At 42.6% G+C, this 279,557-nt stretch overlaps 6 protein-coding genes and 1 long non-coding RNA gene across 12 annotated transcripts; 4 read left to right on the top strand and 3 right to left on the bottom strand.

The window, feature by feature from the left end:
* Positions 1-499: 499 nt before the first annotated feature.
* On the top strand, positions 500-166,420 carry gse1b (Gse1 coiled-coil protein b). 5 transcript variants are annotated; one of them, XM_071488246.1, is made up of 17 exons: positions 500-3,414; positions 52,430-52,574; positions 141,426-141,623; positions 148,993-149,201; positions 154,195-154,361; positions 154,644-154,844; positions 156,012-156,179; positions 156,306-156,670; positions 157,023-157,353; positions 158,804-159,447; positions 159,598-159,710; positions 159,811-160,084; positions 161,194-161,307; positions 161,503-161,877; positions 162,041-162,379; positions 162,895-162,998; positions 163,706-166,420. In XM_071488246.1, exons 1-17 carry the CDS (start codon positions 916-918, stop codon positions 163,844-163,846), a joined length of 6,387 nt encoding a protein of 2,128 aa, XP_071344347.1. In that variant the 5' UTR covers positions 500-915; the 3' UTR covers positions 163,847-166,420. The 5 variants fall into 5 exon arrangements, with proteins under 5 accessions (XP_071344347.1, XP_071344348.1, XP_071344350.1 ...); XM_071488247.1 differs by lacking the exons at positions 500-3,414; positions 52,430-52,574 and adding an exon at positions 102,966-103,566; XM_071488249.1 differs by lacking the exons at positions 500-3,414; positions 52,430-52,574 and adding an exon at positions 124,159-124,408.
* Positions 166,421-167,114: 694 nt separating this feature from the next.
* gins2 (GINS complex subunit 2) lies at positions 167,115-170,016 on the bottom strand. Its single transcript, XM_071488253.1, has 5 exons — positions 169,843-170,016; positions 169,488-169,602; positions 168,609-168,708; positions 168,326-168,452; positions 167,115-167,582 (listed from the first exon to the last, which is right to left on the bottom strand). Exons 1-5 carry the CDS (start codon positions 169,930-169,932, stop codon positions 167,454-167,456), a joined length of 561 nt encoding a protein of 186 aa, XP_071344354.1. The 5' UTR covers positions 169,933-170,016; the 3' UTR covers positions 167,115-167,453.
* Positions 170,017-171,545: 1,529 nt separating this feature from the next.
* emc8 (ER membrane protein complex subunit 8) lies at positions 171,546-175,154 on the bottom strand. The gene is made up of 5 exons (XM_071488252.1): positions 174,609-175,154; positions 173,995-174,071; positions 173,824-173,893; positions 173,059-173,153; positions 171,546-172,910 (listed from the first exon to the last, which is right to left on the bottom strand). The coding sequence occupies exons 1-5, from the start codon at positions 174,819-174,821 to the stop codon at positions 172,751-172,753; spliced, it is 615 nt and encodes a 204-aa protein (XP_071344353.1). The 5' UTR covers positions 174,822-175,154; the 3' UTR covers positions 171,546-172,750.
* Positions 175,155-175,198: 44 nt separating this feature from the next.
* cox4i1 (cytochrome c oxidase subunit 4I1) lies at positions 175,199-178,086 on the top strand. 2 transcript variants are annotated; one of them, XM_071488254.1, is made up of 5 exons: positions 175,199-175,280; positions 176,088-176,164; positions 177,146-177,310; positions 177,484-177,615; positions 177,768-178,086. In XM_071488254.1, exons 2-5 carry the CDS (start codon positions 176,089-176,091, stop codon positions 177,902-177,904), a joined length of 510 nt encoding a protein of 169 aa, XP_071344355.1. In that variant the 5' UTR covers positions 175,199-175,280; position 176,088; the 3' UTR covers positions 177,905-178,086. The 2 variants fall into 2 exon arrangements, with proteins under 2 accessions (XP_071344355.1, XP_071344356.1); XM_071488255.1 differs by having other exon boundaries at positions 175,235-175,284.
* Positions 178,087-178,943: 857 nt separating this feature from the next.
* dusp22a (dual specificity phosphatase 22a) lies at positions 178,944-191,176 on the top strand. Its single transcript, XM_071488251.1, has 7 exons — positions 178,944-179,243; positions 180,323-180,356; positions 181,065-181,147; positions 181,984-182,033; positions 185,359-185,433; positions 185,710-185,881; positions 189,415-191,176. The coding sequence occupies exons 1-7, from the start codon at positions 179,223-179,225 to the stop codon at positions 189,598-189,600; spliced, it is 621 nt and encodes a 206-aa protein (XP_071344352.1). The 5' UTR covers positions 178,944-179,222; the 3' UTR covers positions 189,601-191,176.
* Positions 191,177-193,853: 2,677 nt separating this feature from the next.
* irf8 (interferon regulatory factor 8) lies at positions 193,854-197,761 on the top strand. The gene is made up of 9 exons (XM_071489910.1): positions 193,854-193,978; positions 194,102-194,302; positions 194,607-194,790; positions 195,047-195,141; positions 195,403-195,460; positions 195,853-195,891; positions 196,036-196,428; positions 196,577-196,692; positions 196,861-197,761. The coding sequence occupies exons 2-9, from the start codon at positions 194,132-194,134 to the stop codon at positions 197,056-197,058; spliced, it is 1,254 nt and encodes a 417-aa protein (XP_071346011.1). The 5' UTR covers positions 193,854-193,978; positions 194,102-194,131; the 3' UTR covers positions 197,059-197,761.
* Positions 197,762-203,834: 6,073 nt separating this feature from the next.
* On the bottom strand, positions 203,835-213,578 carry LOC139628446 (uncharacterized). Its single transcript, XR_011692781.1, has 3 exons — positions 213,518-213,578; positions 209,667-209,888; positions 203,835-204,317 (listed from the first exon to the last, which is right to left on the bottom strand). It is a non-coding gene; the product is annotated as an uncharacterized lncRNA (long non-coding RNA).
* Positions 213,579-279,557: the final 65,979 nt, after the last annotated feature.

Below are 279,557 nucleotides of genomic sequence, written 5' to 3' on the forward strand. Positions count from 1 at the left end.
TAGAAATTAGAGGCATGATGACATATTATCAATACAATCTCATGATACTCATGATTAAAGTTGTCTATCAAATTTTAATCTGACAAACACAGTCTACATAAAAAAGGGGAAAAAAAAGACTGCTCCTTGTCATTTTTGGTTCTGTCTAAGCATAATTCATATTTTCCACAAAATTCACACAAACAACATTTGCCCAACCATGGGAGAAAACTCATGAAAAAGTGTTTACCCTCTCACTCTCAGGCAATCACCCTAACAGAAACCTCATATTGATTCGTGTGAAGGCGTTCGGCACGCAGGTGATACCTACATGCTGGGAGTCTGTTGATCAGATCTACGCCCCAGTGCATGTTAAACTGTGGATATCCTGTGCGTGGTCAGTCCGTTAACGCTTGGGCAGCTACTGTGGGAGCGAGTGCGTATAATCTCTGCAAAATTATTAGTGGGGGGGCTGGCAGGGGGTGGGGGTTGCCTTTGGGGTGTCGAAGCGGGTCCCGTGAATTGGGGATGGCGCAGTGTACAGTGTGAGCGAGTTAGCAGCCAAAGTTTGCAGAGCGCAGGCAGGAAAGTTCGCCGGAGAGGCGACCCGTGATCCCACTTCTTCTGTCATATTACCCACGGAGCTCTGGTGCAAACGCACGGACTGCAGACTTCAAATAACACGGACTTGCGTGCTGTTTCCTGGATGTTTCAGTGATTTTTTTTCTCCCCGCTCTTGAAAGATAACAGTTAACGGGTTGTTGGCTTCGCTGCGCGCTGTCGTTTCAATGGACTGCCGTCTATCTTATCATTCAGTGAGTAACTTGCTCTCAAATTGATTGCGTGATTTCCTGACCTGCAGATAAGTGTGGACCGTGAGCATGAGTTCACTCTTGACGTTATGCCATGTAGCCTAGTCTTGGGTGTTTAAAAACAATGAACTCCCCCCGTGACAAGGAACTGACACCCTTATCTCGGAAACACCGTCTCATGGCTGCAGCTATGCCCGGTGAGGACAGCCCATTGCCCGGTAACACTTCCAGGACTGATCGGAATGGATTAGGGGGACTTGTTCATTGTTTTATATGTGGAAGCGGAGTTACTCCAGGGAAGGAATTAAGGTTACAAGTGACGTACCAAAAAGAGAGGGTTCCCTTCTTCCCGTTTCTACAAAATCAGGAGCCAGCCCCGGGTGCGTGTGAAGTGAGCCCGGACGGACATGCGCTGGTGTGCGCTGTGTGCCACTGCTTTCTGACGGAGCAGTGGAACTCCTTCGAGCGTAGCAGGACGCCCATTGAGAAGCGCATGTACTGGTTGAAACGGCCCTACCAGTGCGACTCTCGGCGGGTCCCACAGGAGTGGAACATCTCATATGACCTGGAGAGGAGAATCAGTGTCAGCAGCCAGAACTACGACGGGGGCGCAGAGTCGGATTTCTCATCTTTTTCTGAAAACGAGAACATATCAGACCAGGAGATGGATTTGGTCGACAGAGCCGGTGTGGGCAAAGACAAGTGCCTGAGAGCATCTGGCAAATCGCCGAGAGACAGTAGCAGGAAAAACAATGTCATCAGTGTTAAAAACAGCCCAGATTCACAGCGGGCGGTCCGCTACCCTGTGGGCGTTTATGGGGCGCAGAGATCACCAAAAGCAGAGAGTGTTCAGCCGGCGAGGCGCGGTGCTAAAATTATGAATAATGTCTGTCAATCATCAGAATCTCTGGCAAAGCCCCAAGAGAGATTCCCCCGGCGATGCTATGACAGTCCTCTCTCTGACACACCTGTGCAAGACAACGGGGTCATTATGCGCAACAGGCGATGGCTGGAGGACGGGAATGTCAGACATGCGGAGCCGCGTCAGATCCAGCGTGTTGCCGACAGCGGCTGTGCTCCGTCCAGACATCCATCGCTGCTGTACCGAGGAACAGGCGAGGATCACACCAACGCTGCTGTCACCACCAAATGTAGCATAGCTGTTTCCAGGGAGAATGACTCTGACAACTCTGATGAAGATGAGATTAACATTACAAGTGATGATGACAGGGACATGTATGGCCCAACTACTCAGTTCAGACCCGCCAGAGACCTTTCAGCAAGAAAGAGTGCCCGGCTGCACAGCACTATGGATTCCAGGGCAGAGGAGTGTGTGTGCTATATCTGTGGCACTGGACTGAGGCATGATGGCCGTTTTAAAGTCAGTGTTCAGAAACAAGAGAGGGCACAGGGTGAGCCCTTCTTTCCCTTCCTGTGGCTTCACTCCCCTCCCCGCGGTGCGGTGCCTATCAGTCTGGCAGGTACAACCCTGGTTTGTGGCAGCTGCCACACCTCCCTCATGCAGCAGTGGCAGAGCTTCCAGCTTGCAGATGTGCCTGTTCTCCAGCGGCTCTATGTTGTCCCCCTCAACCAGACCACCAGTGCTGTCCGTCCTCCCCAGCTCACTCCTCAGGAGGGAAAACCCCCAGAGCCAATGGAGTGCTTACCTGAACCCAAGGCTTCCCATGAAGCCTGTTTCCTCTGTGGTCAGGAGTGTGAAGGAGATATGAGAGTTGCGTATGCACAGGCTGGGGTTGGCAAATCCCGCGGTGTGATGTATTTTCCCTTCATCAATATGCTGCCTTGCCCACCTAATGCCCAGGGGGTGAGTAATGGCCGTATACACTGCTGCCCACAGTGCCATTTAATCCTGGAGGAGATCTGGGGTGCATATCGACTCAGCCTCAGTGAAGACCTCATCACCTCTGTCAGCTCCTTCCTGGTCAGGTACCACGCTGCCATGGCCATTGAGGGGTCTGGACCAGCCCATTCCCAGACTGGTGTGGCCTCTCGCCCCGGCAGCTCCATGTCGGTGTGTTACCTGTGCGGAGCTGAGCTGTGTGCAGGCGGAGAATACCAGCTGCATGTCAACCCACCTGGACGGTGTGGGGAGAGGGAGCCCTTCTTCCCTTTTCTCACTGTCCACCCTCCTGCTCCCCGTGCCAAACCAGTTGATGCTACAGGCCTGGTGTCAGCTTGTAGCCTCTGCTATCATGACCTACATGCCCAGTGGGCCCTGCATGAGAGCAAGAGCCTGGGTCCCTCCACCCCATCTACCTCTAGCTTACACAATGCCAACCCCCAGCCGCCCAGCTCCCCCTGGGCCCGGCAGTACAGCTGTGAGGCTTTTGTTTGTTTCTTCTGCAGGCAGGAGCAGCGCAGGCAAGGTAGGCTGTGTGCTGTTACAGTGGCCAGGTTACCCGTGTTCCTGTATGCCCCTCGGAGCACACGCACACTCCTGGTGGATGATGGGAGGAGGCTGGTGATTGGCTCATGTGTGGAATGTAAGGCCATGGTGCAGGTGGGACAGAGAATGCAGCAGGACAGGGATAGGCTGCGACATGGAGCCTCAGACGGGGAGAGTAAAGAACCAGAATCAGCCTCGCCACAGTCTAGACATAAGGTAAGACCAAAGCAAACTGCCCAATACAACACACAGCCATATTCTTCTTTTCTCCTAGTGCTTTTAATTTCTTGGGTTCTTGAGCCTTGTTAAAATGGGACTCATCTGTCATTCTAGTACTGCATTTCCACAGGGCAGTACAGACTGTGTTTGCCCTAAGAGGTTCTCTGAGTCACGTGGCAAGCGAAGATTTTTACATTTTCGGGGGGATGGAAGCATACACAGCTTGGATGAACAATGATGAGACAAACATTTTCGTCATAATTCACTTCTATAAACGTCAGAGGAAAACTATGGGGATCTGAAGGCCAAGGCCATCCTTGTGTTTGCTGTGTGCATGTGTGTGTGAGTCTGTTTATTTGAGCAAGCCTGACTGAGTGTGTCTCAGCCAGTGCTGAACAGTTTGTTTTGCTTTGTGCATGTTGAGGATCTAGAAGAGTATTTCCAAGGAAGTTAGTATTTCTACCGTATAAATCACAACACAGATGCGAAACTAAATGCCAATCTGATGTATAGAACACACTCCCTCTAAAAGTATCAGCTGCATCAACACCAGGACTTCAAAAAGCCTGCAGGAATTTGGGCTGATTGTTTAGTGTTAAGTGTTTAATTTAAGTTTCTCTATGTTGAGCACTGATCTCAGTTTTGTAGTTCTGATTGCACTCCAGACTGGCAATTAATTACGCTCCTTTAATATTCAGTATAACCTAACACTCACGGATATATTGTTTTATCTGTCGAATTTTTTGTTAAAGTTTTATTTACATTGGCCAAAATCACAAACTTGTATTAGCGTGGAGATGAACAGACCCACTCTGTTGCTTTGCTCTGCTCGTCCTATCATGCTATTCAATCCTGTGAACAATTCATCATGTTCAAAATGGTTCAGGTAGATACCATTAACTGTCAGTTGAATTAACATTCAATCATTGGTTATTATTGATATTTTTTGTTAAATGGTGGAGTTGAAACATTCATATGTTGATGCATTTGCAATAACATATGATTAATGAGACCAAAATAATTTGTCATTGATAATTGATCCTTGTTGATGTCATGAGTTTCTGATCTCCCTGAAAGTGAGTAGCAAAGTATCACTCCCCCGATGCCCACACTCAGTGATGCAAAGACGCTGTGGCTCCAATTCTTCCCATATTTGGCAAATTTGGGAGTGATGTGTATTTGGCTCTGGAGACTGTGCACAGTACAACAACCGAGTGATGTGTTTTATTATTGTAATAATTGATATTCATATTCATGACAAAACACTGCGTATTAATGTTGTAATCAGTGATTTTGTCGAGTGACGACGCTTGCTTAGGTGGTCCAAATGGGCTGGCTCAGATAACAGAACATCTACATGCTTCCTCTGACAAGAGAACATTCTCTTATTCACTTTCTTGCCTGTTTCTTATTTTTGTCCGTCCCAAAAGATTTGTTTTTCCCCCCACTGCTATGTACAACAACACACGTAAAATTTATTTCATCCAGTGAAGTTGATAGCAGAACTCTGCTTTTCCAGATGATCAATTGCGGAGGGTGCAGGCTTGGAGCGGTGAGGCTGTATGGAGGACGAGTGCAGGGCCAGCAAGGATGCTGATGTGTTAATGAAGGTCTGAGGAGCATTTAGACAGCCAGTTGGCTTTGTGAGCCGTTCTGAACGGCGCTCTCATGCAAACAGACACTAACTGTCCGGGCATGCACGACACGTGAAGAACATCTGTGGATGCCATTCACACTCAGCAATCTCAATATGTTGCACACTCACACCAGCTGTCTGGAGCTGTCCATTTTCTCTCTGTCTCTTACAGAAGTGTTTGGAGTAACGCTGTTGCTGTTACTGTTATGATTGCCAAACTTAAGTCTTTATTATTTGTCTGCGTTAGTCCCAGATGAGCTCATTGCAGTCATATGTGAGGGGCTACTCCTGATATAGAGCATAATTATGGGACCGGGGTGTCGGGGCAGGCAGGGTTTCGGGTGATCATTTTGGACTGGGAGTGTTGCAGGTGGCACAGCCAGTTTTGGCCTAAGTGAGTCAGTGACCTCATGGCTGAGAAAGTGCCAGTGTGTGTTTCTGTGGGGAAGGGGAGTTGTGAAAGAGTTGCAGGGGAACAGGTGCTTTGTCCTCCAGTGTCATGCTATACACTTGAGAGGATCTGTCATCGCTGGGGTTTGGGCTGTCAGGAGGGGGTGCCCATCTGGTTCCCCTTAGTGCTTTGTGCGCCTGGTGGAGGGGGCCGTACAAAGATATACACATGCTCACATACAGCGCTCTATTCTATTCTATTCTATTCTATTCTATTCTATTCTATTCTGGGTTTCCATGTTGCACAGCAGTTTTCCTTAATATTCCCAAACACAAAGGTATAGAGCAGGATACAGCTCCAGAATTAAATTCATGTTTACTGTTTAGAATTCAGTGACATAACCACAACCAGGACAAGACAGAGACGTATTAAATCTGCAATTAAGGCTAGAATGAGTTCTCAATTTTTAGTCATTATGTTGCTCGCTGTAGTGTTAATATGATTGAACATGTATGAATGCTCATCCTGTGAAGTGTGAAAAGGATGGATGATGCTGTGCTGTCTGTTTTCCCTGCTCGGTAAGATGTGAATTAGCACATGAAATGAGATCTGCCACAGGACACTCTAGTAGTTGTTAGATGTAACACACACACACACACACAAACACACACGGACACACAAATATGTGATGGGTGGTTATCATGTTCTCTGTTCTTCTGCTGTGTGTTTAATTAGTATGTTGGACATGACCTTTGACAGGTGTTTAAGTATAGAGCAGCAGTCAGCGTCTGGGGAGGGGCAGCCGGTCAGCAGATCCTTCACTTGCACTCTTAGTAAAACAGATGTCTACTGATATGTAGTTGATTCATTAAAAGTATTGCAGGCATGTAGATGTGTTGTTTTAAATATTGTTTTAATCATGTTGCTGCTTGATGAGATGGCAGCAGGGTGGTATACTTGAAAGGGCCCTATGTGCTTAATTTCTGCTACACTCTGCACTTAAAGATGTGGAAGTAGTTTGTCTCTCACTCAAGCTGCATCGTGTATCTAAACACTTGCTTCCAAAGTCACCGGCTTATCAGCACAAATTCTTTCTGTCAGTATCACTCTGGCTGAACCCTCATATTAGATTCAGCTGAACTTTGGAGTGCGCTAAAGACGGGTATGGATTCTCTTATACTCGTCATAGTCAGAATATGGACTGGGTAAATCATTACAGCAGCTAATAACTCTTCTCAATGTACATATGGGGATGTATATTTTAAGTTGAAAAAATGTGAACCAATACTTCAAGGGATGACCATGCAGAATACTCTGCATCTGAAGATAAAATACACATTTGTGCAGGCAGAGTAAGGCATGGCTGTCTGGAGAAATACATTCATTTCAATTAAACTGTGTCCTTTTTGGCTCTGCACTGGATTAGTTAAAGAGCAAGCAATGAAGCTTCTGGGGAAACAAGGTGGCACCTTTTCCAAACCTCTTCATAAATTATTATTAATATTAATAGCAAATGATGTCAGTGATTTTCTTTAAATTTATTTGCTGGTGCAGTTTCTTTCTTATTATTTAATCTCTCACATCGCTGCACATTGTCAAAACGGTCAACTCAAATCAACTGCAAATTGCACAGGTTGGAAGTGCAAATATCATAAAAGGTAGCACAAATCTCAATCCTTGTAAGCACCGGGGGGTAGACCTGCATTTAAGTATTTTCAAGTGAAATTTAATATAGATATCACTTATGTCACTTTTTAAAACTTCAATGTAAAAAAGTAAGAATTGTAGACACAGAAAAATGAGAAAAGCAGGAACAAAAAGACGATGAAGAGATGATGGAATACTCAAATGTTTAGGCCCAAAGTAAACACATAATATCACAGTTATGTGTTTCTCAAACTGACTGGATACCGACACTGCATAACTCTGTTGTTGTAAGGACTGAGATTAAAGTTTATAGCTAATCCCACAGTCTGCCTAAGCGCTTGTACAAGGACATACAGGACTAAAACAGCAAATAAATCAATCATTAGTCAAGCTTTATGAAGATAAATACTACATAATTGCACGTAGACACAGAACACACAAACATACTAAACCTCTCTTACTCATACACACTCATATGCATGCAGATGTGTGATTATGGTGTGTGTGTCTGTATCCACACATGGATGTTTATCTTTGTATGGTGGTCTGCTGAGTGACTGTTTTGAGTGGATGATTATTGTTGACCTGTTAGAAGAGCAGAGACAGGCGTTGTGTATGTTGGTCTGTGTGTGTGTAAGAGAGGGGTGTGTGTGTGTTTGTGTGCGTGTGTATTCGCACTGCATGTGCTGTTGCGTTGCTTGGCTTGTGCATATGTGCATATTGTGTGGTCATGTGTGTTTGGAGTAAAAGGTTGAAAGACTGTGTTCTCAGTGCATGGCCCATATCCTGTAAAGGAGGTATTTGCTGTCACAGGAAAAACAAGCCAGTATCCTGACAGTGTCGCCAAGGAAGATTAATAGCGTAGTGAAAGAAGGAGTAAGGGCAAAATTACACATCAAATCTGGATGTGAAGTTGAAAAGGGAGAGGAAAAAAATTATCCTGAGTGAATTATTGGTAGAAGAAAAAGGAGAGAAAAGATGGGTGGGAGGCTGAGAGAAGGTGAGGGGGTTAATGGGATTTAAATTGCAGCCAGAGGAAAACAGAGGAAAAAGTCTCATTCTCATCAGTTCATCATAGAGGGAAATATTACAGGAGAGAGCCTTTTTTTAGCCCAGAAAGAGGATTTTTATTAAAAGTGTGTTAATTTGAGGCATGTGAGGTGGTGTGATCATAACATATGGTGTGAGCTGTCCTTGTGCGTGCCTGTCCGTATGAGTGTATGTGTGTGTTTAGTCAAAATTGCGTGTATCCTGTAAAGTTCCTGCAGCTGTGCTTCTCTTTTCTTTTCTCTTCTCTCTTCAGCAGTGGAGCCTAACAGACAGCCTTTCGTTTCACAGGGAATCCTGTGGTATCTGAGGGGCTTAATTTCAAAGCTGCTGGAGGTGGGTTTTGATTTAGCACTTAAAGCTTTAATCACCCTCTTCCCGCCAGCATCCCTCAGTGCTGCATTTTTGCCCATATCTGAATGGAGTGATCAGATCCTGTATGGGGCAGATGAGATGGAGGTTTTCCAATGTTTCATGCTTTGTTTCCCCTTTTATGTCTCAGCCCTGCAAAAACTTACCTATATACAAGCTTCCCCCAGAACTAGTTTGAGGGACACCACAACACTCCAGCCCTGTCCCTTAGCTCTCTGCTTTACCTCCTGCCTGCTGCATGTTGTATGTCCTGGCTAGTGTTTGACACTACAGGTCCTGACCTTTGTACACTTTACAATGTCAGAATCAGAATCAGAAATACTTTATTTATCCCTCATGAGAAATTGTTATGTTGCAGTGCTAATAATAATGTAACCCCCCATCTTCAAGATGTAAAAAATAAAAAAGATATATTACCCCATCAATAATAGACACTATATACATATTTAAATTTACATGACATTTACAGTACAGATTTAACAGAGGTCAGAGGTGGTGTTTGAGCTGTCCATGATGCAGCCTTTAATACATTTGAAAAGGGGAATTCTTTGATCTGGCGACAGTAACCTCATTTCAGTGCTGGCAGACAGTACATACATACAGTACATTCAATACCCATGCACGCCTACTATGCATGTGTGTAATGGATGAATTAAGAGAACTCGATATAGGACTCCCAGATGGCTTCCATTCATTCCAATGAAAGTTGCTCACACGGCGCATATGCCAAAAAGTCCTGTCTCGCCATACCTTCTTCACATCAGTTTCAGTTTCTGTGAACCTGCCCTGCAGACTTCACGGTGAAGTAATGTCAAACGTATAAAAAACAGCTTGCTTAAACCCTGGACTAGTTTTAGAAATAGATCCTTTCTTTGTTTAGTACAGTGTTTGGACACTGTGACAGATTGGCAGCAACGATGGTGCCATATCCAGGTCATTGATGCTGTATAAGAACAGGATCTTAGTTCAAGATGGTGCCGATTCATTTGAATGAAATTCGCTCACTCAGTGCCCAAGTCAAAAAAACAAAAAGAAAAAAAAAACTGTCTTCGTTCTCTGGTTTACTTTGTTGTGTTTCTCCTGCTGCTTGGCCCATATACTTTAAATTGGGATGATGTCAGACACATTAAAATAGTGTTGCTACACTCTGGGGAAGTTTGGCAAATGTTCAAAGTAAAAAAAGTGATAGCTGCTTGTTTACAGTCAGAGGTGTCCTGTCAATAGTTTTAGTTTTATCTCTTAGCAGTCTATGTGGGGAGAATGCTTTTTGATTTTTTGTTGCAGTGTTTTTTGTTGAGTGGCTGTTCTGTTTCCATTTCTGTTAATACATGACATGTGGACGTGGGCCAAGGTGTAATTAATGTGTGTATGTGTGATCGTATAGAGGCTATTTCATGTTTCAGCCACTATACTGTACAGCTCCTAAAGAACCCTCAACCAGCCACACAGGGAGAAGAGACTGAATTGTTGTGAAGTTGGCACATAATGCAGCCTTGCTAGCTACATAACACATTGTACATTGGTATTTTTTTGTTAACAATGTAAGAACCAGTAAATATACGTAGCTAGCTTTAAACTCGGCTTTCTACCAACAGATTAACATTGTTGTTATTAAGCACATTTTCCTTTAGTTTGTGGACATCTAGACTTACATTTACAGTTGTAATTGACTGAATTTTAAATGCAAGTGTTTAATTTATGATTGTTCGGAAAGTTTGATTAGACCTCCAGCTAAATATTTAGCATTAGTTAGTTAGCTTCTTCCACATAGCTGGAATCTTCATTTTTATATAGTTTGCTCTCGATGCAGGAAATGTCGACACTGACAGCCCGGGAGTGGTGGTCTGGCAGAGACTGAAAACACTGGCAGTCAGGTCAGAATTTGTTATACAGTTACAATGCCACTGGGAACCTCCAGGAGTTTACACAAATATTAAAGGTTAGAGGTTCCTATGCAGCTAATTTGTCATCCCTGCAAATATTTGATTAAGTATTAACCCAAAAGGCATAGGTTTTCTCCCAGTGATTTACTCTATAGGTTGGCAGTCCAACTGGATCCACAAATGCCAAACAGGATCATACCTGGCACTTTAATTTAAAAATCCCCTGGCAGGCGATTGACAGGAGGAAGCAGTGGAGTGCCAAAGAGGGAAGAAGAGAGTGATTGAATCAGGCAGTGTCAGAAGTTTCCTCACATCCTGTGTTGGTACAGAAAGGAATGTCAGTGAGTGCAAAGTGTGAATGACAATGTGGTAGCTCACTCTACTGTGAGAGAATAAGGCTATTGCACTGCTGCTTTTAGGTTGTTTTTGTTTCCTTTGAGTAAAAGGTGTCGTTGTCTTTGGGAGAGGCAGAGGGATTGAGAAAGAAGCTTGGCTTTTTGGGCTCCTCTAGGTCCAGACCTCCAAGCTAGTTTGTAGATGAGAGATGAAGCCATACTGACCTTTCAACCCCGCAGAGCCAAGGAGAGAGGGGATATTGATATGGGCTCAGCACTCGGGGGCAAGGTCAGCAAAGGTGATATGTCATATTAGAGGGAAGGGTCCTATATAGGATTTTGACACACCTGTTTAGCCTTTTGACCTCAAAAATTGACTTCAGTATAATATGGTCATACAGCCCTCATGATGTATTCAGCGCTTTGCTGGATGATGTTGCATTGCAGCAAAAGTTTTCTCTGGATCCCCCTGTGTTAGTGCCCCCGGGTCTCATTCAAAAAAATGAGGGGGCTACATTTTTTTTCATGCAGGGCTAAAGTCAGTCTAAATGTGGTCTCCATTGCAATGTATCAGATTGTTACAAGTTTATCTGTGTCATTTGTAGCTCACATACTGTGTTTATATGCACTGAATTGTCTACGAGAGGTATACACAAATGTCACCTCTCTCTCACACACATAATATCAAACACATAAGGTTTGATATGTTAGATAATCAAAGTGTGTGCAGAAGACAACATAATGTCATCCATCAGCTGATGTTGTGAAAGGCCAATGGATAGCAGGAGTATTTGGCTATGGGCGCCTTCACTTTGGCTGTGAATGTGGCAGACAGCAAAATGTTTAATGCCAGTGAAACAGATAGCTTTGATGATTTACCCTTCGTTGTGCCCACTAGTCTTGTCTCCATAAAATCTTAATGTCCAAATCTAGTTGAGTGGTTAGGGTGAAAATCTAAGAGAGAGGGCAATGCCCCTCTAAACCACTGAAACCCAGGACCATGCTGTGAACTGTTTCAAAATGTTTCTGTGGGTGCCAATTTGGCACCAGAATATGTGTATGCAATCAGCCAGTAAACTGTGTGTGAACTATTAAGCTGGGCTCCTGTGAGAACTGTCATTTGAGTGGAGCACAGTGTCAGTGTGTGTTTGTGTGTGTTTGTGTGATGTGTCCTATAGTCAGGGTCCTAAATGGGGTTTGTCAACAGGAGATGAGTGATGAGTACTTAGCTACTTCACTTTCATTGTTCTGAACAATGAAACCCCCCCCCCCACACACAATGGAATTTTACACATCAAAGTCTGTTTACAGGTCTTGGGGAATACTTCTGCTCATAAGAAAAAAAATAGTGTATTAAAAGCCTATTAAAAGGATAATTTTTCAGAGTTTCTGCTGCAGTGATATTAAACTCTTTTCTAAACCTGTCCACTAGAAGTTTGACAGTGTGAACAGTGTGCAATGGGAAGAAAAATGAGGGATACATTGTTACAATGATGCAGATTATAAGAGCCAACATTGCCAGTAAGCAGTGATGCATTTTTATGTTAAGTTATTATGGAAAATGTGACTTAGTAAATAGCAGAACATTTATGGCAACTGTGCTGGATGAAACCTTAAAAAAAAACAAACAAAACAAACAAAGCTCTTAGAGACTGGCAGTGTACTTTTTGGTAGAGACTAGATATTTTTAGGCCAGTCCACATCCTGAGGTTTGTCACAGACATTTTCAATACTGTACATCAGCTTTGTTGCAAATTCTGCTGTGTTGTTGCAGTGGATGGCATGGCAATTTGCCAGTGTGGAAGAGTGGTGATGCTGTTGTGCTGTACTGAGGCTTGGTTTTACAGTAGTAAACCTGGACTGACTGTGGTAATTATAGAGGACAGAATATAATATAAGTATAGCTCAGCCCTCTCTGCCAGCATGCCTTTGGCCATAACACACATTCACCCACAGTCATATAAATGAATACATTCACAGACATGCACTTACATACACACATACAGAGTGTAGCCTGGATCGTCATTTACATACAGAACAGCTGCAAGCATGTGTAAGTGTGTATGTTTGTGCGCACGTGTGTCTGCCAGGTGGTTGGGAGCACTGGCAGGTGTTTGCTCTTGTGCTGGCAAATGCAGCTGGATTGTGCCACAGCTGTGTAAATGTGCATGTCTGTGTATGTGTGTGTGTGTGTGTGGGGTTCTGCACCTGGACACAGCTGGAGTGTGTGGCAGCACAGTAGCTAATAGCAGAACTATTTCCTTGCCAGCGATTTAACATGTAACTTATGCTCTCAGCTGACTGGATATTATTCATTGCTATTAAGTGCTGCTCATTATCCTTGCTTTTTTTTACACCTCCCAAGTGTTGCTGAAGGTCTTTATGAATGTGATTCTTCCCCTTCATCTCCCACTTTGTTTCACTTTGCTCTTGTATCCCGCTCCCGCTCTCTTGTTTGCCCTCTGTTCTGCTGATACTTCTAATGGGGTGAAGAGAGGGAAGACTCTCGCCCTGCTGTCAGGACAACTGGGGATGTCAGATGGAGCCAAAATAGCCCCCTGTAGTGGACTAAATATACTACACACCCTCCTGCCTACGCTACACTCTGCACACAGACAACCACCGGCTCCGACTGGCCAGTCACTAGATAGCTTCACGCTCTTTCTGTCAGCCAACCAGAGGAGAGATAATGATTAGCGTTACTGGTGATCTTCTTGGAGCTTATTTTGGCTGAAGAAGACATTCCATCCTTGGTATTACTGTCTCTTCCCAAGTCCTGGCCTTGACACCCTCCACTCCCACCCCCACCCCCACATAGGCCATCCAGCCACCTGGTCTCTGGCATACTCAGCTTGTCCTGCCAGCTCGAGGACAGCTGGGGAAGAAAGAGACAGAGAGGGAGTTTTGGACTGAGCCTCCCATGAAGCTAGAGACTGTGATACTTCTGGAAGAATGCAGTTCAGACTATACAGTAGTCCTGACACGTGTAGTATTATGTGGTCTCTACACTGTGCGCTAAAAGTAGATCTTTTGGTCAGAAAGACAGTGGTGGACTTTACGACTTGTGCTAGTTGCTGTCATATATTGTACAGGAATTGTTAGGTATTGCCGGTTTAAAAAGCTGGCCGTAGTTGTCTCCCTGTGGATACTCTGTGAAAGTTGAATACTAGATGTTAACATTTGCCTCATGGTTAAGCCTTCATAATGCAGAGTGTCGTGCAAATAAAGAAAGGTAACCTAAACTTTAGCCAGGTCACGTAGACTTCAGTAGAGATGCTCTCACTGGCCAATCCATGAGTGGACACACACATAAACATAAACACACATGCGTGAGCACACACACACAAATGCACAGACATAGTCAGTCATACTGGGACTTTGTGAATAGTTTCCATGGGGGAGAGTCTCCCACACTGACATGACCATCCTATGAGTCAGAAATAAATTGTTACAGTTTCTCCATCTGTGTGACAGATAGATACCACAGATACTTCCCGAAGGCCTGTCATTATTTATTTGTTACTTTTTGCCTATTATCCCTTTCAAGTATGCCATTTGCACGGTTGAAATATTATTAATATTGATTTCATGTGGCTGTTTACCATTGCTGGCCATGTCTATGACTTATTGAAAGCATGCCAAACCTAATCCAAGGCTATGAGGCTGGCAGTATGCTAACATATGATTTGCCAGCTTGGTCAGTGGCATTTCCCACATGCCCAAAAGTTGTGTGTGCAATGTGGACCAATGTGCTGTGCAGAGCACAGCCTCAAGCCCACAGTGAAATAGTGAAAGCGGTAAGCCACCAGCGTAGATTTAACCTGTTGCAAATGATCTCCAAACTACTTGGAGTACAACTGCAGTGTTACTGACTGTATGCGGGGCTGTATCAAGATTTGTTGGCAAGTTTATAGAGACAGGATATGTCTTAACCTGACCCTTAACGTATAGTATTGAAAAAGACGACAAAATATCATGTTAGAGGAGCTTTTACCTTGGACATTATGAAGTGAATAATAGGATGTTAAAATCTATTGTTTCCTCCCTGATTATAAAATGCTTAATGTTATTAAAGCCCACAGAGACTAAGGGGTTCTAGATGTTTTTATGTTCCTCTCTTCTACAGGGGGCTGTAAAAATAGCACTTGGCTCGAGTTAGGTGTCAGAGGCCTTCTCCTCTCTCCTTTCTTTCCTTTTCTTCTCCCAGCTCTGTCTTCTGTCCATCTCTCTCCTTCTCTCCCCTGTCCCCCCATCACCTCAGTCCTCTTCTTTCTTTCTTCACACCCCCCCACCCCCCTTTCCCTGTTTTTCCCTTTCTCCCCCCCCCCCTCCTCTTCATCTCTCCCTGTGGTATTAGTGGGGCCACATGTTGCTGGCCTCTCCTGGTGGTGTGAGCCCCATGGCAGGCCCTGGCTCCAGGCTGACGCGTAGCTCGGTGTGTGTGTGTGTGTGTGTGTGTGTGGATGAGAGGGAGACCGTAATGTGTGCTTACATGCCTACGAGTGAACGTGTGTGTGTGCGTGTGTGTGTGTGTGAGGCCGCTAACACAGTAACCTGATAGTGGTGCGGCTGAGCAGTACAGAGCGGAGCAGTGCTGTGATTTATCCCGCGGGCTCAGCAGATGGCTGCAACAGGAGTTTGTTTAAGTTTGCTTCAGAGCCGGGCAAGCAGCCAGGAGCATAGAAAGGGCCTGCCAGAAAAATGTTCACTGACTCTGGATGCCTAACCACACTACTCCCCCTCTCTTCTCCCTTATGCCTTCCCCTAACCCCTCACAGTCCCCTCAGTCCAACACACACACATACACACACATGCTCACATGCTCTTGCAGACTTTCTGTCGCTACTCTCCTTTTACCCCTCTCTAATTTCTCTCTTTCCTCCCATCTGCTTCACACACATGCTTACACACACACAAACACACACACACACACACACACACACACACACACACACACACACACGAGTTTGTGCACGCTTGTCTGTTCTTTTGGCAACATCCTTGATGCAGACATGATCTCACACCTCAGGAGGGGGCATTAAAGACTGTCCATTGTGGTGGGGGTCTTCTGAACACAACCATATGACCAACGCTTTGCTGCCTCTCATACTGGAAAAGAGAGGGTTTTCTGCAGCATTAACACAAACAGAGAAATAGAGTCCAGTTGGGTTTTGATGTGCGTGCATTACCTTTCCCTCTCTCGCTCCGGTTCAAGCTCTTGGCCTCTGTTTTTGAAGGTGATGACAGGTCCTGTCACATCGCTTCAGGTCACTCAGGTGATAACTCTTGACCTCACTCTCCACACATCAGCCTTGCTTTTTCTGCTTTATCTCTCTCTGCTCCGTTCCTTGTCTTTTCCTCTTCTCCATATAAGAATTCCTCTTCTAGACACAAAGTTCAGCAACAATTCAAAGTCACTATATCTAAATCAGACGCAACAGCAGACATCAAAGCAGACAGACAGACAGACACCGGGTAGTGAATGACTTTTTTTTAGACTGACTTGGTTTGCAGAGGCTGGGAAAAGTTTTTTATTGACATATATAGTCAGGTACAGAAGTTTGATTAACTGCTGGAAACTTGGAGTCAGCAATTTTATGTGCTAATTTTTCAGAGTTTACTTTTGGTTTTTATACTTCACCAACAACACAATCGAATGGATGTCAAATCTTGCTCTGCATAGTTAGTGGTGTTCACTGTAATGTTTTAATCCATTGTGCTAAGAAATGTTAAATCATATGTTTGTATCAAAAATAAAATATCTGAGTGTTCAAACTCCCATACAGTGTCTTATACTAGACCAGCGGTATTAGTTGTATGTTTGCATTGCAATTAGGTATTTGTAATGAGCATTTTGATGCAGGAGCATTTTGTTTATGTGTTCACATGCCTACATACTGTGTGTAGAATGCCTTACTTTCTTACTCCATGAGTCTATCAGGGTTAAATCTATAAAGAATAATTATTATTAAGAATGAATTATTAATTAAATCAACTGTGATGCCATATGACTGTATGAATATCTGAGTCAGTCTATTCCCAGACATCGTTATTTTTTAAATTTAGGATTCTTAAAGGTTACAATCAAGCCATGACAAAACTTCGGCCAGGTGTAAAAGGGCTTGAATGTAAAGATGCATATGAATGTGTTGTATAATGAAATGGTTCTGGGTGTTTTGTCATTTTGTGACAGTATTGTCATAACAAATTACTCTGAACCTCAAGAAAAACATACACATCCATACACACACAGGTTCCTTAATTTCTCTCTTTCTCCTCTTAGAAATGTTTTTTTATGTCATGTTCTTATATCTCCTTACTTTTCTCCGTGGACCCATTTATTGAGATATTTCTGTCCTCCAGTTCACCCATGGTTACATCCAACAGGTTTCTTTCTCTCTGTGCCATATGTATTTGATCACTGTTTCTGTTTTAGTTTCTCAGTTTCTTTCTCACCCTGTCCCCTAAGTCAGTAATATTGGTATTATTATATGAGAGAGAAGAAAGAAGGTCAATATTATGGACTTCAGCTGTGCAGTCACTTAATCTACACATAAACTATGGAAGGAGGAGACATCCTCTTGTGCGTGTATATGTATGATTAATCTGTGTATGCATGTATAACTAATTATGGAGGCTGTCAGGAACATTGTGCTTTGGCCCAGACCTTTATTTCCTCTAAAGCAACATAAGTCATCCCTACCGCCTGTTGTGCTTTCAGGTCAGAGACATTTCAATGTTATCTATGTTGTATAAGCCTTTAAGAGTTTGTTAAGGACATGAGTGATATGTTGGAGTTCCTGGGGGTATCACATGCATACAGAACTTTAATCAGCTTTCTTGCAAGCTTTAAATGTGCATGATAACACAGTAGTCCTCATAGTTTTCAGTGTTTCCAAATGCCAGGGGATCTACTGTTAAGTGTTGTTGCAGTTACCAGCTTTGGTTTTTACTTGAAAAACCGTAATCAGGAGCAGAAAAAGATGTCAGGACACGATAATAATACAATGTTGAAAAATACAGGGATGTCAGCTGATTATTCATTTGCACTATTTAGGCTGTTGATGCTACAGTTTTATACGGTTTTTAAGATGTTCATGTGATATGTTTCTTCAAGTAACAACAAAAAAAAAAAATATTTGGGAACATGAACTAGTTCATTTTAATCTATTCAACAACAAAATACCCATCTCATACCATCTACACAGTTTGACAAGTTTTGACAATTAAATTAAACAAGTTTTAGCTTATTTTTTTAGCTGGCAGTCAGCAGTAACTTTAAAGAGACACAGCATCTATAGTATGGCATCTTTGTCCTGGTTCCTATAGGAACAGGAGCTAGGTCAGTTCATTAATTGAAAATGCTACTACAATCAACACTTATTATTCCTGTGATGTTTGAGGAGACCTTTGCGTATGACACCTCCACTCTGCTATTGCACATGTTTTTTTGAAAAACTCTTCAAATGCAGACGCGTTACATATCAAACAGAAAGGAGAGAGACAAAGAAGAGAGAATTCTTTCTTAGGCTTCATATCTGCCTGCAGCTCTGCTCCTTGATACCCTCAGAGGAGTGGAAGTGAGTGGGTCACAGGTCAGTTAGCTTAGCAGCCCACTATTGAATATTTATCTGTCAAGGTTACACTCAGTTGACACAAATGTGCCAGAATCTGCCAGAATTATTACCTGATGAGTGCTTGTGTCCACTCATTACCTTCATATGCTATTCTTTATATACTGTAGTATATGTCCATACATTAAAGACAGGTAGTATATTAGAAATATTAGAGGTATTTCAGCATCCTTCACTGCTGTCACAACATTTTCACCAGAAGTCAAAGCAGGTTTCTGAAATATTTTAACTTCTTGTTTTTTTCATATTTTTTTTGATTCCATTAGCTTTTCAGTTATACTACTTGCAAATTTGATTTCACAGCATTAAGGTCTAAGCCATCTCCACACTGCAAGGAATAAAATGTCCTGAAGTCTTTCATTATTTATCTATTATTTTGTTAGCCTAAAACTAGTGAAATACTGGCACCAGCTCATAGAATTCCTACTATGTGTAAGTCTGGAGTTATAGCATATAAACTCTATGCAGACTTCTGAATTAAATACAATGCACATGATCTCTGTGTTTTCATTGGTAGCCACAATGGTCCTGACTGAAATATGTAAAACATGCCACTTTTTTGCAATGTAATTTGGAATTATATGACTGTATCTAAAGATAATTAGCCATAGATTACTAACTAAATCAGCTCTCAGTTTATGTTCTTTCTGATTTGCAAATAACCAATATTTCTTTTATAAAGTGATTTGATTCTTATTTCTGTGTAAATCAGGTGCTATTTGAATTCTCATAAAACAGATTGGAGAATTCATACTTAATCTGTGACCACAGGTACCCATCCTGGTGCTGAGGGATCAAATACAAAACAACCTTTTTCATGAAGGTGTTTTGCATGAATTTTTTTTTTGTTACAGCAATTGGAACAAACTGGAAACCAATATAGGTGTGTTTTTAAAATCAAGGTAGTAACTGTGTTAAATGCATGTAGCTATGAAAACATCGTATCTGTAATAGTAATTCCAGTCAGATATTGTATCCTTTTATAACCCCATAACTTGATCTGTGAGATTCATCAGCAATCCTAGCAGTCTTTTACCATACGTGTTTTTTTTTTTTAACTATACAGTGTGTCATTTTTGATCTCCAATCCAATGAGTCTCAAATCCAGTCCTCAGAGAACACAGTGTGATACGCAAAAACATATGGTTCTGTGTGGATTGTGGATCTGTAAGGGAATGACATTCATAAGATATTATAACCCATGTCCTCACTGTACTGTGTATATGATAATACTGTGTGTTTGGACTGGGCCAGATGTTTTTTTTTGTCCACCTGTTGGTTTGCCTGAGGAGAGCAGTAAGCACAGCAATTTCTACAAACCAGAACCCCAGACAGACTGACGCTGGCTGGGCAGCGATCAGGCGCTGTTTGACTTCCACTCAATATGGAACATGTGTTCTTAGTGTTGGATTGATAGCAGGCTTTGGATGGGTTCCCACGCTGCGCAGCTCCACAGGTGTCAGAGTTGTTCAGTATTGTGTATAAGGTCGTGATTGTGTGAGAAAGACAGGGTGAGCTTTCATGTTTGTTTGCACATACATGTGAGAGCATTTTCAGTGCTGGAGCATCTTAAGTGTGATTATCTGTCAGTGTGTGTCGGTCAAAGCTGTCTTTCTCTTGTTGTTTTCCTGAACCGGGCTGAGTCAGTGTGCATTGAGTCTGAGCTGCTTTTATGGGGTGTTGCTGAGCCGGTCAGTGGCCTGAGCCTGCATGCATGGCTGTGGTCCTGTTGGATCTCTGTGATAGGCTGTTAAAATGACTGACAGCTCTGCTTTACAAGCTGCTATACATCAACCTGTAGACCTGTTGCAACAGTGGGAACACAGACTCATTTGTGTTTGAGTATGTGTGTGCCTGGATGCGTGTGTGTGTGTGTGTGCGCGTATGAGAGTAGTGGGGGTCAGCATGGAGCAGAAACAGGGCCTGTCGCTGAATGATAAGGCCTGCTGACCTTCTAACCTGTAGCTCGCTGTGACGAGGTCATCTCAAATTACACCTAGCCAAATGTTCCCTGTCTGCTAGCGTTAAAACAGGAAGGTCTAACCTCTGGAACAGAAACCTTTTCTAGTCTGGTGATGGATGATGGTCCTCTGTCCAACCTTATGTTCAACAAACAGACAAATGGACAAACACACAGTGTTGGCCAGGGAATCAGAGGGTACTCATGATATCATATTATGACAATATTTTGCTCACGATAACAATGGTATTACAGTGCATGTCCCTGTTTAACTTAAGGAGAAGTTCCTAAAAATAGACGTAATTGGCAAAATCATACATCATATACTATATTTATGTACTGCGTTATGAGGTGCTTTCTGTTTCATAGAGGTTTATAGAAAACAGAAACGTACAGTACAGTGTATACAAGCGTTGAATAGAGGCAAAGGCTACATGCCAGATGTGTGAAGGAAAAGCAGGAAACACCTCTGCCTTAAAACACAACAGAACATTGTGGTACACAGTTCTTGTCCTGTAGCATAATATATTGCAATATTTATGGTCGGTCTCATCACTAACCTGGTACACCAGCCAGACACTGAATTCCCAAATAATTTTCCCAGCTGTAAGCTTCTTTGGGTAAAAAAAAAACCCCTTCCAAATTAAAATAAAGTAAAAAAAAAAAAAATGTTATGACATTTCCTCCATCAACCATTCTGCCACTGACTGATCATTTGTGTAAATGCGGTGTATGAAAAGGAGGTATGGGTGAGAGCAGGGTTCCTGTGTGTGTGGTATCGCGTGGCCCAGCCCTGAGGTAAATATTTGAAGACTGCAGGCACCATTAGGAGAGGGTCTGTCTTTGATGGGCTGATTTTCGTGTGAGGCCGAGGATGACGTCAGCTTTACCTCAGAGGACCACGGAGAGACAGCCAAGAAGACTGTGTGTGTGTGTGTGTGTGTGTGCGCGCGCGTGTGCATGTACGTAGTACAGTAAGTGTATCACACACAATAGCAAAATCTTTTCATTCAGAACAGAAGTAAACTACTAAACTCTGTGTTTATTGGAAGTTAAATTACCCACCCCTTTGCTTGTGATATCCCCTCAATTACGTTTCCTCCACTGTGGCACCTGGATTTCTGCTCAGTGACAGACGCATGCTTCCAATACACCAATAGCATCAGAAGTTTATATTTGTGAGGAACAGTGGTTTCGATTACTTCTGGATCTTTTTGCTCACTGATTTTCTTTTTGTATCCCATGAACAACTGGCGGGAGTAGAACCTTCACCCAAGCTGCCAAGGCTCCTCAATCCAATTCTTGATCTCTCTTTTTATCTCTTAGTTTCTCCCTCCTTTATTCTCATTCTTAATTTTAAATCTTCCTCCTCCTTCTCATTCCTCACCTCCTCTGTCTCTCTTTCAGTACAGAGCAAGCCAATCTTTTCTGGCGCCAATGACGCTTCTTTACTTTTCCCTCTGGAGGAGTCGGATTTATTGGTCCAATGTTTATTTATATAACAAATTTTAGTTTAGTATTTAATTTAAGTTCATTACTTATGTATTGACAATGGCAGAGTGGCTTTTTTATGTTCACTGGTAAAAGGTAGTCAGTGGCGTGAAATGCACAGCAGGAGAACTGGGTACAAAGCGTGTGTTTATAGTTGTGTGTGTGCATGCACTTGCGCGTGTGTCGGTGTGTGCATGTTGGTGCACAATCCAAGCACAGATGTTCTCAAAGGCCCCAGTTTTTAGGCAGCAGTTCTCCCTCTTCCCTTGCAGAAAAAGGGAAGTGTCTAATAAAAGGTGGGTGTATGAGACGGGGTGAGTCATACACACACACGCACAGAAAGAGAGAGAGAGAGTCGGCCTCCCTCAATCTCTCTGAGCTTGTGTGAGCGAGAGAGGGAGTGAGTGAGTGAGTGAGAGAGCGAGGCAGGAAGCAGGGAGGGAGGCTGTGCCAAGCTAGAGCTGAATTCCTGCCAAGAGTCTACTTGTTTGCTCGTCTGGCTGGAGCCAGAGGCTGACCTTATTAGCTAGGAGGGCAGCCGTCTTATTAAAACACATCTGGCGCTCAGGGAGCCCAAATAGTCCTCATATTGTCTTCCTGCTTGCTCCTGACCTTGCGTTACCTAGCAGGAATGCTGACAAGGGCTTCACGCATCTGTTGAGAGTTTCACCAGGGTCTTTCTCCCCCTTCTTCCCTCCCCCCTCCCCTCCTTTCCACCCTTGCTGTCTTTACTGGCGCCTGCACGGTAGCTCTGTGGGACCTATTTTTCTTCCTACCCCTTTTTCCCTTTCCACAAAACCACCCCTGAACACAACCACCACTTTTCGGCGCAGTGTCCTGGTACCCCCCATGGACAGATTTTTTTTTTCCTACCAGCTTGTTGTGTAGGTATGTCACAGTACCACAGTTTTAGTAGTTGGTTCCAATACCATTGAAATTCCATGATGCTCAATAAATTCAATACCACAGCAAAAAACAGAAAACGACAGACTGCTGCACACATAGTGTACTAACATACACACACACACAAACACACACACATACACGTACACGCGCACACACATCCGCACACCGCCATTTAGTCAGTGTGCAAGCAGTAGTTAAAATTTACTAACAAGGTGACAGAGCCATGGTGAGCGTTAGAGGATAAGGACTGAAAGATAATGAAGACAGCCTCCTCATGTTGTGTCACACAGCTCACGTTATGTTAGGTGTTGCTGTGTTGGCTCATGACATCCCTATTGCTGTGTGGATGCAAGTATTCCTGTGTGTGTTTGTTTTATGAGGGGCTGCAACCTGGTCCTGTTTAAATAGCTCTTTGCTGGTTATTTTAAAGTGTGAATGGTGCCATGTCCTGGGGCTGCTACCTACTCTTTACTCTCTGTTTGGAGAGGGGAGAGAGTTTTTTTTTTTAATAGTATTTACAGTTTCTTACAAGAGAGTAGGAAGAGTGTAGGTAGGGACACAGAGACTCAAGCTGTTACTGCACAGGAACCAGATGCCAGCAGGCTTCACAATGGATACACTCTAATCACATGGAGTCTGTGTGCTGTGTTCACTTTGTACACAATGCAAAGAAAGACTTGTGCTAGTTTTCGTGGTGGGGCCACTCCAGACTTGACTCAAGTCAAAGCATATTTTTTGGCTGTGTCAGATGTTCATTGTGAGAGCTCTGCCTTGATGATCCTTGCAGCAAAGGTCTAGGTGGACGGCTGCTCACTGGCCTGGAAACAACACTATCATTACCAGACTTAACACCTGTAAGTACCTCTAAGCTGCTGCAGATGGAAGTGAAGTGCTCCACTTTACACACCACTGTTACAGTCACTGATTTTTCTCCCCCACACCTGCAGTAGTTTCCTCCCGTCTCCAGTATGTAATCCCTTTGACTTGTTCCATTGTGTAAAGTTTGTCTGTTTGTTGGTCCTGTTCCCATGCTTTGCAGCATGCTCAATTTGTCTCTGTGCTGCACTGGTAACTGTTCCCTCAGCATCCCCTGGTTTGAGGTCAGATTCTACTTCAACTCTACCCCAGATGCCCCCCCTGACCCTGGCCCCTTAAGCACACATCAGACCTCCCAAAAGCCAGGTCACTACCTATTACACCCTCAATCCCCTACTCCCTGTCTCCTCTCCTGTCTTCTGGACATGAGCTGTGGGTTGGCCTGTTGATTTTTCTTGTTTTGAAATCGTGGGAGATTACAAAGCCTTTAAATAGATGAATATGAGTGATATCAGTTTCCATGAGCAAACAATGTGTGTTTACAGGGACATTTTCTGAGCTGAACATCTGTTTGCTGATGCAGTCTGGACTCACTCATCTTACATCTCACTCATAACATCACTCATTCTCCTTCTCTCTCTCTCTCCTCTCTCCATCCTCTGGACATCTTGTTTTCTTTTTCATCTGTCTGGTGTGTTTGTGGAAAAACAATGCTTTTGTGCATGATGAAGCACACGTGTGGTTTTGCTCAGTCTCCGCACCCAGCAGCTCTGCGTATGTCTTCATTTTTCCTCAGACTACCTCTCTTGTTCCCAGCGTAACACCACAGCAAGTGATGTCATTTGCAAACATACGTATGATGATTCACATCTTACAGTCCTTTATCTTCTCAGCCTTTCTTTTCTCTCCGCCAGGTGCCACTATGACTCACTTTTTTTTTTTTGCTGTTTGCATGTGTGTTTTTGTCTGTTCTCTGATACAGAACAGAGCAGCCACCGCTGGGGATCTGCGTTTAGTTTACACACACAAACACACACATACACACACATGCTTGCCTGCTCTCCAACCTCTGTTCACTCATGACCTGCAAAAGCTCTGTCGCCAACTGGATGCTCTGCCCTGACTGGCTGCCAGCACATTTTGTGTTACTAACATCAATGAGCCTGGAGTTGACGACACACACACACACACACACACACACACACACACACACACACACACACACACACACACAGAAGTGAGCAGTAAACATGATTCCTGACAATGAGAAGTCAGGAAATTGACATGTACAGACAGATAGAACAGCACTATATACTGTCACTATCAAGTGTAGCTGGTAAAGTAATTAGAGGTCTTGGCCAAGTCTGACCACCAACTCTTTCATCTCCCCCATTTAACACACACACACACACACACACACAGAGAGAGAGAGAAAGAGAGAGAGGGAGCCCAAGGTCTATGGTAAAAGCTTCATTTTATTTGCTCCAGGGCCGTTAGTGAATTTTATTGGCTCCAAATCTTTTTACGCTCATCTCAGCTGCTGTGTTTGCTCAGTGCACGTGTGTAGCAGCACATACATGCACCATGCTCAGCCTGAACGCGTGGACAAGAGAGAGAGAGAGAGAGAGAGAGAAAGACCAATATAGAGAGAAAGAGGGCTAGAGAGAGAGAGTTGACCGGACAGACCCTGCATCCTCTGGGGAGATTCCTGACATTCCTCTACTTCCCTGCCCACTACAAAGAGATCCATTCCCCAAGGCACATCACAGCTCTGCCCTGTTACACACACACTTACACACAGAAGAAGAAATCCTCCCTCTTAGCACTGTTTCAGAGGGCACTGTTGCAACCTAAAGATCCAGTTACTGAGGCTGAAACAGCTAACCTAAACAAGCAAAGTGAGATGGATCAATGCCCTCTTCATTGCAGAGTGCAGTGTGTGTGTGTGTGTGTCTTGTAGATTGCATAGGTGCTTGTGTTTGTGTGTCTTTAATGGGGTGGGTTGTAAAGTGAGGTCTCTTCCTAGAATAAATAACACAGCTTCCTCTCTCTGCTCGCTGACTCTTCCTGTTGTCTGCCTTGTAGAGGGAGGAAAGGACATGGCACTTCCACACCTGTCTCACTCTCTCGGCATTTCTTCAGTTTCCCTTGAAATTTGCTTCATCTGCACTGTGACTCAATTCCTGGTCTTTTTTATCAAGGTCTTTGGAGAAATTAACTCAGCAATCAAAAAACAAATAAGACAAAATGATGGAAGTCAGTTTAAAAAAAAACATCATAAGAATAGAGTCAACATTAGTTTTGAAGAAGGGACACAAGTGCATTATCTTCCAAAGTCAGCCTCCCCAACTCTTCCTTATAAAGCTTTTTTTTAAAACTCTTTTCTATCATATATTATAAGTGCATTCATGCAGGCCATAGTGGTGTTTGTGTTAACTGCAAACCGATTATACCTGTATGGCTTTACAGTGCATTTGTATGTGTGTGTGGTGGCTAGGTCCTCAGCATGGGAACAGCTGTTCAGAGCATCGCTGGCCACACACACATGGGTCTGATTAGCACTTGGTGACTCCCTCCCTCCCTCCATCCTGCTCTCCCTGCTCACCTCCCTCCCTTTTCAGCGGGGGCCGCGGCATGCTGGCGGCACCAATAATTTTAATGCCTAGTCTGAGTCTGCCAGGAGCACAGACATGTGTGTATGCGCACGCACACACACACACACACACACACACACACACACACACACACACACACACACACACACACACACACACACACACAGACATACACAGCCACAGAGTCTTGCCAAGAGAGGGAGCACAAAGCTCTCATGCCTTGATCTGCTCTTTTCCTTTTTCCTCCCCCTCCCCGCTGTCTTTCTCTCCCTCTCTCTGTTTACCCCTGACCTTCTCCTCTCCCTCCTCCTCCTCCTCTTCCTCCCTCCCTTTCCACCACAGATGTTCTACCTTAACAAGTTCAGAGTTGACGTGTGGGGGTCTTCATGCCCTGTTCTGCTGTACACTAATCCCCTTGTAAATGTTATATATTGCTCTTGCCTTTTTTTTTCTCCCGCTCCCTCCCTGTCTTTGTCTTGGCAGATCCCTCCATCCGTCAGTCTGTCTTCTTGTCTAAATGAAACAATTTAAGTACTATCTATCTATCTATCTATCTATCTATCTATCTATCTATCTATCTATCTATCTATCTATCTATCTATCTATCTATCTATCTATCTATCTATCTATCTATCTATCTAGGACTAGCAAATATTTCTTTGTCTTGTCTGATACTACAGTCCAGCAGAAAATGTCTTTCGGAGCCAGATTCCACATGGAGCAGATAAGAGAGGAGTGGGTGTAATAACTCACAGAGGGAGATAAGTGTGTGAGAATGAGAGAGGGAAGATGGCTGGGGGAGAGGGACGGAGAGTGAAGGCTGTGAGAAAGTTTGACAAGTAAAATCTAAATAAGACGTGGGACAGGAGGAGGAGGAGGAGGTGGGATAAGATGGTAGATGATCAGAAGGGATTAAAGGAACAAATACAGCATGAGGGACAAAAAAGATCACATGTAAGAGGAGAGGGAGAGAAGAAAAGTGCCCACCATGAGTCATCAATCTGGCTCCACTTACTGCACAGTCCTGCTTTTTGTGTGTGTGTGTGTGTGTGTGTGTGTGAAGATCAAAAATTTGTATGTTCTGTGTGTATTAAGTGAACAAAAGCAAGACCTTGACATTAAACTTTTAGTTGCATGAACTCAGTGTCGAGCACAGTAGTTGGTAGGTAAGTTAAAGGTAAACAATATAATGAATACAATGTCCATTCAAATCAAATTTTATTTGTGCAGTAGAATGTGTAGCTAACCACAAAAACAAACCTTTTTATGTATAAAACTATACATTAATGTAAAGTGAGTCTGCCCAGCACACAGTACATTTAAATGAATGGTTGAGTAAATGTGACATCAGTCTTTGTCCTCATTGCTTGAGGTTTTGGCAAGCTGTTATGAATTCTGATGCTATTATATCCCGTTTGGGCTTCCTTTTTTTCCCCTCAGTCTCTCCATCTGTGTCTCTTCTTCTCTCCCTGTCTCTGTACTGTATGTAGTGCTTCCTGTCAGGAAGTGCCGTGCGACAGACAGATATCCAGTCAGAGAATAGACTTGTGGTCGACTCCAGAGATCAAAACCACCGGCGTCTGCCGTCGCCGCTTGATTTGTTCCAAGTGACTGCAATCTGGACAGTTTCTCTGTTTCGGTTTCCCGCTGCTGGAGACGTCTTGTCTTTTTTCTTGACATGACATGGCATTTATAAGTCATCTTCATTTTCACATGGATTACTGGAGATTGAATTTGTTTCTTTTTTTTTCTTTTTTTTAACAACATATCAACATTAGTAGTGTTTATCACAGCATGCGAGTGGTCCCTGGCAGTGACAGTACATTGTTTGCCGTACGTGTAATGGTATAATTAGCCACCAGATGGTGTCAGTGCTCCACTCTGAAGAGGTCTGATGGTCAAGTACAGAGGTGGAGATCCCCAATTAGTTAGAAAATAGAGACTACAGTGGGCACACAGGGAGAGAGTGGACCCAGGTATTTGTTGTATATTTAAAGTTGACTTTGTCTAGGCTCCTGTGAGTGAGTGTGTGCGTGTGTGTGTGTGTGTGTGTGTGTGCATGTCCATTTGTGTGTTAGAAAATGAGCTTCCTTGTGCAGCAGTTCAAGTCATTCTGTACCACTGGGTGGCTTGGAAAGTGTGTATGAATGTATGTGTGGTTTAGAGGAACGGGGATATAGAGCAGCTGTTTAAATGCTTTGTGCAGTAATTGCTGTTGTGTGTATGTGTATGTGCGTGTGCATGTGTGTGGTGTATGGTGTCATCACTTTGGCTGTGTTGTGGTAGACTCTCGGCTCCACACACCATGCAAGTCTGTAATTACTCAAGCCAACGCTCATACACAGTGTAAGCTTGTAGAGTCTGTGGTTCTCGCTCTCTTTCTCTCTCTCTCTCTCCCACATCTCTCTATATCTCTTTCCCCTAACTCGCTCTGTCCTTCTCTCCTCTAAACTCTGTGATTCCTAGTGTGGTCCCAGCTCTGGTTTGGCCTTGAGATCTGTCTCCTGTGTTTTGGAATGTGTCGGTGATTGGAGCCAATTCACCCTCGTGCTCACACTTCACGGGCAACACACACACACACACACACACACACACACACACACACACACACACACACACACACACACACACACACTCATAGAGGTATCATCAATGTATTGGTTTCTCCAACCAACCTTAGTCAGCCAACAAACCAGTTACACATGACTCTTTTGAGGTACATGCATTCTAAACAGTGAGCTAATACACATACCAGGCAGATTTTGAAATTGTCCTGTCAGCACCGAGCTCTCTGCGTGTGTGCATGTTTAAACCAGCGGCTGGTTCACTCCAGCCACACCTGGCTTTGCAGATGGCTTCCCGCAGCCTGTTTGACCTCCAACCTCCCAATCTTGATGTTAACACAGACCGGATATAATTACCCCCAAGTCACTCTGCCCGCTACGCACACCAACCATCCAGTCTTTGTCATACATATAACAGTTCTGCAGCTTTGATCAGCCAGCAGGAGTGTTTGCTTGTGTGTCAGTCTTACCCCTGTTCGTCTGTGTTTGTTTGTGTATGTGTGTCTGTGTTCCTATGTAGTTCCTGCCAGCTGCTGTCAGAGGACAAGAGGCTAAGCCACATCTCTAACCAGTATGAGAGCCCCTCCTATCTCCACTCACAGACTGGGTCTCCACACACATACACTCTCTCTCTATCTCACACACACACGCACACACACACTCTAATAGTGAAGAGCATACGAACACACATGCTTATGCACTCCATTGATGTATATTCCCTTTTTACCTTTTCTCTTTTTCTCTCTCTCTCTCTTTAAAACACACACACACACGCACACACACACGTGCACATGCACACAGATACACAACCAGACGCACACACGCGCGAGCACGCGCGCGCACACACACAGATTCCCTCTCCCAGCGTGGCTAAACTAGATTAGTGTGTATAAAGGCTCATAATCCCTGCTGCCTCCCCAGCAGGCAGAGAGGAGCCTGTCCTCCAAATTAGGTTGGCCTCTCTGGGTGATGAGTGGCTGCCAGCAAGGGTCCACTGTATTCATGTGTATGTGTGTGTGTATTTTTGCCTTTGTGCATGTGCTTTGAAGAGCACATCTCCAGCTGCTGTGTCACTTGTCTACACGTACACATCCATCCAAAGGAAAGGACAAAGGAAGATGGCACCATAGAACCAGTGGCACAGTGTTTAGAGTTCTATCTTATGTTGACAGTTGAATGTGCAAAAATTAGACAGGAGTAGTCTAAGCTTAACAGCAGGATTTGTTTGTTAAAGGGTGTGTCAGCATGTAATGTCCTCAAGCTGAGTGTATTCCTTTGGAGGGATGTTAATGTTTTCCGTGGTGCTATTGCAAAGAAAGTAAAAGCACCTAATTATTATAAGATGTTTGCGATGTTAACATACAGGACATACTGTAAAGCATAGACTCAGTCTGCATGACTCTATTGTTAAGAGGGGAAGTTTTGAAATCTCAATTTGGATTAGCTATTGTTTACTGCAGCCTTTGCCAGTTACAGAAGCCAGACTGAGATTGTGACACGCTTAGATGACTATCAAGCAACAAAAAACCCCTCCGTATAAAGTTTGATATTTCCTTGATGCAAAAATTATTATCAAAATCAGATATACATTAAACAAGGAGAAAACATCTTTTAAGACTCTTTAAGATCAGAAATGTTCACATATTCCTTGAACGATCCCTCATTTACATCAGCTTTTGGCCATAGCGGAGGTTGTAACAGAATGACATCATAGCTGTATCCCACAGGTACTGTACATCAGTTGCACATACATGAGAGGCCCTTCCCTCACTGTGTAGTCTATGTACTTTGACCTTGAGTTTGACTGGACTCTTGCATCCTGCTGTCCTATCTTATCTTAATTTGTACCCCATCTAAATGCATTTATTTCTCAGAAATCACATTCTCTGATTGTGTGTGTTTGTGTGTGTGTCGGTGTGAGTGTGTGTGTGTGTGTGTGTCTGGCTGTATGTTTTGTGTCTGCTATAAGCCGATTTAGTGATGTTTGAACCCAACACACAAGAGCTTATTTGACCTCCTGAACCAGGACTTATATAAAGGCCATTGCACTGTTTAACAGTATAATGCACAATGCGACTGACTGTTCTACCATCACAGTACATATCATTCATATCATAACTGTTTATGTAATTGTTTAGTTTATTACCTGGTTCATCTCTTTCACTGTGCCCCAGCAATCACGTTTTAACCACTATCAGCAAGACAAATTCCTCTGTACTTGACAAATAAAGTGAAGCTAATTCTGAAGTGTATTCATTTCTGATAAGGCATGAATTTATCCTGATTATCCTCATTATAAGAATCATCATCATTATTCTTTTGATTCTTGCACTTTTGATCTCCACTAGTGCGCATATGTTTAATCCAGCCCCAGTCTTTATATGTTGTGAACGTTGTCCTTCTGCTACCCTCTGTACTGCTTATCATCATGATTCAGCAGGCTGGCTGTTATAGCGAGGCTGTATTAGCTATGGGGCAGCACTCTTTGGGGTCTTTAGTGTGCTAATAGTGAAGGGCCCATAGGGAAGCACAGTAATTGGTCTTTATTTATGCTGAGTGAAGGCTATGATTAACTAATATCACCCCTGAGTGTATATACACGCACACATTAGCACACATACAGAACACACACGTGCATGTGCAGCCACACACACACACACACACACACACACACACACACTCTCACAGATCCCCTTATATAGCGTGTGCGGTAGTGAGATTGAGTGGAGAATTGAGTATTGAGCTAATCCCTGGTGGCAGGCTGGAAGCTCTGTAAAGCCAGTGACAGGATGTAAAAAAAAAAGGCATATTGTAGTTCACTTACAGTACCACAGTGAATTGCTAAAGGAGGGCTGATGTTACCAATATAGTTTTTAATGGTGTTGTAACATATCACAAGTGGTGAGGCAACAAAGTATCAGATATGCATTAGTTCTTCCTTGCTGTGTTTGTGTATCAGCATGCAGATTACACTATTTTAGCCACTGCAGGCTGCCATTAAAGTGCCAAAGGCTCCATAGCATTTCAGTGAGATAGAAAGGCCACGTGTGAATATGTGTGCGTATGTGTTGTTCGTCTCTTTCTTTGCTGCTGCTAATGAGCTGAGGGCAGTAAGGCCACGCTTTGTCTTTTGAAGAGACAGACGGCGAGCGGGGAAAGTGGTGCGTGCTGGGCTGCAGCCTACTAAACTTACACACACGAAGACAGTATGCGTCATTCACGTTCTGGCTCTGTTGTTCTGCCTGTGTATGCATGGCATACCCACCTGTGTGTGTATGTACGTGAGCGTGTGTGTGTGAGTGTGTGTGCATGCTTATGTATTGTCAAATCCCCACAGTGGCAGTGTTCTCATGTGTTTACTCCTAGTGTAGAAACTGAACACCAGGCTGTAATCAGAGCTGCAGTGAGAGGATCACAACAACAGTGTTCCCTCATTATGGCTCTAGCAGATCGCCTTTACCTCCTGTGTGTGTGATTATGGTTCCCCCCTGGTAGCCTTACAGATAGCAGTGGTGCGTGTGGGTGCAGGCAAAGCCATCTGTGTGCGTGCGTGTGTTACGTAGTTTGTGTGTACTTCACTGGGTTTTGGATTGATTGGCTCAAAAGTGGCTGAAGGGGCTGGTGACCGACATCAAGAGCCTCCACCAAGCATACATATTCTTCCACAGCATACATACGCCTTTTATAATTCTATACACTAGTTATCGCATTCACATTTGGACATATACCCACACACATCCATAGGAATTCATGTATTACACACGCATAGCTATACAAAGAGAAGTTTGTAGTTTTAACCTTGATGTCAGGGCTTTACCATGTAAACATAATTTTCCTGCATGCAAATGTGTAAATGTATAATTGTAAATAGTCGCACTTATGAGTGAATGGACCAAGATAAACAGAGAAAGAGAAATGTATGAAATGAGATACCCAGGGTTTCAATGGAGTTTAGTTGCCCTTATACACATTTCTATGTATAAATGATGCAGCTGGTTTCAGTCAAAGCACTGAGAGCAACACAGCAGTTGGAAACGTACTTTTCCACATAATTTAAAGCTTACAGAATATGCAAACAACATCACACATCCGAGACATCAACACAAAAAGAGGAGAGAGCTTAACCAGTGACAGAGGAGAATTTTTACATTAACAGGTACATGACAACATTATTGATTCCACCAATACAATTTAAATGGAGTATCAAGAGACTGTGGTATAGACCATTTCAAACATTTCTCTGTTTCATATCTTAAAAATCAAAGCCTGCTTATGTAGCTGTAAATATTTGGTGTATTTGGCGCCTTTTAATGTGTGCATTGTAATCATCATTACTTCAAATGACATGTTTGCATGTGAACTTGTAAATGTTGATTTCACTCTCGCCCCAAAGTTTAGAAAGCACCCCCTGAAACTTGTCACATGCTCCTGAAAGTTAGCTTGGAGTCTTGACTCAAGTGCATTCTTCCCTGCTGCTGTTCTCAGAGGCAAATGGTTACCCAGGAACTCAAGTTAGGTACACATCAGTTTCATCTGCTCCCAAATGATTCCCATTATTGAATTAGGAAAACCTGGCCCTCCTCTCCCCTTCCCTGCTTCTCTTCTCGTTCTCTTGGTTTTTATATTATTGCATTATCTCCGCCTCCCTAACCCTCCCTCCCTGCTTTATGTGGCCCAGTAATGAGACAGTGACAGATTACCCTAAACCCTATTCTCTCTATCTCTACCCCGTCTCCCCTTTCTCGCAGTGAGAGAGAAGCTTGCAATGAGCTTCAAATTGTAGGTGCTGTGTGTGGATGTGGATGACATGTATAAGCTTGTGAGTTCAGTTGATGGCTGTGATATGGTTCACGTGGCACAGATTGTGTTTCTAATCCCATGTCAGACATTTAGCGTCAAGTTGTAAGATAGTTGGCAGGTAGACTAAACCAAAGATATGATACCATCACAACATTTTGTACATGATAATTATGCTATGGGTTGTAGGAACATGTTTGTCATTACATCCTGTTAGAAACACCTCACAGTATAAAGTCACTTGGACAACTTACATTTTTGATAAGCTTTTTGTCCCATTGCTGTAGTAACACAGCTGCCTGCAGATAGGGATGCTATATAAACCAAGTTTTCACAGCTCCATGTGAGTGTAAGCTGCTGTTAATTATTTAGCATGTATCATCAGATAATAAAATATAATCATCTATGATCAGTGATGGAAGGATTATTCAGATCCGTAACTTAAGTAAAAGTAACAATACCCACACAATAAAATACTATAAAATACTCCATTCCAAATTCCAAGTCTTGCTTTGTAAATGCTACCAAAATAAAAGTCAGCAAGTAACAGCCGAATGTACCTTATATATAAAAAATGAGTGTTATACCAATATATGTTATTTTATTGGTTCAATATTACTGATTTATTGTTGCAGTTGGTTGATGTAAAGCTACGTTAAGATAAGAGCTAAGTTTCAATTACTTTATATACTGCTGGACAGTTTAATCTACAATGATGCATATTGTTTTATATGTTCATCATATGTTTTGTATGTTAAATGTTCATTTAAGTACCAAGTAACTAAAGCTGACAGATGAATGTCAATATAAAGTACAATATTTTTCCCTGATATGTAGTGAAATGTGGCCATCCATTAATCACAGGGCTGGGGGGTTCGATCCCCCAGTTCCTCCTGCCACATGTCCAAGTGTCCTTGGGCAAGATGCTAAACCTCAACTCTGCCACTGGTGTGTGATTGTGTGTGTATGTGTGAATGACAGGCAAAAGTGTAAAGTGCTTTGGGTGGATGGATAAGTGTGGCCAGCCATTTACCATAAACTCGAAAACAACTCAAACTTGTACTTAAGTACAGTATTTGAGTGAATTCACTTCGTTGCATTTCACCTCTACTTATGATACATCACATTATCTTTCATTTAGATCTTAGATTTACTTCTAAAATGCTAACATATGTTTTCAGAATGTTTTCAGTGTGTCTTTCTTTTCTATCCATCGTCTCTTAGTCTTGCTCAGTATGTGTTTCAGTTGTCCCTAACTGTTGGAGAGTTTATGTACAGTACAGTATTTTTAGCCATATGTGTATGATAGTGAGTTTGTTTGTGTGAGGATGTGCTGGACTGTATATTTGAGAGGAGCTTCAGTAATTTTCTTAATTTTTGTATTGTTTTCTAAAGCTTTCATGTCAGTTTGTCACCTCGTTTGTATGTTCTAAGTGTTTAATATATGCTTAACACACACACACACACACACACACACACACCCCTCTACCCCCCCATTCCTCCACTCCCAGTTCTGGTCTCGCAGTGGTCTGCTCCGCCTCTGGCTCAGTGCTGTCTGTGTGTCTCAGAGCACACATTCATTATCTAATCTTCCTCTATGTTTAATTTACAGCCTTGGCTGCTGCTGCCATATGCTCCTTTTGTCTCGGCCTACGAGCACACTCTCTGACACACGCATACACACCCACACACACACCCGCGCACACACACACGGTCTGTGTAACTCTGCCTCAACCTTCAGCGATAGAAAAAAAAGCAAAACAAAAACAAACATGCCAAAGAAAGCCTGCACACACCCACCTTTAGCAACACTTCTCAGCCTTCTCACAAGCTTGTGTTGACACAGACAGCGGTGTGTGTCTGATTATGTCTTGGTGTGTGTGTGCAGTGTCTGCTGTCCGTGTATTCACACAGGGTTGCTCTGAGGAGACAGACTGACCAGTTTGAGGTGAGAGACCTTAAAACCAGTTGGTATTCTTCCCTTTTCATTTTTCCCATCATCACTCAGTTTTCTTATTCCAATTGCTACTTTCATCCCTTTTCTATACCTGTGTACTTTGTGAATGCGTGATATCTGTTTGTATCTAAAGCATTCTTGTTGGTTTGGGTGTCACTCTTTATTTTACTTCTCTTCTCAGTATTGTGCAGTGCAGCAGCCAAATGCTCACATTCTGGTGTGTGCTGTATATCTGTGCACAGGTTGAGGCAGAGCAGGGCTTGCAGACTGTGTGCTCATCCAGTGGGAGCTAATGTAGTGTCACCGTGAAATATAAATGGGCCGAGAGCAGCCGTGCTGTAGATGAGCACTCCTAGGCCTTTTTACACAGTGCTGCTATATGAAGAGCCCCTATCCTTGTTCATTTTCATCGCTCTGCAGTCCCGCTATTGACTCAAAGTGCAGCGATGCAAACACCTACTCTGGCGCATTTGGGAAGTATAATGAGCCACAGTGACAGGAATTTAAATACAGTGGAGTGGTGAGGGCAGAAGATGAGAGAGGGTAACACAAGTGGAGCGACAGAGTGTGTTTCCTGTTTGCTTTGGTTGGGACAAGAGTGAATTGCTGCATTGTTCTCTGCTCACTTTGTCCGAACTGCTGCTGTTTTTCTTCCTCTATAGCCCTCTCTCTTTCACAAGCTACTTCCCTTGCTTTCCTGGCCAGTAACACATGTTTTGAAATGACGTATTCACACAGTTAGACACTTTGAGCAAATGTGTGTGTGAGAGAGACGCACAGAAAGAGAGTTTGTGGTTAGCAGGGCTTTCTCTCTGGCTCCAGAGGCCCTGGCCAAGTCAGTGGTGAGGTTTGGCTCACTACTCTCAACACTGCACATATAGTCTTGCACATGCAGAGACGTACTCACAGTCTCTCTTTCTTTGTCACTCATACCTCTCTCTCTCTCTCTCTCTCTCGCACTGACCCATCCACATAAGTGCTGTTTTTATTTTATGTACAGTATGCCCACCCTCTTCGCCGTCCTGCCCCCCCAGGAAGTAGATCCCAGCTTGTTTTAATGGTCTGACTGTGTCCCAGGATAAACCTTAAGTTGTTCCGCAGTGAGATTCTCCCGTTACATTACACTTCTACAGTAACAAACTCTTCCCACTGCCTCTCTTTCCCCCTCTCCAGCACACACATTCACACACACACACACCAAAAGAACACACAGAGTTCCTTCCAGTGCTTAATGAGACAAAGAGCCATTGATTTAGCAGGGAGTACAAGGAGTTAGGAGTGATCGATCTTGTTAAGCCCATGGACACATTCTCACAAGGACTGGAAGAGCAGAAATGTGAAATGGATGCAGGGAAGGCAGAGAGAAATAGACAGACAGAGCAGGTTGGGAGGTGTGATCAAGAGACGTGGTCTCTTAATGTGGTCACAGGGGCTGTGCTGGGTAGCTATTAATGTGGCTTTAAAATACATCACACACCCCAGCAGATCCAGATGGGATCACTACCAGGTGGGCTGCAATTGAGAAAGAGGAGAGGTGGGGAGTGATAGAGGAGAGAGAGGAAGGGGGTGATGGGTAGGGGTAGGAGCGGGAGGGATTCAGAAGGAGGGAGGTCTTGTGGAGATTGTGTGTGTGGTGGGGCATTTTATGGTTAGGTTGAGGTCTGCCTCTTCGACCCTGCATGTGAACCAGTTGTGTGCATGTCAGTGTGTGTTTGTGCGCTGACTCCCCTGCTAACTACCATTTTGAGGAAAAGGCTAACAGCCACTAGTCTGAACTACAGACTAATAAAGAAAACACAGTAGTGGGTGTTAACAACATCCTGAGTAGAGAGGAGACAGTTTAAACTCTGGTTTGAGGATTTATCGGACGTCCAGCTAAATGTGTTCCTGCTATCTGAGCTGAAACTTGTAAATGCCTCAGTGTATCATTACTGAGCATCATGACTGAAAACAGCAAATAGCACAAAGGGCTGGTGGAGGTGTGTTGCTTCATGTGTCAGTGAGACATGAAATACATTTCAGATAGTCCAGTTTGAGTAAACACACACAACTCATAGGCAACACTGTTTGATCTTTAGTTGCAACAATGCAAGGTAAACAGGGCAGAACATGGTTCGTGTTGCAAAGCACTCCACCAGAATTGGTCATCGTAGCAGCTTGCCAGATGGCGTTGCATTGCAAAAGTTGATCTAAGTTCGGCTTTTTTGCTGGAGCCTTATGCTTTGATATCCCTGCTGCATCACTGGACTGGTCCCATTCAAATGAATGAGGGCGCTGCGTTATAGGACGAATGCAGGGGCCATTGTGGGGACTTACCCCATTTGTTTTTGGTCTGTCATTATTTGTGATACGTTATGCCGGGACTGTATATACATGATGTTAAGAGAAGTGGATTGATGTTTTGAATGTTAGGGCTGGATAAGAGACTATGGGTGAGAAACTTTCCATAAACGATTATTTCAACCTCAAACAGTTTCAGTAGAGCCCCTGGTGGTTCCCAACCAAGGGCAACAGGATAAATCTGAGGGGTTTTGTGAGATGATTAATGTGGTGGTAAAGAAGAAAAAATTAAGTTCTACTGTACATTGTTTTCATTTTTTGGACTTTGCTTTTTTAGCCTCTAACATCTTTTCGGAGGTTTGGAGAGGAAATCATTCTCATACATGTAAAAAGCGCTCCAACTAGACACTTTTTTTTTTTTTTTTGGTAAGAAGTCACGAGACATAAAGTCTGGGGACTCCAGCTCTAGAGGACTGTGGTAACTGTATTAATATGAATCAGGGCATCACTGGAAAAGAGCCAATCAATTTTCCCAAGGTAAAATGAAATGGTTAAACCAAAACTGGAAAGATGCCTTTCTTTCTTTCTTTCTTTTTCTTTCTTTCTTTCTTTCTTTCTTTCTTTCTTTCTTTCTTTCTTTCCCTGTCCTTTTTGGTTTCTTTCTCTCAGACTCTCCGCCTTTCTTTCTTTCTCTGTTGTCATTCCCAGCGCCGCTTGTCATCCAGTGACAGCGAGATCGTAAGTCATTTGTGAGAGGAGCCTTTAAAGGAAGCCGCTTTTTTATTAGCAGACATAAAAACACATGAAGCCGGAGCCTTTTAAAAAAAACATCACACCTCCCAAGACAGCCTGGAGAGAAACAGAAAGAAAGGAGGAGTAGATGTGGTGAAGGTGGGGGGTGGCTGAGGATGCAACGGCATACCACACAGAGAGTCATATAGAGACAAAGCAGCATACCCTTTCTTGTCTCTTTTCTTCCTTCCTTTTATATCTCTACATCTGCTGAAAGTCAATTGTTAGTCCTAATCATGACTTTAATTTCATATATCCACGCACATGCTGACACATAGATACCTCTATCCAATGCATCACTGTTGTCTGTTTATGTAATAAGGAACTGCAGATGAGATTAGTGTCAGCAGTGCTGTAACTTGATGTTCAAATCTGTGGAGATGTAGAGATGTGAAAAGTTTCTATGAGTCATCTCCACTGACTCTTTCACCCCAGCGTTAAGCATCTAAAGACAGAGACAGAAAAGGACATGGCAACATATGGTATGAGGTTAGATGATTGCGGCAGTGTTAGCAAAATGTGTTATCTCCTTATTGTGGCTTGGCACTGTACGCCAGATTCGGTTTTGAGTTGGTGATTAGCTGTAGCATGATGTTCCTCCATGGAGCAGAAGCTGGCAGGCAGTGAAGCCTATGGAGACAGAGTTCTGCCCAGGCCAGGGCCCTCTGACTGGCCTGGGGTTTGGAAGCCAGCCCCATCTCACCATGGAGAACTTCCATAGTTACTGGTGCACAGCTGGGCCCAAGGATCATTGGCACTGCAGCCGCTGTGTGCTTGTGTGTGCATACTCATCTGCATCCAGTCTGTGAGACTCACAAATATCCCTGCTGATAAGATGGAGTGTGAGATTAGATAAGGTCTTTCTTTCTGTAGGTCAACTCACACTCCATGAATCAAACATCCAGTCTAACCTTAAGCATGAGAGGGATTAATCCTGGGAGTCTTTGAACTTTTGGGTCTTCTGTGTGTTTGATGAGCCTATACATGATATGACCAATGACAAGAGCATTAGCATGTTTTGATCAAATACTGAATTTCCCATTTGGGTCCTACAATCAAAAGGTGTAAATGACTCACTGTATACAGCACTTTAAGCCTACATAGCCCGCAATGCAACTTGACCACCAACAGTCTGGTTGGAGATTTGGCTGTGTCAGGCTAGTAGCGGCTAATGTAGCCTCAGCCCACTAGCCTCAAGCAGAGATAAGGAGCATTCACTTCTTTCTAACTCCACACCCTCATTTTCAAGTCATTTTCATAGTCTGTAGCTCCAACTCATGCAAGTGACATTGCATCAGTTGTGTAAAGCCTGCTAATTTACCAGGCTTTACACAACTCCCTCTGGAGCTGCAAAAGGCTTTATTTCACATATGTAAACAGAGTTTGATGAGTGAAATTGGCAAAGTTCCCCTATAAGGCAGCAGGAAAGGCAGTTTTGGTCAGTTTGGTCGCTCTGATAAAGGACACACAATTGAACCACCATTCCTGTGTTTTTCCAATTTTTGCTCTTGAGATTGTTGTGCCTTTTGGTGCTTACATTAGCCACTTTTGTTTTATAGGGAAATGTCTTCATTTAGTTTATTCATAGCTTATCTGCTTGAAATGTTCTCTATACTGTCCATGTCCAACATAGATAGTCAAATACATAACTACTGTCTACTTTAACACAAACTCATGCACAAATCTACTGTTTCTCTAAAAATAAGCTCAAGACCGACAGATGTACTGACACATTGCACTTTATCAAGTCCAAAAATATCATTTCATTTTGATCACTGACAGACAAATAACATAGGTTTAGATGGAAAGTGTGAAACTATGATAACGTGATGTCAGTGGCTGTATGTTTGTTGTTTTCGTTGCAATTCATGGCTTGACACAGTGATGAGTGTTTAAATATTAAACATGCATAGATGCATAGCATGTGCGCACACAGACACACCTAAATCTCTCACAGCTGGTAAATGTAACACACACATGCACACACACACACACACACACACACTGTAATAAATCCATCATGGCCTCTGTGTCCCGTTCTGCCAGCTGCTCACTGCACTGCTACTACGTCTGTCTTGTTGCTAGGATACACACACACATACACTCAGCAAGTAGCTCACCCCTTGTCATACACATTGTGTTTGTGCCCATACATTGCCAAGGTGCCACTAACTGTACATGCATACACATAAACACACATACACACATTGAACTTCATGTGGCCACTGTATACGTTACACTAAATCAAGAGGAGAAACTGTCCACTGATGTCACACCTACAATATCACAGTTGTTTTTGTTCCACCTTCCACCTTCGCTTGTTAGTGTAAAATCACATTTTTAATATCAGGGCTTCATACCAGTACCTGAATTAGTTAATTATCGTTTTAATTGATTTGAAAGTGTGGCAGTGATTGGCCTCTCCCTCTTGTCTGCTGTTAACTCCCTGAACAAGAGGGGGCAGGATGGAGAGCCAGTGCACAAGTACCATTAGAGGGAGCTATCTGTCTATTTACCTCATTGTTGTAATAGTGTAGCATCACTTCATCCTTATCAGGGAGGATACCTTGACAGCAGCCCCCTCCTCTCTGTTGTCTTTTTTTTTATCTCTCTCTAAGCCTCCCTCTCTGCTCATCCCCCACCACCTCTTTCCTCCTCACCTCAGTCTTGGTTCCCTCCCTACCTTTTCATCCTTACCTGCCTCTCTCCTTACCTCTTACCTCCTCTCTTCCTCACCTCTCTATCTGCCTCTCTTCTAGTCCCTTTCATCGCTGCCAGTTCTTGCCCTCTCGCCTGCTCCGCTTCCTCCCCTTCCTCTCCTCTCTCAATTTCCCCCTCCTATCTCGCCTTTCCACAGCAACAGCAGATGAGATTCCCCTTCACAGAGCCTCCCTTCTCTGCCTCTCTTCATCTCCTCCTCCCTCCCTCTCTGGCTCCCTCCCTCTCTCGCTCCATGCATTCATCACTCTTGCCCCTCAGGGCTTTGTTCTGCCTTAATCAGGAGCTTAAGTGTTGCATTCTCACCCAGACAATGCCTGCCATTCAGTCTGGGCCTGTGTAAATAGGTGTGCCCTGTTAGTGTGCCAGCGGGCATGCCATTCCAAACCTCGCTGCAGTAGTGGTGATCAGCCATAGCCCCCAGCTACAGGAGGCACTGCTCCACACGCACACACTCACAAACATACACACAAACTAGCAGCAGCAGGAGGTGGAAGAGCAGAAACTTACTGAAGGCTGCCTTTGAAGTGCTGCCATACAAAGGCATGGATGGCCAAAGCAACACACACAGCACAGGCACATGGGCACAAACACTTTTCTTTAAATGGAGAGCATGGAGAGGGATTCTTTTCATATTCAGCCATTTGCGTCCTGTCCTTACTTGGCCATTTCCTTTTCAGTTGCTCTGCTCTAGCTTGCGGTCTTGACTTTTTTGTATTTCTTTGTCAGTAATAGCCTTGTGTTGTGTTTAGTGGTAAAACAGCAGAATAGTGACCAGAGGGTTATGTGTGTAGTGGCTGCAGGGGACCAGCAGCCTATTTCTTGGCCACCTGGCATGCTCTTTCTAGGAGGCACTGTAGGCCTCTACCCAGCTGGATGATGCTCGCTGTCAGACTGGTGTGCACATCTAGGCAGCCAGCTTCCTCCCAACACCCGACCATCTGTCCGCATCCATGACGGCTCTCTACCTGCAGAAAGGGACATTGCTGACAAACATTACTGTATGTTGGAAAGAGAGAAGCCTGCATATACATACAAAGAAAGGCTGGCAGGTATACTGTATGTGCACTGTATCCACCGAAGTTTAGTAGTGCACATTCATCTAGCTTTTGACTGTATATTCATATCAACTTCCAACTTACAAAGAGAGGGAAAGCCAGATGGAGGGAGAGGATGAAAGAGAGAAAGGTTGGACAGGCATATAAACATACAGTAGACAGGCAGCAAGTGACACAGAAAGAAAAAAAATGAGACCACACTCGCCCATGCTATCTATCCTCCTCAGATGGCCATTTGGGCTTGTTAATCTATCGCCTGGTAACAGAGACAGCCTATCAACAACAGCCACGCCCCTCTGCACATGCTCATAGAGAAGGGCTCATTTGGATCTTTGAAGGGAAAACGAAACGTAGTCACCACACCAAATTGCACATGCACACACACACAGACACACACACAAACACACACACAAACATACACGCATGCACGCACACACACACACATATAAAACTCCCCACAAATCCTGGCCTGTCATTGCTCTCCATTGTTTGGCTGCGGTTGCTTTCTCCTGGTGTGACTGCCAGCAGATGGCTAGCACTGAGCTGTCAGAGTCGGCCTGGGGCCCACACACAGGCACACACACACACACACACACACACACACACACACACACAAGCACACACACAAACATGCACACAGAGAAAACCACTCACTCATACAAAGAGTATCTTATTGCACACAGAGCATATGCACAGTGTCCACTGAATGGCGCTAGTATTGGCTCTGTAACAGTCCTCTAGGTTTATTCATACTACAGTTTATACATCACATACACTATACTATGTGTCACACTCTTGTATTGTCTTGCTGTTCTTCCACACACACACACACACACACACACACACACACACACACACACACACACACACACTTACACACACACACACACACACACACACACACACACTTACACACACAGGCTCCTGATAGACTGTGGAGCCGCTCAACTACAGGTGCCCCTCATGACCCCTCTCCCTCTAATGACTGTGTAATCTCATAAAAGGGCTGCCTTACTGCATTAGCATGTGTAAAGGCCATTGTGTGTGTGTGTGTGTGTGTGTGTGTGTGTGTGTGTGCCTATGACATAAGTAACTGGTTTGAATCTTGCCTTTGCTACCATCTTTTGCATCTTTGTGTGTATATGTATGTGTGTGTGTGTGTGTGTGTGTGTGTGTTTCACAGTGATTCAGTGTGTGTAGCAGGTGTCAGGCCTAATGGAGTGTGTTGGCACAGTGTAAAAGCAGCTGCTGCAGCCTGGGGTCGTCCGGTGTCAACCTAAGGTGAAAGGTCAGGGTTGGGGTGAGGAGTCGGCTGTAGCTACATGACATTCCTCCACTTGCTAATCATAGCTCTGATGAATGGCTGCAAAGTGGCAGCTGGTAGACAGGAGGCGGTGTGTGGCGGTGTCAGAGGAAGATACAGGGAGGAGGATGGAGAGAAAAGAGGAGAGGGGAGGGGAAGAAAGGAGTGCAACTAATCTCACACACACGTTCACACAAGCGGGCAGGAAAGTATTGACTACACAGGGCTGTGATCCTGAAGGAGCTGTACATCAGAGAAGACAAGCACAACAACACAGGCTTTTGTCAATGTCTGAAACTCCACACAAACATATATAACCCTCGCACACCCAAAGGCGCACATGAATGCATTGTCATCCTCTCTCTTTCTCTCATAAACAAATGCACTCTCTCTCTCCAACACACACACACACACACAGTTTGTTGTGTCTGCAGAAAGCTGGGACTAATGACAGGCTTTGCGTTGTGTGTGCTCACTCAGCTGCCCCCTGGACACACTTTACCCACCCAGCAGAAAACAGCTCTTTGTGTTTTTCTCTCTCTCTCCCTCTATCTATGTATCTCTATCTTGTTCTCGCTCTCTCCCCACTTTCTTTGCCCTCTGGAGAATAGAGTTGTTTTGCTGTGCTCTGCTGTATATATTACCTACTGTATATATTTTCCTGGACCCTGACCACAGATATATGCGTGCAGCAGTGTTTCTGGCTGACACCAGCCTTTCAGATTTGCCATTAAATGGAGCAATAAAGTCTGCCCATAAAAAATGCCAAAAAAGTGGTTGAAGGTTTTTGGTGCAACAGTGGGAACAGCCCTGTAGTTGGGAATGTCCCTGACTGACTGACTGAATGACCGACTGACTGACCATATTTCCACCATTGGTCAGCCAAATGCCACACGAGTGAGTTGGAGTTTCCCTATTGGACCTTTCTCTTTCAAAATGAATTGCCGCAAACAGTTTCTCCAGTGTTAGCGCTCATTTTACAAGTTAATATAGATAGAAAATAATATAACATAGAAAAACACAGCACAGCTGTCGTCTTTAACTTATATGTTTGACATCAGTTTTCACCTTTAACTATCCAGTATTTCATTTGGCTAGTTTGGTGAGTAGAAGACACTTCACTCTCTTCACTATGTTTTCTGGTTTGAAAAGGAATGTGTGCACATGTTCACTGACACTAGACTCTCAGTCTCATTTTAGTACTTTTCAGTACTCCCCCGCTCAGTGGTAGAGACTGATCTATTTGATGTTATGACTCCAGAGGTGTCCGATCATGGCTGTTAAATAAGCTGTTTATGTAGAGCTAGACAGAAGGCATAGTCATTAGTGCAAGTTCACCCACATACACACTCCTGTGCCTCTGTTGTCTTCGTCCATCCCTCCCTTTGATTTGTTAAACCATTATGAGCAGCCTCTCTGTCTCCTGTAGTCTGTTTATCTCCTCATCCACTAATCCCTCCTCCTGATTTGTTTCCCTCCGTCTTTCCTCTGCCTTATATCTAAATGCCATCGAAGAGATCCGACTGCAGCAGAGATTTCTGTTCATAATGTCACAGTGCTGCCCAGAGGAGTGTTTTTACATTGACCTAAGTGTCTGCTTACATACTAGCTTTCTTTACTACACATATACACACGTTAGCCATAAGCACTACACATGACACACATACAGCCATTTTCATGAACAGTCTGAAAAACTGTGAGCAAACATAACCCATGACGTTTAAGCTCGATTTCCATGACTTATTAAGAGAAAGGCAAAATTAATTCTATTTATTAATATCTATTTATTTATCTATTTATCCATTTATTTTCTCTACCCACTTAATCCTTTTTATGGACATGAGAAGAAGGCAATTACACATCATTGCCAGGTTGACCAACAGGGCTAATTGCTACAAAAAATCTACTGTTACTGCCAATAATATATTAGATCATAATTTTGTGCATTTCTTCCCTTAACGGCTCCTGATGCTGTTCATTCACACACAAGAAAGGACTTGGTAATAGACAGCCTCAGGTGTATCCCAAATCCAAGAGGAACTGGAAGGCAAGCTACTGTGTGTGGGTGTGTGTGTGTGTGTGTGTGTGCATGCATGTGTGTGTATGTGTGTGTGCGTGTGTGTGTGTGTGTATGTGTTTGTGTATGCAGGTGTGTGTATGTGTGTGTGTATGTGTGGGTGTGTATATGTATGTGTGTTTGTATGCATGTGTGTGTATGTGTGTGTGTATGCATGTGTGTGTGTGTGTGTGTGAGACTGTGTGCACTGTTGTTTGCTTCACTGGAAAGCAGACGGTCAAACGGTCAGCTTGTTTTTGCTCTGACAGCTGGGCCAAGCAGGAAGAAGCCAATCGATAGCACTTACCCTCTTCCTGTTAGAGTTCCCAATTGACTTGAGAGAAAGATGCAGCCCTGCAGTCGTCACCAGCCCTGTGTGTGTGTGTGTGTGTGTGTGTGTGTGTATGTGTGTGTGGCTTTGCGTATACAAGTGATTACCTGTCTGTGCACACTTTTTGTATATGAAGCATTGTGTCTGAGGCTGAGTAAGATTGAGTGCATTTATGCATTTGGAGCATTAGTCCAAGGACACACCGTAGAGCCATGGAGGAGCATTTTTCTTGATTTACTGACATCCATCTAGCTACTTCTCTCTTAGGTTTGAGGGCTAAGTCTGATTTGAAATAACTCAGAAATAGGAGTCTGATAACCTTGACTCTGAATTCTAAAGGTAAACAAAAAAGGATAAAATAGGCAGGAGTAAAATACATTGTAGATATTCATGCATACATAAGCAGTGGTACTGTGGAAGTCCTGCATGTGAATCCCACTGCTCTCGCTGTGTTCTATGACATGCCTTGAAGTGGGGAAAGAAAAAGTGCCCTGCAGGGACCAATAAAGTATCACATAGTTATTGAGGCACTTGTACCCATGCATCCTGTTTCTGGGGACAAACAAGGAGTGGCAAAATATGTACTGCAATACATCAAATGCTGTGCTTCCCTCCCTTTGAGCTCTGTTCTCCAGCAGGATGCACATGTTTTACAACCATGAGATCACTGGTATTTGAAAGACAGGATGATAGTGAGCACTGAGGTCAGATCAGCACCCACTTTGGCTGATCTGCTGACTGCCAGTATCCTGTGCTGCGAGGGACTTTGCTTTAGCTTGTGTGCACACCATGCAGGTGTGGTTCGACCTAGTTCATGCTGCTGATTCAGTCTGAATCTTATTAGCAATTATAATGCTTCCTGAGGTAATTGTGGCTTGCTCTAAGGTCAAGTCCAGCATCACTTCTAGTCTTGTAGTTGTTTTATTTGGGCATGCGTGATGGTCAACTGCATTCTAATTGTTTTACTTTGGAGGGGGAGGCAGGTTGAGCCTTTTTTAACAAGAAGACTTTTGATAATATTTAACATTTTCTAGCTGTGGGGTATTCCAGCTGTGTGTGTGTGTGTATATATATATATATATATATATATATATATGTCTGTGCATATTTTACAACTTCAGTCATGCAGACAATCAAATAAGAGAGCCAAATTATCTCTCTCAGCAAACATTAGTATTAAGTCTATTACAATTTAACGAAGGCTGATAGGATAGTTGGTCCACACATTTGCATCTCTGTGTGTTCACATGCATCTTCCAGCTGCCCTCAGATCAGCCCCAGTGTGAGCCTTGCTTCTGTCCTTCCGCCCTTGACTGACCCAAACCTGACCTGTGTTTGGGCCCTGGGCCTGCTTATGGCTACTGTATGGGCTTCCATGTGTGTACATTTGTGTGTGTTTGATTGTGAATGTGTGCCCAGCACAGGGTGGTGGGGTGTAATTTGAGCCCCAGGCCCGGACAGGACTGCTGCAGATTTCATCCAGGCAGAAAAAGCAAGACATGGGAGCCGCAGGGTGATCAGAGAGAGAGGGAGAGAGAGGAGAGAGAGAGAGGTCAGGACAGCTGAAAGAGTAAGAAGAGTGAATGTTGGAGAGAGAGAGAGAGAGAGAGAGCGAGGGAGTAATGGACAAAGAGCAGCAAGGATCTTTTTAACTCAGCCTCCATGGAAGAGAGATGTCAGTCTGTGTCAGTTCGTTCCACTAACCAGCCTGTAGCAGGAGAAACAGATCTCTCCCTCCCTCTCACACTTTCTTGGTTTCTCTCCCTCTCACTCCCTCCCACACCATCTCTATCTACTTTCTTCACTCATATCTTTTGGTGATAGCTTTTCTGCCTCAGTTGAGAGAAGCAGAAACACCCCACAGCTCTGGGGGAAAACAGCAAGACTAAGTAAAAGACCAAGCAGTGAACCAGTCATCTCTAAAAGGCAGGCAATGCATAGTGCAGGTCCTCTCCTGATCACACTACGGGTGAGTGAGAACGGGCTGCTCCAAATGCTGTGGAGTAAGGCCCTGAAGGCAGGGCACGCTGCCGGCTCTGCTGCAGCGTTTCCCTCAGTGTTGTGTGGAGGGCAGCTCACAACTCTTCAAACACAGAAGGGATCAAATCTTCAAATCCCCTGGAAATGTCAGCCACGTTTGAGGAAATGTCAGTCTAGCTGAGAACACACAGAGACACACATCGGCCCATGTGTGCGCACACACAGGCACTCGCACTCAAAACCATGCCAGAGAGGCAATTTGATATAGGGCAGTCACATCCTGTGGGTGAAATCAGCTTCATCTCCGTCGTTTTCCCAAATCTCAAGGGAGAATCACGGTATGCTTCTGGAGGTATTTACTCCCAACAATGCTGAAGTTATAATCCGTGGCATTTTCACATGAATAAACATCTGCTGTGCAACTCTCATCACAAAATGATGTAACACAGTAGTGACTCAACTTGTAATGCCAGTGTAGTGAAGGGTTGGTACCAGAGGAAATCGAAGAATAATTACATCACTTATAGCTTGGGGGTCTTTCAAAAGGCTGTCATCAGTCTTAGGTGACTGTTAAGCTGTTAAGTTTTGGAGGAGTATTTCAAGGATTTGTTCATGAAATTATAATTTCCTGTTAAAAGGATTCAATTCTCAATCTTGTTCCATCCCCTGTTCTCTTAAAATAGATAGTATGGAACGTTTTGTGGTAATACAATTAATGTAATGTCTAAACTCTTCATATGAAGATCCTTCGTTGCCTCAAGTGATCTCATCTACAGCTACTGACATCATCCTGTGTTCCTATTGATCTCTCTTCACCCCTACTGGCTAACTTATCGACATCCTCAAGTGTATTTCCTGTCTAGACTGTCAGCAGTGTTTATGGATGGCCCTGCCCCCTGGTGACACATGCACATACACACATGTGAGGCCCCCTCCTCTGCTTATTGATGTATCCTTTTGCTTTTGACTCTGTCCTCCTCCTTAATGAATCTGGTAGGTGTGTACAGATGTTGTGCAGGGCTGAAGTATCGACGGGCATGGCTGTGATGAAAGAGTTTGTCCCTGGAGAGGCCTGGGTTAGGTCACAATGAGTGTGTGTGAGAGAGAGAGAGAAAAAAGAGAGTAATTGTTAGAGGGTGCTTGTGTTTCTGGGTGATGTGCATGTGTATCCCCTCATCACTCACTGTGTGTCACTGCAAGGAAGTTATACTGAGCCCAAAGCAGCGTGTGTGTGTGTGTGTGTGTGTGTGTGTGTGTGTGTGTGTGTGTGTGTGTATGTGTGCACGCGCGTACGCACTAGATCGTGCCAGCACTGCTTCAGGAGGTTGACAGGTGAGATGTGGGTTGAGACAGGCAGATGACTAGAGAGGTTGTGACTGTCTTGACTGACAAGCCTCTCTCTCTCTAACACGTTCATACAGGCACACAAGTACTCACACTTTACCCTGTGCAAGCCTGCAGGCCCTCCAGCCTCTCTGTTTATCTGCAGCTTCCTATCATGGTCTGCGCTGAGCTGCTAATGTCTTCTGATCCTTTGAGGGCATCCAGTACTCCGCAGTGTTGCGTGATTTCAGCTGACAGGCTCTCTCCGTGTCCTGCGACATCATCCATTACCAACTTCCTCCTCGCCGATTAGAGATGATAATGCTGAACTGTGGAATTAACCTCAATTAGTACTACCTCTGTAGATCTTTCTCATTTCACCTCCTGACTCTCGCGCTCCATTTTACATGTCCCTGGTCTATTCCGGTTCCATTCACAGGGCATATATCAACATGAGTGTGCACATAAACACAGACTAAGTTCTTGAATTAAAAAAAGCGATAATACAGCTATCTTGGTTTCATTTATCCTTCTATGGAATCACAAAACTAATTATTTCTTTATTTTTATGACCCTGGTATCACTTGGTTGGTCCACCCCTTTGGTCAAGACTGAAATATCTCACCAAATATTAAGTGGATTGCCATGAAATTATTCATGGTATCCAGAGGATGAAGCATACTGACTTTGATTATCCCCTGACTTTTACTCTAAAACGTCTACATTACTAGATGGATTGGAACAAAAGTTCAAGTTTCCTGTAAGCATGCTACCTTGCTAAACTTACATGGCAATAAGTGCAGTGCTTTATTCATTACATTTTGTACAAAACAAATTTGTGTTGTTGAGATTTAGTCATATAGAAACATAATTAAGTTGTATCATCTTGGTATTATTATTTTCCCGCTAATGCTTTGCCGTCTACTTTGAGTTTCACAAAAATTGACAAGTTGATTGCAATTGACAGGTTGGCAAGCCCTGCTGTAGATTCTTATTCTTGTTAACTATCTCATATTTGCACCCACAATAATACTCTATTGAGCAATAACATGCTTTAAGTAATCTCCTCTCTTCCCAATTATATGGGCTAAAATGAGTCATTTGAGAGCAATGATGGCAACAGCTATATTTGTGCCATCAAATCTTGGCTTCCAGCTTGTTCTTTAAGACCAATATGTCAAGTGTTACTCTCTGCCATCTGCTTTAGTGGATGAGAGAAGCAACAATATCTCAGTAATTAAATTACAAAGGCTTATGGCCCTGACCTGACAAGGCAGTTCAAGCACTCTGTTTCCTTTTTAGGTGTCTTCTCCTTTATACTTTCACAATTTAATATACACTGTGGGGAATTTATAAACAAGCCCCCCACATGCGCACTTTACTGCAATAAAAAAGAAAGAGGAAGAAAAAAGATAGACAGCGAGTAGGCTGAAAGAGAGAGCAGGAGACAGAAAAGGTTAGGAAAGATGTAAGCAGGTTTGTTTTCTGGAGTATATGTAATCTCCAGGCTCAGACATGGGTATTTTGCTGCAGTTTTTTTTATTTACTCCTGAAATGTTAGGGATACAGACTGGGGAGGCACACCCAACACATCTGATGAGGAGGATAAGATCAGTGGGGACACAAAGCAAAGAACTGAACTGACCCAGTCTCTGTCAGCTCACACACACAGACACACACACACACACACTCTCGCATGAGAATCCCAATACTTGACAGGCGTAGCCACTACAGGGAGAGTGTGGGAGAGGTGAATCGTTACCAAGAACAAAGGGTGATGTTATTGTTAAGTGAGGTCTGTTTAAATGGTTTTTAACTGCTGGTGTGGTGGAGGCAGCTGTCCTGACTTGAAGAGAGGGCAGGTGGGCAGGTCAGACAGAGGCAGTTGAAACACACTTCCAACCAAAAAAAATCCCCCAGACCAGGTGGTTACATATAGGGCAACAGCCAAAATGCTTATCAGTTTTTGTGTCATAGTTACTCTTGTGGTTTTTCCCACCCAGTCTGTAACTGTAGGAGGAAGGAAGCATTGATGCACCTTGATGCTCACAAAGACTTGCGTGTGTGTGCGTTTGTGTGTGTTAGTGTGTGTGTGTGTGTGTGTGTGTGTGAATGTAAGCACACAGACACACATGCACTCACAAAAAAAAAAAAAAGAAAAAAAAAGCACTAACTACTTCCCCTCGGCTCCTCATGAGAAGTCATTAGGAATGTGTCTGTGTGTTTTATTTTTAGCAGTGTGTGTTTAGGAGGGGTAGAGGAGTCTCGTCAGTCTTCAGGGCCCTCCTGCTCTGTCGCTCTGTGTCTCTGTCTCCAGCTGAGAGCTATGTATATTTCATAAGCCCAGGGTGCCTTTTTGTCTTAAGATGCGCTGCACCTCCCCTGCCTGTCTCTCTGCTACTCGTCAATGGAGGGAGCCATCACAGCCTCTTTTAAACTCTCTCTCTCTCTCTCTCTTCGCTGACAGCCACCCTCTGCTTCTCCCTCTTCTTTTCATGGTCAGCTTGTTTCTCTCCTGAAGCCTCATCCCTCTTTCCTCTTTCAGCTGTGGAGGGGAGCAGAGCACAGTACATCCAAGCAGACTTGGGCTGTCAGGAAAAGTCGCTCTCTTTCTCTGTTCCTCTCCGTCTTTGATTCTGTCTGTCTGTCTGTCTATTTTGTGGCTCTGTCACTTCAGGGAAGGGACACTGCTTCACCCAGCGCTGCATCCCCTTTAGTTGTTGTCTTTTTATAGCAGAAATCTGAGCACTGTGACAGCAGCTATAAATGGCTGCAACAATGACGGAGTTAGATCAGCAGTTAATTGCTATATTTACAATATGAGTCTATTTTTATGTTTAGATTCGATTATGGTCCGAATGTTGCTGTTTTGGCCCCAATATAAGTTGGACATTTTTGTTTCGTAACATTTTCAAGAGTAGTTTAAGAGAATCAGAATCTGCATGTTGGGTTGTTGGTAATTAATCTCATGGATTTATATTGAAGTCACTCATTGATTCAGTGGTAATTAATGAACTCCACCTTTATCTTACAAATGAACCCCTAATTTGTCAAACATTCTTCCTTTGTTTCTTGTTTATTTGCCATTAAGGATGTTAATTATGTTTTTATGTCTTTCAGGCTAGTGCTGTGATTGAGGCTGTGGCTGGAACCAATAGGGAGGTGGACTCAGGTTCAGGCCCCTCGCACCCTGCAGGTGACCACACTCCTCGCCCAGTGACTTTGGAGCCAGAGAAATCTGATCAAGCTGACCGCCCACTTCCCAGTGAGTGTTCCTCTCCCATATGCCAGAGAACAGTGTGCAATGTTGTTTTGTCATTTTCTTTTTCTTTCTTCTACTTATTCTTCACCTTTTTCTTTCTTTTTTTTTTTTTTTTTTACCTTTTCATGACTTTCTGTTTTTCTCTATTCACTTCACACCAGTGTGATCTTCAATAGATGTCCATACAGATCTGTGCAATGAAACTTACCTTGTTACTCTCCAACTTCTTGTAGCATTATTCGACATCTTCATGTTTCATATTGTGTTTCTTGATCTTGTCAGTCTGTGCGGCCGCAACTATGAGAGACTTGACTCAGAACATACAATAGCAAAGGCTTTGGTTTAGCCTTCATCATTTAACTAGTAAGAATGAATCACACCCTCAGGATATATATGTCTTCACTTAGCAGGCATCTTATCTCTGCTTCTTTTCTCCTGTGAGAGGTGTCCTCCTCACCCTGCTGTGCAGCAACACAGAAAGCAGTGACACCCCTGGAGTGAATGTGATGAGGGCTGAGGCAGTTTGATCACTGAGACTGAAGAGTGACAAAATTCCTTCTGAGGTCTTCTTTTCTACCTTGTTCTATCATGTCTTCTAACACATCTTCCTCTTGTAACTCACTGCTCTCCTACATCACCATTTTATTTGATCACTGTATACCTATCTGCAATATCTATCATGCTCTGACCCAAACTAGATCAGCTCTTTGTTTTCCAACTTTTCTGGCATTACAGCAGTCAACCTATACATGCTGCTGTGAGAGCAGAGGAGATGATAATGATTTCCCTGCAGTTTGTTTTGCAAATGTGCAGGGGATTTGATCTCTTCACCCCACTGACTGAGTTATTTAATAGCAACTGATCTTCATTATCTGACAAAGCAAATTAGCAAACCAAACCTGTGCATATAACGTACACAAGAGTACAAAGACTCTCAAACATCTGTATACTGACACTTCATTATTCACACACAGATGCACATGCATGTATATATAGGTATAGTATAGTGGTCAGCTAAAAAGGTGAGTAAGCACGGTGGTGGGATGCTGGTAAAGGAGACAAAGTGAGACTGAGAGATGTGGTAAAGGATGTCATGATGAAGTAGGCAGGGACAGAAAAAAATAAATGGTGTGTGTGTGTGTGTGTGTGCGTGTGTGTGTGTTTGAGTATGCCCCGAGGGAGTCCATCACTACAGTGGGTTTTGGAGCTCAGTGCGTTTATGTGGAAAGTGCTGCTGTCTCCTCTGATCAGTGTAGCTGGACTGCCTTTTCACTGGGCATCTACTCCCTCTCTCTTTGGCTTTTTTTACACAAACATTCACACTACGCAGGGGTTTTGTAAATCCAATTGTCTTAACTTTCCACCCTTCTTTTTTTCACTTTCTCTTTCTTTTCACTGCTCTATCTGTCGCTCCTGCTCACAGCTCCCTCCCGCGCAGGCTTCTTTTTCTCCGAGGCTATTTCTGTTTAGCCGTGAGGGCCCCCCTGTCATTTACAGAAACTCATCTCAAGCTCTCCTTCCAACTGAACCCCCCCCCCCCCCCCCCCCCCCCCCCACACACACACACACACACACACACACACACACACACACACATACACACACACACACACACACACACACCATAGGCACACAAGCTCAACCACAACACACTCAAAGGCACTTGGTTAAACAGTCGTGACAAAGGGGGCCACCGCACTGCAGAAGACTGAACGTTCCTCCCAGTGGTCTAGTGTGGGTTGAGAACAAGGTTTTCATGAGTTATTTAAGTGCTCTCCATCATGCGTGTTGTGCTGCGGCTCACACTGACATGACATGGACCATTTCTTCCGCTCAGGCTAGAAACGTGACACAAGACACGCTTGTGGTGTTCACACAGAAAAGACTAGAGCGGTGCACAATCAGTCATGATCTTTAGACTGTCGCGTTTAAATCATTAAATGAGTCCCTATGTAGCAGCTCTAGTGGTGCTATAGGGACAGGCTGATGAGTTGAGACAGTTGCAGTTACACAGTCCTGCTGTCCAATGCAGTCTGCTTTCTGCTGGGTTTTGATTGTGCATGTGTGAATATTTAATGGCTTGATGGTTGTAGCTCTATTTTAAATGCTTACTGTAACGAGTGGTGTACAAAGAGAAGGGGGAAGTGCACTTTCACACTGCACCATAGTGTTAAAGAGATTAGATGTGGGTATTTGTGAATGTAAGTATGTCTAAGAAACAACCAGCTCTTATTTAAAGTGTGTGAACATATTGCGGTCTATCACGAGCCTCTATCAGACAGGAATTGGACTGAAGGGGAGAGGATGTGACATCTGGGCTGACCCATGAGGACATTCGCTGAAAGCTTCACATACATCAGTTGTCGCTCAAGTTCAAAACAACCACACAGTCAATACATCATTATTAGTGGTGAAGGACCAAGGAGGGAGGGGCACACAGGACTAATATAAAGGGCAGAATGTATGGTAAGGGAATTTGTACCATTATGCTCCTCTTTGTCTGCAATGCTACAGCATCTCTCACTCTTAGCTCTTGTGTGAATTTAGCCTTTTCTCACGAATATTTATTTTGTCGCCGCCTGCTGTTTCATCACAGTCTTCTGTCCTTGATCTTGTCATACTGACCAAATGTGTTTACACACATGTATGTTTATGTTTGTGTGCACCTATGTGTATGTCTTGGCGTGTTTTTGTCACAGACTTACACATGCTGCTGATGTGATTGTCATGAGAAAAGCTGTGAGTGTGTTTTGATTGCAATGGCACAGCTGGACTCGGCAGACTTGGCAGACTTGGCAGTCTTGTGCGCTTGGCTGCTGGCCAGTTCAATACAATTACAATTACCCACCGTGGGAGCATGGAGCACCATTGAAGATGGGGTGTGGGTGCTGGTTGGGGCACAGAGGGGGGGTTAATTCCCAATATCTGGCAACCCGCATTTGCTTGGGAGGAGGATCAATGTCTGAGCTGTTGCTTTAGCCACTGTGGTTAACATTTCACATTAAGAGTCTTGCATGGAGAACACAGCAGTCAGGTTCAATCCAAAAAAAGCCATGTTCTGAGAGCGCATATACTGCACACACACACACACACACACAGACAGACACACGAACACATTAAATAAGGAACTGCCTGTCCAAGAGAGGGTGATTACAGGTGCCCATCCCTGTATCTCTTGTACAGAGAACAGAGCAGCAGGTGAGATGAGAGGAGCAGTGTGCTGAGGTGGGGAGGAAAGGTACAGCGAGAGGAGCACAAGGACGCTGAATGGAGAGGCAATGGGGGGATGTGTTTGGACAGAGAGAGCGAGAGAGAGAGATCGGAGGGTGACAGAGGAGGTATGGAGAGGAATGCCACTGCTTGCTCCCTCTCCTCTGCTCCCTCTCTTTTCTTCTTTTCTTTTGTCGCCCTCAGTAGGGAGGGCAGGAGGGTGGGCTAACTTCGAATGACAGTGACAAGCTTGCCGCTGCTCCCATGAAGCGCAGCAGATGGAAGTGTGTGTGTCTTTGTGTGTGTGTGTGTGTGTGTGTGTGTGTACGTGTGATTAAAATGCCACTGGAGACCAGGGTATACTGAGTCCCTTGGCAGCACCACGCTTGGCAGAGTGCCACCTCACTGCCCTCTTTTTCCAGCCCAGCAGAGTGGGCGTTGAGGTGTGTTTGAGTGTGTGTTAAGTGAGGGGAGGCAGTCTCAACAAACAAATATTAACTCACAGTGTTCTCATTGTCTGTTCCATTACATCTTTTCTTCAGGGGGCAAACGAGCTGGATAGCCTGCATGGCTGTTTTTTCATCCATCTATTTGAGTAATTCAGTAATGTAATGATCACAGGATTTTTGAGAAACAGAGCTCTGTTCTGCAGTGTGGCGCCAGTCCTGGCGGGCATGGGGAAATCAGTCAGGAGACAGTGGGTTTGGCACTATGCCATGGTTATTAGCCACTCACAGGGTGGGCATGGGGTTATGCCCTGACTCAATCACTCACTGTGTTTGCATTTGTGTGTTTAATGTGTTTGTTTGTGTGCGTGTGTGTTTGTGCGTGTCTAGCATTTGAGTCATGATTCTCCTCTGGTCACACTGACCTTATTGTGCAGTCACTCCTGGTTGATTTGTACCCTTTCCAACACATTCCTCTCCCCGCAAGGCTGAGAAACAGGCCGTAAGCCCCCTCCTCCCTTACTCTCTTTCTCCCTCTCTCTCCATCTTTCCCCGGATGGGTTTGATTTAGTGACTGTGGTTTTCCATCCAGAGCCTGGGAGCCAGAAAGAGTAGACTTGGGGAGAGACCTATAGATTCACAGCCAACGGAGCACGTCATTACTTGGCCATAGCTCATCAGCAGATACATCAGCGGGCTGGAGCGCTAATAGATGTGAGCTGTCGCCATTCAGGAAGTAATAAACCTCTCTTCATTTCATCCTCTTAATTATTTCCTTCTCACGGATTGCATGAATTGTGCTAAACGATGACAGTATATAGCATCTGAGTGTTTGTTCTGTTATTTGATGGTAAATATTTCGCTGGATCACATAGTGTGTGTCTGTGTCACACACACATACACACACACACACACACATGCACACACACACACACACACACACACACGCACACACACACACATACACACACTGAATATATATATTATATAACATAGATATTCAACTATGTGCTGTGTGGACCAGAGAGTTCCCTTCGTGGACTTGGGAGTAGCCATACTGAGGTCTTGGTGAGGCCACCTGATGTGAGGTTAAGGTTCAATGTCGAGCAGTGAGGTCAGGTTACAGACATGTTTCAACAGTAGCCCTTGGAAAGATGACCACTTTGTGAGAGACCTCCAGACTCTGACCTTTGACCTCACATTCACCGAGAAAACAGGTGTTCAAGCAGGATTAAGGCTCACTGTCTAGACACTCAGAGCTGGCTTCAAGCTGTGTTGTGTATGTGTTTCCCTTTATATTTCCAGGATGAATAAGAAAACCTCACAATGTAATACAACACCACAACAATCCACTGCCTCAAAAGAACTAGAGTTGGTGTCAATCCATGTTGCAGTTTAAGTAAAAGTGAGGATGGTTGAACAGAATCAGTGCTGTTAGTTTAATAACTGAGCAATATTGATTAATTTCTGTCCTTTTTTTCCCCTTGTGCTCTTGATGTTTTCTTCCTCCCCTTTACTTATATTTCCTTTCCTCTCCCTACCTTTCTGCTACCCTATGACTTCAATCATCCTTTCATCCCAGCCGGCCACCTTGTCTCCACCTCTACCCTCTCCTCCTTTCTTTGTGCTCTTCCATCCTTCGCTCGCTCTCTCCTTCCCTCCCTCTCAAACCGTCCTCCACTGTCAGGCGACTTGGCTGAGGCTAAGTGCTTTTTGCTGTCTCGCTGCAGGTGGGACTGTAATAAAGCTTGTCAGTGGGAGGCATGGGTCACACTGTCACATGCTCTTTGCCTCCCCCCTGTTAACCCCCCCCCCCCCCCCCCCCACCACACACACACACACACACACACACACACACACACACACACCCATCCCTGTTAACCACGCTGCACCATTCTCTTCCAAGACCCTCTGCTTTCATTTTTTCTTTCATTTGTCTGCCTTTTCTTCCCTGTTTTGCTCTTACCCGAAACTGTGCTCCTTGACTTATCTCTTATTTCTCCCTCTCTCTCTCCCTCCCTTTCTGGTTTCCTTGCCAACGGCACTTTCAGGAACATGATGAAGAAGAGCAGCAACAGGAGACACCCCTCCCAACATAACAACCACACACACACACACACACACACACACACACACAAAAGCACGTACACACACACACAATCCATGTAAATGACTCCAGGTGAGGTTGTATTGTTTGCCCAGCTGCTTCTGCTAACCAGCCTCTCCAGTTCCATAGTAAACCAGCAGGATGCATGGAAATCAACTTCCTCTACACAAAACAGTTCTCTGTTCTTCCTTGTCTCTTCATGTTTGCACAGTTTATGTGCTTGCATGTTTATGTGTTTTGTGCTTGCTACTGCACATTAAGGCCATCTAAAGGTTAGAGATATTTGCATGCATGTTTTTCAGACTTATTTAAAGACATACTCTTATTCCAGTGTGTGGCCCCTAATAGAAATGACTTGTACACAGTATCTTACTTGTTCTAGCCACAGGATGGCAACACTGAGCCCCTTCTTTAAAGGAATCCTTCTCTACAACCTCCAAGAAACCGCCATTCATTCACATGCACACTCACGCATACATGCACACACATACACACACAGCCCTCTTTAGTCTGAGTTAGCCCAGGCTTGTGTAAGGTGACAGAGTGCAGTGAATAATTTAGTCCTGGCCATGTTAATGGCTGACAGTGAACATGGCCTCTCTACTCTGCTGTTGGCCCATTACTAGTACATTCTGTTTCACTCTCACTCTTTCTTCCTGTCCTTTGTCCCTTTTTGCCCCGCAGTTTCCATTTATGTTGGTCTTGTGACAGTATTTAAATGTCAGTTTCTTTCATATTATGGTCGTCTTATCATATTATGGAATAATGAAGGAAATCTAAATGCTCTTCTCATTATTATGCACAATATTTTAAAATGGATTACAGTACATATTTAGTTAACAGTTAACACTTTATATGAATTCTTCATTATTTCACCTTTCCATTTTCTGTGTGGTTGAACACACATAAAAATTTATTAACAATGAGGAGCAATCACTTTCATCTCTTTTCTGTCCCATTCTGTCACCCACCTTGGTTTACAAATATTGCATTTTTCAAATTGCAGTAATGTATATTGACTTATCCTGTCCAATGGCTTCTTTCTAAGCTATTTAAATCCCCCATTTGATCAACAACAAAATAAAATTTCCAATTATCTTTTAGAAATAGATCTTAAAATTACTTCTTTTTTAAAAATTACTTCTTCCCTGACCTTATTATTACTTTTTCCTGGTACTAATGGTCACCCCTAGCTAAATAATTTTACAGGTTTTTTTCTTTCGCGATATGAAATATGTGGGTTTTGTCTTGTGCCAAGGACAGCACAAACTTTTTTTGTGGTGGCGTTGTTCTTATATTTATATTTCTGGATGTATTTAGAATGGTAATTGGTGATCTGGCTCTCCATAACACCTTTAACAATATTAATTTACCACTCATAATGTAATTATTACTTAGAATCTCTGAGCATTGTTAAACTCTGTGACATTCTATCTCCCTAACTCATCTTCATTCAACTATATTTTCCTGTTCTCATATATTTTACTTCCTCTGTGGTCCCCCTTTTCTGTTTTTCACCTCATCTTCTCATTCCTCACCCTTCTGTCCTCATTCTCTACATAAACTGTTGAGCAGATACACAGGAAATATGTGTGTGTATGTATGTGTGTGTTTGTGTGTGTGTGTGTGTGTGTGTGTGTGTGTGTGTGTGTGTGTCTAGGCCCAGTCAAGCACTATTAATGTTGTGATTGCCCCACTGGGCTTCAGTTCTCTGTGTGTGTGACGTGGGTGAAGAATAATATGACCCTAACACTAATTCAATCACATACACTAAACAAATTATAGCTCCCTCTCTCTCCATCTCTCTCTCTTCATTTCTCTCACTCTCAATTCAACCATGAGGATGTTCCATGTGGTGTACGTGGTTTCCAGCTTGTACAGCCTATGTGTGTTTTTGTAGGCTCTGCCTCGCTCCATTTTTCTCTCTGATATGATCAGCATGAGTGTGTCTGGGGCAGTAGGAGCCATGACGTAGCAGGCTTCAGCAGCACTGAGGTCTGGCCAGGCTCATGCAGACTCAGGGGGGATTGGGAGTGATGTGTCCAGGGTGAGACACCCCATAGTCGGGGCTCCCCACCAGCCTCTCTGGCTCCAGCCTGGCTGATAGAGTCCAGCTGGGCGTGAAGAGGAGGTGCTCCATCCATTTCCTGGCTTCCTTTCTCCTGTCTTCTCCTCATCATCTGTCTGTCAGATCAAAGTGCTCATCTCCTCATTTCTACATTCCTTCTTACCTTTGCAGTTCTTACCACATCTTGTTAGCCGCATTTCATCCATTTGTTTCTTTCAATCTGTCTGCTCCACCTCCTCTTCTCTCTTTCTCTCTCCTGCTGCTTTTCTCTTTCTCTCCACAGCACATCACACATATACTCTTCATCCTCCTCCTCCTCCAGCTCCCTATCTCTCACACATACACAAACACAACCAGAACCCTTGAAGTGGGGTCATGATTGAGGCGTACTGTTAATTAGCCGGCAGTGGTTGTTGTAGCAATGCGATGGTAGGGTGTAATTAATTAGGTGGCATGTGCACAGTGGGAGAAAAAGAGGGAGAGGAGAGATGGAGTGAGAGAGAAATGCCGGCTATCAGTCCTCCTTTTATCCTCTGAGCTCAGATGAGTTCCCCTAATGAGAAAAAATGAGATGCTCCCAACCAGGGAAGAAAGCATTTTGTCCTTTACATGTTCTCTCTGCCTCTCCTCTGCTTGTCGTTCTGTCACTGCCTTGTTCTCTTTTCATCTGCCTATCACATCCAGGCTATTGCTGGTGGGGTGCCAGTGAGTTGGAGTCACCAGACATAGATCTCCCACAGTAGAATGAACACAGCCTCTGGGACACATCCAGACACATGCATACAGTGCTGACGACCAATATCACGCTGCAGAGAATGGCATGTATCAGACATGTGTTTGCATTTTTGTGCATATGTGAGAGTTTCTCGGCTTTTAGGAATGCCCTGTCATAAAGCGTGCAGCTCTGCTATATATGTGGGGGTTTTGTTTGTGAGGAAAACGAGAGAGAAAGAGAGATGAAGAGCCAGAAAGAGACAGAGCTCAAAAAAGGCATAGAAAATGTGGGAGGGGGGCAAGAGGTGCACAAACACTCTGAGTTCTATTGATCCTCTCTTCAGTTCAGCACTGACTCATTGACCACACTCCAAAGCACCTCTGTGTGTGTGTGTGTGTGTGTGTGTCAACAAATGTGTCTGTGCAGCTCCATGTGTGCATGTCAAAGGCCTAACCAGTGCAATATATCTGTTTACAGTAACCGCAGGAAATCTCAACTGGTGTCAACCTGTCCGCTTTAACTGCATCATGAATATTTAGATGCACACAACGGCCCACCCTCGCACCACACTCTTCCTGCAACACACACACAAACCACCACCACCACACCTCCAACATACACATTTACACACGAACTCCGCCCTTCCTAGCGTAAACTGATAGCTTAATAGCTGCCTAGCCTGTTCTGTCCTGTGTGACTGAGACTGTCCTAGGTGACAGGTTTATGGACAGTTTGGCAATGTCAGCAGAGATGGACAGCTATTTACAGCCCAGTGTTAGACACTTCGGACACCGGCAGTTAGCATAAATCCCCTGGTGGGATCAGCCTGTGGATAAAACACATTGGCGACGACGCTCTACCATAAATCACCAAATACACACCCTCAGCAGGTGATCACACAGTCCTTTTTAACCTTGTTAATGCTACCATCGACACACAGACATACCTCACACGCAAACGTCACACACATGCTGTACATCTGAATCTTGGTTATTTACGGCCCCCTGCCACCACATTAACAACCGGCACTTGCTTATCCTCCCTTCGTCACTCTCTCCCCGCCTTCCCCTCCATCTCTCGTCCCCTTCAACTATCATTTAGCTTTACGAGGTGTCCTAAAAGAAGCCCGAGATGTGCAGCCCTCCCTCCTCACCTTTATGACAGAGATATTGATATCCTCCATAAGTCAGATGTACCTCTCTCTGTTACTGAGGAGGAATTGATGACAGAGAGGTGTGACAGGAGGGGAGTGGAGCTGGCAGGGAGTTATCAGAGTTTGGCTGTGTATGTATTGGAGTAAGCGTTTGTGTGGAATTAGGCCTTGACAAGTGTGCAGTGCATACAAACAGACTTATTAGGAAAAGAGAGGAACTGGCTTGGCAAGGCAGCAGGTTAACCAAAGGAGAAGACCGCTAATCGAGAGAAAACTGAGAGAGGGGGACAGAGATGTGGACAGATAGGGAGGAGGAGGGAGGCAGATCTGTTTCCTTCTTTATGAGTTTTCCCCCTGTGTGTGATACTGTTGCTATAAACAAGAGGTCAGCTGAAGAGTGGCTGTTTATAAGGTTCATCTCTCAGAGTGAGCGTATCGTAAAGCCTATGAAATCCTGATCGGGCTGCTGCGGTTTGTGTGTCTTCGCTGTGTGTATTTGTGTTTGCATATGTGGTTGTGTTATCCATCAGAGCCATTAGCAACCACCTGTCTCACACTCTAACAGAACCAAAGCCGAACTCTCTTTACATTGTGTATTATACTGTTATTCAGTTAAGTGTTTGTTTGTGTGCCTCTGTCTATGTATTGTATGTTGTGTGCATGTTGCAGCAGAGGGTTCAGTGCAGTCTGTCTCTCCTGGTGAGAAGTAACAGCAACACAGGCCTTCTTACTACTACCCTATCACAGACACACACCTGGTCATCGTTCACCACAGAGCTTATGCTTACATCAGTCTGTTTTTTTGTGCAAACTGTATTAGCATTCAGTGGGTGTAGCTACTAGAGGAGATTAGAATAATCTCACAGGAAGAGATACTAAGTCACCTTCACCATGTGGTTGGTCCAAGGTTGAGTCATGCTAACTGGCTCAATACACAGAATTTTGTTTCCTCAGATGTGGCTAAATGGTGTGATTAGTAAACTTCTTTACTGTGTAGCTTTTCTTTTTTATATACTTGTCTTGTCTTCGTGCATGTTTGTGTGTGTGTGTACAAATGGTGCACTCTAACTGCTAGTGTTTTTTTGTTTTTTTTTTTCTATTCTACAGGGGATAAAGAAAAGGTTTGTTTGATTAATTAATGCTGTTAGACATGAATGTAAATGATCAAAGGAGTACATTTGCATTTTGCATTTAATTATTCATGAGCTGCGATTGCTCATGAATTAGGACACCTGTGAGGCCCATCTCCCTTCAAGCTCAGACACTCGCTCATGCACATACGCACACATACACACACCAACACACACAAGCACATCCTGGGATGTGACCTGGTGTGTTTAACCAGGCCCGCTCGTCACCCCTGTCTGTGTGCACTGCTGTGCGCTGGGATGCAGGTCACTGCAGGTTCATGTTGGTATTATTAGGTTATGTTGCTGCTCTGGCTGAGGTTCAAACGTTCTGATTAGGTTACCGCGTAGCGCTAAAGCTCAGACTGTCACCCTGACTGTATGATTCATCTCCATGGAGACAAGAGAAAAGCTCTGATCTAATTACCCATACTGCTGCCATCTCAGTCTTGAGCAGAGGGCTGGGTTGCGTGAATAAGGCGAGAGGAGCCAGAGATGAAGGGTGGCACAGAGAGGTTGTAAAAAAGGACAACAGTGGAGGAGGAAGAAGTGTAAAGAGAAGAGTAGGATCTGATGCTAACAATAGAGAGTTTGATAAAAGCGAGTATTATTTGTCTTCTTTCTTCCTCATTTCTCCACTCATCATCAGCAGCATCCAACTGCTGCACAAATGGGCCCTTGTTGCCATGGATATGAGCAATGGCTCTCCTGTTCTGCTCGATGGGGCTCAGTGATAAATGGCGGGATGAGGAGGAAGTTAATAATTTATCCTGGGGAGGGAGCGACCGTTCTGGAGAGCGTTACCTAGCATAATGGGTTAAGTGCAGCGATTGCTGCGTGCCAAGCAATAGACTCACAGGAGGTGATATATAAAAAATGAATAAAGGCTGAGTGGAGCCTGCTGGGAAGGAATTGTCAGGGGACTGTGTTAGTGTGTGTGTGTGTGTGTCGGGGGGGTGTCTGTTTTGGGAAGAAGGCTTTGTCATTTCTTGATGTTATAGGATTGTCAGGTAAAGAACAGTTGAGACTTAATAGAGCTTCCTCCAGGCTTTCAGTAAAGATCTCCTCCCACCTCACTTTTACTAGAAATGAAAAACAGCTCAATATGCTTTGGGCTTTGAAGTGTGACAGCAGCAGTGACAGACGAAGATGCAGCAGAACAGAGGTGGAGGGCCTAGCTGTGTATACTGTGCTGTCATCTTCAATGACTCATTGACACTCATGTATACATCAAGAGAAGAATGCATACATCGACCTTTTCTATTCTCCATTATATGAGCGTGTGTGTGTGTGTGTCATCATTTCGCTCTGAAGAGAGCATCTGTGCTTTATTGTTATAATATGAGAGATAGAAAAGAGCACAGGAGAGAGAAAGGGCACATGGGATAGGCCCATACCTCCCAGAGCATTAACATAGCACCTCCTTCACATCTTCTTAGCAATTTATGAGGTGCTACACTTTACGCTGCCTCCTTTCCCATCCCTCCATCTTACACTCCCCACCTTTCCATTACTCCCTCTTTAGCCCTGCTATCTCTCAGATCTTGCAGTTGGAGGCTGATGATGCGTGCACAGGGTCATGTAGGGGTCACCGTATTGTGTTAATCCTAGAGAACATATCAGATTAGCTTGATTTCATTGTTGTCCCTCTGATGGCCCATATGCAGAGGCTCAAGCTACTTAGAATGATCCTCTCCTAGTGAAGCTGCAGTCTGTTATCTATGGTCGAGCTGGTGTCTATTGTGTTGGACACTGCTGCATCCTGGAGTGGATTTGGAGCATAACAGACCTGTGTTAAACATAGCAGAGCCTTGCAACCTTTCGTTGTATCACCTCCCACTAATTATTTGATGGGATTTTCAATACTCACATCTGGTTTGAGTAGCGTATATTGTCCTTAGGTGTGTGTGTGTGTGTGTGTGTATGTGTATGTGTATGTGTATGTGTGTGTTTGTGTGTGTGTGTGTGTGTGTGTGTGTGTGTGTGTGTGTGTGTGTGTATGTGTATGTGTATGTGTATGTGTGTGTTTGTGTGTGTGTGTGTGTGTGTGTGTGTGTGTGTGTGTGTGTGTGTGTGTGTGTGTGTGTGTGAACATGCATTATCACGTGTGTACTGAGTGGAATATATGATTTCTGGTTTCTTTTCATTTCTTCTCCATCTTGTTTCGAGTGTCTGTTTTCTGAGAGTCTTTTTTCTCTTCCTCCTTGTGGCTGATAAGTGATAGAGATAGCTGTGATGGATTATACCGCCTTACACATACACACATACATAACAAGATATACACACACACTCTCTCCTCTCTCTGATTTAGCCAAACAGTTACGGATAGTGTGTTTGCGTGTGTGTGAGTGTGTGTATGTAGGCGCCTGTGCATTTGTGTGTGCTTTATTCTCCTGAAATATTGTGTGTGCTTTCAGTGAGCTGTTATGTGGATTCTCAAAACAGAAGGCCCAGCAGTGATGACAAACAACTGAAGGAGGGATGGAGGGAGAAGGGAAGGAGGGAGGGAGATGAGGGACAGGGAAAAAGGACGGTAGGAAGGGAAGAAAGAGACTGTGATTATTCTCTGCAGGTAGAATAAAATAACACCGCCCGGAGCTCAGTAATCACCATGTTCAAGTAAACATTAGAAGGAGATGGAAGGAACATGTTGAATGATAATTTTCGTGGTGTTTGTTTGTTTTTTAATAATACTGTTACCTGTAATTTTGCAGTGGTCCTCACTCAGGAATGACAAGTAAGTGTGACACAGGTACAATACAAGCTGGACTATAGACAGAGCAGCCATAAGCAGACTTGTTAAAGCAAGAAGCTGCTGCTCTTTTTTCCCTCATTGCTCTCCTGTTGTCCACTTAGTCATGTCATTATCTTTTTTATGAGCTCTCATTGTCATCACCACACTGTGGGGTTAGACAGATGCCACAGCGCGCCGTGACAGGGTCAGGCACATACAGTATGACGTGCAAAAATCACCCACATTAAAGCACACACGTACACTGTTCCTGACACCCCCATACACACAGCCTAGGAGTTAATGTCGGCCCTGCAGGCGCCCAACTTTTGTGTGGCAGTCTGACTGACAGCTTCATCAGACCCCCACCTTGTTGTACACATATGTGGACACACACATGCACACTGATAACCCACACACACACACACACATGTACAGACTCATGGCCGGCTAGGTTGCCTTTGTTCCCAGCATCTGTTTCCTTCGGTGATTAATTGCAATTAGCAAGAGGTTTGAAGGCCTGTGGAAGAACACAGCAAGAGAAAAAACATCAAGATTAATGAGGGGAGGCATTCATCAGAGAGGAGAGAGAGAGGGGAAGGGAGGAAAGACACAGGAGGAAGAGAGAGAAGGGGGGAGGGGAGGATAGAGGGATGACACGGTAGGAAGGGAGGGGCTGGGAGAGGAGGAGGTGGAGAAGGGAGGGATGCTCAGATGTTAATGACGTAGGAGATGGGAAGAGCGGAGGAGCGTGACATAAAGCAAAAGAGGGAGAGTGAGAGCAGCAGACAGAGAGAGGAAAGAGAGAGGGGGGGGGGCAGTTGTCAGAGCTCAGGCCACAGAGCAACACCACAGGGGACTGATTAAATATGGAAATTATAATTGCTAATTGACCTTTATTAATCAGAGCAATGTGGTGGTGGGGGGTTGTTCGTGTCTCTCCCTGTGAGTGTGTCTGTGTGTGAGATTGTGTATGCATAAGCACGCTAAAGCATGTGTCTTTGTCTGTGTGTGTGTGAGTGTGTGTGTGCCTACTTGACTGTGTTTGTGTATGTGTGGTTGTTTGATCCCCTCATGCAGCTCTCTCTTGTCTCAAAGAGCTCTCTCATGTTTAAACACAGCATAATGGGAGAAGCAGCTAAAATAACACATGCACATGGGCACACGTGCACAGACACACACACACAAACTGGGTGGTAATGAGAGTGTGAGTATATTATGGAGAGCTAAATAGGGTCACTGTGGAACCTCACTCTTTGGGCAGCCAGATGTGCAATCATGAATGCATGCATGCCCCCTCATACACATGCATACAAGTCCTCTCATTTCTCTCCCCCTCTCTCCTTCTTCCTCCCTTTTTCCTCCCACACTTTGATGTCTTCATGCTTATTATTACATTTTAGTAAAACCCTGACACCCTATTTCATTCTGCATCAGAAGCATGTAGCCGAATGTCTCTGCCTCGACTGGCTCCACATGGATTTATTTCCTCTTGTTATCAATACACACTCAAACCCATAATCACGCGCACACACACGGATGTCAGTCTTGTCGCCAGATCACACAGATTTGATTAGAGGCTCCCTAAATTCATTAACCCAGTGTGATTTAGCCAACTGTCATTAGAGCCACATGTAAACTGGTCTGAAGTGGTTTGATTTGGTTTCAGCTCATCGAATGCATCAGATTCATCCTCCATGAGCTCTGTAAGTCTTAATCACTTTTAACCAATCGCTACTTAAGAGATCCATTAATGACAAGCTTTTTTTCACAACTACTCTACTATTTATACAAAGGCACATTCTTCTCTTTTTTCAAGTAAGCACTATTAGCCACTGGGAGCAATTGAATTAAGGGAAGTGCCTTCCTAAAGGAAGCCTTTACAGTAGAAAAGTGAATTAAGTCTGTGCTTTTCTTTAACTTTCAAGATTTTCTCTGTTGTTGTGAGGTTTCAGGGTGGCACTGTCTACAATAGGTAGATCTGCTGCTACACTCTCACTCACCTTTGAATTTGCATTGCGTCATCTGCAGCTCTAAGGCATCCGCTGAGGCAGAGTGTCATTTCTGATCCCCAAGAGATAGAGACTGGGGACTCCTCCCTTCTGAGCCGTGGCTTCTCTAATCCTGTTAACTCAGCTCAGGATCCGACTGCCGTGACCCCCGCCACCCCCACCTCCGGAGGGGCCCCTGGGCCTCAAAGGGACAATTGTTGCAGGGTTCAGAGGTGGCGGTGAGTGTCAGCCATCAGAGGGGAAAGATAGGACACACATATGCCTGGGTTCACCCACACACACACACACACAAACATGCATGCGCACACGCACATGCACACGCACGCACGCACACACACACGCACACACACACACACACACACACTCACACACACACACACACATATATACATTTAATGTATACACAGCATTTAGGGAAAAGACACTCCTCCCCATTGCTCACTCTCTCTCTCTCTCTCTCTCTCTCTCTCTCTCTCTCACACACACACACACACACACACACACACACACACACACACACAATCTGAATATAGATCCTGTTCTTTCCCATTTCCTCTTTTTATTCAATTTCTCTCTGGGAAGCAAAGAAGCTGGGCTATCCTCACATCACTGCACACACACACACACACACACACACACACACACACACATACTATATACTATACACTGAATACACAGTGGATTGGTTCAGCCTTTCCCTGCATTATTCCTCTTTTGTGTTGTTAGTGAGAAACCCGCCTGTCCTTAGGGACAGGATTTGGGGTCTTAGAAGGGCAGCAGACCCTATCAGTTTTGACTTTGACTGTTGCCAATTTCCTCACCAGTACCCAATTGCTTAGACACAGAGTAGTGGAGCAGAGAGATTGTTGCTATGCCTCATCTGCCCAGAAGAGGGCGCTTGGCACAGTGGAGCAGAGGGTTCCCTCCTTTTGTCATCACTGCTGACTTTACTGCTCATCTATGCAGGAATAATGGCTGAAATCAGCCAATGTACAATGTTAATGGCATTTGAATTAGAACACTTCTAAATTAATTAGGTAAGTAAAGTATGCAACAATCAAAATGTCACTGTTGATAAAGCTATGTTCCTGTAAGCAGTCGGGGGAATCGACAGACTGATTTGTTTGGTGTTATCAATCTAGGTTAGGCTTTGCTGGCTCTAGGCTTGCTTCATCACTATGTGTGTGTGCATATGTAGAGGCTTGCTTGCATGGGTGTTTGTGTGTGTGTGTTTACCGTTGGGTAGGGAGACAGTTTGATTGAGCTCTGCGCCGTAAAGCTGTCTGTTTGCCAGACGGTTTGTCTCCTAGCCAAGACTCTGCAGCAGAGAAGAATACAATGATTATCTGTCACAAGGCAGAAGCGTTCTTCATCAGTCTGGCTAGCAACAGCCCAGACAGCCCTGTACAAGCTTTAGACCACACACTGAATCAGCCTCAGGACCTTTACAACTCTGAAACTCTAAATATACTTTATTGGTTCTTATATCTGTGGGGTGAAATCTTCTTTTAGATGTTTACTTTATGTTTGACACAACTATTTTACTGTCTGGCCCTGGCAGAGCACATCTAATGCTTTTCACCTTACCACAGAGTAGTGTGAGTAAGTTCCTCTTTTGTTGTGGTTACTGTGTGTTTTTTTGTGTGGATGTGTGGATGCATGTGTGTGGGCCATGCAATAGTGTTCAAACTGGAGCGTGAGAGGAATGTCAACAACCTTTGACCTCTGGACTCATTAATGTTAGGGGTGTGGGGTGATGATGTGTGCGTGGGATAATTGGTGTGTGTGTTGCCTGTGTGTGTGTGTGTGTGTGTGTGCGTGCTTGCTTGCATCCAGAATGGTGTCAGATCAGACATGATTTATCACGTATTAGTGGGCAGAGACTAGGAGGACAGAGCTCTCAAAAGCCTGGGGTTACAAGGTCAGGTCAAAGGCCATGAAAGGTCAGAGTGCTGAGTGGATATCAAAGAGCACCCTGGGAGCTAGATATGGCCGACTGGGGCCAGATAGGCTTCCAGGGACTGACTGAGCAGACAATAGTATGTAAACACACAGACACACACACACCTTGCAGGCTAGTGTAGGTGGAGTGCATAGAGGATAAGGTCAGTGTGGTTGGTCAGAGGTCAGGGGAAATAGCCATTAGATCAGACAGTGGATTTTCTTTGTCTCTCCACCACCTTGCGTGCACAGACACACACGCATTAGCACCCCAGCGTAGGTTACCTCTTGACAGACTGACAGCAAATATGTTCTAAAATACGCATCTAAACCAAGCGTGCTGGTACACCCAAACAGACACGCACAAGCAGACAAAGCCCCACAAAGGCAGCTAATTTCACACTGACTCTGCTGGGGCCCTGTTTGGGCACGGCTGTGAAGCACAGACAGAGAGACAGATGGTGCAGGGCTGGCAGGAGGAGTTTCTGCTGTCCTCTGTGCGTGTATGTGTGTTCGAGTGTGTATATGTATGCGTATGACTGATTGTTTATGAGCACTTGTGCTTGCGTGTGTGCATTCTCCTGAGTCTTTGTACATTTTCAAACATCACTTTGTACTCCACACACCAGAGGAGTCGAGGCTTTAGGCAATGCTAGCAGTGCCCCTCCTAACTCCTTCCTGTTGCCACGCTAGGTGTCAGGAAATGTCACCCCCAGCACAACCCCTATGTCTTCACAGACGTTTTTCAATCCAGTGACAGTGTTTTGTAAGAGTCATTTCCTTTCTAAGCGACTGCAGAGTGGAGACTGTGCATATTAAGCATGAGGAGGACCTGTTTGAAGTTGAATGTAGCTGGCAGTGAATGAAACAAGCTCTTGTGTTTTGCTGGGGGTATTGTTTTTTTTTTTGCGCTGTGCATGCGCATATTTGTGTGTCTGTGTCTGTGCATGTGTATGTATGTGTGTCTGGATAAGTGTGTGTGGTTGCTGTAATTGAAATGACTGGTTGCCATGATAGCTTGTGCATAACCAAAGCTTGTTAGTGTGCATGGCTTGGCTGAATTGGGGACAGGGGGGTAAGGGAGAAAGGAAAAGGAAGAAGAGTTATGGAAGGAGTAAAGGAACAGGGATGACGGAAGGACAGATGGATCCATAAGACAAGTGAGGGAGGTAGCAAAGAAGATGGCAATAAACCAAGATGATAATGAGAGGAGGCAGAGAAATAGATAGAAATGGATGGGTTGAGGTAAACATTAAAGTAGAGAGGAGATGATTAATATAGGTGGTGATAGCAAGCTGTTTTAGCAGGTAGCAGCCAGAGGCATGACTAATGGGCTAACAGACAGGCTGACGAATAAAGAGACCGACTGACTAGCTGACTAGTAGTGAGGCTGACAGACAGCCAGATGGATAGATGGACAGGCTGACAGCCAGCAAGCCAACCAGGCAGACAGGGAGCCAGTGTCATCCCACACTGGGAGAGCAGGAGGAGCGAGAAGGGTTCATATTCCCCAAGACAGGTGGCAGGGACATGCCACTGCTGCCACCTGGCACTCACTACCCTGTGTCTTTCTATCCCGTGTTCTTTCTCTGAGCCATAATATTGCTATCAGCTCTTGACCTGGTCCTCCTCCAGAGCCCCTGCAATTCAGCAAAGCCCTGTTTTTCCCAGTTTGACTTGCTTAAAGGACAGAGAATCCCCTCTTCTAAAGGCTTCGCCCTCCCTGTTGTGGGGTGAAAAAGCCAGGCAGGCAAAAGGCAGCATGTCAGTGATTAGAGAGTACCATCCTGCAGCCTTCCTCAGGCTCACAGAGGCATGCAGGTAAGCCCTCTGTCCCCATCAGTCAAGGCCAGGGCTGTGTGGACCGGTAAAAGGAGGGGGGGACTCTGAACTCTCACTCCCCCTAGTAGCAGAGGCCACCTGCTCCCATTCACCACTCCACAGCCCTGTCTGACCACAGCCCCACTAGCACCACACAGGCTAATTAAACTCAGTGTGGCACATACACTCTTACTCCCACTCACACTGAGAGAGACACACATACGCCAGCTCACATCAACTGTGTGAATTTAATAACACAAATAGACACACACACACACACAAAAAAAAATCCTCCCACACTCTCTGGACAGGAAAAAGAAGAAGTGTGGAATGCAAACATTTTATAACTCACTAACAGAAACAATTGTAATGCACGCTTACACACAAATACACATACAGACTTCATGCTGCCAACAGACTGTCCCACTTTAGAGTAGGAGTGTTCTATTTGGCGTCCACCCACAGCTCTCCTCCTCTCTCTGATCTCACTGCAGCATTTTTTGTGGTCCCTCGACATACCGCGGAGGACAAAGCTGTCACTGATGTTATGAAGACAAAGTCTTCAGTGGCTTCATATGGATACTTTTTTAGCCTGGACAAAGCTTTTTCCCTTTTCTCTAATTTGTCTGCTATTGTTACCGTATGATGGCAGAACTGGGCAGGACACAAATCCCACAATAGCAGGGCAACACGCATACATTCCCCTGGTAGATTCTCATGGAAGGTGTACTTTGAGTTCATTTTTTAAATCTTATTTGGACTATTTTGCATTTTTGATGTGTCCTTCATAATACCAACTACTTTATCTTTCCCACCTTTGACTATAAGAATGAAATAACTTTGTAAGTTTGCAGGAACAAAGATGCTACACTCACTCACTTAATATAAAGTGACTGATCTATATGTGGTATTGAAGGTATTTTTTTGCATGCTCACACTTTATAGATTCCAAAACGATGACTTTCAAGCATCGTTTTTAGCAATTTGTAAAAATAAAAAAAAAAAATCAAAGAGAATGACTTCTGCAAGGAGAAAATAAAGTAGTGTCTGATGGATTAAGTTTGGAAAACTAACTGCAACTTAAACATTTTCCAAAAAAAGGGAATGGAGAGGGGATAAATATTTTGGGGTGATGAAGAGTGTCTGTGGGTGTTTGTGTGTGAGAAAGGCAGATGCAGACAGACACAGAGAAAAAGAGGAGACAGTGGCGGTGAGGGACTTTGAGAGGTGTGACTGTTCCCTAAACTGATTTAAGGCCCAGCCCTCCCAGACCCCCACAGCTTCCAACATGCCACAGGGAATTGTTCCATAATCCTCTGTTCCAGGTAAACAGCTTTCTTCCTCCAAAAAGCCTGGACCCATCTCCTGGAGACACACACACACACACACACACACACACACACACCATCAAAAAGCTCTCCTTTGCGTGTGCTTTTAAACCTCCTCCTTGCTTAAAGCTTGGGGCCCCTTATCTGTAGTGGAACTCACTGATGCACAAATGCTGCTCTATAATTGGTGCGAATTAGCCTGATGTTTGTTGATGATTTGCGGCTGATGAGGTGCTTCAACAAACATCACAGTATAATTGTTTGCCTCATCTGTTTCTGCCATTTTCACTCTGATGAAGTTTGGATGGGAGATGAGGAATTTCTGTGTCTTCATATCTCCATCACAGACATCTTAAAATCCAAAAATGGGGGGAAAAATTAGCCATGGAATTACCATGGAAACAATACTAGGCCAGAGTACACTTTACATGCAAACATTTCCTCTCCTGATGAGGTTGTACAAGGCCATACAAGCTTTGCCCATGCACATTGCCCTTGATTGTCTGGTGTTAACCTGCACAGCTGCACAGTGGGCAAAGCTGTGTTCTCCTCAGTTCTCCTCCTTCTCTGTGTTTAACAAAGTCTTTCTCTACGCTGCAGAGAAACTCCTCTGTTTACACTCCATCACAGACACTTAAACACTACTCCCTCGCCTCTGCCTTCCATTCCCTCTTTAATCTCTCCCTCCTCTCTTTTCTTTTCTTTTCTCTATCCACTCCATTTAGTCATTAGGTCGGCTCTCATCTGCATAAGCTTTCCGTTGTAGCACTCGATTGCACTGGGCTCCAGCTCATGTTTATTAAATAAGCCTTCTTGTTGTGTCAGTCCCACTGCTTGCCTTGCTCTCTGCCTTGTCCTGCGCTTTTCTTGCTTTGCTCCTTCTCTCCTCTCGATCTCCCCCTCTCTTCTTCCTTCTCTCTGTGGTTGGCGTGCTAACCCGCCTTCTCCCTTCCCCCCTTCTCTTCTTATTCCTCTGTGGGGGTATTAAAGGCTGTTTCTGTTGGCCGTCACTCTTCATAAGTGGTGTCTTGCTCAATGTGTTCGCCCTGTTCCCTGTGCGAATGCACCTCAATGCCCTGGTGCATGCTCTCTCTACAGGCCCCACTCAGAATGGAAATGAAGGGAGTCTGTAATGAGTTCCACTCAGCCAGGGTCCCCGACCCCACTGCCATCAGCCAGCTTAGAGGGGAGAATCAGAGAGACAGAGAGAGGGTAGAGAGACGGGGGTCAGAGATGGAGGGAAGAAGAGGCTCAAGGGAAAACACAACGCTTTTTTCATTTTTTTCACCCCCCCCCCCTTCTTTTAGTGCCTGGTTGCCAAGCTGCTACAATGTTAAGCTGGCCTTTCTTTCAGTCTATAGGGAACAGTGTGGGACCGTCACATGGAGCAGGGGAAGAGAGGGGAATGATTTTGGAGGGAGGTGGAGTGGGGGAGGTGGGGGTGGGAGGTTGAAAGAGGGAGGAGAAGGATGACAGAGCAGAGGAGAGGACAGGAGAGATGATAGGATTAAACAGGGAACAAAGGGATAGACTGTATTTTCAACATGAACATATGGGTGATAAGAATACACACTGTAGGACGATGACGACAACGATGATGACGACGGTGACGACAACTGCAGCCTCCATTATTGATATCATTCCTCCTCCTTCCAGCTCATCCTACGGTGGAACACTGGCTCTGCTCTCCTCTCATCAGGACGGGGTGTTGCTTTGAGCTTCACGTAGGATGAAGATGAAGAAAACTCTGAAGTTGAATGTAGTTAATTGGCTATAGGTCCAGAAGGCTTAATAGCAATCTACCCTGAAAGCTACGCAGACATATTGTCCTAATTATTGAATTCAGTTGAAACTCAAGGAGGTGAATGGAATTCAGCTAACATTTATTTTTATCATTTACACCTATGCTTTTCCTGCTGTAACTTGAAAATAATTAACTGTTATCACACAATAAATCTGACTGTAATATTTATTTAAATACTTTTAAAAAAGAAGATGTAAGTTAAACATTCAAAAAAACACTAACTCAAATTTAGCTCAACTTCGCTGTCTTTTCTCCTCCTGCCTTGTTTACTGGGTGGACTTCTCACTTCCTGTAGGCTCTGCATGTGCAGTGGGTGTGTATGCTGTACACAGTATGAGACAAATGAGCTGTTAGTTTGTGTGATCAACCTGTCAGGCCTTAAATATTGGACTGAACTGTTGTGAACTAGGAGTCAGTCGGAGTTACAGTAACATAAATTTCCTCCAAAAATGTGAGGCGCCTGTGTGTATGTGTGTGTGTGTGTGCGTGTGTGTGTGTGTGTGTGTACATATAGTAGTGATTCCTTCACAAGCACATGAATCATATTAGATGCTATTTACACAACGTCTTTACCCTGTACACCAAAGCAGTCTGCTGGAGAAGCTGGAGCAATGTCAACACAAACTGAAATGGCCTCCTAAGAAGTGTGTGTAAATGTGTGTGTGTGTGTGTGTGTGTGTGTGTGTGTGTGTGTTGAGAGTGAGAGTTGTATCTGTAAGGCTGTGATAGATGAGAGACAGCTGATAAGGAGACCTGGGGTTGGAGCAGTCAAACAGTGCACAGATACAGAGCGGCATGGTCTTTCCTATCTATTCCTGAGTGTGTTTGTGTGGGTGTGTGTGTGTGGGTGTGTGTGTGTGTGTGTGTGTGTGTGTGTGTGTGTGTGTGTTTGTGTGTGTGTGTGTGTGTATTTCTACCAGGGCTGTTGTACACAAGACTGTCTGTTCAGAGGCAGATGCCTCACTGGGCGTGGAGCCCAGGAATTGTGTATATGTGTGTGTGTGTGTGTGTGTGTGTGCGCGCACGCACATGCGTGTGCACATGTGTGTGCACATGTGTGTGTGTGCGCGAGCATGTGTGTGTCTCGGTGAAAGAGGGTAATGGCTGACTCTACACGGCCTCTGACCCTGCTGGGCAGCACAAGTCCTCCTCTGTTTCTTCTCACACTGATTAGAGGGTCAGAGCTGCATCACACACACACACACACACACACACAAACCCACACAGAGACACACATACACACAGTGTGCCTCTTTTGGCTCTGCCGTCAGCACAATAGAGAAGGAGAAAGAGGACATTCAGCAATGCTGAGAGAGAGAGAGAGAGAGAGAGGTGGGGTCAAACTGAGAAGAAGAGAGAGAGTGGAGAGATGTGAGGTGAAGCACATAAAAAGAACAGCGGCACAACATGGATTTGCAAAGATAAGAGAGAAAAAATGGATAGCACAGGATATAGGCTTGGAGGAGACAGATATGTTCAAACATAGATAAAAGAGAGGAGGGTGAGAGTGATATACCTGGTTATTAGAGGCAGAGGGAGCAAAGGATAAAAAGCAAGGATGGGTGGAGTTAGAGTAATAGAGAAATGGGGGCTGTGGAAATGGTGGCTTTTTTCCTTGCTTTGTCCTTTCCTTTCCTTCCTCACTTTAAGCATGAATCATTCAGCAATCATTTATTTTTCTGTTGAAACATGACTTTACCCTCTCTACCTCCATGCTAACCTCTCTATCTTTGTATCTCACACTCTCCCCCTTCATCATATCTCTCTATCTGAAAATGAAAAAGAGAGGGAGCAGGGTGTTAGCACAGCCATGGTTCTGAAGGAAGCACAATGTCTGAGAGCAGGGTGTGTGTGTGTGTGTCTTTGTGTTTGTGTGTGAGAGAGAGACACGGTTTTAGCCCTTGAGGAAGCTTTCTTGGCATTTGACTAAAGGCTTTAGGTGTCATACGTTGTGTATGCATGCATGTATCCCTGTTTGCATTTGTCTGTATGGTGGGCACAAGTGTGTGTCTGCGAGTGTACCTGTGCGTGTACGTGGCATTGACCCATGTAAAGAGACGTGTGTGTGTGTGGGGCATACATAATGGATGCTCCGCCTGCTGCACACAAGAGTGCACAGTGCTGTGACAAATTCCCAGCTTAACAAGCTGTGTGTGTTTGTTTGTGTGTGTGTGTGTGTGTGTGTGTGTGTGAAAGAGAGAGAGAGAGGCAGGTAGAAAGACAGAGAGCGAGGGAGTGTGTACCATCCATAACTCATCCTAAAGAACATAGCCATTAGCCATGAGGTAAACTCTATGTACAGTATCTCTCTCCTTTTTCTCTATATACTGTATATCTATGGTTTCCTTCTTAATGTCTGTTGTATTGTATTTCCCCCCCCTCTTCTCCTCCACCCCTTCTCTCTTTTTCTATATAATTGTGTTGTCAGCTCTTCAAACAGGCCGTGGTATTCCCCTCTTTAAGAGTGGAAATGTCATTTGTTTCCTGAACCGTTCCAGAGAAGAGCAGCCAGAGTCCCCTACCTGTTAGACACTGATAGTACATTCTTACACACACACACACACACACACACACACACACACACACACACACACACACACCCACACAAACACAGTCACACACGTGCTGGATTCAGTTTCTTTTCAGTCCCTGAACATTGCACGTCATCTTGACTGTGACACACACACACACACACACACTTCCTATGTGAGTTATTGCTCCCCAAACACACATAATATGAGAAAAAAAACAGGCAGACAGGCAGATATTCTGGCCAATAAAGACAGATTAAGCCATGTAACTCAAAAATCAGTTTTTTTCATATTTCGCATTTCCTTTTTTTTTAACCCTGGGGCTGTGATGGCAGAGCTTATATTGTTGCACTCTGCAGGTGGAACAGGTTCAGAGTTTAAAGGTCAGACTGTTACTAGGCTCTCATAAGGCCTTTTCCATAACGCATCATAAACTGTAAATGTTGTAGCAGCTTTCCATTTCAGAGACATGTGGGAACAGGAGTCAGAGTTGATTTTCTCTATGTAAGACATTTTTATGGCAAAGGCTCTAGTAAGATTTACAGAAACCTTCCACTGTAGCAGCGTCGTAAAACATGCAAATGTTCTTGCGTTTGATAGTGGGGATTGACAGTGTTCTGTGATTCAAGACAAATATATCCTTTAATTATGAATAATTTATACTTTAAAAATAGCAGGAAAAAATATATGCTTCTATTAGAAAACGGCTGCCTATGTTACGTTTGTGCTGTACGTATCAGTACTTTTACAAATATCAGAGCCTCATCTTCTTGCAACAAAGAAACCACATTAGGGGCCTAGTTATACACACATCATATGTATGTGCAAGGTTATTGGAAAACAGCATTCATGAAATAAGTCCTGCTCACTGACTCCAAACCATACATTTAATGAATAGACACTGTTTCAATCCCAGCTGGATCTTTGTGAGGTCAAATGTTTAAAAATAGTTCAAACACACTAACAAATGACAACAAACCCAGACAGCAGATCAAAAGATCAACTCTTTGCAGTAAAATGCAAAAATGAGTTCAACTTTTTTGCTATTGCAGTCATCACTTTTGTCATGAAGGAGCAGACTTGAGAGGAGTATTTCACTGGAGACCTGTTTGTGAACAAACAAATTGTTCACCACTTTGCATGGATTACCTGACCCTGCAATATTTTTAATTCCACCAGAGGTGGCTTTAAAAGCACACTTACATATTCTTAGCAAGAGCAGAGTGCTACAGTCTTGATCCACAGTGCACATTGTCAGCTCTATCTTGGGCTTAGAGCAATTCTGAAGGCAGGGGGCAGAACCCAGAGGTGTCAAGGTGTCTGAGCCCTGCTGACAACGAGGGATACAGTGTACACAGGGCCGAGGAGCAGAAGAAAGGCTGTTATAATGGCAGACAGGAGGGCTGAAAAAAAATTATTCGTCCTTCTCCTCTATGCCTTCTGTAAACAAAAATGAGAAGAAAGAATGAGAAAGGTGGAGGGAGAAGTAGGGGGCTTGGTGGTAGAGTGGGAGTGATGAGGAGGATGGGGCTCTATTGTAATAGCCGGGTCAGAAGGATCGCTGCCATTCAGGATTGAAAAGAGGCCCCAATTAAATGACTTCATAGAGCAAGTGAGCTGGAACAGTGTGTCTGTGTGTGTGCAAGTGAACGTTGTTCTGCATGTGTGTACATTTGTGTGTGTGTGAGTGTGTGTGTGTGTGTGTGTGTTTGTGTCATTGCTGATACATTTTGGAATGTAGGTCTGAGGAGTGTGTGTGTGTCTGTGTGTGTGTCTGTGTGTGTGTGTGTGTGTGTTCCTTTGTGTGCGCACACGCGCTCACTTTTGTGGTATGGGGGACGGCGGGGGGGGGGGGGGGGGGGGGGGGGGGGGGGGGGTGACAAGGTACTTGAAGTGTCGCCATGGTGCTGTAATTAGCGAGCAGGGGTGAAAGGTCGGCCACAATTCTCCTCTCTCAAGAGCTGGGGGGGGGGAGCAGAAAGGAGGAGGGAGTGTTTTACAGAGCAAAGACTAAGCACACAGTGAAAGGAGGCTCCTGACTGAAACAGGAGAGAATAGAAAGCCATTAAGCAGTGTTAGTTTTGTAACGGTTATCCTCCCCGCTCTCCCCCTGCTGGCATATGTCGACGTGTTTATTGTCGAACAGTGTGTGTACGTGTGCAAGAAATGCAGGTCGGACACTATGAGTGCTGGGCTATGAATTTAAATGCATGTTTCAGTTGGTTAGCTTGTGATGCTCCTTTATCTTGACGTACCTTTAATCTTCAGAAAAAAAGAAAATAGATTGATCGTGAGTGTAAAGTGAAGGCAGACACAAGCAGAGCTGCAGTAAATAGATGCAGGTGGGTGCAATGAGAAGAAAAAAAGGGAGTGAAGGTAGAGGCAAGAGGAAGAGATAGCGGGATAGCGGGAGACAGCGAAAGAGAGAGAAAAGTACAAGACAGCTGCAGCTGTGAGAGATAAAGCCTGTTAAACACTGTCTGCCTTCCTGTTTGAATGCCTGTCTCTCTGTATGTTCAGATGTTTGCCTGTCTCTTGGAGTTCATCATCGCGACTCTGTAAGAACATTGTCCATTGCCACCATGTTTCACCAGACATTGCACGCCAGTTTCTCCACCCTGCTGCAGCGTATCAGTGTGGAAGCAGCGTATAAATTAGTAAAGCGACAAAACAAGTTCCCGCCATCTCATAAAATCTCCTGTAGATGTCCTGTCAGATCTCGCACTGCTGAGGAATGGTATTATGACACGTTCTGTTCTGCTCTCACACAGGAAAAGCACTCTCCTTATCAAAGTATAATGTCTCCAGAGGGAGTGGAAGACGATTGTTCTTGTCAGTTTGTCAGTTTGAGTTGAATAGAGAAGAAGGCCTGTTTATAATTGGAGACTCCTTCCACAGTCAGTAGAATTTTCATTACTTTATCTCATCCAGGTTCAACTACATGCCTGCCCATACACACCAATACACACATGCAAATAGACATACAATGTGCTATACCATCTTTTATATTTAAAGGTGTCACCTTGAGAGCGGGCAAGATGCAAATAACAAGGTGGTTACAAACTCAGTGTACTTCCTTGATGTGTGTTGGTTGTTTCAGGGGCACGGTATATGTGTATGTGTAAATATAGCTGCCTATAAAAAGAGCTTTGTAATGTGGAGGGAAAGATTAGCGTTCAGTGGGATAGCATGATGCGTGGGTGTCTAATGCAGAGACGGTCTGTTGCAGACATGAGGTCTCTTTTTTAGTTGGCATACGGTGATCAACGCACATGCTGCAAAATCTGCCAGTGACATGTGTGAGAGGGTATGCACATCTCTGTATGGGTTGAGATTTGTGCCACAGGACAACTGAATTTGAATAGTGTTTTGTGACATTTTAGTCACCAGGGAAATCTAATTTTGGACCTGAAATTAAAACAATTACAGCTCTCTAAAAGACTTTGAGGTGGATTTAATTGAACTTTAACTTTTTAGCCACAATTTTTATATAATGAAACTGGGTACAAAAGTCTACAGTATCAAATGATTCAGATTCACCATTTAAAGTTTTATTTATTCTCCTGTAGCAGTTTAAATTTTGGGTGCAAAAGAACATGAATGTACCACCTCTCTCTGTCCAAAAAAGCCTAATGCATTTTTTCTACAAGATGAACATTTGATGACCTTGCTTGAAGCCCTTTTGGAGCTCCTGAGTTTTCAGTCTCATAACTGTTTTGCATACAGTTCATCACATCAGAATCAATGCCAAGGCAATGTCCTTGCCTTTTGCTATGAGTGAACATTAATCGGTCAATTTTACTGAAAATGGAAAGAATTACATTTATGTATATTTGTGTTTGTATCTTTGTGACTATCTCTAATTCGTTGTCTTTTGTAATACAACCTAACTCGCTGCACAGATAATGTAATTTCAAATGATGATTTGAAGTCATTTTGTTGGTCGTGGGTGTGTAGCTTTGTATATTATACAGAATGTAAAATTGATTTAAAATACTTGCCTTGTGTAGATAGATCTATATAATAAAGTTACTCTAAAATCAAAACATTGACAAGACATGCACAAATATTAAATACAGTTTGAAATGAAATGCACAACTGGTGAAATGTTGTGTGTGTTTTAAGGCAGCGTATTTATATTAACATGGGATGATAAATTACAGGAAATTCAGATATTTGGATGAACCAGGAGAATCCCTAAAAATAAATCTGGCATCCCTGGGCAAAAGGAGCTGGTTTGATTATATTTGCAAACTACTCTTTTTGAAGAACCCAGATGATTTATAAACACAAATTTTGCTATCTGACAACAGAAATCTTGCTGCATATCTTTGTGTCTAGGCATCTGTGTGTGTACTGTGTGGATAACTTCATGAACTGTCAATCACAGAATGTCTGATTTGACATTTGTTAATACGTTCCTGTCTTTAGTTCCTTTCTTATATTTCCTAATTCTATTAATGGTAGTTTAAGTTCACCTTATGGCATTTGTGTGTACATGTGTGTGTTTGAGATTTAGACTTTCAGAATGTGGGCATTGAGTTGATTTGAGGTTATTTTGGCCAGTCCTCATCTCCTCAAGTGGTTTGTTTGAGGGTTAGAAGTGAAGTTTAGATAAAGGGCTTAGAAGCAAGAGGTCCTCACAAGAACATTAAGACAAGCGTGTGTGCAGGCCTGTTATCTTCATGTGTGCACTGTGCTCTACATTGAGGGAGTGCGCCTGTTAACTGTGTGCCAACTGGCACCCAGCCCTTGGCAGTGGGCTGGCGTTCGCGTGCCCGCTCAGCTCCCACCACCTGTCTGGTCCCTGGAAGAGTCACCAGGCTCCTGCAGGGAGGGCCTCCTCGGTGGGTGGGGTTTGTAGTGTGTGCATGTGTGTCTTTCGCGCTGTGTGTGTATGAGATGGGGGCTGTGGGCTGGGGGCTGGGGGGGGGGGGTTGCAGCCTGTGAAGAAGGGAGGCCAGGGGGAGCAGGGAGCAAGTTGGTCCCCTGGACCTCCAGATCTCTGCCACAGGAAGGGGTTTTACTGCAGAGACAGTCAGACTGGGACGGCCATGGCCTACACTGTGCGCTGCTACCTCCAGGAGCCAATGAAAATCTGCCTGTCCTTCCCTCAGTCCATCTGTCTGTCTGCCTGTCCATCTGCACCCTGAATTAGTGTCTCTGTCTTTTTGACTGTGTGTTTGCCTTTATGAGCCGAGAGGATGCCAGGAGAAGAGAAAGGGGAGACACACTGCTCCTCCCTCTCTCTTCTTTTCAGCAAATCAGTCACTGAAATATGTAACACGTCAGTTAGCTAACCCACTGCCTCCTAATTTCTCCTGCTGTGTTTGTTAAAGTATTACTCAAGAGCTCAGGAGGAGACGGAAAGATAGCAGTGAAAGAGAACTGTTAAAGGCTAGGCACAGTGTGTTGTATGGCTGCTGTGTGTGGGCGTAGTTGGTTTTCAGAAAACCCTTGTACTACCTTTCAGCGGGGGATTGTGTGAACATACACTTGCTCAATAATTTAGCCACTGCAAAGAGTGGTTCTGATTAAATAATGAAAGAGTTTGGCACTGATGATCAAGATCGTGTGTGTGAGTGTGTATGTGTCAGTGTGTGATTTTGCACTGGGGACCAGTTTTATCCGTCCACATGCTTGTCTGCTCGTGGACAGCACCCCAGCCCATAATAACCACAATCAGGGCCGAGCTCACACATCCTCATGAAAAGAAAAGTGCTAAAAATCATTTCAGAGCTAACAGTACAAAGCAGAGAACTCCTACGGGTCCATACACACTCACTAGGAGCATCAAGCTGTAATCAACATGAACAATCAGGGGAGTGAGAAACACTTCATTTTCCTTAAGTGTTTATTATTTCTGGCCCCAAAATAAAATGTGATAAAAAGGCCTATTGACAGCTCAGATTGATGCATCTCATGTGCCATTCAAGCCTGTGTCATACTCCGGCCGTGTGCCTCTGCTGTCACGCTCCTATTGCAGCTACTCAAAACACAAATCTTCACAAATAGCATAAACCCTCAAAGGGAGAAGTAGTTGTCACAGGTTCTTAGTGACCCCTGGCTTCATCTCTGTTTAGACACCCAAACTGTGATCATGTTGCTCATGGTTCAGGTGCAGGGCAGTGTTTCCATGCCTGTAGGGTGAAGGGTCAGAGGCTATTAAAGCCTGTTGCCGTCTCTGGGTTGGAGATGGTAATGGATGGCTGTAGACCACATGGCCAGTGGTTTTAGAGGTTGCAAATTGACCTTTGAACTCTATTGACCTGAAGGGTCCAGACAGGAGGCCACAGGTAGTCACCAGAGCAAAACCTCTGACCTCAGATCAGCATGGTGCAAAGGTCAAAGGTAATGGTTATTGGGTGATGCCTAAAAGTGTAACATTCATGACCAAGTTAATTGCCCTTCATGTTGACAGATCCCTATTCAGATCCAAGACCTTCATCAAAGTATTCAGCTTTCTAATTGTTATTTGTATTTTCTCATGTCACAACCGCATACTTACCCTGAAGTGGAAAAACAATTTAATAATTTCTTTTTCAATTTTTTAGATATGTGTGAAAGTTGAACACTTCTGCATTATTAGAATACAGCTAGAGATTTTTTATCCCCAATACTGATCAATTGAAATGTGAGGTCACTCCTGATCCCGCAGATTGTGCTATTCCTATTCCTAATTTTGACCACAAGATATATCAACACATCAACTTTTTTTTTATTTTTATTTTTTTGTTGGGATTTATATTGATAAAGTAGAAAAATAAACAGTTTCTTCTTCCCTCCTGTCTCTTTCCCATCCTTTCCTTTCTGCTAATGACCTGGCTCTACTCTCATTCCATGCTTGTGATCTCAAATCCACACAAACAAGCACACAAACCCAGTGCAACACAGTTTCTTCTATTACACCACAAAAAAACAAACTCACACAATGGCAACACAAACATACACTTAAATTCGAAATCATTGCTGGTCCTTGGACAAACCTTGTGTGTCATGTGTATGTGAGTGGGGTTGTGAAGCGGGGGTGAAGTAATGCAGTGAAGCTGTTTTTCCTATAATGCAGGCAATCCTTCATGTCTTATCTGAGGCTGCTAATGTCTGGGGCCAGTGGAGGCTGGAGTTTGCGATTCATGGCCTAGACCTTGGCTTTGTGAGAGCAGACATCAATAACCTCTCCCTGCCCAGCTCTGCCTGCAGCACCAGCAGCATCCATATGGCTCCTGGATGTTTCTGGCTTCAGTGCGAGTGTGTTTGCACACGCATGTGTGAGAGAGAGATTGTACAAAGATCAAAGGTTCAAGTAAGCTTGATGACAATGATTCAATAAGGAGGAAAGGAGAGGGGGGAGGCTGGGAATAAATGACACACAGCAATGATCTTTAACCCTGAGCTGCTCTGACTCAACACCTTTGCACTGATGTGACATAAATGACCACAAAGTGATCCTGAATACAACAAATGGTTGAATTTCATTATGCAGAGTAGTGGCAAGACAAAACATTAATCTGTTTTTTGTGTCCCACTATTATATTATCTTATGACTCACACTTTAGTTTAATGGATTTCTAAAAAGGTTTATTCTGGCTTCGAGTGCTGAGGGCAATGCTGAATAACAAGGCTTGTTTTGTAGGTGAAATGAACCTACAAGAGCTAACCTGGGCTACTGTCAGTGACCTCACAAACACTATAACTCAACTCTTCTTGCAGCTGTTACCATATAAAAGCTGTAATGAATTCTCTTTGCTGTAATACTTTTGTCTGAAGCACTTATAGGAAGTTGTTAATGTCATACGAATGACAATTTTCTCAAAATGATCCCAAAGTGTGACAGTTCTTAACAGCTGAACTAAAAGTGATCAATCACTACAACATAAGAATTCTTGAATTATTTTTGCAGAATATATTGTTTTTAGTTTAAATTAGTTTTATATGAATAATAAACACATGGGAAGTGCTGACTGTAGAATGTCAGATACATTCTGCTTGAAAATCAAATTGAGAAAATATTGTATTGTGGATCCTGTACAGGATACATATTGCTTAGTGGTCTCATAGCTAATATAGCATGCTGTGTATATGTGGATCTATTGAAGTTACAGACAAACACAAACCCAAAGAAAGACACAGTGATGTCCAGGCTCAGCTGGTGCACTGGCACTCTACAAACAGAATTTGTCACAGCGAGTTGTTCATTATTGATTCTATTTGGTTCTACATATCAAATATGTGCACAACTAGAACTGTTACAAAAAAAAAAAACACAACACCTTGTATTTTGTGTGTGTCCATGTCCAAACCGAGCATAATTGAACAGGTCGAGCATGGAGACAAAGCAGGAAGAATTTTTGCATGACACCTGGTAAACACAGTGAGAGTGTTTCAGTCTGGTTTGGATTGTAAAGGAATATAACAAAGGAGAGAAGAAGATAGAGTTAGAAAGCAGAAAATAAGATGGATTAAATAGAAGTGAAAATTGACTGGGGATAAGATTTTGGATCCGTTGCAAATGATTGTTTATAAAGAATTTTCTTGGTCTCTCAGCTTGGTTCCCCTGTTGTCTGTGATCCAGCATTGGGTTGATATGTTCCATATTCTTGTTTGTTGCTGCCTACATTTCCCGTTTCTTTGAGAACTCAAATGGCAAAATAAAAAGTAAGTTTAAGTGGGATGATAAAAACATTAAAATTGCAGGACAGATTTGGAGATGAAAACATAAAATATGTGACATCTGAGTTTTTTATTGAACACAAATACTAAGATAAGTGGATATGGAGCTGGCTGTTTGAAGCTCACATGGTGTGGTGTGTGAAATGCTTCTCTTTCCAACATCTGAAATGTTGACCTTGGCTTGAATTCAATAAGAACATTTTGAAGAATCTATGCAATCTTCACTTCTCTAAAGTCTAATTAAAAATAAAGTGGTCTTCATTAATTACTTGAAGGTATTCAATATATCACGTTACTATGACGTGTGTTGGTTGCTCAGATCGTCCAAGGACAATTTTTAAAGCCATTTTAATATGATTTTGAACACAAATGGACAGGAAAATTCCAAAACAACTTCCCAGATGGGTTTATCAAGTGCTCCAATTTTTTCACAAACAAATACCTTCTTTTAGATCCAGTGGACAAAGCAGCTCATCGTCTGTCTCTTTCTCACCGCTTGCTTATTGTTCACTGCCCTTTTAGCTCTAGTCTCCACCATCTTCTGATTAAAAAAACATCTGGTTCTCTTAACCTGGCGGATGATTCAGTGTACAGTCGATGTGTTTAAACTCGTCTGCTCGGTGTGCGTCTACTTGGTGTTTTTTGTTGGTGAATTTATAAAAGCTGCTGAGAGTCAACATTGTGGAGCAGCAAACCAAAACAGTGAGCTGAAATTGGCTAAAATCTCAGAGTGGAGTGTTGATTCTGTGTGTGATCAGCAGTACTAGCACCAGTACCCTTTATACTACAAGGAGCTGTTTGACTTAGAGTCAATAAAAGCTTTGCTCTCTAAATGTAACACAACATTAACATTTGCTTTTATCACTTATCACAAATTTAAAGTGTTTCAATTAAATGACTTTATTATCATAGTGTATCATATTGATTGGAATATTGATTGTAAGATACATTGATATATCAAAGCAAAAGAGTTATTACATCCAAAACTGGTCGAGAAATTGGATGAGAAATGATTCTTGGTGTCAAAATGCCCTTGTGCTGACTGAGCCACACATCTTGTGCTCCCTGAATGGAAATACATTGGGTATCATGTTTCTCAGATGGTAGATAAAAAGTGAGGCTAGCCTTTCTCCTTTGATAATAAGGTGACATTTTACTCGGCATAGTCCCTGGATAAAAGCCTTGCTTTTGCTGTCATATAGCTGCAGTACATCTGTTTTCCTCCTGGCCTTTCTTTGCCTTTCTCTGACCCTCCCCACCACCTCCCTCTCCCTCTCTCTCTCTCTCTCTCTCTCTCTCTCTCTACTTCTTTCTATAATTGGCTGTCATCAATTTAAAGCTTGCACTCATCCACTTTTATGTGAATGTTATTGACTGAATGAACCCACCAATGAATGAGAGATAACTTGCACTTTGAGCCAGCAGGGAGGTAGAACTAGAGCACACCTCTATCTTCTCTATTAGCCTATAGCAAGGCTTCCCTCAGAGACTGTCCCCCCTTGAAATTACTATAATTTTGCACATACAGCGTAGCTAAGTAGAGATAAAGTACCCAGAGTATATAAATAGACTATAGAAAATTCATAATTTTTCATAATGAAATTTCAGTTATTCAAAGTGCATGACCTTGTGGACTCACGTTCATTTATTCAGTCAGTCAGTGATTCATTCACTTAGGGCTTCCTGATCTGCCTCTAGAGGCTGGTAGGCAGCATGACATTTTCTTCAAGACAATAAATGTCATCTCCTCTTTGCAGAGCTGTTGAATAAAGCACAATTAACGCAAAAAAGAGAAAAGCTCTCCCTGGTTACTCATGTTTTCAATTTTATATATTTTATATATATTGTTTATTGTTTATTTGAGAAACATGGATGGTTCAAATATCAAGCTGACAATTTTATTAATTTTTCTTTTTCTTTTTTATTACCTCTTTAACGTCTATGTCTTTTAGTCTTTTTTTTTCTGGCACTAACTAGAAAAAAAAAGTAAATTATCCTTCTGTTCCTTTCACCCTCTTGCCTCTTCTAACATTGTTTCTTCCTATTCTCTATGTAGTTATCCATGTGTGAGAGAAACAAAGAAAAGGAGTTGTCTCAGTTGAGCAATACTCAACCCCCTGCCCCATTAATTAGTTCAGTAAATGCTGTCGAGATTACAGCAGGGGAAGTGAAGCATGTAAGTCAGTGAGGGATAAAGAAAGTGAATGGAAGAAGCAGAAGGGAGGGAGAGAAACAGAAAAAAAATCTGAGGACATTTCCAGGTTCACAGTAGTGAACTGTAGTGAATATGGACATGTTTTTTTTAGGACATAGCCCAGCAGATACCGTCTGATTAGAGGGTTTGTGCAGAGGGCAGTTAAGGAAGAGAGTGATGAGAAAGGAGAGGAAGGAGAAAAATATGAGTCAAGAAAATTGAAAGCTGTACATACAAAACAGAAACATTGTGTTTCCTTACTTTATCTCTGTCTTTTCTTCTCCCCTTCTCTCATGTCTAATTATTTCTCTTTCTCATTCCCCATACATTCTGGATATCTTCCTGTTATTCTCTCTTCTGCCTGCAGTTTTTCCACCCACTTATTAGACCCAGAGAAGAAAGAGAGAGGTAGACATGTAGACTGCTATTGTTCCATAGGCCAGACTTTGGTATCAGGAACTGGCTGAAATTCAAAAAAAATCTAAAATTCAACACTGTGAATATGAATGAATAAATATTATATGAATATTATTTTCATATCAAGTAATACGCCTGGAAATCATTGGGGAGTTTTGTAATGTTTGCAAGATAAAAGCTGCATTAAAGCTAAGAGACACAATTTTCTGAGCCTTTAAAGTCCATTGTTTTAGCAGAGGGACATGAACAGTGAATGTAACTGGTCATCGTAATCTCATTATTGAAGATTTCATTTCTTAGAATATACTTAATGTGTTAATGTGTTAATATCTTCTGACAGCACCAGCAGTAATCACCAAAATTTTGTCACTCTAAATCGATATATATAGTCTCAGTATATAGTCACAAATTCAATGTATGACATAGCTGCGCACATCTAACAATGTTCTAGTGTTTGCAAAGGGCATGAATCGCCCCTGTTTCTTCCCTCACCTCCACTCCACTGAGCTACTTGCATCCCTCTCTCCACTACCTGCCATTATGTGTAGCTGAGGTGGCTCTAATGGCCCGTGGCTCTCCTTTCCTCCACCTCTTCCCTTTCATTTTCTCATAACAAGCCCCCTGCCCTCTCTCACTGGAGCTCAGACAAGATTATCCCTCTGTTATTCCACCTTCCGCTCTGTCCCTCACTTCCTGGTGGTGCTCCGGCATGACCCCACAGCGGCAGGAAATGGGTATTTGCAACAGTTCTTTCTCTCTCTTGCCCTCTCCCTTGCTCCATGCCACTCTTGCACACTATTTCTCTCGCCCCTCCCTACGAGCGCATGGGCTTAGAGCAGGTCATTTCAAGCATCTTGAGTGCAGTAAGGCAATTACTCTCCCTTCTGGTCACCTCCAATGACACTTCCATCACTGCCTGCTCGACTTTGAGTGGGCCACTCCTCTATCATCCCCTTTCTTAACACAGTGGGAGTCACCACTCACACTACAACTCACATCTCTACGACTGCTGATGTGCGACAGTCAGCCTATCAGCCTCAGAATCCTCTTTTTGCTGCTGGTCTGCAGTGGTACTATCATCACATCAAGGTGCCATACTGTTGGTTATCTGTCGCAGCAGAGGAGACAGGAAGATGGAGGCCAAGACCAGGGAACGTATTTCCTAAGTGTATGTTCATCTCAGACTGGCTTGTTGAGGGAGGAGCCATCCGTCATCCGTCTCCACGCTCTGTTTGTTTCCCCTTCATTACAGTCCCTCTCTGCTCTGCTCCTCATCACAAGTCCTACATGAACAGACTGCGACGTGTGGGTCTCTGAGTGTATTTGTGTGTATGTGTGTGTGTCTGATTTATGGCGAGCATGGTCTTAAGCAAGAGCCAGTAATAAATTCGGTGACATCACAGCAAGAGGGGAAATCGAAGTGTTGCAGCACTTACTTACAACCCCTTCATCGTACTACTTTGTGCAGTGGTTATGATCACACACACACACACACACACAGAAAGAGAGAGACACTTTTCTGCAGGTCTAATTGAGGGTGTGATCGTTAAGAGTGCTGTAAATCCTGCTGCAGTGGTCACTGCTAAAAGTGCCTGTCTCGCTATGACAGATTTTGCTGGTTTGTTTACTTTGACAGGAAATCAATCGTACATACACACACACACACACACACACACACACACACACACACACACACATGCACGCGCATGCACATACGAGTACAGCTTATGGTCTATCCTTGCAAACAAATATCATCTAAATCACACAGCTCACTGTGGGACCATATTGGAGATGGTGTTACTGGGTACTGTTGGGACAGCAGGCACACACGTACACACACAGATCAGGTCTGAGAAAAGACACTGGTCTTGCCAATGCGAGTCTGCAAGACTGATGAAGCTAATTTTGTAATAACAATGTCCTGACAAAGAGGAAACTGTTTCATCATATTCTACCTCTCCATAAAGTCTTTGGAAAACTTTACTCATCATCTGTATCTAATAGGAGAGGTGTCTGCAAGGAGACACATGCTGTTTCCATCCAACTGTCGAGCAGGATTTACACACACTTTGGAGATGCTGCCAGAAAAGTGAAATAGATACATTTCCATCTTGTGGGCTGAAGTATTAATCAGTCCCTGAAAGAAAATACAGTAAAAACTGATGAATATATGATAAGTTGTTATTTTGACCAATGTTAGGTGATGTGAACACGTCATTAATATAAAGAACACAAAGTATACATGAAGGTTCACTATAGCACTGAAGTGACTGTGTTAGCCATTTACATCATTTATCAAGTAAAAACAACAAATATTTTTACACTATAGCTTTAAAACTTTTCTCCTTTATCACGATGAACTACATTTGGAGGGTTTTGACTGTAGGTCAGACAAAACAAGCAAGCTTAGCACATTTTCCATTATCTGTTACATATTCTCAAAATGATTCAATGAATATTTGAAAAGGCAGTCATATTCAACCGAATAATAACAGATAGTGGAAAGAATTGTTTTTTACAACCCTGTTTAGTGTTGCACCGATATTTTACCTACAGCATCATGGAGTGTAACAGGCCTCTGCTTGGAGATGAATTGATATGCAAAGTCTGTTTCACTGTGTATTCAGTATGTGCTTGCTGTAGTAAGTGCTTTATTATTGATTTCTTATATTTTGTAATTGGAAGTGACTTGATTATTAGCTCTTTAAGTGACAAAACACTGAGTTATTTTGGTGTGTACAGTGAATTCTGAAAGACAAAGCCTGAGGGAAACAGCCCACCTCCCCTCTCTTACAAAAATGCTTCTCCCCTTCCTCTGTCTGTTCCCACGGTGACCAAGCTCAGCAGCACCATGGTTACAACAGGACCCTTTGAAGCCATCTCAACCCCCACCACCCCCCAGTTTTTTTTTTTTCTTACTCTGGTTCTCCTCCCTTGATCCTTTGCTCCCCCCTTTCCTCCTATCTTTTAGTAAAGGAGAGAGTTGTTTTGACCTCAGCCATAAATGATGTTGACACCTTAACAAGCTGCACAGCCAAAGACAACGCACTCTCACACTTGCTCAGTGGGTAATGCAAACCTGCAGTTGAGCGTTATCTCAGTTCTCACACACATAGCACAAAAGAACACATTGTTAGTGCTCATGCTGCAAACTGCTGAACGTAGTCTGTGTGGCATGAGGTCAGTTTAGGCCATTTAAGGCTCAAAGAACCATGTTGAGTCCAATTCAGACTTTATTCCATTTTGTTCTTAGAGTCTCTTTTGAGAGGTTTACCAAGGTTCATCTCTTTTTTGTGTCATGCATAAATGCTCCACATAGAGAATTTCTCCACAGTGAGTGCCGAGATTTATACGGCTGGACAGATTAATCTGTGGAAAAAGAAAGAGAGGAGAGAGAGAGAGGAGGGATTCTTGGAAGGCCTTTCCTCCTCATGCTGGTGGAGGACCAAACAGCTCTCTGCAGGATGAATAGCTGTGATGTCAGGTGATTGCCTCTCTGTTTTTAGCTAGTTGTCATTTTTTTTTCCTACTGTGATTTTCAACAGAGAAAACATCCTTAAATATAACCATAGCTGTGGCAGTTGGTTTGTTTGTTAAAAAACAAAAACAAAACTGCTGTCAGATATTGTGTGTATGCGTTTGCGTGCTCATGTGTCCATGTGAGTCTGTCTGTCTGTGTCTTGGTATATATTGTGCAGCGTTTGGCACTTGTGCAATACTTTTGATAGTGCATTTCTAATGTTAAAACAATGGTAAGAGAAAATGGCAATGGGACAAGAAGGGGAGGACAAGAAAGAAAGAGGAATTCGGGAGGCAGTGAAGTGGTCAGATTAGAACGGTGATGTGATGAGAGGATTATAGAGAGAAAGACAACCATTTTCAGTCCTGGATGGAACTAATAACAGGGGACGGATAAGATGTAGGGAGAGAGGAGAAGAAGAGTCAGAAGAAAAAGGAGGAAAGAAGGGACAGCACAAGAGGTACAGAGGTACATCATTTGGTCATTATTATTGTAAATATAAATAAAGTTGTATTTAGATCAACTGCTTTGTGCTTCACGTCAGGGAACAAATGGTGTCCCAGCTTCTTTATCAAACTGGCTGTGCCCTGCCCTCCCTCATCCACCCGACCTTACCTCTGTACTCTGACTTGCCCTTGTTTTCAACTCAGTGGCTGTATTTCAAACACTGGGGCATCACGCAGAGGTGCCACTGTCAAAATAACTCTAACGCTAAGAACACCAGTATGAGACAGTAATTTGTTTTTATCTTTGTAGCAGCAGAAAAGAAAGAGTGAGAGCAGAGCCACACAGAGAGAGAGAGAGAGAGAGAGAGAGAGGCAGACAGACACACAAGGAGGGAATTATGCATTTAAAATCTAACCACAGATAACTCCACCCAAACAGCCCCTTGTGCATGTGTGCGTTTTTGTGGATGTGTTGTTTGCATATATGCGCGTGCATGTGTGAGTTTGAATGTATAAAGGAGCATCCTTCTGCTTTGGCAGAGGATCACAGAGTGTTAATTCAGTTGTTATCCTTGTTTGAAAATGGAGTTGGCTGCTGTGTGTGTATGAGCTGTAGCTGCCCATATGCGTGTGTGTGTGTGTGTGTGTGCACGGGTGTTTGGCATCAGACTGGAGGGTTGCTGTGGGTCCACGCTGGCGTAGTTGAGACTGGAATGTGATTGGTGGGGACATCGGGCCAAAGGCTGCCCAGGCTAGCGACTGCCACTTGGTAGAGTGCCCCAGCTAAACACAGGCCAAATCTGCAGAGATTCACCCTTATTCCTTTCTGTGTGCTGCTGCTGCTACTGTCGTATCGCTCACATTTTGGCAGTTCTTTTTTTATGTGTTTCATAGAAAGAATGAAAAAGAAAACACAACCTCCATATATGAGTCTTATGGTAGAGTTTTCTTCTCAGCTTCTTCTATATGATTTGATTTGTCGCCATAATCATAATTACGCGTTATCAGAGGCAGTGTTTTCGCTCTCGTCAAGGAGAGGCCTACCATTTCAGCACTGTGATGTAAAATCTACTACCACACAGAAGCAGTTAGAAACTATTTGATTCTCCTCTTAATTAGATGTTTACTTTTTACCTTGAAGTGCCCTCATAAAACGGCAGCCTGTTATTTACGTTCGTTATCCAACATGGGGGCGTTAACAGCGTCACTCTTCACCAGGGAAAAACAACAAAATCTGTGTGTTATTCAGCTTTGAATGGAAGGAGGGAAAGGCAGAAGGACAGAGGAGAAACAGAGGAGGAGTGGAAACAAAGAGGGACAGCGAGAGAAGTGACAAAAAGGAGAGGGAGAGATGATTAATCCAATCAAACCTCTTAGTGTTTCATCAGTAGGCATTGTTCTAAGATGGCTGCCTCTCCCCAGCTCAGTCTGTGGGCTGCGGCTAGGCTAACACACAAGCTAATCCCAGAATAATATGGAGATGAGGGCAACGCTGAGGACGGGGGCTGTGCCAGCAGATTAGTACTAGCAAAGGATTCACTCACAGACACACACACACACACACACAAACACTGGGCATGGGATAGCGAGACAGACAAAGATTGAGCGATCCTGTGTGAATGTGTGTTGCTGGTATTGCCGTGGAGTGTGGCAGAGTTGAACTGAATTGCTGAGGATTCATGGACTATAGCCGTCTCAAGCTGAAGAGGTCATGTGCATATATCTGTGTGTTCTCTGACGCATGTGTGTGAGAGTTTAACACTTCATACATTAGTTGCTCTGTCGTTAAACGGAGGGCTCGCGTACAAAAGTAATTAAAAAGTAGTGTGTGTTGTCTCCAACTGTATAAAGATCTTGAAAAATGACACGTTTAAGGCATGTTGCCGTTTACATGCTATTTTCAAACCACTAACATGCACAGGAATGGCAGAGCTTGTGTTTGTTTAACACATATGAAGAGCACAATATCCCCTCTGCCTCATTTTTTCTATCCCCTTCCCTCAACATTTCCCTTTTTATTCTGCTTCCCGTGCTATCTAGCTCAATCTGTCCCCCTGTTGATCCCCCCTCCCCCCTCCCCTCCCCTCCCTGTAGCATTTTCTGAGATGACAGGAGGGTGTTTTTCCTTTGTTGGGGAGCTGCTCGCACATTCTCTCCTCTGTTGACAGGTAAAAGGCATGAAAGATACTAAAAGACTGAGCATGATGGAATCCTCTGGGGAGGAGGAGGGGCGGAGGGAAGGGGGGGGGGTGGGGGATGATAGCAAAGTAGGAGAGTAGGAGCAGGGGGAAGCAAAAGGAACTGAAAGATAGAGTGCTAAAGCTTGGCTAAAGGTAAAGTATTTAGTGAGAGAAAAGGAAGGATTGAGTCACAGGAGGGAGGAGGTAGGGGTGAGGAGGGGAAGTGGAGGAGGGTTTGACAGTCTGTGACCTCGGGTAAGTCTCTTCGACTGTGTGCTGATGCGTGAAACCTGAGCACACGCAGTATTAGCACGCCTCACTTACTGAACACAGCAGAGGCCTGACACAGGGCAAGGCAGCCTCCTTATACACACGCTCACACACACACGCACGCACACACATGGGTTTCCAACATACATACATTACAGGCACAGGGAGAGCCACATCTAAGGATGCACTTACCCACAGTTACGATACTCATGCACACACAAAGCTGCAGCCTTGTTGTAGGATAGTGTGTTAAATCCAGAAGCGCAATGGTGAGTGGAGAAGGTCAGCTCAGGCCCTCCAACAGGCCCCGAGGTGCTCGTGCTCCGCTGCCCCTTCAGCTGCTCTCTGCTGCCTATGTACGTGTACAACTTTTGTGTTTTCTTGGCGCCCGGCCAGGCCAGCCTGTGCTTGTGGCCTCGTACAGTTGTGTGATTCACAACTTGCCTAAGGCAGGTTGAACCATCGTCCAGCTCTCTCTCTCTCACTGTTTCTCTCTCTCTTCTCTTTCCTCCTCCCTGTGTGTAAGTTAATGGGTTAACCATCTCTGTCCAATAAGCAGGGATAATTGAGACAAACAAGCCAATGAGGAAATGTCACAGGAGAGCACAAGTCAAGTGAAAAACACACTGCCGGCAGCTCTTTGTGTGTGCTTGCAGTGTGTGTGTATGAATGGGCGCAATTAAATATTAAAGCAAGTACACTGGATTGTGTGGGCTATTCTTATTTGTTCACATGTACATAAACATGTGAATGTGCGTGTTTGCATACTGTGTGTGTGTGTGTGTGTGTGTGTGTGTGTGTGTGTGTGTGTGTGTGTGTGTGTGAGTGTGCATGTGATCCCACCCTGTCAGCCTGTTGTCAGCTTCTTTGTGGCGTTTTGCTGTAAAGCAGGATTCTCCTGCTGCGTCTGCTCTCTAGGTTCCCTCAACTGCGTTTGCATACCATACACCTGCCCTTGGGCAATTGCACAGACAACACAACCACATACGCCCCGTGTGCACACACACACATACATATACACACTACACAGAGGAGCACGCAACACACATGTACACACATATTTGTTAATCAAATGAGCAGCACTTTTAAAGATTCCCTCCCTCCTTCACCGGTTCACTACTTCATCTGTGGTTCTCTGCTCTTCTGTCTAATAACAACGGGACTCGCTGAGAGGCAGCAGATCTGATGTGTTTGATATGGAGACAGATGAAGGGTTGGAAGATGCAGGTAAGAGAGCTGAGTGACTATAAAAAGCCTCATCAGAGCAGAGACGTGTGGCGCGATGCATTCCCTCGGCTGGGAACAAGGACGCTTCTGTTGTCTGTGCTAGAAAGCAGGTGTGCCACAAGGCATTGTGGGAGGGATATGATATGATTGCACATCAGTTTGTCAGCTCTGGCCAGCCCCCCCCCCCCCCCCCCCCCCCCCCCCCACCCCCTACCTGGCTCCCTCGAGTGTGTGTTTGTGTGTGCGTGTGTCGGCCACAATAAGGGCCAGCAGCCATTTAAAAGGGAAATCCACTTTAAATCAGGAGTGACAGCATTCTGGTGGAAATGAGGGGTTCAAGCTTGATTTGTGAATATTAAAGTGTGACTCTCAAGGCAGAAAATGCAAGTGCTGAGAGGCTCCTGAAGATCCCATCAAAAGATTTTTGCAGTGGAAATCAGGTATGAGTGTTAAAATGTTCTTTTTTTCCTCAAACTAAGAGGAAAAAAATCTGTCAATTGAGTGCAATCATTTAGTCTGTTTCCGATTCAGATCAATTCAGTTCCTCAGTAAGATGCCATTGTACTAGTATGGTGTGTTGATTAGAGTGGTTTGAACATCACTTCTTTGGAAAATGTCAGCTCAAGTGGAGTGAAGAATCATTGCTCACTATATGACTGTCATATCTGTAACTGGGACATGACCATAGTTCGACCACATTGCACACGAAACTGACACGTTCATGTGTACACGCTGGCTATGGTAATGCATCTCTGGCTTCTAAAATAAAAACTTACTAACCTTGTGTCTGCAGTTCCTTGCTAATACTTACTTATCTGGCCCAGCAGCAGTAGCCTTGTTGCTCGCTACAGTGTTAATGCAAATTTAGTTCTGCTGAGCAGAAATCAAACCAGATGTGCTGTGTGTAAAAGTCAGTCACTGCTGCCTTTGGCTCAGGGAGCTCGTTTTATCCCACACTTTGACAAGAATTTCTCTAGACCTCTGCGGTCTTCACTGGAAGTGTTAGGTTACCCATGGAGATATCTGCTTTGTTTTGCCAAAATAAATTATCAAAATAGACTCTCTTTTGCAGTGTTGCCAGCAGGGTCTCCAGTACATGAATCTGTTAACTTGAGACGCGAGTGTTTATCTTCACTGTCCTTTATAAACTGAGTTAGGCAGGATTAACAACACTAAAGCCTCATCAGTTGTTGGACAGTGGCCTGAGATTATAAACCAACCCTTCTTTTTTTTAACCTCAATACTTTTTCCTCTTTCTCTTTCTGGTTTGTGATTTCCTTGTCGTGTCGGATTATTTATCTGTTTATCTGCCAGCAGCGTGTAAGCTAAGGAAAACATGAATCTTGAAGATTGTTTTTTTTTTATTATTTTTGTATTATGCATTCTTTCTCGGTTCAAAAAAAATATACTGCTTTTGTCTAGTGTTCATGAACTGTCCCTTGTTTGCCAGCTCTTTTGATTTCAAGGTCGAGCTGGTTTAGCTTTTGGTGAAGGAAGAGACGGACACATTATGCATGTGCATGTACACACCTTTGCTGTCACACCAAGGTGTGACTGCACCGGGTGACAGGGCCAGCACCGGAGATGAGTGAGTCTGCATCGTTGAGGAGTTTGTGACAGGTGTGGGACATGCTTTAGATGAATGTGTGCCCACTGTGGGCCAGTTTGTTGTAATGGACAAAGAGGTGTGCGAATGAATTGCAACCATATTAGGTTATGCGACAATAATTGTATTTTGAGAGCAGGTGGTTCACATCCAGTGACTGAGCAAACATTCACCCTCATCTTTGATATATAGGCAGGTTCCTAAAAAGCTCTTTTGGGGTAATGACCAAAAAGTTCATCCAGCAATCAGTTTGTTGTTGCTGCTGTTTCTCCTTCTTCTCACCAGACTAGAAAATGTGAGCTCTAATGGTAAACAGTGTTAGTCATTCCACATCATACCGCTCCATACACCTATCAATGACCTCTGCTGTTTTTATTACATGTATTTCCTCTCACACACACACACACACACAATCTGCAGATGGGTGACAAATTAAAAAGACACAGGAGCCATAACAGCTACACTGCTCCTTTGCAAAGATTCTCTGAAACTCTACTGGACACTATTAATTAATGCAAGAACGCTAGCACATGGTTCTCCACTTTTTTTTCAGGATTTCTTTAATTTTTCAATAGCCGCAAACATTTCTCTAAGAGATAATAAATGTCTACTAACTTGAAATATAATGTGTGTCTTTTTTGTTTTCTCCTTTCACATGTGAATCAACCTCCTCTTCCTCCTCCTCATGGCCACTGCACACCTCACCTCTGATCTTGACCCCTCACTTCATAGGTAAGTGCTTAAACTCATGTGCACACACGCACACACACACGCACACACACACACACACACACACACACACACACACACACACACACACACACACACACACACACTCTCTTGCATATTGCTCAGTTACTGTATCTGTGATCTGAGACCATTGTGTGATGCTCGTGAAGTTCTTAGCGAGGCCAAACTCCTGGATAATGTTGCTAAGAAACAGGAGTGTGTGAAAGTGCACAACTGACCTTGGTTGCTGTCCTGTTGACACTGAGGTGAGGATCTGTGGTTACACTGTAAACACACTGAATATCTCTCGGAAGAGCAGACTATAATATCTTTCAGAATGTCGCTTCTTTATATCAGAGCTTTTTTGTTCAATACTATGTGTATGTGTGTGTGTGTGTGTGTGTGTGTGTGTGTGTGTGTGTGTGTGTGTATGTGTGTGTGTGTGTGTGTGTGTGTGTGTGGCTATGTGCGTGTGTGTGCGCATACATTTGCCTGCATGCATGTGTGGTGCTCAGCTGGCCTGGCGAGAGTTGTGTAATTGCAGGGTTATTGCTGCTGAGCCTGATGGGTAATGACACATTTGCAAATTAATTCTCAGTGCTAGGCTGTGATTAGCATACGGAGAGAAGCATCTCACACACATGCACACGTGCTCACACACACTTCGCAGGCTTCTAATCACCAGTGAGAGGTCAGGTTAAATGGGTGTGTGTAATGGTGGAGTGGGTGCGGGTCTCAGCAAATAAGGGTGAGTGAGGGGTGACAAGATACTATTTCTCATCAGATTTCATATGTGGCGACTCTCTTCAGTCCAGCCTATTTATTTTTTCAAATCAAACTCTCAACTGTTCAACACAAATACCCCTTCATTTCTTTTCTTTACTGCTGGCTGAGGCATGAGGACATATAAGAGGGTTGGTTTCTGTATGCACGCATGATAAATACTCATTCTGGGATTTTGGTCTTTGAGATTTCACATCCCCACATTGTTCTCTCTGAGAAGCCCACACCTGCTCTAAAGAACTGACCTGTTTTTGCAATAATGTCAGAGTGCAGGAGTCTACAATGTGTGTGTGTGTGTGTCTGTGCACCTCCAGAGGCTGTGTGTTATAGGGAAAGATTATAGTGATGCCTTATCTTTGCTTTCCTTGCTGTAGAAGAAGACAGACCATCTTTCAGTCCCTTCCAACATACACATACACACACTCTCACACACACACACAACAATTGAGAGAGTGAATATTTTTTGCACGGGGTGAGGGTGGGTTATAAGGAAGTAATTACATAGTGGGTTGACAAGAAGTGGGCATGGCAGGTTTGTGAGAGAGAGAGATCACTACTGCCTTCTCAAGCTCTCTCTCTCCCTCCCATCACCTGCCTTCATCTTTTTCCTTTTACTTTTTTCTAACACCCTCTTTTCACTTGTTTTGTTCTTCCCCTCTCCCCTTCCCTTCTCCTCTCGCTCTTCCTGTTACTTCTTGATCACAGTGTTTTCAGTCACACATGCTGCCTTGGTCCCGAGGGAGCTTTTATAGTCTTTCAGTGTGTGTGGGTGTGTGTGTGTGTGTGCGCGCGTGTGTGTGTGTGTGTGTGTGTGTGTGTGTGTGTGCGTGCGTGTGTGTGTGCATGTGTGTGCATGTGTGTGTGTGTGTGTGTGTGTGTGTGTGTAGGTTCCTTCTTCTGCAGTGCACTTGTCAAAATATAACTCATTACGCTACCTTAAATAACAGAAGACAATTGCTATTCTCTAGCATTTCCTGTCCCTTAATGAGCAGCAAAATAAAAAAAAGAGAAAAAAAAAGGATGATTCGTTCCCATTACTTGTCCCCTTCTATCGCTGAACGGTGTTACACTCATAGTTTCATTTTGAGGCAGTAACCTGTGACATTTCCCTCTAAATAATGTCTTCTACTCTCTGACTCACAAAACCATTAAGAAACAATAGAGGCTCTATTTCCTGCACGAGTTCATGGTGTTTCTTGCGTCTCTGTCAGTAAAAACCCTCTGATGCACAGACATTGTTTTGCGTGTCCAACAGCTGTGTCGGGAATAAGGTGATAAAATACTCAGAATAAGCAGATAAATCTCTCACAGAAACAGTACAGCTTGTTGAATGACTTTTAATAATTAGTGCAATGCAAATGCACTGCAAATAAAAATGAAGGCAAGGATCTTGGGTAACCTGTTCTTTTTAAAACACTTTGAACAAAGATGCTCCAGCTGCCCGGAGGCAGGAAGCAAAAGTCAAAGATGTATTTCGCAGTAATAAACATGTTTAAATGTACTCTCTTTGAAACATTAACATGCCTTTATTAAATTTTTGAGTAAACATCGGGATGTGCCTCGCCCGCAGTGTGGTGCTCCTGATCTTCATCTTGTCCACCTTCCCGGAAATTGGATGCTGTATTTTTAGTTCTCTGTCTGTCTCTGTCTGTCAGTGTGTCATCAGACTTGATGGTGTAGCACCTCAGGGGGACACGTCACCTCTCAACCTGTCTCACAAGGTGCAAGACACTTCAACACCTACTTCACACACACACACACACACACACACACACACACACACCTGTGCTAAACAGCAGAGGAGCACGCACATGCCTTCCAGTGATGATAATGTGTATTGTTTGCACACATGCAGCTCTGTGTGTACAATATAGAATGAAGGTTGTGTAAATGTTGCACAATATCACTTATCTTATATTACAGCATATACACCTACACATTGTTGACACATTGTAGCCTACTTGTCTTAATTAAACATTTACCAATTTCCTGTCTTTGTATTAATAAAAGGGCTTTGTTCTCAGAATATCTCAATCTCTGGACTCCCCTCCACTTCCACACTTGCTCTCTCCTCCCGCCTGTCTTGCCTTCTTCCTTCAGTCATTAGCCCCTATTAGCGATTATTTGCCCTATATGCCTGTGAGCATGCCTTCCACGCCCCCACTCCTTCTCACTGTGCTTGTTGTGCTCGTGAATATGTGTTGTAGAGTTTTGTTTCCTGTCCTCTGGGTCTTTATGAAGACCTCCTCAGACTGCCTCCCTCCCCTTCCTCACTAAACCCCTGCCCCCACTCGTCTTTCTCCCCCACTGTGAATTTCATAGAATGGGTTCGAGAGCAAGACAGCCCTGAGGTTAAACTGTCCTGCTAGACTATTTCCCCATCATCTCTCCCTTTCTCTTTTTTTTTTCTTTCTCTCTCTTGCCCCCTTCTCTCTGCTGGCTGCTTTCCTGCAGATAGTTAACTCCTCACCCCTACTGCCACCATCTCAGTCAGGTTTGTGTGTGGAGCAGGCTACAGCATAACACAGCAAGTTAGTGTGTTTATTCATGCATGTGTATGTGTGTGTGATGAAAAGCAAGAGAGAGAAGGGGGGAAAGTCTGTTGTCAGCGCAGCATGGTGAGCAGTCTGTGCGCTAGGCTGCACAAGCCAAGTTTCCTAGACGGACACACAAACGCACCCACACACTCGCAGACAGAGACGAGGACTCTCATTTTCAGAGACGAGAATGGAGGCGGGGGATCTTTTATATTTTCCTCTTCCAAACACGTAGCTGTTCTATTGTGAGCTGCCCTTGAAGACCCACCATACTCTCTCTGCACTCTCTATTGGTTGACGCTTTCCTACTGTCTGATACAGTGTGAACAGATGCTCCCTTGATAGTCGTTGGCCTCTCGCTGTCACAGGGGCTGTCCGATCAGCTGTCACCCTGACTCCAAATTGAACTGTGACCACTCTCCTCCTCGGGTGAAGCATCAGCAGTGGCCGGTGTTTCCCTCTCATCTGTACCCTGGCCTCTCCTATCTCTTTTTTCGAACAACCCCCCACTCCCCACCCCCTCTCTCTCAAACACACACACACAGACACACACACACAGAGAGAGAGAGAGAGAGAGACTTTCTTGCTATCTGGCTGTGTTGTTGCCTGGAGGGAGTTCATTCTGCCCTCCTTCTCTCCTCCTCTCCTCCACCTCCTTCTCTCCGTATCGGCAGTGAAAGAGAGGGAGGAAAAAAAAAGGGAGGGTGAGAAAATGAGAGAGCGACAGAGAGAGAGAGAGAGAGAGAGAGAGAGAGTGGCAGCAGTATAGTGGAGGAAGCAGAGCCGACTCTCCTCTGATCATCTTTCTTGGATAGAGGGATAAAAGACAAGTCCCGGAAATCAGTCGTTGCTCTCGTCTGCAGGATTTACCCAGCCTGTATTTTATCCTCCTTCCTGCCTCTTTTCACCTCTTCATGGCACTGGACCGCTAGCTTTCACCTCTTTCCCCGGCTGTCCCGACTCTCTGGGTGTGCGTTTGTGTGTGTGCGTTTAAGAAAGAGCTGACCCTTTGCCCAGGGGTTCTGGAGCAAGAGCGAGGGGGTCGAGAGCGGGGGTGTGCTCAGGGATTGACCCCTTGCACCGCTCTGTCTGTGTGTATCTGTGTGACTGTCTGTGTCTTTGTGTATGTGTGTTTGTGTGTGTGTGAGTGTATGTGCATGTGTGTGTCCTAGCTGGCTGGGCGGTCCCAGCCTCACGCTTGGTTAGCGAGGACCAGAGAGCGGGGATGACAGACTGAGTCCCAGCCCAGCCTCCCCACACACAGAGCCTTGTTTCTGGGTGGCTGCGAGGGCACAGCCCCTCTCTAGTGCAGTCATCCAGGACAGGACGCCTGCCTGCGCGTTTGAAACAAGTTGCTCTCTCTTCATGACACTTAAACAGTAACCATGTTTGGACTAAAAGCACCACTTTACTACTTGCCAGGTAAGCCAGTGGCAATTTTATGTGATGTACATCTTTGTGTGTTTTTACACTTAAATGCTTCCAAATTGATTTTGTACATGCCCAGTGGTATAGACAGCGTGCATACGTGTAGGTTTGTGTTTGCCTGTTCTGGGGAAGTGCACAGGAGGTTTGAGGTTAGCTCTGGAGTGCATCTAAGGAGATGCTTGTCTTTGTGCTGCTGGTCCTGAGGTTGAAACCTGAGATCCAAGACTTGTAATGCTGTGTGACAGCAGCTCTCACTCAGTTTTGCTAAGCTCTCAGCCCTTTATCAGTATGGAAGTCAGCAGGTGAACAGGACACGAAATGGAAGCCTGTGTTTCATTCAACACAACCACGCTGCAAGTAGAGGACAGAAGCAAATGTATGGCTCTGTATGTGTGATCTGTCTATGTGTGTGTGTCCATGTGTCTTTGTGTCTGTGCCAGTGACTGTGCACGCATGCATGCACATGTGTGTGTTTGTGGTTTTGTGTGTGTGTCTGTGTGTGAAAAAGAGCGAGTGCTAGGGCGTGCGTGAGGTTACCACCGGTCGGCGCTTAAGTGCGTCTCATGGCTCACTGGGCACTGATTGTGGAGAGGACAGCCAAGAGAGGGGAGTGAGAGAGGGAGAGAGAATGACAGGCAGAGGTAGTGTGGGAGAATGAAAGAGACGGAAACTTCAAAAATACAATATTTTTCTCTCTGTACCTCAATATTGGGCTCATTCTACCATAGGCTATTTTCTTTTTTATATTTGTGTGTATATATAAATGATTTCCTTGCTCCATGGTTGTTAAACATGCACACTGTACACTTATACACCTGTAAAATAAATAAATATATGCTCTTTGCTGTGTATAGTGTATGATCATATATATGTATACAAAGGTCCTCATCTTCTGGTTAATGGGTGTTTTCATCTTGGTATGATTGTTGTCACTCTACAACAGAAGTGGGTACACTTCACTGACACTCAGCAGAGCTAAATTGTTTATATGCTTTAGTCAGCAGGTAGAGTGTGCAGTTAGACCATAACCAACACATTTCACTCTGCAACCCCACACCCATTCTAATAGACCTCTTAACTGCCAGATGCCCAGTCAGCCAACCTCGCTATTAACAGGGTTTTTTTTCCTTTGGCACACAGTCACACAGTACCACCAAACCCAAATATTACCTGTCCTCCTTCACTATTATTTAATATTAAACAAGGATATTTTCTTTCTTTCTTTCTTTCTTTCTTTCTTTCTTTCTTTCTTTCTTTCTTTCTTTCTTTCTTTCTTTCTTTCTTTCTTTCGCTCTTCCAAAAGAAACCAGAATACACAGATCGTGCATCACACTCGGGGTAATGTCTGTGAGGGTACAGTACATGAGCTGTCCAATGAAAAACAGATAGTAGTTCTCCTTCTCAACCGCACCACGTCACTATATAGGACTATGAGTATTATATGTTGGAGGATACTCTAAGCAGCAAATCTTCGTGTAATCAGTTCAGCCTGTGGCTAGTTATCCCCACAAAACAAGTAAGCATATTAAAATAGGTGAAGTCATTTGCAAGTATTTTTACATGAGACAGGCCATTTGTAACAGCTTATCATCCACCCGACTGTTTTTTGGTCCTGTGCTCTCTCTTCAGCATGTCGCCAGTCTTCACCTTCTCTGTGTCTTGCTAGCCTTTCTCTCTCGTGTTCAGAAGGAGGGTCCTGAAATGGAGATCTGCTGGTAAAGGCCACAGAGTGCCTGCTTTGTGAGGGAATAAAGACTCACTGCATCACATTTCTGTGTCACAGTCTCTAACCGGAGAGTGGTCTTCAAGCTCAAGGTGAGACAGGATGAGGACGCATAAAATCAGGAAAGAGATGAGAAAAGACAGGGATTCAGTTGCTGGCAATAGTATCCTCACCTTCCCCTCTGTGTCCTCCATGCTTCCTCTTTCTGACTCTCATCTCCATCCTCATCCTTCTTCTCATCCTCTTCCTCTGGGAACCTATGACCCTTTCCTCCCTCCCCATTACAGTGCAAGTGTGTGTGTGTGTGTGTGTGTGTGTGTGTGTGTGTGTGTGTGTGGTGTGTGTATTCCCCCTTGAGGCTCCTGGCCCCTCCACACCAACCAAGTTCACAGCAGGAGAGCCACACAGATTAGAGACACAGAGAGAGGGTCTTGTTTGTGACAGTGGCCCAAGCAGTTGAGGTTGGTGTGAGTGTGTATCCATCTCTCTTTCTCTCTCTCTGTCTTGTATCTTTGTGTGTGTGTGTGTGTGTGCCCAGCGCTGTTGGTTGCTTCTTCTCCCCTCCCTTTCATTCAGCGTCTCAATGAGCCCCTGCCTGCCTTCCCGTCTTAACCGCCGTTGCCTTGGAGACCATGTCAGACACATGCTCATTCTCCATGATTATTTGACAACAAAAAAGGTTCGGTTAAATAAAGAGGAATACGTTGGGGGTTGGGGGATGTGTAGGGTAACAGTAAGAGAGGAGAGAAAGGAATGGATTAAGAGAGACCAGCAGTGAGGGACCAGAGATAAAGGTGGGCAGAGGAAGCACTTGAACTTGGGCATTTAGATCACAGCAGAGCTAGAGAGCAACTACTTCAAAATGGAGGATGGCTCATGGTCAGTCTTTCTCCTCCTGCTTCCTCCTTTTGTTTTTATTCCTCTTGCTGTCTGTATCTCCATCATCCCTACACCAGTCAGCATGCTTCCTCCTTTCATTTATCCCAATTCATTTCAGAGAGATCAAACCTTGTTTAAACCTTTTATATACCCCCTTGTGCATGTGTTTAGTTTGTGGCGCCTGTGTGAATAATGCCTTTCTGGTACAGTATGTGTGTGTTTCCGTATGTGTGTGTTGTGTGGGGTTGCATCTGTGCTTGTGTGAGTTAAAGTTGACTACTGTGCTCAGATCTATGGGATTGCTTTCTGCTGTTCTGTGTTGTTTTCCCCCCGAAACTGTCTGCGCTTATAGCCTGAGGGTAAGGAATGACGAAAGAGAGAAAGTGCAAGAGGAGAGAAAACTGGATGGACAGACAGAGGAGCAGAGAACAAGAAAGTAAAAATAAAAAAAACAACAACCTTGAAGTGATACCGAAACTGCAAACCACAAAGGCATGCAGGAGAAAGGGGAAGTGAGGTTAAAGAGCAAGAGGGGCTGGAGTTTTGTTATGACAGGCCACAGAGTGACGAGGTTTGGGTGTTGAGAGCAAATCTTGCCAAACAAAACGACAAAGTCCATAACAGACCGCAGACACCGAGGAGCACTGGGTATTTCTCACCAGTGTTTCCCTTCGCTCAAAATCTGTCAGACAACGAATTTGTGATCCTGTCCACTGCATGACTGGACACAGAATAGACTGAAAAAATGGAAACCAAATGTCTTAACTAACATTTACCTCAATGTGTCCTCTTTGTCTCTCTTCGAGATTAACACGTATACAAATCTGGGACTAAACCAGTCAGATTGTTGTGGCCTTCTCTCCTCACATCTCCCTGGCTCTCTCTGAAAATCAATTCCTTGAGAACACAGCGACATGGACAAAAAGCCTTGCACACACACACACACACACACACGCACACACACACACACACACACACACACACACACACACAAGGACAATCAATATGTGCACGAACCATGCTGGTGTTGAGCCCTGGATCAGACTGCAGACTAATCACTGGTGATTACTGAGTGCTCCTTTAGGAAAAAGGCTCCAGGAGAGCGGTGTGTGTTGAGAGCATCCTGGGATAAACGTGCATATTGTGCATCTGCTTGTGTGTTTGCAGAATGATCGCATGCTGGTAACCTTAGCCATGGGAGAGCACTCATTGATAAAACCAGCAGAGAAGTCCATACTGTGTCAGGAGATTATCTGTGCAGTAGTGTAATCATTATATCCAATTAACTACAATATCTTTCCTTCTCCTTCCTTTTTTCCATTCCGAGCTGAGGCGATCTCCTCCAATCAATTCCTACAAATCTCCCTGTTGCACCCAGTACTCTCTTTGTGCTAGCATCTACTCGAGTGTCACCCGCCTCTCTGCGTCTTTCTCCTCCTCCCTCTGTGCTTTTATCCCCTAGTTCACTCTATCATGGTATCCATTTATCTATTTTACTCCCCCTCCGCTCCTCGGGTCCTTCCATCCCTCCATCCCTCTCACTCCGTGTGCTCTGACAGCTCTGTCATTAGATGGCAGTAGCGGCAGTAAAGCAGTCACAATGATGGACTACTAGATCCCTCACCCCTTCCCTCTCCCACTCTCCCTCCCTCGCTCTGCCCTTGCCATAAAAGCTCTGACCCGTTCTCGGCGTGGCATCTGTTCCACGCCAGTCCGCAGGTGGCACTGCCCCGGTCATGGCTGTAATGGTCAGCAATGGGGCATCTCACCGGCTGCCCCGTTAACCTCCTCGTAAACCTGGGGCTGTTAAACCCTGACCCTGCACACCTGTGGCCTCCGCTCCTCTCTGGATACAAGCCACCACCAGCAACAGTGTCAGGGGAGTTCCAGAAATACACACATATTTGTGTGACTATACTTGTGGGGACTAGATATAATAAATGCACAACCTCAGCCACATCATTATTCAAGCCACATTATGTAAATGAATAGTTCAACATTTTGCTCTGCCTCTTAGTTTTTATCCTAAGGTACACTAAACATGTCCCAAATCAAGCTTTGTACTTAAAGGAATAATTTAACATATGGATTAGGCAGAAATGTGCTCACTCATATTCTTGCTGAGAGGTAGATGAACTCACTCTCATGTCTATTTCCTTAAATGCTATTGCTATACCTTGCACTAGCACACAGATATAAGTGTGATATTAATCTAATCCTTTCATCCCTGAAAGAAAGCTTTTGATTGTATTTCAAAAAAATTGTGAACTATTCCTTTAAATAAAGTCACTTTGATAGACCTTCTCCATTTATTACTGCTATCAGGACTCCTGCACTGAAAGACAGGAACTCACACACACACACACACACACACACACACACAAACACACACACACACACACACACACAAACAAAAAAACCCTTCACACACTGGTACATTATTCCAACAGACATTCAGTGTGCTAACAGGTGCAGGGGGGTAATGGGGGCTTCACCGGTATCACAGTAGCATACAGCCATGATTTATAGACTGCACTCAGTTCTCTCTCTCTGTCTGTTTCCTCTGGTCGTCTTGTCAGTTTGGCACCGGGGAGATGCAATGCTGTTTGTGTAGAGCATTGCGTTGTGTGTGTGTGTGTGTGTTTGTTTGCTCTGCTCCTCTGCGGCTGTGGTCAGCACACACACGTATGGAGGCAGCAGTGGGATGGTAAACAGTTCCTTCACAGCTGTGTGCATGCAAGGGTATCAGCTGACAGGTCTTGTGTGTCACACTCGGAGCGCTCGTCAAACACTTGGCTATCATGACGGACGCTCACCTCTGCTCTTTTGCGTTAAGTCGCTGTGAACTTACATGAACCCCATTTGGAATGCAAGAGCAATGAGCATGTGGGTCCACTTTCATTTTGTGGTTGAAAGTGTGCATGTGTTTGTGTGTGCGTGTGTGTTGTCACCTCCATCCTGAAACATTATTCCAGCAGCAGAAATAGCTGAGCTCTAATAGCCTTCATCTTCTTTTGCCTCTCCTAATCAAATTAGACTACAGAGAATTCTAATTAAACCCTGCTTGCATCTGATGGCACTGACTTCACACACACACAGACACAGACACACACACACTTTCACGGATGTACATCATTACACATTGACACATGTGCACGTTGTCCATATTATTTTTCACTTATGAGCACTCAGATGAGTGGTGGTTTAACATTAGAGAGCAGAGTGATGACTAATTTGTAAGCTTCCCACCAGCTGACGAAAATGCATTGAGAAGGGGTGTGGAATGTATGGAGGTAATGCTGCTCTCTTTGAGGTTATTTGTGTAATTGATTTGTTATAATGTGGTCATGCAGTAATGGATGAAGGAGGTCCAGAGGAACAATGATTTGTGTAAACTTAGTTCTCGTTCTTGTTTCTGCGAGAGAAAGAAAAAGGAAACTTAATATAAAGACTTATTAAAAGGAAGAGAGACTGTGAGGTGGGTAGTAGAATTTATATGATCTTTTTAAGGTGAAAAATTTATATTGATTTTGGCCTGTAGCACAGTCATGCACTGTGACACCGTGTTGGACACGATTCAGACTGCTCAAGGTAAGAGGCTGTGCTCAGCATGATGCATGTATGCTGACCAGACTATTGCTTCAGACCGACCGGGGCCATAGTCCTAGCCATGTCCATTTATTCATTAATTTAACATAATGAATGAGAAGAGCATCAAGCATGTGGATCATTGTTAAAGATGACTGTACCTACTTCTCTTGGAGAATGTTTTTTGAACCACATGTCTTGGACAGACCCTTTTTTCACATTTATTTCTTTTTTTTCCTCCCAAAAAATCACATCTAAGTTGAATGAACAGTAAACATTGGTCTAGCCCCTCGAGCTATGTATGTCAAAGTTCTAAATGTCTAGCCAAGTTTTCCTATAAAACAGCTTGGACTGAAAGAAAAGATGTCGTTTTTTTAGTTTTTGTGGCATGGACTGATCTGCTCATCACTTCCAACCGGAGAAACCACGAGGAATCTGCATTCATAATGTAAAACCATAAAAGCCGAAGTATTCTGCAGACAGGCATGTTCATGTTCATGTCTCCTCACTCACACATATGCAGAAACAGAGTAACAAAGGACAGACACTATCTGCTGCCACATGATCCTCTTCTGCGGGGCAGCAAAGGTCCTGTTACAGTTTGTCCACTTCCTTCCTGGCAGAGCACCTGCTGGCTAGACCATCAGGTTCAGCCGAGTGTTCAGGTCCTCACACTTAGTAGTTAGTTTTAATAATGAACATCCTCACTTCCACACGCACCCTGCGCAGACATATGCACACTTGAGAGCTGGCAAATGCCACTGATCTCGAATGTTCCCTGCCCTTTTAACTGCACCATAAATGTGCAGCAGGAAGAGAAACAAGCACAAAAAAGGAGATAGATGAGGTTCGAGGAAGAGGCAGGGTAATCCTCCCTTACTTTCCGGGGTAATTAGGAGTGTGTGAGGCTAAGATTTATGAGGAGGAGGAGGGGAAAACAGAGAACTGTACCACCCAGAGAGAGAGGGTAATAGGGATTTGGCAACTGTACTTTTTCTACTCTGGAACTCTGTAGAAGAGTGCGTGTTTATGTGTATCTTTGTGTACGTTTCTTGTGGCGGGTGGGGGCGGCCTTTTAAGCTGACAGCTTTCCAATCATTAGTCGATGGGATTTCAGAGCTTAGCCATCAAAGCAACCTCTTCACTTAAGACAAATGAAGAAAATGCAATTTGCCTGTTTCCAATCCCCTCTACTCCTCTTTGTTCAATCTGGTAAGCATTTGTCCTTCTTATATAGGCATGCAACTATTGTCTCTGTGCATGAAGTTCCTCCCTCCTGGACTGTTGTCACGTGATCTCTCTGGGATAGCAGGGGTCCCTCTCACCTCCATGACCAGTACGGGCAGAGTGCTACTGGGTTTATAGATGAGGTTGTAAATAGCTGTGTCTGCAGGGAGTTTCACTCTACTTAATATGTGAGTGTTTGAAGGGTTGGAGTTGAGAGGCTGGTGACCTCAGGGTGTCAGCAGGAGGTGCAATTGGTCGGAGAGGGGTAGCAGTTATCCTTCACGCTAGGTAAGAATGACCTGGGTCAGAGACCACACCACACTCAAGGGTGTAATGAATAAATAACCTCTGTCTTCTACTTTATTAGCAGAGATTCTTGCTGTTTGGCTTGTGTGTGTGTGTTTGTGTGTGAGTGTGTGCTTGTTTGTGTGGCTGATTGGTGCCGAGTTGCCAGCCTCTCGGCGCACAGGAAATGGAAATGAATCATGGGAGACAGATTAAGAGAATGGCGAGAGCTCATCACATCCTGTTAAAGACGGGAGTTAACTCGAGGCAAGGTCTCTCTCTCTCTCTCTCTCTCTCTCCCTCTTTCACTCTCCTTTTTTTCCTTCTCTGTCCCTCTATCCCCCTCCTGTCCCTGTCCATATCTTCTCTCTTTCACTCGCTTCTTTCTTCACTGCCTGTCGTTCTCAGACAGTGGTTTGGCGTGGGCCGAGTGATCAGTGATGGGGTCTAAAACATCCTATTAAAATTAGTGTCACATACTGAATTTGTGTGTGTGTCAGTGAGTGTGAGGTGGAGAGACAGGAAGAGACTCGATGATGGATGATAGATGATGGTTGTGACCTGAATAGATGGCTCCGGGCCGGTCAGATGACTTCCTCAGGAGGAGGAGTAATGAGGAGAGGGCACAGGATTACCACTCCATCACTCTGTGTTTATGGAAGCCTTACAGCGACCACAAAACAAATAGCACAGCAGCTATAGCTGAGTATAAATCTCATACACTGTGTTTATGTTTGTCCATGCGTGTGTGCAATATGTCCTCGAAAAACAACGCCTGTCTCTTTTGTTGTGGAAAAAAAACAAAAAGGGGGCAGAGGGTTGGGTTATATATCTCACCCCCTCTCACGTCCAACCCCATGGGTGCTGTGTTTGTGTGTTTATGTGTTTACTTGTGTTTGTTTGGCTGCCTGGTGTTGGAGTGCAGCCTCGATAGGGATGGTTTCACACCCTTAGGGAAAACTGTACAAGCTTAAAGGTCAGACAAGGTTAGATCAGCGGCTCTAAGTGAGTGGACACACATAAACACACTTCCTCTCACACACTCACACTATGCATTCATGCCCTGAGCCCAATGGAGACAAAAGTAACTTGCTTGCAGTGAAATATGCCCTACACCACTGGTCCAGGAGCGGGTTTCCCTATAAATCCCAGAGTACAACCAGTTGAAGGATGATGCATCGATCTGACACGCAGTCGTCCTACACTCCGGTGCTGATTGATGTGGCCTGGCTCCTGGCTCTGTGAGTGTCCGCTCCGGTCTCTCGGCATCATGTCAAGGGAGGTCTCAGAAAAGAGCTGGACAACTGGGGCGTGCTTAGGAGGGCGGTGAACAGCAGATGAAGGTCAGAAGAATGCAGAGTGTAAGGTGAGAAAAGGGCTAAAGGGGGAGGATGAAGCACACGGAAAGATAAGACAAGTGGATGTTAGCGGGCTGCCGAAAGTGCTTCGCTGTTTTGTGTGAGACAAGAGAGAGACCTGGCAAGGGAGGGATGAGGTTCGGGGGGGTGTGTGTATGTGTGTGGGAGAAGAAAGGCTAGGGGTGGATACTGATGAGTGTGGGGGGACGATGGGTGGTGGGAGGTGGGAACAGATTTGGGGTGGCCAGCCAGCTGAAATCCTGGTGGGGAGTGGCAGGAGTAAGCTGGCACTGCGGAGGCGGGCATATGGAGGGCAGGTTGGCACTTTGGCTGCCACCGGAGCGTGCACCTGCCGACAGAGGGAGACTCTGCCAAGAGGAAGAGAGAGAGCGACAGTGGGAGAGATAGGGGTGAGCTTGTAGTATGTGGCAGTGAAGAAGAGTTTGGGACTGCTTGGTAGTCTCCGAAGATTCTGGTTATTAATGAGTATATCAGAAAAATGGGTGCCCTCTTACAGTGGAGACACACGCAGGCAGATACATGCAAGCACACATGCTCGCTCATTCCCCAGCACTCACGCGTCTAACAGATGCCAACACACACGCACACATTGGTGTTTAACTCATCCTCAGTCTAAAACAAACACTTGCTCCACTCTCATCCTTTTTGTCTAAATCTAGCAGGCAGATGCACAAAGTGTGTGTGTCCTGGTAGAAGAAAAAATAAACAGCCTTGATAACCAGGACAGCATTTAAACCCCTCACGACATACACTACAACACACCCCCTAATTGGACTCAACTGTTTTTCTGCTAACTAGCTGCTAATTAGATCAGTGTATTCCTCTCACTCCCTCTCTCTTCTCCCCTGTCATTATTTGCTACGAACAAAACACTTCTAAGTGTTTTGCTAAAAAGTGCAGAGTACTCCTACGTGTTGTGGGAAGGAAGGAGATGATTTTTGTCATTATAACAGATGTCAGAGGATATTAGCTGAACATATACAATACACTTATTGGAGTGTGTTTGCACAGAAATGCATTTTACATTTAAGCTTTTATTAATCGGTGTGTTTTTGTTTTTTGGCTGCACAACACCGACACAGATGCAGGAGCCAAAGGCCAGTGCCCTCGTTAAGCCGCTGTCAGAGAGGGTTTGTAACAGCCCACTGGAGCCCATCTGTATCCTAACACACACATACACATGCACACACACACAAATAGATCACTTCAGCTGTGTGTTGGTGCAAACATACATTATTGCTTATCTTGGGTGTACAAAGAAGTGTATGATGATGCTTTCTTATCATCACATGCACATGTGTTAAGTGTATGTGTAGGTAGGTTGGTCTACAAATATGTGTGTGTGTGTGTGTGTGTGTGTGTGTGTGCGCATGTATAGGTGGGTGTCCACAGGTCTGTGCTGTAGGTGAATGGTGAAGGGCAGTGACTCTGTGCTCTGGTTTTAGGCTTGGCTGTGGATACAGGTCTTTGGGCTGCCATGTTTTCCTCTGATCTGCCTCCCCTCTTTCATCACAAAAACCACAGAGAGCAGGGCAGAGGGAGATGGAGAGGTTTAAAGGCTGGCAGCAACTCCATGGCCTTGAGGTGTTATCTCTGCCCCTCACTGTGTTGGAGATAGGGTGGAGGGAGTGCAGTGAGAGAGTGAGAGAGAGACAGAGAGAGGGAGGGAGACTGTGGGAGTGATTGCAGTGCAGCCCACTTCTCTTTTTTTCTTCCTGCATGGAGCAGGATGGTTAACAGATGGTCATGTTACCAGAAAAATGAAAATGAACGCAGTAAAATTTGCTTGTGTTAATTTCTTGTCCCCCAGGTGAGACCTTGAGCACTCGCATACACAGAGCAGCACACAAGCATACATTCACACACATATCGCAGATACACATGCATGCACACTCGCTGACATGCACAGCCTTGCCCTGCTGGCTTTAAACACACACCATCTGCATGTGGAGAAAGTGTGTCGGAGGAGTGTGAAGCGTGTGCTTGGCTTAAGGAATGTGTTTCCAATGTTCATAGCCATAGCTTATGTTGCTTTGGAATGTAAAGAGTGTTACCAAACACTCCATGTATCAGTCTTCAGTAACCCAGTTGTCCAAAGACAGTGGGTGTTTTAAGGGCAGGCTGACAGAGCTGAAAAGAGGGTTGAATTGGCAATTAGAGGTAAAGGGAAGCAAGGGAATCTGTGCTAACAGGGAGGAGGAGATGGCACGTTCATCCGCAGATGAAGACTAAATCCTTTCATTCTCTCCTCATCTTCCCTCCCTCCTTCCCCTGCTTGCTTAGCGGTGAGATGAGAGCTTCTGCTTTGTAACGTCTGCTTCTCCATGTTTGTGTGTTTTCAGGATCCGGGCTAGTCCATAGCTTATCCCTCTGAGTGTGTGTGTTCTGCAGGGATAGAAGCGCCTTAGCCTCCCTTATCGTCTTACAGAGGGGCTCTCGCTATTGCTGTTTGAACCCACAGGGAGAAAGAAAGTGATGTAGGGAGGGAGAGTGAGGAAACTACCTATTGGTAGTGAGTAAGGTATCATAATCTTTACTTTTATTTGCAGGGATTCAGAGAAATCACACCTGTTTTTCTTGTAAAAGCACTGTCATAGCCGGATTTACAGCAATGGGACATGGTGATTGATGCCGCAGTCCACAGTCCTTGTACCTGTTTGTAAAGCACAATAAAGGAATGACATCACTATAGTTTTTGTACAAGTACAAGTGTACAAGTTAATTCAGTGTCTATCAGGGCTAGAGAGAGAGCTGGCAGATATTAAAGATGGTTGCATTGACAGGGAGGTAGATGCTCCTAATAGGCCTGCGACAAAATTCAATGAAATGAGACAAGCAGTGGATAAGGGGGGAGGGAAAGAGAAAGTAAAAGGAGTAGGCCTTAAAACTACTTTGACTGGTTTTTCCCAACTGCCTTTGACCATCAACATCTGAAACTCCTGAGAAAAGGGTGTGATAGAAAGAAACCCTTAACAACATATTCACAGGATGATCCCTAACGCTCTTCTTGCTCTCCCTTCATTTGTGTAAGTGACAACTTTGTCATGAATGCAGATGCACTTAGAGGTTTGATTCTCAAAGGGAGTGGCATTGCTAAAAATGTGTGGCCATTGATGGTACTGCAGTGCACTTTGGATAAACCCGAACGGCATATGCTCCACTCATATGTATGTATAACACGCACACTTGCACACACTAGTGTGTCTGTGGTGTTAATACCAAGCCACCATACCGCCCACACAGACCTCGGATGTGAATGAAATGAGTCATATGTGAGGATGCTTCACAAACACAACACACAGAACACATACGTTTCCCTTATGTACAAAACACTCCTATATAAATTGTGCTCATCATTACAGGAAAACCTCCCGCCCTGTTTCCCCATCAACACACATGCATCAGTGAAGGGAAAAGTGAACTCTCCTCACTTCACAGGCACATAGAGATCTACCACGTCTCCTGTTGCTCTTTACCTTGTGTGGTAGGTTGCAGGTCTCGGCAGAGTCCTTGATGTGTGCAGAAGAGTGATGATGAGCCTAATGCAGTCTGTCTGTGTCCCGGACGTGACCACCACATTAATATAGCACTAATACAATGCTCTGTCTGCTGCATGCTAATCACTGCCACACTCTCTCCCACACTCTGTCGCTCTCTCTGATATACTCTATTGTTATGAGACATGTGAGACAGAAAGGTGAGAGACGACAGACTTCTGAAGGCTGACTGGATTTAACCTGTTGACTGTCATGGTACTACCACAACAGTGGATTGATGCTTCATGCATTATCAGACAGTTTTGTGCATTTTTTGTATACCTGAAGTAATCATTAGTAAGCAGTAACCAGCCGCAGTGCAGGACTAGAACACCTTGACTGAAAAGCATAGTGTGGCCATAACACTTGTAAGGCCTTGACATTTGGTCCACCTGAAGGAAACCATCTCAAACTTCAACCCCCCCCCCCCCCCCCCCCCCCCCCCCCCCCCCCCCACACACACACACACACACACACAACCACATATCAGGCTGGTTGGATAAACAAGGCCACTGCAAAACAGCCCAGTGCGCGTGCCAACAGGCCCGGGAGGATGGGAGGGAGGGAGGGACTGCAATACTGGAATGAAACAGGAGGGAGGGGGGTGGAGGGATGTGTAAGCGTGACTGCTATTAATGGCCTAATAATGTATTTGGCTGTTTTGGCAGTTGTGAAAAGGGTGAAGGGGGGCAGAGGGTAGAGGAAAAGGGGTTGACAGCGTGTCACGGCTGGTTAAAAGCAAGCTGGAAGAAGAGAGAAAGGCCTTGTTTGTTGGGCTAAATGCTGTAAATAACATCAGAGAGTGCAGCTAAATGGAAATCAATGCAATTACCCTATTAGCATGAGCTTGAACTCACATTGGCTGCTCTCTCTCCCTTCCTTTCTCCATTTCCTGCACATTTATCACTCTATACATCATAATATACTGTGCATTTGTGGATGTCTGACAGACAAACCAGAAAAACAGCACTTACAGGACATGACAGTGTGTGTATGTTAGGATTGTCCAGGGAGGACCAGTCAAGTGGGAATGCTGGGTTGTCCCTGATTTTGTTTAGATTCACATAACCCCCTTAATCACCCCTATTTGAATATCTAACAATTGCAGGGGGGACATTGGGCTGTTAAGTGGTAAGTCATAATTAGATAAATAATTGCTTTGGCTATCATCGCCCCCCCGCCATCTGTTTGAGGCTATGTGTGTGTGGGGGTTGTGGGTAAGAGTATAGAGGAGTGAGCGTGTGTGTGATGACAGGGATAATGGAAAGATCCAGGGTTTTTATGCCTCTGTGCCGGCAATATTATGTTTTCAGATTGTCCATCCATTCATCTGTACATCCATACTAAATAGGACAATAGCTAAGGACAATATATCTGTCCGAACCCTGAGTCCAAGAGAGTAGTAGTAGTACTAGTAGTAGTAGTAGTAACTGAGCCCGACCCAACCCAAAACATGCCCAAAACATCCACTTGGACCCAAGGATGAGCTAATCACAATTTAGTGGTCAAAGGTCAAGGTCACTGACCTCACAGAAAACCAAGGCTTTTTGGCCAAAACTCAAGAATAAAAGAAGATAAATAAAAGAAAATACACTTAAAACCTTTTTATTAAAGTCTGTCAAAGTCTTCACTACACACAGTAGGTATATTATATGAGTCTGGACAGACATGTATGCAAACTGCAACTTGACTGTTGATGGAGGCAAAACCGCAAGGCAGAAATTCTAGTTATGGGTTATGTTTTGATTTGAAAAAGTAACGTAATGTCTGTCCAGACTCATATAACTTAGAGGCATGTCAAAGTTCTTGTTTACAATAAGTTAACCACCTGTTTATTTGCTTTGTTTGTTGTTTAACGGTTTTATTATTGCAATTTACAGTGCTCCAGCGCCATGAATTGCCATTCTGTGAATTCTGTGAATTTGCAGAAATTTGTTACAATAAGAGCATACAGGTTTATCTTTAGAGAGACCAAATGGTCCATCTGCTGCTGGCTGACTTAGATGCAGATGTGTCCATCTGTACTGGTCCTTGTACCCACTCTGTGTGTGTCCTCCTCTTTTCCTTTTGCCCTCCCTTGCACTTCACCCTTCACCCTTTATTCTCTCTCTTTTTCTGCTGTAAGCTTGACAATAAAAGAGTAATTTCTGTAACCTTCTATTGTGCCTTCACCCCCCTCTCCTTGCTCTGTCTCTTTGTCAGAAAGTAAAATAGTTATTCTAGTGCCTCTCTCCGCTGCTGTATTCAGGGGAACAGGTGGTTGGGATTCATCTCTAGAAAGACAGCGAAGTGGGAACAATTTAATCTAATTAGCACCCGCGATATTGTCAATTAAGATTCAACTGCTGCTGAAGTTAGAGCAGGATATGTATCCAGGTCTAAATGTAATATAAAACCCGAGTATGATGAGTGTAGTAATGTGTATGCATGCTGTTGTATGAGTATATATCTATTTTGTGCTTGTCTGTGTATGTGTGTGTGCACACGGTCAAAGTGTGTAGAGGGTTAAGGGTGTCTATGTGCTCTGAACGTTCACACTGACAGCTAACAATTAGCTGCCGTCAGCGTGGCTAATAGAGGAGTGTACACTGTTAATTATGTCACAGCAGAGAGGTGGGAAGGTGGAATACATTTGAATAATGGGAGGAATGATATAACAGTGGGCTTTTAAATTCCTTGACTTTTTGTATGTGTAATGAAAGGTGCGTGTGGATGTGTGTGTCCACTCATACACAGGGGTCAACCTTAGATTTAAGACAAAACACACAGAGCCACATAAGCTGTTGCTCATGTAGAAACGCGCACATTTACCATCCCCCTCCCACACACACAGACACACATCCTCTCTCTCTTTCTCTCTCTCACACACAAACACACGGTAACACTGAGAGGTGTGAGAGACGGAGGGTATGTCTAAGTAGCGTGCTCGTGCCTGGTTTTCCAGATCAATGATGTGTGGCTGGGTGATCGATGTGAGGGCTTAGCGGAATGGAGAGAGCTAATGGGCAGGTCAGTGGCTCAGACACATCCTGGTTCCCCCTGCCTATTACCAGTACGTCTGTTAATAGGCCTCACCCCACTCCCCTGTTACTCACACACACTTACACAGACACCCAGATAATAGGGGGATAGCGAAGAGGGAACACAGCCAAGCATGCCCAGTCCACAAACCTCCTTCCTACTCCCTGCTCTAACCCATGTCGCTTCCACACAGTTTTTTTTATTCCTTTGTTTCATTATTTTCCTGTTTTTTTCTGTGGCCTTTGCTCTGTTTTTACAGCAAGTGTTTTGAGCTACACCACATGGTGCTGCATGTTCGTACGTAAATAAGGAGAGAGGGAGATAAGCCGCATATTTGAAGCCATGCAAAGTAAATATGAAAGAGATTTTTGTGCAACTCTCATCCAATCTCTTTAAAGTCTATTCTAGCGCAATCGGGCCTAAGGACAACTCATCCCCCTGTATTTCTAATTGGCTGAGGGACACGTAAGTGTCTTGTGATTGGTCCTGTGTGGCTGGGTTAAACGGTTAAGCAAACATCAGACTGCTTCATCTCTATTACTAATTGGGGTATATTTTAGTTTTACATTTTAAGGTGATTTTATTGTTTGATGCAAATATGTTGTCAATGAATGAATCAATATGCATTTTTTACATAGTAACAGAATATATTAGAGTCTTCTTGTTTTGTTTGTCTGTTAGCGTTTTTTTTTGTTTTTGTGTTCATTTGAAAAATGCTGCATATGAGAACCCTGCGAGAATGGCTATTAGGTCTGTCTTTGTTTCAAGATGGATATATGAAAATTATGCGCAGATATCACAATGTGCTCTGGGTTTTTGTTTGGTCTCATCTATGGGTGTTGTTAAGAATTTAAAAAAGAGGTACACCTTCACAACATAAGATAAGATTTGTTTTAGGGACATGTATTACATTGCATTAGATTGTAAATTTGTCCCTGATAAGTATATTATCTTTAAAAATAAATATATCTATGGTTTAAGTTAGGGTTACAAAAAGGACAAATCTTAAACCTTGGTATGATTTTCTACTAGATCGCGTTAGAGCAGGGATGACTGGTAGATTAATTCATTTGCTGAAATATAATTGGCAACTATTTTGCTATTTTTTAAAGTTATTTTATTGGTCTAATCAATTAATGAAGAAGATGACTGTCAGATTAATTAAAAATTAAAATCAATTAACTGAAAAATCATTAGCTGTAGCTCTATGCTATTCTTCCTGCTTATACTGACACCATACATATTTGTAGGATAGCTGTGCACAGCTGTGTGGTAACACAGTGATGACAGCAGGTCAGTCAGCGAGGTAAACAACAGTGCAGGGAATCTCTCTTCCTTGTTATTTCTCCCTGTTCTCGCTCTGTCTTTCCATCCATCGCTTTCTCTCCTCCTTGCTTTAACTGTCACTTTGCGTAGCCCCTCTCCTCGTCTTCTGTGTGGCATCTGATCTGCATGTTAATTACTTCTATCGCCTTAATTTAATATCTGCATGGAAGGAATGTGGAACACACACCCAAGAGGTATACTATATGCCCTTCAGCCCTCACTCAGTCATGCACATATGCACATATGCACATATGCTTTTACATGCATGGAAATTTGCAAAGCTTTATTTTCTTCTGCATTTTGTGTGCTTGGTTGTTGGTTGCTGTTGAGGTGTTGTGTGGACATTGGAGGTAGGAGTCAAAGCCTATGATACTCTAGATAGTGGGTTAGAGTAAAAGGGATCTGAGATCTTTTCTAACCCATCCTCTGAGTGTTTCCCTATGGCGAAGGCTCAAAGAGCTACCACTTGTCGTCCACATAATGGAGGCGAGGCAGGGGGTGGGGGGAGTTTGTGTCGTTTGTCTTTGAGAGGAGTGAGGGACTTCAAAAAGGAGGTGAATGAGCCATTCTTTTTAGATGCTGAGGGGGAGGAAAGCATGCATGCTTTCACAGTGCTGGGCAATTCTTCTGCCAGACGCTCCTCTCCACCATCAATATGCATACAGACATGCACAAGCTGTGTGTGCTGACACATATATGTACAATGTAGACACACACTGTACAACCAGCCCTAAGTTACACAGGAGTTTACTCGGTAAAGCAGGAGCTAGTTGTGACTTTACAAGATGTGTGATTCCATCATAACCCTCATAATTAGAACCACTTTTATTACAACAACCCCACCCAACATACACACACACACACACACACACACACACACACTCTCACTCCCTGTCTCAGCCATGCAACAAGGCTGTGTCTCTTGTGGCTGATAGATTGTAATGAATGTAACAGCAGTCAGATCCTTCAAAAGCCTCTCAAAAGCTTAAGCCCCTTTATTAAATTAAGCTAACGATGCCTAAGGCCAGGTCCGCTGTTGAGAGAGAGGGGGGAGAGAGAGCGAGCAAGAGAGATATAAGGGGCTGGAGAGGGAGAGAGGTGCTGCGTAGGGAAGTAGAGGCTGCAGAGATAAGGAGGAGGTGGAGGAGGAAGAGGCAATGTTAGGAGCGAGAATGTGAAATGGCAAGTAGTCAAATCAATGAGAGATGGTGGGAATGGATGGGGGGGGGCTAGTTTAGTATCAAAGGAAGAAGCTGGGGGAGGTTAAGAAGAAGGGCTGGAGAGAGGACACGACAAGGAGAAGATGAATATCCTGCAGACTTCCTTAGTTTTACAGGAGTGTACCTGTGGCTGAGGGGAGGTATAGTAATTAGAGAAAAGCTTATTGTGGGAGATTCACAGTGCAAATGTGTATTTTTGAAAGCGTGTGTGTGTGCCAGAAACGGTCATCGAAAACATAAATGTTTAATAACTCTAAATGGGGCAAGCATTCTAAAGCTGCTCTCAGACTCTTTAGGTCACATTTGAATTACATTGTGAGCTAAAAGCTTAATCGTTGGTGTTATTTACAATGGGTAAGAAAGTTGCAAGGTGAGAGCAACATATGTGTTGATGCAATTCTTGATCATCTATTTTTTGGCACGTTTTTACCTTGTTTGTATCTAGTAGGGCTAGAATACTGGGGCTTAATATTAATATTGACTTGATAATATGTGACCATTAGTTGCCTAATATTTAGCCCTTAACATATGGCTAAATATTAGGCAACTAATAGTCACAGCATTTCTTTGACAAATTCATTCATTGATTTAATTGAAAATAAAAACCTTTTTTTCAGTATTCCTGTCCCTCCACAGATGAATGCATTCATGCTGAGGGATCCGGTGCTTATTAAAGACCAGAACATATTTGTGAATATTATTGTGATGCGAGAGATGTGACTATCATCAGTAATGACTTATCCCTAAAAGCAATGACTAATCACCAGAAATGACTTAAGACTTATCACTCATTAGTGATTAATGATAAAAAAAAAAAGACCATAAAAATTACTAATTGACTGGAAATTTCTGAGTCAACTAGACATTTTAATACTCTAATGACTGATTATTTGACTAATTGAACAGAAGGGTGCTGCTTCAGCGTCTAGAGATCTGCTGTGGGGTGTAGGTGGGGGTGTGGCGTGGCGTGGGGAGCAGCATGTGTACAGACAGCAGGCAGATCAAAGGCTGAGGTCTCGGTGCTGCATCGTTAGTCAGGATACCTTGTCTACTTGCTCTCTCGCTCTCTGTCACAGGTCAAGTAGAGGTGAGGGATACACTATCACATGGATGAAAGACAAGACACACAAGCATCACCCCACACACACACACACACACACACACACACGCACACACACACACGCACAGAGGATATTCACTCACATACAAGAAAGAGGGTCATGCTGCCCAGAGGGGAATGCTGTGTGTTGGGTAGCGTTTCTTTTCTCTGCTCTGCTGTGCCTTCTGTTAGCATGGAGAAGAGGGATGTGGCAGGAGACACACAATACATAATCAGGCTTGCATTTGATCCAGTGCATCACAGCAATTAGCAATTGACAGCACAATGTGAAAAAGACCTCATCCCACTTCCTCCCCAGCCATCACCTGCTTAATCCTTATTTTCATCCTTGGCTTTGGGAGAACACCCTGTCTTTACTGCTTACAAGTACTGCTTTGATTTTACAGCCTGTGCAGTCGCTGGTATCTAATCCACAGTAAAACCATTGATAAGCCAGGCAGGGGTAGAGGTTGTCAGCTGAGTCTCCTCTGTGCTTTTGGTAGGTGGCTGTCCCCTTGTGGACACTTGATGGAATTGCACTCTTTTTTATTAACCTACAGGACTGTCATGCATTTGTCAGTAGCAAAACATTGGCATCTGTGATTAACTGTGATTACATCTTAAAATTCATCCAGATTTAAGATTGGAGATAGGAATAACAGACCTGCTGTTGGTTTGAATGTGATATTATGGAAATACAATAATGTACCGCAGGGTTAGTGTAAACACACCACTGAGGACAAAGTCACTGTCATTTATGAAAGGAATCTGCAGAAAATGTTTTTAGAAATCATTTAATTCATTAATATTATAACTGAATCATCCTCATTGAGTCACTGTATAGATCATTGCAGTTAAACTCAAATATTGGTGGGGTTTTTGTTAGACATTGCATGAAAAGGACAATCCATTTTTTTAAAGTAGGCTTTAAATATATTAAGATTAATAAAACGAACACCAATTAAGCTATGTTGTCTGCAAAAATATAAATACAAGTGTCCTATTTAATTGATTATAGTCCTCATGAATGTATAGGATAACTGGCTGTTTATTTTGTCTTGTTTTATTTGTCCAGTTGAACTTGTAGCCTCGGTGTAAGTTAGTCAGATTTGTAGTTATTTTTAATGAACAGGAAGTGACTCTCTCCATCCTGGTCAGGGATGGATGGGACATTCTTTATCCCATTTGGGGGACAATACAGGGTCAGCCCTGTGGACTGGAGGCGTGACGGGGGGGGGTGGGGGGGGGAGCAGGTGCTTCTACCCCCCGCCCCCTCCGGCTTGTCTCTGTCTGTCTTTCTGTCCGGCCCCCGCCGGAGAGGAAGCCCCACCTCCCGGCTCCCAGTAGCCGGCCGCCTCTCTCCTCCTCTCGCCGGCGCTCAGCTCTGCTCTGGTCCGTCCCTGTGGCCTCGCTAGGCGTCGGAGCTTCCTGCGTGACAACAAAAGTGCCGAGTCTCTGTTCTCGACGGAGGGATGGATCCGCGCTTTCGCCGCTGACGGAGGGAGAATTTTTTACTAATTTATAAACACTGGAATAGCCCATACTTGTTTGCGGTAAGTGACTGTGTGTGAATCTGTAGTTGTGTTTTCAAACCCGGAGGTTGTTTGTGTAAACGAGCGAGCATACGGCGAGGGTTTTGTTGAGGAAGTCATTACGATGTCGAGGAAACGAGCTGGTTTTTTTTTTTTTTTTTGCCGAAGGTCGGGTGCCGAGCCCTGTGTGTGCGTGTTCGTGTGTGTGAAAGAGAAATAAAGACAAAAAGAGAGAGAGAGAGAGAGAGTCAGTACAACAGAGAGAGCCGCTCCGGAGCGTCCAGGTAGTGATTCAAGCTTTTTCTTTCTTTAATAATCGTTGAATATTTTTATGTCATTTTGTGAAGGATTTGCAGACAGTCTTGTTTTAAAATGCAGATTAGCCTGAAGGACTGAAAGGAATAGCAGGCGACCCCCCCCCCCCCCGCCCCCGCCCCCCTAAAATTAACTACTTGTAACATTGTTACCGGTGTACTGTTGTGATTATTATGTAAAGCACAGCCCTCGGGGTTTCTGCGTGAGCCGTTTACGGTCACTGTGGGTCCCTCTTCGTGAAATCGTGTTATTGGCTTTACTTGGTCGCTGGTTCGCGGACTCCGGGCATGCTGGCTCCATTAGAATCACTGGGAGAGCGTCTGGTCCGAAACTCCTCCTGGAGAGCAGGAAAAAGGGGGCTCTTTTTCTCTCCTCGGTCCAAACGGCCTGTTACTGCGGGTGTGACACATGTTGACCACTTGGTGTTTTCTGGTGTAAAGGAGCTGACCCGGGGGCGCGCGCGCACGCGAGCGTGCGCGTGGCAGGTGGGCCGTGTTGAATCACTTCCCACGCGCTCCTTCACTTCTCTTGAACTGCAGGCGAGTGGGACCCAGCAGCTGCCTGCCTGGCCCCCCCCCCCCCCCCCACCACACACACACACACACACACACACACACACACACACACGCAATACTCATCACGCTCATCACACACCTCTCGGGTTTAAAACACGGTCTACAAACACAGCGGTGGAGCAACAGGCTTTACTGAACACACTGTGCTGCGGGTTGAGTTTATCTGCAGCCAGAAGGAGCCTTGTTGTGTGTTTTAGCTGCCGCTGATAAGGTTAGCCATAACTGCAAGAGCTGGGAATTAGAGCCTCCTGGTTTTTATAGTGGGGCTGTCTCCTGGTGTCTTCTAACAGCTACTGACCGGTGCTGGATTGGTCATTTATTTAAAGGGGAACCCGTCCGCCTGTAACACAGCTGTGTGATGTCATTTTAAGGATGTCTGTGGTGTATAATACAATACCTCTCACTGCAGCTTACGTAGATTACACCCAGAGATGGCTTTTAACAGGGCCTTGAACAGAAAAATACACTGTGGGGACATTCAAAGTTAATGAGGGAACACATTTTTCATCAGAAGACAATGGGAGACAATGGGACATGTCATTGTTCTATGTCACTTGTCACTGACGCCATATGTAGAACAGAAGTTTCACCTTTTACTGGCCAATAACAACAACATTTAAATATCGTCATGAGTGTTATTTTTTGATAGTTGTTTATTTTAATATATCAAAAATAAATAATTTCACTTGTAAGTCTAGTTGTAACAACAATTGTCTCACAGAGGAGGCTATGTGGCCAAGTGCCTATTAGTCAGGTGCCAGGTGTCAAAACATGTTAGAAATTTAAATGAAAAAAATTCCCAGGAAACAAGTGATTAGTTCTGGTGTGGATACGGGAATTTGTTAAAGGATTTAGCATTCATGAATAGCTAATTTTGAACATTTTTGCTGTTTATTATGCACAAATGGGCTTCATGAATTTAAAAAAACTGAGACAAGAGACACGTATCCTGTGGTTGTCAATCACTACTTGTATTTTGATGATGATGTTAATCCAGATTAAGCCTTGATGGTCATGCGCGCTATCTGAGTGCTTGCTATTTGTCGTTTATCTTATTTGAGGTCAGAGTAAGGCTTGATTTAACACCTTTACCACTGAGAGCAGCCGTAGTCACTGCTACACTATTACCTCTTTGATACAGGAAAATCCCCATATGTACTCTCACTCAACTTGGCATTTGACCCATTCACATCACAGGCTGCTGTCACAGGATAATCTCTGGCTGCTGTCTTTCAGCTTTATGTGTTTCTTTACCAAGGCCTTTAAGTGTTTACAAATATCACCGATGTACATTTTTTTTTACATCCACAAAAAAACATTTAGAGAACAAAATTGTTTTTGTTCTGTGTTAGTGTTTTTCCTCTTAAAAAACAGTCAGTTAATTTTAAAGTGAAAGCCTTGGGAGTACAAATAGTGTGTTTGAAATAGATCTCCCAGTAATGATATCACAGCTATTGCTATTGCCATTTGAGGTTTTATTTTCATATCTGTGATCTCTTAGTTTGATTCAATTCAAGAGAACTGCCAGTACCCTCACAATTTCAAGTCTTCCCTGAACAGGATTAGCCAAGTTTTCCATTTTCATGACTAATAACATTTCTCTAAGTCTGTGGAGACGACCAGTGAGCATGTCAGGGAGCTGCTAGATTAGGATCAGTGATTGCTCCTAGAGTTGGGAGGTACAAGCGATCATGACATAGATTCTGACTTCTCTGTGTGGTTCAGTTTGTTCCCCTCACATAGCAGATTATCCTAAAATAGATCGCTGTGAGGAAATACCCCAATGTCTATGCCAAGCACGTCTATGGTTTATGCTACAAGGCTAGCAACTGGTTACTAGTTCAAAGGATTTATGATGAATGATAAATAAGATGCCATTTGTATGCCTGGTTAATGTTCCTTGAAGTGGAGTTTCCTATGATGTAATGTGGGATCGCATTGTACAGATAAATTCCACATGCCAAAAAAAATAATACACATATTATTCGGTTGGTTAGCTGCAAATTGTACATTCCTGCTATTGATTTGTCAGACTGGATATGGTGGCCAGGCTAACAAAAGCTATGTTAGCTCAGTGTCAGAATCAGAATGAAACATTACTGTCATTTCAAAAACATCGCACATATTCTAATAACAGAACAGACGAGAAAAACTTCAACATTTCTCCCAGTGTCCGACCACTGTCAAGCGGCACCTGCCGTTGGGAAACGGTATTAGCTGATGGAACTTGAGAGATCGGCATAACTTGCTCTACCATTAGTGGCATACCATGAGCCACTTGTCGATCTCTGCATCTCTCTGTAAATATTTCTTAAGGATTCAGAATCATCTTGATCTGTGAGAGTTTCATAGTAATAGCAAAAAAACTTCAAGTTCTCCAGTTGCAAAGATTGGCAGAAGTAATAAAAACTAACTGTGAGTTTGCCGAAATTAGGTAGATTCATCCTCTCTCGTCAGACTTGCATGTGTCTGATGTTTCAGCGCATGATAAGAGTGTAAGATCGCCTATGCAAATCTTGGAACAGAATTTCTCGCTTGTGATCTGCCATTTAAAAGTTGTTGAACCTTTATGCTGCAATAGCGCCTATACAAGGTTGGCATGTTTTCAGGTGTCGTTGTGCTGTTTGTCATGCTGCGGTAGCCTGCAGTGCTGCGAGTGTCTGGGGGCTAGACAGCAGCTGTGTTGAGCAGAGTGTTGGTGACAGTTTGTCTGTGGCAACAGCACCTGGCTCTGTTTAGAGAGTGATTAGGAGAGTCCCAAGCAGCTCCCCGCACTGTTTACACAAGGAGCCTGGAGTTAAAGGTGACCCACTTTGCATTTCCTTATCAACAGCCCACATTGATAGCTTTGAATAGCACAGACTGTAGAGAGGCCTTTGCATGGGTTTACATAGTTCCCTATTAGAGAGAATGGGATGTGTTTGACAGGGCGAGGCTTGGATTTGACTAGCATTACAACAATGTCCTGAGGTGGTATGAAAATGTTGGTGCACACACCGCTCTCTTTGTGTGTCAGGGCAGGGTTGCTGTGTGGTCTGACTGTGATGGAAGAGAAACCACTGTAGGATGTTAAGGAAATGAAGGTTTTCCTCGTCCAACATGTCTCCATCTCTTTTGCCACCTCTCTTTCCCGCTCTGTTTGTTTCTGCCTTTCCCTTCCCGTCTTTGTGTTGGTCTCGGTTCTTCTTACGCGAGATGGGTCTGTTAGTAAGTGTGAGTGATTGTGTGTGTCTAAGCATCCCCTACTGGGTGTGAAAACCAGTAGTAAAGGTAAGCTGTAAATGCTATGACCAGTGAAGACAGCTGAACAAACAGGTCATAAAGTATTTATCTGAAGAGAAGACAGACAGAAAGTTGGGTGGATGTACAGATGGACAGATTCATCGGGCAGAGGGAGAAGTTGTTGATCACATTTCCAGTGAACCAAAGACTCCCATAGCTCATGACTTTTCCCCATAGCTCTCATGCCTACAGCTTTTTGCTCCGTATTTCAGTGATAAAGCTGCTTATCACTTTGTGTGTGTGTATGTGTACGTGTGTTTGCGCTCTGTGTTTGAGAGCAAGCCTAACCTGCTCTGTAAGCTGTCTGTACAGAGGCGCATGTTCCTGAGTCACCCAACTTTGCCGTTAAACAATACTTAATTTCTAACCACCAGGTATTGTGTTTGTGTTTGTGTTTGTGTGTGTGTGTGTGTGTGTGTGTGTGTGTGTGTGTGTGTGTGTGTGTGTGTGTGTGTGTGTGTGTGTGTGTGTGTGTGTGTGTGTGCTGGTCACACAACATGGCACATGCTCACACAACTCGTGACAGACTACAGAAATTTATGGCTTTATAATAATGGTAAATTCAATAAAATTTGTTTGAGATCACACAAAATAGTGGGCTGATTTCTAATAAGAGCTGGAGAAGGTTGCAGGGAATGTAAACAATGGCTGGTCCTCAATAAAACCTGCATTCAGAATTGTACAGTTATTACAGTTAGTTCGTATACACCTGCTGGTGTTGACAAGTAGATGTTGCTGTTGTGTGAACAGAATTTGAGAATCTTGGCCCCAGTTTGTAGACTAAAGCCTTTCTGTAATGTCCCACTGTGCAAACTAAAAATCCCTATCTCATACGCCTCATGTAGCTCTCACTTAAAGATGGGGAGTGAAGATACAAACAGATCATAGCTTGAATCTAGATTTATCTGTTCAGCATATTCTATAGAACGTGGGAATTTTTATGAATGCATAGATCTTCTTAACTCCCATTTTCATCTGTAGGTATAAGTGTGTATGGGTGTGGCAGTGCCTAGTCACCTGATTTGCCCCATTGCTCTTCAATAACAGGATAATTGACCCAGAACTGCTGCTTATTATAGATACACAAATGAAAAAAATGAGTTTGTGTTGTTCTTTTGTATGTTTTAACAAGAAAAAACAACATAACTTAACTATTTTCAGTCCTGTTCTAGTCCTGCTCATTTGTCTTGATTGTAGCTTTGTCGCTGATTCCTCAGTTTGCATTTTCATTCACCAAACCTGAGCATTGTGCTTTGGTGCCATTACAGTGAATCATGACAGAAGCTAGTTCAGTTCAGTTTCACTTTTCCTTTCCGGTGCTGAGTCCGATGCACCAAAACCCATTCCCTGAACTACACTGGAGTCATGCTACTTTTGTATCCAGTGTGATTTCATTTAGACACCAGCACACAGCACAGCGCTCAGCAGTGAAGTAATCACCAGAAAGTTTTCCACAATGTTAACTCTGTTTGTGTTCTCAATCTGCAGATTGGATTAAATTATCTGAGGGAAGCTGAAAAAAAAGAAAACATTTTCATTCACAGAGGTCAGCCTTGCTACATTTACCAAACCAAACCATGTTCTCTTCAGATTATGTGTGTGTATGTTTGTGTAGCTGATGTTTGCTGCTGTCGTTGTCATACCGCAGGACCTGATAAGCACTGGCCAAACAAACACAACGCAGGCAACATGAGAGCGGCAGATAAGCGAATCATATACACACTCAATACTGACCATACTTGACAATTGCCCTCACCAAACAGGGCCTCTTTCATTCAGCATTTATGGTGTATGTGTGTCATGTATCATATAGTGTGTTTCTGTGTCTGTCTGTCTTGTCTTTGTGATTTCTGTAGTCATACTTTCACAGTATAACCCAGCATTGTGCTAAAGGCTACTCCTCAACAAAGGCCTTTTCTTTTGCTATCACATCATCATCTCGCTTTTCCCCCTCTATCTGTGTCTGCTTTTATCTCTCTTCAACGTGTCTGTCTGTTTGCCTCTCTCTCGCTTCCTCTGTTTCTCTCTCTCTCTCTCTCTCTCTCTTTCTCCATCTCTGAGATATCTGCTATATCAGCTGACTGTCATATTGTGTGTGTCTGTTTGTTAGCATGTCTCCTTGTGTATGAGAGCAAGGTCAGATATGGGCCTGAAGAAGTGAAGTGGGTTTTGTGGCCATGTGTTTTAATCAGCTCATGGACAGAACTGCATACCTTTGTTGGTGGAGGCCACAGTTGTCGTGTTAAACGTGCTTCACAGAAGATCTAGTTGCCAGCTAGATTTGTTTTATCTGGCTGGCATTTGCATAACTAAAGGCTATCCATTTTGGGCACCTTTATTTTTTTTTTATTTATTTTTTTTTGTTTCTGTTTATAACTTAGTTTCACATCTTTAATAGGTGTTGTCTCTTATTTCAGTTTCAACCATATGTGTTAAGTCTTTCCTGCAACTGACTGACAAAATATGCCATAATTTAGTAAACATTAAAAAAGACACATGGGGAGGTCATATCCCAAAAGAAAGCTTTTGTGTGGCTTTAATAAAAATATTTTGAATAAATGCATTTTTGAAAGTGACTCTCATGCTGTACATTGGGAGTGGATGTTGAATGTAAGTTCCCCCCTCTCTTAAGCAGGGTTGCAAGTAACAATTATTTTCATTATTGATTAATCTGTTGTTTTTTTTTGTTTGTTTGTTTTTTTAATCATAGAGCTCTAATTGGCATCTTTGAATATATTGTTTTGTCTGACCAAAAGTCCAAAGCCCAAAGGTATTTAGATTACTATCATATAATGCCAAGACAAAGCATGCGCGTTTTGTTACTTTCATGGTGTAGCTCTGTTGCTCATGGGCTAGGACGCGACAGAGGAAGAGGCAGAGGTCAGAGTTCAACTGGTTCCAGCGGCCTGTCCTGTGCACAAGCATGAACGCACATGGTTGCTGATTTGCTGGAATAGTGTTTTGTGTCTCATTCCAAGCTGCTTGTTTGTTTCCCATTTACAGACCCAAGGCTGCCTACAAATACCGGATTGTTTTTGAGTGCTCACAGAATGGACAGCTAGCAGACCATGAGGTCATATTCTCTTGACAAAAAGTATATTGTATTAGAATCACTGCCTTTACTTTTAATCGACAATTGTTTCAGTTCTGCTCTCAAACCTAGGTCATGTGGAACATGACCTTTCCTGTATAGACTAGAAAAAGTCCTGAGGATTTGTGCTTTTGTAAGGATGGGTCAGCCATTCATCATATGCCTGATTTTGAAGGGTTGCACTGTTCCACTGGTCCAATACTAATGCCAAAGCGGATTGTAATCCTACTCTGAAAATGAGATTTTCAGAAACACAAGAGCCATTAAAAATTAATCTGGTTTGACCCTCAAAAATATTGAATTATACCATTTTTGATGAGTTGCTGTTCTACAAATGACGAGTCAAATACTTGAAAGAATGAAGGACACCAGAGGTTTCAGCTCTGTGTCCAAGAGAAACCTTGTCTTTGTGGTTTGATTGCACAACATTAACCCATTCAGACATGCGCACACAGATATGTTCAAGCAAGAGCACACACCGGTTAGACCAATTACTAGATTAAAACAGGGCAACTCTCAGCAACCGGACCTTGCTATGGAAAGTCAAGTGGGTGCTTTGCATGTATCTGTTTGTGTGTGTCTGTGTGTGTGTGTGGTGGAGTCGCTTGGGAGTCAGGACCCATGCAGAGCACTTGGAGTGCTAATTAGGCAACCACAACCCAGCAGAGTACATCACAGAGAGAAGGAGAGAATAGATGGGAAAGAGAGGATGAAGTGAGGAGTATATGTAGGGGAGCTAGGGATGTTACAATAACAGAAATTTGGTAGTCGGTACCAATACCATTAAAAGTCCATGATGTTGGTACCAAACTCGATACCACAGCAAAAAACCAGACCACAACAGAGGCTGCTGCACACACAGTGTGCTACCACGAACATGCATAGACCTCTATAGAGTCAGTGTGCAAGCAGCAGTTTAAATTGATTTACAAGGTGATAAACTCATGGTGTGAAAATATATATTATATTTTAACAGACTGAACGGTGATGACAGTAGCCTGCTAATGTTGTGAGCACCCAACTCATGTTACGAGCTGTTGCTGTGTTAGCCTAAACAAGATAACGTTAGCCTTTGTGAACATTGTGTGTGGAGCATTGCTACAACAGATACCAGCTCTTGCAATTCACAAACCATAATGGAAACATGTCAGATCATGAACATTTTGATGACGTGTAAATATAAAGGTAACAATTGAAACTCACTCACCCTGAATCCCGTGGATGCCTGTCTTTGAGTTCATTACATAAGTTTGAGGTTTTTCCTCCTTTCATTTCAAATGCTCTGTGCCAGTGTTTGCATACTGGCTTTTGGTTGTCTATAACTTGTCCCTGCTGATCAGTGAAATACAAAATATCTCCATACAACAGTCTTGGAGTGATTTATTTATTTATTTATTTTCCTCCACATCGCAGTGGACCTGTTGCTGCACCTGTACCTGCTGCCTCACGTTTTGTTGTTATTGTTTACTGTGCTTGCCTTCTTCTCTTTGAGTTTGATGTCAAACTACAATATTGTTATACTGTCCTCTCATTAGTCTTGGAAGAATCACATCTCAAGTAACCATGACACCTATGGTACCTACGATACAGCACTTTATAGTACAGAACAATACAAATTTTCTGGCTTTGTGGGACTTGACACACAGGCTGTCTGTGTATGTTTGCATGTTTGTATGTTTGTGTGTGCCTCTACCTGTTCGTGTGGCTAACGGTACACAGAGTATCACAGGTGCGGAAACAATGATAAGCTCCGTGGCAGGTCCTCCTTTGTATGTGTCTGCCTCTTTTTGTGTTTTGAGCTCATGTGAGTACTGCAACATCTGTTGTATCTCTGTGACTTGCCAGGAAGAGCCACATTGCCACCTTTTCCTGTGTCTCTGTAGCAGCTGAGGTTGATGAAAAAGACAGAGTCGGCTAGACCCGATGATGATGATGATGATGATGATGATGATGATGATGATGATGATGACAGTGAGTGAGAGCTGCCTCCTCTCCTGGTTGAACAGCTGCACTGGGGCTGAAGCTGGCCCTCTCATCAGGGGAAGTGGCAAGGCTGTGTCCCCCTCAGCGAGAGCCTGCACAGGGCACAGCCATGCAGACAGCAGCTTGACTCCTGGGGCATGGACCACAAAGAGCCAGAGACACAGACAGAATGCATTTACGTGTGCTTGTGTGACTGTGTGAGTGTACAACCAGACTGTTCTGTCATACGCCCACACTGGTGTCTCAGAGAACACAGCCACACACTCGCCAGATGACATGCACACACACAGACATACACACAAGCCCAGCAACCCCTACCACAGTCACTATGTAATTAACAGCCATAGGAAATGGCGCTGTTGGGGTGGGTGAGTCGGATGCAGGGAGGAGGAGAGGAGAGAAAATCATCTCAGCTCGTGCCTTCCCTCAAGACACACTGTTTCTCTGTGGCTGTGTGTGTGTATATGTGTATGTGTGCGTTGGAGAATGAAAGAGAGAAAGGTGAAGAGAGGGAGAGAGATGCCGGCTGGTCTTTTGAAATCGCACTGTTTTTGTTGCAAGCTGCTGGCAGGCAGGTTGGGGGGCGGGGGGGGTGAAAACAGAGAGCAAGTGGAAGAGAGGAGGAGAAGTAGGAGGTGAGGGATGAATAATAAGGTGTGCGCACACATGCACACTCACGCACACAGCCACATCATTTAAAGCCACACAAGGTAAAAAGGCAAGAAGACTGCTCTCTTTGCTCTTTGCACACAGAGGTAGGTGTGTGTGTGTGTGTGTGTGTGCGTGTGTGTTTTTTCAAGACAGTGTGAGCGAGCCAGGTCAGAGGGAGATGTTCTCTGTTCTCTGCTGTAGCTCTATAATGGAGGCCTGCTGTATAATGACAGCTCAGACACAGGCAATACTGTGTCTCTCTCTTTCAGCTTCTTCATTGATCTCTTGCTCTCTGTCTCTTTGTCTCTCTTTTCTTTTTCTCTCCTTTTGTCTTTTCGCTCTCTCCATTCTCCAGTGGAATTGCTCTCTTTGATTCCTCGGCTCTTCAGCCATAGTGCTGCTGTTTCAGGATTTCTCTTATATTGAGGTTTTCTCTTTGGTATAGAGTAAAAGAGGTGGCACGCATGCGCACGGACATGGGCTCGCTGGTGTGCACACATACACATATTCTATAGTGCCTGAGGGTAGATTGCTCTGACATCTCATCTTAGAAGTCAAACAAACCTGGAACTACCAGAGCAGGTTTATCCTGCTGTGCTCCTCGATACTGTGTGTGTGTGTGCGTGCGAGTGCGTGTGTGTGTGTTCAAGATCGACATCATGACATACCTTAGTTTAGGTCCAGGCCCTGGTATTCATTTGTATTGCATTTATAGCCAATCCTGAGCCCGGTCCCTGTTCTCTTGTTTAACCTTTGTGATCTACTTTTGCTTTGTTTTTTGTAGCCTGACCAGCTTTAGTTCATCCTTTGTACTTTTTACACAGCTTCAAAAGCTGCCCATGGATACTGTACGTGAGTGCTATTTAAAGACAGTATAAAACTTAAGGTGTTGATTTTGCCAGCCGCACAGGTATGCTTCCTACTGCCATTGAGTCAGTCACACTAGTGGCCTTTTTTTAAGCTCACTTTAGGTTGAAGCATGATATGGTCGCTGTGGTAGTGGTTATTTTGTCCATATTACATCCTGTTTTGTTAGGTTGGGTTCATCCACACTGCTGCCTCACTGGTATTTTATGCACTTTCATTTTTTTCATGTCTCTTTTTTCAGTCGTCATGCTGAACTTCTCACCCCCTCCCATCCTTTTCATCCCCTTGTCAGCATATCTTAAGTCTGGTAGCAAGTCAGTCAGTGATTCATGATGACAAATACTCATCAAGCTAACTCAACCTCCCTCCTGTATCAGTGGCTGAGCTGCTTTACTCTAAATCATTTCAGCAGATGGTTGAACCTGTGTCCTCTCTGATCACAGATCATGATGTGTGGTAGTAAGGGGGTTTCCACTCATCTGCTATAAGACGGCATATTAAAAGGTGTTGCTTAATTTGAAGACGTGGTGGAGGTTTGCTGGTCCACACAAACAGCAAACGTATGTCATTTGCAGCTCTTCAACCAACCAGTTCACTATGGCTACATCATGTTTGCCATTCTTCCGTACAGTATTTAAAACTTGTTCCGCTGACAAAAAATGCTCAAAAATATGAAATGCACCTATTCTGCAGTGTTGACCAGTTTAAGTTATCAGTTGTTTGGTAATCATAGTGACAAATGGGGCTGAACTTCTGTGGCTGCTTCACAGTAAAAGCCTTCTGGTAGGCTGCTGGTGAAAATGTGAATCAGCATTAAAAGTTTGTTTTGTAACAGCAAATGCAGATCTGAGAGTACAGCAAAGAAGATGTTATCAGGAAACGGCGAGGATCCTGTTTGTTAGAGGAAAGTAAGAACAGGAATGTAGGAGTGGAACAAAACACCAAACCACAGACACTATTATACCGGTGCTGCAAAAGTATTCAAAACTGCTTTTCAAAGCACAGCAAGACTTTTAGAAATTGCGCTTTAGTTGCCTGCCTGGCCACACATGTTGAGCCAACCAGTTTATTGCAATGACATTTTTATTGCTCATTTGAGGGCAGACACTGACCTGTTTGGCTCTGTTCCTAAGCAGGACCACAGTATTGTGGCATGCCTAAAGTGTGCTATACCAAGCCACTGGAAAAGAGACATCTGCTGCTCCAGTGAAGGGAAGCATGGATACACAGTTAGCTGTGGGCAGTACAATTCCAGTTCATGCTGTTTTGGACTTGGCCAAGCCAGGTTGGTGGCTGGATCAGATAGATGGGCCAGTAGCGCTGCCCTGCTAGTTTTAACGAGCTGATAGGCAAATCCCATCCTGGTTAAAGATTAACCACTCGCTAGAGCTGCCACTGCATTATCTCCCCACTGGCTGGGGCATACAGGAGCCAAGAGGATTTACTTTATATGCGTGTGTGTATGTGTGTGCGCACGCGCGTGCGTGTGTGTATGTGTGTGAGACAGAGAGAGAGCGAGAGAGTAATCTGCATTCCAACCAGCAAAAGGGTGGAACTGTGTGTGACAGTGTGTTTGTTTGACTATGGGAGTTAGTGATCAGCTTTACTCCCAGCAGGGTGTTAAAACTGTGTTTACTGTATGCCATTTAGCAGTCAATCTGCTCTGTGTGTGCGTGTGCGTGTGCATGTGTGTGCGCAGACAGGATCATGTTTGCATGTGGTTTGTTGTGATCTGCATTCCAGTTTTTTTTTTTTTTTTCAAGGCTTTGTTTTGTTTTCCCTTAGGGTGTAACGGCATTCAAAGGGTTAACGACATCAGGAAGTTTGGTGTGTAACCGACTCCTGGGTTGTCAGCAAAAATGTTCAACATTTGAGATGTAAAGGATCTAATTTATTCATACCTCTAGATCTTCATGTTAGATTTCTAAATGTAACAAGTGGATGCAGATTTTGTCCTTTTCATAATCCACAGAAAAATCATTTAAATCTATTTTTCTATTGTGTATCACTGGATTAAAAGACAGTGCCATATGCTGTCTCATTAACAGAAGACTCCCTCTGATTAGCTGGGAGACAATGCCACCTGCTGGATGTTTGAAGAACTTAGGGTAGAGCCTGCTTAAAATACCAAGCAAGTGTGTTGTAACTGAGTGATAGTAAGAGGTGGCGGCAGGCTCAATTATCTGGAAATTCATAAGACATTACTCAGCCTGGGTTGCTTAGATCATGCTATTTATCGTTATTTGAGCTGTGACTTACATGGCTTGTATTTTTCCGGTTTAGAAATTAAACGTGGAAACGAGAGAATATAAAGCTGTCACTTGTAGATAACCCACCCACATAACCTTACTTTTATCAGTTTCCACTTAATCCTGTTTTGCATGTTCTTCATTTTCAATGCCTTGAAGTAGTGATTGTTTAACAATGCTGTTCTTAATATAGGTGCTAAATGGGTACATGCCACTCTTCATTCTTCTTCTGTAGGAGCTTTCAGCTGTTAATGTAGGGTCTTGCCAGTTCCTTGTAAAGTTTGTTGTATTTTTTGAGCATTTTTGCCTTTATTGGATATGACACAGGGGAGGGCCGGTAGAAAATGAGGTTCAGAGAGATAGGGGATACTAGGAAACCAAGCCAGTTTCGAAACAGGAACATTGACCAACCAGCAGGATGCCCCATGAGCTACAATTCTACTTCTGAGTGAGTGCCAGCAGAAGGAGACTGAACAAGCATAATTTTGGGGAAGGTATGGTAGCACCTGCAATCCCCTTAGCCTGTACCATGTCACCAAAACAGACAGCAAAAAGACTCTGCTCCAGAACCAGCAGGGTGATCTCCATGATGCTAGACAGGAAAAAGGGTAGAGGAGAGACACAAAGACAGAGCAGAGTGTGGCAGTCTTGTGTTTTCTCAGGGGAGTCAGACCATGGCCTGAGCATCAGAGGAGCTTTGTCGAGAGGTGGCCTTTGGCACAATGCTGGCCACCGTGTAGCTTTCCCCCAAAGATAATCTCTCTCCCTGTCATTGCTCTTGCTCATTCTCTCCTTCGTTGCTCTGAAAAAAGTAACGAGTGACGGAAGGAGGAAATGACTAAAGAAACAACTCATTCACACCCCTGCAATGACAGCAGGACAGACAGAGGGGAAGTCAAACCCACGCTTTTACCCTTTTTCTGAGCCCTCCACCCCCAACCACTATTACGCAGTAGTCTCCTCCACCCTGATAACAACTCGCGGTAATTGCAGTGCATGTATTTGCGTGTAGCCTGTGTGTGTGTGTGTATGTGTATGTGGTAAAGGTTCCACATTTATGGCAGGACTTCCTTGTTTTTGCGATACCGTAGTGGTTGATTTAGAGAGAATAGATTTCTTTACTTACTATTCCTCCGTACTTTCCAGATACAGCCGTCTTTCTTTCGCTTAAATTTTTCTTCACGAGCATTTCCAGTTGTTACATAACAATTATGTTAATAAAGCAGACTGAATTGAATTCAGGCAGATATTCTTAGACAAAAGGTTTCCTTTCTTATGCTGTAGGGCTTGACACAGGCCAGAACATGTCCTCTTTCTTTCTCCTTCCTTCTCTCTCTTTTTCTGTCTTTCAGTCTCAAAAAGGGAAGGGCGCCTCACATACTTGACCTAACCCCCCCCCCCTCGTTCATCTATATACATGCACACATACATACACACACACCCTGCCTGTCGCTCCCCAGCAATGGGGTCAGATGTGGTGACCGGCTGAGCGCCCTCCCCTCCTCCTCAGCTCCTCTCCTCTTCTTCTTCTCTCCCCTCCCCCTCCTCCAGCTCGCCTTGGCAGGGCATGCATGCCTGTGTCTGTTATCTACAAATGGCTGAGGAATTATAGGTTGAGAGGGGAGGAGGAGGAGGAGTGAGGGAGAGTGTGAGGAGGGAGGGAAGGGGGTGGGGGTGGGTGGGTGGAGTGGGGGGGGGTGGGGGGGTTGTTGGGGTCATGTGACATCGCAGCAGCTGCTAGGCTAAGAATTTCTGTTTTCTCACTTAGAGAGAGAGAGAGCGAGAGCTAGAGCTAGAGCAAGGAGGGGAGAGATAGGCAGCGTGTGTGGTGTGTTGCTTTGTTAGATAAGCACTAAACGGTCTTTGTGAGCGGCACCGCGAGAGACAGGAAGACAGGCGGGCAGGCAGGCAGGCAGGGAGGGAGAGAGGGTGGACAGGCAAGAGGAGATAGATAGACGGAGAGAGAGAGGGAGAGAGAGAGGAGCAGGAAGATGGTGTATGTCCTGTCGGTGGCTGCCGGTGTGTGCTGGGCTGGGCTCAACGTGAAGATGCAGCCATGGGGGATCCGGGCAGCTCTACTCCTTTGTGCAGTAAGGAGCTTTGGCCACGCTTTTAATCTATTGGGGGTGGGGGGGTCATGAACCACTGCCAGACCTCCGGATGTGTGCCTCTGTGTGTATTTGTCAAGCTATGTGCTTGTCTGTTCCTTCTTTCACTATGTTACTTGCATGTGTGTCTGTTAGCGCTGTGGTTGTGTGTGTGTGGTTGATAAAGACTTTAAGTTTGCTCTGTCTCTGTAATATGTTGGTCATTGCAAAAAGTTTCTTGTATATTTCTTTTGCTCCCTTCTCTGACTTTTTCTGACTTTCTCTAAAGAGAGAGGGAGGAGCAGTCCTCTAATGTCTGGACAAAGTCACGTTACCAGACTGGGCAGTTGGTGTGTGGTTTTTACTTGTTTGCCAGTCTCTCAATGGCGCTGTGTGTGTTGTTCAGACAGTGTTCATTGTTGATTCCATTATTAATTGTGTGCTGGGTTCATTCGGAGTGCACTGGGTAACTGGGAGGTTACAGGCAGGACAACTCAAGAGGTGTTGGGAATGTTATTCACTCTCTCATGCCTGACTTGCTGCTGTGTCTGTCCACTCAGACACACACACACACACACACGGGGTGCTGTGCCTCTGCTCTCTTCTCAGGAGGGAACGTGATCTTTTTATAGCCCTCTCAGACTCTTGGGTAAACCCAGATATAACTCCTACTTATCTAATTGTGCTGTTGATATACTGTTAGAAAGCAGCTTTCATTTCAGTGAGTATATCTTTGTCTTTGAAGTTGTCGTGCTACCTGGCTCTTTACTTTGAATGCTGATTTAAGGGGGAATCTGAACAAACCCCAGTGTGTTTGTTTTGGCGTCATGGTTAATACCTGTGACACACACACACACACACACACACACACACACACACACACACACACACACTACACTAGTCTGAACTTATGCTGTGTTCTGACCCACTCTCAATGCTTGTGTGTGTGTGTGTGTGTGTGTGTCTGTGTCTGTGTCTGTGTTTCTTCATCTGTGTTTTGCCGGAGCTCATAGGGCTATCACACACCGTTCTGGCGTTTAGGGATTCCACTGGCCGAGGGGCTGTCAACACGGTGTCACCTTTCAACACATATGCACACACACCCACACCACACACACATACACAGGAAGGAAAGGGACAGCCGCCTCAACCCTCCTCACCCTTTCTCCCCCTCCAACCACCATAGAGCTTTTACAAATCTGAAACTTGAAAGAGACATGACACAAAAAAATCGTCCTTTTCACTGTAGCTTTCGCTTTAAAATGTGACAGTCACTGTTAATTTGTTGAGCTGAAAGTTTGTGCAATCTTTTTTTATTCTCTCCGAGTCTCCAATTTATTAAAAAAAATCAAGAATTCATTTAATAAATGCCACTGTCAAAAATCAGAAATAGTTGGTATGAGTTACTAATTTATCACATTTTAAAAGGGCGGGGGGTAGGGGATGGGGGGCCATTTCAGTGCCATTTAAGCACTCGATGCTTAAATGGCGATAACATGCAGCATATGATACTCACAATAAAAAATATAGTCAACCTGGCAGTGTGGGAGCATGCTCAGTAGAGGCGTTATGTAAACTCAGTGACCATGGACCTCTGGCAGACACACAGCCAGACTGGAGCTCTTTGAGCAAGGGAAGGGTGACCCGCCCTCCTAACCTCTCACCTCTGACCCTAAGCCATACAACCAAAGCCCCCCGGCCCCTCACACCACCAATACCCATCCACCCCAGCTGTCACAAACAGATACCCAGCACTATACTCTTTCCTGAGTATCTCTGCATCAAAGGAAACAGCTAAGCCTTACTCTGTTACATATTTATAAATATATAAAATTTGTCTGCGTTTTTCCCTCCATGAATACATGTGTCTGTATAGGCCCGAGGGCAGTATTGGATATTAAACCTTTCCCATTCTTTTCCACTTTGTCCATTTTGTAGGCATGAGCCATGAGCCAAAGTCACCATCGTTAGGAATGATCTCCACGGCGACCCGTACCACGGCGACGGTCAGCCCCCTCACTCCGTCACCCCTCAACGGTTCTATTGTAGCCAATGGAAGCCCGGCGACCCAGTCTGCCCACTCTGGATTCGCTGCAGCCCTCCGTAAACTGGCAAAACAGGCCGAAGAACCTCGAGGTAAAGTCACACAGCGTGTAGGGATGTGACACAAGAATTTGCTAATATGCGCAGTAGAGTTTTTGATTTCAGCTCTGGTCTAAACTATGTTAAGAATGGCCTTTTCGCCACTGAAAGTATGATAGCAGCTTTCGGCATTCTGCATTGTACTACTTTGCAGACATTCATCACAAAATGTACACAAAAAGAAGTTGTCCGGTTTAAGTGATCTGGATGTTGATGGTTAAATATTCCTGTTTGCAAACTTGTCTAGTTGGAATTAATAGACAGATGTATACTGGTTGTGCAAATGTGTACATGTCTCTTTGTGGCTTTTACTGTTTATGTTCATCGCGTAATGGAATTAAGGTTTATTTTAACTGAAAATTTTCTAGAAAGGTTAAAAACTTAATTTACACATTATGGTTGGCAGTTTGTTTTTATATTCTCCTCATTATTTTTAGTCCTAATGTCTGACTGGAAACTCTTATTGAAATCTTATACATATTGTGATAATATCAAACCATAATCCTACAATAATAAGAGCTCTATGTCTTTTTACATCCAACCACACTGACCCTTACCTGTAAATCTGATGGACTAGGTGTTCTGTACCTGGTCATAAATTTGGTCTTCTGTGTGTGTGTGTGTGTGTGTGTGTGTGTGTGTGTGTGTGGCTGTCATATAGTGTGTGAATACATGTAGGTTCCATTGCCAGTATGTGCAGCTGAGTGCAGAAGCGCTAATGGCAATGGAGTGATATCCACACAGGATTGAATTAGTGGTGTCCCTGGAGATGCGGGGACGAAGAGGAGCCACTCTAGCTGACCCACTTAATGTGCTGTGTGTGAGTGCATGTATGCTTGGGTGTGCTTGTCATTGTGTATGTGTGTTGGGTCACCAATTTCCTGTCATATATTCCTTCTTGTCATTGTCTACGCACATACACACACGAAACATGCAACAGAATTCCCATCGCTCAGAGCTCTGCCCTATGGTTTTATGAATATGAAATAAGCATCAGGTGGTTGAATTACTGGTTACTGACTCATACAGTGCTGGGTAAGAAATTCTGCGCTCAACCCTTCAAGGCTGAAACCTGCTTGTTCAAAGATCTACTGTATATGAATGTTTTTGTCTAGGTGCTCAGGGAGAGGTTTGAGGATTTCTCATTATGTTTGGTAAATTCAAAGCTGGCCTCCAATGTACATGCAAGTATGAGCCCAGTGTCTCTTAATCACATACATAAACATTAAAAGCCTACAGAGCAGAATCTACACAGGAGTCTCAGTAGGAAGATTCTCATTTTGGAGTTTAATGAGGGTGTGTACATTTGTCTGTGTGTGTGTGTGTGTGTGTGTGTGTGTGTGTGTGTGTGTGTGTGTGTGTGTGTATATGTGTGTTAGTGTGGCTATATGCCTTGGCTCCAGAGAGGCCCAGCTACCCCAGCTGTCCACCCTTGCTCTGGCTCTTAAATCAGATGGTCCCCTCCTTCCTGTCTTTCCCTGGACACCTTGTTCCCAAGCCCACTGCAGCCTGGGACCCAGAACCAAGGAAATGATTTATTGCCCACAGAGAGAGAGAGAGAGAGAGAGAGAACCCCGCTCAGCCCCCTCTCAAGCCTTCTACCCTTCATCTCTTTTCATTCCCTCAACCATGCATGCCAGCCCTATTACTTCTTCGCTCTCTCCGAAAGAAAAACCACTTCCAGCATCTTTTCATTTCAACATACTGAAGGCTCACCTTTTCTCACTGGAATTGTCCCTCTTATTTCTGTTGCTTATCCTCCTTTTTATCAGTTGCAGCTGGAGAACACAAAAACTGTAGTCTTTTAGTCATGTTTTTTAATACTTGTGCTTGTATTGTGAGGTGAGAATGAGTGTGCTCTGTTCTATTTGTAATTCATGAACTACCGAGGCAGAGAGCTCCTGTCTGTGTCTTTGTCATAATACACAAGATCATGTCTGATAAAGCTCTACCACCTTTATATTGAAAGCACACAAAACCCCCTTTGTTATTTTTGAGGCCTACTGACTGTGTGGCCTGGCTGGTGTAGGCAGTGATTTGTGGGTGACTCAGCCATCAGGAATAAGGGGCCACTCTGCCCGTGTTAGGATCGCCGGCTCTGGGGTGGGGAGAGAGGCATGAGGCCCCTGGAGCTCCAGTCACCTCTCTGTCTGCAGAGCCTGTATTTATAGGCAACACACACACCCAAACGCCCCCACACATGCAAACAGTTGTCTTTGCAACTGTATAAGCCTCATGATTTCTCAGCATGCTGCAGCCTGCTGTCCTTTCATTAGCTACTTTGACTCAACCCCTCTTTCTCTCTGTCTCTTTCACCCTCTGGTTGATGCTTTGAGGTGAGTAGTGCAGTATATATGAGGTGCCATGACTCAGTGTCCTAAGGCCTAGAGGAATTAGTTAGGTTTGAGTACTAGTATCACTGCCACCGGCTGCTGAACTGATTTAAGACCCTGAGCACGGCTGCTGTTTATATCCACACCCACACACCCATACACACACAGACACATACATCGTCACTTGTCTGTGGCGAGTATAATGAATAGCTCTGTGTACTGAGTGCTGCACTGAAGAGGGGAGGTGATGGATAATGAGTATCAGAGCAGCGTAAAGGACACACTCTCATCCCATGTACACTCTCATAGCATTCACACGTGCGAGCAAACACACACCACGCACAGACGCAGATAACACACTGCCTCAAAAAGGCAGGCCTGCTGATATCTGATTAATTAGGCAGATCCTGGTTTAATCCTCTCAGTTGCTTCTTCTCATACACTCTTACACACATACACACCACCAGAATTTCATGACTGCGTTCATACCAACTGTAGTACACTGCCTGGAGAGAGAATGAAGAGAGGGAGAATAAAGGTGTACAAGATAGATGGAGTGAATTGGCTGGAAAAAAGAGGAATCGGAAGTAATTAGTAGATTTGTGAAAACCTGAGGTGTTTGTCAGCTTGTGTGAATCTGAATGTGTGCATGTTCTTTGTGTGTGTGTGTGTGTGTGTGTGTGTGTGTGGCCGGAGGCTCCCCTTGTTTATGGGAGCCCAGAGCATGCTGGGACAGCGGGGCAGTGTGTCTCTGACCCCTCCATCTGGAGCCTGCCTGGAGCTCACACAGCCTCGCTGTACTGTGCTATGTGTGTGTGTGTGTGTGTGTGTGTGTGTGTGTTTCTTGAAGGCAAAACCCTTCAGGCTGTGACTGTCCCTGAAACACTCACAAACAAGCTCATTTGCTTTCCCCTTCTCTCTCTCTCTCTCTCTCTCTCTCTCTCTCTCTCTCTCTCTCTCTCTCTCTCTCTCTCTCTCTCTCTCTCTCTCTCTCTCTCTCTCTCTCTCTCTCTCTCTACCCACAACAACCTTACACCTCTCATGACTCTGTTCAGTAGGGAAGCAGCATTTAAGCATAATATACACTTTGTACATTCAGCAGAAGGCTCAGAGATTTGCTCCTCTCATTTCCATCCGCCATCTTGTACTGTCTTCCTTTCCCTCGCTGGCACAGCAACACACACTGTGTGCGTCTCCCCTCCCCCCATTCAGTGATGCAGATTACAGGCTTTGTGTTGTGTTGTCAGTGCATGGCCAAGACTGTAGTAGCAGGTGTGTGTGGTGTTTGTGTGCATCAGTGGTTGCTGTGTGTGTGTGTGTCTGTGTGTGTGTTTGTTTGTTAGAGTGCACGTGTTGAGGCTTGTGCTTGTGTGTGCTGGTGGGGTGGCATATGGATGCAGGGTTGGCTGGGCACTGCTATGCACACCAGGTGTGAAATGGACTGTTTAATTAAGTGCTGATGTTGTTGTAATGCATGCTGGGAGGGAGGAGGGTTGAAGAGGAGGGGTAGGGTAGGGTGGGTGTGTTGGCGGGGTGGAGGAGAGCACCTTCTGCCTGGCGTAGCTGGTGCTGGCTGTGCTTGGCTGTTTTGGCAAAGGTGGTGGTGGTGGAGGTGGTAGCAGAGGATTGGTAGCAGCCATTTGGCAATGCTAAAACATTTTTATGTAGTGATGTGTTCCTGTCAAGGCTTAGTGATCCAGTGGGATTCACTGCTACAGCTCCTGGGCTCTGCCATTGAATGAAAAAGCCTGCTGAAGAGCTGTGGTGACTTTTTTGGCTTTTTGATTGGGTCAGTGGCTGAAGTAAAAGGTGCCATCTATGCAGGGATACTTGGCCACAGCCTCTGACCACAGCTTGGTTTGTTTGTTTGTTGCTGCTGCTGTGTGTGTGTGTGTGTGTCAGTGCCAGTACGTGCTTGCGTGTGTGTGGCTTAGCTTGAGCGGTCAAGTGTGGAGGCAGTCTGGGAGAGTGGGACTGGTAATAGAGGAGGCGATAGAGAAAGGAGCTTCACATTAATCACACACAGCTTGGGACTGAGACAGCACTCGCTTTCTCTCTTTTCCCTTCCTTTCCTCCTGTCTCTGCCTCTTCTGTTCTTCCCTCTCTCTCTCTCCCTCTTTCGCTCTCTCTCTCTCTACACCCCCCTCCTGACCCCATCGCCAAACCACACACACCCCTACACACCAAGCAAGTGACAATCAGTACAGCTAATGAAGTGCAGGTTGAAAGCTGATGAGCCTGTTTTAGACTCTGGGGATGAGGGCTTGTGCTTCACTCCTCCTCCTCCCCTGCCTCCTCTAGCTCCCTGCAGGGCCAGCATGTGTGGCCATCTTCTCTCTGTATAGATGGAAGGGGAGGAGCATAGGGCAGAGATGACACCAGCTCGGTGCCAATCAAACGCCTCATATATGATTTTTCTCCTATCAGATGGCACAGTGACATGAGGGAGGGGGCAAGAGGGGGATTGGTATGGAAATTGGAGCAAGGGGGATGAAAATGGACAGGAGGAAATCTTGGAGGAGGGATGGAGGCTTGATAGAGGAAAGAGGCTTATGGGCCCACATGACTGTTTATGGTTTAAACAGGAAGATAAGGGGAAATATACATTGATGTACAAATGCAAACATGTCACCGCTCTCTCAGACATCACCCTGAAACCCTTACCAGCTGTAAGCATTGTAAATGCGGTTATGAAAAGTGTGCGTTGAGTCTGGTCTCTGTCTGGTTGGCAGGTACTGTGTTTGAAGAACAGTAGGAAAAGGAATTAGGGTGTATGAGGAGGTGGTGGGTGGGTGGTGGTTGCATGGGGTGTTGTGAGAGAGGAGGAGGAGGGAACAATAGAGGAATAATAGCTGTTTGTGTTTTGTTATTGTGTGATATACATGTACAGGACACAGTACACAGATTCTGTCTGCTGCAAAAAGAAGCTGTTTTAGACGACCCTTGTCTCTTTTATTTCCCTCTTCCCCTCAACTGATTCTTTTCCTTCTCTCTTAATTATTTAGTCTGCCCTGCGTCTCCTCCAGTCTGCTCTGCCTCTTCACGGAAAATGAGGAGGAAGAGGAAGAGATGGGAAGAGAGGGGGTGAGAGAAATGAGTTGGAGTAGGGGTCTGTTGCTTAGCAGTTCAAAATCACTGTGATCAGCGCCCCTCCTCTCCTCTCTACCGCTACCCTTCCTTCAGCCTTATTTGTTCCCTGATCCTTGTGTATGCATGTTGTACGTGTGTGTGTGTGTGTGTCTGTTTGTGGTGAGTGAATAGGCTGTGACACTAGAGCTGTATTAAGTGTAGCTCCATTCCCCAGGCTGAGTGGGCTGCTATTGATTGGCCTAGTCTTGCAGGGGAGAGTAATGGCTCTCTGAGGTGAGGGGGGGGGGGGGTTAGGCCACTAATTGCCATTGTGCAGACAAGATATGAACCCCCCCCCCCCCCGCCACCCCCCTCCAGTATCCCCCACCCCTTCCCCACCACCCTCTCACCCATCTGCACCCCTTATCTCTCAGCTTTCCTCTACGCTCCATCTCTTGCTTCACCTCTGACGCACCTCTTTTGCACTCTAGCTGTTTTTTTCCCCAATCACTTCCAATCTCCTATCATCTTTCATTTTCATGTCTCACCTCACATGTATCACCACTGCACATTTTTTTCTTGCCCCCAACACCCCCCACCCCCACCCTCCCCTTGCTGCTCCTACCACCACTCACACCTCACGCATAGATTTTTAGATTTTCTCCAGACCGTCACCTCACTGCCATTATCGATTCTTTCCGTTATTTAGTAGTATTAGTCAGAATGAGGTGTTTAAAATCGTCAATATCCTGACCACACCTGACATACATGGACGTTGTCTGTTAGGTTATGTTGCCATGGAAACCGAAGCAGTGAAGAAATGGCGGTTGGGTGGAGATCTGTGGTTTTTGTTCTGATGGTGATAATTGGAGAGGAAGCAGACCTGAAACTGGCCTGAGGTTTCAGCTGCCTTTATTTATTTCATGGCTGCATGTAAGCACGTTGATGCACCAAATTACACTACCTGCACATGCACACACATAAGCACACATCTCCTGCTGTCCTTGCTGCAGCACTGAAGTGTGTGTCCCATTGAGAGGGTTGTGACCCAGTTTGACTGTGTAATGCTGCGCTCGCTCTGAGCAGAGGAGACATACAGCACACTGTACTGTCAAGAGAAGAGGCGCAGGCTGGGAGAAGGAGAGAAGAAATGAGAGGAAACATAGAGACAAGACACAGGTTAAAACCCAGGGGAGACGAAAAGGGAAAATAAAGAAAGGAAGGGAAGACAGAAGGATAAAAAGAGACAGTGGACATAGTTGTGAGGCAGAGAAGGTGCAGCCTGTATGGGGGGAGGTAAAGATGTAAGGTTGAAAAAAGGAAATTGCAGTGATATACCCATGTGAACGAGAGCATATCATGAGAGCTTTGGAACATGAGAGAGAAAGCGAGATGTGTAGAAAGCGAGGCATGTGACCAGACCGTGACCCTGCGCTACAGGGTTTCCCTGGAGGGCTTTGTTAATGTGGCACAGCTACAGCGCAGCAGAGAAGCTCATTGGGCCAGCTTTTCACCACCTGCTGTGTGTGTGTGTGAGTGTGTGTGTGTTGAGGAGGGAGTTCTGTGTGGCTGCAAGCTCTGCTGACTGTATATACATTCAGTATGGCTGTTCATTCTCAAGCAGTGTGTTCTTGTGGTGTGTGTGTGTCCTGCATGTCAAGGCTGTGTGACTATTGCAGGGCTGCTCATCCTGATCACTGTCACTTCATAATAGGAGCCTAGGGCCATCCATCTGGCCCTGTGTGTGTGTGTGTGTGTGTGTGTGTGTGTGTGTGTGTGTGTGTGTGTGTGTGTGTGTGTGTGTTATTTGTTACTGTTATAGTTCTGCAACCCCTTTTTATTCCCTTGTGAAGGAGCTACAGGATCACAGTGTTCCTTTTACTGGTAGATCTTAAACAGACTATAGCATCTTTACACGTGTCGACTTTCTTTCATTGTTATTTGTCTGTGTCTTTCTCCAGCTGCGTCCTCCATCAGCAGTGAGTCCTCTCCAGTGTCCTCCCCAGCCACCAACCACAGCTCTCCAGTCAGTACACCCAAGAGGGGTCCCCTTGGTCCAGGGCCTGTCCTGGTTCCCCCAGCTGGCCACAGTGTGCCAAACACTCCACCTGTAGTCACCATTGCTCCAACAAAGACTAGCAACGGCCTCTGGAGGAACGAGGGACGCCAGGTAAAACCACATTCAAACACCACTCACACTGACCTAGCCTGTTATCTTCCTCTCTCTTACTTCCCTTTTTTTTCTTTCAGTTGCTCTCTCTGAACTCTTAGATTGTTCTGGTGTATTTTCTCTCTTTGTATTTTCCTTTCTTTCTCTTATCTGGTTGTTCAAGCAACATTCAAATGTTGCCATTCTTCTGCTTGCCCGCTAGCACAAACATGCACACAGACAGGCTCTCGAGGGATTAATGGATTTTGTAGCTGGCTTCTAACCAATAGTAAGGCATTACGCACTTGACATATGTACAAGTGACATAGCGGGTCTATGAATGTATGCTTCCCCCAAACCCCTCACCCCCCACCCCCCCATGGCTCAATGCGTTAAACAATGCCAGCTGCCAGTGGGACGTCGAGGTGACAGCCTCAACGGCAGCTAACATCTGTGCCCCTCCAGCCCCCCTCCTACTTAGCCCTCTTGCCCTTGGACAACCCTCCCGCCCCCAAGTCCCCAGCCTTTAGCCTCCTTACCCCCCCACCCCACCCCCCACCATCTCCAGCCTCACCCTCTTCACTCAAGCAGTCAAGTGCATCCTCCACTGCATCACCCCGACACCCACTCTCTGTTACGTAGTGGGAGAGAGAGGGAGAGCTGCTTGCTTTGATAAGGAGTGGATTATGGATTATGGCCTTGCTTTAAGCCTTCTTATCTCAGCTCAGGGGTAATGGTCGAGGCCAACCACATGGTTATGAACAGCACTCTGCAACATGCAGAAACTCAGTGAGACACTTTGACGGTTCCCCGGAGACAGAGAGAAGGGGGATAGCAAAGGGTGAGTGAGGAGGTCAGCTAGCCAGCAATGTGTGGTAGCATTCAGGCTATTGTCACCCATTACAAAATGACCCTCCATAGTTCAAGGGTCAAGCAGAACTGTGAGGTGCTGGAGAGACAAGGGAGCTCTCCCATTGATATCAACCTTTTTGCCATTCCTTAAACATAGTAAGTTTCAAAGAGCAGCAGAAGGAATGAAGGGACGGAAACTCCTGTCGCTTCCTTCCTCATTAATTGTAGCTAATCCCATGTGTATGTTTGTGTTTATGTGTTTGTGCGCATTTGCACAGTGTGTGTGTGTGTGTCAGTGTGTGTGTGCGTGTGTGCGTGTGTGCGTGTGTGTGTGTGTGTGTGTGTGCGTGTGTGTGTAAGAGGTCAAGCTCAAACTGAAAAGGTCATGTCACTGGGTTTGTGGTGCCTCCAGCAGCTCGGGGCCACCCAGCCGAAGAATGAGGAGGTTAAGGAAGGTGATGTGGACAAGAGGTTGGGATGGAGGGGGTAGAGATTGGGGGGACAGCAGGGGATGTGTCATGGAAGCTAGCGTCATAGCATCTCCTCTATTTCCGTGGTGCTGCATGAGTGAGCACATATAACTCTGCGGTAACAAAGAGCCATGGGGCTGTAAAAGACATACATACTTATCTGCCATCAAAATGTTCCTCTTAAACAAAGATGACACTGTCTGGAGCTTTGCTAACGTCGCTAATTGCTGTACATAAATAATGCATTAGGGAAGATGGGCACTTTTACCTTGCCCCTTTGCCCTTCATCCATGTCATCTTCTCTTACCTTCTATGTCTACTATTGTTGTTCAATTTTTATGCCAAAATTTATTTTAGATAAGGTACCTGTGTGCTGCTCTCTGACATCCTGTAGTTTTCCTTGGGACAGGAATTGTGTTGTGGCAAAAAAAAAGTGGGAGGAACAGAGACCAGTGGACACAAACAGCCAGAAATTAAGATTTTAAGACAAAAGGAGAGTCTGACAGAGGCACTAGAAATACTGAGAAAATAGTTACATTCAGAGGCAGCCATTTGTTCTGTGGATCCCCTGTAAAGCGTACAAAAAAGCTTGTCTGTTGCTGTGTGTACATGTGTGTATCCTGCTTTGTGTGTGTTAGAAGGGTTGATTAGTGTCTCTTTTGCTGAGATATGAGTCTGTCTTTCAAGGGGGGGGGGACAAGGCAGTGAAGGAGGGAGGGCTTGGTGCGTTGGCATTTTGCTTTAATGACTGCAGGAGTCTGCTCCCGCTGCTGCCTGTAATTGCTTTTTAATTGGCAATTTGGATTCATGGCTCCATCTGAGAGGCGTAAACGAGAGCTCTACAATGCGCGGGGTCTCCCAGCCTCACTGGGGGTTACAGGGGCCTGGCTCACACAGGGGAAGATGGCTGTTAATGGATGTGTCTTTGAGCCTGAGTGCTTGTATTTGTGCTCTATAGTGTGTATATGGCTGGCTGCTAGTGAATAGTGTGTGTTTGAGAATAAAAGGTTGTGTTTGTTGGCAGGGTGAAAGGTCAAAATGGGATGGCTGGTTGGATGTGTAGGTGCCTGAGTGACTAAGATGCCTCTCTAATGGGAATGAAAGGTTCTGTCTTTGTGGCATGTGTGCTTTTTCAAGGTTCTGACCTGTTACACCCACACCTGTGCATGTTTTTCTATAAGCCTGCATCCACACATCCATGCATAGACATCCACAAACAGGGACAAAAAACTATGTGCACACAACATGGGAGCTATATGTACCCGTTGTCCTTTTGTTGATCAACTTCAATAGAGGGGATTTGCTGGCTTTCTGTGACAGTATTAATTGTAAAAACAGGAAGCAGAAGCCAGTCAATAGCAAAATTTGCCACAGCCCCACCATGCTTTGTTGTTTTACAAGCATCTTTGCTCCATCCTCTTATGATGGGATTTCTGTGAAATTTGGTGGCAAGGAACAGTTGATTCAATTTTGTGGTAATCTGTTTGGGAATCGCACAAATTGACAGTTATTGAGTCATTGCCATGATTATGAAACCATGGCCTTGTCACGCACAAACAGGATATTAAACACAGGTTCAACCACATTTGATTCATACCAACTACTGTTAACCACATAAATACCAGATTCCAGCATTCAACAGCATTCAAGTAAATTATAGCAGATATTTGGTGATCTTTTTTTTCTAAGTAATTCTCATGTTTTGATGTAAATTAAAAGTGGTCAGCGAAGTCTCGTTCGTTTTACCTGCAGAAACAATTTTCTTCATACGGTTGTTTTCTGTTGTGGCAGCTTGATCAGTTTTAAGGGTTAAGTGGGGGCACAGACTGAGGCAAATGTGTTACTTGAGCTTAGTTTAACAGGGTGCTGCCTTCTCTTCACACAACACAACAAACATGAATATGAATGAATAAATAAATACATGGACTTGTAGCATCAGTTATTTTAGTCAAACAACGATGACAGCTTTGCTTAACACTTACCACTTGGTTATCAAAGCTGCCATTGGTGTGATTGTAGCAATTGATTAACTGACAGACAATATGATAGAAAACAGCTTCTCTTCACCAGCGTGCCTCACCAGTACCTGCAACAGCACATCTCAGGAGGGGGAGGAGGATGGGAGAAATACACACCACAGTACATGTGTGCGTGACTACGTGTGCAAGTCCATGTGTTTCAAGATCAGTGATTTGAATAAATGCTTGTATATTTGCCTGCCACAATCACAAGGGCTTTTGCTAACAGTCACACTTCCAGACAGCCACCCAGCACCAAAGAGTAAACAGAGAGCCCGGCATTTTGTGGTTTGCATGGTGCTGTTTGATACTGACTTCTTTTGGCATATATGAACCTCTTTTCCCCTTGGCTAATGATTGGGAGGGAACATCCACCTTTTCGCTGTGCACATAAAGCTCTGAAAGGATGGGGATGGAGTGGGGATGGGGATGGGAGGTTTGAGGGAATAAACTTACTGTTTAGTGAAGCGCAACAAACAACAAGGAGCAAACTACTGAAAAGTGGGAGGTCTAAGAAACAAAGGAGGGGTGTGGGGACTCTAAACATTAGAGGCATTTAAGATTGGATGTTAGCGCATCAGTGTCAGTCTGGGTCAGTGGCTGCAGAGGAGGATGTGGAGGTAATGGCTCACTAAATAGGATTTGTTTTATCAGAGGCGGTAGTGAGAGAGAGGACAGTGCTGCCGTAAGGTCTCTCTCTAATCCCAGAGGTTAATTCAATGGGGCAAGAAGTGCCGTCTCCCCTCTCTCATCGTCTTTATCACTTCATCTCAACCTTTCCCTTCTACCTTATTTCTATTCCTACTGTTTCTAGTTGTGCACTTGCCAACTTCAACTTCAAGTCGCATTATGCCTGAGATGTCTGTTTGACCATTCCAGTGAAAATCTTCCTCAACTGTATATCCCACTATAAACAATTTCCTTGTTGGACTTACATGGGTTGTAAGTCTCCCAGTTCCGCCATTGCATTTGTAGGCAGAGGGAAACCAAAGCTTCAGAAAATTTACTCCCACTCCCACAGCAGGATGTCTTTGTACCTCTGAAACGGTGTGTGTGCCTGCTGAGTGTGTCTGGGTGTGTGTATGTTTTGTTGTGGGATTGGAGAAGTGAGACCAGGCTTGCTGCCAAAGGGAGAGAGGGAGGTGAAAGAGAAAAAGGAAGACAGAGAAACAGAGATAGAGGGATGTTGCTTTTTGGACTTTGTTGTCTTCCCTGTGCGGACACACACACACCCGCACACACGCACACACACACACACACTAAGCCAAGATCGAAGTCATCATCTCCCTAGAAGTACTGCTGTTGTACATCTACCATTACCACATCCTCATCGATCATAAAGATGACATCTCTTCTTCACAATTAGAGAAAAACAGTACGGCTGTTTTTTTTTTTTGTTTGTTTTTTTTACCACTCTCTGCCTGCTTCCTCCATTTTATCATACATTTTCCTCAGATAAATGTTGATCCATCTATTTTTACAGGGGTTGTGGTGTGTGAGTGAGAAAGTGGATGAAAGTGCCTGAGGTTGGAAGAGAGAATGAGGACCACAAACAGGCCAATTCTCTCCCCTGTCTCCCCCCTCACAGGATGGGCTCCATGAGCACCGACAACCGTGACGGTCACAGGTCCTCACGAACAATGACTAAGACTCTCTCTCTGCATCTCTCTCCAGGCTGACTCGGGGCCTCGTGGGGCCAGCAGGGAACGTTTGGGTGCGGAGGGGTCCCTCCCCCAGGAAAAGGGTGGCCCCTCAGTCCCTGCCCACCTCCTGGGAAACCCCTATGCCTTTGGTCTCACCCCCGGTGCTGTCATGCAGGATTCACGTTTCCAGCCCCTTAAGTGAGTCACACACTGCTCTGCCTTTTTCTTGGGGATTGGGATTTGCAATTTAATTCAATTTACAATAAAGTTTCTGCACACTTTAATATAAGTGTATCATCAGTAATTCATAGGTATATTAAACTCACTGGAAAGAGCAGCCACAACGAGCATTTGTCTTGTTGATGGTTTTGAGAAAAATTCGAAAATTAGACAGTTTCTTGGTGAAAACTGATAGTTTTGCACAACTCAAACTAATCATGGCTCTTCTCTGTGGTGTCCCTGCCCTTGTCTTACCTCCAGTCTGCCCAGACAGTTGCCTAATGCAGTGCCCCCTGGTCCTGTACCAGAAGAGTACCTCCGTGGTTTCCGGCCCTATGCCACGACCGAGGATGCCCTCCGTATGCCCTCTTTGCCCTTGGGCCTGGACCCTGCCACTGCAGCTGCTGCAGCTGCCTACTATCACCCCAGCTACTTGCCCCATCCCTCCTTCACACCATACAGGTAGGTCTCTCAATTAATTTGTTTTGTTGACTTAGCACCCATTTCCTCCGAGAGCAAATTGTGCAAACCAGTGCATATAACTGAACTAAGTATTTGGACTGCTTAGACTCAGCAGTAAATGCATTCGAGTATAGCTGACCTTGAATTTGTGTTCCCAGAGGTAAAGTATTTTGTTGCTGTTCTTTATTTGTATATTTTTTTAACTGCGGGGTATCAGCATGGCAGGAAAAAAAAAAACAAAGGTCAGAGAGTATCAGTTCAAACAACACTGAGAATTGGGCTTCCTCTTTGCAACACAGAACAGCAGTGTATCATATTGGATGTGATGAGAAAGACCATTTTTCCTTCCCTTTTGCCACCTAGCTTTATATGCCTGGAGCTTGTACACACATGCTATTTGAGAAATCACCATAAAATAATCCCTGAAATCTTTATACATCTCAAATAAGATGTATCCTCCTCACCACTGTCATTTGTGGATTCTTTCATAAGGAAAACAAGGTTTTGTTTTAGGTATTTGGTGTTTTTTTTATAGGAGCAACATCATAGAAATCATATAGAAATAAATATATCATACAGAAAACACCAGCAGTAGAAAATTTATATGCAATATTTGTTAAAAATGTACGCTGTGTGTGATTATATGCTAACTGCGTGTGTGTGTGTGTTGGTGTATTTGTGTTAAAAAAAAAAAAGCCCTGCTTGCTTTGGGCTATCACACAGTCTGCGTGCCCCTGGTCTGTCAACCCAGCAAGATCAGAGGACTGCAGCACCCATCACACACTGTGCTGTAATGGATTTAATGAGGGGATGAGCAGTGGATGTCACACACACACACACACACACACACACACACACACACACACACACACACACACACACACACACACACACACACACACACACACACACACACAAACACACAGTTGTGCATCAACACAACAGCACAGTCTCTTGCTTGCTGCTGTGTGGTGATTGAGGTTAGCTGACAGACACTGCTGCTTTCTTGAAAGATGGAAGACCCTGTGATGTTGCTTCTTTGGGAGATGGAGGCACACAGGTTAATGAAAGTGAATGCTGCACTGTCACACGAGGAGACTGACTCCCTGGCTTTCTCTCTTTTCTGTTTTTTTTTTTTTTTTTTTTATTTCAATCCTTATCTCCCAGGATGGATGACCCATTCTGCCTCTCTGCTTTGAGGTCACCTTTCTATCCGCTGCCAACAGGGGGAGCTTTACCCCCCATCCATCCCTCTGCTGTTCACATGCACCTACCAGGGGTCCGTTACCCTGGAGATTTCACACACCCTTCACTGTCAGCACTGCAGTCTGAGAGGTAAAGGCCCTTTAACTCACAAATACAAGACCATGTATAGATATTAGCTGTGGTTGTCAATTGTCATTTCTAATTTAACGTCCATCTTCTTTCTGCTTCTATTTCCCTGTCCACTGTGCTTTTTAGGCTTCAGCTGGAGGATGAGCTGCGGCAGAGAGAGAGGGAGCGCGAACGAGAACGCGAGCGCGAGAAAGAGAGAGAGCGTGAGGCAGAGAGAGAGAAAGAGCGGGAGAGAGAACGAGAGAGGGAGAGAGAGCGCGAAAAAGAGCTGGAGAGGGAGAGAGAGCGTGAACGAGAAAGGGAGCGCGAGAGGGAACGGGAGAAGGAGAGAGAAAGAGAGAAGGAGTTGGAGAGGCAGAAGGAGAGAGCGCTGAGGGAGAAGGAGCTACAGGCATCCAAGGCCATGGAGAGCCACTACCTGGCTGAGCTCCATGCCATAAGGGGGCAGGAGGACCGAACCAAGCCTGAGAGACTCACCCCTAATCGGGCTGGTATGTGTCTGCTTCCCCCTTAGCTTCTATAAGCTATAGTTATACTGCTTGTTAACACTCATCCCTACAAACACTTTGAATCAACTAGAGCCGAAACACTTAGTTGATTAATTGACGAGTTGATTGAAAGAGAATGAATCTGCAATAATTGGTGATAATCAATTACTCATATTTTAACCTGTTCACTTACAAAGTCACTGGTTCCATTATCTAAAACGTGGAAAGTCTCCTATGATAGTAAGAAGCAATGTCACACTTTCTTTTTATACATTTTATATAGTGATTAACTGATGAATATCAAATGAAAATAATAATTAGTTGTAGCCTTAAAACCAAAATGTTTTCTTTGCAGATAAAACCAAAGAGCCCGCCCTTCCAGCTCCCAAACCAGTCCCGCCAGGACTACACTCTTCAATGGTTCAATCGCATCATCCTGTCCCTGGGTTGATCTCAGGCCACGGTCTCTACATGGGCCCCAGCGCAGTGGGGACGGGGCTCTCGGCCTCAATGATTGCTCAGAGGAACAATGAGGAGGAGAGGTGGTTGGCACGGCAACGCAAGCTGCGACAGGAGAAAGAGGATCGTCAGTACCAGGTGTCTGAATTCCGTCAGCAGGTTCTGGAGCAGCACTTGGACTTGGGCCGGCCAGCTGACGCACCAGACCACAGGACAGACTCGCACAGGTGAGACAACACTCACAAGGCTAAGCGAGTTGTAGTCCAGCAGGACAGACGGAAATGTGCACATCTTCAACCTGCTTAGATTTTTTTTTAACCACATGCCATGGAAATATTAACTTCCACATAACTCTGTGACACCAAAATGCATGATTTCAGTGCACATATTAATGTTGGGGTGTTTTGCTGTGTGTCTCTGCTAGCCTGGTAGGGACAGTTGTGCCTGTGTTTTGAAGCCTCAGAAGCTGGCAGGCTTCAGAAGTTTGTTTTCAGGCAGGGCTTGAAAAAAAAAAAAAAAAAAAGAAAAACCGTGTCAGAAGCATCACATCTACTCTATTTCTGTCCGTGCTACCTTCTAGGCCTGACATGTAGGAAAACATGCAGCTATGTTTAGGTGTTGATGTAGGGTCCTGTTGACTGCTGTTCCAGGAGAAGTGGGTAGGGGTTTCAAACAGGCAGCGAGTGGGATGGCTAAGATACACAAAGGCTAATGCTCAGCTAATCCTCTCAACCTTGCACAGTGTAAGCCCCCTACTTACCCTCCTTTGTTACTGTGCCTATGTTTGTGTTGTTGTGTGGGATTCAGAAGTGAGGTTGTGGTTAATGCTGAACTGCGAGGACAGGAGAGACACACGGACACGTCTGATATCAGTAGCCCTACGGTATAATCGCAGAATCACAGCTCACAGGCTGCAGATTGTGGATAACACACACATTTACTCACTCACACACAGAAATGCAAACACAAACAGGAGGCAAAGATAATTTGACTGGTCATGCAGCGACACTACTGCCAGGTTTAATCTGGAAAGATGCTCCAGACAGTATCCATCCACCATCTGCCTTTCATTCCTCCTCAGTTTTTCTGTTTCTTTTCCACCACCGTACCTTTTCTCCTTTTCAAGTCCCCCTTTTCATCCTTGTTCTCGCTTTACATATATATCCCTCTTCTCTGTCTTATACCATTGAATGTTATTTCCTTTCAAACAATCTATCGTTCTCCTTACCCTTCGTGTGTCACTACTTTACTTCTCTGCCTGCTTGTCAGGAAAACATTTCTCCTGGCCTCTTCCTTCGTAGATTGCTCTCTGAACTGTGTGTGTGTGTGTGTGTGTGTGTGTGTGTGTGTGTGTGTGCATGCATGCCACACTTCAAGGGCCTAACAGATCAAAAACAGGCGGGTATTTCTGGAGGACAGTGTGTGCCTTGGCCACATCCTCACTCTGCTTTGGGCTACTCTGTCTGGGCTTGATAACACTGCCTTGCACAGACACACAAACCCACAGACATACTGACAGGGATGACAGGAAATAGACAAGGCATATGAGCACTTTTGTGTGTCTCTGCATAGCATGTGTGATTGGGAAACACTATTTCTCACTTTCAGAAGAGATATGGGCATTAGATTGTATGTCTAACAGATATGCACAATCCCTCTTCAATTGTATCTCTGCAGATCCATAACGAATCACCATGAACCAGGAAGCCGGGACCTCCACCCTCACTTAGGTGCCCCTCCACCCCTCATCTCCCCCAAACCTCCCCAGCCACCACGTGAACACCACCCTCCACCACCCACCACCCTGTGGAACCCTGCCTCTCTTATAGAAACAGCCTCAGATTCCAGACGTAACCACGAGCCCTCAGGGATGGGACACTATGAGCTCAGTCGGCTGCCCCCTGGGCCCTCCAAATATGAGGATGGAGCCCGAAGGAGAGATGGGGGAGCAATGGAAAAGTATCCCCCACTGAGAGGTCCTCCAGGCCTGACTGAGCCCAGCACATTCCTCGCTGATCTGGAGAAATCCACCCAGTCCTTCTTCAGCCAGCAGAGGTCATCACTGTCCCTGTCCAGCCAGTATGAACTGGAGGGAGCCGTGAAAAGCAATGCAGGAATAAAAAGCCTCCATGGACACCCAGGGCACAGTAGACATGGACAGGGGCTAGGAATTATTTCTGGACCAGGGATGGGACAGGTAGCTACACTGGGGATGGGCCCGGACACGATGCTGATCTACGATGAGTACCTACAACAACACCGAAGGCCTGTTAGCAAGCTGGACCTGGAGGAGAAGAGGAGAAGGGAGGCCAGAGAGAAAGGTACTCACCACAGCCATACTCTTACACCTGATAACCTGCACTCTCACATGCCTGGAAAATCATGGACCATATCTTGTTTTATGTAACAAGCCACCTTTTTTTAGAGAATTTAAAAGTGGGGTATCAGTAGTGACCTCTGTGTTTCTGCAGGTTACTACTATGAGCTGGATGACTCATACGATGAGAGTGATGAGGAGGAGGTGAGAGCTCATCTCAGGAGAGTATCAGAGCAGCCCCCACTCAAACTGGATGACTCCACAGAGGTAAAACACCTGCCAACACATATACATTTTCTGTGCTCTCCGTGATGGAAGCACACACAGGCACTCATGATAAAACATTTTTCTTTGCCTCTCTGCACAGAAATTGGACTTTCTGGGAGTGTTTGGCCTGACCACGGTGGGCCGGCGGGATGAGCTGGTGCATCAGAAGAGAAGGAAGAGGAGGAGGATGCTCAGGGAGCGCAGCCCCTCACCACCTGCCTTGCAATCAAAACGCACTCCTCCTCCTCCTCCTCCCCCTCAACTCAGCACACGCTTCACCCCTGAGGAGATGGACCGAGCACCGGAGCTGGAGGATAAGAAGCGGTTCCTCACCATGTTCAGACTGTCCCATGTCACTGTGCAGCAGAGAAAAGGTAAGGGAATTAATCGTAGTGTGCAGAGTAAACCCAGTCAATGGAGCAGGTACTCCATCCCACATTTTTAATTTACTCAGTCATGTTTGAAGCTGCTGTAAAAAAAATAATAAAATGAAACAAACCCTGGTAAATATATACGTATGAGTCTGTCTAAGAGTTTCTCTAAATATGGGTTTTTTAGTGTTGCTTACCAACCATTTTGTTTAATTATGTTTTAAGAACATTAATTAGTGTAAGAATTAACTGTGCGTAACAATGCCTCTTAGCTGTTCTTAATTAAATAAACCATGTCTTCCTTATTGTTTAAGTAAAGAATTGGTGTGCCCGGGAAGATAACTCCTTTGACTTCAATGACGAAATATCATAATTAAGTGAAGCAAATAGTTAGATATTGCTAGACATAGTTAGACATTGATAAATGATTGAAAATATAAATTCTTATATTGACTTAGTGCTTCAGCACGGTAGTTAGAAGCCACTACCTCTCAGAGCTGACCTAGTGTACTTTACATGCTACACAAACATGCTCATCCATTACTCATATTATGTCTCCTCTTTTTGACATTTCATTAAAGGAAAGGAGAAGACTGATTGCATGTTGATTTAGCTTTTAGTAAGCAGTAGTCATCATCTGTTGGCTCTACTCTCTGATGCTTTCCTTCAGCTGAACTCTGTCTGCATTACATGCACTGCATTGTCATTAACATGTTGACTCAAGCTTTGAAAGAAACCACAAAGGGGTCACACAATGCAGCATATAATTAACAATGTATGCATAATGTAATGCTTTAAATTGTCTTAGTTAGAAGGGTTCTGTTTGTAGACATTCACAATTATACACGCAGACAGAAACACACAGTATACTGATGAGGAATTGGGAGGGGCAGCAGTGGGCTTACAGTTATCCTAGTCTAATCCTCTTGATTTACTGTTAGCTGCCTACAGATGGCAGCGCACAGCCTCCCACACTGTCAAGCTCCACTCAACCTTACACACTCACATAACTAGAGTTGTGTGAGTGTGCTTAGGAAATTGTGAATAAGACAGAACTGACATGACTAGTGCTACAAAGGTTTACATGATGTATTTTTTCCCCTGTCTCTCAGATAATGAAAGAGTGGTGGAGTTGCTTCAGGCCATTAAAGAAAAGAGTGTAACCTTAGACACCATCAGACATGCCCCTCATCCGCTGTGTAAGAGCCCTTCAGCACAGAACTCTGGTGAGACACATACTAATAAGCATGAACACTTTCACTTCCCTGAAATGTCAGGTTAGAGTGGTGTTTATTCATTTGTATAATGTATTTGGATGAAAGATGCATCTAAAGTAATTACGATTTCTAACTGCAACGTTCCATCTGTAGTAATGTGGATCTTGACCTCATCATGACTAACACATGTTCAAATAATTACAGATTCTGCATTCGCCCAGCCTCCCTCTGAATCAGAGGACCACCACAATGTCAGACCACATAGCCCCTCCTCACATTGCCCAGCGTCCCCCAATGGCCATCCAAAACCCCTTGGGGACACATTAAGACCAAAGGAACCCCCTTCTCCAGCTGTCTACCCAGACAAGGCCCGGGGGCCCAGTGAGGGACCCATCTCCAAGAGGAGCTCCAGTCTGCTGAACAGCTTGCGGCCCCCACTCCCCCTTCAGGCTAAAGAGGGCCTTCACAGCGTCAATGGACGCACCAAACCCTGGGACAGCTTCACCCCAGAGGAATTTGCCCAGCAGTTCCACGAATCTGTGCTTCAGTCCACTCAGAAGGCCCTGCAGAAACACAAAGGTGAGCCACACAAGCAGCAGTCAGAAACATCTTTGCAAAGGTGACTGATGGGCAGCATGATAAATAACCTAAACGATTAATATATTACCAAAATTGTTGTCTATTTTGTCATCTCTTAATTCAATAGTTCAATAGTCATTAATAATACTATCTTGTCCTTTAGGTGGAGCCACAGGGATGTCGGAGTCGTCCCACCTCCAGGAGTCCTCTGTTCACTACAACATTCCAGAGCTTCAGAGCGCCCCTGGCCGACCACCACAGCCACATTCACAGTCTCACTCAAATGCACATTCATTTCCCCATCCACTCTCACACTCTCACCCTCAGTCCAACGGGCAGCACTTCTCAGTACCGCTTCACCGGGAGCCCTCAGGGACAAGAGAGGACCTGTCTGGTCCAGAGGACTCTGAGGAAGAAGAGGATGAGGAGGAAGAGGAGGGTCCTTCTTCCAAGTGGCAGGGGATTGAATCTATATTTGAAGCTTATCAGGAATATGTTGAAGGTAAGCAGCCACACTTTTGTTTCTGAGATTAGATGTATTAATTGTGATGTGATTGTTTTTTGTATAGTACCGTTCATACAGGTGCGACATTAAGCTTTATAGGTGACTGACAAAATAGTAAAATTGAATCATAACAAAAACTATAAAACAGATAAAATACAATTAAAAAGATATATACTCAAGAGGACTGAAACTTGTAGTTGTAGTGGCATTCTCTTGTCACTAGAAGGTGCTATTTATCCTTCATAATCACAATTCAGTTACATGCAGATAAATGTGTATCAGGATTTCTACCATAAATTCATTTAAAATAACTGATAGTCAGTCCCACCTTTTCATCACACGAGTCACTGGTGCATTTTAAAAGCTCCAAACACGAAGATGTGTTTGCTTGAGGTAGACTAGCCTTGTTGCATCTGCTCTGTTGCTTAGAGGTCAGTGTTCACTGCCCTTGTGCTTACATTTTTCACTAATCCCAGCCCTGGTCTATTCTCTGATTTGGTGTTGTCCTCTAGAGCAAAGTTTGGAGCGACAAGTGTTGCAGAGCCAGTGTCGAAGACTAGAAGCTCAGAACTACAACCTCAGTCTGACTGCTGAGCAGCTGTCACATAGCATGGGGGTAAGATGCACACACGCTTCACTTCTTTTACTGTCCTTCATGATGATACACTAGGTGCACAGGGTGAACTAATTAGCTTAAAAACTGTACTAGTACTAACTGAAGTAATTAAATCACAGGCCAGGCTTGACGACTTGCGAGTTGAGGGAACATGCTAAATTTTCAGTGCATGAATTGCTGGTTAAAAATGCAAAAGAGAAGTATTCCTGCAAGCCATGAAAACATACATACATTTTTGGCAATTTCTGCATGGATGTATAAAAGCCTGAAAATACAGCACAAGGCTAGAGCAAGTGAACCCTGACATCCAAAAACTTTCATTTAGATTTTTTGATAATCCAAGATGAGAATGTTACCAAACTGCTAATAAAGAGCTAATTAAATTTAATCATGTTTTATTGAACATTAGGATACAGGCCTGGGACAAAATGTTATCCTTAGCCTCCCAAGCTAAATATTACTGAACTTTAGGAGGTGCTGATGTGTGACATAGTATGAAATCAATGCCACTTGTATAATCCCAGAACTAGACGCTTCCCCTCTTGAAAAATAATAAAATATCTCACACAGTTCAGGACAAGTCATGCTATTCTTCTTATTTTTGTCCCTTCATTGTATTAATACAACTGCAATCAAATTGTTGTTGTAATTTTATTTTATTTTTTGTTAATCTTATATTTTCCCTCTCTGCTCCTGCGGTTGTGTAGGAGCTGATGTCTCAGAGACAGAAGCTGGCAGTGGAAAGGGAGAAGTTACAAGCAGAGCTGGAGCACTTCAGGAAGTGTTTGACGCTGCCACAGACACACTGGCCGAGAGGCAGCCATTACAAGGGTTACCCTCCCAGGTGACCCCAACACGCCGACCTGATGGCCTCCAGGCCTCGGCCACCTCCCTTTTCAGACTGACACCCAGAGTTTATTTTTCATGGCCTGTTCCACATGGCTCCACAGAGGAGAATATGGCTGGCTAGATAAGATGAATGAATGAATGATTGAATGGAGTGAATGGATTGATGAATGCACAGGAGACAGGACCATTCAGTGAAGGACAGGCAGTCTTTGGACTGTGGCCAGCCAGGGACTGCGCCACAAGCCACGAATGTGTGCCAATGTAGCCAACCCCAAGATGTAGGGCAGGAGTACCTGAAGATCAACACAAACACACACGCGCACCTGCTTTTCACACACTCTTCAGTCCCTGCTGCTCTATTGTTCAGTCCCTGCATCCCTCACCGCCACATCTACAGACAATCCTGCCAATGAGGGAGCAGCCACCCCAGCTGGGGTGCCATCAAGAGACTTGAAAGCTCCAAACGAAGGCTTTTGGCCAGTCGGGACTGATTTTTTTCACAGTGGCCACATGAGCTTTTGAACTGGAAATGCACTTAAGAATAAAAGCTGAAGAACTACCTGGTGGTACTGTGTTACAACAAAGAACTGTTCAAATTAGGGAAGAACTTAGAAAATGCACATTTTTTGGAAAGAATTAAGGAAATGTTTTATTTCAAAATAGAAAATTTGAGAATAAGAATTTTAAAAGGTGCTTCGGCCTTGTATTGTATATAATATGAAGACTTAAAAGAATTTTGTATGTTTTTATTACTTTAATCATTGTTCTTTTAAAAGAAAAAGCCTGCCATTTTTATATGTTTATGCTTTTTGGGTTGGAAAAGAAAGCCTTGCTTTTAGTGTTTGTACTGCTGCTGGCCAGAACAGCTCATTTTGAGACATTTAACAGAGTGAGAGAAAACAGGATGCACTCCTCCTCCTCTTACTCTCTCCTGGCACTGTGCAGCTGAGACCCAGCCACAGCCACCTCATCTGGCCTCTGAGCTCAGCAAAGCTTACTCAGAGGTCATGAGACACGGCTCCTGCCCTCTCATCCCCCTTACTTCACAGCAACATTTGTCTGTCTGTTTTAATGCCCATTTCAACAACTCCTCCAGTCAGCTTCACTGCTGCTGGCATGATTAGTTAGCTTGTGATATTCTCATACAGAAACCAGTTGAAATACTGACAAAATTTAGATTTTTTTTTTTTTTTTTTTTTAACTTGGGTCACTTGACTTACTTGATTATTTTGTATTTTAAAGACATGAAGAGTCTCTTAAGCAGCCAGATGATGAAACTGGTTCTTGATGCTTTATCCTACAATTGGACCTTCACCTCACTTTGCATGACATTATATAGCATTGGACCCTAACAGTATGACGGTTTGCATAATGTTACGCCTTACAAGATCCAGCCCTTAACAGCAGTCATGAGAGGACACAGTGCCAAAATGAGAAACAAACAGTAGCATCTTGGATCCTTAATTTTAAATTGAGTTGCAATTGGGTAGCCAAACATTCAAACCAGAATGGCCATCTTCCACTGCTGAAAACCTTTGACCCCCCCCTCACCTCCTTCCTGCATTTCCCCGTTTTTAGGAGCCTTGCTATCCAAAGTTGCCAATGTTATAAATAGACTGGAAATCACACAAAAGGTCAATTCAAACTGGGCATTTCCTAGTACATATAAAATCAGAGGGGTTTGTTTTACCTGGCCTCATACTTGTTTACAACCCGTCTGCCCTCCTCCTCCTTGTCAGCTCTGCCCTGAGATTCTGCCAGTTTTACACTGACTTTCTATCCTGTACTCATGTTGCCTCAGCCCTGTGGTTGTACGTGCGCGTGGAGCTCAGAGGCCGTCTATGAGGCAAATGGATCATTGCATTGAATTTAACTGTTAAGTTATGGTGGTCGGATTAGAGTGATTTCAGTATTTCACAGTAAAATGTCCAGAAAGTTAATTTAGAAAAGTCTGAAGCACAACTACCCCATACATACAATATATGACTTACAAGTGCCTCAAGAATTTGGGGGCATGTGAATGAGTTGGAGTCCACATGATGGACACAACTTCAATCAGTGATAAGGCACTCTACATTTAACACTGAAGTGTCTCCTGTATGTCTCGCTCCTTTCAAATACTTGCAAGAATTCCTTTATCTAAAAGCATCTTCAAGAAACAATTTAATCATAAGATCTTTTTATAAATGAGGCCCGAGTCAGTTCAGAGGATCAGAGGGATACAGTGTAGTCTGTCATTTTTACAGCGCAGAAAAGAGCCAAGAGCACAGCTTATCAGTTAATGAGGGATTACATATGCTGAGGGAAGCTGCCAATGAGCTGGGGAAGCAGGTGTAGTAGAGTAGGCCCCCTTACCCAGCATCCCTGTCTCTCCAACCCACGCACGCCCATGCAATAGCCCCATTACTCAGTGGAGGATGTCTAGATGCTGTGAAATCCTGTTTTTAAAATGTACTTGTTTGAATTCATTGTAATGTAATATATTCTTTGTTGAATGTAGTAATTAGGTATTTATGAATATATGGCTGTGATTTCAGACAAAAAAGAAAATAAAATATTTCAAAAATGTTAAATACCAACTTTTGTCTGTTTGTGGGTGCTGGTGCAGTAGGTGGACGATTCCACACAGGGTAGCAAACCAAAATCAAACATTAACTGTATGAATTAAACAAAAAAACTGATTCCTGGACCTTTCCTGGCAAAGATTCTTTATAAACCTGTTAACTTAAGCACCCGAACATCATAACCACAACCAGTAATATCTTGTCACTAAATGCAGTGAGCCTGGTTTAGAACTGTATTTATGTGGATTTCAGTCCACCTCAAAAAACAAAAATATTTACATTACACCATGGCTCCTCACTGCTGCTTAACATTTAGGATGGGTCGAATACAGAGCAAATTTCCTTACAAGGGATTAAAAATAAAAAATAAACTAAAGGAATTGATGTTCTATCGATTCATCTATTACTTCAAACACTTCATTTTATGATTAGCATGTCACTTTGAGTTTAGATTGCCCTGTATACAAAACCTGAAATGTCAGGCTACTATGATCTGTGTGTATATATATACTTTCCAATACCACAATTTTGCATGCAAACCTGAGTCAGTCCAGCAAACCAGAAAAACTCCACTACTCTCAAGCATTTTCAAAAATTCAGAGGAAATATTACACAAACATGACGACGGCAGATAGACAATGATTAAAAATGTAAAATCGTAGGGAAAATTTTGAAAAAAGTACATACTTACATACCAGGAATATACACACTAATACATTTATTTTATCACATACAAATGCATGGTGGCTGTTGTAAACTACTATAAGTATCCTAAATGATATTAAATTACATACACATGTATTGCAAACAGCAGAAACGTAACGCTTTTGTGCTTGTAAATGTGTGCTCCCTCGAGAGGAGTATAATCCCTTAAAAGGCTGAGTAAAACTCCTCAGCTTTCTTCAGTTTCAGAGAAAAATGTCTTTTCAGTAATGAAGAGCTTGCTCAGTAAGTACACACTTCTGTCTAGGGTGTTATCCCCAGCCTCCCCAAATTCTTGGGACAAGATCCAAACCTGCACAGCAGGCCTTGATCTAGTGGGTCAATAGTCCATGAACTGTCCTTTACTGGAGCCAGGCTGCAGATTGGAACGTAGTTTGTACATGCAGTTGAGAGAGTCAAGGAGAAACGCTCGAATGGTGTTGATCTCCATCAGAGTCAGGTTGTCCAACTATAGAGAGAGGGAAGCAGAGTGAGGCAGGAGATGATGTCAGCTTTCAACAAGCTATAATTAAATATGACATTCATTCTCTAATGGTTGTGGTGAACGCTTGTGCTCATATCTACTAGATCTTTATATTAGAGTGAAACAGGGAGCTGTAGAGCCACAAAATGTGAGGATAAAATGAAAAATCTTAAATATTTCACAAGACACCGGGACCATGATTGTTAATCCTGTTGATTAAGAATGATCAAGGCATCTTAACCTAATGAATCCTCAGTTTTTCCTCACCTGAAGATGTCTTTGGAGCACAAAAATTTTATTCCAAGTTGCTTAGATTTTTCTTGAACTTCAAATGACCATATCCTAGCAACATTATTTTACCATCATTGATTAGTCTATTGGTTATTTAGGTGATTAATCAGTTAATTGTTTAGTCTATAACATGTCAGAAAATAATGTAAAATGCCTGTTTCCAGAGGCCCAGGTAACATCTTTATATTGTTTGTTCCTAGGACCAACAGCTCAAAACATATTCAGTTTACTATCACAGCAGAGTGAGAAAACCAGCAAATGTCCACATTTGAGAAGCTATAACATTAATCAATACAGTTGCTGAAAAAGTGTCTGTTCAGCAACTAATAAATTATTTTTTCAGCTCTACAATATCCTATGAACTAATGATGTGAATAGGATATTGTGGTTTCTTTAAGTGAAAGATACAGCGTATGATCCTTTGTGATCAGTTTTACCTTGGCATGAGCCTCCTGCTGACTGATGAAACTGTCGGCGGACAGACGGAGTTTGGCAATGCGTGTGTCCCAGATGTCTTTGACCAGTGTGCGGATCTCATCTGCTTTAGGAATATTGTCAGATGCGCTACAGAAATACACAAATCATCATGTGAGGTAGAGTGCCACATACAGAGAAACGGGACCATTTTCACAAACTGTTAAATTACTTTGAACACCATGAGCATAATAAGAAGGTAGGCCCTATTTCTGCATGGGATTTACTTAAATTTATAAGACTCACTGGTTCAGCAGCAGCTTGGTCAGCTCCATGTAGTAAGGGCTGGGAACAGGTGTAAAGGTATCCTCTTTCCTCTCAAGATCTCGCATGTCCTCCAGTTTCTCTGAAGATTGGAGCATAGCATCAACAGCAGGCAGGTCCCAAACAGTAATTTAATGAACCAAATTACCAGGTGGAGGAAATTCAGATGTATGTCAATAAATAAATGTCCTTAAGCTAAGGTTGGTTTTTGTCTTCTCAGGGGATTTATTTACAGTAATAAATATAAAGAATAACACCATCTTTATATAAGCTTATAAAGCTACTACAAAGCTCCACATTCAGTCATCCAACAATTATAAAACGTCTGAATGGTGGTGGTGAACAGTACACTGTTTAGGTGAAATAATAACAATATGGATATTATGGTTAATTCGTCCATTCACTAAAGGAACTAAAAGACAATAATCTTTGTGAATTGCATACATCTGATTCTGAATGACGAAGTTATCTATAATCCAACTTTTATCACAAATCAACACTTGTCTAATGCAAACATGGAAAATTTGTCCCAGTTGATACATTTTTTTGCATCAAGGGCATTTAAAAATGTGGAGAGGACGGCCAGACCACAAGTGACAATAAAAACCTATATTGTGTGGTCAAGAATAAATCAAACAATCACTGTAACAAGCTGATACAACATATGTACATGACCCTCTCGGTTCAGTGGAAAAACAAACAATAATTTTAAGAAAGTACAAAGGTTTGAGGGTAAAAATCAGAGTTTCACAGGGTGGCTGATTCTGAATTTAAGTTATTCTTAAAAGGTATTCAACTCTGAAAACATGTCTATCACCTGCATGAACTATATATAAGCCAGATAAAGATATTGTCTCTTACCAACATCCATCCACTCAGGAGGAACAATTCTACATTTCTGTCTCTGTTTCAAGTTGAGAGCCAGCCACACAGGAACATCAACTGGCAGTCCAGGGTTGAAGGGACCCAGGTCGCCCTGAGGACAGAGGACACTGATTTTATTGTGCAAAACACGCATACGAAGCTCCTGGCTCCATCTTCATCAGCATACAGCTCCAAACTCCAGTGGTACGAATAGACGACATGTGGTCTTACAGCTTAATGTACTTACTTTACACTAGCAGCATGAAGTAACGTAGGTATGAAAACTTGAATTTGAAATTTAGTGGCAATCCGACGACTAGAGCTAAGGTCTAACGCCAAATGATTGACTTACCCCGATCAAATAGATCTTGTCTAGACTGAAATTTGGTATTATCTTCACCATTTCTTTCTCAGCGAGGAACTCGACCTCCGAAGGATCCATTTCTGTTTGTTATTTGGTTTCCACCAGCTTCACCCTCACATTCATGAACTCTAAAAATGTTCCCGCGCTGCAAGCAACACGAAGCCAGAAAGAAAACCAGGTCAGGACACCGTCGTCACTAACAGGAAGTACGGCCTCGCAAAGTGAGCACTGTGTAATGTTTTGTGCAACTTTACAAACTTTTTCGGGGTCTCGGTATATGTAATCCCTTTCCGCGCTACTGGTGTTATCCAAATCTGTAGAAAAGTTGTAGTTTGGAGGCTGTTTCTTGGGGCGCAAGCGGCCGGTTGCTCATGACGACTTTGTCTACTCCTTAAATATTTGCTCTGTCTGACCCAGGAAGCAGAAGTGGGTCATGTGACCGTAACAACAGTTGCAAGGAATCGCCGCTTGGTGGCAATATTCACCAAGCGATAAAGAGGTTAGGGGGGCGGGGACAGGTACTGTACTGTATGCTGAGGAGGGTTTTATCTGCCATCTCTGCACTTCCCTTGTTTTGATCATGTGTGCAGCATTTCTCTTTCACCCAAGAATATTTTTTAACTTATATTTGCACAGTTAGTTAGAAGTAACCATGTGTCAAACAGTAGTAGCAAGTATTCATCAACAGAAGTCGCAATACCACAAGTCTTTTATTCAAGGTGTAACTCCTTTTAAAATGTTAAATTATTATAATATAGAATTATAATTACTGATGCTGTAATGTGTAAGCAACATTCAGGTTGTAGCTGGTCAATGTGGAGGCAATTTCACTAATTTTGTAACATTATATTTTATACCGATCATGTTTTGTGTGTACAATCATTATACTCAATGTAGTTAGTGGATATTGATACAACATATAGTATCATTTGGTTAAATATATGAGTTGCTAACAATATATTTAAGTGGCTGGTAACAGGAGGCTTAAAAATGAGCTGATCACTCTGTGCCAGTTCTGTTGTCATGAGTGGATGATAGAACAACAGCCAAAAAAAAAGGCTGCTCCATGATAATAATATAGTTGTTAAGGACTGTCAGCTGAAAAATAAATAGTGCACCAGGTCAGAAAGAAGCCTGTTAATCTTTTCAGTGCAAAGTCTGATAGGTGAGAGGGGGTGTTACATATAGTAAATTGATGACACAGAAAGACATTTCTAGAACACCAGCTAAGAGAAAGTAACATGTAAGAGAAAAATGATCAGGATGTATTCCTTGTAACATGTATTATGAATTAATACTTCCCATGGGATATGGAGGGCTAGGGAGGATCTAAATCTGATTGATTGGTAATTTTTTTTTTAATTTTGAGTAGATGAAATTTAAGGTATGTTCAATTAATGTGACTTGGCTGCAGTAATGTTTCCCACTGAGATTCATAAAATATTCCTCATAGTTCTTTTTTTCTGTATTTCTAATTCACCGGGTTAGTTACATATACATTTTTTATGATAAATTCTGTCATGCAAATTGACATATAAAATTATATTTCATATTATCTGCCATTCTATGTCTTAAGAGCATATAACCATACCATAAGATCCTGATACATGTGGTTGGCCTACCCATACAGCCACAAAGCCATTAATTAGGTCGTTTTTACACCATACAAAAAAAAAAAAACACTAAAAAGCTGCAGCCCTGGAGCTGGTCAGTGATTGTTTTCAACTTTTATCAACATTACTGTCAAGGCAGTGGTATAAGACATCAAGCAAAATGATTTACTAAATCACATAAAATGAGTCTGACAAAGATCAGTTCAAAAATTGGTTTCATTGTACATTCAGTTCATAAAGTTTCTGTAAAAAATGTGCTGTCCACAATTATTTAAGTAATTAGCTCTTTCTGATTAATTCTAATCTCAAATACAAAGGCGGTTCTGTATCCTCACAATATGCAATTCAATTGTTTAACCTTACCCATTAAATTGTTGGATTTAGAGTGGTCAGTTAAGTATAAATAAGTATTATTATCTAATTCTTAAAACAGTTATCCAACATAGAACAAAATACACACATTCTTGTGATCTGATTCGGTGTAGATTTCTTAGCAAATCTTCCAGAGCAACAATCAGAAGCCAATATGCCAACATGTATATCATCCAGGATGACATTCTGAAATGCAACAGTGACAATAGCAGGTAACATGCATCATAGAAATGTTAGTGTAAGCATTAATAATTTCAATAATCCCTTTGTCATTGCTGGTGCATCTACAGAAGGACCCCAGCTGGCATGTTACATACAGTCTGATAAGACTCCTTAAGATTCCTTTCTCTCTGATTCTATGTCACCTATATGTTCTAAGTCATTTTTTTTTTAATTAAACTGAATTTTGTTTTAGGACTTAAACTAGAAAAGTTATTAAAGACCATATATTTATTTCATATCTCAGTTCTACAATCATCTACATTTTTTAAAATAATTTAGGTCTCGATCTCTGTATATGGCTATTGGCTGTAAAATTTAAGAGGAAAAAATAGATCAAATACTCTAGAATTTAACTCTATGCACACAACTATGAATAAACACAAACCATTGCAGAAAAAAAAACATTGAAGTTGCATTCAAAAAAACATAATTGCTTTCGCCACCTCAGTATCACCTTGTAAAGGTGGACACATGTTAACAGTGCACATATGGTGCTTGCCCTTGAGAAATTTTGGCCAAACTGGTCAGCGCTCCACAAGTTCCCATGAGTATGGGAACAAATTATGGAACAAAGGTGACATATGTTCAGCATTTTTGTACTCCTGTGCTACACGATAAGTAGCATAATGCGTGCTGAAATGGCAGCAATATTTGTGTGTGTGTGTCTAGGATACTCCTGACTAAGGGTCTTAGCACAGATCCAGTACGGACTTGTTAATCACGGGGTTGGTCCAGTCATTCCTAAGATCATCCAAGTGATTGTCAAAGTCAATCAAGTTCTCGTAGGACCTGCCCTCTAACAGAGCAGATGTGATCTTCTGTGCTTCGCTCCAGTCCTCAAAAGATTCACTGGAAGACAGACAGTTTAGTAATTAATACCTAAAGCATATCTACACAACATATACTGTTTTAGTTAGATATTGTAAGTTACTTAGAGGACACAGGGAGATTTTGTGCCAGAAGGTGTGACTGAGGTACACATAGTCCATACACTTACGAAGTTACTTCTCTGCATTTCCACTTGTTTTCATGATGATCATAGATAAGCACAATGGGTTCAAAACAGCTAATTGTTAATCTGCTGCTGTCCACCTGAGGGAAAAAAAAAACAGAAAATTACAAGGTGTGTGTGTGCAAGTGTTTTGCATGTTTTAGGGTTAGGGTTAGACTTTCTAGTCCTGTGCACTGTATAATGTTGCTAACCATTTATGAAAGCACATTATAGCACTTTAGATTGTGTTTCTGCCACCCTCAGCAAATTGCATTCATTAACCTTTTGTTGAAACTTGATTTATGCATCTAACCCATCACATTGAGCACAGCATTTTTTCATTGAAATTCTATTATTATTGGGTGGTGATGCAGTGAAAAAGCACAGACCATTTGAGAAGTGTTGGTGCATACAGGCACTAGTAAGAAGCACTGACATCCCAAACTTGAGAGGAAGCTGCCAGATCTATGCACAAGCATACCAGACTCATAATGTCTCTTTCAGAATATGTATATACAATTTTAATTTTTACATTCAATGATGTTTTCCAGCAAAATAATACATCTCTTGATTGTTATACTAAACTGAAATAAAACTAGTGGCCTTCCGGAAGGCAGGATCAACATATTTGTTAAATTACAAATGTACCACATGCTTTGGAAAATCAGAAAGTCAGCAGTAATGTATTTATATTACTTGAAGTAAATGGACAAAACCATGTGCAACCATGAGTATAGTCCATTAACACCAGCCTAAATTATTTACTATTACCATAACAATTGCTGCTTCACTGAAGTTCTCACAAATCCTGGCAGCCACTTTTTCTGCTACTTGGTTGGGCCTGCAAGAGAGAGGACCAAGATTTTAGGCCATCAGAGTCCATGAGAGTAGTTTGGGACATGGTTTATAACAGGTTGTTTGTCTGAAACAAAGTTTCTGTACCTTGAATCCTTTGTGCGCTCATTGGCTTGATAATATCCAGAAATGACATAATTATTTTCTTTACACCAAGTATCGATCTGAGACAGGAGCAGGAGTCGTGGTGCCGACATGAAGGAACAGAAAGACAGCAGAGGTCAGACAGAATTCATTTTCAACAGGAGAAAACAAAATTTATGCGGAGCTACTCTCAGTTTGCTCTATCAGGTGTGCATAGCTGAAATGAATGTAATCTAAAACTGCTCTGTGTTTATAGTGGTTACGATGTTCTGTTTTTATAAACTGCTTTTCAAAGCTGTTGATTCAACTCTATCATCATTTGGAAAAATGCATTTTTGTTTAAGTGTATTTCTTTAAATTGGCATGTAATTCAAATAGTTCCAATCCTTCACAGAAATAAACAGGGGGGACACAATAATAAATAAAAAAAAACATCAGCAGTACAGTTCAACAGCACCACAAAGTAAAGCCTGTCAAATTACCACTAAGTGGAATCAGAAACCCCTATAAAGTGAAGCTTTATCTTTCAGGGCTGTTGCATTAGACTACATTAGTTTGAAATCGGTCTATCCAGTGAACTTGGAGTCGAGTGCATATTTTACTTGACTTATACTCACCAGTGTTAAAGCTACTTCTAGCATAGGTGCCAGAGCCAGAGTGCCGTGAAACAGCGGCACACAGTCCACACACAAGACTGGTTCGCTGTGGCTGTCTTTCTTTTTCTCCTTCGTCTTCTCTGCCACCAGCAGTCCATTCACGGCGCAGTGAGGATACTTGGCAGCGTGTAAAAGCATTTTACAGTAAGCCTGGCTCGTCAGTTGAATTGGCATGTTTATAAGACAATCTGCAGAAGCACCGGAAAAAAACAGATCCTGCCAAAGTAGTAGAGTGGCTACACGCTGAGGAGGGACTCGCCGCTTGCTACCGCTAGCAATCTTTACTTCTCATGCCCGGAGGAGAGTAGGTGTACCTTCCTCAGCAAGTCGCCTTACTGCCGCACTGCGCCGTCGAAGCTAAGCCTGCTAGTGTGCACATATAGGCTTTATAGTCACAACAGTCTTTTGTGCTAGTCGGTGTCACAGGAGCTAGTCAGAGGAGCTAATCTGACTTCCACCTTCCACTCGTTTCAGCAGCACCGGTGGTGCCGTAAAGCAGAATGAAAATATCTTCCGTCTTGTCTGGCCTTGTGTGACCTGCTGCCTCCGGGTAACGTAACTTGCGTACTTCCGCTCACATCCTCAACCACACTTCCTTTTAGGAGCGTCGGTGGACGGAGCAGGGAAGAGAGAGTAGGTCGTATTTTCTTATCAATAACGCTTTTCTATCCTGATAGACGTACGCCGCACATTACCACTTACAGACACTATGACATTTACACATATTTAAAGTGTAAGATGAAACGGCAAATAAGCCGAAATAAGCAGTTGTGTGCAAGTGACTTTGTCAGCGCGGATCGGAGCTAGGACGAGCTAACATACCGGGTAGCTGTCGTTAGCATTTATCGTCAGATTCGTGAAGGCAGCTGCGATGGGCAGACAAAAATGTCATGGGCTCTTCGTAATGCAGTCTCAGTCAATGGTATAATGCTGAATCATACGGTACTGTCCTTGAAGAACATGCGTTTCTGTGATTATTTTCTCCCGGGCGCTATGACCTTGTGTTTGCAGCTAACGCTAACATTAGCTTAGCATTGCGGTGTAACGCTAGACCTTTGGCTTGGACGCGAAGTCGCAACAACGATAAATCAACAAAGATGTAAATAGCTAATATTAATGTATGTATCACAATTTTAATTCCAACGATGGCATCAAGTACTCCAGTGTTTAAAACCTGTCAAGTGTTGGGGTACTATGTGAGATTCATGACAAAAGACATGTCCTTAAGGTGGCAATTTCACACAAATTAAATGTTTATTTTTTATGTCTATACATACATGGTCTCCTGATTAAACGGGGTTATTTTTTACGGTACCGTTTCAGTTTTTCTGCTGTAACATCAAAATAATGCAGGGAATATGTGTGAGGATGCCGACGTGTTTAAATGTGTTTTAAAGGTAATAATTTGTTTTATTAATAGCTCTCTTATGACCTTTTCAGAATGCTGGCCACCAGAGCCTTTCGCCTTGTTGGCAAACGTGCCATCTCCACATCTGTCTGCGTACGTGGAGGACATGGTAATTATCACCTGAACTGACATGGGGCATTTCTATTTCTAGATGGCGGTATGATAACAGATTAAGTTTGTATTCCATGTAACCAATGCTTCTACTCATCAGTCTTGTACATTGATAATTACTTTTGTAGAACAGAGGTAAACATGAGACTTTCTGGAAGCTAAATCACTGGTAACTTTTCAAAAGCTCAGACAATTCACTAATCTCGCAGTGCAAATATAAATTAATGTAAAACATTAATGAATGGGGAGTAAAGCCAACCAGTAAATGAACTGTCATCAGGTATTTGAATTCTGTGATAATATATACTCAAATGAGTATGTGTTAATTGATAAAAAAATTGTCATCTATTGCACAGGTATTTTAAGATGGCACCCCTTCTCTTACTATGGATAGACTACAGGATATTATACTTTACTTTACAGTTAATTTATTAGAGCCAGACACCTAATATATGTAGAAATATTAAGTGACATACTTAATGTTGTGTGTATATGAATTACTAGGTCAGGCTGAGACTACACAGCCACAGCCTGAGACTACACAGCCAAACACCACACCTATTCATGGGATAGCACATCCACAACCAAATTCAGACAAATGTTTTTTGTGTTCTTAGTTAAACTTCATTTACTGTTTAAACTTAAATTCATAATTAACTTCTAATGTTCTTTAAGGTTAGTAATTTTAACTTAACATAAGAAGGATTTTGCTGAGTTTGTCGTGGGCAACAAAATGCAAATCATTTGTATGCATTACACCAAATATTCGAATTATTTCACAATATTTTGAGAAAATTCAGATTTAGGCTAAAAACTGAGGAATGCTACAGGTGATATGGACCAAAATTGAAATGATGAAATTTAGATGCTTCTTGTAGTCATTTTAGTCTTAGAATACACATGGCATTTCAGATGATATGGGCATTTCTGAAGAACATTGACCCAGATAAAGGCATTCATCCTATGTTGTCCCCCACAGGTGTTGCAAAGGTAGAGGAGTACACTCTCCCTGCCTACTTTGACAGGCCGGATAACCCCCTCCCAGATATCCGCTATGTGCAGAGCCTGAGTGCAGACCAGAAGTCCCTGAAGGAGAAGGAGAAGGGCTCCTGGGCCACACTCTCTGATGAAGAAAAGATTGCATGTAGGACTTTACTGCACCACACTCTGCTTTCCTGAGATTCTCTAATGTTCATCACTTTTTGCTCAAACTGATTTTAATTCCCAGTAAATATTATGTAAATATGTGCAGTAATGCCTTACTCGTTTCAGTCTTACAACTTTAATCACCTAGCTTTGTGTGTTTCCAATGGTCAGTGTACCGCATCAGCTTCAAACAGAGCTTTGCTGAAATGAACCAGGCATCTTCAGAGTGGAAGTCTGTGTTTGGAGGTGTGCTGCTCTTTTTTGGCTTGACTGGGCTCGTTGTGCTGTGGCAGAGAAAGTATGGTAAGTAACAAATATGTGCAAGATTTGATGTACAGCTGCCTCTGCTTTCCACACATAGGCTCAGAGAGACAGAAGGAGGCAGTTATTATTGTTACACTAATTGTTTGCTTGCAGTCTAATTGGGATTGACACATATTATTGTCTGTTTACAGTCTATGGACCAGTCCCACACACTTTTGATGCCGAGTACAAAGAGAAGGAGCTGCAGAGGATGCTGGACATGAGAATCAACCCAGTAGAGGGGTTCTCAGCCAAATGGGACTACGAAAACAAGCAGTGGAAAAAGTAAAGGACCCAGAGGACCATAATACATACTTGAAAATAAAGGCAGACCAACTCCATGATACAACAATACCTATATTTCTGTATTTATCGGTTGTCCACATTTACCTCAGCTTGTGCATTTGGAAGTCCTCTTCCTCTTATGGTCATTGTGTATTATAGAAATAAAAAGAAAAATTGCTAAATTCACTTGTGTTAACTTTGTGACTTCTACATGAGTACTGCTTTTACATTAAATTACTGTTTCATATGAGGAATTCAGGAGAGAACGATGACTAAAATTATATTATGAGGCACTTGGGTTTTTTAGAATAGCAATGTAGTTTTTTTTGTTTTGTTTTTTACATTTTGCTCCAGGTTTTCTCTTTAGAAGGAGCAGAAGCTATGCGTGCTATGTTTGTGTTTTTTGAACAACTTCATCACCATAAGTATTTTTCTGATGAGCTACATAACTGCAACTTTAGTCACTTCAGCAGATGATGGTCAGCATCATGCTCTAAAATACAAATACAAATCTAATGTTACCAGCCAGTCACTTATGTCAGTCACTGTGACTTTGGTCGTAAAAAAAAAAAATTATAGTAGGCTTTTAAAATAAGTCAGATTTTTTTTCTGCCTTGACAAATTCCTGAACAAATCAGACGTGATCATCTGAGGGGGATTACAGAACTAGGCCGGGATGCAGACACACCTTTGTAGGTTTATGTCGGCATAATTTCTTGGTATTAACACTAGAAGTGCAACTTGCGTTATGTGGCGGCTCGGGTGGGTAGGTGGGACAGATCCAGGATTACAAGAGGGATTGACTTTTTGCTCATTCTGTTGATGACTAATATGTATAATGGTTCTCAGTTTCTAAATGGGATATTAGCAAAATAGCTACATCCTGTAAAGGACTTGGAGGTTCCTTATAACGTACACGTCGTAATCCTACATTGTGAATTGTTGGGGATGTGAACCGCATTATAGAAGCATGAAGGTTAAGGCTGGGACAAAGTGCAGCTGACGGCGGCAAGCTGTGATGATGTCACTTACCGGATGAAGCTGCAGCTGCAGTTGTTTCACGTCAAAACAATCCGGAAGACGACACAGCGTGACGGAACTGTTGTTGGTGCCGAATTAATAACATTATTGTTTTAGGTATGGTGGTGGGACTTGATAATGCTGTCGAATAACAGGCTGACATAGCGACCGAAGTGAAGGTTTATGAGTTAGGAGTTGGTCAGTCCAGCCTCGCGTTTTGAATTCAAAGTCCATGCAAACACATCTTAGCAGTTCAGTATATTAAAGTGCTGCAGCTCGTCGGAGGCTGGTTCAGAGTCATCATGGGCAATGGAATGAATAAGGTAGGCTTTGGTTGTGTGTTTTTGTTCTGGTGTTGTGTTGTCGTCAGTGGCTGTTTTGTAGTAAAACTCTACGATATGTGCCTGGTGGGCGCCTGACTCAAATACGTTAATCAATCACGTCAGGTTTTGCCCCTGTCTCACACTGATACTGTGTGATAGGCAGTGTAAATGAATCCGATGCACTGAGCGCAGAAGTTTTTTGTTTTTTTTTTGTTTGTTTTTTTTTTCGAGCAGCACACAGCTCGCATTTTCAGTGTTTCAATAATGTGTCGACCAAGGCTTAGGCTGCCTCAAGGTTGAGATCTGGCGACATTTAAATGCATTAGTTGGTTTCAAAGTGTATCAGAGGCACATCTGGGAGGCATGGTCCCCATAAGGAAGGCACTGAATCTATCGTGCTCAGTTGCTGGCCTCTAACCTTTCAATGAAGGGCTCATTTAGCTACTCTGAGGTCAAATCAATAGAATATTGCAGCATTGTTAGACTTCATTTTAATTTTGCTCAACATCTGTATTATTATACTTTGACATTTGCTTTTCAAATGATGGCTAAAAGTTGAATGCTGACATGCCAAATGACACAGATGTCCAGTATATTAGTTAGTCAGTACAATGCAACATATTTTACACACGTGTAAACACATAACATACATTTCTGTTGGAAACCACAGTCACTAAAGTAATACCAATGGATTTTAATTTCATATTAAAAAGGGCTTTGAACGAGCATTTGTATTTCCATTCTTAACTGCAATAACAATGTGCAGGCTATGTTAGTCATTCATTTTGATAGTCATTTGGCAACTGCTGCCTCATAGTACTAGGACTTACAGTTTTACAGCAACACTCAGTGGCCGCTTGTCGCTCATCACTTTGTGCTGATAATCATGCATCATTGCTTCAGGCCTTGTATGGCTACAAGGAATGCTTCCTTTGCTGGTACTTGGTTCTTAAGCCTTAAGCCTTAAATCCAATCTGGCTCAACCCATGACATTTGTTCCTTTCAAGTGAAGTTTTTGAAGTTGGACTGTAATGAATATCTAACCTGAATACAACATGTCTGTGACTGCTGCTTCACAGGTTGTTGATGGGCTCTACCTTGGGAATATAAGAGGTAAGACAAATATGATGTAAATTGATTTGATGTTTCTAAGTTTGATGCACACAGCATAGCTGGGTCAGGCCAGGTTTTCAGTACAAAAGGCAGAAGGTCACTATGATAGGACAACGATAGAGATTGACACAGTAGAATCTTGCAACACTTGCAATCGGTGTTTTTAAACATACTGCTTTATTTTGGTATTTTAAACCTTGAATTTTGCCCTTATTTACGGTGAAAGGTTTTCAGTTTAAATGCCTTATAAGGTATATTTATAGCACAGGTATTTAGCTTTCAAACATCAAATTTTGAAACTGAAACTTGCTCATTAGTTCAAGCATAGACTGCGAAAACATGTAAATGCCTCACTGACATAAAACATCAAGAAGCGAGAGAGTGTTACTTCACATGAAATAAAAACTAACAGTGGTTAATGTGTCATCCCCTGGCCTGGAACAACCCCTTCCCAGTTAATGTGGCATTTGCAGCTTTCTAACTTTAGCTGCCATGATGATGGCTTTACATGATGGCACAAGCATAATGGCTAAAATTAGTTCAAGTGACAGGAGCAAGTGACCACAGGCTTAACGGTACCAAATTATGTTGCAGGTCAGTAAACAGCTTACAGACCTGCCTCTGCAGCACCTCACAATATACAGTAACTGGCCTGAGTTGTTGGTATGTTTGGTTGGTGTGATATATTACTCTCTCTCCTTGTCCCAGATGCAGAAAACAGAGAAAGTCTGTCTAAGAATGGCATCACCCACATCTTGTCTGTGTACAACAATGCTAAGCCTGTGTTTGAGGTTAGTGGACATTCCAGGTTGGCTGGTATTTTTGCAATGTCTTCATGACAGCTTGTTATGAATCAAACCAGTACTTTCTGAGAAAATTTTGGTATGATTGTGCATGTCCCTTTAAAATAATGTGATGTGTCCTGTCAGCCAGCTGAGGGTGATGATGAGTTATGGTTGGAGCAAGAGAGCTTTGTGGCTGAGATGGACAGTTCAAGTGCTCAGTGATGAGCATGTTAAGGGACAGGCATTGATAATACCTGAAACCATGTGAAGATTCTTTAGCCACTCAAATCTGGTGTAATTACCAGAGACAGGAGTTAGTTAGGAGTCCTTACAATGGAGACTAATATTTACAGCAGAGTATAGTGGTGATCTGTTACAGAGGGCCTTGCTATCCAGTAAGCATTAGCAAAATCCACAACATATTCTCCATGGCACTTCGAGGCGATAGAAAATTAAGTGATCTTGTCTTGAACAATAGAAAAATAAATATTTATATTTATAGTTCAATTTTATAAAAATAAAATACAATTTAACTCGATAAATATTTAAATAAAGCTAAACATTAGAAAGTATTCATAGAAAAGTACTGCCTGTTACTACACATTTAGATAGGAAATTGCTCTGTTTGCTTGATTTTCAGCTCACATGAGATAGGAGTGACAGAGGATTGTAACAGACGATTGTAAAAAATGACTTGGGCCATAATTTTCGCCACTAATGTGAATTATAGTTGAGGATTTACAGGTTACATTCAGATATAACATGCATGGCCTATTTTCTTTCTTTCTGTTTCTTCTTTCATTGTTGCACTTGTTATGTAGTTTTTCATGTATGTTTTACAGGACATGACGTACCTCTGTATTCATGCAGCTGATGCTTCCAGCCAGAACCTGTGAGTAAACACATACACACACTGCACACAGACGTTTAGAAAGACTAGTGCTGGTTAAAGCTCATATTTAAAATGTCCTTCTTGCTGAATTTATACTTTGTCTTAATTTAAGCCGTATATTAGATAGTTGAGTGACCAGTAGCTCTAAGATTATTTAAATTATATATTATTTTTGTATTATATGTTGTGCTCTGGACCTATAGATATATGAAGTAAAGTAGACACTGCGATATTGAATTAATCCTGTAATGGTGATAAATATTGAGCAGTGTCAAGAGTTTTTACTTTTTTGTTTTTTCCTTGTGTGTGTGTGTGTGTGTGTGTGTGTGTGTGTGTGTGTGAGAGAGAGAGAGAAAGAGAGAGGGAGAGAGAGAAGGAAGGAGAGAGAGAAATGTGTGTTCAGTGTGTTGTTGCTCATCAGGAGTCAGACTGTGTTGAAAGAGATATGAGCTGTCCCTCCACCCTTGCAGCAGTCACTAACACAACACATTAGTCACAGCATTTTAGTTGATTGCTATGTCGGGTCTTTGACCTCGTGCAACACTAGCTTTAGTCATTCTGGATTAAACACTTGACATGGGCTAAGGGCACAAAACAGAAGAATCAAGAATCAGACTGAGCAATCAGATTGTCATGTCTTGCGACCCCTGCAGACGACCCACTTATAAGTCAGCACTGGAGCTGGTGAATGTGTACGCCATTGTTGCTGCACAAGTGCCTTCTACTGGTTGGTCACAGTTCCTGCACAATCAAAGGTGGACTCTCAGAGGGAGCTGCATGGACTTCTGATACATTATGCTCCTTATTGGCAGGTAAAAAACTGGTGTTGACACCATGTGTATTGGAAGCCCATTGCTCTCTACACCATTCACAAGTCAACAGTGAAGTCTGCAGTGATGAATCCACCATGACCAGAAGTCTGTAAATTGATCAGAGTTTAGATGTGAATACACTGGCAAAATGTTGGGGTTTGTGGCCTGGATGGGGAGAGTTAACTCTGAGGATGACTTTGAGCTCTGCAGTCACTGAAGACATTGTTGCTTTAGCCCTGTGAAACAAGAAAGTGGGGTGAAATTTAATGAGAATTGCATTTTAGTGTTCAGTTGAATATTGCTGATTGGGTTGGGTTGGAGGTGTCTGACCTCCACTGTCGCAATCAAGCGTCCTTCCCTCAGGCAGCAGAGGAAGGAAACTTTCGTGTGACATCTGGCTGTTGGCCTCGACCACCCAGGGCTTTTATAAACCCCTTCTGTCACAATCACTGGCCTGACTGATGGGAGAGGTGAGGCCAACTGCCGCCCCACCATGCTCGCCACCAGCTAGGGGCCCCTCTAGCCAGGTCTGATGGCCCCTCCCATTCGTAAGGTCCAAGACCAGGAACTGTCTTTCTTACAAAGGCTCTGCATTTTTTGGAGCAGCTGTAGCTGGTTGAAAAAGCCTGAAAACACTCAAATGTTCATGAAGACCACATATCTGCACTTTGGGATGGATGTCAGGAAGTCAGGATCATTTCTGTAGGCCCAAAACACAGTTACTGTCTCAGTTGGCTTCAAAGTGAAAAAGATAAGTAAAATGACAGCCAACCGTAGATCCTTATAAGAACAAGGAAAAACTCTCACAAAACTTATTAGATAAAACAAACGTTTCCAATCTCGGTCAGAGCCACAACAACATTCATTTTTATGATTGTCAGGTTTGCAGGCTTGGTCACCATTGTCATTGATGCTGTTATTGTAGGTTATTGTAGAATTGACATCTCGTGAAGTGACATGATCTCAGCACAAAGTATTTTATTGGAATTGCCTTAGATGTTGATTTATATAGTTGCTAACATACACATGTTCATGTTTGTGGTAGGCCAAGCGTTCCCCTTTTTTGTCAGCATTCTGATGAAAAGTTGGCTATGGTTTTAATGCACAATGTGCACTGACCCATGAAGGTGTAAACTGATTTGCATTAAACATTTGCAAAATGTGATGTGCATTTTTGAGAGGAGTCTGCATGTCCACAATTGTGTACTTGGTGGTATAGTTTTTGTTCTCAAAAAATATTTCTTATGCATCCTTATGCAATTATACTAAATACAATTTGACCATACAATATAATTACATAAGCCCCCTGGATGTACTGAAGGTCAAAAGCTTATTTTGTTTCAGTATTCTCTGGATTCAGCTGGTCAAAACCTCAAATCTTTGTCACAAGGTAATTTTCTGCATATTAAACAAGACGGCCGGAAACCTCTTTGCTAGGAAGACAGAACAAAGTGCTGAGGAGACATCTTTTAAAGAGGAGTTTGGATGTCAGGAAGGAGGAAAAAAGAAGAGTGGCAGTCAATCTATTTTAGCCCCAGTCTGTTATTCTGTCTGCTATTGAGTAACCAGCATCTGCTCCTCAGGAGACAGTGCTATCAGCCATGCAGTTCTTGATTATGCAAAACACCATCAGTGTTTCCTGACAGTGAACAAGTAGGATATTTGAGGAGCAGTTGTAGTACATTGTGTTGCTTTGTGTTCATTTTTATTTCAAAACAGACTCACATTCTGAGGACCTCTGTGACCTTTTATATTACAGAGCTGGCCTGTATCTTTGAGATGGCTGTCTGACTGAAACAGTTATGTTTCAAGTGTGTAATGTAAACATGCATGGTTCACCATGAGAAAGGACCATTGCTGTGTGTTTTTTTGTAAAGTCCAAATGATTCACTTGATCATTTTTAGACACAGAATAAATGAATGCTGAAAACGAATGTAATTTTGCAGATTGACAAAAACAAGGACACTTACTTCCCTTGTCTGTCTCTACTGTCTGTGCTCTGGTCTACCACAAACTTTGTTTGAGTGGACCGACCTTTTTCTCACATGACTAGTTGGAGTAGTTGAAAGAAAAATCACTACTCCTCAACATGTCTGTTTCTTAGAACTTATAAAGATCTATCAAAACTACCTGCCCCATTCTGGGAGTATATTTATGATTTACCTGCAGTTTCTACAGTCAAAATCGGAACAGTATCATGTTGTCACAGCTTCAGTAACCTATCTGTAACATAAGTTAGGGCTTCGAGTTTCAGTTCAAGGTGTCCTTTCTCACATCCTATAATGTGTACTGTATTTTTAGCTTTACAATCTTTATACCACGTTACCTGAGTCAAAGCAAGCTGGTTTCCCGATTTGATGAGTGATTCCTGATTCAAAACATTTGTTTCCATGTGTTATACTGCATACCACAGAATAATGTGTGCTACATGAGTTTCGTCAGATTTTGAAAGTAGTTAGTGATATAATAAACTGTTGTATTGTGTTTTGCTTGTGTTTTTCTTTCTATCCAGACTACAACATTTTAAAGAGTGCATCAGCTTTATCCACGAATGTCGCTTGAATGGTGGTTCTTGTCTTGTTCACTGGTAGGTTTTTTCCTAAACCAGCTCCTTATTGGCATGTTTACTGTGGATGTAGGCTTTCATCAAAGCATCAAAAGATAGAACAAAAAACAAGCCTGACAAGAACAAATCAGCATTCTCATATAATATTTATCCTGCATCGTGGATGAAGATTCAATTTGAGAAGCATTCAGTACCTGTTCTGTTATTTACCTATTCCCAGTAAGAAATCAAGTGTTAAACATCCAGCAAGTAAATAACAATGACCAAACTGACCAAATGTCCGTTGTGTTGCTGAAGCCTTGCAGGTGTGTCCCGCAGCACTACCATGGTGGTGGCCTACTTGATGACTGTCACACATTACAGTTGGGAGGAGTGTCTGTCTGCTGTTAAGGCTGTTCGCTCTTTTGTCGGCCCAAACTATGGCTTCCAGCAGCAGCTGCAGGAGTACCAGACGACACAAGTGTCAGAGGTATACCCACAAAGGAGCACAAAGACATGATGAGTACATACATACATAACCTCTCAGAAAGTACTGGTTTCATCCATATACACACCTACAGAAAATATTCTGTCCCCTTTTGTCCTCACTGGCATGTTCTACCTCTAGCTCTACATTATGTTAGCACACAAATGCATTTGTGCATTAGTTGCTGTTGCTGGTGATTCAAAGCCGCTTCGACATGCACAGGAACTCACAGGATATGATGCATATAACCATCACACTGCACAGGCAGGCCGTGGTTAACCTCACAACCGTTAATTGTGGCTCTCTTTTTGTCATGGAATGTGATATACCTGACAGTTGCGGTGGACTGTCTCATGTGTGATTGTTTCTGTGTTATGTTTTTATTATTACTTGTATATGAGCCATTCCTGCAGAGGCTATGGTGGGTGGCTATGCGGCATTGCTGAGATTTTCAGCTACAGCCAGACACTAAATAGCAGCAAAATGCATCAAACCTCACATGACGTTAGTAGACTTAAGAGTAGAAGTTGTGAAAGTCAGTCTGCAAAATATAACACACATTGATGAATCTTACTTTATTTGTGTATGGTTCATATTATTCATTGTTCATTGTATATGAAAAAATAATCTAATAATTCTAATCTAATAATAATATGAATTCTTATATTAATATTAGAACTCAGAGCAAGTGGTCCTAATCCTCCCCCATAAGGGACATTGTCCTGTTTAAATGCAAACTGTGAATTCTCACCTCTCTAATATAAGGGTTTTGTTTGTCACTTTAACCCTCTGTTTTGTGGGGATATATACAGTGGATGTTTGTTATTTGACAGGTGAGGAGCCTTTTAGGGTACACAATCCATGATCCTGCTCTGTTGGAGACAAAGACCTGCTCAATAATTCTCACAGTTTTGATTTGTCTACATTCACTTTGAAGAACATTACCACTTATAGGAAATATTAAGTGGTTTAAACTTCCTGGTTTTATGTCCAATCTGGTTTGGAGCATTTTTTTTTTCCACACAGAGACAATGTCAAGCAGTGTAAGTGAGCATATGACAGGTGCACGCATGCTTGCATTAAAATGCTGGTTCAAGCCTTAAAGACATTGACAAAGACAATGGTTAACCCTAAGAGTAGAGAAGGGGAACTGCAGGGGGGGGTTGCTGGAATTGCATCAGCTTGGTGCTGCTCATCACGTGTTAAGCATTACTGTCAGCACCTTGCAACATAACATGGTTGAAAAAATGCTCATTGTTTGTAGATCTTGCACTGATTTCGAGGATTTTAAGGGAAATGGTTTTTGTGTTTGTGCTTTTCCCACGTCAGCCTCATATAGAAAGTGAGGAATCCTCAAGATGACAGTGTTGTTTTGTTACCAATGCAGCTGTAACATCACTATTTACGACCACAAAATCACATTAACAAACGTGTTTAATACATTGCAATGCACATCCAATCTTGTGAGAGAATCAGAAAGTTTTGTGCCTTGCCAACTGTCAGTGTAGTTGTATGATCCTGAGCCGGTCAACTTCAACTTAAGCTTTTGTCTAACTTTAAAGTTATGACTAGTGCTCTAACAGGGCAAATTCCTAATGTAATATAATGTTCAGAAGGACTTTGTGGCTTCTGACACGATTCATTTTCTTTTTCAAGATGACAGAATTGTGGTTAGAAGACTCTTGCGCAACACCTGATATCAGTTCGCTTATTGATGTGTTATCTTTATACTGTGCTTTTTGTTGTTAATTCACTTTTCCACTTGTCTTGATCCTCTGAGTCAGTGCTGTAGTGTTTTGCATTTCAGGTTGCCAGTGAGAGTACCAATTTTAGGAAGGTAATTTTCACTTCGTTGTATTTCGTAAAGAATAAGGTATTGCATAAAGTAACTCATAATTCCTGGACATCATTTGAGAAATTGCAGTTCCCTCCTTTCGGACCAACTGCTGGCTCTGAACCAACAATGAAAATGCAATTCTAGTGTCAATAAATATCTAAATATTTAACTACCTTTTACAGACAATTTATACTTGTATAGTTTCTATCTTGGTCATTTTAGGTTGCATTGATTTGAGTTTTTGTGCACCAGAACTGAAACACCTGAAAATGCCGTGTTGATTAAAAGTGCCAAAACGCTGCACCTAAAATGCTTTCACACATGTCCACATGGTGTAAATACAGAGCAGCTCCACTTGTCAGTTAATTTATTTCAAACCTTATAGATTTGCAGTCTTTCTTTCATTATATTGAGGCATTTGTCCAAATGCTTATGTGTAAATGTTAGCCAGGTTTCTAGATTCCACAAAGCACAGGTGGCACCTTTAGTTTGGCGATCATACAGTGTCTGACAGTGTCCCTCTCTTAAGAGCCACGAACCTGACTCTTCTAATTTATAGAATTTGTTATATTTTTGATGAACCAACTTAATTTAACCTGACAGTCCAATCTCAACACTTCATCGCTACTTTGGTTGTTCTTGATGACTTGTCGCATACTGTAACATACTATGTTATTAGCAGATCTGTTGTCCACTTGGACATATCCTGTCAGATCGTCATGCCTCTTGCTAAAAGGGAAAACAGGTCTGCACAACTGAATTTAGGCTGTGTTAATGTGGATTAAATGTTATGTGCCATGGATTTCTAGGATGATATAAATACAGTAATATTTTAAAGAGGATTTTTCCTTGTAAGAGGAGTAAAGGGGAAATCATGTGTCACAGGTGACGGTGTGAGCTGGAATGTCGGCAGAGAGGCATTTCCTGAGAAAAAGCTCTCTGTCCTGCCCTTTCCTCCAATCTACAAAGCCTGAGTGCGGGACATTATTTCAATTTAGCAGCCAGTTAACAGTTTAACAGTTGTAATTTTTGGATAGTAAGAAAAGTGGTCTTCTTTATTAAAAAGAAAGATCTGAATCTAAAAAAACAAAGTAAAAATTCAGATGTTAAGCGACAAAAACTCATCTCAGGTGAATTCAAGACTTGTTGAAAGCCAAAATATGCCTCTTGGCAAATAGACCCAAGACATCAAACAAAGATCACATCAATAAATAATTAAATGAAGACAAATAGCTACAATATTTATGGCCACAAAGCTGCACATACTACTGCAAATCCCATTATAACAAGTTGAAAAAACATGCATTCATACTATTTTCTTTCACCACACTTCCTTTTATCTTTTAGATAAAGTTAGAGTTTGACTAGAATCCACTTGACAAAGTCTGAATTTACATGACTTACTGTAAATACACGCTACACTGTCTACAAGGTACCACAATATATATATATATATATGTATGTATATATATGTATGTATATATATGTATGTATATATATATATATATATATATATATATATATATATATATATATATATATATATATATATATATATATATATATATATATATATATATATATATATATATATATATGCATAAAATGTACAGTCAGTGAGGTATTAAACATTGTGCTGTAATTTGACTTTTGACAGATTTGACACAATGATGTTTTTTGTCTCCCCTCTTATCCCCAGTACCGAGCATGGTTACAGTCCAGTTTCAGTCCCAGTCCATTCAATGACCAGGAGCAGGTGGGGGCCCTGCTGAGCCAGTACACAGAGCAACAGGCGAGCCAGAGGAGAGGAGCAGACCAGTGCTGGATAAATCAGGGTGTAAGTGCTGTGCCGTCTGACCCTGATGATCCTGAAGGCAGCAGCTGAAATATCAGCCTCTGACCATGCTAAAGTCCTGCCCAACTCTGTCTGGAAATGGCAGTATCTAATATTCTGTACTCAATTCCAAATCAACCCCGAAGTTATATCCAACTTTAAGGCCTTTGTATAACACTGAAAGCATAGGATGAAACAAATGCCCCCTTATAAGCCAAGCCTATTTTTTATGTTACTTTATTTGCATCAGTCATAGTCATTTTTAAGCAATGGAGGTTGATTTAGAATTGGGCTACTGACTCTGTTCACTACCAGTACCTCCCATTTTCCCTTAAAGTGTACAGTCACAACAGGGGTATCGGTGCTCACAGACGCCTTACTCTAAACACCTCAGCACCTTAGCCATGATGAATTCACTATACTTCACTTTACACCTGCACTGTTCAGCTTGTTAGCCTTAAAGATGTAATTGATTAATGCTGTCTTAAAGGAACATTTTGCCTCTAATCATGAGGATGACCAGTCTGTGCTGGTAGACAACAAAATCCACAAATCTACAACCAATTTGACTGCAATTATTCTGACCAGTTATTCTGACCTGTACCAGTTTGGAGTCCTACCCAGGCTCTCAATAGGTAAACTCATAATTCAACACTGCAGCTTTGGAAGCTAGCATGCTTGTTGGACTGACAGCATAAAATTTGTGCATATAAAAATGATGTATGTCCCACTGAGAGTAAGTGCTACTGCTTGTCAAATGTGAAGACACAATTTACATTGCATGCACCAGTAAAATATACAGTAATGGAACAATGATGCTGGCCACTTACAGATCTTATAGTAAATATATTACTTCTGCACATCACTGCCCATGTAGTAAACAACATTTGTTTACACCAGTTGAATGCTGTTCTTTCAGTCTAGTTGATTTACTTTTTGTGTCATTTGGTTCATTTCAAGCTGTGTGTACACTACAGTACATGTGCCCATGTCCGCAACAGAATCCATCATCAACAGTCCACAGTGACTTGATATCAGTTAACTTTGGTGGATAGCTGGGGAGGAAAAGCTGTGAGGTGGTTCTCTCAGTTCCCAGCATCTCTGTCCCAGCCAATAAAACTGTTGCTGATGTTTCTCTTATCAGCGCGGCAGTTCAAAAGACTAAAAGTACAACAGCCAAACCTTCTGTAGTCTTTCAACATTCAACCGATCTCAGATAAGCCAGGGTTGGCATTTGTAAGCAAACTGTGCATTGGTTCATATCATGGCCATTTAGAGACATGCATCTAAGAGCAACATATGGAGTATGTTTCAAAATTGGCAAAAGGTTCCTTTAAGTAACAAATAATAAGGGAGCTACGTAAAGTATAGCTGAGTAAAACTGTAAAACTGTAACAACATATGAAGGATCTCTGCAAGTCTTCCTGATTTTACTGAAGCTCTGTTTTATCTTTTTATCTTTTTTGTGACAAAACTGATTTTGAGGGAATATGTGTTATAAATTCATGGGTACCGTTCATTTTTTTTTATTGTGTATTTATGGAGTTTTTTTTTGTTTGTTTTATAATAAAATTCAGTGATTGACAAAAAATGTGGAAAAGCTAATAAACCTGCACTATCAACACCATGGTGTGTGTCTGTGTGTAAATGAAAGAAATCCTGGGCAGAGAAAATTAGCATATACCTGGTTGGTATTGAAGTGCACAACTTCCCTGTAAATCAGCTGCTTGTCTCATGAAGCAGCTCGACAACCGCACCCAGAATAGTTTTTCTATTCTTTTTCAGGTTCTGGGTTTTACTCAGCAGATCATCTGTTAATGCTGCGTCACACCACAGCTCTCTGGCTGTGCAGCTTCATGCAAATAAACACGTACTACTAGACAATAATAAAGAACAATTTAAAAATGTTTGTCTACAAACCATGAGTTTATATTTGAACTGTAAAGAACTTGTCTTAGTAACCAGGTAGAGTGTGTGTAAAAGAAAACAATGAGGAGTTATTTGTGGTCAAATTTCATGGGAAAGTCTTTTTTAATTGGTTCATTTTTAACTGTCTTATTGTTCTATTTTCTGATGTTTTTATCCTGTTGTCATCAAAAAACAAAATGTATATCTCGCATATCAGTTTACACAAAACTAAAGGTAACATTATCCCAGTAATTTTAAGCTTAAACCGTCAAGAGTCACATAGACCTAAAATAATCTGTCACTCAAGCTCACTGGTGTACAAGTGGCTCAGTTTGTTAGTTTTCTCCAGAATACAAAGGACTTAGCATTACACCTAAGACATGATAATAAGCCAGTATATTAGAAATTGTTTCAAGCATAACCATCAATAACACATTTATTTTTATGACATATATAGAAGAATATAGTAAGACCTCCATCTCATAAAATGGCAATCAGGTTGTCTGAGAGGTTTAAACCATATTTAATGAAAATAAAATATCAAAGATTACATGGAACAATATTCACATAAAAAATGATATTCTGCTGTAGGCATACCTAAAATAAAATGCCACAATTCACATTTTTTTCATATGTCAACCAACATATCTTTCCGCCATAAACATGATTCCTGTAATTCATTTTGGCCTGTGCTAAGGAGACATATCAAGACAAGGTGTTTAATGAAACAGAAATTCTTTTTCAACAAGTACCAGGCGAGACCGGTTTACTCTCATTCAACCTGCCTCTACTACCTGTTTCCTCTGAACTGATTTCCGTGGGGAGGCCAGTGTGGTTGCATTAACTCCACTCGGAGTGTATCTCAAGTTTTTTGCTTCTAAATTGCAATTACCTTAAACTGAAATTGTAATTATATTCCCAGAGTATATGCTTATTCTGAGTTTTTATGGCTGTAAAAACCTAATGGACAGACTTCCCTATGTGTTTCTGGCCCAAGTATATTGTCATGTTCAGGCATGCTAATTCCTGTCATGGCATCCAGAGAGGTGGTATTTACTCTGCAATCACAAACAGAAAGCGGAAAGTCAGGCTTCCTGTAAATTTAGCTAAGGTAATAATAAAAGGGAATGCAATTGAAATATTGTCAAGACTTTAATCTGTTCAGTGTAATTGGTGTAATTATCATACAGTCAAGTTAATATAATAATGATTACAATGGGCTTAATGAACTGAACTGAATGTCATTGGTGGATTTTTATTGTTGTTTTTCAGATATGGATGCACAGAACCAGTGAACTCATTCGCTGAATCTTGTTCCAAGCTTTTAAGCTGATATACATATATATCAGCAAAAACATCAATCTAGGGAAGTGACCAATTATTTTCATTGTCTGTTAATCTGTAGCTTGTTTTCTTGATTAATGGCTTAATCATTTGGTCTGTGATTTGTCAGAAAATAAGGAAAAATGTCTGCTATATGTCCCTGAACACCAAGCAGATGTCTTCAAATTGTTTTTTTTTTGTTGGATGAACAGTCTAGAAACACCCAAAATATCAATTTAATATCACATAAGACTAAGAAACAGGAAATCCTCACAACACACAAGCTGGAACTGGGGAATGTTTGAGATTTTTGCTTGAGAACTGAGATATTCAATTGTGAAAATGGCTGACGATTACTTTTCTGCCGATTGACTAATCAATTAATCCATTATTTGTTTCACATTTTATCAGGCCCAACAGAATATTACAGGGATGTTCTAACATGATGGTGGATAGACAGTTTAAATAAGGAGGACTTTAATATAGCTTTATTTATTAATAACAGCATATAGTTTGACCTATGGGTCTCTGATAACAACCACGAATATGGGAAAAAAAAAAGTAACATTTACTTAGTCCACTGTAAATCCCCTTTTAATCCAAACATAGAATAGCCTATTATTCACCATAATGACTTTTACTTATAATCCTCCTACCAAGGTATTTTCCTCTTTCATAATAATATTTGTCTGTTTGATAATAGGCAAGTATCATGTCCCGGAGGGCTTGGTCAACGGGAATCAACCGTCGTCACATCGTGGACACAGCAGGCTGCTCTACCTGTACAGTAACGCGTAGGTTTGTCATGAGGCTGAGTGGGTGTGGAAGGGACGCGCTACTCTAGTGTGGAGCTCAGAAATCCCCCACAGCCCAGGGTAACTTGTGACTCTCCGGGTTTATTCGGCGCGCCACGTCTCCGCGGCGTGGGCAGCGACTTTACAACCATCTCTTGTGTCAGGCCATTTCTTGTAAATGCGAACAGTTAGGAGAACAACGCTTCCGCAATGGGCCGGCCTACTGACGCTCGAACGCACTCATTGGTCAGAATGGGGCAGCTATTTCATTCATAACACGGAGCGCATTAAACTGGATGCGTGTGTGCCTGTCATAGCTCACTTGAATAAATCTTACAGTAAGAAGTCAGTCAGCCTCTCAGGATAACACACACAGAGCCAAAAGCTCAGCTCCTTACCAAACTGTAAGTGCTTCTACTTTTATATAAATAATTTAATTAATTAATTATTATATTATCTTAAAAAATATATCTTAAAAGTAAGTAGTGATATTTTGTATACTATTGAATTATCTCCTCGTCATTTAGGTACAAGCTAACAAATCCAAAAACATCAAGATGTCAAACTCGGGAGGTCGGAGACTGAAGCAGTGGCTGATGGAGCAGATCCAGAGTGGTCAGTACTCTGGGCTGCTGTGGGAGGATGAAAGCCGCACCATGTTCCGAATCCCATGGAAACACGCAGGGAAACAGGATTACAACCAAGAAGTAGACGCGTCCATTTTTAAGGTTTGGCAGCACTCTTGTGTAGTCCCATGGAGAGATTAGTGTAGATTAGTGTAGATTAGTGTAGATTAGTGTAGATGGAGTTTTGGTTTTGCGAGGCGCTGCAGGTAAAACCAAAACCTTGTTAATAAATCGTGGTGGATATGACTGGCCTGCGCTTCTTCAAGGCTGGTTCTTTTCTTGCTTGCTTTCTTTCTTTCTTTCTTGTAAGGACATTTGAAAAAGAGGACCAGCTTCAAGTTTATTTTTTGAAGTGTTTACAGTATTTTATAATACCATAGTTAATGTTTAGTCTTTCCCTCCACAGGCCTGGGCTGTGTTTAAAGGCAAGTTTAAGGAGGGGGACAAGGCTGAGCCTGCCACATGGAAGACCAGACTCCGCTGTGCGCTAAATAAAAGTCCTGACTTTGAGGAGGTGACGGAAAGGTCGCAGCTGGACATCTCTGAACCCTATAAAGTTTACCGCATTGTGCCCGAAGAAGAACAGAAGCGTGAGTTTGTGTTATTGTGGCTTTTGTGTCTCTATTGTAGTCTTCTTTGAGATTTGAACGACTGATGTCTTCAAAACCAGCACTGATGACCTTTAACAGACATAAGGCATATTGCTGCACTGTAAATTATCATTAGATAATGCATGTTGCAGAAGAAAACCCCTGCATTCCCTATGAATCATCAAGACAGTGCAGCAGGTAAAACCACTGTTTGTACCATGAAAAAAATCACAATGTACTATTATTTCGCCCACAGATGGAAAAAACTCAATGATGGCCATGACAGCTACCACCAGCTCTGGTGATATCACTGACTGCAGCCCTACAGAAATAGAAGAGCTCATTAAAGAGGTGAGACTGCTTCTCATTGTAAACCATACACTTTATCTCTCACCTCTCTCCTGCTGCCTGCTGTCATATCTGTTTCTAGATGCACTTCACTTTTATTGTCACTTAGCTTTTGTGTTACATTTTTTTCTCTGACCACACTCTGCTGCCTCCTCCAACACTTGCTGCGCAGTGCATACACACCCTCCCGCTTGATCTTCATGTTTATGAAGTGCACAAAGGTGCTTTGCTGACAACAACATATTGTATCGTTGTATTTTGCAGGAAGAAGGCTGTAGCATCCAGGCCAGTCCAGAATATTGGTCCCAAGGCAGCATCAATGGTAAGAAAACTTTTCTACCCACTCATTAAATACAGCTATTCACAGCTCTGTCAGTGTTGTTGTTCTATGTTTGTCTGGGCATCTCTGCCTTTTGTCTCATCTCTCAAGCAAGACTGTTAGTTTCATCTTCATGAGATTGGCTTTAATGTCTTTGCGAATAACCACAGTGGAAAACTCAGTGACAGCTGTGGGTGCTAAATAGAGGTTATTTGCTTGTCTGTTGAATTCTGCAATGGAAGTATTGACTAACATCCTGTTGAACTTTGCTGACTAAGTTGATTATTTCTTTGGGAGATTGTGCTAATGAATTTTTGATGATGCAGCAAAATAATGACATGACACTGTGGTCATGTCCACTGTGTTAAAAATTGCCTTCCTCCTGTAATTCACAGCTTTCCCACTGCATCAGGACCCTTTGCCATCAGGCTCAGGTATTTTTTTTTATATCATAATAACATCAGGTCTATGGTTAAGCATTGCTATTGATAATGGAACAAATGGAGTATAACCTGTAGTGTACATACTTTATATCATTATTTTTATAACCTTTGCACTTTACATGTTCTCCTCTCCAGCTTTCTCCCAAATGATGATAAATTTCTACTATGGAGGAAAGCTGATGCAGAACACACTGGTTACTCATCCAGAAGGCTGCAGGATTTCCCCACAACAGCACCTGGGTCGTAGCACCCTCTACAGTTCAGAGAGCATGCAGAGTGTTCATTTTCCCCCTGCTGAGCTCATCGAGTTTGACCGCCAGCGCCATGTTACGCGCAAATTGCTGGGCCACCTAGAGAGAGGTGTGTTGGTCCGTGCTAACCAAGAGGGCATCTTCATCAAAAGGCTGTGCCAGAGCCGTGTCTTCTGGAGTGGGCTGGGAGAAGTGGGCTCACAATACAGCCCCATGCCTTGTAAACTTGAGAGGGATGCTGTAGTGAAGATTTTTGACACAGGAAGGTTTCTTCAAGGTAAGCCAAGTATTTGGAAGCTCAATGGAGTCAAAATCAATGCAAAACACATACATTTCTTATCAATGATTAAATCAAGCAAAATGATGATGTAGGATTAATAATTTACATTGTCTAAACAGCTGTTCACATACTTTTTCTGTTCCAGCTCTACAGCTGTACCAGGAGGGTCAGTTTCCTGCGCCTGATCCGACAGTGACTCTGTGTTTTGGAGAGGAGCTCCATGATCTCAACAATGCCAAGAGCAAACTGGTCATTGTGCAGGTAAGACCAGTCAAGTTGTAATGTATCTCACTCGGACATTTGGCTGATTGAGAAACATAAATATCTGTGTTTTTCAGCTTGAGACTGGGGTCTTGCCACTTTGCTGAGGCAGAAAACGACATCACTATAAATAAAAACACCTGTTTCTGTGTCCTCTCCCTTTGGCAGATCACTATGGTGAACTGCCAGCACCTGCTGGAGGCAGTGAACATGCGCCGCTCCCAGCCTTACTGCAACAACCCAAACCTGGATATGTCTGATGCTGTGGCCAGTGACCAGATGGCCCGCATCTACCAGGACCTGTGCAGCTACACTGGACCCCAGAGGTCAGCCTGCTACAGGGACAACATGCCTATCACTGCCTGAACTGTGAGCTCTTCAGCGAGTACAAGACAAAATGTACAACATATTAGGGACATTCCTTATTTTCCTGACATACACTGACAAGATGAATTCACATAAAAGCCATTATCACAATTGGTTTGGACTGTTTTTAAATAATTAACAGTCTCAGTGGAGACATAAAGATAAGAAAGAGCAATGAGGCTATAGTGCAAAATTGGGATGTCACTAATAGTTGTATATTAAGTCATGTTTGTACTCATTTATGTATAGTGCTAACACAAACTGTGTAACCTCTGCTTTATTATTACAAGACATTGTGAAAAAGTATTTTATTTTCAGAAATGACACAGAACTGGTGACTTTATTAACAAATCTTTCATATTTCTAAATACTATAACTCCAACTCTTTATGGTATGACAATTTAGGCAATTTAGTTCTCACAACTGCAGTTTAGTACAACATGCATCATCTTCTATGTTGTTGTTTTTGCACTTGAGTCACTTCCTTATGTGATAACCATTTGAACAGAACAAATAGAAATTTTCTCAGATATTTTTGTATTTTTACAGTAAATAATAAATCTTTACATGAGTTGATAAAGACTGCATGGAATTTAAATGCAATGTGGCATTATATTACAGATAGGTTTTACTATCAGTTTTACTTGACCTTTATGTCATAATTTTTTATAAACTTTCTAATAAAACTATGTTTACACTTAAAGATACATGTGCTTGTCTTGATATATCCATATTTTTATATTAATTGATTTTAAGTGTTGAATTATTATTAAATTGCTCTCAACAATTTTCTAAAGCATACTAAAGGCTTTTTGGAATTTTGACAGGCAGTCATTTCAATCACTCAAGTCATCTATATAGTATTAAAATCAGGTGTAGAACAGTGCTTTCCACTTATGGTGTAACAGCATAGCCACACAAGGATAACAACTCCGACAACAACGAAAGTAAACCAGATATTTGTGGTGAATTATCATCCTCATGCAAGCCCCTGCAACTTGATTGCAAAGCTGTACTTAAATACCGAACACTGGTGCAAATTAGATGGGAAATAACATTTAAAAACAAGTAATTCTGCACAGTGTTTTCAGCATATTTTCTGTCTACTTGTTTCTGTGCTTGAGTGACTTTATATCACGCTTGATGGATGAAACATTCAAATCTACAGTACTGTTTTAATGCCTGCACTGTTAAACCAAATAGAAAGTTCTAAATACCTTATGCATAATTTCATCAACATGTCCCCATAATTTAGTCCAGCATTAAGAATCTTGGTAGATATAGCATGTTGATTAGCTATATATAATATAGCTCTTGTGGTTTGAACAACGCTTGGCTGCACAAAATACAAATTTCTGTGAGGTTGAAGAAGAGGTTAAAGCAAATTTCACATTATTCTGGACATATTATCATATTATCTCGGACAATGAGGAATTACTAAAGCAAAATCTTAAAAAGGTACTCAGTGATTTTGTCATCTCAGTGGTAACAACAAAACACTTTGCAGTTTACAGGGAACTCCTCCACTACTGAGAGTGTCATTTAATATGGACACATTCTGTTTATTACTCCAGCTTAGGAATGATGAAATCAAAATGCTGCATGAAACTAAAAGAAGGATCTAGGCCACCTAAGATAGGGAAACTGACAGACAAGGCCCTTATCATATCTCTGGTGAGTAACAGACAAAGGAGAAAAGACAAGACTAGCTGGTCCCAGATGATTAAATGAGTCAGAGTGAGACAATGGCATCCTTTCATCTTCTGCTTCTTTATCCCTTCTTCATCATAATTGTCTCATACAGTTGGTCATCAAAAACCAGGGGTAGATGACAGTGTCATCTCGCACGTCAAACTCAGTGCATGATGGCAATATTGGCAGGGAAGCGGGTACAACATGTTTGGACTTAAGCAGTTTGTAGACACACACACGCGCGTGTGCGCACATGCACACACACATACACACATGCACACAAACACACACACACACACACACACATGCACACAAACACACACGCACACACACACACACAAACAAACACAACACAAAGAAACAGTTTCAGTTCCTGATTACAAGAGACATGGTTTTCTAATGGCCATTATAAATGCTCTCATACTGTACATATATCACTGCTCTAATGTGAAATCCAAACTGAGAAAAGGTTTGGATTTGAAAACTGCCTGAAAGCTTAAAGGTTGAATACAAAATAAATATTATTAACAAAAAAGTGCCAAAATAAATGCCAAAAAAAAAAAAAAAAAAATGCATACAGACACAAAAATAAACATGACATAACAAACACATTATAAGCCCCTTTAAGTTAAAGTAACACCTCTTGTATCCCCAGATGTGACAAATAAGTTCTATATAAACAGAATTTTTAGGAGGTTGGGTTGGGCAGGTCAGTCAGTTTGTTTCTTTTGACAAAATATGCTTTAATGACTCATACAAAGATCACATTGTGAAAGAGGTCATGTGCTCTTCATATGAAAGCTCTGGATAAAATCTTTCACTTAAATTAGAATACTTAATGAATGGTTCACTGAATAAAACCACAGGTGGAATATTGTGTCTGTTTTTGCGTAGTAGGTATGCGTGTGTATTTGAATGTGTGTGTGGTTATCTATATAGGGGAGTTCTGTCTAAGTTCCACAGAACAGGAACTTACTTCAAAAACTGTCACAGGAAACTGTCTCTACCCCCATCCCCCCAAATAACATGTCTAAGACTGGATGAACATAATGTATTTATGATACACATACAGCATTATACCATGTAATCAGGGATATAATTACTGTGTTGTGTGAATGTGGAATTACAGGCATGTACAATATCTGGATTCAGGGTTGAAAAAATATCAAAAGTCCTGAAACCTTAGAATAAAGATTGTTTTAGAGGCACAAACACAGATAAAAAATTTGAATTGTTTTGGTGCTAACTTATTCAATGAGAAGCTTTCTTGCCAAGAGTTAGATGAGAAAATCTGTGCCATTCCCATGCTGATATCCCAAATAGCTACAGCCAGCAACTATTAGCTTAGCTTAGCACAAAGCTTGGAAACAGGGAGAAACAACTGCCCTGGGTCTGTCCAAAGGTAACAAAATCAATCCACTGTACAAGCACCTCTAAAGTGAATTTTTGGCTTTAAGCTTTTGTAACGATTAAACAAATGAGATTCACATGTGTTATTTAGTTTAGATGTACTGGTATGCGGCCTGCGTCCTTGCTCCTGTAAATGTGTGTGATTTTTTTTGACAAATGTTTTTACCAATGTTTTATCTACATAATCAGACAGAGGGATGTTCCAGACGTCACAGAGAGTCAGAGTTATGCACTTAAAGGACAAGTGTCTTGATTTCATATTTTTCTTATCATCAACAAATCCCATGACAAAATCAAAACCAACAATGAACTGTTCCTATTAACAAGCATTGCCGGTGTCTTATGTCTTATTTCTCTGTGCCATAAGTTCAGTTTGTTGTTACTCCTGTTTGAGTGATGTTTAAAGTTATTATTTTTTGGGCTTTTATGCCTTTATTATAGTTCAGTGGAGACTGACAGGAAAGGGGGTAGAGAGGGGAATGACATGCAGGAAAGAATCGGACCAATGGGGAGTCGAACCGGTGCCCGCCTGCTAAGAGCGTCTTTGTGCCCAAATGGTATGCGCCCTAACCACTCGACTACCGGGCCGCCCTGAGTGATGTTTAAATGTGTAATGTTTGCAAAAATCTACAGTGTCCAGCTATCTTAGTAAACAATTTAACCTTTTTGAAAACTGTAAGTGTATTTTAGATACTAGTTTTTGAGGATTGAAGTCTTTTGAAGGTACGACTGGCCTCTGTGCTGAAAACCACAGATACAATAGGGAAGCCAGAAATTATTTAGAGATGGGCTAACATATTGTTGGGTTTGGCCTTTGTTTATAATGTTTTGACAATAACAAACATATGGAATAACACCAGCCTTATCCTTAAACAGCCAACCTTATGGTGACTCAAAACCTCTGCTATTACTTCCCTTGTGTATTTCCATGGTGGGAGACTATAAACATCTACCCTATTTCTATTACAACAGAAAATATTGTAATTTGTACTCCACAATATTCACCTAGCACCTCCAGATAGACACGTTTTACACAAATAACATGGGATGAGCCCAGATTTTCAGCAAGACAGCAAAATATGATGTAGTTAGACCAGAGGACTATATTTCTTAGAGTTTAATGCCATGATCTCTAGCTATGATAGGGTTAAGTCCCGGTCAGTCAGGAGGTGCAGGTTGCAGTTGGTGGGAAGAGACAGTAAAAACTGTAAAGTAAAACCCGGGGATGGCGATGGAGGAAGAACCATTTTTCAGAAAGAGTACTTTTACTTCTGATGCTCAGTTTCTTGGAAACGCTTTTATACTTTTACTTTTGGATTTTGAGTATCACTTTTAAACAAAATGTGGTGTTATGGTATTTGCACTTTTACTTAAATTCAAGATTTGATTTTTTTCCCACCTCTGCGGGAAGTATGACAAGAGGAGAAGGATGCACTTGCTTGTGTGAATTTCTGCTAACAGAGTCCCTTTTTCTGCTCACATTTTCAATGTCTGCAATGTGGTTCTCTTTGTATTGCAACATCTCTTTGTGGCGTCTGAGGCTTCCCACAATAAACCATTAGCGACAAGTGACAAACAGAACTGATGTTGCCAACATTCGTAACCATGGTCATCTGCCCCATAACATTTAAATCTATTGCTCTACAGTACAAACTTAAAGGAAGCAGCATGTGTTTCGCGAAAATCAGCGCTTCAAGGAAATTAAGCAAAAGAGGAATAACTGCAAATTGAAAGCTTTTCCCAATAGATTAAAAGGAATTACTTTGCCTTCTTGTCTTTTTTTTTTTTTTTTTTGGTTTCCTGATTTGTCTATAATGCTGACTCCTCAGTCCTTTCAAGGGTTTGGCTTTATGCTCAGCACTGGCCTTTCATTTATGCTGTTGTTATTTTCCATTGCATGTATCAGCTGGAATCTAACATGAATCATCAAGTTGTCATAAACAAGACTAGGTTAAAACCTAGTATATTGGAGGACTGAATATAGTCAATGTTACTGAGGACATTTGAAAACTGGTGTGGAATACCTTTAACTGACATCATGTCTTCATCTGGTTTCTTCTCTCTTACTCACTGTGCACTCATATGCAGTATTTTAATACAGCTGAATTCCCAATAAAGCTGTCCTTATTTACATGTTTCTCTGTTTCTGTTGTCAGGCAATGGAACAAGTTAGAAATAGTGACTGAAACACAGCCCATTAAGACCACATGTTAATGTACAAACCATTTCACTGCACTGCTAAAATCCTGATTTTAAAACCATGTCATCGTCTGACAAAATCCCCAAACACATGAATTAAAGACAAAAACTGTGCCATGATTTCAGCTATATTTACTTGTAAAATGATCACTCAGAGAGACAGTTAGAAGCAACAGATTATCTTTCTATATAGATTATCTTGAACAGAAAATGTTTATTGTTGTGCTGACGCACAGTAAGCATATTGTCTCATTTTCGGTTGCTAGTGTTTCTGTTCTTTACATGCTATTCAGATCTGCTAGTTTCTTTAGCTTAGCAGTTACCGATGGCTTGTCTCTCTCCCTCCCTCTCTCCTGCTCTCTCTTTCTCTGTGTGTTCAGTTATTCCTCTGCTACCTTTAGTAATTATGGTACATGTAATGAAAGCAGTTTATTGCTGAAACGGAGGCGAGGCTCAGTGAACTGGAAGCACTATTCCACTAGTAATAAGAAGTGTAGCCTTAAGTCCACTGTTTGCACCCATACACAATCCAGCCATGTACAACGTTTATATCCTGTAGGCTGTAAATGCCCCCTAATAGAACCTGTTTGTGCCAATTTATTTTGAAAGAGCTACGGCCGATGGGGACCATTGTACTCTGTCACATGGCATTCAGCTGACCAATGGTGGAGTTATGATCAGTCAGTCAGTCATGGGTATTTGTGATTATAGGGCTGGCCCCGCTGTTGTGGTCCTGCCAAAAATACATTCATTAAGCACACACACATATATACAGTATATTCATTTATATATGCAGCATTTTGTAAATCTAAAAAATGTCTTCAACCATTTAATGGTTATAATGACTATAATTATAGACCTCATCAATAAATGGTGAATAAGACAGTCCCAGGTGAATAAGACAAAATATCTGGTGGGAAATTGTGATTTACCCTGAGCAGGTTGTGTTATGCAAGCAATGGTGTTGAAGGCGTTGGTGGTGTCTCTGGGGAGCATGCTGGTTTAGAATCAGTGCGGCTGAGATGAGAATAGGCATCCAGAGAGGAACTGGAAGAGCACTGAAGACGCTGTCAGTGGAGACACAGGTGGACGGGGAGCCCACATCCTGGGACGCAGGGAGAAAGCCACCTAACCACACATGTTGTGTACACACATGCACACACACCATGGTAGCCACTCATCAAGGATCATATCCTCTAATCAGTATCAGTTCATGTCCTCCAAGCCAGAGGTCCCTGTGGCCTCGCACCTAAGGAGGTCTCCCGCAGGGTTCATTTTGTTGGCTAAAGAGCTGTACAAACTGACAGAAATTAACATACGACTACTTTAAATCTTCAATCAACATCCATTTTGAAGGCAACAAGATAAGTTTATAGAAATACGCAAAAATGGGAAATTGTGTGACGTGGCAGGAAGGATTTGACATGTAAAAATGAAGAGAAGGAAGTTTGCTGATTTACGGGAAAGTCATTTATTGTAACCTGCCATCAGTTTAAAAATATCATAACATCAACATCAATCTGCCTTCCCTCAGTGTTCATAGTCTTACAGTTTCAAACATGTGATTAGCTGGTGGTCAGGGCCTCAAAAGCAAAAAGGTTATTTTTGTAGACATTTTTCTGAGATAGTTTTAATTTCAGTGACTTATATATGACTGATCTTTGGATTTGGGTCACATCAGTAAATAGGTAAAGTAATATAATAAATAATAACATACATGTAAACTCTATTAGTACAACATCTAAAGTGACCACAGGCCTGGATTAAAGGTTACTTTTCAGACAGGAAACTGGCCACAATGCATCTACATCAGCCAGGGAAGGGACAACTAAAAAGTTCATTAGCTTGTGTCCTGGTTGGTGCACTCTGACTAGAGTGATCCCTGACCGCCTGATCTCTCTCTGGACAGGCAACACAGGAAGGAGCCCAGGAAGATGATCCAGCACACAACTTCTCCCCTAAAAAGAGGAACATTCAATATACAGACCCACTGCAGAAAAGATTTAGACAATTCAAGCTTTGGCTTATGGGAGTGAAACATGAATGGGATGGGAATTCACCTTGTTGTGGTGAGAATTGCATTAAATGTTTGGAAACACTTTTTCACTGACATGAAAGTTTTAGATCAGAGGAAACACATAACTCAAAGTTGTTCTTCTTTTTCTGTACTTAGCTCACTTTTGCAAAACTATTCACACAGTCAGCACTACAGCAGTGAGTCTGGATGAAGCTGTCACTTCATTGCTTTGATTGAAAATGTCGACCATCATCTCTTTCAAAATGCATGAAATGAAACTAAAATGCCACCAAAGCTCTGCTTATTTACAGCCCATTTTTGCACATTTCCATACCATTTTAGAAACTGTTAAATTTACCTTCAAAGCCCAATAATCAGCACAAAATTACTCTAAATTACATGCTACATTCTGATAACTGTATGGGACCATATGGTGTTTTACTGTTTCTCTCCTAGTCACAGAGTGGTTTTCAGGCCCATCCCAGGACAGTGTCACCTGTCCATCCACCTTACTCTCCATTCCTCAGCCCCAAAGAGGAATTATTTTCCTCTTGGAGGTGGAAAGTTTATGATCACTAGCCGCATGATCTGAATGATCAGATGTCCCTCTTTGACACAATGAATGCTTGATGTCTGGAAAGATCTACAGAGGATTGCCAGGACGGCTCAGGCTGCAAAAAGATTCTTTCACATGTAAAGAGAACATAGGTTGTGATTAGGATGAGAACTTGTGGTCAAATGCAGAAGACAGGGTTTTCCGTTATATATATCTGTAGCTATTTTATGCATGTTGCGAATATGTATAGTTTTTTTTTTTTGCATTACTGTAGTTTCATTTTTTGCACTATTTGCTTCTGCATACTGCAGCATTTCTGATTAATTTCTCTGATATATAGTGAAAGGTAGCACAATCTATGCAATAAAGAAATAATTACTTTCTCTTTGTTGTAATGATATCTTCGTTTTTGTCAAATAAATAAAGCAAATGAATAAAAGATACTTCAAAGATAATTGTGATCCATGTTATAATACCACCTGTTGTTTGAGTTTGTAGGTCACTGTGCAATGAGAACAAAGTTTTCTTGCTGGAAGGCAAATGTTGTCACTGTTCTGGTACAAGAGTTGGTTCTGAAATATGGATGAAAGTTTAAGTGTGTGATTAACTGCTGTGCTGAGCTACATAATGGTAAAGACAACTGTGTGAGTTTTGCAGTATAGAGAAATGTGATAAAAAAAAATTTTAAACTTCTACAATCTACAATGAGGGAATTTACAGATGGATCCTTTAAGATGGTTTAACTCAGACACAAAACACCTTTGGTGCAGTGTGTAGACTATTAGCACAGAAATACCGATAAGTTGTTTATTACTAACATCAATGCATGGTGTACTTCTGTTTCAAGTTCAAGTAAAACAAAACTTATCAAAAGAAAAAGAAGGTGATGGATGTTGAAGTGGAGGGGAAGACCAGGGTGGGGTAACAGTCCCTGGGGAACCTGTGCCGGGGAGCTTGAGAGCTGTATCGACACCTCACAGCCTAGTGCTCACTGTATGTGTGTGTGTGTGTGCATGCAAAGCACTGAAGTGACGGGATGTGGGTAGCCAGAAAGGTGATAGCTGTGAGGCAACAGACAGATACCTGAGAAACAGAATTACTGCTGTCTCAACATATATTGAAAACTGACATCAATATTTTGGGGCAAAATACTCATCACTTGCTAAAAAATACTTACACTTTCCAACAAAATTACTCATGTTTCATGATTTTGTTGTTGGTTACACACAAAAGGGCTAACACAAGCATATTTACACTGAGACATTTTGTAGACATTATTATTTTTTGGGCCTTAAAACATGTTTTAGTTTGCTTTTTTGTATGATTTGTGGTTGTTAATTGATTGAGCAACAAAATCTTTGTGGTTTGGAACCTTGTTTCCAACAATACCGTTAAACCGACTGTATAAGTCACATTGATTACACAACCTTTTTCTGAGCAAGAAGCCACACACTGGCCAGACAACAGGTGCTGCTGGGATGGAGATTATTTAAAGTTGCTCTAAAATGGTTCCAGTACAGCTGAAGGAGCCTGTGAGCCACATGCCTTAATAGAAAGTACAGTGGCAGTACATACTTCCCCCTTTGAAATGCCAAAATCCAAACATGATCATCACATGAGTGAGGTGGAATTACCTGTTAATGCGCAACTAATATAATACATACAGCTTATTTATTTTATTTTTTGAGTGTCATTTGGTAATTATAGTAGACCTACTGTGTCACCATAGATTTATAGGTTACACAATGATGAACATGAAGCACTTATAAAAATGTACATAAAAATATTAGGATTGTTGGAGGGAAACCTAAGAGAAAATCTAGCAGACAGGAGAAATTATGAACAATTTGCATGTGTAAAAGCAGCAACCCGATGAGGGGTTTGAATGTATTTTTATCACAAGATTTGCATGATAGTGTGCTCTGCCGTGCCCCCTCGAAGGACAGAAGAGGTACCAGTCCTGACAATCACTGAAGCAGATCCGGTATGGCTAGTTAACCATGATGGTTTGCACAGTTTACAGCTCACATCAATGGAGAGCGCACAGGGGAAAATCCTACTTATGTAACTTAGGGCAAAAAGCAAGGGTCATGTCATAAGAGCGCTCAAAAGCATGAGAAGGAAATAGTGAAACTTGTGAAAAAGAGGAAATAGCTTATTGTTAGTAGATGAGGTATTGCTTAAAAAGATTTAGTTTGTAATATTATTTCTAATTTTCTTTTCATTGTGTTTTTGCTTTTAGCACTGAATGAAAGGCCAGTAACTTGGAAAATACCACACCAATCTACTACAGCTTTGTATTGCCATCTAGTGGCATTACAAAGACAAAGCTTTTTTACACAGTTACATTTTGTTGCATACATGTTGGTTAAAGGTTATGGTAAAGCACTATGCCCTGGAATAAGCCACATGTAATCACAAAAGCCTTAATTCAATTAATACTGAACTATTTCTTATTAATGTTCTTTACAATCACCTCTTGGATGTCCTTTGTATATCTACACCTGTAACTTTCCCAATTTTGTTTCAGTATTCTCATGGACTTTGAGATTACCATTGAATAACGTGTAAAATCTGTGGTATCCAGTGTCTTAATAAGGTGAGTTTGGATGGAAACTACACTTTAGGTCTGCCAAAACTTGTGTTCATATTTTCTTTTCCAAATGCTGCCTTTGCTGCAACTGATAACGAACAGGTTCTGGCTCTACTTGGCAGTGTTGCTCATCTTGATGCACACTACAGTCAATTCCATTCCCTCATTTTCTAAAGTGATTCCATCAGGAAAAGCAGATTGTATCTGTCTGTAAGCTCTCTAGGCAAATTGTTTATTTGTTATTTCTGCTACATTTAAAACTAAGAGAGGTCATACACGTGACCACCACAATTATAGATATTTCCATGCAATTTCCCTGCAGAATATGTTGCACAAAATTTTTTTAAATCATGATTGTAACTATGATCATAACATTTATACATGTAGCTCAAGAATATGAAAGAAATCACAGTGATTCTGTGACATTGTCTGCAACAAGCACATATTTTATAGCTTTAGTGTGGCTGTATTGTAAGAGAAGCTTATGTCGTGTTTATGCAGTGTTGCTGCCTTTTCAACTACTGTGATCATCTCTGTCAGTCATGTCTGTTGTTATTTCAACAATTACAGTTGAGTACAAAGGAAAAGCAAACAGGAAAAAATAGATAAGGCGAGAGATTGTTGCTGTCAAAAGAGAGTTAAGAGTCTCAATGGAGATTATTAAGGGAAAGTCATTGGGGGAGGTGCACACATTAACTAAGGTTGTGGTCTTATGGAGGATATTGAAGTCTGATCTTATCTGGAAACCAGTCTTCACATAAAACCACTGCATGCTGATAACGAAACTAATTATGGTTTAGCATTAAAGTCATTGCATTTATACATAGGATTCCTATACTATTACTAATCCTATACTAGGATTTTGAAGGTAGAATCATCTGTGTTTTATGACTTTGGTATTTCTCCCCAAAAATGCATGTGTAGAATTTTGGGATTTTTTTTATCATGTTTTTTAAAAAAAAATGTTTTAATTTTTTTATTTTCTTCATCTTTTTCTTTTTCTTTTTCTTTTTACCATGTTTTAAACTTTTATTAACCTGAGACTGCTCTACATTCATTTAATGTGCCTTCCCGTCTTTTTCCATTTACTTTAATTAATGAGCCACACAGGCAGATGGTGGGCAAGCCCTGGAAGGCTCCAGCGATATCTTCCTGAGTGTTTATGTGGATTGTTTGGAAACTCTTTTTATTACTGAGTCACTCAAGGAATGACAGGCAAAATTCTCTTTCTTTCTCCTTCACTCTCTGTCACACACATTCCACGTTGAGCTTAACAATGATCTCTACCTCATCTACACCCAATTACTCACTGACCCTAATTGAATTCTTGGCAGAGAGTGCGGGTGGTGATGGCGTGCACTGAGCTAAGGACTCATCTGTCTTGGTCATTGGACCCATTAGGTAGCCCGAATGACCCATGATGTCATTATGTAGTAAAGTGGAGGAAAGTAATGGACAACATGTCTCATAACCAAGATGGTGTGTTCTTTTTATTATATATGCTACACTGATTTTAGAACTGAGCACCAGTTCCAACTTGACCACATGTCCACCTCACGGCTGTGTGAGAAAAGTTGTTTTTCAGTGTTATTTTCAGCATGAAATTGAGAGAGTTCCTTCAAAGTTTGGGGATGTGAGAGTACCTTTTGTGGTTTAAACAAGCATGTTTTCATGAGAGTGGGGCTTTTTTCTTGTCTCACGTGGAAAGAGGTTTTCAGTTATATTTTGGCGTTGCAAAACACTGCAAAGATACAGCATGAAGTCGCAGATTGAGATGGTGAAACTTACTTGACCTTGAACCCTCAAAAAGGGTTGTAGCTGCGTATGTCCTGAGAGAACATAAGCCAATGACACTACTCACAAAGTTTACCAAATCGTGTGAAATTTAGAAGATGTAGTTCTTTTATAGCTCAAACTCACAGACAGAATCACAATTACATTCTGCGTCACTGAGTGTATCACTCTGCCTTCACACGCTCTAATGACAAAGAATGTGTGTTAATGTACATGAGTGTGTAAGTATGTGATGAAGAAAAAACAAGCTGTATTTTGGGTTGCACCATATATGGCATCAGTTGTCAGTGCAGTACAATTCAGCAGGATTTGGTGAGGGGACAGCTGTAGCTTAAGATTTACTCTACCTCTTCATAAAACTCAGCCAAGGCAGCTTAGCTCTCAGCCTCATCATCATCGCATCCTGGACTGGAGAAAAAGAGTGCGGAGCAGAAGCGAGGACCTGGTCTGCCTTCAGCCTCTCCCAGGGGTGAATTATGATTTCCCGAGTAAGGCTGAACCCAGGGAAACAGCCTGAGCGGTCATTCATCAGCCTGGGTGTCTGCATCCTCCTGAACAATGTGTGACCCCTGGGCGCAAAGAGGGTCAGAAGAGGGGTGACTTCCACCTTCATGCACATACACACATATCACAATGCTTACAGACATCACCATCCTCTGCAGTAAGAGGATCTCAGGATAAACCATCTCCAACCATCTTTTTTATTTAAATTAAACAAAACAAAATCTGCATGTATATGTGTATCTGTGATGTGCCCCAACACATAGGAACAGCATCAACCATTTACTCTGAAGTTTTGCAGTTTTCATTTATCACATCTGAAGTTTTTAAGTCTCTGTATTAGTGTTACTTCATACATGGCTAGAGTTTGAGTTCTGCAAAAACTTAAAGCAGCCTAATATACAGTATAAACTGTACACCTCATCAAGAGAAACACACCCAGTAACGATCTCTGATGCAAAAGCCAGTCATATGATCTGCTTACAAAAATTTTGATTCCTCATTCCAGAAGCATATTTCTTTCAATTCTCTGATCAGAGGGCAAAGATTGCACCATCGCTGTGATCTTCATCACAGAGTGAGGCCTGGTTTTAATATATCCTGGTGCATGATACAGCTGGGAGCCTGCTGATGACCCCAGCACCACAGTGAATTGATCGTCTGCTGGTCAGATGGTCATTAAACTTGGCTGGTAGTGGGAAGGTTTATGGCACGCAGTAGACCAAGTGGCAGTATGTGGAGGGATGGGATCTATCTGTATCTCTGTCTGGGATCCTGACAGCTCTGGCTTTAGTCTGCACCCGGACCTCCTACATGCATGTCTCACTGTTTACTGCCCCCTGCCTCAAGCTCCTCCCTCTCTACACATCTATCATTTCAGTAGGACCACACACACATGTATGACATACACAAATACAAATACACATATACACATATTCTAGTAGTTATCTCATGATTATAACTTTAACCTAAAACAAAGTCTTCATACTTAATCTCTTAAACTCTTAATTATCCCTTTGAAGAAGTTACGATGAGCAAATATTGCCTCAACATTGGAAAATTATCTTCACAGGCTCCTCCAGTAAAGAAGTGTCATAGGGAGACAGATTGTTGCTCATTCCACTCGCAATTTCCTGTAATAAAAGAGCAGTTTGAGATGATGAGCTCTGAGCGAACTGATGCCAGCTCTTGATACCTGGACATCTGGGAATTCTGCCTACGTCTGATACCAGAAAATGTTGTCCACACACCGTCATCGATGGACATTTACTAGATCACATACAATTAATTGTGGTTAAATGCCTCATTTTATATTTGGCGTACAAACCACATGTACGTATGGTGTCAAAAGAACAAATCCTTATGTGTTGAGGTCTGTTTAAAAAGCAGAAAGAACCCCCCCCCCCCCCCCCCCCCCCCCCACCTTACATTTCCTTTCTTATGCTGTCCATCCATCATTAGTCAGACTAACTGCATCTCCAGGCACATACACACTCCCATAACCATAACCCTACCACTAACCCTTAAACCCAACCTTCTGCTCTCACCTTTCCCACATTAACAGACTTCCTGGGAGAGCTGGAGCTATTCTCGTCTCCTCTCTTTCTCTCTCTCTGCCTCTCTCTCAGGAAATGACTCCTATCTCAGGCTGCATGCATACTTCCATGATGTTTTTCTTTTTTCTTCTTGCACTTTTTTCACTCTGCTAACCCTTATACACTGTGAGAGCATCCATCTGTTTGGCTGGGGGAGTAGTGATCCTCTTGGTTATTTACACCTTTTATTCAGTGCAAGTGTGTGAGATAGTGGAGGGTGGAGGTCTTTTCTTGGAATAAGATGGGTGTTTTTTCACCTCTCCTCTACCACGCATTTACTAAAGAGAATCACTTGTCACTTTAAAGGTTATGTTGTGAAAGGGGTGGTTAGTTACAAAAAACATATTTTCAAGCAGATGGTTTTGTTTTTATTGTTCCAGGTTTTGAGATAATTTATTTATGTGAAACAGCCTTTGCAGTACTTGCAGTGTTGAAAAATTTGATTTTACCAAGATTAAAAATCCCCAGTCATGTTAGCAGCTTTTTGATGCAGTACTTTGGCACGTTGGTGCTTTGAGAAGATTGCTAATATTAGTATATTAACATGCTCACAATGACAATGCTTAGCATGTATAATGTTTACCAAGTTCATCATTTTAGTTCAACGTGTTAGCCTGCTAACATTTGCTAATGCACTCAACACAAAGTACAGCAGGGGCTGATGGGAATGTCTTTAGTTTTGCAGGTATTTGCACATAAAACAAAGTATTGGACATTGTTAATAAAAAGTCAAGGGACTTCCAAATTAGGACCCATGAATATTTGTTTAACATTTCCTCTTAATCCACCAAGTAGTTGTTGAGATGTTTCATTCTGAACTGAAGTACCAAGCCAACACTGCAATTCACAGAGCTGCATCGCTAAAGTAGCTAACAATTCATCAGCAACATCTCTTTCTGGAAACAGTGTCTCAGTTCCTCAAGAACGCAATATCAGCAGTTTTATAAGGGCTGTTTCTTCAGTAGAGAGTAGTTCCACGAAAATTATTCACTTAATGTTCTTTTGGAGTATTTTTGATTATCTAAAGTAAGACCACTTTCTGGAAAGGCACATTTTAGTGCTGTGAGCAGAACTAATAAAAATAAAACTCCTTTGTGAAGGAAAGATCTCAGAGATGGACATCTACAGTCCAGAGCTCCAAAAATCAAACTGTTTAAATGTTATTGTGTTTTTGTTTTTGTTTTGCATGAACTGACTCTTTAAAGGACAAATGGTGGTGGTTGCAGATTGCAACCAGGTGAATACCCCTTCCCTTACCAGTCCATTTCCAGGCATGTAGGAGAAGCTACGGTGGCCTAAAGGTTACATAAAAATGTGAAAGGTCACCACTAGAGCCAGTGTTTGATTTGTCCATTTAGGGCTACTGTAGAAACATGGCGCTACAGCATGGTGAGCTCCGTGGAAGAGGACCAGCTCTCTGTGTAGATATGAAGCACTCATTTTAAGCTAATAAAAACACAGCGATTCTTAGTTTCATTTAATTATACACTAATGAATACATAATTAGGAATATCTTTTCCGTTTTTGCCAATACATTCCCCTAAATGCCTAAATTAGTGTTGCTAAACTAATGAAGTGTTGCTAAACTAATGAAGTCTCAATCCCAGTACAAATACATTCCCTTACCCACGCTGGTTGTTTAAATAAACATAACAGCACAACTACACAGGTCTGTGGTTTTTGGCATAACATTTATCCAGGAGACAAAATGTTACATTAATGTCACTTTACATTTTCTTTGTATTTAGATTATATGACACTACAATTCTGTGTGTGTGTGTGAGAGTGTGTGCGTTTGTGTGTGTACAACAGATCTCTGTTTTCTTTTTTTCAGTCTCAGAGGGATAACCACAGCCAGTAGATTGCTGTCTTACATGAGCATTAGCACCAGGTCACACAGACAGGATGTTGATAACATCCTGCAATCTCCACCTCTCTCCCTCTTTCTCTCTTCTCTCCCTCCACCTTTGCATGTACACATTACACAAACATTCATCATTGAAGAACGAAGAAGGCAATATTTGTACAAGCAAGGGTCTACTATATGACCCTCTAACAGGTATTTACGTGCCAGATCATAAAAATAATCTTGAGATACTTACTACTTTGCTGAATCATCCAGTGTCATTCGTTTCTGATCCCACTCACTCTGGCAGACGACACTTGGTTCTTGTTTGGAAATGTTAGGAAATCCCACCATTGGCTAAGATGTTGTTTCACTCTGACTATTTACACTACGCATATACTCCCATGGAATCCAAAGTGATTGGTTTTCCAACTTACCGGAGTCATACTACCTAAATATATGCCTAAATTTATTACTCACAGTAGCGATACTGAACCCCAGAAGACATTAGATGTCAAGGTGAAAGATTTCTCATAGTGGACATTCGTCCTCATTCATAAACAATGACATGCATACATGTAGTAATGAACTCAGATTTCCAAATAAAATTTCAACTCATTGATTTTTGTGACTGCACCATTTCATTACATCATGTAGGTACTCTAAATATCTCCTGCATCATTTCATCCAAATTTCACAAAAATTTAGACTGACATACATTTTTTTTGGAAACTTTGAGTTCTCTTCTTGAAGGTAAAAAACAAATCTGGTTGTTTGAGTGATGATTTACTAAAAAATATTTTTAATAGATTCAATGGAAAAACATTGTTTGTCAATGATTGTCATCCTTATAGCTTGTTTGATGAACTACCAGTTAAGCTTACTAGATAATTTGCTGTTTCACTTATAATTTTGACACAGTGATACTCACACAGCCAGTGCCCTCTCTTTGGTGGCACCAGTGGAGTACAAGTCAAAGCTAATTAATTGTGTTATTCAACAGCTCTCAGCAGTGTTGGACAAATTTGTCCTCCGTGATCTGACATTAGACTGAGTATGAGGGTTATGCTGTGTTTACTCGCACACCTCCCGTGGGTTGGCAGCTGTCCAGCGGGCTCTGCACTGCTCAAGCCCCGTGTCGGGTCTGGCCCATAGGCAGGATCTGCTAGGCCTGATTACAATACTGTCAGAATGACAGATGAAGGTTCTAAGGAGCGCTATCTTTAGCTTTGGGTAAGGCCTCTACTACTCAAGCCTCCGCTTGGCTCTTAAGGGAAGGATGGAGGGACGAGGAGGAAGGGAAAGACGGAACAGCCGATGGAAAGTAAAAATAAGTCACTACATGGGAAGAAAGTTATGTTGTGGCATGTGGTGTTGTTTTACCAAAAAGCGGAGCAAGAGAATGTGAGGATAATGGAAGAAAATCATTGAAAGTACAGCAATCTGCAGAATAAAAATCTTATCTATAAAAGTATCAATAGGGAGAGTGTTATGTGTGTCTTCACTCCATACCACTGACACAGTTGTATTGCTGTCAGTGAAGAAGACAAAGCAGCATTTACCCAGGCCTCCCTCTGTCTGTTAACCTCCCCTCTCAGGGTTCTGTTGGTTTAACCCTGGTGGCCAGCAGGCAGGCCTGACAGCACCCAGACACAATCATGTGATTTATGGCGCGCTCTGAGAGTGGAGAGGAGATGACCACTCAGATTTGACCCCTGCTGTCTTATCAGCCACTCATCAAGAAGAAGAAGAGAACACTCAGACTTATTGTCTTTTACTCATCCAAACCACGAGCAATGGCAGCACTGACTGTAGTTAGTCATAGCAATTAGGTTAGGTAGTAGAAGTAGTAGAGACAGTAGTAGAGATTGTAGATGTTAGCGGATGTAGAGATGAAACATACTATAAATTTCTTTATTTCTTATGCTTATACCTCTTTATGTTAGTAGTGTTTAAAGTTAGAAGTCAACATCCAAATATGTGCAGACCTATTTCTCGTAATAACCAAATAAAAATCTGGTGCTGGTGTATCATTTCACCCTTTTGCATATATGGGAATTTGATATTTTAGCAAATTATATCAAATTTGCGGCCTGTCATACCTCATGGTTTGAAAAATGACTGTTTTCCAATGGGAACTGTGTGTATTTCAATGATGGTGCAGTTTGCTCTACTCTGCAGTGCAGTCTGTATCCTCTTGGGGGAGTCCTTCACAATGCTATAAAACCAAAGGAATGCACATAATCCACAGCTCCCCAGTTGAGAAGACTTAGAAGGGTATGGTGGCTCTTCATCAGTGCCCCCTCAGCTAATCACCAGTCATGACATAAAATTAGGATATATGTAGAAGACATATGTATGTCAGAAATTAATATCTAAATCGAGTGTGGAGACATCTGAAACATATTTTGTAAAGCTGTCTAAAATTAGGGCACAGCTTCATGATGTGAAATCCGTGTTAATTCAACCATAGTTGATATTATATGTATACCTGGTGATTCCTTCTCCAACCCAAAGAAAAAGAAACATTTTTCCACAGAGTTCACCACAGAACATCTTTCAAAACAAGCGCTGGGCTGGGTTTAAGGTGATGTAAATACAGATCTATTTCTGTGGCTATGACACACCGTGGTTTCGCTGGAAAGGGAGCAGCAGCCTAACATTACAACAAAGGAGGCCACACAGACAGTGGTGGTTAGAGCATCTCTCTGGACCCACACATGGACAGAGGGATGAATAAAGGGATGGAGGGAAAGTCCATCATCGTGGCCAAGTACAATCAATGTACAGAAATACTATAGGCCTCTGTCTTCAACGCTAAAAATCAGACTGTGTGCTTATTTATAGGCAAAATCATAAGTGGACATGGAAACGAGCTACTGTGTATTCAATTAACTCTTTATACACTCAAGATGTTAGAATCCCTTGGAAATGTCAGCTTAAACACGGTGGAGAAATGTGAGTGACCATAAACAGGGAAAATAGAAAGTATTTAATTTTACTTTTATTATAACTTTTCCAAAAATCGCTTCCTTGGTAGACAGCAAAGAAGTGGGAGAAAAACATTTTGGAGCATGGAAGAAGAAGAAATGAGCCAGATCACTGTAGTAAAGTCATCCTGACATAGAGACACAGAACAGAGGCAGCAGTGAGGTATCAGCAGTCTGGCACACACAGACATACAGTGACAGACACACACACACTCACGCACACACAAGCTTTTACCAGTACATGTAGATATTCTAACAGGCTTATGGACACTGAATCAGGGAAAGAATTTAATCTGTGGGTGTATCTACATGTGTGAGCTTGTTTTATCAGTGGTAGGGCTCAACTGGCCACCGCCAAGCAGGGATCGATCAGACGGCAGACATTTGAGGGGAGACGTCACCCACATACTCCTCCTTTCAGTCAGCCCTGGCCCACCCAATTTACTCCATCAATCAATGGATTAGGTGCCAAAAACTCTCTTCCCTAATCCAACAGTCTCCCTCCCACCCCAAACACACAAACATATCACAACAGATCTTGCTTACTTACAATGCTGACCACACTGTAGCCCATCTCAAAAGAGTAAAGGTGAATTGAAGGTGTGGTGGATTATAGGGTGAGCCGGATATCAGCTTAATTCTCGCCATACCACACATAGACACAAATATGTTCAGGAGATAAATATAACCGATAAGAGCTCTTCTGATCTTTCTAATATAACCACGTACCAAAAAGATTTTGTTCATTTTGCTCCACTTGCCAAACAAGGTTGCTTAATGACCACACATGCGTACAATCCATGCTGACATGTGCAACAGCGCAGGCATGCTATTCTCTTCATCACCTACGTGAATATGTGGGAGCTGGAAGATAAAGAGCAGATGATGTGCGCAATAGGGGTGCATTCGTCTGACGTGTTTGATTTTGTGATCCACAAAGTTCACAGGCCGATGCGTCGTTTAGTTTAACGTCTCTGTTGTTTTTTGGACTATCCACTTTTAGTTGAGTCAAAACTCAGTGTGGCTGGATAGTGTGTGAGACAGAATCCGGGGGGAGTATACCAGAGACATATATCATTGGTAGTCAACTATCAGCTACTCACTGGAGGCTCAGAAAAAAAAGCGGTGATGGGGGTTGTGGGCGTTGTCTGGTTGGTTATATCAACGATGCTCCAGCATGTATGGCGTAACATTTGGCCGTCACATTCTCAGGACATTTTCAGCTCTACTTCAAGTGCTCTCCCAGTGCCGAACCACCAGTTAACGGTATGGCATTTACAGAAAGGTAAAAATGTCTCCAGATAGCTGCAGACGCATGCTGACGATGACTAACTAGCAGAACAAGCGTCATCAGATTTACCAACAGATAGCAGCAACCATTTTTCAAAGACGTTAACAGTGACAGCATCCCTAAACACTGATGTCATCTCTTAGTGCCCCTGAGTGGAATAACTTCACCATGACAGCATTCAGCAGCCACACACACAAAAAAAGAAAAATGTCTGTCTGGTCCAAGGAAACAAAACGTGTCATGGACTAAAGCATCTGCTGATATAGATGATGATAAGATTACTGGACAAGTGTCTTGACACACAGCCTCCTGCCGCTATGGGGAATTAGTGCAGTTCATTATTAGGCTGCCTGGGGTAAATCAAGGTAAGACGTCTACTTTTCTTCTCCCCTTCATGTCACCCTTCCAGTCTTCGGGCCCAGCTTCTGGTTTATTTCCACCCTGTTCGGGTCGAGTGTGACGCACATATGAAATGACTAGGAAAATAATTGCTACTTTTTATTGCTGTGGTGTCATCCCAACACTGAAGAAAGCTCTCTAAAACTATTTGGATCTCCTGCTTGGACCCAGTTATTGTGCAGCAGCTGAACCAGTTTGGCCAAGAAACCAATGCTAACACCACAGACAGAAATAAAAGGCTTTATTCTGGTGTGTCTGTGTGGCTGAAGAGGAGCGAAACTGGTCAGAGAAAGGGCTTCTGTGTTTTGGGGGTCAAGGGAGTGCTAGGGTGATCATTTTCATACAAACCCTATTAATCATCACAACAAATAATCAAAGATTATCTAAAGAGATTTGCATTATCACACTATAATGAATGGGATTTTATTATTCAGTAGCTGCACTTCTTGCTTTTCTTTTCTAAACTTTTTGTTTAGAATTTGTTTCTGAGAAAGCTGGTGTATGGTATATTCTACACCTGGATACTAGAATTTACATACCGAATGTTTCACAGAAAAAAGTGATCTTTATGTTATAAATCTGTTTTGTGAGTTAAAATTATTGAAAGTACCACAATTGCTCAATCATTATTGTATATAAATGTATGGTTAATGCACCATATTTATCATGATACAAAATTATATTAAATTTGCAGAGTACATATACTAATTATTACACCTTAGCAGTGGTACAATAATATTAACTCAGTATTTGAGAAACATTTCCACCAAGATTAAAAAAAAAGGTGACATAGTTTTCAGCTTGATGCTGTGTCATATTGCAAGTTAACAGTCCAGCAGTCCAGCAGTCAGTCCTCACAGCAGAACAGTGAAGTCATGACTTCTGTTAAAAGAGTCTATTCATTTATCAGCTGTGTTGTCATTGTGCTGACACAAAAGGTCAGCAGTTCAGTTCATGCAATTTATAAGCACAAGCAAAAACAATGTAATAGAATAATGCTGGATCATGTTGTGTATGTTCATGTGTTCTTGTGTTAGCAAGACAGCATGCATGACAGCGTGTTTGGGATGCGATGAAGTACATAGTGCACTTGTGTGTGTGTGTGTGTGTGTTTGTGAGTGAGTGTGTGTGTGTGTGTGTGTTAAACTGTCACTGCTTGCCTGCTTGTATTTCCCCTGCAGGGATACTGATAGTCCTTCAGATAAGCCCCATCTCCATTTACAGTCACAGCTCCTGAGATTGAGTCTTTTTTCTCTAATAAGTAAATTACCTCTAATACCTTCTGTGCTGTACTTGGCTGCTCTTGGCCTACTCAGGCCCTCATGGAAACCAGATGTTACGCCAGCCTGCCAGCACATACATACACCGTTTAATGTATGCTGCGGACAGCACACAACCCGCACTCAAAGGCACATACATTCACATGCATGCACATGTGCTCAGCGGATGTGATGGGTAGCCAGTCATCCCTTTTCATTCTCACTGTCAGAACCCTCAACCTTACTTTCAACATTTCCAATTTTATACATTTCCTCCCTCTCACCAACACTTTCCCTTTATTTTCCCCTCTGTCACCATCACTCTTATCTTTTTATCTGTATGGCCAGTTTTATTCCCACTGGACTCATTTCTCTCACACAATAACAAACACAGACTTTGTATTGAGGTTCTGGCCAAATCCAATTGGCTAATGAAGGTATCAATCGATCTTGAGGTGAAGTGGTGGTGGGGGGGCTCTTGTTGATCAATAGCTCCACCTGGAAGACGTATTTATCCACACTGCCTGTTTGACAGTCCTCAAGAGCTGTGTATCAATAATGTAAACACTGTGAGGCTGTTAACTATTGCTAATGATATATCCTTAGTTTACAGATGTATCTATCATCACTGATGATAACTTCTGGAAAGAGAGGGTTAAACTAGTACCATATGTAGTGCTCACTGTTTGATGAGCGTGTGCATGTGTGAAAATTGTGTGTGTTTGTTTGTAGAATGTGTGTGTGTGGTGGTTAAGGGAAAGGGTGGTGGTGGTGGTGGTGGGGGGAGGTCTGGGGGGGGTTGAAGCTCATATTCACTAATAATCCTCCATGGATGCTGTGCCATGTGTGCAAGTGGACATGCTGTTTCACACCATGTGGTTTCCAAAAATACAGAGGAATGGACACACACTCACATGGCCTCCACCTCCACCCTACACAAACAGCCAGCCAAACACTCAGCGCAGACACAGTGAGAAAGCACAGCCTGACCCTCCATGTATGCTGCTGCCTGTGACCCGTGCCTGCTTTTGTGGTTTTACAGGCAGCTTCACACCGCCATGTCACAGTCCACCACACTGACGACCCCTGAACACTGACTCTTTGTACAGCCACGGCGCTGCGTGGGAAGGATGTTCTGCCACACACCACACCATGTTCATGTATGTGTACATCTCTAACTTCACATTTGATTTTCTCATTGGTGGAAAGTAACTAAGTACATTTACACAACTACATATGAGAATTTACAGCTGTTGTGATCTGTTGTCATAAATTACCAAATAGTTTTTAAATATTTCAAATTAGCTCCACCTTGGTAAGCAACAACATTAAAAAAGCTACTTTGGTGTTTATTTGTCGAATAATACATCCTGTAAAATCTTATCTGTATTAATAATAATAATAATTATTTTTAAAAATTAGACTGTTCTGTATGATATGTACTTTTACATCTGTAATTTTAACTTAAATAAAACTTTAAATGCAGGGCTTTTGCTTGCATTTCTTTAGAACCTGACTGATAATGGTATTTTGAGGCAGATGTTGAAATCAATATTTGAAAGCATAAGAAAAAAAATGAATTAATGATATATTAGCCTATATTATACATTTTCATGTATAAACCAATAATAAAAACAGATGTTTTCGATAAAGATTCTGGAAATGTGGTTATCGAATTATCAACAAGATTCTTGATTACCTAAAAACATATCTTTGACATTTCTGAAGTGCAGTTTCTTTACTTATTGGCCAATATATACACTATACTATACGATACTAATATATTGTTCCATTTGCTACTTTTTTGTGCCATTGCTACTTTTAGGGCCTGACTCCTTCTTCCACAACTGGATTTCCTTTCTCACATCAAATTTTTGAAAATGATTTTTATTTTGCATTCATTTTCCCAGAATTTCTATATATGATCATTTGTTTTTGACATTTCATTTTCTGAATGTGCATAAGTGTGTGTGTGTGTGTATGTGTGTGTGTGTGTTTTAGTGTGTTTTTGGATGCGTATGTGTGTGTATTGACATCCTTGGTGGAGGACAGTCAACCATGTATTGGAGCAGTGCGGGGCAAATGAGGCCCATCTGGAAACCATTGGCAGAGGCTGAAGCCCTGCAGCTACAAGAGCTTCTGCCCTCCTTATCCTCTTTTCGTAGGGCAAAGCCTCTCTCTCTCTCTCTCTCTCTCTCTCTCTTTCTCTCTCACTCTTAGAGGTGCATACAAACTTTTACCAAAGAAATATAGGTCTAAACATTCAGAAGGATGCAGCAGACACGCATATACAAAGAGTGACTCACGTCACACACACACACACACACACACACACACACACACACACACACACACACACACACACATCAACATCCCTTTTATTGGCAGCATCTATTCCATTCTGACCCCAGAGGAAAGTGGTGAACCGGGCTGGAGATCCCTATCATCGTGGCCCCAGAGACACTGAGCTGATTGTGTGTGTGTTTGTGTGTGTATGTCCATGTATATTCATGTGTGTGTGGGTGTGTGTGTGTATGTGGAAGACAAGCTGTGTCCCTGGAGAGAGGTGGATATAGAGGAGCCTGAGGCCACAGGAAATCCACAGAGACAGACAGACTGAGAGAGTGAAGCCTGTCAGAGCGAGCAGAGGAGACTGTGAGAGAGATGGGGGCAAAAGAAAACTGAGGGAAACTGAGGTACAGGGAGTTTGTCTGCTGCTTTCTAAATAAATATACATAGAGCCAGTCTCAAGTTAGGGCCATCCTTCAACATTAGTGTAAAAAAAGTGATGGACAAGTGTCCAATCATAGGTGATGGATGTGATGTGGGAGTCTGATAGATAGTGGATCTGCTGATCCTCTGCATCTTCATATTATTATGGGAGACAGCTGCTGTTATTGATGCTGGAGACATTTGCTAAGATTTCTTAGCAAGCACAAAACTTCACAATGAAAATCTTAACCTCTTTTGGCCACTTTTGATTAAAATTGACCAGCTTTGATCATACTGTAGTTCTTTGAGTAATTTTCCTGTTTTAGTGCTGCTCATGTGAATGTTAATTCAGAAAGTTGCAGTCAGAGGAGCAAGCAGCAGCAGGCCTTCTGCTTCACTCCACTCAGACCTGGCTTTGGCTGTCCAGCTATTTAAATCCATTGAAACTTTATTAGGCGAAACAGCCGACCCATGTATGTTTCCCCTTGTGAAAGAGTTGCTTTGTAGAGGGGAGCAGCCAGGCCAATCCACAGCCCCTCAGCATGTCTCGGCGGGACACTATTTCCCCTTCGCCGTGTAGTTTTTTTTTCATTTTGGCATATTGTGATTTCATTCAGGCTGCTCCTGCGGCCTTTAACAGTTCACTTCCACTCGCAATGTAGAACCTCCACGGCCGTCCGCTCTTGTTTTAGAAGACCACCCACACACACACATATTCATCTGCTGTCTCATTCGCTCCTTTCGTCTGTCTCTTTTATATGAACGCAAACACACGCATACACACACACACACACACATGCATGCATTAGACAGTGCACTATCCAAACAGAACAATCATCATTCTTGCATCTATCCTCCATGATGGAAAAAAAATCATCCTTGGGGGGGGGTGTCAGTAAAAAGAAAATGGAAAGGTTGTGTCTAAAATACTTCCCCGTGTGCTTTTGGTGGATATTCGTATGTCCTGTCTGTCTCTGCGTTTGATTACTGTGACTGTGCTCAGTCTGGGGGACCCTAAGTCTCGCTGGACTCCATTTCGGTCCTAATCCCTTGGTGTCTTATCTGTTTAAATGTCTGTCTCCTCCATTTACATCCCTCTCCACCCCAGGCCCTGACCAGCATCACTTGGGGGCCTGAATAGAGACAAGCATTAACTGTGGTATGGCTACGGCAGGCAGACCACCACTTGTCTTATACTGAAGGGTCACTTCACCCAAATCAAGCACACTAAACCAATTCTTCAGCTTACCCCCAGTTAGATTTTTTTTTTTTTTTCAGAAAATCCGATAATGCTATTTCCGAAACAGGCCATCGATTAAACTTTGCAGAGAGAGCATGTTGTCTCTGGAAAGACAAGCTGCTGTTTTTCAGATATAATTTTTAAGGGCTTTGTGCACCATTAATAAAATTAAGCATTCTCTTCTATTTTGAAAAATAAATATAACTCTTTCATTTTAGATGATATGAAGAAGGAATGCTGCAATGAACTCATTAATGTTTCCATTTTAGTCGTAGCAGTGAAAATATAAATAAAGGGACAAATATTCTCTCTTTCTTATTCAGTAGGTTGTTCAGACACAAGCACACACAAACACACATTCAGCCACCCACTGAGGGTTTTTAGAGCCATGGTGGATATCAGATAGATGGCAGATCCTCTAAAGCTCTAAAACTGAGCTTGCAAATTACCATCACCTCCTCCAACCTTTCACATGCATACCCATGCCTACGTTCCTTCAATCCCCCTCTTTCCTCCTGCCTCCCTTTCCCTCCCTCTCTCTCACTCTTACATGTAGGCTATCATGTTACTTTGTGTAGCTTTTACATGGTTTACAAGATGGTTAAGTCTGGAGAAAGCCCTGTAACTAAGACAGGAAGACCAGGGTTATTCCTGAAAAGGTTTCTTAGTGACACAGTTTTTACTGGCAGCTGGAAGAAAACAATTCTGCTCATGCAACCTATATAGTGAGCTGTTCCTTGGGCACATTCATCAAGAATAACCTATCTGTATAACAAGAATTCATTATTGTTCTCACTGCTGTGATTTTTGGGTATTCCAGCAAAAAATATGCAGATTATAAATATTTATTATATATAAGATGGTAAATGTTTTTTTAAAAAAAAGTTTATACAGATGGTGATACAGATGCACATACTATTTTTGACTGTAGAAAGTTTAGTCACTGTGAAATCACAGACCTTGTGCCAAATTATGTGAAGGAAAAGCACAGTGCAAAAACTATTTTGGAAATTATACAGTTTGTGTGACCTTTGTCTCAGCATTTACAACACCTACTCATTTTATAAATATTTCTTAAAAAATATAAAAAATTTTAAAAACGCAGATTTGTTTGGGGAGTAGTGAATCAGTGTGAATGTAAACTAATTCTCATCTTACAACATAACTTTATTCCAACAAACACTACTACTTCTACCGCTCATAATAATTATGATAATTGTTTAATATTTACTGTTTGATTTTAAATTGGAAATAAATCAGTGTAATTTGCTTTATTTATTTATTTATTTTCTTATGTTTTTATATTTCACGCTCATGCTCTCTTATATGAAATGTTGGAGGATTGAGATGGTGCTCCAGAAACCCCCCACCCACCCCCGGCCTCATGATGACACCAGTCCCCACTTAGGTAAAATGTTCAACTATTCGCTTCCTGTTTCACTTAAACCCACTGACTTTGTGCACGAGATTGTGTGTATGTTTGTGTGTGAGAGTGCTTGTGTTTTCTGCATGTACTATTCAATGTGTGTGCTTATGTGTGTTTCTACCTATGATTTCTGTTCTGAGTGCAAAGAGGGTATGCTGTGTGAATGATAGTGCATGCATGTATTTTGTACACGCGCGCGCGCGTGCGTGTGTGTGTGTGTGTGTGTGCATGTGTGTGACAGACAGAGGACAGAGAGAGAGTACCTTGTTAGGTAAACTGTTTGACATTCACGTGGAAGATGTGATAAACAGGAAACAGCGAGACCCCCCGCATTGTCCCACAGCCACACGCCAGGGTCATACCAAACATCCCCAATATAAACATGTCTGATACATAGACATTTATAGTTATCAACGCTGTCAGAACATCAAAGCATTGCATGAACATTGTCTCCTTGCATACAGAAACTGATTTTGTGATGAGAGTCTGACTCACAAACCCTGACAGCTGGACACTTCCTTAAAACTTAGCAGGTTAACTTTAACAAGATTTTTAAGAGAAACGACTCAAGTGCCAAAAATGAATCGCGTGTCTGAGACTTGCTATTTTCATATATAATGATTTCTGTATTTTAGAAAATCCATCCAGAAATGTCTATCAATCTGTCTGTCCTCTAAAGACGCTGATTACTGTTAAGGCTCACCTCAAAAGAAAAAAAAAAAAAACGGCAATGTAGTATTTGTTCTGTACAGTGAAACCTAAGGGCTATGTCAAAGACTGAGGAATAGGAACCTGTTTCTGTGTGTGGTACATCACTCTGGCAGTCATGTGGTAAATATTGTGTTTCCTGTCTCCTCCTTAACTGTTTTGGTAATTGGCTTGTGTTAACCCTGTGACCCAGTGACTGCAGGCACAGGCCTGTGTGTGTGTGTGTGTGTGTGTGTGTGTGTGTGTATGAGAAAAGAAAAAATGACTGTTTGTCATAATTTAATTATGATGAATAATCAGATGAAGGAAACATGTTGCAGTACATAGTAATACAATAATTATTTGTCTAATAGAAAATGTTTAAAGGATGAATACTGCTAGGCATCTGTTGGAGGCATAAGCCTACTATTTAGCATTCTAAATTTATAATGTTTTTGTTTCATGTTGTTTCATGACTTTGTCTTGAGTCTCGAATCTGTTTATGTCTTCACATGTGATGTTGATTTGCCTTAATTTTCAATTTTTTGTGTGCAACATATACAAGAGTTAAATTTGTGGTATTAAACAAGGTACTACATGTATTTTACAAACAACAATGATAATATGATTATGATCATGATGGTGATAATATTACTATTAATAATCACAATTATAATTTAGAATGTTTTTCTTTCTTTTTCTTTGTTAACATATATGCTGCTTTGCAAAAATTCTCTGACACAAGTACAGAGCAAAAAATAAAAAAATAAAAAAAATAAAAAATAAAATAAAGATCAAATTGGAGCTATAGAAAATAAGGTGCAAACATGACATTCACATTATTTGAAGTGCTGCTTTAATGGGTGATAATAGAAATATATAGAAATATTAACATGCCTGTAACCATACTGATTCAGTAAATAACAGAGTGAGATGAAAAAAGTGAAGTTTGGTGTAGAGGTTGACATTGAGGTTGTGTTTTCCTGCCTGCTGCCTGGTGGCAGCATCAGTGCTGAAGCTGCTGTCTGACTCTCCTGCCAAGTTCAGCTGAATCAAGTTCAATCTGCGCTTGAACATTGCAACTGTTGGCCTTAACACTGTTCTGGGGGGCACTCTGTCAGTTGACTTTTTATAAAATAGGTCAGGCGAGATTCCCAACCTCATTCTCTACGAGCTAAATGCACAACTGTAACTCTATAACCCACACAGCAAAATCTAACTTAGCTCCAAGGACCCTAGTCTGCAATGATTTGTATTTTCCATGTCATGTACACGAGGAAATAAGTTATTGTAACTAAATGCCATGATTACAAGTAAACATCTACTGTGTGGGCATCTGCGTGTGTGCATGCAGTTAGTCAGAGCACGGGAAAGCTCGGGGGCTGAGACTGGGGCCAGTTAGTGCTGCTGAGTGGTTGGAGATACAGAACAAATGAGCAATTAGGGAGCTCCTCTGTAGCTCTCTTTTGTCCTGGGAGGCTGATTAGATTGGCTGTGACGTGCTAACAGGCAGGGGTCTTTCAGAAATCCCTCTCATCTCTTCCTCTGTCCCATCTACTCTTCCTCAGAAGTCAAGTTATCAAGGCTTGTGGACAAAAAAGGCAGCAAAACTAAATCTATCATATGAGGAATACACAAATGTTGATTTTTTTTTCTATTGAAATGTGAGAAAAATAATTTGTCATATGCATATTTGTGTGTCTTGAAAACCACAAATGTGCTATTAATATTATTATTAAACAGCACAGAGATCAAACATGCAGCATTTAAGCACACAACAGATACTTATTCAGGCTTTTCTCAGGTTCTGACAAACTGACCAACTCCAGTGATTTAGTGCTTTATAAGTGACTCAGTTTGTTGGCACAGACTTTTTCAGGTTATGATATAAATGAAATCTATAAAAAATGAAATAATATGGGTAAGAGTTTGGGTTTGTATGGAATTGTGCTGACATGCATGTGTGTACATGGAAAAAATATTTCCCCAAAAGAAATAATCATTGATAAAAGAAAAATTTAAAAAATAAGTAATTCTTGTATTTTGACTGGATGAAGCTTATTTTGGGTTAGTATACAGTCACATTAAAATGTTTTCCTATACAGCAAACATTGACATACTCCACATTATATTCTGCAATAAAACCAAACCAAATAAATACAAATATGGTAAAAGTGCTTTAATAAATTGTAAATACATTTCTCTCAAAGCCAGTGGTATAAAGTCCTATGCCATGAGAAAAAATAGCACTTAATAACACAATAATAGCTGATTTCTTAATTAGATCCCTCTGTCTTAGCATTATTCAAATCAGCTTCTGCAACACTGAGCTGAAGTGAAAACCTGGAGAATCTTCCACAGGACGTGATTGGTTGTGGCTGAGAGGGAACATTGGTTGCATATGTATTTTCACAGGCGTTGGTGTTCAGTGAAACAGCACAAGCTGAGCCAAGATGACATCACTAGGGGCCGGCAGTCCAATCATGTGCCGTTTCAGTCAGTGTCCAATTAGGCTGCCTGCCCCTCCACTCGTCCATCCGGCCCTATCGCAGTCAAACATGGAAGCCAGTCCAAACACAACATCTCTTTGTTTCCACTGGCACTGACCACTCTACAGTGCTGGTCTCTCATCAGCTCTGATCTGTAACACTCGCTCAGTCTGTAAAACTAATTTAAGATTGAGTCCATGTGTCTGGGTGTGTGCGTTTGGGATAGTATCTTCTGTATTTGCATTTATAGACCGCTGAGCCCCATGACCAAATGTCGCACTCTGAATGAGGTAGGATGTACTGTATCTCACAATTGAGAGGAAAATTATGCAGTGTCAAAAGAAGCTGGTGACCAAACAAAACGCACCATCTGTTGTAAGAAAGACTCTGTGTAAAAGCATTAGTTTGTATGCCTTCCACTCTCACTCACACAACTTGTCCAGGAAACAAAAAGCATTTCCCGACAGTCACGCGATGACTCATTCTTTTTGTACCATGTATGGCGTTACCATGGCTATTATGGTCCATCCCCGAGGAGCAGGACATGACAGAGAGATATGAGCGGTATCTGCAGCCACAGAGTCCATGACCCCAATGTGTAAACAGTGGCTTGTGTGTTAAGACAGGAGAGGACAGAGCAGAACAGGACAGTGTTCATGCTCTAGCCAAAAGACACCACTCTCCCAACCACTCTTAGTCTGCTATTACACATCCTAGGCTCAGAGAGAGAGAGAGAGAGGATGACACAGTGAGTGAGAGAGAGAGAGCGCATGGATTTGTATTTGTGTATAAAAATAAAAGAAATGATCATGTAAAAAATTATGAGAGAGAAATAAGATAAAGGTAAAATTTATTGTTTATTCATTTATAAGTGTGATGTATATCATATGAACTGTGGGGTTAGAACTGATTAATTGTTTTGTCAATAAAATGACAGAAAACAGTATAAAATTTTGCCAGAGCTCAAGGTGACAAAATCAAATGTCTTGTTCCAACGAACTGTCTAAAAGCCAAAGATAGTGAAGATTTTAAAAACTCAAACCAGCCAAAATTGTCATTGTCAACTACAATGATAAATTCTTTCAGCTCTATGCTGTATGGAGCTTCTGACATTAATGCATTTGTACAATCGTACCTCATGAAATCAAGTTATACTGTCTGATACTGTATAATCAGTTTGTACTATACACACATTTGATTTTTTAAATGTTGCAACAATAAAGCAAACTGAAACTGAGAAATTCTGAGAGATCTCTTGCCTGTAGAATATATATAAGACAAAATCACAGTTCTACTGTTTTCTTCTAGTCTACATATGTCTGTAGGATACTGTTTGGGATATTTGACTTCTTTTGATAATTTATCTGCTTTTTGTTGTGAGGAAAATGTATTGCAGTCAGTAATATGAAAGTTAGAAAGTCTTGGCAATGTCACACTGACATTCACGCCAATTAAACTTATTTGATTTTGAGAAAGAGAAGAAGGCCACTGCACCACTTCCAATAGTTACAAAGAAAAAGAGGGAATAAGAGACACAAATATGGGAGATTGAGAAAACAACAGAGAGAGAGAGAGACCAGTTACCATTCCACTGCTCTCCTGGGTGGTCCCAGTTAGGAGGAGTATAGAGGACAGGCAAACAGGCAGATGTAAACTGTAAACCAGCTCTACTCTACAGTGGGCCAAAATGCTCCTGGCACTGGCCACAGGAACAAAATGAGACTACTGCACTGACATTTAGGGAAAGATGATGTGACAATGACAGAAAGAAAAATCAAATGAGGAGTCAAGGAACAGGCTGAACAGTACAAATATGTTGAGTCACTGGAGTCCATAAAGAGGCGGGGGCAGGTACCACGACAGTTCCTTGACAAGTAGACGATTTGCTCTTGTAGTAAATTTCAGAAACATAGGTCATATAATAGCCTGCAAACCGTTGGCTGGCTAAAGAGATCAGACAGCCACACACACATGCACGCACACATACATACTGAGAGCTAGAACAAGTAGGAAATGACACAATTTGCTTGTGATTCCAACTGTCAAACACGAGGACGTTGACCCCAGCTGAAAGGGAGCAGTGTAATCTCATAGCAATCAACTGTATGCTTAAATGGAGCCATGGCCCAGCAGTTTACCTTGTCCACAGCAGCACGGAGCCATGTGGAGGTGGGGGGAGCTGCTGGGCTGGGGTCAGGCCAGCTGAAGAAGGGGGGGGGGGGGTTCAGAGCTTCAGGGATTCAAGCACCGTGTTTGGTGACAAATCTTCTCCTGTGGATGACCTATTAGGAAACATGCGTGTCTGGCTTTCTCGCTGCCTTCTCTGGTACACTGGGAGGGAGGTATGTTGAACTGGCTGGAAGAGACAGGAGAGCAGCACTGGCAGGCAGTCGCTCATCATCCCTCACCACAGGAAATTAAGGCAAACAATCAAGACGTTACATCCTGTCTATGAGACCACACTAAGCCCTGATCAAAAAAGGTTGTGTGAGAGAGGGAGAGTGTGTATTTGCATGTGCACCTATGGGTGTCTAATTAGGGAACACTGGAGTTAAGGAGTTCAAATGGCTCAATGTGCCCCATTCATTCCAGGATTGCCACATACAGGGAGATAAATGAACCTATAATTCTATCTCTCTCATTGTCTTCTTTATGCATATATTATATGGAAATTTTCAGCTAATGTTAGATTATGTAATAAAGAAACAATGAATTATAATACTACTTTCATTTTTGTTGATCATTGTGGACAACTAGAGAACATGCAACCAAATAGTTTAATCTTCATTTAGTGTTCATTAAACCATTGAATTCAAATATCTGCGTGACATTTCCTGCTCTTGCTCACTCCTCCTCTTTGCAGAAACCTTGATGCTGCAGGAGTTCAGATTTGCTCACTTATCCTACATAATTAGTCATCATGTTGCAATGTTGTAATAATATAAAGGGATATATGTCATTTCCAAAATCAGAATCAGTATGTTGGTCATTTGGAGATAGTCTTGCAGTATTACAGTTCATTTTTGGTTTTGTTTTAGTTTTATGTGTTGTGATATTGTATCTTTCTCAGAGTTGATTAACTTGCACTACCTTGATGTAAGAACCCCAAACCTGAGCAAATAAAAGCAACAAAAAAAAAGAAAAGAAAAAAGCACAAACAAAAAAACACATGCACAGTTAGATAATACCACTAGAGAAAAGGAGAAAATGTTTTATCATTTGGAGGGCAAATAACATTTCTGATTACACAGCGAGACTAAGATAATCTGCTATGAGTCATTATTCAGCAACAGTGGAACATTTTCAAGTCAACTTACATACATTTAACCTGTGTGTGCAACTGCTGATTTTTGTCCTCTCCTCATCGCTTCCTCCTCACCTTCACATCCTGCCCTCTTAAGCCGCCTACTTCCCCTGGCTTCGTCTGTCCTCCCTCTTTCCTCCAGTCTTCCTCCCCTGCTTCTCCTTCAGGGGTTCTCAGGTTACCACGCGTCACTAGCCCAGACAAGCTGGGGATTCTTTCAACAAGCAAATTACAGGCAATTAGGAGCCCAAAGGATAACATTTAGTGTGTAGGGGAAGGCTGAAGCAAGAGGAGAGAGGGTTGTGCTGTGGAACACCCAGATCTTGGACAGAGAGGGTAGAGAAGTGTGTGTGTGTGTGTGTGTGTGTGTGTGTGTGTGTGTGTGTGTGTGTGTGTGTGTGTGTGTGTGTTTGTGTTGTATTAGGTGTGTGTATACATGTTTAGACTAGAAGTCCTGATAACTAACTCTCTAGTCCCAAAGACATGGGAATCAATCTGTATTGTTCCCTACCTCAATGCTACACACCCAGAACCACATATGAAGTCAGAACAAGAAAGCAAATCCAAAGTGAAGGGTACAAAAGGACAGATACAGTCACAATCGGTGTGCCACACACACGGGAGTGTTTAGAGTAGCAGTATGGTTAAGCGAACCACAACCGTATAAACTGCAGCATTCTTCAGGACCTCTGTAGCTTCAAACCAATATGTCCCTCAGTTTTGTATATGTGTGTGTGCATGTGTGTGTGTGTGTGTGTGTGTGTGTATGTGCGTGTGAAAGAAAGAGAAAGAGAGAGTGAATGTGAGCGTTCGGTTGTGCTGCCATCATGCATTTACCATTCTGAACCAACTGTGAGAGAAGAGTGAGGAGATTAGATCTGAAATGGATGAATAAGGAGGAATGGAAAAATGTATCTCAGCATCTCCGTATGATGGGGTTTGATTTCTCAGAGTATCTCAAATGAGTCCAATTTATGCTGGGGGAGCTTTGTGCTAAATGCACATTTGGTTTGTGTTCTGTTTGAGTGGGGTTCAGAAGGTCAACTTCATCTCACTGATCACTGTTAATAAGATGAGGTTTCACCGAACAAAGAGGAGAGTATCAGAAAGCAAATCCAGATGGTTGTTTTACCATTTATCACAAAGGAAATAGCTGTATCTATCTATTAAATCTTCAGAGAAGCCTTAGAGAAACTAAATCTTGACATATTTCTCATACAAATAAACTTTATGACAACTCTATGCCCTGTACAGTCTGGGCAGTTACATATGGACTCCACTCATCTGGCTACACAGTCTGGTATGTGTTCAACCTGCTCTTTTTTTTTTTTCAGGCAGTGGAATTAGCAAACTATTACAGCAAATTACCCCTCACTGTAATGAGGTGAGAAAGGAAGAGAGAGAGTGAGAGGGGACGAGTGCACAAAGGATGGTGCACTCTACAGCTGTGAACAAACCGGGGCCTGGAAGAGCCAACATCATAATTCCAGGCCTATCATTGTAATCACAGCTCCATCACAAAATGGATTTTGTCAGGGCACGCCAAGTCCACTAAGAGCTGCTCCAGTTAAACATTAAGCAGCTGGTCCCTCTCTCTCTCCTTTCCCCCTCTCTCTCTCTTACACACACACACACAGACACACACACACAGAAAGACACTTACATACAAACACACACAAATATATGACAGGGCTTTGTTTGTGTATTTGTGAAGAATAAGAATCTTTTTCAGCAGAGTGTGTGTATACCTGTGTGTACGGGTGTGTGTTTGTTTGTCTGTGTGTGTGTGTGTGTGTGTGTTTGCGTGTGTGTGTGTGTATTTCAAGTGAAGCCTGGAGCTGGTTTGGATTAGCTCTGTGTCTTGTTCAATCTGACAACAGTGACGTGTGCCCCGGTGGCCTGCAGTATTGCAGCAGTGTGACCGTGCACCTTTTTTACACACACATGTGTGTGTGTGTGTTTGTGTGTTTGAGCATCTGTGTGTGTGCCTGTGCATGAACTTCTGTTTGTGCTTGTACCTGCCGCCTCACTACTGGCTGGGAATGCTGGGAATGCTTCTGGCTCTGACCCCACCCCATGTCCTGCCTGCCCAGCCCACTCCAGAGGGACATTGATGGGGAGTGATGGGGGTGCTCATAGGGGATGGGGGTGGGGGTAGTGACAGTTCAGTAACACTCACCAGAGCCCGCCGTCCCCTGTCGCAGAGTGGCATCGCCCACCCTCAGTGCCAGAAGGGAGAGTTTATTTTTTTAGCTCCTGCTCTCCCTAGTGCTGGCTACAGAGGACCACCGAGCATGGGGTCTCTCTCTCTCTGCTCTAAGCCCCTTCTCCCCCAGCCGGAAAAAGATTTATTGGGGGGTGGGGTATGAAAAAAAAAATGGTTGTGACCTCCACTTAACTAGAAGTAAACACACGGCTGTGGTAGTTTAATCAAGAGTGCACGTTCTTCTCTCTCTGTCAGAGCAGCAGGGTTATGGGAGTGTTGTAAACAGGTTGTAGTGTTGGCTTTTTTAGGGCAATGGATGGGAATGTGGGGATGTCAGGGTAGGGGCATTTACGATTTCTACAAAATGTGAGTGGGACATACACAAAAAGAAAAAAAAAACTAAAATGCTGAAATTCTGAAAAAGTTTTTAAAAATACTGAATTTATTTTACTGAGGACTTGATGTGGCCAAAAATAACATCCACACTTGCACCATCTGGTTTGAGTGGCCGAATGCTGTTTCACGGCTAAGTCAAAACTTTAAGGTCTAGAGATATATCAGCTCACGTTTTCATTTACTCAACAATTACGGCAGCGCAACTCATCTTTGAGAATATCTCCATCTGAAGTCAGATCCTATCTTCCTTCTCAGCAATTAAAACACACACTACTAATAACCTACATCTGTGTGACATCATATTTATTTTACAAAGAGGAAGTCTCTACCACTTGTTTGGCTTGTTCAGCCCAGTGCTTTTAGAGCCAAGCTGTGGGTATGTTTTTTTTGTTTGTTTTTTCCCCCTGACATTTAGGGTTTTGATTAGTATTTTCAGCCACTTAATTTACATAATAGAGTTCACCTGTCTCAGCTTATAAACATAGCAGCTTCATATTCATATAATAATAATGTTAGCTGAATAATAGTGATTGCAGTTTGATGGAAATCTGAAATCTGAAAATGTGTTTTTCTTGAATTCCTGACTGCTATTCTATTTTTTTCTGACTGATTTAGTAATACTCAGCATTCGTAAGTATATAATGAACCAATAAATGATTTATAACACATTATAGTGTGGTTTTAAGAAGCCATAAGAACATTTCAAGTGTTAATGAATTTATTTGTCAACAACCTGAACTCCTCCTGTTAAGCATTTATAATTATTGTATAATCAGATAATAAATGAGTTATAACATAACATACCTTAGTTGTAATTATGCATGTCTTAGTGGGTTTTAAACATATATATGAGAAGTCTTTGTATAATTTCTACATGTGTAAAATCAAAAAACTACATCATACAGTGTAAAGCTTTCATTAACAAAAAATATGGTTTCTTAAGAAGTTGTTGACACATGAAAAAAAACCCCATAGAAATTTAGGTCACAAAAAAATCTATGCTCATAACTACATTAGTGGGTGTTGCAATGTGTTATAAACCTATTAAGTGTTTATATTTAGTGTTACTGCTGATTTGAACATATTCAGATTTGAACTTTCAAGCATTAAGATCAAAACATATTGCGTTGTGTATTAGGCAATAACAATTCAGTTGTTTAGTTTAATGTTACAAATGTATAAATAGTCAACACTTTCTGAAACAATTGAAAAATATATATAATTAAAACCTGAACAATTACTTTGAACTGCTTGATTTTCCAAAAAAATAGTCTAAAACACAGGTGCATAATTATGCTGATACAGAGTGGGAGAAAGATATTAGTGTTAAATGTCAGTGATTACACCACTGTTCTTAGCACTGCCAACAATTACACAATGTTTTTCAGTGAATAAGACTGGTTTTCCACCGGGACTGTACTGCAAATTTGTCTAACCCTTTTCCCCTGAAGCACAGTCGCTGATCCATATTGCACCCATCGTGTCTCTATCCAGCACCTTGCAGTTCACAAATAAAATATAATAATAACTTTATTTCAGTTTCAGTTCTACGTTTCTGCTGTGTTTTGTACACTGGCCTTCTACTGACCTTCCGCTGTCTCTCTGTTTCTCCTCACTTCCTGACATTTTCTTGGTTATGGATTCCCTCAGTATGGGGTGCAATGTGGACACAGAGAGATGTCCTGTGCATCTGAGAGGCACACTGACCATTTTACAGAACAGACTGTGAATACAGACAGCACTGTACATTACCAGCACTAGGTAAACAGGCTCCTGCTCCTCTGGGCAGCCAGTGAACACAGACCCAGCCCTCCAACCGACTACCCTCACAGGGTAGTGGTTGTGTGAGACCTAAGCATGGCCTTCCTGTCTAGACCCGTGGAGATAGGGTTAATGAAATGCTCAACGCTGTCTGAAAGCTGTCTCAGTGTTGGCTGTGGCATCCATCTTCACCTCGTCCCTGCTGAGGGAGACCATTGCACCTTCGCATACACTTTTGATTCTTCCATCCCACCCCCTGGGTCCCTTTCCCCTCCGCTGCTTGCCTCCTTTTCCTCCACCCTCCATCCTCAGTCCTCGACCACTAACTTACACTCACTGTCACTGTGGAATTCTTCCTCCCTCCACCATCCTCCCCCCACCCTATCTCGCATGCGCTCTCTCTTTCCATGGAGAAGCACCGTTTATGAGACAGTCCTAGAATAAATGGTGGTCAGCAGTTCAGCATGTTGGCTCGTCCAGCTCTGTAAATATGGATGACTGGGCCCAGCCAGGAGGAAAATGTGCGAGTGTCTACAACAGCGGCTGTACAGCTCTGCCAACAAGTGCACCTGGACGGTGTTAATCACAGCTCAACATAAACACGGCTTCAAAACGACTGAACACACACACACACACACGACCAAGAGCGTGTGCACACAAACTGTCTCCTTTATGTGTGAGGACACATTACATGCTAGCAGAGTGCCACACAGACACTTGCTGATGTAATACACATTGCACCCACGCAAAAGCATCCATCACTGAATTTTCAGTGAGAGAGCCAAAAATACATGCACTAACCTGATATTCATAACGGCCATTTTGACACCACTTCATTATTCAGTCTGACTTTCTGACTTCGCATTAGCCATAACCATTCACTAGTGACTTGTATGTGCAGCTGCTCTGACATGTTTTTTATGATGACATCAAGGCTGCTTTACCCAGGTTAGTTAGCATAAGTTAAACAAGTTCAGGTAAATGACACATAATAAATATAATGTATTATTTATGCTAAGATAATGTAGGATAATAATGAACAAGGCTGAACTGACAATTCTGTCAATGCAAAATAGTTCCCTCCACCAAGTTCAGTGTTTTCATGTATTAGGACACCTCGGACTGCATCGTCACTGTTATAACATGGACACTAACTGCAGATTCCTGAGGAAATATGTTACTATTAGAAATACCATGATAAAAAGTAATTGTTCCAAAATTCTATTTGGATACTGTCCCCACAACTATGCAACAGGTTATGCAACTGTAAACTAAACATATATCACACAGATAATCTAAGTAGAAAATGACACAATGAAACACACATAGTTATCTCACTGCAAATCATAGTTTCTAACATTTTATTATCGTCACTGCCCTTAAATAGTGATAATTTGTCACTAATTATTAAAACTAAGGATATTGTTTTCTATGCAGTACTTGACTACTTTTGCTTTTATTGACAACTTTTATTTTTTGGTTTTATTGATTTTTACACTGGTCACCTGCTTGTTGGTGACACTGCCTTTGGTCTATTTGGATTATTTGTACTGATACTAAGGCACTTTCATTTTCATTGTATTTCTAATTGCTTGGTTTTAATTATTGCCTTATATGACCTGCATGTTTTATTCTGCTGCCTTGTGTAAAGCACATTGTAATGTGGGTTTAGAAAAGTGCTCTATAAATAAAGTTTATAATTATCATTTTTATTATATAAGCTTTATTTTTAATATAATGGCTGAAAATCTAATTCATCTGTAGCACAGCTATCTTTGCTGAATCAACAGACAGATTAAGTACACTCCTACGCAGACTTACAGCCACACACACAGACACACACAAAAAGGAAGGGGGACACATCTCACTACAGTATCTCTACAAACTGATCTTCGCACCAAAGGATTTCAAATCGGCCTCATGGCACTTGGCCATCCCAGTATTTATCTCTCTGGGACCACGACTCCACCATAATGGATCATCCTCATTGTCACTTAAGATACAGTCAGCCCTATAACAAGTAAACACATGCTGTCACACATCAGCCCATCAGCCAAACCTCTCCAGGTTCTCCAGCGGAGGGGGCCCTTGGTCCAGCATCTCCCCCAGGGCTGTGTCTGTGTTTGTCGGGCAAACAGAAGTACACGGCTGGCCTGGGCGCTGACAACATCCATGCTTTATTGCCCAGTGTCTGGGCTGAGATAAACACAGTCAGCATGCCACGAGAAGGTTGTGTGAGCGTGCGTATATGTGTGCACATCAGTGAAAAGAGAAAGATGTATTATCTGTTTAAACTCCCTCAGTCCAGCCAGGCCACACAGCAGGCCTGCTGCCTATTTCATTTCAGCTTACACAATCTGGCCTTCTTCTAATATCTGTAATACTTAACATTTTTTAAACATTACTTTAAATTTCCATTCCTATATCAAGTGTCCACGCTGAGAAAAATTCAATTTTCAGTCATAAATTTGCCAAAATGACAAATCCTAATAGTTTTACCTCTAAGTCTGCTGTATTTCAGACTTACTGATTTTGATAGTATTGATAAAGGTCAGCTGACAATTGTGTAATAATTCAGAACAAAACACTTTATGTGTATTTTTCTTTTCTGCCTGTCAAGTTGATCTGAACTGCCATGCTGTATATTTCCCATCAGACTTACCATATGACATTCTCTGAATTGTTTGCTTTCCCCCTGCAATAAGCACACAATCTGGCAACCGCAGTGTCCAAGCCTCAACCACAACAGACCAGATCTTGGTTTTCAGGCTCTGGTTTGACTGGAGAAGGACATGATGATGGCAGGGAAAGTACAGTTTTAAAGGTATACATTACTGGCAGCGGTGGGAAAGGAACTTGGAGTTCAGAATTCCCCAGTGTAAAAATACTCCGGTAGAAGTCCTGCATTCAGAGCAAATGCACAGAGGTACTATCAACTATATACTTAAAGTATCAAAAGTAAAAGTACCTGTGTACAATTGCCCCTTGCAGAAAGTAATTAGAAATTTTGTACCGATGGATTATTATTACTTACATGTTAGCAGCATTTTAATGTTACTGCAGGTTCAAATGGAGCTAATGTTTAATATTAAACACTGTATTACAAAATTTTATTAAGCAATCACCTGTTTTGTATGTGAAATATTAAGCTTTACAGTAACTGCTAATTATAACCGTTTCATAAATGTAGCAGAACAGAAGTATAAAGTAGCATAAAATGAAAACACTTAGATATAAGTACTTCAAAATTATACTTAAGGACACTACCTGAGTAAATGTACTAAGATACTTTCCTAATTACTAGTGAGCCTTTGACTGTCTTTATCTCTGCAGACTTTTCAAAGGGACAGAATCTTATTATTTTATATCTGTTTTGAAAATAAAAACATGTAAAAAAAAATGTCACCCAAATTTTCTCAGATGAAGTGATCAAAAATTCTCATTGTTTCTTTCTTACTCTGTCACAGTATTGTGTATTTCTTTTCTTTTTTTTCTTCTTTTTTTTCTTTTTTTTTTAATATATGTGTGTTGTATTGTAGAGGCTTTGTTTTACACTTGTTCAGAGAAACTTAAAGTGAACCTGTGACCTTTACTTTATGGGAGGCACTGTAGCGGTCTCACTTCTCCTGTGGAGCCAGCTGGAGTCTCTTCACTTCCAGCCCATTAGCACTCTGTACATCCAGCTGTGCCTCTGTCAGACAACAGGCCTGATCCACTTACCAGCTCCTCCTGCTTCATTTCTCACATGAAGATCAACCACACAGGAAGAGAGGTAGTAAACTGGGATCAACAAGTTAGTTTCAGTGTGTCCCCATACTTCTACCCAGGCAAATACACACACACACACACACACAGAGACACACACACTTGGCGACCTGTGTGGTTGTGAGGCACCAGACCTACCCCATCTACTCACACATTGATTAACCCTGAGAGTGTTTGGCCATTAGAGCCTGATCTGCAGAAATCAAACCAATATGTGAACTCTGTGATTAGTGTCAGAAGTATTACAACGCCTTTCACTCAGAAACCAGAACGCGGTGCATTCCAGTCCTGCTCCCCATATCTCTGGCATGAAATACAAATACTCTTCGATGAGGGAGAGAAGCACAGGAGAGATGCAGGGTGGGGGTTATCGAGCAGCTACATTTTTTCCGTGTCAATTTGGAGAACATGTCACCCTGGTGCTCCTTCTCTCCCACCCTCTCTCTCTCTCTCTCTCTCTCTCTCTCTCTCTCACACACACACACGTGCACTCAGACAATCAGTTACAAAAATATTTCTCCACCGTCAAATGTCCAGGGGCGACTAAGGCAACACAGTTCTCCCCAGTGGGAGGCAGATCAGAGGAGTAGGCTCCACTCTACCTGCTTTACTGACAGACCTCCCTGAAATCTACTGGCTGCCTTTCACCTGTAAAGACAGTCGCACTGCACGAATACAAGCCAATAACCCCAGAGGGTGAAGGGCAGCAATACAACAGAGGCTTTCTCCCAGTGCAGACAGAGCCCCCGACTCTGTACACCAGCCGAAGACATAAATGCCTCCTGTATCATTTACAGTGTCCAAGAAACCCAAAAGCCAAGGACAGGAAAGAAGGAGAGACAGTAGTGTTACAGTACAATGACCAGGATGATGGAAGGATGGGGTGGTAACAGGAAGGACTTTTACCACACACTGCGTGGGTGATGAGGGCATAGAGGCGGTACAATGGCATAGTGGGGATGTGTATTTACACTAGGGGTGATTTTTCTGCCCCATCCCCACCTCTGACTCAGTGGCAATGTTCTGACTGGAAACTGCAAGAAGGTCACTTTCCATTTCATCTTGACCAGACATGTCTTTTACTGTCTAATACACATCAGTTTAGAGGAGTTTTTGACCTCAGGTTGAATATTCCCCCAGGAGACAGGACTTTCTTGTGTAGCATAATAATCTAAATTGCAGTCACATTTGAGATATGATATCACGTAGCTCTCTTAGGGCTGGCTGGCCTGAGGGCAGAGGCCGAGCAGGAAGTTAGCGATAGGAATAAATTGTTAAGAGGAAGGAAATGTTTAAGTCCAGAGGGATGATAGCTGCTGATTCTGCCGTAATACACCTCTTAGGACAATTTAAGACGCTATCAAAGTTGTGCAAACTGTGCTACCACTCTGTTCTAGGGAAAAATATATTAGATGATTCATGACATATGCAATGTTTCATCACCACAAAAAGCTTTTATATTTTCTGCTGTGCATGCTTTCCCTAAATGTCACTATTGCAACCACAAGTGCCTATCAAGGCTGCATTCATCCTAGTCCTGTTTTGCAGGATTAACATGGAGAACAGAGGGAACCACTGGTGTTTGGCTTTATGCTTAATTTACCCTCTCATTCAAGCAAGCCTGGAGCAAGGACCCCTTATGGAGGCCCAATGCCCACACCAAAACACTTCACATGTGACTGAAGCAAATAGCCAGATGCATACATTCACAGTGTTTCTACCTTGAACAGCTATATCCATGGCAGCCTGTGCCCTCTATTCTGAAACAATCAGATTATATGCCTGTCTGTAGTGAAATATACTGTACTGTAGAAAACAAGGCTTAATTAGATGGACAAGTTAAAACTCTTAACTGCCTTGTTGGCAGTTAGGAGACACATAACTGCCAACAAGGTGCTGGTTAAATGGCATTTGCAGACATTTTTTGTTGTCAGGTTGGGATTTCCCTATGACACTGAACAGGAAGTGGTTTCGAAAACAGCTGGAGTGATGCCATTCGCCATCACGTAATAATACAATAAATACCAGAGAATTACAGTAAACAGTTGCAGGTTTGGTTACTTATCTGAAAGTCACAACATTTATATAACATCTGCAAATTTCTTTTTACAGATGGAGGAAGCCAGCTAAGTTACATATGCCATGTTTAGAAGAACTTATTTGCGTGATTCTGTTAAATTATCATTGCTCCAACTACAGCTTCTCTTCTTGTTCACCAAAATCAATTGAAAAAATGTTTGTCTGTTCTGTCTGAGCTGAAATTTTGTATTTGTGTCATGTTCAGTACTGTTCTATCCACACATAAAGGGGATATCTGGACCATTTTCCCAGTCTGTGGATCCTCATTCCTCCCTGTCGTACTTGTTGCAACATACCAGCCTTATTGACAAGTTTTTGTTGCAAATGGAGTGTGTAAGGCGGCATGGCCGCCCAGGCTGGAGGATGCACATGTGGGACCCAGCCCTGCAGTGGAGGGCTGAGCCTATGGAGGTCTGGAGCTCCTCTCTCCACAGGTTTAGTCTACATGACCAGAGGACTACAGGCCCCACATCTGGACTTGACCACCATCAACGGCATCTGCATTAACACAGTGCTGAGGCACGTGCACCCCTGTGCCCAGCACGGGGTATTAGAGGACAACACAAGCTATTACAGGCCCAAGTGGAAGCATGAAGGGAGGTCATAATACTTTTCACTGATTGCAGAACTAGGATACACAACAAACACACCTAATATTTAGATAATGTGATGTATTTCCAAAGGGTGTGCTGTATTCTTCAGGTAGAGCATCACATGCAGGTGTTTTTCCTTAGCTACAAGAACCCCAGCATGAAAGAGCCCAAGAAATGGGTGAAAATGTGTATGTGTGCATGTGTGTGTTCTACTTCTGTGTGTAAATGGTTGCAGCTATGTTGTGAGGAGCCTCACTAAGGTGTTAGGGGGTAGTAAACAGATATGAAGCAGAGCGGACTCTTATGGTCTACCAACCAGCAGGCCACTCACAGTTCACTACACACAGCACACTGGAGTACTCTTTTTCTTCATGACTTTCTGTCTGTCTCTCACACATGCGGTCTTTACCTCTTCCGCCCATCTGCTCAATTCAGAGTACGAAACCATTTCACTGGTAAGATGCGACTTTGTCAAAGTTCACCAGAATGTGTGCACAACCTTTTGTATCAGCAGCTGATTACATCTTCTTTAAACTCAAAGCCTGCTACCCAACTACCTCTGTTTCCATACATACACACACACATCTGGCATCTGCCTACCTCAGCCATAGAAAATTCAACAGCCACTTGATCACAAAGAACAAATTGTTTTCCACTACCTTTCTTTTCTCTCTCATTCTCTCTGTCCTTTTGTGACACACGTGGGAGAGCAGGAGCATCCAAAGTCGCATGTAATGGCAAAATTCCTAGCAGCCTCCCTCGGATGTCCCCTCTTCCTGCTATTCTATATATGTCACCAGGCCTTTTGGAGGGGGCTCTTATGGGAGCCTTGCTGGCGAGAGATTTGTCTTCGCACAATCACGCACACTTGGCATGTACATGCTTGAATATACACAAGTTACACAGATGCCTCACACACACACACACACACACACACACATATCCAAGGAGGAATAAATGTGAGGGATCAGTTGCAGGGTCTGGGTATGACCGTGAGGAATGCCAGCCGAGGGTTGTGGTCTGACACCTCTCGCTGTCTGTGTCGCTGTCAGCCATGGGAAACGCTGTAGCCCAGGAGAGCTCTAGCCAGAGGGTGACGTGATGGGGCAGGATGTGTTTCCAGTGGTAAGGTTTAACCATGTATGTGGACATGCTCAGAGGCCTGTGGAGGAAATTCTCAGCACCCCTTGGCCTCTAAATTTCGTGGGTGTCAGGAGCGGTGTGCCCCAGCCGGCCACACACACGCACATGCACACATTTCACGCAAATATCAGCTCTTTCACCATGAAACAGTATATCTGATATTTCAGTTTCAGTTTCACGTTTTAACAGGGTTTTTTTTTCTATTTTTCATTTACTGTACTTTTTTCAGGCTAAATACACCCTCTGACAATCCAGAGGAGCAGTGAGAGGCCCCTTGGTGACCATATAGTGGCTTAATAATACTATCAGGGGTGATTCATCCTGATCTGCAGTGGAAGTTATGACTTCTTCCTGTCGCTCTCTATAAATCCAAGCCCGGGATGAATGCATCAGTCATTAACATTCAAAAGCAATCTGGAATTTTAATTGTTCCCATTGAACCACACATTGATTTCCTCTGACAAGAATATAAATGGTTTCTGTGCTTAATAGACTGTGACAGTCCTTCAGAGTCTCACAAAACAGCCACACTTTTTCAATCACAAACTGTACCCTTCCATTCATTCTTTCCCTTTTCTCTGCCTCTCACATGGTGTTTATTTCTCTCACTCTCTCCCTGTAACCTATCCCCACTCTCTTCCCTACCCCTGAAACCCTGTTTCTTGCCCTCTGATAGAATTAGGGAGTCCTTGAACCATGGTGATCAAACTTCCTGAAGCAATTACTATTAAGCAGCAGTGGCCAGAAAGCATAGCATGGAGTGTGCTACAGAAGCAGGAGGCTGTTTACATGGAACCCAGCAAGGAGCCTGGTGACACCCACACCAGAGGCAGCCAGAAGTGTTTTCAGTAAGCTGGCAGAAAGAGGGTGGGGTCAGTGGGGGTGTTGGGGCAGAGGGCTTAGGAGGCACTGATCTGTTTTTTCCCAGCGTCCAAGCTGTCAGAGTGTACCCACATGGTGTGAAATATCAGGAAACAGTACATTACAGTCAGATGCACTTCAGCTTCACATGAAAAATTGGAAGTCCAGTAACACACACTGTACAGCTACAGCTACTGCTACTAAGTTGCTTCTAAAAAGAAAATTTCTCTTTTTCAGCAGGAAACTACAGAATCTGAGAATCATTGGAGAAGATAACAAAGGTTGTTTCTGATTTTTGCAGCACATTTTGATGTGTCAAAGACACATACATGATTCAGTGTAAACCATTTACTGCTCAGAGGAAATTCAAGTTCTGTTGCACTACTGAATGAATCCACTCTATTATGAGACTTCAGTAAGAAGGTCAGAAGCTTTTTAAAACAACATTAATATCCAAACCATAAGTCCTTTTGCCTGTCAATAAAGCCACATGCTCCACTCCACCGTCACATCATTTTATTCAACATCATCGTCTTTAAGACAAATACAAGCATAAACCAGTTGTTTATTTTTGGAATGGCCTGCGTTAAATCTAATTTGTGCAGGATGGGTTCTGGGAGACCCAGGAATCCCCTGCAGCCTTGAAGGAGAAAGAAGAGGAATGTGACCCCTAGGGGTCAGCGGTCCCCTCTCTTGGGTTAGAGGGGCTCCTGCAAAAGGGCTGAGCCAAGGTCACAGGTCAGTAGGCTTGCTCATTCGGCTCTGCCCTGGCGCCTGCCGGCACAGCCCTCAATTTGTAAAGCGGTAGAGGGTGACCCCTGAGGGCCTCTCCTGGCTTCCCTGGCCAAACACAGGTCTTAAACACTACCAGCCTCCCCCTGATTCCCTTGTCTCCCCTTGACTCCCCCGTCCCAAAACCAGGACCTATAGTCTAACACATGCGCGTGCACACACTCAACACCATTCAATCCTTAATAAGAGGAATTACCCCAGGCAGGGGCAAGAGAAGAGGAGGAGGAAGCAGGTATGCCGCCATCTCCGCCTCATTACTTAGTGGATTTATGTAGGATCATATGCCCTGTGTGTAGTGGTGCACTTGGGTGCTTAACTCCTTGACCTGCACTGTAAATAAGTAAATTAATAAATACAAAGCCACGCTGTCTGGGGATAGAGGAGGATCAGAGAAACTCAGAGGGGTTAATACAGCAGATACAGTGCAGAGATTATGGTCATTAGCACTACATCTAATTTTCAAGTACATTTCTAACCATTCTGCTATTTGAGTGAATAAAAAAATGAATAAAATGAATAAATAATAACTAAAATACTAGAAAATAGTTTCTCCTTAACTGTTTGACAGAACAGCTACCCTCAGTAATGCTTCTGCAGCTTGTGCTTTGGAAAAAGCAAAGGTAGCTTCCAACGTCTGACTGTCTGCTTCTGAGTCAGTTGTTTCTGATACTGACTCTTACAGAGAGACCAATTACCGTGGCCAATGAGGACAGGCCTCTGACAGCATAATTACAGGCAGCCTTGCCTTGTAGCAACTACATGCCTGGGTATAGCTACCAGTCACCCGGCAGTTGGGAACAGGAGACGAGAGGAAGGCAAAGTTGGGACATAAGGGTAGGTCTGAGGGTGTCTTAATCCACCAAGACCCAGTGTCCTGTCTTGTCCCAGACTCTGGAGCCTCTCCATGGGCTGCTGAGAGTCGGAGCTGGGGCCTGATTTGGCCCAGCTGGAGGAAGCGGGCGATCAGAGTTCAGTTGGTGCAGACAGAAGTAAAGTAAACAGCCGTGGTCACTGGGCAGGCCGTTAGCAAGCCTCGGACAGATGAGCAGGGGGCCGGGAAGACCACACACATACACGTACAGCCAGACCACACAGGGGCCGGGGCTCAGGGGCCTACGCACGCAAGCACACGCCCCATCGGCAGGGATCCCCTGTGGGCAAAAGCATGCTGCAGGTCAGGGCGGAGCAACATGAGGCACAGAGGAACAACAGACTGGCACAGAGCTGGCCTGGGACCCTCTGTGAGCCTGGATGAACCTTTACATTGTCTCAGTTTGAGAGAGAAACTGCAGGTCTGACCCAGTGACTGGACACATAATCCTCCTATAGAGCAGAGCTGTAAGAGAGAGTAAACACAAACAGGAAGAGATTCATAAGTATGCTGCTGTTCCACTGCCAAATCTTAAAGTGCAGTTTGGAGAGTGTGTCCGCCTCCATGTTGAAGGCACGCACTCTCTTCTGTGGAAAAACCACATGCACATTGGCTGGGAAATCACATCATGTTGATAAACCAAAAGTCACAGTTGTAGCAAGTAAGCAATTGTCAACAAGATTTATTTTTTGTAAGTTATTTGCTTTATGAATAGTCCCAAAGGGAAAACAGCTACATTGAGGGATATAGTTTGTTGTTTTATAAATTATTGCTCTTTACATTCAGAACTTATGTGGCACTAGAATATAAATTATATTATAGTTAATCAGTCAATCAATCACTTAACTTGTTCCCAGTGGGACAATAGGGTATGCAGCAGTGGGATATATACATGAAAAATAAAAACATAAAAACACACGTCACATGGATACAACACCAAAGACCAAAAGATAAAGGAGAATAAGGTCATAGATAAAATAAGTCAATAAAAACAAAGCAAAAACAGTATGTTAGTAGATGATAAGTTAAAACAACATCTACCTTTTACTACTAAAATTTAGGAGGGAGATAGCAGAGGGTATAAAAGAGCGCTTGTTATTATTTGATATAATAGTTTTGCACAAAAAAGTTCATTTGGATACGCATTTCCTGATGATGATGTTGAATAGTTCTGTTAACATCAAATAAGCTTGTATGGGACATTTTGTGTGAGTGAAATCTCTCACTTTATATTTAATTCACTGGAATTATATATCTAGAAAAGAGTTGAAAGTGTTGGGGGATAAAAACTGAGCAACTGACCCTGTGTACTGCTGTCAGGCAACACACACGCATGAAAACACATTAGAGAACTTCATGACCTCACTATTACATAAACGACAATGTTTCTATTTATTATTTTTATTGTTAATCTTTTATTAAAATAAAAAAAAACATATCACACTCCAGAAAACTCTCTCTCTCTCTCACACACACACACACAGTTAAGACTTTGGCAAACACATTAACACGCAAAGGCTAAACAAAAATAAATATATACCACACAAACGCACTCACACACTCTCTCTCTTTCCTGTATTACACAAAACCATTCGTCTTTTTCTTTATCTGGACAGTGTCAGGATGACCCATGGGAGCGCCTGTGAATGTGTGTGTGTTTGTGTGTGTATGTATGTGTGTGTGTGTTTCAGCCTGACATAGGGTGGAGTGAGGAGTAACGCTCTCAATCACAATTACTCCCCACTGCCACCAGTCATGCCGCCTGCCTCGCATCACCTTACCACGTGTGCATACACACATCTACGCCTGCACACACAGACACACTGAAGCACAAGGTCAGCATTTCCACTGGAAAGACACGATGTGCTCTGCATTCGGCAGCAAGTCCAAGCTCACCTCCACCGAGGATCTAGTGCAGCTGTCAGAGGGATAAGGCAGAGCAGGGCTGGCCTGCACCATCTGCCTGCTTACAACACACACCCTCCTGTTTATCAGTAATCCTCAGCACCCTGCCTCCCTCTTCTTTCATCGCTTATCTTCACATTTAATACTCCATTTATGATAACGGATGACAGGTAGCTTGGGCTGTGATCCCTCCTCATCTGGCCTTTATCTCATAATGGTATGAGCAGCATTCTTCCTTCTAGCACAGGGCTCTGCAAGTCCTGATAAATCCTGATCGCAGGGTGGGCAAACCACTGGCTAAAAGTTTTTCTGGCTGCAAAAGAGGGTAGTTGAGAAACAAGTACGAAATTTGCTTCAAATCAAATATGCAGGCCATGTGTTTTACAGTAAGATATGTGTGAGTGCATTGTATTGTGCATGTGAAGGAGAGGAGGCACCAGCAGCAGCAGTGCTGTATTGTCTCAATATTTATTGTTGAGGTGACCTGAAAAATCAAGGTCTTTTTGAGTGAAAGGAAAGGCTCCTTAACAAAGTCTGCAGTTTATGCTGACGTTTACTATTTGGTAGATTTGAGCTAAGCAGAAGTTGACAGTTTGTGTCTGCGGGTCAGACTTGACAAGGACATGGGTATTTGTTCATGTCTGGACAGGACGCTGGGTTCAGGGGGATAAGAAGTGGCGGTGATTTGAGGTCATGGATGCATGTTTGAGGAAAAGGATTGGCCACAGTCTGTGAAGGTAGAAGATGCTGTTGTGAGGCAGACAGATGATTTAATGTTGTGATGGTGAGGTTAGGTCAGGGTTATGGGGAGTCTGGGGGGGAACCGTGGTACTGAGGAACAGAGACAGTGAGCTTCAAGGGGGAGCTGGACACTTGTCTGCTGGGTCAGGAGCTGGTGAAGGTCACAGAGCAGTAATATATGGCTGTCAGGTAGAAGGGAAGAATAACGCAGACTCTGTCCTTCCTGCCACTAGAGAGTCTGCATTCCCACTGGGTAACACAGCAGGGTCATGCCCTCTGTGCAAGCTGAGACGAGGTTCTCAAAAAACATAAGAAACATATAAGATGGGCAAGGCCCTCATCCTATCATCAATTCATCATTTTATGAAGTGTCTCTCAGACATATTAAATTACATTTTATTATCATTATGCATAATAATAATAATTATAATTATAATTGGACACAATAAGTTCGTAATTATTGTTTTTCCAATAATTTCTAATAATTTACTAATACATCTTCAATCTCAAAAAAATTTAAATCTGAATAATGTCAGTCTCTTCTTTCAGCTGTTATATATAGTGTCTCCTATTTTCCATCAGAAACTCTTTACAGGTCTTTGCCACATTAAATGTAAACGTTTTTATTGTTTATTAGTAGTTATTATGTCAATATTTTTATAGGGCGGGGCAAAAAAGAGACTGGCAGAAGCCTTGTCCCAAACACTTCAAGGGAAAAAATATTAATGTCGCCCATTTTCAGACATCTAAGGCTCTGGTGAGACTGAGCCTGGTTGAAAGTTGAAAGACTTTGGCTCTGATTCCTCTATTGTTTGATGAGACTGGAGAAGTCCTCAGCTCTCTAAATTGGTCTTTAATGAGGCTCGCACGTAGGCCACTTCCCTTTGACCCCCGACATCTCCAAGCTTGTCCCGCGGTTCCTCTTCGGAAAAGGAGGGCCAACTGGCGAGGAAACCTTGCTGAGGGAGTACAGCTGCAGCGCAGGAAGCTTCGAGAGAAAGGTGACTCATTTAATTTTTCAAACGCGGGCATTTGGTCCTAAAATGCAGCAACACACTTCCCGTCTTGGCTGCTGCCAAATGCTGCGTCAATTGCGCAGGCCGTTCGTATCAGTGACAAGGCCTGTGCGCATCTGTGAGTGCAGATGGTGACCTCTGAAAAATCCCACAATCCTAAATGATGAAATCATTACTGAAAAATATTACAGCGATATAATTAGAATTAAAACTCTGTACCAGGTAGCACAGCCTTATTGTTATTATTATTATTATCTATCGACATTAGTGGGTTGTTATTATTAGTACTAATTACTATGAGGACTGGCATTAGTATTAGCAATGGTGGCATCAAAATTAAAAGTGGTAATTGCAGTTGTAACGTGTTGTTTATTGTGTAGCCTATAAATGGAGCAGCTGTTTGCGAAACAGCAGCAGTCCTCTTTAAAACGTGGAATTATTCTCAGTGGTAAAATCCATATTCGGAGTTATGGTTTAGGTTTGTCTGACAAAGTTGGACGGATGGACTTAAAGTGCACTCTGTGTCTGGCTTTGGGATGTGGAACACCATCCAGCTTTCACTGCTTTCCAGATGATGGCTTCTTTTTTTTGTGTGTTGTTATTGCTATCTAACATGTCCAGCACCGACGACGCTTTGCACGGGTTATGACCAACACATTACGCATGAAACATTAGTCTGCTCTTAAAATAGCACCTGCTCTGGAGCTGAAAAACAGACAAATGAATAAAGTAATAGGTCCGTGCGTGTCTCAGCCTGAATGCCCTTATTTATTTATCTTTAGAAAAAAAAGAAAAAGAAAAAGAACAAAAATGTAGCCATCAATTTTGTAACAAAAAAAGTGATTGAAAGGACAGGCGTTGGTGAAATGAGGACACATTAGTTCACACTGTTTCACATTATTTATGTGATCACAGAATACAACTGAGCCAGTCTGCAGTTACTCCTTTGGTCTAAATTTTGGAGGCAAATGGCAAAAGAATTTCTCTGTAAAAAAAAATAAATAAATAAATAAATAAAAATAAAAAGTTTTGAAAGTTGTAACATTAGGTGAAGTATTTGATGAGATGGTCAGACCACCCGTTATTAGGAAAAAGTCCCCATATTTAAAATTTGTCCATATCATATATCAAATGAAACACTGTCTTATCAGGCTTAGATACAACAATAAACATATTATCTCATGAAGATATGAAAGTTTATATCGCTACTTTGGGTGATTAAAATTTTCTTTGAAAATAAATAAAAACATTTTCATTGGTTTTGTAAACTGAGCATATTGTAATTTTTATAGTTAAATAGCTGCACTCATATTTTTATTACCAATAAACTTAGGAAAATTCCTTCGTCTGTTTGAAGTATAAACTTTGTGACAGACAATGAAATAAATAAGAAAGGCTTTCACAATACTAAGGACTTCTATAAATACTCAATGTTTAATATTTGCAATAGCACAGATAATATGAAGCTGAGTGTGTAACTGAGAGACCAGTGAGTGTAAGGCTTACTGATATGACCCTCTAGATGGCGTTAACATGCTTTGAGGGTCTGTGGGTTATTATCTGAAAACACTTGACAGAAACAGAAAATCATAAAAACTGTTTTGTAATTTGCATTTAAACAACTTCAATGAATTATCAGCTTGTCTTTACATTTCTTTGGGTCAGTAGTGTGCACAGAATATGTTGGTATTTGGCTGTTAAGCTGCCTGCTGACAAAAGTTATTTTAAGCAAACAAGCGCAGAACAGCATGAAAAATATGATTATTAACTTAGAGTGAAAAAATTCAGTTATAAATGAAATGAAGAAATGACTGAAAATCTGTTTAGTCTATGATGACTGAAATTGAAAATTCTGCAGTAACTTGTACAGCATATCTCTCTCTCTCTCTCTCTCTCACACACACACACACACACGCACACACACACACAAGCACGCACATGCAAGCACACACACACACACACATACACACACACACACACACACACACACACACACACACACACACACTGACCGGGTCATCATTCTGAGACACTTTGGTGTGCCTGTTGCCCTTTCACATATTTTCACATATCTGCTGCACTAAATGCTCATAATTGATGCATCTGTCTGTCAGCTGGCAGCACATGATTGGGCTAAAAAAGTCCTGGGAGGGGAGGGGGTGAAGCAGAGTCTCACAGACCCCTTATATCTAATGATTTGGAGTCAGGGTCCCAGACTCCATGGCTGTGTGGTCCTGTGCAGACGCAGCAGGCTGAATGAAAAGCAACCCCCCCCCCCCCTCCCCCTTTGGGACAGAAACAACATTCATTCTCTGGATCAAATAGCAGCATAACACTCTAGTCGACATCAGATCTCACCACGGCACAAAAGCACTGTTGTGTCACTCCATATCAAACAGAGACAAGCCATCGTACAAGGTCAGTGTCACTATAATGTGGAAACACCTTTCTCTAGGGGGAGGATTTCAGTCAGGAACTTGTCCGGTGTTTTCACTGATTTCAGTTTCTGATTTACACTTCTATGAAGAAAATAATAAACTGATATTCTCAATATTTTTTTTAATGCTTAATTTTTGAGAGAGGAATTCATTAATTGCTGGTTTTTCTCATGTGTCCAAGTTTCTTCTTTACCTATATATAGAAACAGTAATGGAATACAATCCTGAGGCATCCAGAGATGGAATAAAAGCCAAGGGGATCTGAGTGATTGCTACTATAAAATGTCTCCCAGGCCTTGTAGAGCTGTAAAGGACAAAGAGAGATAGTTGGACAGGCCTGTTCTCAGGCTGCAAACAGGCGTCTGGCTGCCTTCAAGACTGCTCTGTCTCTCCCTCTCTTTCCTCTCTGAGTCTTGGTCTTTTTCTTTTTCTCACTTTCTCTTCATTTCTCTTTTTGTCTCTCCTCTTTTTTCGTTTCACTCACTTTCTCTTTCTTCTAATATCTCTTTTAGTGTGGCTTTTCTGTGTCCCTCCTTGTAGAGAGCATCGAGTATTGGTCTGACAGGGCTATTTAAAGCTGTGTGTATATGTGTGTGTGTGTGTGTGTGTGTGTGTGTGTGTATGTGTGTGTGAAATGACGGTTGTTAAGGCAGAAGTCATGGGGAAACAGAAACCAGAGAGTGTCCCTCAAGTGTTGGATGGGGTCACAGAGAAACAGGGATCTTCTGTGACCCATCACGCAGAGCAGAGCAGTCGGCAGGGAGTTCTTATCACACTGCACTGTCATTCACAAATCAACTGCTTCTCATACACACACTGCCAAAGACACACACACATGCATGCATGCATGCATGCAAGGCAATGACAGATTTTTCCTCCCTAGTTGCTGTATAAGCAGCTGTTGGCCACATATGTCATGTGCTAGAACAAAAAACTTTACTATCCAACCTTTATTTGTTATTCATCCAGTTGCCCTTTGGAAAAGACACAAACACACACACACACAAGCACGTGATGAAGCAAACATGCACAGGCATACAAACAAATTCAAGGATTGACGTCACAATCAGAAATTATGGGGAGTTAACATGCAATTAAGAAGATGTCGAAAGTAAATCCAAGGTTACAACATGTGCCACACGTCACTTCAATATCAAGGTAAACAGATAAAATTACAAAGTTTCCAACTTTGAGTTTTTCCTCACATGCACACACTCTTGAGAGTAAGATAGATTATGAATCATAGCCATTAAATTTAAATGTACCCAAATTCCTTTGCACTTATTACGGTCAGAAAGTTAATTTGTGTTTATGTGGGTGAATGTTCAAGTACTTCAATTCCAGTCTTCTGTTTGTGTTGTGTGTGTTTCTGCCTTTATGGTTTGCGAGAGTGTGTGTGCTAGGCGGCTGAGGGAGCAGCACAGTATGAAGAGAATTCATGTTAGTCAGCTCTCAGAGAGGTCTCAAATGTCTGTTTTCCTGACGTGTGATCCATAAATATTTGAAGTGGAATGGGCTGCGCTGCGTTGTAGGACAAATCTAATTAACCCAGAACTTCCTAAGGGTTCCTCCGTCTGTGGGGCTGCGTGGGTGTTTCTAACATTGCCAATTCACCTCCCTAAAAGGGGTTGACTCCTCATTTAAGCTGCTCAATACATCTGCTTGATACATCAATCATTCAATCAAATGAGAGACCTGGCTTTTAAGGGAGCTGAGGAGAAGCTTTTAGGTTTGTTTATGAATAAATATTCATCACACATTCCAAAACTGGCTTGATAAGTGTTGTGAGTTCATACTCCATTACAGGACTTAGAATGACAGAGTAAGAAATAATTTCATTATAGTGCAGAGAAAGCAACATGTTGCATTTTCACACAGCAGCCTAAAAGATGACAGTCTGTATTTAGAGGGGGTTGCCACTGTGGTGAGACAGAAAAGAAAGACAGAGACAAGCATCTGACCAGAGACAAGCCTTTTTTCTGTCATTCTGTCCTGTTTCTCATCAGACGATCCATATAAAGTTCAAATTACAACTCTTGGCATTGTCTTTTACTCCAGCCCACTCTGTGTGTTAAGTACACAACGACAGTAGCTTATGATTCAGTGCACTATACATCTCTTCCTTTCCCTCTTCCCTCTGTTCTCAATCTGACCTAAGCAGGAAATACAGTGCCTCCAAAATACTAAAGTGCTGTTGATTCCAAGATAGTCTTCCATCCTTTTAGCCAGATGAGACATGAGGCCTCCTCTCCTTAAAACCAGCGCTGGAACGCCCAATTGAAAAGACTGCTTGGGTGAGGATGTAGGGAATGAAAAGCCATGCATGGATCTCATTCCTGAGGCCTGGGGTTGCTGATTTCATTAGAGTGCACCACACTATTAGAGCAGCCTCAGTTTGCTTTGCACTCGCTCCGAGCCTCACATTTCCATAATGCAGCAGGGGATTCAGTTTCACACGAGAGGACCACGCACAAACCATTTCCACTGTAAACCGCTCACTTAAGTTATTATACATTTTCACAATAAATACAAAAGGAAATGCGGCCAGCGTCTTGTTAGAGGAGGTTAGTTCTAAAGCCACGTCAACCCACACGGAGTTCAAGTTGGTACAGTCTCGTGATGACTTACTCTGTGATAGAAGAGAGCTCATACCATCCTCCTTTCAGCACATTCCACTATTCTTTAATTTTTTTAAGTAGATTTTTATCCACAACACTGCCAGCCAGCTGAGAGGTGTCTGGTCTGTGGCAGCTGTATGAGTTGAAATAAGGTGAATGAAGGTGTTGTGTACTCTCCATCATAACAGGTATGTCTTCAACTCCATAAAAGATCACCAAGCCTACTAGGAGGAGTACAGCCTCATAGGCAACCAATGAGCTCTATTTGGGTCTGTACTCTCTGCCAGCAGTTATTAGACACACAGACGGAGGGCTAACGCCTGCTCCAGATGTTCCAGCACAAGCAGCAACAGGGAATTGGATGAGACCTTGAATTAAAAAGCATCACACACAGAGCATGTAGTGCACTTCCCCTGTGCCCCTTAGAAGTGCTATTCCATTTCACTGCATACCACCAACAGTGTACCACTGAGGCAGGATAATGAGAAGGGCCAATTAGGAGCTGTTGGACGGGATAAGAAGTTTCAGAACAATACTGCCTTTATTGTGATTTCTCAGAAGCATTAGCACATGCAGCCAGTGTTGTGCGTTCATAGTTGAAACTGTCTTTGGACAGTGAAATTTTTTATCAGTGTTTTTTTCCTTTTGTATGTACATATGTATAGCTTTGTCAATGTTGTATGTATTCCACATGCTAACCAAGAGGGGAGTGTCTATTGCAGTGGTGGGAAGGAAGTCATGTACTCTTAAGTACCATTGAGTACAGTTTTGATGTACTTGTATTTCCATTTTATGTTTCTACTACACTATACAATGCAGTGGGGTCTAAGTGGTCTCCACTGAATATTGACAGTCAAAGTTAGCTGTTTTTGCATATTAAGGTTTGACATACAAAAGTAATCAATCATATTTTAGAAGTATGACTAGCTTCTAAAATATGATTGATTACTATACTACAGATACAACATTAAAATTCCACTAATGGCATAATGAATACTTTGTGAGAAACTTACTTTTGATAATACTTCTGTACTTTTGCTTACTTGAGCGATCCACATACATCTTCCACCACTGGCCCGACATGTTCCCAGTTCTGTCTTTGTCTCTTCTTGTTAAAGAATCACACATGTTCAGTGTAAGGAATACATTTGTATACTTGAAGTATGTATGATTTAAGTGTCACAGCTCAGTGTCAGTGCATGATCTCGTGTGTTATATTACATTCTTTTTAGGTTTAGCGTTCACAGAAAACACCAGAGTTTGTACATTTTGTTCTACATACAACATACCTTTTATGTATAAAATGACCAAGACATGAGTGCAAGACCCTCCATGCTTTTGCTAATGAAAGGCTACTTCACTTCACATAACAAATGAGACATTACAAAGAGTTGTTTAGTCTCAGTGGTTGTTTAGTACAGACCACCTCAGGCCCTGAATGACAGACAGAGAGAGATTTGGTCCGGGTGACTGTTTTTTTATGCCTGTACAGTCCCTAGTGGAGGCAATCAACCATATCACATAAAACAGTGTGATAGTTTGTCTCAGTATTTATTATTAATCTCATATGTGTCTTATAGTAAGAAAAATGAATAGCATTCACTCAACACATAGCAGTGTGGTAGCATAAACAATGCATTAACATTAGTGCCTATCACAAAGTATACTATAGGTGAACTGCTATGTGAGTTAATGAACTTAAGGCTTTACGCACAGATACTGTATGAGTCGTTGTTTTTGCCAAACCATTGTGAAGCTATTAACATTTGTGGGGAGGTGAAGCAATCAGTGAGGGAAACAAATTGAGTTTCCCGGCTCAGACAGAAAGCCACAGCAACTGATTCATCAGCTACCCCGATTAATACACCCCCAAAAGGAGAACAGTCCATCCTAAGTGGTGCCGTATTTAAGTTAATTTGTCAGATAAAATAAGATGAAAAACATCATGTATGAACCGGATGAGCTGACAAGCATCAAAGAATGTCTTTGTAGATAGTATAATTATTTAACTAGTTGTTGAAAACTATACCCTAATGGATAAAGAAAACTGATTTGTGGAGTTTTAAGCCCTGCAATAATAGCCCCCTCTTCCCCCTTCTCCCTCATTTGGTCTTATCTAGGTTGTAGTGCTTGGTGGTGAGACAGTGTTAGATCGTGGAGGGAAATGGAGAACATGCATGCCATGTCGTCAAGTCAGATAAGAGACGACTCAGAGTGTGTGTCTATGTTTAAGTGCAAGTGTACGTGTGTGGGTGAGTGTGTGTGTGTGTGTGTGTGTGTGTGTGTGTGTATATGGCGTAGAAGAGTCTGGGTCTCTGATTGCCTTTGCCAGGCTTCCCACATTAAAGTGGCCTCTGCCCCAGGGAAGAGATTCCTGACTACATGGCAAAATGAAGAGGGGTGGGGAATACGGCAAGGAAAAGATATGAGAGAAGGGAGTGAAGTGGGAGAGTAGGGGCATTTAGGTGAAAAGGCGCTGCCAAAACAACTCCCAGGCTTCATCTGGCCTGCATCCAACTGTCCGACACACACTTGTTCAGTCTCTCTCTCTCTCTTTTTTTCATACAAACACACAAATACACACAGCTTCACCCCTACCATATGGTCCTAAGTGTGGACCGCACAGGGGGTAGCCCCCTAACCTCCCTGCCCCCATATCCCGTTCCTCTCTTCCCCCCTCAGCTTTAATTGAGAAGACAAATGGATCTTTCAGAGCCCACTACCGCGCCACCATACATCAGTCATGACAATGTTAGCTTTATAACGGTGGGCTCGCTGTGAGCCGAACCATATGTTCGGCCCGCGCCACACGTACGAGCAAACACCTCAATACCATGCTAATGGCGCCCCAGTAATTGCCTGTTGTTTTATTATTAAAGGTAATTTAGGCCCTAATGGAATTCATTCAACATTGTGCATCAGCCCCACCCAGACAGCACTGTGGAGAGACCACTCTTCCTGTGCCGGACATCAAGAAACCCTTTTATCTCTCTTAAAATAAAATACTGTTTTACATAATGAAACATGCTGTTGAGAGCCAGATACCATCCTCGTTTTTCATGTTAGCCTGTGTTCCACTAGTCCCAGTAAGACAATGTATTTTCCCATCACTCTCTCCCTGGGGTTTTCTGTTCATATTCTAAGCTAAAAAAAAAAAAAAAAAAAAGATTTTGATCGCTCTTACGCTATTAGACTCATTGACGCTAAGCTTGGGTAATGCAAATGGAGCAGTATTAGTTTTTGTCAAAATGACAACTTACTCAACAGTTTACCCTCCAGCACAATATGTATTTAGGTATTTTGGCTTCTAATATGGACAAAAACTATCTCAGCTATTTAGTGGGAAGAGTGGTGACAGAGACTGTCAAAGGGAAAACATACTGACAACCAAAAAGATGTGACAGCCAGTGGAGCACAAACTAACCCAGCATGAAAACTTTACACTGGAAGTATTCTTTTCTCCAGCAAGTGCAACCTGAGTCAGTTTACAGTGGCGCCACACCACTTGAGCTACAGTAAAAGCACATTTCTGACATGAAACATTTCCTCATTGTATTTCACTCTGGTATAAAGCAACAAACAACTAGCGAGACACAATATAATTACCACTGGATGTTAGGCTATGATGTAGCAACAAGCAACATTTACTAGTTTACGTTGTTCATATTAGCAACATCATAAGTTTACCTGTCCAACCAAAATATTGCCAGCTTTGCAAAGTACAAAAGTTGTGTGTAACTCTTTACACTTTTCAAATGATTTACTGATAGTTAGTCAAGTCTAACCAAATGCAGACCACAAGGTTTGAAGTTCAGGGACCCAAAGTATGTGAACACTCGCAGTCTGTTTATAAGGCTCAAAACACATGGCATCAGTGGTGATTTTGGGTGAATAAGAGCCAATAACATATTACTGACTGCTCCTCAAAGCCTGAGGATAATGTATTTTGACCTTATTCAGTGGGTTTTAACACAAAGGATTCTGGCCAAAGAAGCTTAAGTGAAAGATTACATTAGCATAAGATTTATGTACTAAATGACAGTTTGCCTGCACATGAAAAACAATGACTTTATCTAATGGCAGCATCCGGAATCTGCAACAGATTAATGTGAGTGGGCAGAAACAGGCCACTGAGGCCTGATTTATTGAGGGCTAGATACAGAGTCATGTGAATGTGAGAACTGTAATTTACAGCATAGTTATAAAGGAATATGATGGATTGTATGACAGCAGTTCATCTTAAAGAAAAGCAGATACTCCTCAGACATGTGAGAAAATGTCACGTAGACATCCACAAACTGAGAATCTGCCCTAAGATTTACTAATGTGCCCTGACATACTGGAGACTTTTTCAACCTCTGTCACTGTAAGGTCACTTATAACACATACACATACATACAGAGCTCTTCGTGTCCTGCTGAGTGCTTATCAGTTCATCTCCTGTGTCTTTCCCCTTCCTCCTCTCTTTACTGTAATCTCCAGTAACTTTCCATGTCTTTCAGCTTGATTACCACTGAAACATTCCTTGACTCATTACTCTTTGCTGTACCTTTACTTCACCTCCTACCCATTTCTAAATCTCTTTGTCCGTCTCTTTGTTTCCCAACACAGGAAGCCAGCATGGTACCCTGGGATCATCTGAGGCTGTGTGATCATCATTGCTCTTCTTCCTGGTCCTTGCTCCCATGGTTTTTCATGCCTGGCGTCCAGCATGCCTATCCTCTGACTGGGCCTACTCTCATCTGGGGCCAAAAACACCAAAATAACAATCTTCCCTCCCCTCATCTGCTCACTCTTACACTCTGGTCTCTTTTCCACTGTCTTTCAGCTACCCACATGTGACACATGTGCTTCCATGGGCTGTGTCACATCGACCTCACAATGCATTTTATCACATCATTTTGAGCATGTTAAGAGGTGTAGGTGTGCTGGCATATTAGATCATTTCTGTTTTTATGAAAGTTAAAACTGTCTCTTCTCCCTCTTCTCTGTCTTCCCCTCTCACTGTTTCTGCTCTCTCTCTCTCTCTCTCTCTCTCTCTCTCTCTCTCTCTCGCTCTCTCTCTCTCTCCCGTTCCCAGCAGCATGTGAACATTAGCCAGAGTTTTTATCAGAGGGCTTCCAGCAGAGCTCCAGCAGGCCTTCCCAGGAGAGGAGGCTACAGGAAGTCGTAGGATGATAAAACTGGGCCATTACTGGGCCAGCACAGGACCCCAGGGTTCATTACCCCCCTCCTCCCAATCTCACTCAATGTCTCCAGCACAACATAATCCTGAACACACCTCAAATTCATTATATTATTGATCTTGACACTCTGCTTGTGACACTGGAGAATAATTAGCGTGACAGCCTGACTGTGATTCCATTTTGTTACATTTCAGTCCCTATTAGAATCTGAAATTGTGGGAAGTTTCAGATATCTGGACCATTTCAGAAGAAAATGCCCTAAAGAAGGTTCTTTCATGCAAATATGTGAGAGGGATTAAAAACTTAAATGAGAATCTTTAGAAAAGATAATTAGAAAATGTAGTCAGATAAATTATTTTCAAACAGGAAGAACATGAAAAGTTACCAAACTATTACTCAGCACCCTGCCAGGCCCTGAGAGTGGGTGCGAGGAGGACATAAGAATAAAAACAGCTGCCTATGAGGTGACGTCACAGCCTTGAACACCACTGATGTAGCTCCCAAGAATAGTACACAAAAACATGGAGCTGCAGCTCTTGAATAGTAGTGTGGGGATGCGGCGAAATAATTGGCAGTGGTGGTCTTGTGGAAGTGATGACAGCTGATAGAGAGAACAGCTGGAAATGACAGCAACACAGAGCAAATGAGAAGTGCTTGACAGCAACACTGACAGAGAGCAGCACCAAATGCACCAATGGAGGAAACACAAGGAGAGACAGATACAGAAAGAGAGAGAGGAATATGTTACTGATTATTTCATTGTGTGACCAGGACAAGATTCAGTGACCCGCAGCAAATGTATTTTCAATTTGAACAACATGTCTGTCATGTTGGTGATTTACATATCATATTTACATAAATGCTTGAATTACATGTATTCATTCTCTTGCTGAGAGAAGATCAATAACACTCTCATATCTGTACCGTAAGTACAGTACAGTATGAAGCTACTGCCTGCAGCTAGTTAGTTCAACTAAACTGGAAATAAGGGAAAATAGCTCGACTGGCTCTGTCCAGTGGTGAGCTTACCTGCACCTGTAAAGCTTGCTAGTAAAATGTAATTTGTTGTTCGTTTCAAAAAATGTGAAGGTAGAGTAGCTCAGCTTAGAATAGCTTTGAATAGAGTCAAACTAGCTGTTTTCCCTTGTCTCCAGTCTCATGCTAAGCCAATTAAACCAGCTGCTGATGCTAGCTTCGTAGCCTTCTGAGCATACAAGCATGAGAGTGGTTATCAATCTTCTCATCTAACCCTCTGCAAGAATGTGAATAAGCATATTTCCCAAAAACGTCAAACATCTAATATGATACCATCTGAAGACAGTATTTCACATGTATTTCATGTGTTTAAATAATTAATCCTCAATTAGTGGATCTTAATTGAATCCAAACTGAAACTGGAACAAAAAGATGTTTTTATTCATTTTATTTCAGCTTACCAGAATCAGAATAGTAAGTGGGTCTGTAAAATGTGTCTGGTCGTTTCTTACATTCCTTTGCCAATCCAGAGAGAGCAGCCAAATGACCCTGATGCTCTTGGGACCCCTTGTTCTCCTCCCCACTCATACCAGCAGATCAACCCAGCTAGTTTCCTTATCTGTTCACCACTCAATTTCCCTGTGCTGCTGAGGGCATTTGAAGCCTTAGACAAGTGGCCTGGAGGTTACAGTGGGCTGAACTGGGAGGAAGCACAGGCTGCCGATGGCCTTTTGACCCTCCATATACAGAGATAACATATGGGATGAAGTGGCTCAGAGGCTGAGAGAGTTAAAGCTATGGTTAATTATGTAAAAGTGTTTGTTTACTATCCAGAATCTCTATGATAATTGAATTGCTAATTACTTCATCTGGATCATTTTTCATGAGGAACCATCCATCAAAATTGAACTACACTGCTATTTACTGTCTTTTTCTTACTCCTGATTTTCATAGCCACAAGTGTATTTGTCACATGATGTTTGATAGCACCGGGTTTGTGGTTTGGTTGAAGTTTGAGGGATGTTTTACATGTTTGACAGACTCCTTGCTCAGCCAATGATGTGATGCTGCTCTCAAGTGTAGTCTGACTGACAAATAGTGTTTATCAAGTTTCTGAAGATGTGCCTCCCAAAGGGGGAATATTAATTTTTCAACTTTCTTACTTAAATTTGTATCCTAGTTGGTAGACAGCATTTAATACTGAAGGGATGATCCCCATCTTTTTGTTAATGCATCTGACAAGAAAAATGACCCGAAAATAAACAAGCAAGGATATTTGAGTGGATTTAGGAATATGTTAAATTATGTAGGCTCTAAAAGCTAAAAACATTTAATGTTTTTTTAATTTATATATAATATTTATACACAATCTTTATAGTTGTGTGTGGTCTGCAATCTGTCTATTTTATGATGACAATATAATTGTCATTGTATTTATTTTCAGTATCGTACCAGATCTGTTAATTACATTATTCTCTACTGGACAGCTGCGTACCAAAAATGACAAGGAGTATGCTCCAGCATCACTGCTGAATTTTCTGATATATGATAACAACATAATGTAAGTACATCAAAATCTTCATAGCACAGGTCTAGACATATCACCTTCCATATGTGTGCAGGATCTGGGACTTCTCAGTGTTTGTCTTCCTCTTTCACACTGAACAGAGAACATTGCTCTACTTAAGGTACCTCAAACACGCACTGAGGCCTTTAGGTTTGCCTTCTAAACAGAGATGGAGAGAGTCACGGATGGAAACAGAGGCAGGACTGAGCGTTGAGAGAATGTGACTGTGGTGAATAGAGAGGGGAGGACAGCACAGAGAGCTACCATGTCTTGTCACGTCTCTGTCTTTGTGTCTGCAGGATGTTTCCCTCCTTTTAAGGCAGCAGTGATGCTCTGCTCTGTTCAGCAGTGCAGCCACAGAGAGCAAGTGAACAGGCATTGTAGGAGCTCCATCTTTCTTGGTGTTAGTTTTTTTTTTTTTTTTTTACATCATGATAAAGATTTAAAGGCACTTAATAAGTCGTTTAGACTCCTTTCCATTTCTCTGTATCTCAAATACAGAGGAAATTCAAAGTTAAGATGGTTTATAATTTCTTTTTCCTTCAACCTTAGTGTCAATCCATCACTGCCATTTATTCAAAGTTTCCATGCTTGTACACAAATAGTCCTGCTCATCACCTCATCTCACTCTACCTCTATCATTGGAGATCAGGTCTGACTTTGTCACTCTGTCATGTTATCTAACCTCCACAGATAGAGACTTATCTCTCTGTCAGCACCCGGCTGCTTCATATAGGCTATCACACTCTCTGTGACGGGGTCTCCTCACCTGTCCATCCATCACAGCCATGATGCTCAGTGGCATCACTAGACGTTTGCAGGTTTATCAGTAATTAGAGGGGAGGTGTTGAGACTGAAACCAGCTGTGTGCGATTTGAACTCAGCAGTCAATCAGCTGACACGGGTTTGACAGGGATTTGACAACAGTGAGTGAGTTAAAGCTCTTCAACATGTCTGCAGGTCACTGTATCCAGTGTAATTTCACATGAGATTATATTCTTCCTCTTAAAGTAATAACCATTGGAGCTGAAGTGCTGTGCACATGGGAAGTTTTTTATAAGAAGCACATGGTCAGCTGGAGCTGGAGGGATTTGATACTGTGCTCAAGGTCACTACAGCGGGGCAGATTATTACTGACATGAGGGTTTGCACCAGAAGCCCTTTGGTTGAAGGGTGGTCTTTCCACTCACTATACCACTGTGCCAGCCTGAATGCCATCAATAGAGAAAGATTTAAGAAAGACTTTGTAGATTTGTGTATAAGTGCATGCTTGCATGTGGGCCTCATGTGCATGTGTGCAAATATCCGACTGCAGCAATGTTCTCCCCTCTCTTTTTTCCTTCATGTGTGTTCCACGTGTTCCAGCCACATTTCTGCAAATATTTATACCGGGTGTAAAACGCTCTTGATCTCTCTCCCCTGTTTACTCTCCTGTTCTTTCTCTCAGCCGACTCTCACACTGACCTTTTTTTATCCTGACTGAGAGTGACAGGAGGGAGGGGACACGGAGTCAGGGGGGCAGAAAAGCAGCAAGTGAGCATAAAGTGAGGTCAGGGGAAAAGAGAAGGAGCAAGGAGAAAGCCTTTGGTGGAGAGAGAGACATGTAGTGAGGGAGAAGAGAGCAAGGGAGCATGGAGAGAGTGTTCAGTTTGATGGATGACATGTCATCTTATAGAAATCAAAAGCCCAATCCACCAAGCCCTCTTTTAGCTAAAGCACACAATGCAGGCGTGCAAGGAGGCCCATTGGGCTAATTGTGGAGTAATTTGACATCTGTTGACGTGTGCAAACGTGTTAGCTACTACTGAGAGAGAGAGTCAGAGAGAGAAGGGGCGGTGTTGTAATGATCCCTGCTTGATTTCTAAATGAGGCACATGCCGCTGACCAAGCAGGGTGTACACGCCTCTGAAATGAGAACAAAAACATAGATCCAGTTACATGACAAAGTATCACATTTGTGGTCTTTTGTCATCAGCTTAGCTGCATTCACAGCAACTTGATCAATGGGGTTTGTGTAATGATATTTAGCCTGAAACATGAAGTAATGTGTTGCTGAAACTAATGAGCTTTGCAGCTGGGTGGCCTTTTGGACACCACACACACACACACGCACTTAAAAACATACATCTTGCTCATCTTCCCAGCATCCATATGTGTTTTCTCTGTCATGTCCAATAAAAACGGTCTGTGAAGTTGTGAAGTAATGCTGGCTTTTAAGCATGATCTAAAATCCTAATCTATGGACAAAAATTACTTGTTAAGGATCAGAAATGGATATTATTTTACAACTATCAACAGCTGTATGCCATGAAATGCAATACATCAGTCATGTAATTCATGTATTTTGGAGATACCTGTCATCAGATATATGGGGCTCTTTATTAAACTAACAGTTAAATCATTAAATTCTCAGTAACAGAGAAAACATTTTTGCCGTCAAGACTGCATTAGAAAAACTAATTTGTGGATTATTTTTCAACAATCGACATTTCATAGCTGCTAACAGGGTGCTAACATGTCTCCAGCTGTGACGAGTCCTTCAACTCTACCTTCACATTCCTTCCAGCGTAAAAGGCTGCTGTTCTCTGCCTGCGGAGGGGAAATAGAGCTGGTAGCTGGATTCCTCTGCAGTGTGCTGGCAAAAGCTGTGGAAGAGGCCTTAGCATCATTAGTGAGGCTGGCATGAGAGGCTGAAGGCGATCTGCTAACACTCTGCCATTATTCAGCAAGAACGAAGACAGGTTTGCCTGATTCTAATCACAGCTGCAGTTTTATTCTCTTTTAAATGGCAGCTGTCAAAATAGGTCTTTTAACACAAAATAGTCAGGCAGCCCAGGCACGTTCCAAGTGTCTGCCCATAAATGAATTGCTGACCGTGGCGTGCTGAAGACCTCTTAGCCCTCCCTAATACCCTGTGCAACCTTGCAACAGATCTGCCAGACTGGCCTTGCTCTCTTCTGTGCAAAGTCGTGGTGAACACCTGACTTAAGTGGATCAGAATAAACGAGGTCAAGACAAGCAGGAAAGAAAATATGAGTAAGAATGATGTTGTAAGCAGACAAGGACGAAATGGAAAAAGAATCGGAGGCACAGCTAAAGGATGAGGGAAGAAAAAAAAAACAGAGAAAAGCTGTCCTCTCTGTGCACCAGTACATGACATCACAGCACTCCCAGCTTCCATTAAGGCCTAATAAATGAACGGCTAACGAGGCAGAGTGGGTGGGAAATATGGGAGGAGGGGAAGGGGGGTTGCCCTGCCACCCCAAGCCTCTGTCAGTCCCATCAGGAACACTTGAAGGAGGGGTGGGAGTGGAGAGAGTTTTGTAGCAAGGCAAGGGTGGAAGGAGGCTAAAAAAACCTCTCGGCCCATTAGAGAAATCAGGCCGGGACTCTAAAAACACCCTGAGAGCAGAGAGGCCGAGTGGCCCTGGTGTAAACATACGGTGGGTGGCAGCCCCCGAGCGCTCTGACAGCCAACGGCGGCCATGATGGATCTGTGGAGTTATCTCATTTTCCACGGTTTTAATTAGAGGCCAGGCTGTGAGCCTCGGCAGCTGGCTCTGCTGTACTGACTCCTGCGGCCTGACAGAGAAAAATGTCCACCAATACTACTGCCAAGTTCAGCCTGACCAGAGAGAAACAAAAAAATAAAATCCTGCCTCTGGGATTCATATCGCTTTTTACTGAGCAGGTTGCACTTTGATCAGTATTGTACTCTAATAATTAGAGCTGATTCCTTTCACATTCATTTCTCTTTGACAATGTGTTTTTAATTTCTAACTCAATTTAAATGAGAGAGCCATGTGCATAATTTGGAGGAGAAGAAAAATCACCTATATTTACAGCTACAGTAATTAGAGCCATGCATCTTAGATGACAATGATAGGATGAGTTTAGCTATCAGGTATCCATCCACAAAATGGTCTGGAGTGGAACCCATGCTGCACCCTGTTATTAGGTGGCGCTCTCAACCCTATAATCCAGCAGAGCACCACAGTAATGGGGTAAGACAGGATGAGAGACAGAAGACAAGAATCTACCTCACACAGTTTCTGAGGTGCATATACCACATGAAGTTTATATCTGCGTGCATGCAATTACAGGTAGTCAAATATAATGGACACAAAGCATGCTTGGTAAAGGTAAGCATCTCTTAAAAAATGACATTCTCATAAAAGTATTAGAAATACCAAAATGTACTCCCAGCATTATCAGAATAACCCAATGTAGGTAAACCTGAATTGCTTTCAATAGTTCTGTAATTTCAGTGGATTTAGTTGCTGTAGTAATCTAGTCAAAATCCCAATTTTTTTTTCTTTCTACAGTCGTTCTGTCATTTTAACAGATTTAATATAAGGTTTGTATGGACGCAGAGAATTAAAGGCTTTGTGGAGAGAAAGCTTAGTAGTTGTCATTGTGAGCAAACCCCTCCCCTATAATTTAAAATCAGTTAAAGATGGTTCAAAAACCTTAAAAATGTAGGAGCAAAGAAAATATTTCATTTTATTTTATGTATATTTTCTTCCACTTCACCATCGTATGATGATGAATATATTAAATGGACATAATGTTGAGCTTCCATCTGTGCTCTGCACATTGATTTAGCAAGGATGTTTTCAAAAAGTTGTTATCTATTATATTATCTATTATATAAGCAAAGCATTTCTACAAGGACCTTTAATAGTAAAATGTTGTTAACAAGCCCTTTTACATCCTTTTTTTTACTCCTCTTCTTCCTCTTACATGTTGAAAAGAGGAGAAGTGGAAAGAAAGCACAAGCGTGAAAGCAGTTTTACTGAGTGCTGGAAAATAGGAAAATAAAATCATGACATTGTTGTTTACACTGGACCCCCTCAACTGTAGGTCTGTGTGTGTGTGTGTTCCACTGTTTTCACTGTTTACAATGTGAGTTACTGTGAGTCGGCCTCAAAGGAAATTTTGAAATTCACCACCATCTAGAGTTACTTTGCTGTCAAGTATTCTTTGTGTCCTGCTCTCACAGACAAATTCACAGGAAAATGTGCTTTTGCATTATTAACCATAAGGATTTTCAAATCAAAAAACCACATTTAAAAATGATATAATACAAATGATAAAAATAATTTATGACTATGCGCAAGATTAATCCATGAAACTTTACCGGACAAATCCAATAATTTAGGTTTCTCAATGGCATTTGTGAATATGCTATTTAGATCTTTCTCTCTAAACAATATGCTGATGATTATTTGATGATAGACACACACACAAACACACACGCAAATATAAATTCCATAGTAACACAGACAGGGATGCATGCTTGTAAATTAACACACACACAGGTACATACATGTGTGCACACAGATGCTTAATGACCTCAGTGAGTGTATAGATGATTTTCTCAGGCTCTATCATGTGTTGAACTTCCTGTTGGCACCACTCAGGAAACTGCCTCCAGCTCACAATAGAATAATCAGCCTAGTTTTTACACATGGTCAGGATCTCACTCCTACCTTATCTCTACCTTGCCGTTCACTCTCTTATTGTGTCTCTCACCACGCTGCTGCTGCTGCTGCTGCTGCTGCTGTTGCTGCTGCTGCTACAGCCTCTACTTGCTCCTCCAGCATTTCTCTGCCTCTCTTCTCTTCTCTGCCTGTTTAGAATGAACAGCGGCCTCCATTGTAGAATGGCAGGGTGTTATGACAGCAGGCTACTGTTAACTGTGTTTGGTTTGGGAGGACAGGGGAACACACACATGCAGACGCCCTGCAATGCAGATACATACACTAGGACATTGACATCTTCATCTTCAGAACTGCCATTTTACACAAGCATGCTCAAACACACACACACACACACACACATGCACACACTTATGCGTATCTGGCATCAGTCTCTCCAGATGGAGCTCATCCCCTCCCTGCCTGAAGCCATATTTTGACTGTTTACTCAGAAATTCTCTATATCTGGCCATTTTTAAGCCTGCTTGGCTCTGTGAATACATTCAGAAACATGTTTGAAGTGGGAGTATGTGCTACATGTGCCAGTGGAGAAGCACTACCGTGTATGTGTGTGCGTGCGTGCGTGTGCATGCGTGTGCACTTTGGGCAAAGGGGAAAAGATTTTCAATGATAACTGGATCATGACTGTGCAAGTGTTTGGTGTGCAAACATATCTGTGAGGCCACTAACTGGTAAACTGTTTGACCTGTGCAGGTGGGTGTCATTTTGCGAAGTGAGTCCTGCCTCCTCAAGACATTTTGTTTGTACACATGATGAGTTAGTGTTAGCTGCAGCAGGATGTTTGGGACCTCAACATGTGTGAGAGTGCACATCAGTGTGTGGGTGGGTGGGTGGACGGTTGGTGTGCATACGCACTTGCACCCAGACATTACTGTGAGAGTTTGCAATGTCCTTAAAAGTCGTGTTATCCCTCTGAATTAAAGGCTTTCATTGAGAAGCTTGAAATCTGTCATTGTGTTAAATTACATGGCTCCTATAGTCATGTAATATACAGTAAACCATAGCTGCTGCAGTGAGAGGAAAAAAAACACATTTGAATCTTAGAAAATAGTGGAAAAATGAAATGGTCGACAGAGTGGAGCCTCATTGCGCTATTGTCTTCCTCTTCTCCACATTCACTTTTTCCACATTTAGCATTGGCTGCTTTGATGCATGCTGAAGGAATGCAGGGTGAGTAATCACAGGAGGAGGAGTGGAAGGGGGGGAGAGGGGAGGTGGATTACACTGATGAACTGAAGAGGTGATGGAGACAATTAAAGAGGCCACAGGGTGAGAAAAGATGGACATTTAAGAAGAAAGAAAGGGAGGACAGTGAAGGAGAAGAGGAAAGAGAAGTAGAAAGAGAGTAAGAGGGGCCTCCCTGGTCGCCGTTACGCCGCGTGCGATCATTTGGGTTGATTTGGATTAATGCTTTAATTGGGAAACACATACAGACCGTTAACATCTGTATCCCATAGCACTGGAGTAGCCGCCAAGACAAACCAGGGCTGCGTCACACTGACAGATTCCCCCCAGTAACAAGAGCACTCAAGCAAAGGCTCTGTGTGAGAGGCACAGGGTTTTAATAGCCCAGGCTTAAGACTGGGGAGCTCTTGGTCATTAAACTGGCACTGCCAACCCAGACAGAAGATCTCTCTCACACACACACACACACACACACACACACACAAACGCACAAAGAGCATCTCTGTAGAAAAGCAGAGAGCTGGAGAATTAAATAATTACATCTCATTTCACTGTATTACCACACTGCCTCTTCTTGCACTGTGCATACAAAAGAAAACAACATTTGTCAGCTTGTTGAACAGATTACACCCCAGTGTTTTTCTTTTATGGTCCTAAAAGTAGCAGCCTCAGCAGGAAGGTTGGACGAATCAAAAGTCAAACTAACACAGTCAAGGTTCACATATCTTGTGAAAAACCAGCTGCAACTCTTAATGACAGTGTGATGCTGAGGAAAAATGCTCCAACACTGAGCTGAGTGTGCTATCCTGTCTGAATATTTCTTTCTACAGTATTTTACTTAAGAACTGTCAGGAGGTGGAAGTACAGATGCCATAAAAAAAAAGCAACTTGTTGGTTTCTGTATTTTTCCTCTTGTGAGAGAGAATTGGCAAAAACCGGATGGATGACCAACCTTGTGCATGAGTCACTGTCCATCACTGCATCTTCCTTTCTTAGTGCATTAAGGAAGATGCAGTGATGGTGTGGCAGCTCACTCACACATTTTGCTTGCATTCCTGGTCCCTGCAGCCTCATGAGCCATACAGAAGAGGCAGTGGAACCAGTTTGAGGCCTGTTCCAAAGTGCATACATCTGAAATGTAACCTTTATTTCATACAGAAAGCTACAAAACCACAAATAACAAATTTGTAGCAAAGACTTTAAAATCTGTACATCATATGACAACCTTAAAAGCACCCTCCCCTACCCGTATGGAAGAGAAACAGAGGAGGGATCCCCAGACGTATGTACGTGGTAAGCAGAAATAACATTATGGTAAAATTACAATAGGGAGAAACAGAATGACACCATTAGTTAGATAAATTACAAACATTAATGAAGAATAAACTACTATTATTCTTCCATGTAAGATGGTTTAAGGTGTAAGTTATATCTAATGACTGTACTTGTCTTTCTTTCTAAATTAAACATCTACACATATATCATTTGTCAGTCCAAGGCTATGTGTTACAACAGAGGGGTAACACTGTAGCATACATGAGTACAAAATTCATGAGCACACACATTCTTACAGACAATTGTGAGAAAGTGTTTTCATGGTGACACACCGTCATTCATACAGCCAGGCTGCCTCAGAACAATGTAAGGCTACACACCCTGTCTGTGTGATTCAGTGACCTGCGGGACCCCTGTGCCCCACAGTGCCTCTCCTACCCAGACTGGATCCCTACTACACCACTCCAGCGTTGACCCCCATTTATTTGAACCGACCCCTCTTATCAGTGCTGCCAGTTTTGGTTGTTGCACACAGATGCATGTAACCAGCCCCTCCTCACTTCTCCTCCCCCTCTCCGCCTTCACCGCTTCCCCCTCTGCTCCACTCTCCTTCAACTGTACACATGTCAGATCTCTCTAATTTCCTTCTCATGCACTTGCACACATCTGAAAGCACATGCTGTGGGAAAGCATGCTGACTCGATGCTCACAGACAGCACAGAGAGCAGAGTCAGGTGTCAAGGCCTCAGATTCAATGCGCGAGGCCAAGAAATCAGACTTTGCAGAGGGTGATTAATACAGCAGAAAGCCCAGGCTTAGTGAAAGGCCACAGCATCCAGAGATTCCTGCCAGGCTTGGAGTGATGGTGCTCACACACACACACACACACACACACACACACACACACACACTAACTGCCAAGACGGGGATTTCTTGACTGCTTCTTCTGGTCCCTGTACGGTTTCACATTCACCACACTGCATTTGATCATGCAAGCCTGCAACATACTCACTTCACCATACCTAATTAACAACGAATGGTGAGGCAAGACACTAACACGCACGCAAACACACATTGGCGAGTACAGTGCATACACCCCTGATATAAAAAACACACATGCCTGAGCAAAATGACCCCTTACTCATGTATGGATTAACAGTGCCGCTTGTAAGTTGGAGACAGTTGCTCTCTGATGGGGTATCACACACAGTGGCCACGTTTGGCTCAGTAGAAACATGCAGACCCTCAGCCCACTCAAAATTATTAGAGAAGGTGACATCTGAATGGAAATGAAAATGAAAACAAACACATCACATAAGAAAACTCCTTTATTAACTGTATATGCGTGCTGACAGAGCAGTATGTTTACAACACAGACAACTACTTAATCTCCGAACTCTTATTTCATTTCAGGAAACTTATTGCACCTAATGATCAGTTTGTATAGAAACAGCAATCTGAAGAAGAGAAAAATCCACAGGGTGAGAAGGAGAGAAGGAGAACTCTGACATTTTCCTGACACTTTAATGACCGCTTGTCTTCACTGCAGCATGTTGACAAGTTTCACCTCAGCAGCCTGTACCTCGCTCTGCCTCATGGGCTTTGGGGGTTTTGGCTAACCTCATCTCACAAGTGTGAAACTATAACATGCCATCACAACCCAGCCTCAGTCTAATGAGACTTCTGAGCACCCCAGAAAATAGACAGATTTGGCATCATTAGCTCCAGTAAGTGGAAACTGCCTCCATCTCCAACGCAGCTCTGAAAGACACAGTCAGAAACTGAAATCATTCGCTTCAGCCTTGTATAGCTGCTCTTTTCAGAGCCAAGGCCATGCCTACTGTTCCACATGCAGCAGCTGGTACTGTCTGATTAGCTCTATCTTTAACTTACTGAAGCTAGTCCTGTCCCACTGTGATGGATTAACATGGAGGGGATGGAGAAAATATACTGTTGAGCTGTAGGAGGATATCTGTGTTCTTAAGCCTCTGTGAGTCTGTCCAGCTATGGTGACCCCCTCATCATTCACCAGCAGAAAAACAAAAAGATCAGGCCAGCCTCAGGGAGGATAAACAAGGGGTGGGCCAAATTACTGGTGCTAAAATGTGGCGGAGAAAGGTGGTTTCTCTGTGCCTATTTACTGTCTAAAAATACGGCAATGCCAACCCAAAGCACTGTGTGCCCACAGAGGTATCCGTGCCAGCACCTTTTATATAAAGCACCTTCTCTGAACTCGTGAAGAGTAATGAGCATCCTGAAACGTTCAATTACAGATTTTCTACTAACGAGGTAAACAAAGCATCAAACGCAGCTCAAAACAAAGCTCTTGATGAGGAGTTTGTAGTCAGGTAATGCTGGATGTGTCTGAAGTTACGGGGGTGGACGATGTTGACAGTGTTAGTGTTTTCCCCTTAGAGAGCAGCCCTGGTGTTTTCCTATATTTACGTCAGTATTTATTCATGTGTGTACAGGCCCTTTGAGAGGTTTACATATTGAGGGTAATAGGATAACTCTGGCCTCTGCCAGCAGAGAAACAGGTGCTTATCTTGTCAGAACTGTTGTGCTAAGCCAACCTTTGACCCCTGGTTAAGAGCCAATTGAGAAATTAAAACAAGAAATTTGCACGCCTCCATCCCCTCCTCGCTCTTTGCTCGCCTCACTTACATGTGCACTCACATGCATGTATTTTGGAAAGGTCAGCCAGATGACAAATCATTTTACAGCTGTCCTTCACTGGTCTTCTGCAGCGGAGTTTGCTGTAGATAGCAGTAAATGAGAAGAGAAAGATGTAAACTGAGAAACAGAAAAAAAAACTGTAGAAAAAGAGAGGGATGTGGAGGGTGTTTTACCCAACACTGGACAGACAGAGCTGAGTTTGGGGTTTCTGGCACAATGTGGAGGAAGGGAAGATCGAGGGGGCATAAGGGGGAGTGGATGGGGAAAAGCTCACCGCTGTGTGGGGTCTGTCTCGCGTGCGTTCTCCACCAGGGTCTGGGTTATTGATTTTCAGGCATGAAGCAGAAATATTGTCCAGGGTTTTACTTTGCTCTGCAGTGCCTGCCAAGCTCTTTCTAGTAAGCCTCCTCCAATTACATGTCTCTCTCTAACAGATAGACTGACACTGTCTCTTCAGTAAATATAAGTGCAAACCGTAATATAACCACATCCTAAGACTTGAACAACCTGGTTACTAACAACAGTGAGTATATTCAGTCTACTTTCACAATTAAAACATCATAGCTGAAGACAAAGTTTTTCATATTGCTCTGAACTGTCTAGTTATTCTATAGTCCCCAGAGCAAATACAACTTAAATTCTTCATTATTTTACAGGAAGGCTGTCCAAGAAGAATTTTCTCTCTGTTGCTTTAAAAGCTTAAAAATCAAAATCCTATGGAATATATGTTTGCATGAATATTTAATGCTACAACAGTTTGTAATACCTCTTTCATGATTGCAAGCCCACTGTTTTCACTTGAACTTTTATTATTTCCATTTCCATGTTAAACAAAACACAACATGTATACATAAAGAAATAAATGCGGAAACCACTCTTTCTACCAGAAATATTTTTGACCATATTCTAAAAACTATATTCAAGTGGCTTGTGAAATAGCTTCAATTTGTCTCTACAAAAGAGAAGAAAAAACACATTTATCATTGGGATTTTTCTACAATTAATAGATATAGTATGGTAACATATTTCAAAACATAAAAATACTGAGTTTTCGATACATTTTAGTTCAGTTTTGGTGACATTAAATAAAATCAGATTGTATTCTCCTTGTCATTAATGTTAACATGGTTATCATGCTGAGAGTATGCAAGTGATTGTTTTGAGACAAACTCCTCACACCAAATATAAAACACACATGCACACAAAGAGACACGCACACATGCTGACATGAACGCTCCATCACACATGGATAAACATGGATGCATAAACAAGAAGTTGAATAGCTGAAGGAAATGTTCAAGCTGACCAAAAAAGACACACAGTACTTGGAGAGAAAATCATATGCATGTAGGATATCGGTTACTTTGAAAAATATAGTTAAACACAAGCGCAGAGCACCATGTAGTTTAGGATGCAACCTGTATACAATTCAAAGACTGTATATGGAGAAAACATACAAACACTAATGTATCGCAGCAGAAGAAATTTTAGCAAGTAATTTGAAAGAGCACCACATAATTATTCTTTGGTTAACGTGACAGACATAAATCATATTCCACTGGTGGGACAGTGGTTCATTTTATAAAAAACACTCTTGCAGAGACATAAAAGTTAAACAAATGAAAACAGTCCAGTGTTTTGCCGTTCAAAGAAAGTGACGAAAAATACGTGGCAATGAGGAAGATACTGGAAGCCAGGAATAACAGCATGAGGTTGAAAAAAAAAGTATTCTTTTCATATATTCACACATCTCCTTGGCCTGAGCTACTGACTGCTATAAGTTTCCCTCCAAAAAGCCAAATTTGGGGAGAGCAACAGTCCTGGCTGTCAACCTGACAGCCTGAATAGCACTGCTGGTCAGAGTATGATTCAACTTTTCATACTTGAATGAAATGAATGACTGTTGAAGTGATTTGAAGATTTGTTCTCAGATGTGAAGGACTAACGCAAAATAAAAAATAAAATTCCAGTCAGCATAAAATAGATATTTATGACCCCTTTGCCAATCAGGAGTCTATAACCTGAAGAATTCTTCTTCTTCTTCTTTTCCTCTGAGTACTACAGAATGTTTAGCCGTCCGTCCCACAGAAAGAAGCTGTCAAGTGTTTGGACTTAGTAAAACTCAGCCTGTGTGTCTCCCTGGTAATCTTCAGGCTGCAGAGAGCTGTGGAAGGTGGAGAGCTCCCTGTCCTCCTGCTGCGGCCCGGGGGCTCTGGGCAGATCTGGGATTGAGGTTGATAATGAGCAGGGGGATAAAGTAGAGTTATGGAGGTCTTATCACCCTGAGCCCCTGGGTCACACGGCACTGCTGGTGGTCACAGACTCCTTAATCATAATGAAAACGCACAACTCTGCTCAGCAAACAGGTATTTGTTGTGAGTGAAGAGGTGAGTCTACTGGAAAACTTACTCTAAAAATAGTAATAAATAAGCTTGGATATACACTCTTCATGTGAAGATTGAAAACATATAGCACAGCCTTACACCAAATAATTTTACATCATTTATTTTATATAATTCATCAAGATTGTGACTGTCAATTTGATTTTACTTCCTAATGCAGTTAGCTGGGAGTCTAGAGGGCAGCGTGGCTTGACATCTGGACAGCTGAGCTTTAAGAACGGCCCCTGGCTGATATCTGTGTTGGGTGCAACACCCAGTCACACTGAGCTGTGTGGGGGTCAGAGAGAGGGACAGAGATGAGTGTGGTGTGGGGTTCGCCAGACCTCAGGCTGTGATTTGTTAAAGTGCATCAGACGGGAGTCGACCAGAATCTGAATAAATCACTTCAGTGGCACCACTGACAAAACTTTGATAATGGCTTTGTTTTAAGTGCATTTGTGCACCTCTCAACCAGCATTAATTATTGTGGGCCAATAAGTGTGCCAGTTGTTCAACTGCCTTCACCTTTTTAAGAAAGAACAGTCACTTTTTATTTTAAAGATCCACCCCAGACACATTTTAACATATATATAAAAATACCTTTGGTTGGAATAATAATTTGTGTCTGAAATGTTTTTTCATAAAAATGTTCAATTAGCCTGTTACGATACATCTACTCCTTCTCCTTCATTTAATCTTGAATGTGCAAATATTTTTCTTTTCCAAAGTTTAACTGTTGTGTCTCCTACCGAAAAGTCTATTTATGTGCACTGCATGCATCATGTCATGTGGAAGATCACGTATAAAAGATGTATACAAGACAATGATTGGTCATCAGATTTAAAGTGAGCACAGAGGAACTTTTCCCCTTCAGCAGTGAATTTAAAAACTGCTTTCTAGTGTCAAACTCATTCATCAATCTGCACAGTGATGGTCAAACATCCAAGCGTCGCTGCCACAATAAGGAAAATGCATTTTGAGTGGAGTGGGCAGAGAAAATTGGAAGTGCTTCCCAGCAAACTTGCAACGTTGCACAACATAAAGTGGAATTAGCTCTGGCACCGCAGGGAATAGGAGGTCAGTGTAACTTGTAGGAGTATCAGGCATGATCCCAGCCAGGATGAGACAAGCCAGTATTGTCTTACCATTACTATTCTTACTCTAGGCCGACTGCAGACACTGCAGCTGATGAAAAGATTGATTGGGGCAGGTTAAAAAGTCATTTGATACTGCTGAGTTTGATTTAATGGTGTGTTTCAGGATTAAAACAGTATCAGCAGCAGTGGCCAGCAGGCAGGGCGGGTGACAAAGAACAGAGCTGCTTTCTGCAAATCACTATTATTCCACTTGTTAGGTAACTTTCTATTACCATGTGAAATGAAAAAAAAAATTATAGTCTTTTTCACAATAAATGTCAACACAGATATTCAGGACTACCAGCAGTAGTCCATCAGCATTTCTATGGCAACAGTGGTGAAAACAGGAGCAGGCCTCCACTTCTTCCCTCATGTCAGTATGTATCCCATTATGTTTGTACTGTGCGGACAGAAGAGCTCTGCCTGCTCGCCACAACTTTATTTATTTTACTGTCTTTCATCTGCAAACCACCACCAATCTGCATCAGAGGGAAATCCACTCTGTGTATCCCATAGGTGTCATTTAGGATTGATTCCCTAGAATTAGCAGACGTCAAAGTGGTACCATGTGGCTGTCTGTCTGTCCATCTGTCTGTCCTTACCAACACCTGTGAAAAGGCTCTTTGGACAGAGAGAAATGGCATATCACTGCCTTTGGTTATCCACACATTAATTATGGCCACTGGGGATCCCTGAAGGTCTACCTCTTGAGTGTCTGTCACTATCTGTTAAATACTAAAGGCAGAAGTGATAATAAGCAAGAAGGGGAATTCACCACCATCCAAATCTAAGATAAATGCTTCAGAGGCTCCTGTGTCAATGCCAAATGAACAATTTTTCCCCTTGCTAAAACATCGCTAATGAAGCTTATCCACTTACCAAAAAGACACAACTTTTGCGAATGTTGCTGCATTGTCTTGATTCACTTTTAATTTTTTTCCATCACTATGGTACAAAACCAATAAAATGTCCAAATGCTGCCATAGGAGACAGCAGTGTAAACACACACTGATCATTTCAACTTTTTTCTAAATTTGGAAAATTTAGATGGATTTTTTTTTTTTTTTTTTTGCATATTTGAGCCCCTCTGGTTCACATGACCTTTTCCAAACAACTGATAAACCACTGTAAATCCACTTTCAGCCAAGCAGAGTTCAAACAGTGATAACGCCGACATTAAAGATATATATCACACGTAGTGGTCATTATTGATTAAGTAAAGCATCATTCAGTAGTAGGGTCTACTTATTTAGATTATTGGACAGTATGAACAGTGATCCCTAGCCCGTTGGAGAAAACTAATAACACTGAAGTAAACAACAGGACCACCAACAGCTTCAATATTGCTGAATTTGTTTCTGGGAGTGTTTATCTGAGCCTGCACGCCACCACAGAAAAACAGAGAACTCATCATAAAGTCCTTAAGTGGTTCTTCACTTGAATTTGGCAAAGAACAGGCCTAAAAGAGCTAAATTTAACTATAATAAAGCGGTTTCATGCATGAAAGAATTTGTATAAAAATGTGAACTAAATAAAAAAGAAACTTTTTAAAAAGTATTATTTGTTTTTCTGCTTGTTTAGCCTCATCTTCATTTCTACACAAAAAACGTCTACCGAATACATTTCTGACTTGTGATGAAACCCAGCAAAGCAAATACTCAAGACATCAAATTAAAGCAAGTGAGGAAGAGAGCAGGAAAAATATGGGCAAAGACACTGACAACAGTTTCAACTTGTATTAAGTGTAGATTTATTGATAAATGTAAACACAAATAATGTACAGTGAAATACATTATGAAGCTGAAAATGAAAGTTAAAGTTATTTAACTTTTTTTTTTCTTTTTACAATATGCAACATGTGACAATGAAAGTATATAATGTCAAAGTAATGGACAATATGGGGACAATTGCATAAAACACCCTGATTATTACATCAACACCCCTAAACTTCTTTAGCAACATACAAATATTTTTATGTGATATGAGAAACGGTGCACTTTCCATGTTATGTATTTCAATTTGTGGGTAGAAATTCCTATATTTGGATGTATAGGACACACAAGTTTTGGTATTTGTATTAAACTTTAAATCTAGCTTTTGTATAACAAGGATAATTAGCACTGCAGGTGCTGATTGATGTTTCGTAACGTCCTGGCTTGCTGACACTGAAGTGGTTTGAACAGAGAGCACAGACAGCCTGGGGGCTGCAGGCATTAGAGAGAACCTACACTACTCAAAATAGAAAAGAAAAAATATGATCACATTTTTCACCTTGCTTAAGAATCAGCTAGTTTATTTACACAGTTCCTAAAATTTCATAAGAATTTTAAAGAAAAGGCATCACTGATCTGACTGCATGAAGTTATTTTATATTATATTTGATTGCATGCGCAGTTTTACAGTAATTTTTTCCCTTCATTTAGTTGAAAGAGAGAGCAAGACAAAGTTGACTGATCATACATGAAACATCTGCCACCTGAATGATTCCTGAATCAAATTGCCCATAGCAACGGCTCGAGCTCAGGCTTTTAAAAAAGCTATTTCTCCCTAATACATGGCCCATTACCAAATGGCCATTCATCACATTAACCCTGCCTCTAGAGAGCTGCCAGTGTCTCAGTCAGTACAGTGCCACAGTGCTCTCTGTCTCCAGTCAGGACACACTCAGCAGCATGTCCACTTTGCCATGACTGTGTTTACCTGAAGAATACACAAAGGCAGCCTGCCGCAGGCTGTATTAACGAAGCGAGAAAAAACCTCTGCTGATACACACAATGTAGACTGATTGACCCTCTCATCTTATATACTGTATTGTAAGTTATTTGTCATTTTGAAGGTTTTACGGTAATGTAAAACAGTACATTACTGAAAGGCACATTTTTTTTACACTCTACATTCAGTCCATGATCTCTCTGATGAAGATACAATAGTAAAGATTGCTACTAAATGTTCCAGAGAGGATACAAATGCAACAATCAGTGCACTCTCATAAAAACACAGACAACTATATTTTAAAAATTCACAAAAATAAACACTTTCGCCAAACCTTTAATTAGCATGAAGCTGTGTGCTTTAGCTGGAATTAAGGAGCTTCAGGCCCAGCTGTGGTGAGCCTGATTACTTAATAATATGGTGATAAACACAACTATCAATCAAACCCCCTGACAGGACTTACAATTCAGGAGAGATCAGCCAAAATAAGAGCTGCTGACTCTCTCATTGTGGCGGTGTGTATGGGGGTGTGTAACAGGATACCAGCTACAGTCAGCAATGAAGTTACTTACACCAGTGTAATGAGGGAAAGAAATAAAGTGTCACTTTTATTTACAGAGCAGAACTGCAGTAACTGTAGCTGTCTCTCGAAAACAACACTTGTGCAATGTGGAATCTTAAGTCACTCAGCGTGGACGACAACAATGACACTATGTTTGA

The sequence above is a fragment of the Trachinotus anak genome, unplaced genomic scaffold (assembly GCF_046630095.1).
Source record: "Trachinotus anak isolate AG129_WGS33_773 ecotype Australia unplaced genomic scaffold, CSIRO_AGI_Tana_v1 ptg000011l, whole genome shotgun sequence".
Classification (NCBI taxonomy): domain Eukaryota; kingdom Metazoa; phylum Chordata; class Actinopteri; order Carangiformes; family Carangidae; genus Trachinotus; species Trachinotus anak.

Excerpts from the sequence above, each read along its gene's own strand:
- gse1b (XM_071488246.1), top strand. The coding sequence starts at position 916 with ATGAACTCCCCCCGTGACAAGGAACTGACACCCTTATCTCGGAAACAC. Across the intron at positions 154,362-154,643 it reads TCACGTTTCCAGCCCCTTAA|TCTGCCCAGACAGTTGCCTA; the intron begins GTGAGTCACACA and ends TCTTACCTCCAG. Across the intron at positions 162,999-163,705 it reads AGCTGTCACATAGCATGGGG|GAGCTGATGTCTCAGAGACA; the intron begins GTAAGATGCACA and ends GCGGTTGTGTAG.
- gins2 (XM_071488253.1), bottom strand. The coding sequence starts at position 169,932 with ATGGATCCTTCGGAGGTCGAGTTCCTCGCTGAGAAAGAAATGGTGAAG. Across the intron at positions 168,709-169,487 it reads TCCTGAGTGGATGGATGTTG|AGAAACTGGAGGACATGCGA; the intron begins GTAAGAGACAAT and ends TCCAATCTTCAG. Across the intron at positions 168,453-168,608 it reads ACCAAGCTGCTGCTGAACCA|CGCATCTGACAATATTCCTA; the intron begins GTGAGTCTTATA and ends GTATTTCTGTAG.
- emc8 (XM_071488252.1), bottom strand. The coding sequence starts at position 174,821 with ATGCCAATTCAACTGACGAGCCAGGCTTACTGTAAAATGCTTTTACAC. Across the intron at positions 173,894-173,994 it reads GAGCGCACAAAGGATTCAAG|GCCCAACCAAGTAGCAGAAA; the intron begins GTACAGAAACTT and ends TCTCTCTTGCAG. Across the intron at positions 173,154-173,823 it reads GTGAAGCAGCAATTGTTATG|GTGGACAGCAGCAGATTAAC; the intron begins GTAATAGTAAAT and ends TTTTTCCCTCAG.
- cox4i1 (XM_071488254.1), top strand. The coding sequence starts at position 176,089 with ATGCTGGCCACCAGAGCCTTTCGCCTTGTTGGCAAACGTGCCATCTCC. Across the intron at positions 177,311-177,483 it reads TGATGAAGAAAAGATTGCAT|TGTACCGCATCAGCTTCAAA; the intron begins GTAGGACTTTAC and ends TCCAATGGTCAG. Across the intron at positions 177,616-177,767 it reads GCTGTGGCAGAGAAAGTATG|TCTATGGACCAGTCCCACAC; the intron begins GTAAGTAACAAA and ends GTCTGTTTACAG.
- dusp22a (XM_071488251.1), top strand. The coding sequence starts at position 179,223 with ATGGGCAATGGAATGAATAAG. Across the intron at positions 180,357-181,064 it reads CTACCTTGGGAATATAAGAG|ATGCAGAAAACAGAGAAAGT; the intron begins GTAAGACAAATA and ends TCCTTGTCCCAG. Across the intron at positions 185,882-189,414 it reads AGACGACACAAGTGTCAGAG|TACCGAGCATGGTTACAGTC; the intron begins GTATACCCACAA and ends TCTTATCCCCAG.
- irf8 (XM_071489910.1), top strand. The coding sequence starts at position 194,132 with ATGTCAAACTCGGGAGGTCGGAGACTGAAGCAGTGGCTGATGGAGCAG. Across the intron at positions 196,429-196,576 it reads CACAGGAAGGTTTCTTCAAG|CTCTACAGCTGTACCAGGAG; the intron begins GTAAGCCAAGTA and ends TTTCTGTTCCAG. Across the intron at positions 196,693-196,860 it reads GCAAACTGGTCATTGTGCAG|ATCACTATGGTGAACTGCCA; the intron begins GTAAGACCAGTC and ends TCCCTTTGGCAG.